The sequence below is a fragment of the Drosophila rhopaloa genome, unplaced genomic scaffold (assembly GCF_018152115.1).
Source record: "Drosophila rhopaloa isolate 14029-0021.01 unplaced genomic scaffold, ASM1815211v1 contig_2, whole genome shotgun sequence".
In the NCBI taxonomy this organism is placed as follows: Eukaryota; Metazoa; Arthropoda; class Insecta; order Diptera; family Drosophilidae; genus Drosophila; species Drosophila rhopaloa.
In genome coordinates, this window is record NW_025335083.1 from 2,092,966 (window position 1) to 2,318,632 (window position 225,667).

At 39.8% G+C, this 225,667-nt stretch overlaps 22 protein-coding genes across 37 annotated transcripts; 8 read left to right on the forward strand and 14 right to left on the reverse strand.

Moving 5' to 3' along the window:
• Window positions 1–20,038: 20,038 nt before the first annotated feature.
• LOC108041830 lies at window positions 20,039–40,149 on the forward strand. Its single transcript, XM_044460258.1, has 5 exons — window positions 20,039–20,194; window positions 20,906–21,360; window positions 33,202–33,271; window positions 38,466–39,012; window positions 39,475–40,149. Exons 2-5 carry the CDS (start codon window positions 21,019–21,021, stop codon window positions 39,617–39,619), a joined length of 1,104 nt encoding a protein of 367 aa, XP_044316193.1. The 5' UTR covers window positions 20,039–20,194; window positions 20,906–21,018; the 3' UTR covers window positions 39,620–40,149.
• On the reverse strand, window positions 40,145–41,894 carry LOC108038681 (UDP-glucuronosyltransferase). Its single transcript, XM_017115510.1, has 2 exons — window positions 41,230–41,894; window positions 40,145–40,997 (listed from the first exon to the last, which is right to left on the reverse strand). The coding sequence occupies exons 1-2, from the start codon at window positions 41,892–41,894 to the stop codon at window positions 40,145–40,147; spliced, it is 1,518 nt and encodes a 505-aa protein (XP_016970999.1).
• A 959-nt stretch (window positions 41,895–42,853) lies between these two features.
• LOC108038676 (dynein-1-beta heavy chain, flagellar inner arm I1 complex) lies at window positions 42,854–48,284 on the reverse strand. The gene is made up of 6 exons (XM_017115505.1): window positions 48,202–48,284; window positions 47,450–48,148; window positions 45,962–46,301; window positions 44,388–45,906; window positions 43,378–44,059; window positions 42,854–43,233 (listed from the first exon to the last, which is right to left on the reverse strand). Exons 1-6 carry the CDS (start codon window positions 48,263–48,265, stop codon window positions 42,854–42,856), a joined length of 3,684 nt encoding a protein of 1,227 aa, XP_016970994.1. The 5' UTR covers window positions 48,266–48,284.
• A 1,130-nt stretch (window positions 48,285–49,414) lies between these two features.
• Window positions 49,415–51,184, forward strand: LOC108038678 (golgin subfamily A member 5). Its single transcript, XM_017115508.1, has 3 exons — window positions 49,415–49,797; window positions 50,189–50,582; window positions 50,641–51,184. The coding sequence occupies exons 1-3, from the start codon at window positions 49,497–49,499 to the stop codon at window positions 51,152–51,154; spliced, it is 1,209 nt and encodes a 402-aa protein (XP_016970997.1). The 5' UTR covers window positions 49,415–49,496; the 3' UTR covers window positions 51,155–51,184.
• LOC108038680 (probable 26S proteasome complex subunit sem1) lies at window positions 51,145–51,623 on the reverse strand. Its single transcript, XM_017115509.2, has 2 exons — window positions 51,411–51,623; window positions 51,145–51,360 (listed from the first exon to the last, which is right to left on the reverse strand). The coding sequence occupies exons 1-2, from the start codon at window positions 51,520–51,522 to the stop codon at window positions 51,233–51,235; spliced, it is 240 nt and encodes a 79-aa protein (XP_016970998.1). The 5' UTR covers window positions 51,523–51,623; the 3' UTR covers window positions 51,145–51,232.
• Window positions 51,624–52,402: 779 nt separating this feature from the next.
• LOC108038675 (menin) lies at window positions 52,403–64,866 on the reverse strand. The gene is made up of 7 exons (XM_044459820.1): window positions 64,084–64,866; window positions 63,829–64,021; window positions 63,695–63,766; window positions 62,928–63,261; window positions 59,325–59,786; window positions 57,631–58,451; window positions 52,403–55,038 (listed from the first exon to the last, which is right to left on the reverse strand). Exons 4-7 carry the CDS (start codon window positions 63,193–63,195, stop codon window positions 54,298–54,300), a joined length of 2,292 nt encoding a protein of 763 aa, XP_044315755.1. The 5' UTR covers window positions 63,196–63,261; window positions 63,695–63,766; window positions 63,829–64,021; window positions 64,084–64,866; the 3' UTR covers window positions 52,403–54,297.
• Window positions 55,181–57,505, forward strand: LOC108038677. 2 transcript variants are annotated; one of them, XM_017115506.1, is made up of 2 exons: window positions 55,181–55,268; window positions 55,493–57,505. In XM_017115506.1, exon 2 carries the CDS (start codon window positions 55,497–55,499, stop codon window positions 57,330–57,332), a length of 1,836 nt encoding a protein of 611 aa, XP_016970995.1. In that variant the 5' UTR covers window positions 55,181–55,268; window positions 55,493–55,496; the 3' UTR covers window positions 57,333–57,505. The 2 variants fall into 2 exon arrangements, with proteins under 2 accessions (XP_016970995.1, XP_016970996.1); XM_017115507.1 differs by having other exon boundaries at window positions 55,213–55,268; window positions 55,324–57,505.
• An 11,678-nt stretch (window positions 64,867–76,544) lies between the features above and the next one.
• On the reverse strand, window positions 76,545–101,544 carry LOC108049183 (trafficking kinesin-binding protein milt). Of its 6 annotated transcripts, none has more exons than XM_017130289.2 (6): window positions 101,267–101,544; window positions 98,421–98,715; window positions 97,119–97,328; window positions 81,364–81,642; window positions 79,428–81,030; window positions 76,545–79,047 (listed from the first exon to the last, which is right to left on the reverse strand). In XM_017130289.2, the coding sequence occupies exons 2-6, from the start codon at window positions 98,587–98,589 to the stop codon at window positions 77,961–77,963; spliced, it is 3,348 nt and encodes a 1,115-aa protein (XP_016985778.1). In that variant the 5' UTR covers window positions 98,590–98,715; window positions 101,267–101,544; the 3' UTR covers window positions 76,545–77,960. The 6 variants fall into 6 exon arrangements, with proteins under 6 accessions (XP_016985778.1, XP_016985779.1, XP_016985777.1 ...); XM_017130290.2 differs by having other exon boundaries at window positions 101,263–101,544; XM_017130288.2 differs by having other exon boundaries at window positions 101,187–101,544.
• Window positions 101,545–102,324: 780 nt separating this feature from the next.
• LOC108049186 (RNA-binding protein 39) lies at window positions 102,325–109,010 on the reverse strand. 3 transcript variants are annotated; one of them, XM_017130297.2, is made up of 6 exons: window positions 108,895–109,010; window positions 108,714–108,830; window positions 105,706–105,857; window positions 104,450–104,860; window positions 103,524–104,064; window positions 102,325–103,126 (listed from the first exon to the last, which is right to left on the reverse strand). In XM_017130297.2, exons 2-6 carry the CDS (start codon window positions 108,765–108,767, stop codon window positions 102,488–102,490), a joined length of 1,797 nt encoding a protein of 598 aa, XP_016985786.1. In that variant the 5' UTR covers window positions 108,768–108,830; window positions 108,895–109,010; the 3' UTR covers window positions 102,325–102,487. The 3 variants fall into 3 exon arrangements, with proteins under 3 accessions (XP_016985786.1, XP_016985787.1, XP_016985785.1); XM_017130298.2 differs by having other exon boundaries at window positions 103,524–104,061; window positions 108,714–109,007; XM_017130296.2 differs by having other exon boundaries at window positions 108,714–109,006.
• Window positions 109,011–109,755: 745 nt separating this feature from the next.
• Window positions 109,756–111,971, forward strand: LOC108049194 (ras-related protein Rab-30). Of its 2 annotated transcripts, none has more exons than XM_017130309.2 (2): window positions 109,756–110,058; window positions 110,190–111,971. In XM_017130309.2, the coding sequence occupies exon 2, from the start codon at window positions 110,240–110,242 to the stop codon at window positions 110,915–110,917; it is 678 nt and encodes a 225-aa protein (XP_016985798.1). In that variant the 5' UTR covers window positions 109,756–110,058; window positions 110,190–110,239; the 3' UTR covers window positions 110,918–111,971. The 2 variants fall into 2 exon arrangements, with proteins under 2 accessions (XP_016985798.1, XP_016985797.1); XM_017130308.2 differs by having other exon boundaries at window positions 109,756–110,040.
• Window positions 111,972–118,914: 6,943 nt separating this feature from the next.
• LOC108049179 (mitochondrial magnesium exporter 1) lies at window positions 118,915–120,339 on the reverse strand. Its single transcript, XM_017130280.2, has 4 exons — window positions 119,968–120,339; window positions 119,476–119,908; window positions 119,237–119,413; window positions 118,915–119,168 (listed from the first exon to the last, which is right to left on the reverse strand). Exons 1-4 carry the CDS (start codon window positions 120,082–120,084, stop codon window positions 118,996–118,998), a joined length of 900 nt encoding a protein of 299 aa, XP_016985769.1. The 5' UTR covers window positions 120,085–120,339; the 3' UTR covers window positions 118,915–118,995.
• A 644-nt stretch (window positions 120,340–120,983) lies between these two features.
• On the forward strand, window positions 120,984–123,682 carry LOC108049193 (RNA polymerase II degradation factor 1). The gene is made up of 3 exons (XM_017130307.2): window positions 120,984–121,632; window positions 121,690–122,132; window positions 122,768–123,682. The coding sequence occupies exons 1-3, from the start codon at window positions 121,579–121,581 to the stop codon at window positions 123,357–123,359; spliced, it is 1,089 nt and encodes a 362-aa protein (XP_016985796.1). The 5' UTR covers window positions 120,984–121,578; the 3' UTR covers window positions 123,360–123,682.
• A 1,071-nt stretch (window positions 123,683–124,753) lies between these two features.
• LOC108049187 (trifunctional purine biosynthetic protein adenosine-3) lies at window positions 124,754–134,994 on the forward strand. Its single transcript, XM_017130299.2, has 7 exons — window positions 124,754–125,137; window positions 129,673–129,920; window positions 129,980–130,629; window positions 130,685–130,910; window positions 131,632–132,053; window positions 132,112–133,161; window positions 133,494–134,994. Exons 1-7 carry the CDS (start codon window positions 124,961–124,963, stop codon window positions 134,777–134,779), a joined length of 4,059 nt encoding a protein of 1,352 aa, XP_016985788.1. The 5' UTR covers window positions 124,754–124,960; the 3' UTR covers window positions 134,780–134,994.
• On the reverse strand, window positions 126,259–127,353 carry LOC108049189 (pupal cuticle protein). The gene is made up of 2 exons (XM_017130300.1): window positions 127,287–127,353; window positions 126,259–127,212 (listed from the first exon to the last, which is right to left on the reverse strand). Exons 1-2 carry the CDS (start codon window positions 127,296–127,298, stop codon window positions 126,673–126,675), a joined length of 552 nt encoding a protein of 183 aa, XP_016985789.1. The 5' UTR covers window positions 127,299–127,353; the 3' UTR covers window positions 126,259–126,672.
• Window positions 134,995–135,150: 156 nt separating the features above from the next.
• LOC108049177 (dnaJ homolog subfamily C member 28) lies at window positions 135,151–136,607 on the reverse strand. Its single transcript, XM_017130279.2, has 2 exons — window positions 136,403–136,607; window positions 135,151–136,335 (listed from the first exon to the last, which is right to left on the reverse strand). Exons 1-2 carry the CDS (start codon window positions 136,487–136,489, stop codon window positions 135,343–135,345), a joined length of 1,080 nt encoding a protein of 359 aa, XP_016985768.1. The 5' UTR covers window positions 136,490–136,607; the 3' UTR covers window positions 135,151–135,342.
• A 3,614-nt stretch (window positions 136,608–140,221) lies between these two features.
• Window positions 140,222–140,577, reverse strand: LOC108049180. Its single transcript, XM_017130281.2, has 2 exons — window positions 140,335–140,577; window positions 140,222–140,263 (listed from the first exon to the last, which is right to left on the reverse strand). The coding sequence occupies exon 1, from the start codon at window positions 140,568–140,570 to the stop codon at window positions 140,367–140,369; it is 204 nt and encodes a 67-aa protein (XP_016985770.1). The 5' UTR covers window positions 140,571–140,577; the 3' UTR covers window positions 140,222–140,263; window positions 140,335–140,366.
• Window positions 140,578–142,324: 1,747 nt separating this feature from the next.
• LOC108049181 lies at window positions 142,325–178,127 on the forward strand. Of its 4 annotated transcripts, none has more exons than XM_017130282.2 (15): window positions 142,658–142,739; window positions 144,074–144,306; window positions 153,324–153,485; window positions 159,662–159,743; window positions 162,340–163,770; window positions 164,300–164,502; window positions 164,566–166,056; window positions 166,680–169,103; window positions 169,993–172,887; window positions 173,506–173,881; window positions 173,949–174,074; window positions 174,186–174,281; window positions 174,812–176,199; window positions 177,314–177,424; window positions 177,490–178,127. In XM_017130282.2, exons 3-15 carry the CDS (start codon window positions 153,371–153,373, stop codon window positions 177,519–177,521), a joined length of 10,770 nt encoding a protein of 3,589 aa, XP_016985771.1. In that variant the 5' UTR covers window positions 142,658–142,739; window positions 144,074–144,306; window positions 153,324–153,370; the 3' UTR covers window positions 177,522–178,127. The 4 variants fall into 4 exon arrangements, with proteins under 4 accessions (XP_016985773.1, XP_016985771.1, XP_016985774.1 ...); XM_017130283.2 differs by lacking the exon at window positions 142,658–142,739 and adding an exon at window positions 142,885–143,005; XM_017130284.2 differs by lacking the exons at window positions 142,658–142,739; window positions 144,074–144,306 and adding an exon at window positions 142,325–142,384.
• Window positions 178,128–178,171: 44 nt separating this feature from the next.
• On the reverse strand, window positions 178,172–178,921 carry LOC108049182. Its single transcript, XM_017130286.2, has one exon. The coding sequence runs from the start codon at window positions 178,837–178,839 to the stop codon at window positions 178,201–178,203; it is 639 nt and encodes a 212-aa protein (XP_016985775.1). The 5' UTR covers window positions 178,840–178,921; the 3' UTR covers window positions 178,172–178,200.
• An 853-nt stretch (window positions 178,922–179,774) lies between these two features.
• LOC108049175 lies at window positions 179,775–180,359 on the forward strand. Its single transcript, XM_017130277.1, has one exon. It carries the CDS (start codon window positions 179,775–179,777, stop codon window positions 180,357–180,359), a length of 585 nt encoding a protein of 194 aa, XP_016985766.1.
• Window positions 180,360–182,492: 2,133 nt separating this feature from the next.
• On the reverse strand, window positions 182,493–184,417 carry LOC108049185. The gene is made up of 2 exons (XM_017130295.2): window positions 184,244–184,417; window positions 182,493–184,185 (listed from the first exon to the last, which is right to left on the reverse strand). Exon 2 carries the CDS (start codon window positions 184,174–184,176, stop codon window positions 182,665–182,667), a length of 1,512 nt encoding a protein of 503 aa, XP_016985784.1. The 5' UTR covers window positions 184,177–184,185; window positions 184,244–184,417; the 3' UTR covers window positions 182,493–182,664.
• A 79-nt stretch (window positions 184,418–184,496) lies between these two features.
• Window positions 184,497–210,654, reverse strand: LOC108049184 (cartilage oligomeric matrix protein). 2 transcript variants are annotated; one of them, XM_017130293.1, is made up of 14 exons: window positions 210,568–210,654; window positions 209,832–210,096; window positions 202,895–203,076; window positions 201,086–201,152; window positions 200,715–201,030; window positions 200,524–200,653; window positions 199,995–200,132; window positions 196,591–196,785; window positions 195,423–195,540; window positions 189,128–189,249; window positions 186,814–187,136; window positions 184,928–186,411; window positions 184,742–184,875; window positions 184,497–184,676 (listed from the first exon to the last, which is right to left on the reverse strand). In XM_017130293.1, exons 3-14 carry the CDS (start codon window positions 202,977–202,979, stop codon window positions 184,606–184,608), a joined length of 3,183 nt encoding a protein of 1,060 aa, XP_016985782.1. In that variant the 5' UTR covers window positions 202,980–203,076; window positions 209,832–210,096; window positions 210,568–210,654; the 3' UTR covers window positions 184,497–184,605. The 2 variants fall into 2 exon arrangements, with proteins under 2 accessions (XP_016985782.1, XP_016985783.1); XM_017130294.2 differs by lacking the exons at window positions 184,497–184,676; window positions 184,742–184,875; window positions 184,928–186,411; window positions 186,814–187,136; window positions 210,568–210,654 and adding an exon at window positions 187,822–188,311.
• Window positions 210,655–213,632: 2,978 nt separating this feature from the next.
• On the reverse strand, window positions 213,633–221,534 carry LOC108049192 (gonadotropin-releasing hormone receptor). 3 transcript variants are annotated; one of them, XM_017130304.2, is made up of 7 exons: window positions 221,419–221,534; window positions 219,475–219,680; window positions 218,487–218,759; window positions 218,237–218,336; window positions 216,832–217,320; window positions 214,681–215,021; window positions 213,633–214,070 (listed from the first exon to the last, which is right to left on the reverse strand). In XM_017130304.2, exons 2-7 carry the CDS (start codon window positions 219,609–219,611, stop codon window positions 214,031–214,033), a joined length of 1,380 nt encoding a protein of 459 aa, XP_016985793.1. In that variant the 5' UTR covers window positions 219,612–219,680; window positions 221,419–221,534; the 3' UTR covers window positions 213,633–214,030. The 3 variants fall into 3 exon arrangements, with proteins under 3 accessions (XP_016985793.1, XP_016985794.1, XP_016985795.1); XM_017130305.2 differs by having other exon boundaries at window positions 214,672–215,021; XM_017130306.1 differs by lacking the exon at window positions 216,832–217,320.
• Window positions 221,535–225,667: the final 4,133 nt, after the last annotated feature.

Below are 225,667 nucleotides of genomic sequence, written 5' to 3' on the forward strand. Positions count from 1 at the left end.
TAAAGCGGATATCACAAAATATAGAAACTAATCCATACATACAGAAAGATAAATGTATAAATCATATGAAAGCGAACCAGCCCTTAACTCTTTCGCTTATTTACAGCATTTGACATTGAAAACTTAAATCAACTAAGGATTTCTTCAATATTGAAAAATACGATTTTAAACAAAATTTATTATTTTTTGCTTCGTGCACTGCCTTTAGTTTGAGTTTATCTACTTAGCTCCGACACAAAGCACTGTATATATATTTTATGTAAATCCTACACTTAAGCGGCACCCTTTAGTAAACAACTTTGCAAGAATTATGTCTAAATATATTTCAGCGAAAGTGAAATAGTTCTCGCGTTTGCATATTAATGACATTTTCCTAGAGGCAATCGATGAGCTCAATTATTAATTTGTAGAGGAATTGGGGGCTTTAATTATTGTGAATTTATTTACCATTTAGCCAGACACCAAATGCCATTTAATGACCTGTGCCTCATTTCTAATTACCCAACCTTATCGCAAGTTTACCATAATTTAAGGGCAATCTATTTGCTCAAGGTAACTTATTTATTAATATTCGCACCCACTTAAGTAAGCATACGCATATAGAAAACGCAATCTCAATGCGACGTTGAATGTGACATGAACACTTCAATAAATCCGTTTAATTGTTTTTAGAAGCTACGGCAAGATACAAAGCAAAATGAATGGAAGATTACATTTCAACATGATTTTATTTACAACTTAAGCATAAATTTTAATGTATAAAAAATCGAAAGTAAGCATTAAGCTGAAAACAAACAAATACTAATAAAACAACATTATTACTATGCAAAAATCCAAATAAATATGAAAGTGAACAAAAATAAGAGCCAAACAATTGAAATTTAATGATTTTAATATCGGAGGTGGTTTTTGGAATGGGTGAAGTCGTGTTAATTAACAGGCTGCCGTTAAAGGAGTGAATAATGATTTTCAATCAGGGAAAGTCAAATGAAAAACTGAAAACTGCAACTAATGAGTTACTGGAAAAAACTTTTTAAAGTAATCAAAATAAAATAAGTATTTTGCTTACCATTTTATTCGCATATGTATAGATAATTTTTAACTCGTCGACAAAAAAATAGGTCTTCAGTTAAAATCAACCATCTAATAATTAACACGACATTAAGAAGTGGTTTTAAATAAGCCGAAATAAAAATATATTTATAATTTCATCTGCAATCAAACTAAATTTTAAATGTTAGCTGCCCAAAAATAATTGGAACCTCTATTTACTTAGACGCTACTCTTTATACACAGCCCGATTACAAGTGGACCCATTTTGGGGGCCAATTTTGTGCTAATGACAATGTCTGAGCTGAAAAGTTTGTACTAATGAAAATGCATAACAAATAGTAGTTCGCCATTTGACCGACTTGCCACCCTTCCGACACCCAATCGCCACCCACCTGCACCGCCGCACTGATGTAATTTTCGCACACACACAGACGCACAGGGGTATGGGTGCCGGTCTCATTATGATCTAAAATTTATAGAATTTATAAGTGGAGTGCACCCAGAAGGGATAACGAGGATAGCAGCGCCACCTGGCGGCGGGTAAGGAAACCACAACGGAGATAAGCTCACTTAGTTTCAACTGTTAGGTTCTGCCGTTTTAGCTATTTCAGCCATTTTTATACCCTTGCAGAGGGTATTATAATTTTGGTCAAAAGTGTGCAACGCAGTGAAGGAGGCATCTCCGACCCTATAAAGTATATATATTCTTGATCAGGATCACCTCCTGAGTTGATATAGCCATGTCCGTCTGTCCGTCTGTCTGTTTCTACGCAAACTAGTCTCTCAGTTTTAAAGCTATCGAATTGAAACTTTGCACACACCCTTCTTTCCTTTGCACGCAGTATATAAGTCGGAACGGCCGGGATCGGCCGACTATATCCTATAGCTGCCATATAACTGATTGATCGGAAATGCCATAACTCTGCTGTTTGTTAAGTTAGGAAGTTGGGACTCTCTATGGGTATTATATTTGGCCAATCAATCCGACGTACCAAATTTCATAAGGATCGGCCGACTATATCCTATAGCTGCCATATAACTGAACGATTGGAAATACCATAACTTTGGTGTTTGTAAAGTTAGAAAGTTAAGATTTTCTACAGGTTTTATATTTGGCCAATCAATCCGACCTACCAAATTTCATAAGGATCGGCCGACTATATCCTATAGCTGCCATATAACTGAACGATTCGAAATGCCATAACTTTGGTGTTTTTAAAGTTAGGAAGTTTGGATTTTTTATGAGTATTAAGAATGCATCATAGGAATAATTTTGGAGAATATTATTATAGAGAATTCTGCAAGGGTATATCAACTTCGGCTCCGCCCGAAGTTAGCTTTCCTTTCTTGTTCAATTTAAATCAGATGAATAAATTAAGTAGCTGGCATAGAAAAGACAAGCAATGTAACTTCTATCGTTTTATAAAAGTAGGATGTATGTCATCAAATGGTAATATTACTGTAAGGGCATTATTAAATAGGCGGAGTACAGCTTAACATAATCAGTTAAAATTGCAATGAATGTGGCTTCAGGTTCCGGATAATTCATCCAACGTTTTGGGCGTCTTAAAGTGCGTTTCTCGAGGAGTGTGAGTCCCTTTCCCGTTTCTCGTATCGCGCATTCATCGATTTCTGCCAGCCAAGTGAAATCACACGGAAATGCAAACAAGGCAGCGGCAACAAGCGGGGGTGGGAAGTGGGCGTGGTGGGGGGACCGCTGCATGTGGGCGTGGCAGGGGAAATTGCAATGGCAAACAGCGGAAAGGAAAGGATCAGGCGAAATGCATGGCCACGAGCTCACAAATTAAAACCGCACACGGAAAGGATGCGACTGTTTAAGTGTGTGTGCGTGACGCAGTTTGCATGTGTGTGGGTAAGGAGAAGCAAAGCGAAAGAGAGGGAGAACGAGAAAGGAGTAGCCATGATATGCCTGCATAATTAATTCCCACTTTATACACAGTCACACACACACACACACACACACACACACAAAATTTGAAGTGGGTAACATTCCTCGTTTTTCCCACCAGGAAATGCCGCAGCTCTCAAATTGGAACTCTCTCCCACCCACACACAGCCACACCCTCTCACACACCCATACATCACATAAGGCCACACAGACAGGTGAAGTTAATATAAAGAGCCGACCTGCGTTTAAATCCTCACTAAATTGCATTTAATTTCCTGCTAAAACTCGATTGCCATGCGATACGAAATAATGATTAAATGACGAGCGGAAAGGAAAACCGCTGCGGGAATATAAATGCAAAATAAATAGAACGCATACATAATTTAAATCAACATATTATTCAAACGTTTAATATATATCTGTGTAAAATATTACCTAGTATCCACTTATTTTCTTTAATAATATCGCAACATAATTTGTAGTTATTTTTTCTAAGATTAATTGAGTTAATTTTTTAAATTAAGGACAAAATTAGGGAAACTGTTCCTAAAACAGATATTTTAAATGTATAAAATATTTCTAAGATGTAGGGCAGCTTACCTCAAACTTAAGGAGAACTTATATTGAAAATTTTAGAAATATTTAAAAACAAGAAATTACAAATGAAATCACTTATTATTATATTATTATTATATTAAAAATATAATTCATATGCCCCCAGCTGATGGCGCATTTCCTTCGCTGCAATGTGTCGGCTTATATTGATCAAAGTCTTAAAAAATATATATCGAATCAGCAGTATAATTGGAAATAACAGTGCTTAGACAATTTTTAAAAAAAATGGCTTTTGCAATAAAGTTTGAAATGGGTATAACTAAGTACATGCCCAAGTAAATGATTTCGTTATGTTTTATAAATAACCAAAGAATAAACACAAACAATTTGGGTACGCTATTGGCTTTGGTAATAACTTTTTAGAGCGGACCAACAGTCAACAGATGCAAACATGAAATAGTCTCTCAGGTTTAAGGCTGTGCAGATTTATTGCAGTTAGTTTATACAACGGACGGGCCGGATTGGAAAATAACCCATAAATGAAATAACCCATAAAGTAACGATCAATAAAAAAAATTAAAATATCGTACAGTACAAATAGCTGATATAAAAACTACCAGAAAATTAATGGAAATTTCGTTGAGAACTTGTCAAATAATTATATTCCCCAGTACATTCTTATAACTGGAAGTGTATTTAAACCTCGGCCTCCCGAAGTTAGATTTCATTCTTGTTCTTTGTCTTTCTGACAGCCAAAAAAGCTCATATTCTGAGAAACGATTGAAGTGGTTATAAATAAAATTTTACGTACATTTTTCTCAGAATATAATAATTATTTTTTTCTCGAAAAATATATTTTGCCTTTCTTGTTTCTTAAAAAAAAAATAATTTTATATGGGTTCTGGGAATACAAAAATTATTCATTGTTTGGCAAAATTTCTTTACCAAAATCTGTTTATTACACGTTCACTCAGTTCGAATATACGCTACAGAGTAAGTCTCTTTTGGTGTGTACCATCGATAAATTGTAATTTTATACTAAAAGCTAGAGAGAACCTTGTGTTGGCCTACTATAAATTCATACTTAATTAAAATAATTGTAAAGTGGTTTGTTAAACACTGAACACAGTTACAAAATTGCATAAATTAAATACTTTTTGCATTAACAACTATTTATATAGGCGGTTTAATGGTTTAAATGTTTCCCCCGTTTCAGTTAATTTCAGCGTCATTCTGAAGCGTTAAGTCACATTAAGTTTTTTATTTGCCAACGGATTTGTGAGCCCATTCACAGTATAAACATATGTGCCATAGTAGGTTTTGGACTAATTTATGAATGTTCAAATTATTTATACTTCTCACGTTTTTATTACATTCTGTTTTTCATTGACCAACGAAAATTGCAAGCATTTACAAAGAATTAAGCATTAACGCAATTTCGCATTTGTGCGTCGATTTTAATTGCATGGAAAAAGCGTCTAACCGTAAATTGCAACTAACCGAAACTAATTTCAATATTTTTTCAGCCAGCAACTTTAATGGCAGTTAATTGTTGTTGTGGCCGCCGTCGAATCTACATATTTTTGGGTAATTGAATCGGACTCATAGAAAAATATTCGTGCGCTGCTTCCGTTTGCATAACGATTGAAATAAATTTATATGTTTATTATGCCTTTTACTTTTAATAGCTTAAAGTTTATTGTAGTTATAAGTTTCTTACGAAACGAAATATCATTTATGCCTTACTTTTCCTGATGTAAATAAACGGACACAAATTATTTAATGTATATTGATATTGATGATATTTATAATATGACCAAGACGCTTAACAGCATTTAAAATAACAAATAAGACTCCAGCTGTACCAAAAATATTGTTTTTACGCTAAAATCGCAAGCACCTAGAGATGTTGAAGATATGCTTAAATGTTCCCCTCTTTGACCTCTTAAGCTGTCTTATCTATGTAGCCCCCTAAAATCTCTCTACTGTCGAATAACGCTTACACCCTCGACCTTGACTGATGGTCCCTAGTGGGTGTATTCGAAGAGTGTGTGGGACTTGAGATCGTGCCGGGTTATTCAACATCGACCTTAGGCCCGTAAATACCATCGACCCCAGTGCCCAAGCACGCTTCACACATCAAAAGGCACATTTAAAGCACACGCACACGGAGGAAGAGTGAGCCTGGCGAAGGCTTCATAAAAGCCCGCGATTATCCTTCCGAAAGCCATTGATACAAAGGGGAAGGGAGAAGGGAAAAGGGCTCGTAAAAAATATTTACACATGCACCAGAGCTCCGGCAGATACAAATGTATCTTGATATGCGGCATTATGATGGGTTACGCATGTGGGGCACGAACGAAAATAAAGAACAAGGTAACCTGACTCAACGGAGGGAAAAGGAAAACCCGAACGAGTCGGAGATAAAAACGCACCAGAACATTGAACGAATTTCATTAAAATGAACACTACAGTACAGACAAGGAAAAATGGGGGTTTAAATAGTAAGTTTTACATATTGCAACCGAAAACCATTAGTCATCTGCTAAAGAGGTACCTACATTTTCCGTATATTTTCTGAATTATTGAGTAAACACATTGCATTGACTTGTGGTGTACTAACATTTTGGCTGCTGTCTGGAATCCGAAAACAAAGCAATCGATGTCCAACTCCCCGAGATGCGGACAACAGCTGCGAACGTTGCGAATCGTGTGCTAATCTTATCTTTATGGTCCCGACGCTCTTCGAGTTGTTCCCTCACTTGCAATGCCCTCGCAGGTATGGGTATGTTTGCGATGCGATTTCCCCAAATAAACACATTTATTTTCATCAGTTATAGTTAGTAAAATATTTTGTGGAAGATTGACTTTTAATTCTAATCGTATCTAGTAATGCTAATCGTATCTAGTAATCAAAAATAGCAAAATATCAAATATTTGCAGAGAGTAGACCCGAAAATTAATTTTGCTTTTAATTAATTAGAATCTCACAACATACAATGATTCAACTTTGCTTGTTCATTTAATGGAAAACTACAAAAATTGAATTTTCTTTATTCAATTTGTGTTTAAAGTAAATAGATAATAACATTGATTGGGCTTGATCCCATTTATAATTTGATTTGCGCCAACCAATTATTTCGACGTTCAGATCTATGGTCGTAAGAAATTAGGAAATATAAAAAAAAAACAAGAAAATATTTTCAATATCTTCTCTGCAAATTCCCCTTTGATTTTGGACAAATTTATCATTTCAAAATGCCAACACCGAAAACACCTTTAATTGTGATTTTAGATCATTTTTTCAAATTTAGGGCGATTTAATTTTAATAGAATTTCTTTCGATTGATTTGTTTTAAATTACTCCTTTTGGCTTATGAAAGGGTATTTCCATACTCTTCGTACCAAGTAAGTTTTTATTTCTTTCCACTCTGGCGGCTGCGTAAATGTTGGCCCAGCCTGCTTATGACATGTGAGAGTGTGTGTGAGCAGGGACGGGGGGAGGGGAGGGGAGGGGCATGTGGTAGGGAGGCAGCATTTGAGCCAAGTTAAGTTATTGGCCAAGTTTGTGCTGCTGTTGCTGCTTTGCTCGTTTTGCTTGTTTGCATATTAGTCACAGAACAGAAACGCAAACAACTTGACGCCTTGTAAGGACTGAGGGGGATGCAAGAAGTGGTAAGAAAGAGACAGAAAGGAGTGAAAGAGAGCGGTGATGAGGAAGAGGACAACACCAAATTGAGTATTAAACGAATGAAATGATGTCGAGCCTGAACATCTGAGGCTATTAGAATTAATCAAAGGGATTTGTTGGCACCGCAGGCGATAAAGAGGCAACTGGAGACAGGGACGGAAGATGGCAAGAGAAAGGGACGGCAATATAATGAAGTTCGTTGCCAGAAGAAGCACAGAAGCCTTTGCAAATTCTGCGGTTAGTTGGTAATAAATTTTTGGCTTATTGATATTTATTATTAGCCCCGGTAATTGTGCTGCTCTTTTGGCTCGTATATCGCCTCAATAATGTTTCACATGGGAATCATTGCACCGCCCTCTTCTTCTTCACTGGGCGTCAAGGGGGCGTGGCAGCAGTTAAGTTTGGGGTCGCACCCTTGGTCTGATCATAATTGATAAGCTGCTTCCGCAGTTTCTCCGCATTCAATGTTTGTTCAGCTCAATTACACTTAGGCGGAGATTAAGTATGTCGACCAAATATGCAGCGATAAATATGATTTCCAAATGGGATTGGAAAGTGATTTGCGAAAGTGGAACACGTTTTAAGCTTATAGGGAAACTCAAATAAATACATTAAGAAAATAAATGTTGCTATATCTTCAATATTGACATATTCAATCCAATCAGATTTACCTTATAAAAGTTATAAGCATTTTTAATTACATATAAAAATCGTATATTAACGTAAATACTATGTAAAGCTACTAATTTGTCAAACAAAAAACGGGATCGGCTATCGGGAAAACGAGAATATATATTAAAACTTAACATATATCCATATAACTCGAGATATATAATTTTTGGACAATTTAAGAACTATAGCCTTAGTTTTATAAAAATCGAATGACTATATTATCAACAAAATCAACGGTGTCCGCGCTGAAAATTGAAAATGTACCAAATAAAAAGAAAGAAAACAACAAAAAAACTAGAACTAGAGATTAGAATCAAACGACCGAAAAACATCAGTTTTTAAATGAATTTACCATTTACTTTTATAGAACAAAAAAAAAGTCTGCTCACGTTTTTGCATACTACTTGGAAAAGTTATAGCCAATCAAACAACCTGTATGATACCATTTTAAATAAGAGACAAAAGACATATTATGTCTATCGAAACCTTTTTACCTATCCTTTGCTCTCTTTCCCTTACCTACACTCCCTAAAAATAGTCATAAAATATTTTAAAAATAAAAAAATACTCAAAGTGTGCAGGACCCATTTGGTTCTTTCAGCACTTTAATAACTTCATTCATCATTCTTCAAGTAAACCAAGCCCACATTTTCCTCGAGTTAATTTCGGTTTTCGCCGACACACAACAGAGGTACACATAAAAATTCAAGTTTTCGATTATTCTTGCCAAATGGTTCAAGATTTTCCACCTTTTGAAGGCACTGTTGACAGAAGCAGAAACGGAAAATGAAGAGAAACAGGGAAAGCGGGAAAATCAGGAGGATGCTGAAAACTCGAAACTCATTGACGATTGCTTCAATTAACAGAAAAAATGTGCTTATGCAAAAACAGAGCAATACAAAAAATAATGTATTACTACTTCAATTCACAGTGATATATTTTTAAATCGAAAGAAAACATTATTTCAATTTGAACTTAAACTTTTGTCAGAAGAAACCTAAAACAACCATTTTACTTTTATTTCATACATTTTGGTAATCTTTTTAAAATACTTGACAGTCGCATTGAACATTTAATTTAACCTTGAGAAGTTTTAGCCATAAACATTATATTTCATTTTCCCTTTTACTATACTTTCCCTTCAGTTCATATGTTAGTGTGTTAGTTTGCATGTATATTAGCGCTTTTCATTACTACCTTTTAAGTTTCTCATGTGTGCGCTAGTGCTCCTTTATGAAAACCATTTCACACTGACTGCGAAAACTTTTAGCAAGAGTCAGTCCAGATCCCCAGCCCCGCGTTTTCCTCCTGCCACCCGCCATTTCACTCCTTTTTTCCTGCATTTTCCTGCATTTTCTCACCTTTTCCCCCATTTCCCTGCGTCGCCGAGCATGGAAAAGACTTCCCACGAACTTTCTAATGCACCGTCGTCTCCGCCTGACATCCGAGAAAAAGGAGGCGGGAAATCGGGGGACCCAAGGATTGTTGCTAATGTAACGCCTCTTAATCATTTAACAACCTTTCGCCCCATTTTCATTTTCAAGAAAAAAACACATCAACGAAGAAGTGGGAGGGGGGAGGTGGGAGGATCTGTGGGTCATTGAACGGTCTTGGCTCAATTTTATAGGCAGATTTCGAACGTTTTACTGCTAGATGGGAAAGGCAATGGACAATTATTAGGATCTACCCACAGCATCGACTCCGAACTCGAAAGACCCAATCGCCCCCGCAAAAGCGTCAAAAGTCGGCTCAATTAACATGGCATCTTGGCCTCTCGTTTCGATACCCTGGCTAAAACTGTATTTATTTTGTAGGCTGGCAATGATTGTTATTAATCGAAGATCAAACATACAACCAAAAACTAAATTCGAATTATTTAGATACAATAAATGAAGTATAAATAAAAAGTATAAAAAGTATAGTCCCTTAAAAAAAACGAAGAGGATAATTCACTTTAAAATCTACTACCAAAAGAATCAATAAACGATTTAATCTAGTTTTAATAACAACCTATCAGATTTGGATCAAAAAAAATTACATTTAATGCCCAATCCTAATTAATTTTTGATTGTGAATTATAGTTTTAAGTAAAAATACCAACGTAAAATGTAGTTTCATATAATTAAAATGAAAAACAAGGCATGTTGTATTGAATATCACTACAATAGTTTAATTAAAAAGGACTAAACTACTAATTGCCGAACGGTATCTCAGACTTTGATCTGTTTCTGTTGCGTCTTCTTGTATGTTGCTTCGAAATTGATTTCCATTTCATTTGAATTCACAGACAGATTCGCAGATGGAGAGTTTTCCACGACGACGTCGTCAATTTGGTAATAAAAATTATTATTTTGCAATTTAATTGCCAGCCGCACAACGCCCCAAAGGCCAAGACTCGCTCCCAACAGACTTCGACATCGATTTGGTCTTGAATGTGAGTACCCATAATCTCGGCCCGGCTTTACCCCTTTGAGTCCAAACCCCCCCTCCCCCCTTACCAGGTGATCTGTGGCTGTCTGATGCAATCTCCTCGCCATTGGCGCTTGTTTTTGGCTCCGCGATCTGTGTGCTCTGCGCTTTTGGCCCCTTGTCATTTATCGCAGTCGAATTGAAAACTTGTAAATAACGCGACGAAAAAATGGAAAATTTAAATGTAAACCCGTGGAAGTTTAATTGAATTTCATCGCATATGTGCGCCCAAAGGTAGTGTGTATGTTGATTTACATCGCAGGTCAAGACCTTTTGACTGGCCTAAAATGTTGGTTTCCAAGTTTCTTTTTTAATTATTTAAATGACTTGCATTCAAAACTGATTTCTTCCGCATAATAACTTGATGCTTATTTTAAAAGACGCTTAAAATTTCTCAGAAATTTGTAACAAAAAATTAATTCCTAATGACATGTTTCGGTGAAAACGATGATTCTTTCACAAAAGTTTGTCTCTTAAAAAGTAATATTCATATACAATGTGTAATTATTATTCGGCATACAATAACTGGCAAATGCGTTCACAAAAGGGTATTTCCCAAAATCAATTGAATCACCAAGAACGCCAGTTGGAATATTGGGAAGCTGTGAGTCATTGCACAAAGCAGTTGACAAACCTGGAAAAACGAAGACCAACGAGATGACTCAAAGCACGAGAGCAGTTAATAAAAGGGCTGCCTTTTAATAGATAAACACCGACCAGTTCCTTTCCATAATCACAGACAGGGGCAGAATACTAGCCAAGAAAAATTTGAATATTCCAAGAATTTTAGAATAAAATTTTATTTTTTTTACTTTCACAGTATAGAACTGAATGGTAATTTTGAACTTGAGGAAAAATGAGCAATACCCTTGTTGAGATTATTTGCTTTGGATTAAAAAATTTCCATCTCAGCTGCGAAAATCCAACAGGAACAGCAGAACCAGTCATGGGGTAAGCCTCCCCACATTTCTTTCAAATGTCAGGGCCTGAACCCCACACCTCCCTACAGGCAACATATCACGCCGAGGCCATTAAGCACCTCCCCCCCCTCAATGCGCCCACCCATCTTTTCACCTTCCCACAAACCCACAACCCAAAGGGGTAATAAAGATTGAGTGAGACAGGAGTCGGGGGGAAAAACCCTCCGAAGAAAAGACAAATCACATAAGCAAATTGGTTTACAATAACCACAAACGGAAAATACAAGCGGGCAGGGGGTAAAAGGGGGGCTGCGGGGGGCTGAAAGGGAGCTGGAGGAGGAGAAAGATGGGCGGAGAGTGCAGGATATAACAACGGAAAAACCGCTTGCAGACACAAATATCGCAAATTTACCAAGCAATTTGCATAAAACTCATATTTTAGTGCTGCTACTTCCAGCTGTTTTTTTTACCTTCTGTGTGCTTGTCCATTTTTTCCAAAAATGTTTCTTACATATTTTTTAAAGGCGCTTCGGGCCACAAAAAACTAAACAATTTGTATGCAAAAAACAAAAACAAAAATAAAATAAAGCTTAGAAAAAATGTATGCAAAAATCCGTTGCTTGTGATTTCATAATCGAGAGAGCGGGCAGCATATGCAGATGAGGTAAGCCAAGTTAACCGTTGAGGTCAACCGGTAACAATCCCAACACCTCACCCCCCTTTTAGCCATTGCAATTAAGGCTCACAGCTCGGACAAATTTTTCTACACCCAATTCTCTTGGTGAGCAATCGAAAAGTAGTTGCAGGTGCAACCAACATGTCGCACTAATTAAGGGTCTGGAGTGGCAAAGGTCACCGACTGTCGTGTGTCTGTTTAATCAATCAAAATGCAGTCCATCTCGGTTTTCACTCGTGGGTTTTCTAAATCAATGTGCGCCCAGCATTATTTTTGAACGTGACGAACGACACGTTGGTCGACAAACAAACTATAGGCCCAAACCGATGGTTTCCCTCGATCCCCCCTCCATTTCCACTGGGAAACTGCCCACGTGCTTGTCGGCATGGTCGGCAAACAAGAAGCGCAGCTACCAACTCTGGAAAATCTGAGGCACAAACAGTGGAAAAGCAGACGAATTGAAAAAGAGCTGGTGGCATGAGATCATTGTTTGACTCACGTGCGCAGCGTTAAGAATTTTACAATTTAAATCAAACAACATATTACTAGAAAGGTATCAAATAAAAAGGCTCAGGTAGCGGAAGAATTACACTTTATAAAATATTTTAAAATTTAAAAATAATTCAATTTAAATATTTATTAATTCAATTTTTAATTTATTATGGCTTTATGGCATCATTTGGGTAACCCAAACATTTGAATACCCATAACCAAACCCTGCATAAAAATCATTTTACTTCAAGGCCAGGTTTCCTTAAAACCATACGCAACGATGCATTGAACTTGAACTGTGTGGATGAGAAAAAGATGAAGTAAAAGAGATTTTTTTCCTCCGATAAGAAAAAAGCGAAATAGTCGGCTAAAACAAAGCATATCTTGGGGCGTCTGACGGCGAAAAAAAAAAGACAATTACCAAAACCCACTTCTCTCAACTTAACCCAAGGCATGTTGGGCAAACAAACAAACAATAACAAACCTATCAGGACAAACAATGGGCAAATACAACTGCTCTTTACTGTGGTAAAGTCGAGAAACAAAACGAGAATTGCATTGGGGAAAAAAGAGATTCTATCGTAATACAATACGATGTAAATTTCATTTTAATTTCGATTTTGCACCGAATTAACTATACCAATGCAAAATATTTTTTTGCATGTCTATTTGAACATCGGAAATCCAAAAATAAAAAAGGGAGGGATTGTATTGACTTTGATGTAATGTAACATATTTGCCAAGAACCCTTAAAACTTGCTGCTTAAAAATGAAGAGCAAATTGATCGCGCCAAGTTGACCCATTTGACCCAATTCTCTCAACCAAGTAGCCAAAAATAAACAGCAATAAACATCAAATTTGAAACAAGCGAGAAAAAGGAAAAAAAAACTGCTGCAGGCACTTGTTGCCTCCCCCAAAAATTATTTTGGATGGGAAAACTGCCAAGGGGAAAAACAGGCGAAAACTGACATCTAGCAAGTGTCGCCAAATTGGCTTTGGCTTGGCGACCCCGAAGAAAAGGAAAAATTCATGCACATGAGAAAATAAAAACATTAGCACAGTTTGGTTTTTTATGTTCCCAGCACATGCCACAAAAGCGAAAGACACCAAAGAGCCCACAAAATGTGGCAGAAAATAACTTGTTTATTTCGCCTGAATAAATAAATTTTGGATTCCCGAAATTATCAAAACCCAACGCTCGGAGCATAAATTAAAATATGAACATGAACCTTTATTTTTAAAGAAAAAGTTTATATTTAAGTTTCTAAAAGTTAACTAATTTTAACGGATTTATCTAAAACTAAAACTGCATATAAAGATTGACCATATAATAATATAACAATATACAATATTATTTTAAAATATTATACAAATAAGATTATATAACAACAATATACAATATTATTTTAAAATATTATACAAATAATATTGATGGTCTAAACTCTTTCGCAAGTCCTTTAAAAACCAGTCCTCACCATTTGGCATTACTCTCTCCTTTCGGCCGGAAAACATAAACCAAATAAACACTTGCGCTGGTTGCCAAAAAGAAAAGCGAGCAATTAAACTCAATGGGAGCCCACGCACAGAAAGCCGTCGAAAATGTCATAAAAAATAGCCACAAGATTGGCCGGCAAATAATGTGGTCGTTAATAATAAACCGCAAAGAGAGGGATCGTCTTGCATCATTGCCAATTGCCAGACACTATAAAAAAATAACTTGGCAACTGGTGGCACGACGTCGGCCACGCCCCCTTTCCGCCATATAATGTGGATATGGTACACAGTACAACACATGTCTCATCGAGTGTCGACTCCGTCATGGCATTTATTTTTAGGTTGCTGCTTGCCGCCGTCTTGTCTCGTTTTTCGATTGGTTTCGCTGCCAAATTATTCGTACATTGCGTTTGATTTACTTGCAAATTCGTTGGCACAGTTTCTAGTCAGTAGGCCAACAGTCAACAGCCAACAGCCAACAGCCAGCTGGCCGAGACGGCTGCGATTTCCCTCTTTATCGCTACCTTTTGGGCCGCACGAAACACCCAGGCAATTTGTCGTGGCCACAATCTATTAAGCCCTGTCGGGGACTATTAATCTCGTGGCTCTCCTAAATCTCTGATGATTTGTTTATTGTTTACACATCGACTTTATCATTGGGTCTCGACGGGAAGAACACAATTGAAAAAATATTTAAGGCTATGATTAACTTAGTTTCTTAAGAACTTCTAAAATAATTGAGTGATTTTGAAAATGTTGTGTGTGTTTTTGATATTGATAGAATAAATTCACTTGCGCTAAATATGCACCACAAATATCTGCTACATCTCCTTTAGCTCTTATAGTTTCCGAGATCGCGACGTTCTGTTCTATTGATCCTGATCAAGAACTAATATTCCATAAAGCTGATACATACTCTTCAACCTTTACCCTATGATTAAATCAATACATCTAAATTATTGATAAATTACTTATTAAGTTCTCTTTGAGAAAAACAGATATGTGACAATACCTTTATAAATAAAAGTTAGCGTCTAAACCATTAACTAATGAAATAATCAGGCAGTAGATAAACCACTTAAAGCACAAAGAAATGTACAAAACCAAGTATTCATTTATTTTTTACAGTGCAGGGAGCAAAGTGCAAATCATGGGGATTAGTTTTCGTAAATATTCACACGTCCCAGGCGAGAGATCTTGGTGGAGCCATGAAAGGCATTCACAGAAACTTGGTCTAGGCAACAACAAGCACCCTGAGTACAAGTACAGACCAGACACATTTCCCACTTTCACTAATTGTCAATTCTGTGTCTCAATCGGAGGAAAACAAAAACCGCACACTGGAAACTGGAGCAACTCAACCTAACAGAGGGGGAAAGGGGAAAGGGGAAAAGGGGAAAAGGGGAAAAGGGGAAAAGTGGCCCGAGTGATAAGTAAGTGATCGCTTTTCTCAACGCCCTCGCGAGATGAAGAGGGGATTATACTATAATGCATTTGTAATCTCTCAGTTTCTAGGGGAGGGGTGGGCCTTAAGATCTTAAATTCCGACTTCAGATTGCTTACAGTTTCGAATAAGACTCACTTACCAAAATACTGTACTATAAAGACAGATTTGCCATGACAATGGGTTTAATTTTTTCTTATCGGAGCTCAGAATGAATCACCGTAATTTCACGATCTGTATTTCACGAATGTGAAATAATGAGATATACAAAAGAAAAAATCGAAATATGACGAAATTTGGTTTTCCATTACGTTACAAGCGTTTTTTTAATATTATTTCCAACGAATTAAACTAAATAGCGTTAAAATAAATAATAGATGGGTAAGGCAATCCCAACACTTTTTTTGTAATGGTATGTAGGTACAAGCGTTCTATCTTAAAATTGTTGATAAAAAAAAGTAAAAAAAATAACATCTCTTATACTGCTGACTAAGCCCAACTTTAAGCAAGTTTATATAAAAAAGGAGCCTACATTATTTCACCACTTTTCGTTATTCAATTAAATACCAATGAATAATTTTTTTTAGGGAATAATTTTTTTTTGGGATCTTGCTATTAGTGATATCATTAGAGCTCTGTATAAATATGTACATATGTATATTTAGAGCAAATGGCGTACAGGCAAGACAAAGACAAATGCAGATAACAACGAGATCGGAAGAATCAAGTCAATGTGAATCCATAGTCTCTACTCAAGCCCCCTATATGACTCACAATAGTCCAAATATTAAAGCTACCGATTCGTATTGCTAGTCAAGACCCCCTTATGACTCACAATAGTACAAACATTTAACCTTCATCGCACCGCATCGTATTCCTAATCGCTTTGAATGGGAACAAGTATGCTTAGGTGTTATGAGATTGTTATGTTTCTATTACAATTTCCAACCCGAATATTGAATTTTTTACGCAGAAAATGCCGATGAACAAATTATAAATATTGGAAGGGGCAAAAAAAGGTGAGGAACTAAAAATTCAGATCAGGCGACACATATGCAAACTAGCGATCGTGGGTGTCGACAAGAAACTCGAAAGTCAAACAAGGCTAGGAGGATTTTAAAAGGGGAGGGGAGATTTGTAAGGAAGTTGGGGAGTGGGTGGAGAGGAGGAGAGGGATAGTGGCTGTCGCATATTTGCGCTTGGTGTGGACTGAAAAGAGAATACACAGCTAAAAAGTATCTGCAGACCTATTATAGATCATTGGCCTGGTGTGAAGTCAGCTGCGCCCACAGGCCACGCCCCTTTTTTGCAAGGCGGGAGCATTGAAGTGTTACACTACAAAGTGTGAAAAAGGAAACCAAGCCGATAACATGGATTTAATATTACCCTACCAATTAAGTTTAATCTACCTGAACAACAATAGTTTTAAAACTGATAAGCATTAAGATTCTTAACCGTCTTTGCGAATCCAATAATTAAACTTAATTTTTTAAGGAAATACCTAATTGTTCTGAAACAATTTAACTATTCAGATTTTATAAATATCTAAAGTTTGTATATGTTTAATAACTACATACAATCAGTTTTATTAAACTCAAATAATTATGGGAGCACATTTCTTGGAATTTACTTTTATAAATTGAAATATTTTCCAAGAATTTTAAGTTCAAACTTTGCAATAGTTGTCTTGCGCAAGTATTTTCTTGGAAAAGGGTAAACAATTTTTGTCAGCCCGACTGATTGACGGTAGCGCTGAAAGCTGCTGTCCATCATCAACACCAGAAACTGCGTATCGAGTGGGGAGAACAGTCTCATTCTCAGCCGAGAATTCCCGACTTAGAACCGAGAAATGAAACGCAAGTGCATGGATGCAAATCTTGCGGGCTTTCTTCGCTCACTTGACAGAGATCATTAATAAGATTTATGCGCTATTAGCAGAACCAGCCACAGGCCATAAATAAGACGAAACCGCCGGGGATTCGAGCACATCTCCAACGAAAAACCTGTTGACAGGCAAACCAACTTCTGCAGCTGATTCGCGTCGTTCACATATAGATTTGCATATGAAAACAAAATAAAAGCCAGTTTAAGGGATCATTTTGATAAGCGCACTTGTAATTAGCACGTAAATTATGCGTACAAAGTTGACACCTGACTTTAAAATCTCTAAAATCTACAATGTTTGACAAAAAAAGCACAAACGTTTCCAAAGGGCTTTATTTATGAAAATAAGTATAATTTATTTAAATATATTTAAATAAAATATTTTAAATGGATACCTAATTTTATTGCACCTCAATCAAAAAAACAATTTTTTCCGAAAAACTTGGTTCAATAGGCGTGGCTTCCATAATTTATTCTTTCAAAATTCATAATTGACATAAGGTACAAGAACATTTTTGTAAGAAATGTTTTTCTATTAATACGTAAGAAATTTTGAGGTCCCAATATTAAGATCAATTCATTCGTCGGTATACATTTGTCTAAAACTTACAGCTTGTAAATTATAAATATAACAATAAGAAAATAATTTAATCAAACAATTGTGTATTCTTTCATATTTCACATGTATGTAAATAAATTTCCTACCGCTTAATTTTGCTGCTATTTAGCTTTGTTCGAATTATGGAAGTTTAACTGTAATGTTAGGATGAAATCGGGTCATTATTACTAAGACATCTTTTTTATCTCCTAGATTACTTATACATATATATTTCCTCAATGGGCTTAATAATTTCGGCAATGAGTCATCCATAGTTTTGTTTCCTTTTATATTTCACATGCATGCTTTGTTCGAATTATGGAAGTTTTACTGCAATTTTAGGGCAAAATCGAGTCATTATTACATACTAAGTCATATACGTAAGAGTTTTATTAATTTCGGCAATGAGTCATCCATGGTTGTTTTTTCTTTTATATTTCACATGCATGTAGTCGTTTAATGGTGCTGCTATTTAGCTTTGTTCGAATTATGGAAGTTTGACCGTAATGTTATCTCTTATATATATTTTCTTAATGAGCTTAATATAAAAAAAATGTTATAAGTATGATTTATTTTATTAGTTTCGACAATGAGTCATCATTTATAAAATAGAAAAAACCAAAATAATAGGTTTAGCTATTATTTTAGAAATGATTTAATGCTGAATGGAACATGAAAAAGCAATCATGCCAATGGAAGCAACGTGTTATAGTCCTGCAATTGTATAACTGAAATTGTTAAGCATGTTAAATATATTCAAAAGGACACCTTTTCTTATGCTTCTGGAAAAAAAATCGAAAATTAGAACACAATTTTTGATATGCGAAATGCTATTATCAAACGAACCAATTCGCATATTAACATGCACCCCATAGCAGATCAATAATATATACATGTAAATACGTTGTCAAATTGTGAGCGGTTTGACGTCAGTTTTATTAACTGAAAACTTTTAAAACCACTTTTTTATAAACATATGCCTTTACATATTGACGTCTTAGTTTCTAAAAATAGATCTACTAAGCTATTGTCGCTTATGATTTATGTTGAAAAACTGTAATGTGCTCAGGTTAATCGGACAATTTATTATACCCTTGCAGACATCAGCATCTCCAGGAGCGTCGATCTAGATTTAAAGCTATCTGCTTGAAACCTTCCCAAAAGTTGTCCTTCTATTGCAGGTAGTACATAAGTCATAATGAGCCGGATCGTGCGACTATATAATATAGCTCCCATAGGAACAATCGGAAAAAAAGAATTCAAAATAATTATAACTTTGTTGTTTTTAATTATTTTTTTTTGTTCTTTGGGATTTCGAATTATTTAAATATTATGGAATTACTTTTTTAATTAAATTAAAATCGGACAACCATATCATATAGCTGCCATAGAAACGATGGCAAAATGCAGCCCAAAATCGACATAGCTTCATTGTTTTTAGTAATATAGGCATAGAAATCGAAATGTAGTAGATTTTTAACAACTGCAAGGGAATATGAAAATTCGGCTTGCCGAAGTTTGCTTCCTTTCTTGTTACCATTTATATTCAATGACTCACGCCTTTAAAGAGATCGCAAGTCAGTTTTTGCTCTTAAAAAAGAAAGCCACCGTTCACACCAATACCACCGTGAAAGGGAGGCATGCAAAGAGAATTCGGAAGCTCTCAAACAAATTAAAATAAAAATTTTTAGTGAACTTATAGAACAAGGTTCTGAATTAGGTTTAATTTATTTTCTTATAATATTTTTGAGTTTTCCAAATCAGAAGAAAGCTATTTTCAAAGCACTGATTTTTGACTTGAACTAAGTTAAATTAAAACTATTTCAATAAATTTCTCCCAATGTTCCCAAGTAGTTATAATTAAAATCAAGGTACTTGTTATTAAAAGTAAATTGAACTCGATTTGGGACCATAACGTATTTTAAAGAAATAATTTGTTCACAATATTTTATTCTATTATTTTTTTTATTTTTCCTGAAAAGTATAATTAAAACTACGTTTACGAATTGTTCTTTAAATAAATGAGAGCATACAACTCAAAATTATAAATTTTTTTCAAGTGTTTTCTCTCTGTAAACCTCGCGATCTGAAGAGAGTAAAAAGAGCGATGAGAGCTTTTCTTGAAGTCGTCGGCTGCTGCGGTACGTCGGCGTCAACGTTGATTTAGTTCGCCGGGAGACTTCGTCGAGATCACTTCGATCGCTTCGTTACGATCCAATCCAGATTCAAGTTAGATCCTTTGAAACCCAAATAGGTCTCAGTTTAATGAATCGGGAACCCAGTTCCGGAAAGTGCCAAAAGTGAAAAAAAATTCGGTGGAAAATTTGTGTTAAAAGGTGATCATTTAGAAATTTTTGTTCGACAAAAATATTAATTGCAAATCGTTCGGACAGCTAAATTAATTTGCATAAGTATTACAGCGCGTACGAAATTGATTAATTCGGCAAAAGCAATTTAATTTCACAATTGGCTGCAAACAGCTTCGCGGAACTTTAAAATTATTTTCTGCAACTGGTGAACATAAATATTACAATTAACAAATTTGTTAATTGAAACAAATTCTTCTTTGAAAATAATTGAAATGCCAATAATAATTATTAAAAAAAATATTATAACAGCTGCTCGAACAGAATTTTATTTATTGTTGGCAAGCAGACTGAAAACTAATTTATAGTAAATAAAAAAACTTTTGAGTAAAAAGTTGTTGCAGGCTTTTCATTCGACAATTTGCCAATTTTGTGCAGCTGTGCGTTGGCGTGTGCCAAAAGTAAAACATTACGCTGCCAAAAATATTTAACAACTTGTTAGAACTAAAATAGTTGGCACATTTAAGATAATTAAATTAAATTACGGGTGCCAAACTCACAGCATAAAAAATAAAATTTTAATATACAAACTAAAGAAAAAGCAAAAAAGGCCCTTTAAACAAATTCAAATAGAAAATAAAAAAACATTCTCTTTAAAAAAAAAAACTGACAAATAGTGAATTTAAGATTGAAAAACCATTCCCAGGAAATCTAATTGGTTTCCATTTTATTTATTTTCAGAAAAGTGACGAATGAAAATTCAGTTAAAATAATCTTATCGCGTTCAGTATTCTAATCACACAAAGTGTAAACTAAAGAAAAATTATTTTATCTGCTGGAAAAACAATTTTAAAATGAATCTCCTAATTGTGTTGGCGATAATCGCCATCTCCTTCAAGGAGACGACAAATGCATATGCCAGTTTTCCGTTTCGCATAAATAATATTGATCTTGACGTGGGGAATTCGACCTTGCCCAGGACCACATCTCATCCGAACTCGTATCGTCCTCTCCTCCGATTCTCCCTCCCCCCGAGCGAATCATACCAGTTGGACAAGGAGCACCACGAGTACAAGGAGGAAGACACAGACTGGGAGGATTTTCACAAGCGCGTGCCACGTGATCACACTCGTAGTTCCAATGCCCCCAGGCTGGGTGACGATAATCACCTGCAATTCACAGATGCCGACGATGGGGTGAGTGTTTCATCTTTAATCTGGGGACCCACACGAAGGCAAACACTTCGCGGAACCCATAAAAATGTAGTCCTGTTGACTCGCTCCATTCCATTTCTTCTTCACGGCTCTTTGGAGCTGATTAAATATTTGTGCGTTGGTTATTTGTATACTGGCACTACAATAAAGATGAAATAGTAGGAAAAATCTAATTGAAGTTTGCTTTACAAAATGGGTACAAAATGATATAAATGATTTAAGATAAAAAGTCATAGAAATTATTGACTAAAATATCACATTTGTTCAGTTTTTGAAAATACATTTATTCATATTGGGTACGCAATTTTGTGTACACTATAATTTTCTAAAATATATATACCACAAGAATATAAACATATTCTAAACCTTTTTATTTTAGATGATTTTCTCAAAAAAATGTATTATAAATGTTTATATCAAATATTCTTGCAAATAGAAAAACGCTGCTCAAGATTAAATTTTAATTTTGGGAAATAACAAAAACTCAAATTTTTATTACTCAATTTACTCAATTTACTTAATACCATAAGAATATAAAAATATTCTAAACCTTTTTTTTATTTTAGATGATTTTCTCTCAAAAATGTATAGTAAATGTTCTTATCAATATTCTTGGGAATAGAATAGCGCTGTTCAAGATTAAATTTTAATTTTGGGAAATAATAAAAACCCATTTTTATTTATTATACCCTTGCAGAGGGTATTATAATTTCAGTCAAAAGTTTGCAACGCAGTGAAGGAGACATTTCCGACCCTATAAAGTATATATATTCTTGATCAGGATCACCTCCTGAGTTGATATAGCCATGTCCGTCTGTCCGTCTGTCCGTCTGTCCGTCCGTCCGTTTCTACGCAAACTAGTCCCTCAGTTTTAAAGCTATCTGCTCGAAACTTTCCCAAAAGTTGTCTTTCTATTGCAGGTAGTATATAAGTCGGAACGAGCCGGATCGGGCGACTATATCATATAGCTGCCATATAACTGAACGATCGGAAAAGCCATAACTTTGGTGTTTTTAAAGATAAGAAGATGGGACTTTCTATGGGTTTTATTTTTGGCCAAACAATCCGACATACCGAATTTCATAAGGATCGGCCGACTATATCTTATAGCTGCCATATAACTGATTGATCGGAAGTGCCATAACTTTGGTGTTTGTAAAGTTAAGAAGTTGGGATTTTCTATGGGTTTTATTTTTGGCCAATCAATCCGACATACCAAATTTCATAAGGATCGGCCGACTATATCTTATAGCTGCCATATAACTGAACGATTGGAAATGCCATAACTTTGATGTTTTTAAAGTTAGGAAGTTGGGATTTTTTATGAGTATTAAGAATGCATCATATAAATAATATTGGAGAATATAATTTACAGAGTATTCTGCAAGGGTATATCAACTTCGGCTCCGCCCGAAGTTAGCTTTCCTTTCTTGTTTAACAACTGAATTCGCTTTAATTATGATAAATGTTATTACCACTTAAAATTCGGTTTCATTTTATTAAATATTCTTATCAATTATTCTTGCGAATAGGACCGAGCTGTCAGAGATTAAATTAATAATTTGTGAAATTTATGTCATATTTGATTATTTCTGAAAGGGAATCTTTAATTTCGGTTTTAATAGTGTTCAAAGAAAATTCATTGTAAAAATGTATAATAAATGTTCTTATCAAATATTCTTGCGAATAGAATAGCGCTGTTCAACATTAAATTTTAATTTTGGGAAATAATAAAAAACCCAATTTTTAATTTAACAACTTAATTTGCTTTAATTATAATAAATATTATTACCACTTAAAATTCAATTCCATTTTATTATTATCAATTATTCTTGCGAATAGGACCGAGCTGTCAGAGATTAAATTAATAATTTCAAAAATTTATGTCATATTTGATTATTTCTGAAAGCGAATCTGTATTTTCGGTTTTAATAGTGTTCAAAGAAAATACATTAAAAGGAATATAAATTTTGGACAATTTACATTTGCATTTATTGTTTTTCGGCATGTGCGAGTCATTAAAATGTACGGGAATCTTTACTTTATATAAAGTAAAAAGTGTAATCTTTTAAAAATAAAAATTGTAATATCCGTGGTTAAATAATACTTTAGGTACAATCTCAAAAAATATGCAATTTTCGTGCTGAAAATAATGTATTTCATTTACTTGGACTAGGCCAGAGTTATTTTGTTTTGATTCCCCAATGTCTCTTCTGTAGCTGCAGTTGCTTGTTGCGCATTAGACTCGAAATGGTAATCAGAATCGGATCGGAATGAGATGGCTCACCTTGAACCCCGGGGCGTAAGTGAATCGGAGACGGGTGACTAACCCTGAGACTAGAAATCGCCACGATCTCCTAGCCACTCACCGATTGCAAGCCGAAGATCGGAAAGCCCACCCAAATGGCTGGGGATCGGAAAGAAGGAGTTACACAACTGCGGCAATTATGAAACGTGTTGTGGCAGGTAGGAGCCGGCAATTTGGTTAACAAGCCAATTTGGCGGTGCGCAAACGGGAGTCGGGCTTAAAGCCCAGATCCAGAAGAGAGATCCCGATCCCTGACCAACGATCGCTTTCAGTTTCACTTTCCGGCCTGTAATTGTGCCGCTCCGTTTAACTTCGGCGAAAAGGGGGATCTGCAGAAGAACCTGTCGCTGCTGTTGTTTTATTATCTCTGCTCGATGAACGACAGCTGGCCTACCATCACAAAAAGGCGAAAAAGTGGACGGGTCGTTAAAGGGATCTCAAAGAGATGACTTTCCGTTACGGTGGTTAATTGGCCTAATTGACTTGACAACTTGTAACTGTTGCCGCCCTTAAGAGGAAATCAATGGTACTCCAATAAGGGGGTTTTTCCGATGAGTAATTTAACTGATTTACATTGATTACTCATAATTGAGAAGGAACCTCGGATCTAAGAATCAATGAGTCAGCCCTAAAATTTATGTTTGACCTATAAAAGCTGTCACTTTAATGAAAAATCTTAAATGACAAGTTGATTGGTCTGCCTGCTGAGATGAAGACTTTTTTGTATTTAAACATAAGAGACTTTTTTCATTAGTAAACTTCTCTCTTAGTACTAAAAATATTCGTGGCTTAGGTCACTGTTTTTAAATAAAAAATGGTTTGGAAATGCCCGAATGTCCGCTCGAGTATAAATTACCACCCATACGTTCATTTGTATGTGCACAATTATACTAATTTAGCGCTGGAATTCCCCGAAACTGGCGACAGTCATTCTCGACCCGATTCAGCGATACAATTGCTTATCAATTCAAACAGCTACTGATTTTTTTCCGTCTCACAGTCTGTTTGCACCTTATCTCTTTCACTGGCAACTGTGTGATTCAATGCCATAGGTGGTGTTTTAATAAACTTTTACGGCATGTTGGGGGGAGGGGGGTACAAAGAGGGGGGAGTGGGAGTGGGTGGCTGATGCACTCAGGCGGCATAAAAAGCTTATGGTTTGTGGCCATGATTTCAGCTCCCTCATTTTCCATCTTTTTGACCGCTCAAAAGAGGAATTTAATATCTGCTCGTTTAATATCTGATGCTGAATTCACTACAGTCTGCTTTCCCCGCCCCCACGCAAATTTTCCACCCAACCATCGCCTTGGGAAAACGCTGCACTGGCTTCTCTTCTGAACTCCTCGCATACCATTCCATTTCACTCTGTTTACCTTTACCTTTGCCAGCTTATTTGCCATCACATTCCGTGCGCATAACTGCACTGAGATTATGAACAGGGAAAGGGTAACATATGTATGTTCATGTATATTATTATTTATTGGGTAATATTTTTTAAAAGAATTGTTCTTAAGAAACACCCACCCTTATTAAAAAAAAAAGTATTGAAATGAAAATAGCCGAGATCTACTCAGATATAGAAGCAAAACAAGCGCGAGGTCAATAAAAAGTAAATTTGCATATGTGCGATTAATATAACTTGATCTGGTCGTTAGCATCGCGTCCCATGTTTGTATAATCGCAATAGTTGAATGACTAGAAAACCCCTTTTATCTTCAAAGAGATTAGAATATAAGGCGGTTAAGTTCGGAAAATAAATAGTTGATGAAGATTCCCTAGAAAAGAAAGGAGAAGCGAGGGCGCACCATTAAAAACCACACGAGGCTTTGGTCGCCATTAGCACTTGAACTCAATGAGATAAGACGTTGAGACTTTAATAACTATTTCATTCGTGACTTTAACTTATGAAACACAGATCAAGAAACGTTATCTTTTTTTAAATACATAAAATACAAAAACCCGAACTATTTAACATTTTTTTGTTGAAGGCAGTTAGTGTGACTCACATGAATGTTAGACTGGATATCCAGTCGAGATTTACATTTGACTTTACTTTGTAAAACACATTGTTAATAATTATTCGCTTTATAAACAATGCACTTCGCAACTAAAGCCATTTCACTTTCGTTCCGTCGGCGAATAAAGGAATAAACACAAAGTTCTCCGCGCTCTATAAATCGTTATTCCCCATTAAATATATGTTGACCCCGTCTATTGCCACACAGAGTTGAATGATGAAATCTGTTGCCACGCACCCAAATGCATTTGGGGATAGTGTAAATGTCGGCGGGATTTCTGATTTATTGGCAATCTTAATGTAGCGAGTTTTCCAAAAGAAAAAATAAAGCTAATGACGGGCAAATCGGCTTATGACATAATAGCAACAGTTTTCGGGCGGTCTACGTAGTACACATATGCCAACGATCTGCTCATGATTTATAGTCAACCGACATCAGTATATAATGCGGAAGCTCTGAATATATATGACAAATCTATAAAGTTTTATATTATGAATTTCTAGGCGGCGAGACACAGGCTAATGAACGTGGAAAATTCAAAGACAAAATTGTCGCGTGTGGAAAGTGTAGAGAAACTTGTCGCCAGACCAATAAATTAAACGCAAAAAGTTCACGCTTTTCGGCTGCTGGCCATAATTAACTGGCCCCGACTGTGCGGACTGGCTGATTGATCGCTGGCGACTTGTTCGCCATTAAACGGGCCATGCGCCAAGAGTCACGCAATTAAGACCCACCAAGAAATATAAATCATGGCCAAGACGAGACTTTAATACACTCAACGCAAACATAAATCATATGCATTTCTTTGTTCTAAATTTAGTGGCCATTTCTCCCTTTCTCTAAAGGTTCCACGGAATCAAGCGAACTAAGGTGGAGATGAAAGGCGTTGTAATTAATCAATTACTTGTTGTGAAAGTATTTTATATTCGTGATATTAAAGGGCTTTAAGTACTAAATTAGTTGTACTAATTATTTTTCTTTTACACAGAGGATATGCTCAGGCTTAGGCGCAGTTTCATAAATCTTTAAATTAAAAACCAATTCTCGTCGTTAATTTTACTCTCGCTGTAAAGTCAATAGTTCCTCTGCGTCAGTCAGGGTATCGCATTTGATAGATTTAAACAAATTGCAGATTGAAAAGTCAATCTAGAGCAAGCCAGACAAGTCGGGAGATCGGTGGATCGGAGGATCGGTGGAGCAGCAACGTTTCAATCTCTTGGGCAATCTAGCGGCAATCTCTCGGTGCGTGTGGGCGTTGCAATTAGAAGAGTCAGACAACCCCGACACTCGCAGCCCCTCCCGAGGCTCGATCGCTCCCCTTTTTCCCAGACATGTTCTTCGATTCGATGTCTCGACTGGCAATCAGTGCCTCGATCGATCCCTCCGTCGATGATGATGATGCATCAGTTCACGTTTCCGGCATTTGCCGCGCTGTGCCATCAGCAACTTGCAACATGTTGCAGCGAGTTTTGATGTGTATGGGCGATTTAATTGGGGGGCGCCTCTGTGACTCGGTGACTCTCTTTCTGGGAATCATCCACACAATAAAATGGTTCTATATAAGGCTATAAAACATAAAATAAATTAGTTAAAATAATATTTTTGAGTAACGGATTAATAGGGCTCTGTATGGGTTTAGGTTCACAGCCCTGAATGGCAGAATGTCGCAGTCTGTGGCAGTCTGTTCTCTGACCAAAAACAGCACCTCTGTCATTGACATTGGACGGATATTTCAGCCACTTATGGCCCCAAAGGCGGCGTCTTTGCTTTCAGATTTCTGCTTTCAGCCTTGATGCTTTCCTTTTTGCTGTTTTCGTTTTCGCAGTCGGCCGAAAGCAAACAAATATAAAATTGTCATAATAAACGGGCCAGCCGTCGCGGCAGATTTCGCGGCTACATTCGCTCGTTAAAAATTAAAAAGCATTTTATACAGCTAGTCCTTTTTTTGATATTTTTGTTTCTTTGAAAAACTTGCCCCGCTCAAAAGTATAAAATTGTATGGCCTTTAAATGCGAGTATTTTCAATTAAGATGCGGAAAGCAAAGACAAACCAAGTAAATATGCAAAGTGTTGCCGATTTTAATTACTTTAGTTAATGGTTTAATTGGGAAGAGGGAGGGCGGTGAGTGACCGCCTAATTGCTACTTTTATGTCCAAAACTGTAAAGTGCAAAATATAATTACGAATAGGAAAGTGAAACACCCTTGAGATATTAAGCATACGCCATAGGGTCCATCCATTGCTCTCCATTCTCTTGGCTGTGCGTGTTCTGGGGCATGTTTATAGTTCTCAAAAAAATAAGAAAATCGGGAGGACTTTTGCCCAAACGCTCCTCGTTGCACTTTTTCATATTTTTTCCCATTTAGCCTGCTTAGCTTTTAGCCAAATTGCAATTGCCACATTTGCATTTCGTGGCATTGCATTCAACACAAATTAAGAAAACAACAGAAAGGCCTTTAAAACAGGCGAACTACTCTCCGAACTGGGAATGCCCTGCAGAAAAAACATTTTATTAAATTATTGTTTTGATTTTAATATCTAATAAATTAATTGTATTTTTTCTTTATATTGAAAGGAATGCAGTATAATCATTTAAGACTAGACCAAAATTAAACCTTTGCTTACACATCATAAAAAAGTTCTCAATAACTAAATTTCTTAAAAATAATAAGTTTCATGTTTATTAATAAATATTAATATTTTGTACATAAATTTAAAATATTCCGACATTTGATTTCACAAGTTGTTTTAATTAAATAAAGTGAAATAAAAAATTGTACCGCCATTAGATACAAAATACAGGATCTAATTAGAGGGTTACACTTTTGAAAAACTAAGCAATGAATAATTGATTAAATATATTATAACATGTAATATACTTTAAAGATCTATCAGAAATACAATTTTGCACTGCAGTCAAATGATTTCTCTTCATTGACTTAGTTGCTTATCACGAATTTCGTCATACCCCTTTGAGTGAAAATTTTAATTTAGCTAAAGCGATTCATTGTGAATCTACTTGCACATTTGTAGCTGTGGATTCCAAAGGGGAATTCGGGGTGATTTGAAGATGGTGAGAGGGGAGAGGGGAGAGGGGCAAGGGGCAATGGAGGCAGTGCACATTTAGTTGGCCCTGTTTGTTATACTCTCTTTGGCATGAACAAATATTGGATTGTACTATACGAAGCTGTGTCTCGCCCCGCACCACCCCGCAACCTCTGGCCACTGCCACCCCCGCCCCTTGTTTATTTGCACAGTTGTCGGCGAATTTGTTGGCCTGACTTTTCGCGCCGTCTGTGCCACTGTTGATGATGCTCCTCCTGTTTCTTTCTTCTATCTTTCGCCCAGTCACGCATTTTACAACGTGGAAAGAGGGCGGGGAAAGCAGGGGGTTTTAATCTTGACCACGGTCCTGAATCTTGCTACCAGAAAATGTAGTTCAGTATCAATCATAAACACCTCATAACGATAGATATTTTTATTAAAAATTTAAAATATATAACTATTTGGTGCAATGCATACTCATATTCGTTACAAAACAAATGTAAGCAGAACACCAAATCTGCAAAAGGACTTGCATCTCCGAAATGAAGTAAAAGTACTAGAACTATAGAAGCTATTGCGACATTACAAGGCTTACATGCCGTTTACTTAAAATATAAGAGTTAGGATAGTGAGTTCCATAATGTCTGTCATACTGGCCAATGGTTTGATTCATTTTATAACACAGTGTAAAAGGTATCAACATTAAAGATTCACAGTCGTTTTTTTATGTGTTCACTGATTATGATAACAAACCGGATGATCGGATGACTATATCCGGTTTGTTATCATAATCAGTGAACACATAAAAAAACGACTGTGAATGTTTAATGTTGATACCTTCGGATCGGATGACTATATTATATTATTATATTATATAGCTGAATAGCATAGTAAAGATCGGGTAAAATTTCGTTCTCGTGTTAGGTTTTGTAAATATAGAATAATGCATTATTAAATATATTTAAAGCTCAATTTGGTATATCTACTACGGTTATTCATGTTTAAGCAACAAAATCACATTGCACGTCACATGTAGTAAAGTCGCTCTAAATTAAAATTATCAAACTGCAATGCCAAGATCCTAAAGTAATCGCGAAAAATAAACTAAAACTAATTGTAGGTATTCTTAAACTAGTTTTAAATTTCTTTAGCTGTTTTCTACATGCAGGGTAATTTAATTTCTTATTTGAGGGTAATGCGAGCAAAGTTTCCCCTTATTTTTGTAAACCTCAAATCTGCATTCAGATGGTAAATATGTTTTCAAAAAGTTTTACTAATTAGTTTATTACTAAAAAAAACTATATTAAATGGTAGTTTGCAATATATATTTAGATTTAGAGTGTAAGGGACGGGGAATCATAACACGAGGTACTGGGTTCGCCATTAGCATTTGGCTCATAACTCTTTTGATTGCGAATAAGCCCACGACAGGCTCTTTATTATTGTTGTCGCTGCTGTTGTTGTTACCCTTTGCTCGTAAAATACCAAACACAAGTCACACCCACGCCAGGAATCCCAATTGGGGCTAAAAAAAAAGGTGTGGAAAAAAACAAGAGTGAAAAATAATAAAGAAACTTCTCCTCCGGCCAAAGCATCCTTCAAACGCTCGAAACAGAACAAGAGGCAAATGCAAATGAGTTTTTTTTTATTATTTTGAGAGAGGGCCTACAAAAAAACCAACTGTTTTCGAATACTGTCAACCTGGCAGACATTTAATGGCTCTTTTTGTGTTCATTCCTGTGCCCCTATCCCAACTTCAGGTTTACAGTGAGAAAATAGAAGACCTATTCTACAAAACATATTGGAATGAAGTGTTAAAAGATTTTTAAGGGGTTTTGGAAACCCCAGAAATTAATAATTTATGGCATTAAAAACAAAATTGACTTGTTTTGGCATTTATTCATATATGGATATAAGTTACGGAACAATTTTCATGGGAGTTTAAGCGAATGTGCTCGTGTTTAGAAGGACGTTTTCCTCCGTGCAACCATAGCTCCGGTTCCCGCTTCTGGGTCTGCCACTGCAGATTGATGGTAATTCGAGGGGGGCGCCGCGGGGAGTCGGGTGTCGGGGAAGTCACCAACTGCCAACCTGGATGAAATGGCCGTGTCATGGCTGAGCATGCGTAATGAAGCTTAAGTAGAAATGGTTATACGAGAATAGAGCCGCGGTATTGCCTCCAATGTTCTACCGAGAGGTGAGAAAGGGGGGTGAAAAGGAAACAGGGCGGAGAGATTTCAGATCGGATTTGGATGACCTCGATTCACCTAGGCAAAACGATATTTGTAATCAAGTCAAACTAAATTAATGAAATGGAATTAGGATGACTCAATAAAACAAAATACTAATTGAATGAAAACAATGTGTTTAAATACAGAAGTTTCTACATTTATTAGGTTTATTACAGTGATAAAGGTAGTATTATATTAATAGATAAAATAATAACTCATTCGACTAAATTATAAAAAAGACTTCCGGCCATAGTTTTAAAATTAATAACTTTAAGTAAGCAAACTGAAAAAATAAAGCCAAAACACAAAGATATCAAAAATAAATCAATAATTTAATTTAAACAAAATTAAAAATTATAAGGGGCTTTTAGAAAATATTAAGTTCTTAAAATTCATCCTTGCATTTAGAGGATTTATTTAACCCCCGTAAAACACAGGTGAATTATTAGCTGCCTTTTCATGCGGGTCATGACTTACCATAACCTTTAGTTTATATTTGCTCACTACCCATCAACGCACCATGGTATAAAAGTCAATAACTTTTGCATCAATTACACAAACAACAAAACAAGAATGTTTGCTTAACCAATGTATTGTAATATTTGTGATCAAGCTCACCTTCATGCACTTTCTTACAATTCTGACCTTAAATAAGCGCAATTGATGCGGGGTCTTAATTGTTTTATTTCCTTATAATAAGATAAATAAACATATATTATTAGTTTCCTCATTCATTTGGGAAATTAGGAAATTACAAAATATATTTTTGTTATCTTGTAGTAAGGAAATCACAGAATTAAAACCGCATTTAAATACTTATCACAATGAAATGGCATTTGAGCTAGCATTTTCCAATATTTACCCATGGTCCAACGCCCTATTTTTCTGCCCCAGCCCGTCTCCCATTTCGCTGGCCATTTCACTCAACGCTTTGGCGACTCCGCTGGGAAAGCGAATGGAGTTGTATCCTGGCTGCTTTATCCTTTCTGCTCCTGCTGGTGTCATTTTTCTTACATGCACACTTCATTTATTACACCCAGCAGGCAGCCACTCCCGCTTTTCCGATTTACCGCCCCTGCTTGTCGCATTATGTATCACTTATATGCATGTCGTTAGTTTTCATGACATTCGGGCGCCTTTTTGGGTTGGGAAAACGTGGGAAAAGCGAGTGCATCCCTTTGTTGGAAATCAATATGTGTGTGTGGCAATGCAAATTGTAAAAGTTTTCCCCACATCCGCTGCTGTTGCTCTTTGAGCTGTAAGTGATAGCTTTTCAGGTGCTCTCAGGTGTGGCACGCAGTTTTCCCTTTGCACCTGCACTTGTTTTTTCGCTTGCTGTGGCTCTTGTGCGAGGCGTGTTTAAAATCTGTTAAATAAATCAAATTGCTGCGTGAGCACAACATGAGAGCATAAATCAAAATGCACAAATTAAATTTAATTTTTATTCGTTCTCTGTATAAAAAATAAAAGGGGGGTAAAACATAAAAAAGGACGAATATCTATGCAAATTCTGATATAACATATCAGGGTAATTTGGAAGTAACTTTGACTTTCGTTATTATGTAAACTTATTTGTCTAGTAATTAAAAGTAATTAATTAAACATAAGAGCATAATGGGTTTGGTAAACTATTGTTGTTCTTTTTTCTTTTATAAACATGTTTTACTTGTTCTTAATGAAAATTCGTACTGCACAATAATTCACAATAATAATTTTCAATAAATTTTAAAGCTTCAAAAATGTTAACAGATAACTTTAATTGACTTCAATATGTAAAAATAAAATGAGACCTTTTCTTGAACTGTTCATAAAATTAAATCCCAATAGAATTGAATACAAGCATTTTCCTTTTATATAATTCTTGATTGCACAATCCAATTTATTAGCTGCTCTCTTTTGTTTGCAGAACTGTGTTTTCGCCTTAATAAAAATGGCAAAACATTGTAAATACTTTATGGTTGAACAAATATATCGAAAAGGGGAGAAGGGCCGGACATTATGCAAAAATAATGAAAGACACAAAAAATTCGGGCTGTGAATGGGAAACAGAGTTACGTGGTCGCCATGTAACTTAAAAAATAAATAGCAGACGAATAACAGCTATAAACTGAGAGCTTGTTCACATATTAAAAAATAATCTGAAATGTTTGCATTGCCTTATTTATTACCATTGCTCTAATATTCTCCATTTTCTCCCCCGTTTTTTTCATGAACTCATCAGAACAGTCAATCGCATCAGATGGGCAGTTATGCGGAGGCTAAGCAACCGGGACCTTCGAGAATGTATAATAGTGAGTACTCTACGCTACCAGTTACCCTTTTCAAAGCTTTTCCTGGGCCGGGGTTCATTGGGGCCATTAAAGATGTCTCCCTTCCCCATCAACGCCGCAAATAGATGTCCGAGGCGCCCGCCCATGATCATCACGTTCTGGCCGTAAAAAATGTGCTAAGCAAATGTGCTAAGCGAACTCTATGCGATTCACCATGCGAAAGGGCGAAACAAGCCAAACAAAACGCCATGAAATGGCCTTTGATGTGAAAAGAGAAGGACTAGGCGAACAGTTGGAGTCAAAATAATAGGAGCTAGAAAATAAATAAAGACGGATCTCGTTTTTAAAATATGCAGAAATTAAGAATTGAGAGACAACTCTTATTTCTTTGCTTGTTATGTGAGACCTAATCTAAAAGAAATTCGTTTAAATTTATCACATTTTATAAGGAGTATTTTTTAAAAGAAATGAAAGAGTAAACAAGTCAATTTATGACTTCTTTTTTAGACATTCAAAAATATTCTTTTTGTCATCTCATCATCTTATAAAGTTCACAAAATTTCCAGCAATATTTTTAATTCCGCAAGTGTAGCTGAAGTCCCAGGCAATCCCAGTTGTTTTTCCTGTTATTTATGACAATGGAAATGAAAATGACTGTTTTATCCTTTGGCACGTGACTTTCCCTGTGAATGATGGGAAACCAGGGCACAAATATCAACACAGGATGTGTGAAAATTTAGGCACGATCTCAACTCACGCACTTTAATTTCTGACCGTAGAAAAATAGGAGAAAACGCTGCATTGAGAAGTTGAATAATGACCAAAACCATAATTTTCTATTGCGCTATTTCTTTGTTTCGTTTTTGGTCTCTGTGATGAAAGTGATGTATCTTGACTTTCATTGCAATTAAAAGAAGAGATTCCTTGTTTAACAAACACACACACCCCCTTCTCACAATTTATGTTGTTAGTTTTCCGTTTTTTTTGAGCAGGTAATTCGAGACTTGCAGAGATTTAGCCAATTACTTTATTACAAACTTAGTGCCACTAGGCTTTACAAAGGCACTGTGACAAATAATTAAACAATGACTGAAAGCTCTTTTTATTTTATATTTGTTTTTTCATTTCAAAATATGAACAAAAATATGAATATTTTTAAAGGTATACAGTTATTTGTGTAGTTATTATCTGTAAGTCTTATTTAAATTTTATTGACAAAAAACAATTTAATTTAGTCTTATAAAACTGATTTAAAAGGATCGTAATCCCAAATAAATAAAGTTTTAATATAATTAATATTTATGCAAATAATTATTTATTCTATTAGTCATATTTTCTACCCGAATCTTATATTTAGTAATTAAAGTTGAACTCGATCCTTACATCTATTGCTGAGCTTTGTGATAATTTATGCCCGTGGTAACCTCAGTGTAACGACAATTACGAATCAACCACATCTAGGCCCAGACCCCGACCCCTGACAATGAAATGTGAGCTCGCTCTGTCTCAATGTCTTGTTAAACCCAACCCCCCCGTTTTCTCCGTCTTTTGCATTTGAGTGGAAAATTGCTGTCGCCTAATGGGCGCGAAAAATGTTTTGGGGAAACCGTTAAGAGCGTGTGGACGAAGTCGGTGCAAAAGCCAACGAAAGTGTGTCACTAAGCCTGGGAAATTGTCAATGGAAATGTCTGTAGATGTCGCTGTAAATGCATAATGATGCAACAATTTATTGGGTATGTCCAGTTGCAGTTGTTTCTTTTAAGGTTGTTTGTTTTAGTTAAGCAGCTGAGATTATTGCTGGTGGCAGTGTTCAGTGTCGATTATTCTTGGTGATTTATTTAGTGATGAATAAAAACTTTTAAATTTCACTGAACGCCGGAAATGGGATGAATCTTGAGTATTTGAACTTTAAGTGGAAAAGCATTTCGAATAGCGACTTAAACTTTTTACATATTTTGAAACTTTTTATTGGCCTTACAACTGAAATTACATATGATCCAATTAATTGTTTTACAATAAAACTCTATTGCAAAATTGTATTATATAATAAAACTTTATGTAACTAGATATTTTTATAACAACACTGATTGACAATAGCGTTTAGCTACAGTTTAAAGTAAGGCAGCCCAAATATATTATAAATAACACATCAACATATTTACTATACCTTAAAGTCATTTGTGTTTTTGAACACAAATACCGAACCGGAATTTAACAAGATTTGTCTCCAGTTATGTTACTGTTCATCAACAAAAATAAATCGGTTCCAGGTTTAGTTTATATACTTTAAAAAATTTCTACAAGTTCTGTTCGCAGTCTTATCCTAAATACGCTTTTATCCAATGTGTTATATTTTCAGAGACAAGAGCAGTTTATATAGTTCTATTGATATTGTTGATATTAATTTAATAAAATGATGTAAAACATTTGTCTCAGTCAAAACGACTTGACTTAATTCTCCACGAAGTCCGGAAGATTGGCCTACATTTCCATGGCCAAGTTCAAAGGCAGCCGAGCAGACCTTCCTTAAACCAGGCATCAACAACTTTGCAATCGCCCCCCTTTCTTCTGCACATCCCTTTCCCCATTTCCCACCCCCTGCCCCTTGAAACACCCTGTGTTTTCAGTACTCGTGGATTGTTGAGCTAGAGCCCCTTGAATTATTCATGTGGCTGTTGTGGCTGAAGCAGCTCCTCAAACTCTGAGGCATTCGAATTCCTCCTCCGCCCTTTGGCACTACAGCCTGCAGCTACCTTAAATACACTGAGCGAAAAACGTTATGCTAAGCGATTCCTTTTCTTCATAATATGGCTATTTAAACTTACTCTCTTTAAATTTTAAATAAGATTATTTTTTTCAAAAGATATGCAACTTAAATAAAACAATTATTTGAATATTCTTCAAAAAGACTAAAATAAATTATTTAAGCATTGGGGATTCTAAAAGTTTCAAATTATTTTTTTTTTGGTTACGAACTAGATTCTTACATATTTTTTTTTAAATTGATTATCTCTCAACTGAAAAGAAGCAAAATTTGTGTTTTCAAAAATTAAATGCCATTAGATTCAAATATATTTTGACTGTTACATATTAAAGGTAATATTGAAAATATTTTAAAATTGATATTTATAAGGTTTTTTTGACAGTGTACAAATGCGCACCCGCCCGTTCCCAGTGTGCTTCTTAAGTTGATGATTCAATCATTGAGCATTTATGAAAATTACACATTGAGCCAACAGTTGACTCTCCCTTGGAGATTTGCCGGAAAGTTGTTCTCCCAGTTGGTGAATGAATGGACACCAAGACTAGGATCTGGGATTAGCTTGGTTAACTGCCCATGGGTGGTCTGCGAGCACACTTCCCCCCCTTCGTCGATCCGCTTGGCTGCTGCCACTTTATGACCGCCACACGGACGAGCAAAAATTAATTCCGCATGCAAAGATCGCTTCTGAGCACTTTTTTATAGTCGCGACAAAAGACGATAAATAAAACTCGCCTGCAACGGTAAACGTAAGCCAGCCAAAAGGCCTTAAAGGGGCAATCTCCAGCCGCCGATCAATAAAAAGTCGGATCGCACAAATGATCTTAAGCCGTTGGCATTGCAAAAAGCCAGTGGGCGATCGAAAACGCTACCGAATCGCACTAAGAACGCACGCGAAAAGCACTGGAAACGCAAGGCGGAATTTCCTGCCAGTTTACTGAACCGACCGATCGAAAAGGCGAATGAACAGCGTTTTAGTGGGCTATTAAGTAATGAACCTGGTGACTCGTTATTCCAATGACACACATAAGCGAAAAAATGTGGCTCCTATAGAAGGTTGCATTTACAAATAAAACGTTAAGAGGGATAATTCAAAACAGCAGGATGCATTTGAATATGCTTCACATAATATTATAAAGAATTCCTATCGGATCAAAGCTTAAAGTTTATTTTATTTGGTGTTAGACACGGATAATAAAAATGTTTTAAGCGGGACAGTTTTCTTTATAGTATTAATTTTAATCAAGAATTCGAAGCCTGTTTAACCTTGGAGCTATACAAACAAGATAAAAAAGCTGGAGGCTAAATACCCTTGCAGCTATTACTAAAATAAAATATCTTAAAAAGGGAACATACAACTATGATTGCTACAAGGGGACTTCTGTGCCCTTGTAGCAATCATAGTTGTATGTTCCCTTTTTAAGATATTTTATTTTAGTAATAGCTGCAAGGGTATTTAGCCTCCAGCTTTTTTATCTTGTTTGTATAGCTCCAAGGTTCCCTTTGCTTCACATAAAATTGAAAATGTATTTAAAAAATCGTATAGACTAGAAAGAAGTCTTTTTAAAAAGCTACCACGAATTGCGTTGCAGATTCAATTTTTAGTTATGTAACACTGTTAATAGTATCCGCAAAAATATTTAATAAATTTATAGACATAACAATTTAATAATTTTTAATAATAGACATTAACAAATAACCAATGACAATTTTGACAAATTTAAATCAGTCGCAAAAAAATATTGGGAATATTTTGTAGAAAACCGGCAAAAGATGAACACAAGAAAATAACTTGTACCCATAGTTTCGTAACTATTGTATTTGGATAAGCTATGTTACCTGTTAACAAATTTTAAAATTCCTTTTAACAACACATAACTCGTCACCGTATTTTAAGTCGCATAGAAACCATGGACGTGAAAATGTTTATTATTAATTTATATATTTTTACAAAAATTCAAGCGGTTTTTGTTCAAAAAATCTTAAATCAAAAGTTTTTCAGTTTAAACTTTTTAGTACATTAATGACTCAAGGCCCCAAAAACAAAAAAAAACGGATAAGCCAAGAAACAGGCTTTGAGGTCTTAATACAAAAATGTTCCAAAAATCTTTTAAATTGAATAAATTTTGAATAAAGTAAGGGACTATTTTAGTTCATTTCGAATCATGTTTTAGAAAAGAATGCAAACGAATTTAAACATAGGTGTATATTCTTGTGAACAAATCAAATTTTTAAAAGTTGTCCTAGTTTCCAAATTTGAAAAATAAATCAATATTTATTTTATTCTGTTGTTGCTGATTTTTAGTTCTGCGGCTTTACATATATATAGTAGACTACTTTCGCACACTTTCGATTTGTTACTAAGTATAAGTATATAAGTATTTACATTTTAATTTAGTCAAAATGTTGTTTAATTTTTGTGAGCGAGTACTGACACTTTGACTACTTCCGCAGAGACTGAGCATGCGCGCCTCCTTCGATTGGCCGGAATTCACCAGAGGTTCATGGCAACCGAGGGCGTCTGCCGGGTGCCAAAGCCGGAGGTGGTCTACTTCTCGAGGAACACCAACACGATCTACTCCCCGCGGGCCACGATTCTCCATCGGTGCAGGGATACGTACGGATGCTGTGCGTCGGGATTCACCTGCCAGGCGAAGTCAAACGAAACGGTGGAGCGGGTGTTCATCATCAAGATCGGCTACAATTCCTGGCCTGAAATCAAGACAATGGAAAATCATACGGAGTGCGAATGCGTGAAGGTGGAAATGCGCCGCAAGCGGAGCCCCATCTGCCAATGCCCCAAGCACTTCATCAACTTCAGCCTGCCGGGAACCTATCCGGAGGCGAGGGCGGAGGAGGAGGACCAGGTGACGGATCCGTGGGAGCGAAAGGAGCGAAAGGAGCGGAAGGAGCAGCGCTGCAGATGCGACTGCCACCTAAGCGACAACACGTGCAAGAGCCTGAAGAACGGAGTGGAGGGATTCTCGGTGATGGAGCGACGGTGAGTTTAAATATCATATCGAAGTACAGGGAAAATTCCTTAACTCGAACTTCCCTTAGTCAATTTTTACTAACTCCAACTAAACTGAGTCACAGTAAAATTTAAATTTTAATTAAAGTTGTGAAGCTAAAAATTACTTAATGTTTCATTAAAAAGGTCGATGTCGTTTTAAACAATTTTCCGAGTTGAGCATGAAATAAGTACCCACATATTTTTATAATTTCTAGGGTATTTAAACTTAACTTTTGCTTATGTAAATATTTTTTCTAAAGTAATTTATGTTCAAAAATAAATATGACAAACTCATTTTCATACTCTGACCCATTGGGGGCTTAACATAACAAATCTTTGTTATTTAAATGCATTCAGAGCGGATTAAAAACTCACCCTTTTTCGTCTATTCACTAGTTCTTAAAAATCCTTCAAGTTCACTAATTTAAAACAACATTTCATTTTTTACAGTCGCATACAAAATGGAGAAATCAGTCCGCCCTTCTGCAATTACGGCCCGTATGATGTGAAAAAGGGTCGTTGTCCGGGATTTCAAAATCCGAACTTAAGTCTGCAACAAAAGTTCCAGTCGAGGCGCCAGCATGGCAAGAGTTAAACCAAAATCCCCAATCAAAACAATCAATCCAGAACTGTGCATAAACTAAAAACTAATTATACAATACTACTATTTAAACATACACATGAGCCATTGAACGAAATGAATCTAGGACTGATCCTTCGGTTGACGGAAAGACTATCCTAATGATAGTCAGGTTTACTAAATGCATTTTATGGGAACTTCCATATGCTTAGTCGTTAGTGATACGAGCTATAATATTTAAAGATTAATTTTCCCAATTATGAACCCCATCTGAAATGTATATTTTGGGCTTCTGAAATACAAAATCCATTTAAAATAATAATTCTACAGCTGTAGTCTTCAAATGTAATTTATAGTAATTAATGCTGAGAGTAAGATGCCAGTGAAATCAGCGAAGTTAAAAATCCATAAAATAGAGTCCCAGTTCCGATCAGAAGAAGTATTGTCAAACAACATTCGAGTGTACTTAAGTTAAAGTCGACTAAGTTCATCTAAGCTACTTATGTAATATATTTGTATACAATTAAACGATACTTCTAGTCACAGCAAGCGATTTATTTTTCTGAGCATGATTATCGTTGAAATTAAGCCCCCATAGATAATCAAATAAACATCGATGGAGTAGTATTCGATGTAATTTAGATGTCTGGCGGGATAGTACAAAATGTTAGTGCTTTTATGACGAATGGCGTATTCAATCCAATAGATGGCCAAATCACTGGAGTTCAAAGGTCGATCGCGATATACTTGCGAAGCTTTGGATATAGCTTCAGCATAAATTGAATTAGTAAGTACTGAATTAATGGCTTTGGATAGTTCGAAATGCGTGAGATTGTGAGTGAGCAATGTCAAGCCCCATTTTTTAGACTGCATCCTCTGCAGGTTCGATCTTTGATCGCCCATCAAAGGTAGTCCCAGCAACGGCACTCCATAATAAAGAGCTTCCGAAAGGCTGCCTTTTCCTCCATGGGTGATAAACAATCGCACCCTTCCACTTGCCAACAATTGGCATTGGGGCCACCACTTGGCGATTTTTAAATGAGGATAATCCAAACTGATGGCACTCAAATTTGGTCCATCGTAGGTCCAGTAAATATCATAGTCGGGATACTGGGAAAAGGATTTGGTGAAAGTTTGCAGCAACTTTTGCGGAGTCTTGCGCCAAGTGAATCGAGTTCCCAAACTGAAGATGATGAGCGATCGATTGCTAGCCGATATTTCCAGTGAGGTCTCATTTAGTTTCTGCTCCAAGACTATACCGCCTATATCCACCATATTGGGCAATACTGGAGCTATAGGTCCTTCGCTGATCATGTGATGATTACTTAAGGCCAGGACAACCGATCGACGCATTGTTTCAAAGCTGGGATAACGGGGTTCGGGAAAGTGCGAACTAAAAAGCAAACATTTAACTTGACACATCATACAAATATAAGTAGAACCCCGTTTATCCGAGGTAATGTGGAGAAGGGGTACCGCGGATAATCGAAAATTCGGATAGCACGTATTTTTATCCAAATTTGTCCGCATTTTCCGAACCCATTCAGTAACCCGGATAACGCGGAGGTCCGGATAATCGAAGGCCGGATAGCCGGTGTTCTACTGTACTTACGAAACATACATACCTATAAATCCTTGCCAGCACTCTCCTTGCCAACATTTCTATGAGCTTCTCCCAAATTCCAAAGAGCCAGGCTGAGACTCCACTCCTCTGATGACCATCATACGGTTGGGGGACATACCAACGCTCCTCGGGATTGCCCATGATGCTGTTGACAAACCCAGTTGGCTGTTGGGTGGTGATTATCGCCACTGGACAGTTAAAATGTGCAGCCACTCCCAGCAGATGATCGTTGAAGTGATAGCCCAAAAGTAAGATATCATAGGGAGTATCAGGCGATCTTCTCAAGAACTGCTTCCATTCCGGCAGATCCAGCAAATCTCCCGAACGTTCCAGGCGCCTAAACATCCGTTCCAGACGCATAATAAAGTTAGACGAGGGCCCCTGGGGATCCTCCTCTATCGGCTGCTTCCATGGAACCAAAATGTGAGTCACATTCCCTCGAAGCTCCTGCTCCTCCAATGGCAATGTGGTGACCAGAGTCAAGTGGTGACCCTTCCGTAGAAGCGCTTGACACACCGCCAAATGAACAATCAACTGGGACCGATGCACATTCACAAATAGACCCAAAATATGATGAGATTCCACTAAGGTTGAGTTATGCGCCAGCAGGGAAAAAGCTAAGTAGACGAGCCACAAAAGTGACAAACTGACCGGCGATCGGTTCATGACTGAGGCCGCGATTCAAATGCACATTAACTGTTAATTAGCTGAGTCCCCCGTCCACACCATGAATCAATCAAAATGATAACAGACAATTTGGTTGCTCAACGAAACCAAGTCAAAAGGCATGACGTCATAGGGCTGACGAAATGGAACTTAAAAATATATTTAATGTTTGTAGTTTAGTTTATTATTTATAGGAATGTTTGCTGCTAGAACATACTTACGATGCTCACTCGTAGAAACGCAGAGTAGTTGAATACAGAAGTATTGCTTGAGAACTGATTTTATTAGGCCAAAACGTCGGGCTTATATACACGTTTTCAGAGTCAAGGGGGTCACCATAGCAAATAAGTGGTATAGGGTTGTTAGTTAAAAATACATTTGCATTGCCTTCGTTCTAAAATATACAAAGGTACAGAGTCATCATAATTGTCTCCCACACAAGGAGTTTATACGCTAGGGTTAGTAAAAATAGACTCTTAGAATATATTTGAGTTGATAGCACATTTGAAATTAAAATTAACAGCAATAAAAAGTAGGTTTAAATTATGTGTATACAAGTTTTGTAAACTTTGATTTTAAACAATACCAAATATTATAGTAACATTTCCTACATCCAATATAGAGCTTTCACAGTGTTAGAGTCATTTAACACCGCGATTTATTAGCCTTAACCGCTTGTTCACAAACTGGGAACTAGCTGATTTGAGCTGATTTGTGGTTTTTACTTTAGAAGATTGGAATTGCATTTTTCGATCTAACGAAAAAGCTTGTATGTAACTTATAGAGGGAGTAGAAAACGGAGTTTATAATTATCTATGCGTTAAATAAATTTTAAGTTGAGTTAAGAAAGAAAAACGAAATAAAACAGTCCAAATTATTACCAGGAAGATTAGACAGAAGCATCAATAAAAAATGATTAGTAATAAATTGAATTAAAACCTCTTAATCGGAGTGATCTCCTATTGCTTGGGTAATTTGGAGTAGAAATCTTCCAGAAATTCTTTAAGTATTAACTTGAACTTTTCACCATGTTTGGCCAACTCCAATTTGGTTTCTCCGCCCTCATTATCTAACATATCATCTGCCTCTGCCAAGACTTGAAGGTAGTGAAGCCAAGCCACCTCCAATCCCATCACCTGCTGGTATGTCTTCTCATTAAGTTGCACCTGATATTTGTGCAGGAGGACAAAGAGTTCCAACATCGGAATGAAAAACGATTGTTTCACTGGTACTTCTTTGACGAGCTTTTCAAAATGCTGTTTGGCAGCCACGGTTTCACGAATTGTACGGGGAACCTTCATCACGTTCCGCTCATTGCGTCGCATGTATCGGTAGGTGGCTAAAAAAGATATAAAAAAGCTGTTAATATATTGTAATTACAAATATTTATATATTGCCTTCAGTTGAGGAATATACTTCTAAAAATATATGAATTTCAAGTGACTAGATAATATCTTTTTTAATTGTTTCACATAAACCTCACCATTCATTAAATTGCTGGCATGATCTAGCAACATACTGATATTGAGAGCCTGCCACTTTTCGATCCAATCTAGGATAGTACTTTTCAGAGCATTTTGGTTTATCAGTAAGAAGTAGACGTTTGTAATGGCATCCTCGAAGATGACGTCATCCGCCAAAGCACTGTAGTGTTCGATGCCGCCTTCAAAAACCCCAGCCGTTCGTGAACTGGAATTCAGGCGCTGTCGGAATCCCTCCTCCGTGTTTTCCCAAAGGGAACGGTGTTGATTCCACTCTGATTCATACTTGGCCATCTCCTCTCGCTGGATGGCGATCTCCGCTTGAATGCTCCTCATTAATTCCGAGCACTCCTGATCTTCCCGGAAAACGCAGGCGAATCCTTGACGCTGCTGCTTCTTCGGGAGCTTCAGTTTGTAACCCAGTCGGGGAAACTGATCCAACATGCTGCGGATACTGTCTACGATTCCATTCACCATATCCCCGATGGCATCCATGTCGGGAGTGAACACAATTCGACCGTCCTTCACATCCGATTCGAGGACTATTATGGGAGCGGATGCCATATCCTCATCACTGTGTAGGGCTTTATACAGCATGTTTAAGGAGCCCCGGGCACTGGTCATCAAAGCGCTGGCCACCATGTCATCCAGATCATTCACGAAAGTTATCCACTCCGTAGACATCTTGTGAGAAAAGGAATAAAATCGGAACAAAGTTACAATATCAAATTTAAAACTATTAAATAGTTTAGTTGTCCTATCTTAAATCACTCGAATATCACTTGTAAAAATACAATTCAATTTTTAAAGAACAGCATTTTTGCGAAATTTCGCTGTATAAATATTCATTAGCAATAAAAAAGGCACTAGGCACAAGTTAGATAAAATAATAAAAAGTAAATATTGAAATGATTTTCTTTTGTCGCTATTTTAGATTTGTGTTTAAATCCAAACAACTTACCTCACTATATATTTAGTTACTTCATTGTGGGCTGTAATGTGAACTACTTACCTCGTCGTCCACCGACTGGAATTGCCGACTAAAAGCGAACAGGAGCTCCACTATGTTGCCGTAGTACTTCCTCAAGACGTCACCGGAGGAGTTTAGTCTGCTGGACAAATGCTGTTGGAACACGGATATATCCACGGCACCAGCGAACGCGAAGTGCAGCAAACAGGTATCGCAGATCTTCTCACAACTTCTCGCCACGCCTCGATTTGCCCGCTTAAATATGTGAACCAACTCCTGGAACTCGCCGAGGAACTCTTTGCCATCTTCGAAAAATTCCTCATTCAGATCAGAGCCGTAGGTAATCTTGAATATCCCAGGAGCCAGTTGGCGATCACAGGCTTGAATCAAGGGTCGAAATAAATGTCGTTCTTTATCACTCAAAGCGGTCAAAATGCAATTATGACTGAGAGCAAGTTGGATTACGCTGTTGTACAAGGATCTTATTACATCGTATCTTTCATATAGTTTTTTCAGGGTGTTGGGGATGGCAAAACCCAACCTTTCGAAGTGCTGAGCCTGCTCACAGAGCTCCAATACGGATGGATCAATATTGCACTCCAGAAGGCCTTTGAATTTCTTACTGCGAACCATCAAGTAGCGGTCCAAACGCTGGCTGAGATCGCCAGAAAACCCACAGCACTTGGCCACCCAATTTTCGTAGGCCTGACGGATTTCCTTTTGGAACTCGTGACGCAGTGAAGCGAATTTGGCCAGCACTGGAGAGGATTCTTTGTCAGGCGGCAACCACTCGGCATTCTTTAGTCGGTCCTTAAGCCAAGCTAAGCGTTCCAAATTGATGCGGTAGTTAAGAGCCATGGATACATGCTTGGATAGCCAGGATTCCTGCCCTCGCTCCTCTAGTAGTTTTCTCGACGTGGCATCCATTTCCTTGGAGAACATCCTCCATAACCGGCTCACCTCCTTCAGGTATGTCTTTCTGAGAGTCCCCCTCTGGCGGTAGGAGTAGAATAGCATGGCCTGCAGGGCTTCCAATGTCTCCTCCACATTTGATACGCGCTGGAAAACATTGAAAATTAACCGCTGGACAGTCTCCTCCAGTTTCGTCATGCTCCTGCGAAAATTGGCCACATCGTTATACCAATCCGACCGATGTACGTTTAGAATATATGCCTGGGAGCTGCCCTGCAATTGCTTTAACGTGTCCAGGAACTGTTGCTCCACATTTTCGGCTATCTTCTCCATCTCCTCGCCACATGTGCCGCCAAAACTGGGCTTGGGTATGCTCCCGTTCTCATCCAGACGACCAAAAACTATCATGGATTCGCAAATATCAATCACATCATTTAATCGCTCGACAAAAGCATCGATATGGTTGAAGATCAGGCCTTCGTTCAGCTCCCAAGGCAACTGTCTCTGTTTCTCGGCCAATTCTTTAGACATTTTACCATAGATCCCCTTGTAAACCAGGCAGCAATCGATGGCATTGTTGCATATTTGAATACCAAAGCGCGGCTTTCCCGAGAGGATGTCTTCAACTTTGGTTTGCCCCGTGCAAAATCTGCTCAAAACAATATAATTAAATGATTTACTATATATGTATTGCCAAAGTTTACTTTATGATCTGATTGCTCAGATTCCGGAACAATCCCGCTATAAGTCGAGTCGTATTGTAATACTCCGAATTCAACCAAATAAAGCGTATAAGGTGAATTATACGTGGTAAAAGCTTGCTCAAGTCAGAAGGACTTGTGGCTACGTCGATTTTAGAGCAGGGCTCGATCAGCAGGTGAAGAAACTTAATGTTGGACAGTGATTTAAGAAGCTCTCCTTTGGCCCTCTCTATAAGACCATCCATTTGTGGCATGTGTACGGAATGCGCTTTGTGCAACAACTGCAACACTTTCTGAACATCCGATTGAGCCAATTGGTCGTTGATCCCTTGAAGAACTTCATCTGAAAAGAGAGAAATAAGCAAGAAGGAAGCATCGATTTAAATTGGTTGCCTGGCAAACAATTTTAAAGTAAATATACCCCCGGCTGATGACGCATTTTATAAATTTTTGACAGCGAAAAGCGAGCGTATTGTTTTTAGATAGTTGTTTATGTCTTTTTAGTGCGGTTTTAGAGTGGGCGTAGCAACACTTTGAAATAAATTGGCACTGCGTAAGAAAGCCTAAAAATCTTAGCTAATTTAGTTTTCGATGTTCAAAGGGACGTACAGCCAGACTGGCTTAAACGACTCAGCTATTGATCCTGATCAAGAATATATTTACTTTATAAGGTCGGAAACGCTTTTTCAACGAAAACAATCTACCCTTTTACTCTACAATAACCGATAAACAAAACTTTTCTTTCTAGAACTAATTTTGTAGTGCCTGGTAAAACCGACTCCAATTCGCACGGCATTCCTCAGTCTTTTTCTATGATTTTATAACTTTTATATAGTATATAGTGGTGTCTATGCTAACGAAAAATAGTTTAAAATAATTTTAAATTCTCATTGGAATATATATTATTAAAAAACAAGAAAGGAAAGCTAACTTCGGGCGCCATATAACTGATTAATCGGAAATGCCGTAACTGTTGGTGTTTGTTAAGTTAGGAAGTTGGGCTTTTCTATGGGTTTTATTGTTGGCTAATCAAACCCACCTATCAAATTTCATAAGGATCGGCCAACTATATTCTATAGCTGCCATATAACTAAACGATTGGAAATGCCATTACTTTGGTGTTTTTAATGTTAGGAAGTTTGGATTTTTTATGAGTATTAAGAATGCATCATATGAATAATTTTGGAAAATATAATTTACAGAGTATTCTGCAAGGGTATATCAACTTCGGCTCCGCCCGAAGTTAGCTTTCTTTTCTTGTTTTTTATTATTTTCATTTAAACTGTGACACTTAGATAATTATGAGCAATGTATTACAAAATCGTATTTATTTCTTGCAATGAGGCTAAAAGAGATTACGGTAACTGTTTATAAGCATATTGTAGACCTTATAAATCAAAGTTTAGAAAAAATATTTTAAAAAGTTTTATTAAACGGTATAACGGTTATTAATAACCGTATATTTAAATGAAGTAAACAGATTTAACTCACAGCGATACTCCCAAAACTCAAACTCGTCCCGCACGGTGACCAGGTCATGAGGAACCGTCAAGGTATCGTCTTCCAGCAAAGTGCGAATCTGTGTGGTCCAGTACAGGGCGATTCCCTCCAAGCTCCTGACCAACTGCCTATCAACGGGTCCAGCCGCGAGTTCCTTGATAACATAGGGCACATAGAGCACCGCCACCCCAGAGATTTGGTGATGCATCCCGGTGAGGAATGCCAGAAATCTGTCCAAACTGGAGCAAAAGCGACTTCGCACCGTAGCATTCCACTCACGAAAGTTTCGAAAGAAGGGGGCGTACAAACGATCCAGTAACTCCATCAAACACCCATCCACGTCGCTCGTCAAGGTTCCAAAGTTCACCTCATCGTGGAAGCCCTCCACGGTAAAGATCTCATTTGGTTCCCGGCGAAAGTAACTCAGATCTGAGACACATGTGGTGGGAATGCCAAGGCAGGCGGACAGTGCATCTCTATCATAGTATATGGTCAGAAGGGGCTCGTGGACCTCCAGGAGCCAACGTCTGATTATGTCCAGGGCTCCCTCGTGCCAGTCCCTGTGATCCAGGCAGCTCAACACACTCATGCGCTGTATGTAACCCACCAACTGGTGCAGTTCCTCGTCGCTGTAAGAGGGTTTTGGGGTCTCGGGGCGCAGCTCTTCCTGACGCGGTTCCACGCTGCGCTCTGGGATTTCGAAAATTGGAGGCTGTGGAACGAAGATACCGACACCAACTCACCCTCGTCATCGGTTAAGTCAGAGTCCGTGAGGTGCTCATCTTCTACAGCGCTGGAGGAGGCCATTTTTCAGAGTTTTCAAAGACCAAATGTGCATAGAAACTTGGTAAATAAAAAGATCCATGGCAACTGGAAGCCGGTTGAACCTACACTACACGATTGGGGTATTTTTTACTCTACGATTTTTTCTATTTTCGACTTGTATGTACATATAAAAACAGTTTTATTTTCGTAAACGAAAAATTAACCAAATAATAAAGTTTTAAATGATAAATGAAGTGTGAGAATATTGCAAAAAAAATTTTAACGTTTTCCCTACTTTTAAAATTGTTGATATATCAGCAATTTGTAAAATATCACACTTTTATTTTGAAAGGTTTTTGTTATAAAAAAAAAATATTAAGAACAAAGGACGTATTGTGCCTAAAAGAAAAACATATCTGAAGGACAGGACTTTTAAGTCGTAAAAATACTGTTTCGAGAAAAACGCGTTTAAAGTTTTAAGAAGCTCTCGCCGTCGCCTGACGCTTCCTCCATAAATCGGATATATCTTCAAAAGTTTTTGAAATTACCACTTGAAATTTTAAAGGAATAGTTATAGTTTCGAATTAAATAAAAAAAACCGAGAATGGGGGGTCCCCTTAAAGGATATTATTAAGTACCTTGGCAAGACGAGTCTGCCGGTGTACAGAGGAAATAAGAAACAATAAAATTTATAATTTACAGTTTTTTTTTTGTAAATTTTAATGATTTTAATCATTTTTATCATTTTTCCATTGTTTAATTTGCAAAACTGCTTTCGCACCCACTTCATGCAGTAAATTCTTGAAAGTGATGTTCCTCGTTTTGTTGTGTGTTTTCCGAGCATCTTTTAATAAAAAAACACTCTGCTCTGACTAGACATATTTCAAAAGGCTAACGAACGTTTTCCCAGAGTTAATTTCAGTTGGTTGGCAACGCGATGTAAATATTGTGGTATTTTTGCAACTCTCTGGGACGGAAAAAATGCCACTCTCTCACTTTTCATAGCTGACAGATGTAGTCAGATTTAATCGATCTGAGTACTATGTATATCGATTTATAGATTTATTTTAGGAGAAATGGCGGCGAACATTTTTATTTCGAGGAGGAAGCCATATAATTTTTGAAACTATTAATGTTGAAGTAACTTTATACTGAAAAAAAATGTTTTGGGCGAATACCTTTATTATCTGGATATTTACTTCTAACCAAGTTTGGTCACACCAAGCCGCACATCTATTTAAAATCGCTACTTAACAAACGATAGTCTTTCTAAATGGCGGTTTCGGCTGAAATCGAGAGGGTGATGGGCCAGGGCAACTGCCTGATGCCCGACATAAACATCTCCCAGGGCGACCTGGCCAATCCCTGCGAGGGCGTTGTGACCAAGATCCTGGTGCACTATCTTAAGTGTTTCGGGTTCCGCCTGGATCCGCCTTACAAAACAGGCAGTGAGCTCGCCCACTCATCGCGAGAGGGGCGCGTCTTCCTCATCCGGCTTTGCCGCCAAGTGGAGCGCATTATACAGATCAGCTTTCCCAACAAGACCTACACATATGTGGACATAATTAAACCAGGTGCGTTTCAAAGTATTCTAAGTTCCTTCCTCTTCGTATCCGACCAAAATGCCAGTCGTTTGGGGCTGAACCCGGGTGCTAAGTCACCTCTAATATTAATTAAATATATTATATCCTATTTCCACATATAAAGATTAAAATAAAAGGGTCAAAGGGATAGAATATTCTACGTATCTACGGATCTCAAAGAGTTCTTTCGGGAATACTATTTGGAATCTTGATTTAGTTAAAAGAGTGCCCATGGAAATCTAAGAATCACCGCATCTGTAAAAAGCATAGGTTACGGAAATATTTGAACTTGTGATCAACCAAATAACAATTGCTACATTTTACCTCATTCTGAACTTCATTCTATTTTCACTTAATTTAATATATATATTATTTGTTGCAGCTGTTAAAAAAACACTCTCCACTCTGAGCTATTTGTTCAACTACTTAGCCTACTACAAAGTGTTCAAGAAGAAAGTGCTGGGACCCGTGGAGGAGACCATCAAGCTGAAGGACTCCCTGACAGCCGAGATCAAAGCCAAAAGCCTGCAGTTGGAGCAACGCAGGCAGAAGGCGGACACTGTGGAAAGCGATAGGAAGGATTGCGAGGTGGCCATCAACCAGCTGAAGAAAGAACTGCAGGATACTCAGGCCAAACTTCATCAATTGAAGAAATCCTGTAGCGAGCATGTCAACGGTCTGGAACTCCTGGAGCAGGAGGAGATAGAGCTGGGCAAGCGCATCTGTCACTGGGAGCAGCTGGTGGTGGAGGACAGTCAAGTGATGGAATTGAGAAAGTAAGTGGAGTCGAACAAGCTGGAATTCTTTTTGCTAATGATATTTTCATTCAACCAGCAAAATCAAGGTCGCCTCCTCCCACGTCGAGAGCTGCAAAGCTGAGCTGGCAAGCAAGGAGCAGGTGACCAATGAACATCGCCGTGTGATTGAAGCCAGCCAGCAGGCAGCCACTGCTCTGGAGAAGGCCACGGCCGCACTTGCTCCCAGCAAACTTGAGGATTACAAGGAGAGCACGAAGCAGCTGGAGGCGATGGGGAAACAGGTGCCCACCTTGGAAGCCAGTTACCAACAGCGTCGCCAGGACTCGGAGCTGAAGAAGAAAGAAATCTCCTCTTGCGACCAGCAGTACGACACCCGGAAGCAGAAACATGATTCCGAGGATCGCAAGCTACAAAAGCAACTTGAACAGCTGCAAGTCGATTTAAGGGACCGCAAGAGTCGCATGGAAGATCTGGAAACCGTCGTAATGGAGCTGAACCAGCGAAATTTGGGCCTGGAGCAGCTGCATGGTATTTTAAGTGAGCACCTCTGTGAAGCTCTCGGCGAAAACTGGCAGATCAATTCCACTTAATATACTGATTTTATTCTATAAACTGCAAAACTGCTCAGCTCGTTTTCATGGTTAGGATTGAACAAAGAGGTCGCCGGTCTACGTCTCCATCTTCTTGCTCTCGAGATGGGCCTTCAACTGCTGACTGAAGTCGTCCTCCACATTGTCGTCGTCCCAGTTATCCTCCCACACGTTCAGCTCCTCCTCGTCGTCGCCCACGCGGAAATCTACATTAAATCCATTAGACATACTCAGTTTACCAAATTTTATATCCTACCTTCGGCGGGAAACTCCTCGAACTCGTCGTCTTCCTCCAGGAGACCCAAATCTTCGCCCTTGTTGTTGGTCTCCTCCTTTTCTTTCTCCTTTTCCTTATCAGGTGCAGACATGTTTTTTATTAATTAAAGAGCGTTTAAATATTATTTCTGACGCTATTTTCTTTTTTTGTTGCCAAAATGATGCCTAGTCACTTTTCATAGTGGTGGGCTAACCATTGGCGATATAATCGCTACTTTCGATATATCGATAAGTTCGCTAAGTTTTAGGGTAACCACGTACCGCAATTGCCAAAAAACATTTAGTGTGAATCGTTGAATTTTTTTCAGCCGTTTAATATAAATGGAACTTTTAGGAATTTTGGCTTTCATTAAGTCGTTGAAAATTAGAGTTGCCTATCTACTTTTATTAGAAAGCTTTGGAAATTCTGCAATTACTAATACCGCTAAAGGCATTATTTACTATTAAATCAGCTTGATAAAGTTTTAAATAATAATTATACCCAAAAAAATATAGTTTGTTTTTAAATCCGAAGAATTAAAAAAAAATAATTTAGTTACGCAGGTTTGAAGTTTAAAAAAAAGGTCGTTTGACTAATGGCTGCAAATTTCTGATCAATTTTCAACGATTCACTTAACTTTGATGTAACAGATCATTTCAATAGATTTTTCCCCACATCATTAAACAGAAACAATATTTAAAATGCATGTTTAAACTTCCCACCCCGCATAGTTACGCAACACGCAGTGCGTAATTAAAAAATTGCAAGCTATCTATGAACCGGAAAAATGGAATTAGGAAAGATACATGAAGTGTCATGCTTATTCGAATTCGTGTGCCATTTAATTTAATTTCAAATTCGAATTTGTACAAGAAAAGGTACTTTAACTTTGTTTTGAAGTATTTATTAGTCAGTTCACAAATTATTGAATTCCCATTTCAAGAAACTTGATTCTTCAACTTTTCTCAGGTCCATAGCAGCCAGAAAAATAGTTCATTTTTTATTTGCCTTTAATGATTTGTTTAACATTTTTACGGTTGGCTATTTGACTTTCAAGCTAAAAGGATTATTGAGCATTGGGATTTATAGCTACATTTAATTTAACTGTTGCTGCTGGTTGGCTATTTTAAACAAGTAGAGCAAAAATGTACGTTACTTCAACATTAATAAATATATATATTATATTCTTATAGGTTTGTATATTGTTTCTGTTGCTGTGTTTTAATTTATTGCATAGCGAACTTTCGGTTTATGTCTATTATCTTGGGTTGGATTTCGTGCTGTCCGAAGTGTAATGAAAATAAAAAATATTTCGCAATTCGAATTCTTGCATTCGTTCACTTAATGTTAAAAATTTTGTATGCCAAAATATATACTCCTTTTTTGTTCTGTTAGTCTCAGTATCTAGTTTACATTTAAATATAACTGTAGTTCAACATTTAACATTAAGTTGTTGCGGTCTGCAAATCTACATAATTAAATAGTTTGTTTTGATTTCATTTGTTTGCTTTTAGTCTGCTAATGTTATATATGAGGAATAAAACACCATACATTGATAAGTAATATTGTTGATCAGTTTTGTGTGTTGTCTCGGGCTCTCCACTTTTCTTCTCCTCTCTCTTCTAAACATTATCATTCATCACAGATGCTCTACGCACAAATCAAATTAAATTCAATGCAATTATTATCATCATTTAACAATTTGTTACAAGCTCCGATTTTGTCCCTAGTTGCTGTAGCTAAATGGAGTGACAAGTTGTAAGGACATTCGTGGGATCGGGATACATTTTGGACTGGACTTTCCCTAAACAAGAGCCTGTCCTGCTGCTGTCAGCCCATTTAAGTAGTTCTCGTTTAAAGTGTGTGGAGAGTGGTTAATTCTATTTAGTTTTATAAGATAATATGAAAGCTTTTCTAGAAAAAGTGTTGTATCACATATAGAGGAAGTGTTAAAAGTTGTATTCTTTTGTTTTCCACTCGGGTTTGTCAACTGTTTAGTTGTTTCAAGTCAACAGTTCGTAACAAAGTTGTAAATTCTTAAATAGTACAGGATATATGTTTAAATAGAATAAAATCAAACAGCTTAGCCTCAATAAAATGCTGTAAAGTAAATACAAATATATGAGCAATTCTGTTTCCATTTTTGATTTCGATCACTTTTATGATCTATGATTTCCTCTCAAAATTCCTTTTCAAGGTTTGCCTAAAAAGTGATTGAAATCAAATATAGAACCGAGTTTTCTGCCTTTGAAAAAGAGCACCAATTAAGTTACGGTTAAATAATAATAATAAAAAAAAGTTCAAACATGCTGGAGGGGAAATACGTAGTTCTAACAATAAATACATCGAGAAAAAGTATAACAGCTAAAAATATGTTACAAATATCTAGCATAGCTTAGCGTTTTGAGTGCCTGTTTGTTTGTTGGGACATGTCTGTGTGTTTCACTGTTTATATTTATTTTTAAAACGCTAGGCGTTCTCTAACGGCTTTTTTTTGTTTCGTCTCGCGCTTACGAACTACATAAATACACATCGAACATCAAAAATATGATAGCATATATATTTATATGCACGGCTACAGGGGTGGCTCGATTTCCTTTGGTTGAAAAAAGACCAAAAGTAATCTGTAATCCAATGAAACTTCATTCTTGGATACATAGGTCTCAACTATGTGGTATTTTTGGTTTAAATTTATGAAATGTAAGGATCCCTACAAAATATTTAAGCTCTGAAGTTAATTTTGACTTCATTGTTCTCAAAAACACTTTTTTCAAATAAAAACTGCCCACAAATTACATATGTTTCTATGACTGACCAAAAAAAAAAATCGAACCACCTCCATTTGCACACATGATTAATAATAATACGTAATACACAACAACGAGAATTACTCGCGACGAGTTCTCTTTGGACGTGAGGCGGCAATTGAATCTCCTCCTGGTGACGATACTGCCATGGATGCTCCACCGGTGCCTCCTGAGCCACTGCCTCCTCCACCACTGACTCCACCTAGAACCCCGTCTCCAGAACTCGACGAAATTGCTGTGATGGTGGCCGAAATGGTTGCCGATTGTTTCTCCACCCCTCGAATCTTTCGGGAGGCCACCGACTGGGCGGTGACTTGGAGAGAAATCGCATGTGTGTTGAGCTTTTCGGCCAGTAAAAGATCCTTCAGACCCTTCATCTTCTGGCTGTACAACGTGATTACTGGCCTTTTCAGCATTATCTCGAAGGGATCGTAATCGTCACTTGCATCCTCCTTCTTAGCTTCTTTGTGCTGTGGTTTTCCCTGCTGGACATGTGTTTGATTCAGGGATTGTGCTTGGTCAGTATGGCTGGCCTCAATAGAAACGGGCAATTGGGCAGAGGTTCCACTGCCGTTGCTTGCCCTTGCTGTGGTGCCTGGAGCCTCCATCTTATCGGAATTATGGTTGTGGTTACTGCTGTTGCTATTGTTGTTATTATTGTGAAACTCTTTCACACCGGATTCCCCGACAGACGGTTGTTGCTTCTGGTCGGCGAAGGGTTGACCTCCGCCTTGAAGCAGGAAGTCCGGATTGAGAATCTTTTCGCCGCAGGCAGCTGTTAAGTCGGCCAAAGTGGTCGGCAGCTCGGAATTTTTTGTTTTCTGGTAAAAAAAAAACCAAAATTAAATCATTTTTAGCCTGTTTAATGAGATATTTATTATAAAAAATGTGAGAATTGTTTGCACGTGTTATTAAAATTTCAAAACAATTTTATATCACAAGATCTTGGTAGGTCGTGACCCATCTATCCCTTGCCTGTAAAATATATTTCAGTATCAAAAGTAGTAACTACATTCATATTTTTACGTTTTTTTAGCATCGAAAATAATAGGTAAGCATTCTTGAAAAAAAATTATTTTATAAATAAAGTAATTCCTTCTTGCCAGCATAACAAAATAGGAACTAAGTCTTATTCGAGATTAAGGAAAGCAGAATACAATCCCTACCAAAGTCTTTTTTTTTGCTACATACTTCTAATATACCAATTGCTATTTTAATATCTGGATTGAACAACATAAAACCCTGATGCTTCTGTGATACCTGATTTCTTTCCAGAACAATGTCATCTTTGCAAAATAAAACCAAAGCCCAACCAACCCAAATGGCGAAAAATGTGATAGTACAGAAAACCGAAATGATATCCATAAGGAGCCTGCTGGTGTTCCTGAACAACACACTCGATTGCGAATTGCGGGGCATGGACGACCTAAAAACCGGGGCAGTATACTGCCAAGTCATGCACAGGCTCTTTCCCACGTCTATTTTAATCCACAAAGTCAAGTTTTATACGCACACCAAAGTCGACTTTGATGCAAACTTCCGGCTGTTGCACAATTGCTTCGAGAAGCTGAAAGTAACGCGGTATCTTCCCGTGGAAGAGTTGATTGTGGGGCACAACCACGTGGACTTTTGCAACTGGATATACAAATTCTATAAAGTCAACGACAACGGGCAGGAATACGATGCCAAAAAGGTGAGGAAAGACTCGCCAATCGGGCTCAGCAAAAGTCTCGAAATCGCCTGTTTTGCAACTGGGAACTTGAATGCCATGCACAAGTGTCAGTCGATGATCTTTAATTACACGAAAAACCCGTACAAGTACGAAAGGAGAAGTAGCCTGGATAGCCGCAGCATTGATCGTCTCAAACTCAAAAAGCCTGAGTCACAAAAGCAATCTATAAAGCCCCCTCCGCAGACAAAGGGAGCTCGAAAAGCCTCGGAATTTCACGCAGAAAGCAAGAACGTTTCTCTGCCCTCGGATAGCGAAGGCGAGCTGACAACGGGCACTCAGCAACCTTACCCGCAAAATCAGTATGCGGAAAAACACAATTCTAAGAGGGCTTTGACTGGGGTATCATTCACAATCGAATCGCCGAACAACTCGAAGAATGGCCCAGATCCCAAGGAGTTTAAGTCTTGGAAAGCTCTGATCGATAAGTGCGACCAAAGCAAAAACGAGCTGCAATCCAAGGCTGCGACCATCAGGGATTTACAGTGCAAGATTCGTCACTTGGACATAGAGCAGGAGCAGCTCGCTGATAAGTTAGGGAATGTGGAGCACATATTATTCAAATACGGTGATAATCCTAAGTATGCTGTTCAGCAACTAAAAGACATTCTCTTAAATAACCCGCAAGTGGTAGCGATACGACCGCGTAGACGCCATGAATGCGGGGATTCCACAGAGAGCAACCACCATTGTGGTTCTACTACTTCCAAGGTTCAGTTAACCCAGAAAATAGATTGTTCAAAACACTTAAAAATGCCAGAAATGGAATACTCGCACTTAATGCCTCCGTGTCAAAGCAAAGAATGCCTATCTAAAGAGTCTAAGGACAGAGATACCAAATCCCGAGATTGGGTAATTCCTAAAGACGAAGGTTCAGACTACAAGTACACGCACCGTTCTAGGAGCTCTATGAAACTCCATTGCCACAGGCATTGTCCATCCATGGACTCGAAGGATTCGCGCAGCCTTAGGCACCATTCCAAGGGGTATAAAAAACATTCGTTGGACTCAATGGACGAAGATGAGGATCACAAGCACAGGCACCATTCCACGAACTGTAGAATTCCAGACTGCAGGTGCCATTTCCGGGATTGTATGGACATTGGCGCAGATCACCAGTATAGGCGCCTTTCAAGGGAATCGGATCCAGAAAGAAAGCATAGGCACCATAGGCGATACTCCGGGGACAGAGATTCAGACCATAGGCATTCAAAACATTCAAAACATACCAAACACAGCAAATCGAAGTGTCTTTGCTTCTCAAAATCCATGAAAGAGTTGGACTTCAAACCCAATTACGACTCGGATTCCACTTTTTCTACGAAGGAAGAATCAAATAATTCCAAGGATCTCGATCAAAATGATACATCGATAGAAAAACAATAAGACCCATTTAAATTAATTCTATAAAGATTTTAAATTGATACTTAGAGTTGAACTTGTTAAGCGGTTCGGAAAACGTAAAAAAAGTGATATCGTTTTTCTATATTTAAAAAACAGTAGCTCCAAATTTCTGTTTCGAATTACCCAATTAAATTTATTAATGTCAAAACTACGTATTTGCTTTCTTAAAAACACGTGACCTAGATCCTGAAACATAAAAAATCACGACAAATGTTGAGATAAAATAAGAAACACTACTTTCTAGTTAAAATTTGTAAGGTTAACGAATGCATTTTCTTACCTCTTCCTTTTTAACCATCGTATTGTTATTTCCCTCCAAAGCATCTGATCCCGTAGCTTCATTAGACTCCCTAGCCTCCCTAGCCTCCTGTTCCGCCTTCGCTTGTTCCGCCCTCGCTTGTTCCGCCTTCGCTTGCTCCGCCTCCAGATCCTCGGGCAATTTAATGACCACCTGGGATCTGATGTCGTAGTCAAACTTGGTAATATTGTTTACCAGCGGTTTGGCCCAACCAATATGCAGAATGGGCGTTAGGCTATCCTCTTCCCATTGGCAGATGCCGTCGTAGAACCGCAGTAGATTTGCAAATACCTCGGAGTCTCGTAAAATACTTCTCGCCGAATGACCCGAACTTTCGGTTTTCATCACATAGGGTATTAGCTCGTTCGCAATGTCCAAAAGCTCTTTATAGATCTCCTCGTCATCCCGGCACTGGTACGTGTACAAACGGATTACATCCGCTGCATTTGCCCACGCGGCAAAAGCGTCCCGGTACTTGAGCAATCGATTGTAGTAGTTTCCCTGGTAGGTATACGGATATACATGGTGATTCCGGTAGTGGACTCTCGCCGACTCTATGGCCTCCCGATACAGCTGTTCGCAACTGATGCTCGGATGTGTCCGATGGATCTCCTCCAGCTCGCCAAGAGTGCCCATGGCCATCGGATAGCGTTTGAGGTGTCCCAAGTCGTAGAGCAACCAAAGCAGCTGCTGCTGCAGCTCTGCCACCTCCACGCAGTCACTGTTCGAGGTCAGCGAGATGTTGAGAGCGGCACAGATGGCCGCCACTTCCATTCCACGCTCGCAAATCACCGCCAGGCCACCTTTAATAAGACGAAATATATTAGACAATGTTTTCTAATGTTAAAGGTATATGGGTGGGATATTTTTTAGCGTATATTCGATACGCAGCGAAGAAGACTTTTCAGACCCAATAATCTATTTATATCAGGATCATATTTTAACAAAAAGAAAGAAATCGTTTTCTTAATCATTCTGAATTATTTTATTTAAAAAAAAAGACAATTTATTTGCAATATTGGACCGGAGCGAACATTCCTTGATATCACCCTTTTATCGCACTCCCATTTTAATAAGGTAAACCACTACCTTATCAGTGGTTCAAAAGGGGGAACATCTTCATAACGTCAAGGAAACAAACTGGATAAATTTTAAGGCTAAATTAAGTACCCTGATATCTGAAACTCCTCCTGAAGGTAAGTGCACAGATATTCACAAGAAAAAAATTATACAAAAAAGATTTGCAAGATCTACTAGTGGATTAAACATTTTAAGTATAGCAAATTTACGGTGGTAAAAAAAAGGACAGCAATGGTGCATAGAAAACTTTAAGCGGAGCGTACAAATTTGGTCCACCTGAATTAAACTAGATTTAAGTCAATAATTTTCATTAAAAGATGCTACTCTGAACCGTCATTTATCTTTTTTGACAAGGAATGACCAGTTCTAATCAAAACAAGAAATGCTCGTGTGAAATTGGGATGAAGGCAAAAGACAAAAACAAAGATATAACTCATAAAGACAATATTTTGAAACTATAAGTACACATTTTTTAGGTATTCGAGTATTTTTTAGGTTGGAGTATTTGAATAGCTTAACAATCCTCAGTGACTCTAATTCTAGCAACATATTTAAAAAGGCAGTGGCCATTTTTACTGCACACAGTTTAAACTTACCCAAGTAGAGCCACGACCCGGATTCAATCCCAGGGCGGATATCCTGTCCCCGCTTATCTTCGCTGCCCTTGCCGTGCCATGTCACCTCGATGGTCTCCACACGCTTCTGGCCAAACACCACCCAGGCATGATCCTCTGAGATGGCCAGTCGTACGTCCTTGTAGCCGAGCAACTGGCATCCCGCCACCACTGCCAGAGCGACTCCGAAGCAGTCCAACTTGTTCCCGGACAGATAGCTGTAGAGGTTCTGCAGGTGAGCCCGGTCCTTGTAGCTACTGCGGATCAGCGAGTTCCAGATCACGTCGGATACCTTCTTGATCACCTCGCGGGTGGCCTGGCGGTGGGGCTTCGGCTTCTCCACCACCGACAGGATCGTCTGAAACTTCTTGTACAGCCCGGCGATCAGCTCATGGGTAACTACCGGAAAGGGAACGCTGTTGCCCATGATAACGTCAGTTCCGCCTGCATAAGGTAAAGGTGGATAATTAGTTTTAATTAAAAATAAAATAATGTTATGTCATTTCAATATTCCCACAAACAGCTTCTCTAAAAATCAAACCATTAAATTGAAGATAAGTTAATATAATTTTAATAAGTATGGAAATTTACGAAATTAAATTTACTTCTAATCCGTGGACTATGCATATAAATCGTATATATTTACGTTATAGAAAATTAGAAAACGAAATTAATTTAAAAACAAAACTAAATTTATTAACCGAACAAAAAAGAAAACTAACATGAAGGTAGTATGGTAATAAAATCTTCAGCTATACACAAAAATTTTTATTTTTAATTTCAATCTAATATTTTAAATAACAACGAAATTAAGTATGTCGATTTTCCTTTTAATTTTCCGATATTTCCTAATGCAGATGTATGGAATTATATATACATCGTTTTTCTAAAATCGTAAAAAAATACTATTTCTCATAGCATATGCGTATTAGAGAGTTGCACGATACAATGCAATGTTAAGTAATAGTAGTTAGCCTACTCCTACTAAGAAAAGAAAGAGAAGGCTCAAGGGTGGTGGTCTACGCTCAAAGGAAATTCCTGTTGGACTCATTGTTAACCCCGAAAAAACTAAACTAAACTGGCCCTTAATGCCCCAATCACGACTGTCTTTTAGCATCCAAGCGAAGTACTTGGGAGTTATTCTTAATAATAAGCTATGCTGGAATAAAAACAAACAAAACCGGAACTATTTCCAAATCATAGCACTGATGCTATAAACACTATCCTGAACTATACGGATGGCTCTAGCTAAATAAGTAAACGGTGGTTGGGATCTACTCGAACCGAAATATATATTTTTTTTAATTATATATATCAGACCATTGCAATGTGTTCCAGGCGGAGGTCATTGCTATTAAGGACACAATGGCTCTCCTGAACACATCACTGTTTTCGGACCGTGAAGCAGCAGTTTCAGTTACATCTCTGAACGAGACGACCGCACACCTGAGTATCAAACCTATTTGGGTGCCTGAACACACCGACGTACTAAGCAACCGCAAGGCTGAGCTAGCCAAGTCGATATCCTTCAATAGAACACGGTGGGTAGCTCCTTGTAAAACAATGAGCAACCACACTCAATGACAGGTTATGGGACTCCATAACCACCTTTAAAACATCGACGCTAACCTGGCCCAACGACTATTCCAAAAGAACTTAAACTTTATTAGAAATTAGAAGGTTAAGACATGTCCAGTACATAGACTTAGCACCTGACTCTGCTAAGGCTAACTAAATTACACCCTACATTCAGACATCTTATGGTATCACAAAATTGTGATAACCATATGAAGGAGAGCTATTTTACGTCATTTTTCTCTTCCATATTCGTTCAATGTTTGTTTTTGGTTCGCCTATCAAAACAACACATTAAGGGGTATTATTATACCCCTGCAGAGGGTATTACAATTTTGGTCAAAAGTGTGCAACGCAGTGAAGGAGACATCTCCGACCATATAAAGTATATATATTCTTGATCAGGTTCGCGTCCTGAGTTGATATAAGCATCTCTGTCTGTCTGTTTCTACGCGAACTAGTCTTTCTGTTTTAAAGATATCGACTTAAAACTTTGCACACACCCTTATTTTCTTTGCACGCAGTATATAGTTCGTTATATCGTTCCTATGACAGCTATATGATTTAATTGTTTTATTTTTATAAAGTATATTAATGAAATCGGTAAAACATCTATACCTCAACTTATGTTGTAAAAAACATAAAAATTATTTATATTATTCAGTTATTATACCCTTGCAGACGGTATTATAATTTTGGTCAAAAGTGTGCAACGCAGTGAAGGAGACATCTCCGACCCTATAAAGTATATATATTCTTGATCAGGATCACCTCCTGAGTTGATATAGCCATGTCCGTCTGTCCGTCTGTCCGTCTGTCCGTCTGTCCGTCTGTCTGTCCGTCTGTCTGTCCGTCTGTCTGTCCGTCTGTCTGTTTCTACGCGAACTAGTCTCTCAGTTTTAAAGATATCGAATTGAAACTTTGCACACACCCTTCTTTCCTTTGCACGCAGTATATAAGTCGGAACGGCCGGGATCGGCCGACTATATCCTATAGCTGCCATATAACTGATTGATCGGAAATGCCATAACTCTGCTGTTTGTTAAGTTAGGAAGTTGGAATTTTATATGGGTTTTATATTTGGCCAATCAATCCGACCTACCAAATTTCATAAAGATCGGCCGACTATATCCTATAGCTGCCATATAACTGATTGATCGGAAATGCCATAACTTTGGTGTTTGTGAAGTTAGGAAGTTGGGATTTTCTATGGGTGTTATATTTGGCCTATCAATCCGAACTACCAAATTTCATAAGGATCGGCCGACTATATCCTATAGCCACCATATAACTGATTGATCGGAAATGCCACAACTTTGGTTTTTGTTAAGTTAGGAAGTTGGGATTTTCTATGGGTTCTATTTTTAACCAATCAATCCAACCTATCAAATTTCATAAGGATCGGCCGACTATATCCTATAGCTGCCATATAACTAAACGATTGGAAATGCCATAACTTTGGTGTTTTTAAAGTTAGGAAGTTGGGATTTTTTATGAGTATTAAGATTGCATCATATGAATAATTTTGGAGAATATAATTTACAGAATATTCTGCAAGGGTATATCAACTTCGGCTCCGCCCGAAGTTAGCTTTTCTTTCTTGTTTTTCTATTTATTTTCGGATAGGTTAAAACATATGGCAGCTACATGTTCTACCTTTTATACTAACTGTAATAGACAGGGAAACGGTTGGACAGACGGATAGATAGACTGACTGCTTTGCAAGCATCGGACTAAAATTAAAAATATAATTTTGAACTCCACTTTAAGAGGATAAAATTAGTGACCAAATTTTGGAAGTTTCTCAAATGCCTAACGACAAGCAATAAGGAATTTTTACTGCCACTAGCTAAAAAATTCGTGACGTTGTGGCAATAACCAAAACAAGGCGCTGAAACTTTTCCAATTGTGTACGACTTCCGTTTTAACAGGTTTCCTTTTGGTAAATGGATAACGGTGAACGCGAGCGGTAAAAGGTAGGTGTGACTCATGAACGCGGGCTATACACACCTGTCGCCGCTTGACTAATGTCCCCTGCTGCGGCAGCGGCAGCAGCTGCTTGCGCGGCCTGAGCAGCGGCCTCTCCAGTCGTCAAAGACAGCTCGATGTAGCCGACCACAATGGAGAGCAGGGTGAGATCGGGCTCGATTCCGGAGGTTAAAGCGCGACGGAACAGATTTACCACATCGGCCGTGGACTTCAGAGGGAACAGGCTGGCATCGATCACGCCATTGAGCGCCATGGGACTCGCACTGGCGCTTCGAGTAATAGTGGACATGGTTCCGGGAGAGGGTATTTAATCGCCAAAATAATTTAAAGGACTTCAAGTCCTTCGAAGGCAATGCTAAAAACATAGGGAATAATATATGAAACATTTTTTCAAGGTAAAAAATTATTTTTGTAATTAACACTAACAGGAACGATAAAAACCTATTTTTGAGCAACATCTTAAGCCTACATGGAGAAATGTTTTAGCCTAAGCAACTTTGTTTACAAAAAAACAAGAGATTTTGGAATTTTAATAAATGAGTTTTTGCCTAAATATAAAACGATGTTTAAAAAATGTTTAGAGGTCTTAAACTTGTTTCTAAATAAAACATTTAAAACCGAAAATATTTTTGATTGTTAATTAATATTGTCATTGAATGATTAATAGCTTCAGCAACCACTTCCAAAAACCAGCCTTGGCTTGGTTTCTTGGATTAATATATAACTTGCTTATAATATGCGAAAAACACATTTATCTGTGCGAAAATTTTGATTTAAAGCGTGCTTACCAGAATCTGATTGCTTTGTCCTTTTAAATGAATTGTATTCGTTTAAATTCCGTGATTAGCCTGTTTTAATGCCTGGGTAAAAGAACGAATTGGTCTTTTAGTCTAATTTCCATTGGGAACCACTTGAAACTTACCCAAGTCCTTTACTGAAATGTCCGATTGTGTCCTTTTTATACTCTTCTTCCTCACTATGCGGAATGCGGAAACATGTGTACCTTACATATGAAGAAATCTTAGAGGGTTGTGATATTAACCAAGTAGCTTCGTTAGTTTTCCACCTGTTTCTAGACCGCAAATGGTGTTTTTACAGAAGTTTCTGCATGTGAGCTTTGAGAAAAGTGGGAAAACATTTAAAAAGGGCCAGAAAGCATTCAAATTGACCAGCTCACCCAAATGGCAGGAAATCCGGGCCTTTTTCCACCTGCTCTGTTCTTAAGCTCCTTAGTATCCTGCTGACGGCCTGGGACTTTCGCCTGGATTTGCCCGATGCAAAATGCTGGGTTTTTGTTGCTGTTGCTGCTGCTGCTGTTGCTGTTTGTACAGCCAGCCACTTTGTGGCTGCAACATTGGCAACAAGTTGACAAACAACTTTTGTCGTTGTCGCACCTTCTTGGCCCTTTTCCGCTTATTTATTTTCTCCTTTTCCTCGCTTTGTACTTTTAAGAGCAGGATTTCTGTTGCTGCTTCACTTGCACTTCTCATTTGCAGCAACAACAATAACAACTGGTTTTCTGCATGTGTGTGAGTGTGTGCGTGTGTGCAGCATGCATGTGCACTGCAGAAATATGTATATATCCTGGCCCTGCGTCCTTCGTCCGCGTCCACGTCATCAATTAATCGGCTCACGGGGGCAGGTGAATTTCTCGCACCTTTCTCTCACTGGCTTTTGTTGTTGCTGCTTTTTGGTTTTTGGTTTCGGGTTTTGTGTTTGTTTTTTTCTCGTCAACCCGCCACCCTCCGGTTTACATATTTTGCACTTGACACGCAGTTACCGTTTCCCGCTCAAATTGCCCGACTATCGCTTCGCACTTGATTTCATTTGATCCGAGCATTATGCGTGCCCATTTTGGCACTAATTGGGCAGGTTTATTGCGCGGCAGTACTGGCAAGAACCAGGAGAAATTCCGACGAAATATTGCGTTGTGTTGTGTTTACCTCTCTGCGCCAGTGTGTGCACACCCTGCACGTGCCCAAACTGGGAGTAGTGCTGCAAAGCGCTACCCTGTGGCAGTATTTAGGTACTTTTGCGGTATTTTTGGGACATTTAAATCTAAAAATCCAACTAATAACCTGTTTAGACTAGCCGCATCACCAGCTCACTACTGCAGGATCTTCAGAAGCGTTAATAGAGTAATAGAGCGTAGTAGTTAAAAACTTATGTTCGTAGGAATGCATCACCAAGAAAGTCGATCTAGCCATGTCTGTATGTCCGTCCAACCGTTTCTACGCAAACTAGACCCTCAGTTTTAAAGCTATCTGCTTGAAACTTTCCCAAAAGTTGTCTTTCTATTGCAGGTAGTATATAAGTCGGAACGAGCCGGTTCGGGTGAATATAGCTCATAAAAGAACAATCGGAAAACAAAATTTAAACAGTATAACTTTGTTTTTAATTTTTTATACCCTAGTATTATAATTTTGGTCAGAAGTTTGTAACGCAGTGAAGGAGACGTTTCCGACCCCATAAAGTATATATATTCTTGATCAGGATCAATATTTGAAAGCCGCCCCGATCGGATGGCTATATCCTATAGCTCACATAGGAACAATCGGATATAACTTGCAAGAACGGAAGATATTTCGCGCAGTGTAAAAGCTATTGTCATAAGTCTTTCCAAATCTTATTTTTTTATGAATACCTTGAGCAGGGTAAAAGCGCGTGCCGATCGGACGTCTATATCCTATAGCTCCCATAGGAACAATAGGGTGAAATCGGTCCAAATTTGATGATTTTCAGAATATTTCATGCCGTGTATAAGCTATTGACATAAATTTTTCCAAGTCTTATTTATTTACGCATACCTTGATCAGGACGTCTATATCTTATAGTTTCTGTAGGAAAAATTGTTAAAGGCTGCGAAATATCCCTTTAAACTTCGGCTTGCCGAAGTTAGTTTCCGTCCTCGTTTTTATACCCTTGCAGAGGGTATTATAATTTTGGTCAAAAGTGTGCAACGCAGTGAAGGAGGCATCTCCGACCCTATAAAGTATATATATTCTTGATCAGGATCACCTCCTGAGTTGATATAGCCATGTCCGTCTGTCCGTCTGTCCGTCTGTTTGTAAAGTTAGGAAGTTGGGATTTTCTATGGGTTTTATAGTTGGCCAATCAATCCGACCTACCAAATTTCATAAGGATCGGCCGACTATATCCTATAGCTGCCATATAACTGATTGATCGGAAATGCCATAACTTTGGTGTTTTTAAAGATAGGAAGTTTGGATTTTTTATGAGTATAAAGAATGCATCATAGGAATAATTTTGGAGAATATAATTATAGAGTATTCTGCAAGGGTATATCAACTTCGGCTCCGCCCGAAGTTAGCTTTCCTTTCTTGTTTCTTGTGATTTTGTAATATTTAAATAATGTGGAATTAAGGTTTTAATTAAATTAAAATCGTACATCTATATCATATAGCTCCCATAGAACAATTAAAAAAAAAAAAAAACTTCCAAAAAAATTTGTATTTATTTTGTTTTTCTATTTATTAAAATATTCCTTTGAGTTATAGTAATTATTTACTAAATCAGAATATCAAATAGCTGCCTTAGAAACGCTGGTAAAATGCAGCGTAAAATCGACATTGCTTCATTGTTTTAGTTATATAGGCATAGAAATCGAAATGTAGTCGTTTTGTAATAACTGCAAGGGTATAAAAACTTCGGCTAGCCGAAGTTTCCTTCCTTTCATGTTCAAAATCAAATACGTACTCTGAAATCAAAAAATGCATATCGAAGTATAAAACAATGAAGTTTTTAAATTTCGTTTTCAATTCGGTTTTCGGTTTTTTTTGGAAGTTTTTTTTTTGAAGTTGTTTAAAAAGGCTTTTTTAAATTAAAAAAAAAAAAAAAAAAAAAAAATAAAGTAGAAAAATTAATAAAAAATTTTTTTTTTTTTTTACATATACTATATTGTCAATTATTTGCACTTGATCTGATTTCAAAAAACTTTTATAACCTCGAAAAAAAAAAACCAAATTTTAAAAAAAAAAAAATTTAAATTTTATTTAAAAGAAAAAAAAAAAAAAAAAAAAAAAAAAAAAAAATAAAAAAAAAAAAAAAATTTTTTTTTTTTTTTAAAAAAAAAATTATTTGATTATTATTAAATTAAACAAAAAAAAAAAAAAAAAAAAAAAAAAAAAAAAAAAAAAAATAAAAAAAAAAAAAAAAAAAATAAAAAAAAAAAAAAAAAAAAAAAAAAAAAAAAAAAAAAATTTTAAAAAAAAAAAAAAAAAAAAAAAGCGATTTTTATTTTAATATATAGCGGAGTCTTTATTGGTAAAGTTCTTTCAAGTTGATCCATTTAAATTTTTTTTTTTTAATATTAAAAAAATTTTTTTTTTTAAATTTTAGTTAGATCCCCAATCTTAAACTGATTTTACAAAATGCATTATTCTTATAACTATGGCTTCTATCGGTGACAGCGCGTGAGCAGCGAAAGTGGACTTTGATTAGATAATTTTGATTGGTCAAAACTGTGGCCTGATGGGTTGGTTTCTAGGCTGCATCTTTTGTTTAATTAATTTGGATTGGCCAAAGCTTTTATGCTGACAAATGGGTTCTCAGGCTGGACCCTTTGTTTAAAGGTCTGAATATTGTTTATGTCTGCCGTCGTCGATAAAGGCGTGTGAAGTGTTTATAATTCGGATGCCGCCGATCGAAGGCGTGGGAAAGATTTATGTCTGAGGGGTTAAATGTTTATGTTGGATTGATTTGAATAACTGTAATAGTAGGCTCTGGACTTATGTTATTGACAATTGTTAAATGTTTATGTTGGATTGATTTGAATAACTGCAATAGTAGGCTCTGGGCTTATGTTATTGACAATTGGAATAATGGGTATCTCTGGATATACAGGTTGTATGTTGGGTTTGGTAGCTAGGGTATTTGCGTATACGTCACTCGCCCCTCCTTTAGAAGATTCAACATCCTTGTTGAATTTAAACAAAATTTCTTTTTTGTTGGCTAGGCGCCTATAGGTAAATATGATGTAAGTTGTGATGCTTAAAAGTATAATTATTAATATCGTAAAAACAACCCACTTATAGATTGATTCTTGTTTTTGTTGATGGGTAATAGAATTTTTAAGTTTTAACAATCGTATTGGTTCATATAAAGTAACATTAGTGCTGGATAATATAATTTTATATTCATTTATATTCTTTGAAGTTGTAAATTTTATATCTCTTATTTCTAAGGAGCATTGACTTAATTGTATTAGATTGTTACCCTGAATTTTTTTGTTGAACATTTCGCAATCTTGCTTAATTTGTGTTTCACTTAAATTATAAGTAATAATGATGTTAGGTTCAATGTATTTTACAGATTCATTTTCTGATACAAAAGTGTGTTGACATTTTGCTAATTGATTAGTAAGGATTTGAGAGATACATTGATCCATGATTATAAATTTTTGGTCTAATATAGTTGTTAATGAATTTGGTGAATTTTCCAAGTAAAATACCTTTTTTTCGTCGTTTATAAAATATTCATAATTGTCATTAATGTCAATTTGTCGTCCGATATTATCTGGGTATTTTATAATTCTATATTTTTGTGTTTCTTTAAATGAAGTGGGTATATGGGCTAGAATAAAAGTGTCTTTAGTTTGACTGCTTAACCAAGCTGAAGTTTTGATTGATAGTAATTTTTCTTCGTTTATGTTCTCTAATTCTTCATGTTTTAATATTTTAGGATTAAATATTCCTACTCTTGTTAATTGTAAACTCATTTGTAAATCCTCAATGTATTCTAGAAATATATTTAGGGAGTATCTAAAAATGTTCAAAGCATCTTCCTCTTCTTCATCTCTTACGAGTCTGTTTATATGTTTGGATTGCTCATTTATTATTTGAATTATGTCATTAAATTCTTTGTTTTCAATTATTTTTTCCTGTAAGTTTTCTAGCTTATCTTCCAACTCCTTTTTATCATCTTCAGTTAATGTTCCAAATAGATATTTGTAAGCTATTCCTACAAAGTTGATTAATCCCCGTTTTTGTCTTTGTGACGAAGTAATTCCCTTGATTTCATGTTTTAATTGTTTCAATGTTAAAGCAATGTCCGGTACGTGTTTAAATTGGTTTTCGTATTTTATAAAATCTTGATATGTTTCAAATATTTTAGTTTGATTTATTTTAATCATATGGTGTTCATAATTTAGAGGTATTTTTATAGTCCCTGTGTTCAGAAGTAAATAACCGTTGTTCGAAGTAATGGGTGTAATGCTAATTTGTTGTGCTGTTATCAATGGTATTTTCGTCCATGTCAGTATCATGATCAATTTCAGTATCAGAGTTAGTACTGTCAGTCTCCCTGGAATGATGAGAAAGATTATGCATTTTAGCTTTTTGAATTTACTTCTGTGTTTTATTACTTTATGACCCCTATTAGTTTCTTGCCAGTGCTTTTCATCTTTTTGTTCTAATGCTCCTGTCTTTTTGAATGGGTTTACTAATTTAGCTTTTCGTTTCATTTCTTTTTCAACTTTAGTATATTCCAAATCTATTTCATGTTCCTCGCGGTTTTTATTAATTTTATCTATCTTGTATTCTTTCCGTTTTTGTATATTTTTGTTCGGTTTTATGCCATAAAGAAATATTTCGGCAGGAGTTTTACCTGTGGCATCATGGGTTATTTCATGATTATAAACGTATGTTGCTTTTTCTATATTCATTAATTTATCTTCTGCGTCTGTAAGTGTATTGATAATTCTAAGCTTTTCATTCATTGTTTTATGGACCCTTTCTATGTCGGCTATACCATTCTTGCTAGTTGTTATTTCAATATTGATATTTTCCTTTTTTAACCAATTTTGTAATGATTTAGATATTAGGCCAGGATCTTGATCCATTTTAATTGTTTTTGGTTTACCTATCATACTAAAAATTTTTAGAAGAGCTTTTTTACTTTCAATCCAATCTGTCGTTTTGGTTTCAATAATAGAAATGAATTTTGAATGAATGTCGATACATGTTAAAAATTTACGTTGGTCAATAAAATAATAGTCTATAACATATTTATCGCGAATATTTTTGGTTTCTGGAGTTTTTTCAAAAGGAAGAGCAACTTTTCTGTGCTCTGCTTTGCATAAATTACAAATTTCACATTTATTAATAATGTTTTGAATAAGTTTTTGTGCGTCTGGGAAATAGTATTTAGTTTTAAAATCGTCATACGTTTTTTTTATACCTTGATGTATTGTCTTTTCATGTATTTCTAATATTTTCTCGTGAAAGTCTGCATATGTGGGCAAGTTGGGAAGTATAACTGAAGTTTTCATTAATTTCGTTCCAGTATTTGGTTTAATTAATTTCATATAGGCTCGTTGAAAAATAGCAAAGTCTTCGTCATTATTAATGTACATAACAAAATTGTGTCCACATATAAATTTTATAATTATGTCTTTTGCCAATATTTCAGTCATGTCACTGTAAATTATTTTATTAATAGTTTTATTAAAGTAGTGAGTAAGTTCGTTAGTGTCTTGATTTCCCTTTTCAAATATAAGTTGGTGATTAAAAACGTTAACTGGTCGTTCGGTAATTTGTATGCAATCACCGTTATCTTCTTGTGCACTATGCACCGTTGCTGCAGTAGTATCTAAATCGTCTTCATTTTGAAATACTTCTTCAATTTTGTTATCTTTAGTTTCTTTCTTTGTAATCCTTGACAAAGCATCTGCTACGTAATTCTCTTTTCCTTTAATGTACTTTATTTCATAGTCAAACTCTCTAAGTTTTATTTTCCAACGTTGTAATTTCATATTAGGTTCTTTTATGTTATGTAACCAAACAAGCGGTTTATGGTCAGAGCATATTTTAAAACTTCTTCCGAAGAGATAGGGGCGGAAATACTTAGTCGCCCATACAATAGCTAATAATTCTTTTTCAATAGCTGCATAATTTAACTCATGTTCATTTAATGTTCTACTGGCAAAACAAATGGGTTTGCCTTCTTGGGATAGAACTGCACCTAATGCATAATTGCTTGCATCTGTAGTTAAATCGAACTTCTTTTCAAAATCTGGATAAATGAGAATTGGATCGTTACTTATTAAAGTTTTTAATTTTTCAAACGCTTCATTGTAATTAGGATCGCTTATATTTATTTTTGATCCTTTCTTTAAGCAAAGAGTCATTGGTTTTGCAATTTTTGCGAAGTCTTTTATAAATTTTCGATAAAATCCACAAAGGCCTAAAAATGATTTTATTTGTTTTGGAGAGTTTGGAATTTTAAAATCTTGAATAGCTTGAATTTTATTTGGATTTGCTTTGATTCCTTCGGTTGAAATTATGTGACCTAAGAATTCCGTTTCTCGTTTCATAAATTCACATTTATCTAATTGTAGTTTGAGATTTGATCTGCGAAGACGTTCGAATACTTTTTTAAGAGATTGAATGTGCTCTTGTAAAGAGGTAGAAAATATAACAATGTCGTCTAAATATACTAGACAATGGGTACCTATTATGTCGTGTAATACATTATTCATACAACGCTGAAATGTAGCGGGTGCGTTTTTAAGACCAAAGGGCATTCTAGTATATTCATAGTGACCTTTCTTAGTGGAAAATGCAGTTTTTTGAATAGAGTCTGGATCCATTTCAATTTGATGGAACCCTTTAGCAAGATCTAATGTTGTAAAATATTGACATTTCCCTAACTTGTCTAAGATTTCGTCCATGTTCGGAATAGGGAATTTGTCATTAATAGTTACTTCGTTCAATCCTCTGTAATCGATAGCCATACGAAATTTGGGTATGCCCGATGCATCCCTTTTCTTGGGTACCATTACAATTGGACTGCAATAAGGAGATTTTGATTTTCTGATAATACCTTGTCTTATCATTTCTTCAATTTGTTTTTCTACTTCTGTATCGTAAATATACGGATAGCTATATGGTCTCCTATATATTGGTTCTTCATGTTTTGTTTTAATAATGTGTTTGATTTCGTTCGTGAAAGTCAAATTTTCACCTTCATGATACTGAATATCAAAATATTTTGACATTAAATAATGAAGTTCAGTTTTTTCTTCATTATTTAAGTGATCGTCTCTTATGTTATTGTCAGATAAATCTGTTTGTAAGGCATAAATATATTCCTCATCGTCTACTATATTTGAAAAAGTTTGTTTAGGTTTTTCCGTTATATTTACCATTGGGAATTCATATTTATTTAATTCAATAGTGTTTTTCATAAAATCAATTTTTGCTGATGTTTCTTTTAGAATTTTTCTTCCAATAAGAATGTCATAATGATTTGAAAAGTGGTTTATATAAAATGTTTGTTTAGATGAAAATAATTTTGGGATACTAAACTGGATATATTTATTCAAAATTACAGATTCACCTATAGTTTCAATTTTAGTAGAATTATTTTTAATTGGGTATTCAAAGAAGTTTTTGTTAATTAAATTTATGCTTGATCCTGTATCGATAAGACAGAGGCATAGTTTATTATCAATTTTGATTTTTATGGCTGTTGTGTTTCGTCCGAGGCTGTTGTCTGAAAATTTTCAAATGTGTCCATTGGTTCAGACTTGCGTTGTTGATCTGATTCTGAAACTCGGGGACGTTTTTGGGGAATATTGGTACTTTGAGTACTCTGGTTACCCTGTCCTTGATTATTTTGAGAATTTTTAGGATAATAATTATTTCCTGAATTATTATAATTATTGTTGTTACCCCAACTTCTATTAGAGTCGAACTTATTCTGTCTCTGCTGATTGTTGTTATATTTGTTTTGATAATTATTATTTTGGAATCTACCCCCTTGGTTATTATCTGAATGATAGTTGGGTTTTGTATTTGAGAATGATTTTGATGTTTTAAAATCTTGAAATTCATAGTCTTCCTGAGAGTTTTGGGACATATACGAACGATTATTTATTGATTTTTCTTCAAACATTCCTACAGATTGGGCAGCTTGTTTTAATTTAAGAGGAGTTGAAATATCAAATTTGCTCAACGTAATAAAAGTTTTTACTGGTAATTTTTCACTAATCACTTCAGCTATTGTATCACTCAATGTCCTCGAAACTAGAACTGTGTTTGACGGATTATTATCTAAGCTAAGTTTACAACAAATTCTACTTGTCTGTTCTTCTAATTCTTCAACAAATTTACGTAAATTATTTTTATATTTAGTCTCACGTAATTCGGCTATCATTCGATGTGGAGGCGTTGCGCTGTTGAACTCGCCGATAAGTAGGCTTCTCAATTCCTTCCAGTCCTGTGGTACATTTCTCATCAAGAGTGATCGGGCTTGTCCAACTAGGAGGTTCCTGATGGCTGCTTGTATAATTTGATTTTGGCCTTCTGATGCTGTAGGATAATGGTAGACTAATTCATCGACTTCTTTTATGAAGAGAGCCAAATAGAGTGGGTCTCCATTAAATTTATTTATCTGCTTCAGTTGCAGAAGGAAATGGTTCATTGATACATCTGAAAGGGTTTGTGCAGCTTTTGATGCTGCGGCTACGGCTGCTGCTGCTGCTGATGTTGATGGCAGATCCATATTTAATGTTTTTTTTTTTTTTTTTTTTTAGTTGTTGTATTTAGGCGAAATAATTTAGATTATTTTCACTGGTTTAGACACTAGAAATCCTCATTCGTGATTTAACTAATGTTGTTTTTTTTTAAAAAAATTTTTTTTTTTTTTTTTTTTAAGTAAGTTCGTTTTGCGGATACAAATAATGTTTTATTTTCGCGAAGTAATTTTTTTAATTCCTTTTTAGGTAGTCACTCGCGAGGATATTACTTGTATCCTACCGGCTGCGCCAATTATATTTTTTGGTTCGGAATATATTAAAAAAGGATTTTTTTTTTTAGCGGAGTCTTTATTGGTAAAGTTCTTTCAAGTTAGATCCCCAATCTTAAATTTATATTTTTCGGTTCGGAATATATTAAAAAAAAGCGATTTTTATTTTAATATATAGCGGAGTCTTTATTGGTAAAGTTCTTTCAAGTTAGATCCCCAATCTTAAACTGATTTTACAAAATGCATTATTCTTATAACTATGGCTTCTATCGGTGACAGCGCGTGAGCAGCGAAAGTGGACTTTGATTAGATAATTTTGATTGGTCAAAACTGTGGCCTGATGGGTTGGTTTCTAGGCTGCATCTTTTGTTTAATTAATTTGGATTGGCCAAAGCTTTTATGCTGACAAATGGGTTCTCAGGCTGGACCCTTTGTTTAAAGGTCTGAATATTGTTTATGTCTGCCGTCGTCGATAAAGGCGTGTGAAGTGTTTATAATTCGGATGCCGCCGATCGAAGGCGTGGGAAAGATTTATGTCTGAGGGGTTAAATGTTTATGTTGGATTGATTTGAATAACTGTAATAGTAGGCTCTGGACTTATGTTATTGACAATTGTTAAATGTTTATGTTGGATTGATTTGAATAACTGCAATAGTAGGCTCTGGGCTTATGTTATTGACAATTGGAATAATGGGTATCTCTGGATATACAGGTTGTATGTTGGGTTTGGTAGCTAGGGTATTTGCGTATACGTCACTCACATGTACATTCGTTCAAATTTCCTACTGAGTGCATTTGAATGCAAATAATATGGGAAATGTCATTCGTGTTCGTGCTCAATAGTCCCTTTGAAATGAACCGAAAGAATTGAGAATTGGTGCTCCAGAATAATTGAATCTATGAATATAATTTCATTTTAGACTCGACTTAAAACAAGTTCAATGAAGTGTGCAAATGGACAAAAGCTGGCAGCTGTAATAGCTTAGAACTGCTTGCGCTAGGAGCACCCTTGCGTCTTTATTTTATTCTTTAATACATACAAATTTTGGATGACTGTTTTTAAAATACATTAAGGTCAGATTAGAATAAAATCATAATGATACCGATAAATAAATCTGTTTTGATCAAAGTGGACAAGACAGAACCAAAAACACCAAAATCATCCATATCACCAAGTTGCTTAACTGCACCTCTTTCTTTCATTACGGACGGGAAAAAGTCGTTACAAATCGCAGCAGTTGCTATAAAATACCTGAATACCAATTGAAATTCAGAACTTTTAAATTATTTACATATCTAATTTTTACTTTCCACTATTGTCATTTTTTGGGGGAGATACATTTGAACCAAGCTAGGCTCTTTTAAAAGGTAGTTTGAGAAAAATTGGTAAGTGTACACTTTAAAAAAAACTAAATTTATGTGAAATATACTACATAAAGGTAATCTAAAACGGGTATAAATCAATTCATTAAAAGTCTATTCAGTAAAATATGTACTCAAAGTATACACTGTACCATAATTTTACAGTAAATTTTTAACTTGGTCGTTTCAGCGAAATGTTTTGCAATATATTTTATGTACATTATATTGATAACATCGAAATAAACAAGTCCAGAAACCTATTGCCATTATGCAGTACAATATTTTTTTTATTGAAATCAGGATTCTCTAGTTGTTTTATTAACAAGTTCCAGGATAAAAACTAAGAAGCTATCGTCGTTTTATTTAATTATTGCTGTTCCGTAGGGCGTATACACTCAGGCGTTGTTTCTACAACAACTCTATTTACTCCCATAAAAAGTACATATGAAAGAAAAATACAATGTCTATGGGGCAAAAAGCTAGGCGAACTATGAGAAGTACGAAGAACTCATGATTTCAAAAACTCACCACATAATCCTTTAAAGGGAAGAATGAGCGATTGAGTCTAGACTGATATAACTGATGCCATTCTAGTACAGGCAATTTTGACTTCGTTGTAACCAATATTTCTGAGCAGAACGACTGTTTTACTAAGTCAGCTATCAAAAAACATACAGTCGCTCAAAGCTTATTATTTCGTACAAGAATAAACAGAAATTTCAAATCGACACGCTCCATAACCAGCAAGGATATTCCAACAATTTAAACGCAGTATTTTAGAAAATGACCTAATTTATTGAAGGAACGAAAAACAATACTCTTAAATTTTAAAGAAAACCAATAATTCTAATAAAAACAAAAAATGGGCTAATTCGTACCCCAAAGCTTATTGTCTACAAGGGACTAAAAATGTAATAACAATTGTAACTTTCAAAAAAAAGATTTTTTCCCCCATTTTTACAAAGTTTAGGTCTTTGAAAATACTTTCCTGAAGTTTTAAATCGGTTTTTTAAAAATTGAATGAGATATACAGCCTCTAAGGGCGGCGCGCATCAGTATATTTATAGTAAGTTGAAACTTTAAATTCGTTTTTCTCAAAATTTTCTCCAAGCCGATTTCGCCCAAATTTTGTGGGCTTCTTTTAGACAAAAAAATCTAGTACTTAATCAAAGGATTTTTTCTTATGAAAAACTATTTTTTTGGTGGAAATTAAAAATTTGAGTTTCAGCAACTGCCATTTTGTGAAAAATTAATTTTTTTTTATTCCTTCGATTAAGTACTAGATTATCTTCTACTTTAACTAAATTCTTAATGCACTTTTTAAGTCATTTTTATTGGAAATCTTCCTCTTCGGAATCGCCAGGTCCAAAATGTCTCACAGATTTTCCATATTAGCCAAGTCTTGATAATTCGAGCGGAGTGCTTGGAGTCGTTATCTTGGTAATACCATAACAAGCGCCAAAATGCATATATAGACTAACCAACCAAATCCAAATAAACCTTTTTTTCTTTTTGTTTGTATTTAACGATGTTCTCTTTATTTTGCAGATATAAATAAATATATTCGTAATTAAAACTAATAACTTTTACAATCTGTTCTGTATTCCAAATTTCTGTTTAATTTACGTTTTTGGGCGCACACTCGATTAGCTTCTGAAGTCAACACATATGTTGAAATGCTAGTAAACATAAATCCTCGAAAACGCGAACAACTCCATTAAACATATGTATGTTTGGTCTTAATCAATATTCTCCTATTCCATGATATTTTCGTTCTTCATTTAAAACTGTTGAAAGTAAAAATAATTGTAGTGATCTTCAATTTACATCAATTTTGAGAATCCTGTTAACAGGCTGTAACTGCGTGGTAGTAGTGTGTTCGCAAGTCTTTCGATAACATGTGTCCGTGAATGCTGCTAGGTTGGCCCTCAGTGCACTGTTAATCAACAGCCATCGAATTACTGGATCCTGTTGCTGTTTCTCAGTAATGAATCTATTAATACGCATATTCTCACACATTTGTTCAGTGCTCTTTCGTTTCTTGTGTGGCGAGTCGAATGTGCTCCGTTTTTAAGCTATGCTGACAGGTTCGCATAGCCAAACGAGCACAGACCCGGGATAGGACTAGAAAAATAATCGTTTCTCGCTATAGTTTATGTATTTTCGTATGGCAGCGCGATAAGCACCGAAATAAGAGTTAAGTCAAAGCAAAAGCATTTTGAGTTATGATCTTTGTGATACAACATTGGGAGGAGCTGCGGAGCACGTCTCTTGTGTGGAAAGCAAAAAAACGCAAACGATATACGCGTGTAAAAAAATATATATATTACTTTACTTATCCACATTCAAGTAACAGATTGATTTTTCTCATCGTTCTTTCTATATACAACTTGCACCTGCTTTGACCCTATACACAAGGAAATTATAAAAATAAATGTATATATGGTTTCGTTTTCGTTTAAGTGGTAATAAACACAGGAAAACTAAATACAAAATTGGCAAAATATAGTTTAAATTAAAAATAGCTGCTTTGGAACTCGTTGTTCAACGAACTGGCCATTGTTTGGTTCTTAAATTGACGCCGTTGATTGAAGCAAAAATAATAATAATATGCGAAGTACTTGATTAATAACTACTAAATTTAAACATTTCTCTAAATGTATTTACAAATCACAGCTACAAACACTAAAACCTTCTTCCAGTGTTGCTTAAGGTGGCGATTACAGGCGTTATGCGGGGCTTAAACAAAAAAATATGAAACTAAACGTTTACACGATTACATAACCATTCGTTATTTAACTCGTTCTCGCGTAGTGCTTAAATAAAAATGTATTTAACTCGCAGAAGGCATCTTTTCTTTCCGTTAAAAGTAAACTATAGTCCAGCAAGCGTAAGAATAAAGTTGTGAATGATTAGCTCTTGGTTTTACAGCCAACCGCCCTTGCGGCCAAAAAGCAAGGAACTAACTGATCCCACAAACGCCTGTGTTATGCTCTGCGGTGCCGCCTCCTCCTCCGCTGCCTTCGCCTCATTTCGCTTGGTGCCCAGCTTGCTGCCGCCGCTGTCGGCTACCTTTCCCAGATCGGGACGCACCCGACCGCCTACTCCGCCGCCGCCAGAAATTGTGCCCAGGTCGGGCCTCTGGGTGGCCATGCCGTTCTTCAGCTGCCTTCGAGATTTCTGGCGCTGCATTTGTTTTAGGCGCGTTTCGCTCGCTGTGCCGTTTGTTGATGTGGTCGCCTGTGCACTCGATCCAGAAGTTGGCTGACTTTGTGCTGCTGCTGTTGTTGCGGGCGTCGTGCTTTTTGATGGCTTGATCTTCATCACCAGACCCTGATCGTCGCTGTCATCGCTATTGTAAGCGCTGGTGCTGCTGCTCGTCGATATGGCTACGCCTCCTCCCGCTGCAGGTGATGATAATGGTGCTGCAGGCGTGGGCGACTTCAATCCTCGATGCAGGACCCCCTTAATTTGGGCTCGATCAAAGTGTATATCGTCCACAATGCTGTTGCTACTGGTGTGCAAACTCTGCAGGCTACCACTGCTAAGCGGCGAACTGCTGCGGTTCGCGATTCCCGAGCCTAGGCCTCGCTGTGCGCTTATTATGTTCTCCAGTCCAATGCTCTCCACCTTCTCGATCAGGTTCAGCGATCGCAGTGCCCGTCGTTCCAAGTGCGACAGCATGATCTTCTGCTGCTGCTGCTTGCTAAGGCTGCTCCGATGCTTCTGTTGCTGCTGCTGATCGCCAACGATCTTACGGCGGATCAGATCCGCACCCGACGAGAGCAATCCAAAGAGAGGCTCGGGCGACTGGGCGCGAGGGGGCGATCCCTCCGGGCTGTTGCATGGCGTCACTGTGGGCGAGAAGTTGGGACCTGCAGGCGTGTTGAGGGCACTGGGCGTCACCGCCTTGATTCCCCTCTCATTCAGCATCCCAGCGAGTCCGAGGTTTACCGAGAATGTGGAGCAGGAGTTTTTGCGCGATAGTCCAGCGCGAGGTGTGGCGGGGCAACTATAAGTGTAAGAAAAGCAAACATTAGCCTATATTACTAAAAAAAATAAAGCCAGCGTTTCTATGGCAGATATATGATATTATTGTTAATACCCCTTGCAAGGCTATAAAAATCAAAGAGATATCCCAAATAACATTTTTGTTAAGATGGTCGTTGAATTATCCGTTTAGAAATATTATAATTTGCAATAACGCAAAATAAAGCTACTGTTTCTGAAAAAACGTCACCACGAGCACAGGGACGTAATGGAAAGTTTTCAATTTCGACTTATTAATCTACAGGAAAAATACATTTTAAATCAATTGATTGCCAGCGTTACTAATCCAAGACACATATGTTTATGGAATTTATCAATTAGATAATCATTTTAAGTCCTTACCTGGGCTGTCTTGATGTCGACGTGGAGGCCATGCGAGAGGACATCTGCGACTGCGAAAGGAACGATAGATCGTTGACGAAGCCATCATCTGGATGCATGACCATGCTGTTGGTGTAGGTGAATGTGCAGCCCGGTGCCTCGAATTGTTTGCCGGGCAGATCATCGCTAACATCCTCCTCGACGTCCGAAAGCGTGTAGATCTGCATGCCCAAGTCGTCCAGCCCACGCCCACCGCGAATAGTCACGCCCGGACGTTCGTCAAGCAGTCCACTGAGCGTGGGCGTAGCCAGGCGCGACCAATGATGCAGAGTCTGCGATCCTTCCATGGGTTTGATAATTTGCAGCTTTTCAGGCAGGCGCCATTGGTGCGTCATCGAGGCGGACATGTGATTCGTGGAGCCCGACATTCCCGAGGAGCCGGTGGACATGATGCTGTCCGGCGTGCGCACGCCCAGCGGGAGGTTTGAGTTGCGGTCGTTTGCTGCTCCGTGAGCCGTGGGCTCATCGTAGTTATAGGTTCCAGCAGGCGCATAAGACAGCATAGCACGACGGGCCAATACCTCAGCAGGTGTCAGCCTCTTGAGGGCCGCCTCCAGCTCCTTGGCGCCGGGCGCTCCTGGCACACCAGAGGGCTGGGCTGGATAGCCGTCATCCGACTGGGAGTTGAGACTCTCGCTGGACAGAGTTTTAACGCCAAGCGATTGACTGCTACCGCCGCGATAGTAAGAGCCCGCTGGATACGCCATGGAAGCCATGCGCGGCCCCGAGGTGCTGCTCATCGACATTGCGCCCAGTTGGGTCATTGACACATTACCGCTGTCCATGTAGTTACCACTCTTGCCAGCACATCGAACCGTGTCGAACACCCTCTTGTACGGCGGCACATTGCCAGCTCCGGCGTAGATGCTTCCGCCCATGGAAGCACTCATGCCGCCGGAGGGCATGTGCATCATCATGCGGCCAATGCGGTCCGCCGATCGCTGGGTGTCGCCGGATATGCCCGAGTCCAGACTGTTCTCAGAGTAGAGCGACGACTCCATCAGCTCGCAATGCAGCGAGTCCGGCTGGTAAAAGCCGCCGCCGACACCAGCTCCACTCGTGCCCAGGCCGCCGAGGAAGGAACTCCTCGCCTGCGGCTGTGACCGCTTGCGCTGCTGCTTGAGCTGGTCCTGGGCCGAGTGAAGCAGGGCCAGCACCTCTTCGTAGCGCTGCTTGAACTCCACCAGCTCTAAAGCCAAAGCATTCTGGTTCTCCTTGGTCACGTGCAGCAGCGACAAGTGCTCGTCGTTGTCCTGCGTTAACTGGTGCAGCCGCATCTCCGCCTCCGCCAAGCGAGCGGTCAGGCTCACGATCTGCTCGTGCTGCAGCCGGTTCTCTTCCCGCTGTCGCTCCAACTCCAGACTGATGTTGTCATATTGCGAATTGGCATCGCTCAACTGGGCACTGATATCGGCCATCAGCTGGCGCTCGTGCTCCTCCACCTCGTCCGTCTGGTGGGCCAGCTGGGTAGCTTCGCACTTCAAGGACTTGTTTTCGTCGAGCAGAGTGTTAACCTTGCGCTGCAAAAGATCCAAGGTTATGGACTTGGACATGGTGGGCGTGTCTGTGGAAATAGCAAATAAACGTATTAAGTATTAAAATTTAAGAATTAAGTTGTAGTAGTTCCATTGGAAAATTAAATACATAAAAGTAAAAGTAATTAGAAGCTTGTAATAACAATTCTATCTGAAAAGTCTGATTTTAACGAAATCATTTTAAGAATCCGCAGCTTCATATGGATAAAAATTTAAAGGATTCCGAAGATTGGTTAGGGCATTTTCTCAACGATCCATCGAGAAAATAGTTTTTATCCAAATGGTTAATTTATACCCCTAATACCAATGTTTTTATCCTCACTTATATTTATTTAATTGTAGTTTAAAGTAAAAAAACCCACCAGTATCCGTGCCATCATCTGCATCGTTGGTCAGCACTGAGATAAGTTCGTTCTTCTTGTGCAGCTCGTGGACCAGTTGGGCGCGGTCGTCATTGGAGGCCTTGAGATCGACCTCCAAGTCAGCGACCCGGGCCTCGAGGGCATTGTTCTGGGTAAGGAGTTCCTTGCCGATTTGCACAGTCAGCTCCAGGTCCTTCTCCTTCTCCTCCAGCAGTCGCGTCACGGCCTCAATATCATCGTACGCCCGAGTCATCTGGCTAACGCGGTTGCCGCATAGAACTATAAAATATATGAAAACGCAAATAATTATATAACTTTACACGCAGCTTAATATATTTAATAAATATGGTAGAAGTATGTAACATCAGAAAATTTCGTAGGGAAAAATTGGTAAATTGTTCGCCAGGCTTTGTTTGACAGTGTTTGGAAGGGAAACTGGCTCCAAATCGATGACTGATATCCGTTTAACAATTTAGTTTCAAGAGCAATAAACTTAATGCTCAATTTCTTATTGTCATGGTAAACTTAACGTTAAAAGTTTAAAACTTAAACCATAAGTTTTCTCAGTTTTAAAACATACTACCTAAACCTACTTTTAGCTTACCATGAAGACAAGAAAAAGAGACTATTATGCTAATATCACATCTAAATGTAGACAGATCATGTAATAAGTTAATCAGACAAGAAGGGAAGCTAACTTCGGCAAACCGAAGTAAATGCAGCTTTAACAAAAACGAATTTATCATAGCTAAGGACGCTTGTATCTCTCTAGTTATAATGAAATTAATTAGATTTTTATCGATTGAAAAAATTAACAAGAAAGGAAAGCTAACTTCGGGCGGAGCCGAAGTTGATATACCCTTGCAGAATACTCTGTAAATTATATTCTCCAAAATTATTCATATAATGCATTCTTAATACTCATAAAAAATCCCAACTTCCTAACTTTACAAACACGAAAGTTATGGCATTTCCGATCAATCAGTTATATGGCAGCTATAGGATATAGTCGGCCGATCCTTATGAAATTTGGTAGGTCGGATTGATTGGCCAAATATAAAACCCATAGAAAATCCCAACTTCCTAACTTTACAAACACGAAAGTTATGGCATTTCCGATCAATCAATTATATGGCAGCTATAGGATATAGTCGGCCGATCCTTATGAAATTTGGTAGGTCGGATTTATTGGCCAAATATAAAACCCATAGAAAATCTCAACTTCCTAACTTTACAAACACGAAAGTTATGGCATTTCCGATTAATCAGTTATATGGCAGCTATAGGATATAGTCGGCCGATCCTTATGAAATTTGGTGAGTCGGATTGATTGGCCAAATATAAGACCCATAGAAAATCGCAACTTCCTAACTTTACAAACACGAAAGTTATGGCATTTCCGATCAATCAGTTATATGGCAGCTATAGGATATAGTCGGCCGATCCCGGCCGTTCCGACTTATATACTGCGTGCAAAGGAAAGAAGGGTGTGTGCAAAGTTTCAATTCGATAGCTTTAAAACTGAGAGACTAGTTTGCGTAGAAACAGACAGACGGACAGACGGACAGACGGACATGGCTATATCAACTCAGGAGGTGATCCTGATCAAGAATATATATACTTTATAGGGTCGGAGACGTCTCCTTCACTGCGTTGCACACTTTTGACCAAAATTATAATACCCTCTGCAAGGGTATAAAAATGAAATTTTAAAATCGTGAAAAATTACTAAATCCCCACTTCGCATTAGAACAGAGAAACAAGACAACGCAACGCCGGACAGAGGGGCGGTTAGATAGACTCTACTGTTAGTTCAAGGATTCAGTAACAAATCGGAAAAGGTGTGAAAAATGCAATGTTATCTAAAGAGTGAGTATTAGCTTATGTCATATTTTACATTGCCTTTTCTGTTATAGTAAACACCCTAGGTTTTTATTAGTTTACTTTTTCGAGTAAGAGCTGTTATAAAAGTGATGAAGAAGAGTCAAAGGCTCCAAGCTAAATTCATCGATTAACACTTAAAGCACCTTCCATCAGTAGTTGCTCGTTCTGCTGCTCTCCCCCCATTAGGCCATTTTCTGCAGTAGCTGCTGCTGCAGTTCCCGTTGCAAGGTTGCTGTTGCTGCTGCCCAAAAAAGAGAGTTCATCCTCATACTCAAGTTCATCGTCCGTGATGAAGAAGTCTTGGTGTAATTGCGACCAATCTTGGCATGCCTCAAAGGCCAAGTCTTCCAAATCGGTTATCGCTGTTCCTTTAGCAGATTCCAATGCATCCCTATGGCCATCTCGCTCTAGTGCACTGGCTAAAAATCGATGATGGACCCCGCTGCCGGCAGCAGACTCCCTCTCTCTCTCTGGCTCCATCCCCTTTTCCACTTTGTTTACGTGCGTCATTTTGCCTTTGTTGTTTTCCTTCTTTTCCTATGCCAAATTCTTTACTTAGTCACTGCATTTTTGCTTTGATTTCAATTAATTTAAAATCGTTTGGTTGAGAAATTTCCACTTCGATTTATATTATGTAATTTAAAATTTCTAGTTTCGCGACACTTTGAGGGGTGGTTTCGTGTTTCTATGATTTCCCCTTTTCTTTCATTCTTTTTTTTTCTCATCGGGGTCATATGACTTTGTATTTTTTTTATTCAATTGCCTTGGTTATAAATGTAAACATTAAAACTAATTGCTAAATTAAAGCGAATTGTCCAGAGTCACAAGAGAAAATTAATAACTGTCATCGCGTTCGCTCTCCCTCACTTTTTCTGCTCTCTATTACTCTTTGCCACCCACTAAACGCGGAGCATGCGCAATATTAATTAGCACTCGTTTTTTTTCAAAGATTTCGCTCTGCCCAAAATATATACATATATATATATATATATATATATATATATAAAACCTCGCTTCACGGTTCAATGTTATCTTTTTTTGTTTTTGTTTTTATTAATAGTCATGAGCGCAACTTGGAAACTGGAAGTGGAACTTCTTGCTCGGACAAACGCACACACACAAATGACAGCTGAGACGTTGGCAGCGACTGAGGCGACCGGCAGCGAAGACAACAACAATAGAAACAGCATCAGCAACAACAGATCTTAAAGTAAAAGGCGTTTTCCCAGGTATTTCCCGTGAAAGGCAAATGGAAATGGCAATATTTACAGCTACATATGGACAGCTGGGAATTTAAAATGGAAAATGCTACAAACAGAAACTTTGAAAACTCACATGTTGCAAAATATTTCTGCGTTTCACTTCACTTCACAATAAATATATAATAGCAGTTCAAAAGTCCAAAGGTGAGAGACATTAACCACACACAACGGGAAACAACAAAAAAAAACTATATAAATGCGAAAACTTCAAATCTAGATGGAAAGAAGACGGAAAAAACTGCGCTCCGAACTCGTGACGGTACACACACACACGCACAAACGTAGTTTCTTCTTCTTACGTCTTTGGGTTTTGTTTTTTTAATATTCTTTTTGCAGCTTGCAAACGTTTCGAATGAATCATATCATATTTACGCACAAGCACTCTATTTGAAAGCCCGACTCCTTGACTTTGGCACTTTTTGCAAATTGTTTATTGTAGCGTTCCAATTTTGCAGAAATTGTGTAATTTACGGATTGCAGATATTCGAGAGAATGACAAAACGCGAGGCGTGGAAGCCAAGAGTGAATGAATTTTGTTTGTTGTATTGGAATCCACCACCATCCACATTGGGGAGAGTAAGAGAGAGCAAAAGAGCGGTACAGTATTGCCAGCACAAAAACAGCAAGAGTGAAATAGGGAGAGTAAGCTAATTGACACCTTGTAATTTTTAGTAATCTCATCAATTCAAAAACAATTTTTATTATTTAATACGAATTTAAGACTATATTTAGAAAACATAATATATTTATATTGAATAATCTTACAAAACAATAAGGGTAGCAAATTTCGGGACGCCAAAGATTATATACTCTTGCATTTGTAAAAAAAATGAAATAGTCTATATTCTAATCGATGCATAAAAATGAAGCTAGATCAATTTTTTATTGGAGTCCATATCATATAATCGTCCGATTTTTATAAAACTAAAACAGCATTTTTGAAATTGCTAAAAATTACTATATTTATCTCAGAGGGTATATGTACATATGTACATACATATGTTAAGAAACAACGAAGCTCAAATGTTATTTCCCTTTTACCCCATCGTTCTTGTGGCAGCTTAAGCCATATATTACAGCCGTAGTTCTAAAATTGCTAAAAAAAAAAAAAAAATAAATAAATAAATAAAGAAAAATCTATGATAGGCAGATCCGACTCGATCTTGTTACAAAAAGATTTTCTGCAATTTTTCATCCAGAAAGCTTACAAACTGAGGGACTGGTTTGCGTAGAAACGGACCGGCGGACAGTCTGAGACACGGCTAGATCGACTCACCCGGTGATACCGATCCAGAATATATGTATAAGTTATATGGATCCGAAATCGTATAACACTATCAAATTAAGAAAAAACCGGAATATATTTGCGCATTTTTTCCTGCCAATCTGGAAAGTTTAGACGATCGGCAAGAGAGTGACACATGAATAAATAGGATTTGGAAAATTGATAGGCTCTTTTTTATTTTAGGCACTGACGTCCGACCCGCGTCGTTTTAAAACTTAATTTGCGTCCACCTATAAAAAATGCCATTGTGAGAGTGTCAAGACCCAAGCTTTTAAGCAGAGCTTGCAAACGGTATAGAAACAGACGGGCATTCGAACATGGCTATATCAACTCGCCTAGTGATGCTAATCAATATTAGGGTACAACTTCAACGTGTCCTTTCTCGTTTTTCTTTCCACTAAAAACCGGAACCATTTCATCTTAATCCTAATCCCATTCATGAATAGGGCGCGAAAAACTACGCGGGTAATTTTCGGCGTATCCTATTCAGACGAGTTTCCAAGAAATACCCTCAATAACATTCAGAAATATCAGGTACGAAATTTTAGCGAAGAATGAAATGAGATAGGATCAGTGGTGGAAAGCCGATTTACGATTCTTCCGGACAGAGCTATAAAATTAAATATGTATCTTGTTAAGATTGTAGGTCGACTAACTAATGACCAGTTTAATAATTTACAACACGTGCCGGTTAAGTCATAAAAATCGTAAGAAAAGAAAACTCATTTAGTGTACGAGGCTAACAGAATTTTATATAAACCTTAAAAAAGAATAACATGGAACTTGTATTTGTTTATAAGAGAGGTTGGCCTATTTACTATTGTATATACCTACGTATATAATCTTATATCTTAAGATTAGCCGAAAGCCAATGCTTATTTACGGAAAATAATACGTGATTTTGGGTAGATCATTATCGATCGGCAATAAATTACACTGCGCAAATAATCGTCATAGAACTGTATTGTAAGTATGAATATTATTTTGTAAAAAAAAAAATTTATTTTGTTTTAAACAAATTTATAAGTTCGTATTTAATGACATTTTCATATTAATGAAACATGATTTTACAACATATTATATTTTTAAAATCTCATATACTTTTTTAAGATCCAGAAAAACGGAACTACCTGCAAGTCATAAATTGATACTTAATGGGGTTTTCGACAGCTTAACGCTAATAGAACTTCAGTGATGATTTCAAGACAAAAATGTCATGTGGTTGACTGCATTAATGACAATGTGTGACTTGAGCTTTTTTCGCAATCAATTGGCAAAGATAGTGTGTCTGGGAAACAAGTGATAAGCGAAAAAAAAAGAAAAGCTCCCCGGCACATTAAGAAAAAAAATTAATTCAAACTTGCGTTGATAAGTGGTGGGCCCTAGCAATTAAGATCCAGGCACAAGATGAGATCATGTGCTTTTTGCCTTCTTTCCTCCCCCTCCCAAACTTAATAGTTTGTCTAATGAACCCGCTAAAAACCTAGACGATTATAGGAGGGTACAAAAAGCCATCATAAGTTGTGCAAATATCAACATGGCAGTCGAGGCTCTAATGGCGAGTCGGCACGATCAATATAGTATATCAAAAACAAATACAAAGTCTGAAATTCACTCATGGAAGTAAAATAAAAAAATATAGGGAAATTAAGAATTTGCTCAAGCCTATATGTGCAAAAAAGTGGATGTCGTGTTTGTTCACACGTCGACCATAACAAAACAACACAAATAAACATGAAAAACAACAATGCAGTTCATCAATTGGAAATATATTAAGCCTCAAAAATAGATTAGATAGGCTCAACTCAAAAAGCTAGCAAAAGTAGAAGGGTTCGAGACCAGGGGCCTGCAGGCAGGCTGCACTTCAGCGATAAGTGAAGAAAGTAAAGAAATGTGAGGCCATATTTCTAAAACAATTTAATAGCAATTTGATAAGGTATTACCTATATCATTGCTTATTAGTTAAAGTTTGGTTCCTAATGCACTTCTTAGATAACTTTATTTTAAAAAAAATTATAAAGTAATGAAATGTCCACTTAAACAAAAGACTTAACGGATATGGATCAGGGCAACATGGGCTCACATTTTGATTAGAATTTGAATCAAATTTTACCCATAATGGTTTATCAAATCTGGACGCTTTTCGAGAGCATTGATAATGACTTACTAAATAAAACACTACACTTTGTTTTATTATCTCGTGAATATAATTAAACTAAATGATTCAATAATTGCTCGAAACTTTGAGCACAGGAAAATACAAAAATAAGAGCTATATGCTATTATTTAAATATAATGCTATCAAAAAGACAGGAGACAAATCGTTATTCGTAGGAAATTTAAGCTTATCCTAACAATTTAAACATTTTCATTATCAAGCACCTGAACTAACCGAATGTCATATGAATGCCCATGTCAAGACCTTGTGCTTACCTTTGTTCGTCAGCAAACTGCGCACCACCTTCAGGCAGTTTTTGCCATCGACATTCTTGGAGGCGTAGTACATTAGTTCCCAGCTGCTGGCCGCCTGCAGCAGCTCCGGGGGCAACTCAAAGAGCGGTGCCTCCAAGGGACCGGTTATCGGGCTGGGAACCGGAGTCCCCGGAACACTGCCCCCCGCCTTTCGCTGCCCCTTCGAGGCGAAGTCATGGAGCAGGGCCAACAGAGGGGCTGAGCCGCCCAGCTGCGGATCCATGGACTTTGGCCCGGACTTCATCTGCTGAACAATGCATCGCATGCGATCCACCGCCTCAAGTTCGAGTTCCAGCCGCGTGGGCGGTGGTTCAATCCCGTTGACAATCGCCGACATCGAGGAGCAGCTTGAGATGCTATCGAATTCGCTGCCAGTTCCATTGATCTGCTGCAGTAAGTCCGCCGAACGCTGGCAATTGGAGTCCAGATGCTGACCCAGCAGCTTGTAGGTGTTCTCAAAGTGCTTGCTTGAGTTCGAGGGTTGGCTGGTGATCAGGGTGGCGTTCAGGGAATCCTCCGAGGCGGTGGACAACAGGGAGCTGCTCGACTTGCTCAAGGCCAGAGAGGTGGTCGAACTGGCCTCTTCATCCACGCCAAAGGTGCTATTAAGCTGGCTGCCATTCTCGAAGATTTGGCCATAGTCGTCCGCTTCTTGCTCGACTATTATGGGCAGGACTTCCAGCTTCTTGATGGGGTATTGTGGCTCTGGATCTTGCTGACTGGGTTTACTTCGACTTGCACTGTTAAGGAGTGGCATTTTGCTTTACGTGCATTATTTCCTTTGCTTTAACGCGAGCTCTTAGCTTTTTTTCACGTTTTAACATATATTGGAACACACGAACACTAAACTTATAACTGATAATTTTTAAGTTTTTTTATTGTCTCCTTTTTGGAAATTAAGTAACTACAAAGATTGTGAGTTTAGTGTGGTGGAGGGGTACTTTTGTAAGGCTTTTCGATACTGCGCATTTGGAGCAGCTTTTGGCAAAGCCCCACAAACGATTCTTTATCTTTACGACCGGAATTGCAATTATCGATGGGCTATTTTCACCCGACTACAGAGCTAGCGGTTACTTTTTGATTATAAGGCAAGTCACCAACCAATCTGCGGAAGGTGTTTGCCTCATTTCCCAAAAAAAACAATGGCAAATTGTGTGCGCATATAAATCCCAACATTTACATACAATGCCAGTCAGAAAATAAATCACAAATATTTCAAAACTGTGACTTCACAGCGCAACGCCTAGGAGAAGAGTGGACAGATTGCGGGCATCGTGAAAATTTAGTGGCTACCACTAGAGAAAAGTTGGGCGCAAACAAGTTATACAAATCAGTGTGCCTTGCGCGGAATGAGATGCGTTCGAATGGAGCAAATCTCCAACATGGCCAAGATCACGTAGGTCGCTGGGAAAACTCGTAAACTCGTAACTCTAGAACGCAGGTAGGAAACGGCGTGGGTTGCTTCAGAATGCTGCCTGCTCGAGTGGGAAATGGTGCACATCCCAAGAAGCTGGTCCATTCACGCTCTCAATAGCCGTTCGATCATAATTTTTATGGCCGGCCGGGCGAAGTGAAAGAAAATTAGCTGAACCCAACTGAGTTAGCTGCCGAGCTAGATACGAGATACTAACGGTTGTGCCAAATGAACGGCAGTCATGAGATGACCAACATGAAGCTGGCTAGTCGAACAAAAAATCTTAGCATCTAAGAGGAGATGATTCAACCGATTCGAGTCACTGTTTCGGACTAAGCGTTTTTCGTTTTTTGTCCCTGCAGTTTAAAGCGGCAATGTGCTTTGCGTAAAAACCTCATTTCATTCGCTGTTTTTAGGTTCATCGACATGCACAAAGCGTATGCACTTATGAGTCACGTTCCCCAACTTTAAGTACTGAACAATCGAAGGGAGCCGACGAATAAATCACGTTATCACATTGACAAACTATGGCATATAACGAGCTAAAAGAACGAACAATCCGGTTTGCTAATTGAAAAAAATATGAAATATAATGGGGGAAAATAAAAGACGATCGGGCATTCATAAGCCGCAGGGTAATTATGTAAAGACAACTGAATAAATTACTGAGGGAAAAGCAAGCAAAACATCCGAAAAAGACCAATCAATTCGTACACGCGAAAATGAAACGAAAACGGCAACAGTAACATTAGACAAACGCTGTTGTTGGCATGTTATTTTGTGCAGTTTTTGCCATGTATTTGGTTCACATCAACTTTCACAAATGCTGTTCGTAATTAATTATTTGCCAAAGTTTGCTGCATTTAAGCATATTGTTATGGTCAGTACAAGATGCGAAATGTCCAACCCTATACTTGGAAAAATCCGTCAGATGTGTTTACACGACCAAAAAGTTTAAGAAACACAACTAATTTTTAGGTAGTTTCTGAAGCCTGAGTTCTCATTGATAAACAATTTACAAACGCTACATTTAATACGAGCAAATATGATTCTTCTTGTTTAATCAAGCGCAATTTTAAATATTGAAAAACACATGTCAAATAGTCAATCAAAACATCATTTATAAAGGGTGCAATTGATTTAAATTACATTAACCAGCGATGCTTTTGAAACTTTTGTGTACTTAGATTTTAGTTTAGTCTAACCAATCTTTAATTATTCTTTTTATAACCACTGATCGATCAAATGCCAACAACGGCAAAGTCAAGGAAGTTCGATGTCCGCTTCAATTGATATGCGAATGAGTAATGGTCAGCGTTATTATTGTATCATATGTTTATTACGGAGGAAAACGTTTTGAGCCACATTTTCTTGCACCAATTTGCGCCGGCAATGTGAATGTCCTACTCAATAGGCCAGTGACACAAAAGAAAAGCGGGAAAGCGGTGGCGGCAGAGAAAAACAGACAGATTGGACGAAAGCCTGCAGGTGGAATGTTTAGCGAAATGACGCAATGAAAGTATGTCACAAAATGTAAACCATCTCAGACAATTGTTTGCTAAAAAGCAGCATGGTCAGTCGGACATAAGCAGCTTTTGGTGTTAGACCAACGAACATGACACCAATTTGTGTGTGCCATTTGGTTCGGCAAAAGCTTAGCACCAATAAAAGTACAATTGCCAGAGCGATTATGACTGTCCATTTAACGTGCTCCATAGCTCAAATGCCATTCGTACACAACGTTTGCGGTTAGTTTTCTGCGGAACACTTGATGAGCCAACGGAACGCGTTCTTCGACTAGATAAACCGTTGATTGATGCGGAACAGCCACTGGGCTGCCAATAGAGTACAGTTGTGGCTGGCTGTACAAGAAGTACTGAAAAATGCATATAACAACGTCTCTTGGTTCATGATTCATATTTATTAATCATTTACTTCTAATAGGTAAAGATTGCGAAACTAAATAGTATGACTAACAAAAAATGTTGTCGAAACAATCGTACAATTTTATTATCATATTAAAATAATTTGCTGCACAGATTAACCCCTTCAAACCATCTATTTTTTTAAACTCAAAACATAAAGGACCTCGAAATTTTATAACTTAAAGATCTATATGCAAAATAAGTTTAAAAAAAAGGAAGTGGGGCGAAACCAACCAATGCCAAAGGAAATAAAGAAGTTAAAAGCTAATTTTGTCAGTTAACAAATTTATAATTTTAAATAAACTGTTATCAGATTCAGTTTGTACTATATAAACTTCTGAGTTGAACATATTTAATACCAAACCGGTGGTACATAATAGTTTTTTATAGAGAAACCAGAAATTGAATTTTTCCATTTCATTTTGGTTCGGACTGCAAAAGTTTCTAAATCAAACAAGATTACACAACAAAATTTATCAATTCCAGATAATTTGTTTGTCCATTTCGACCTTCTATTTGCTTATTTGTGTTATTTGTGAACTTGGAAAAACTTTATTTGCAAAAACTATAATCTGGGAAACTGGCACATTTCAGTCCGATGAGGTTCCGTTTACCCAGGGATAGGGATCACTGTAAACCGGCTGCACTCAAAGAACTGGAAGGCGAACATTCGTGTAGCGGTAAATGGTAAATTACCCACCCGACCAATACGCACATGTGTGCAAACACACACCCATGGAAAACAAACATCGGCAAACAGCTGGTTGGAAGGAGGGAGATGGAATGTTGATCCGAGACAGAGATAGACAGGAAATTCCGATAGAGAGCAATATAGAATTAAAACGTTTCTTATCACCGAAACCGAAAGACGGAATATAGCGGGGCATGGAAAAACGATTATGTAAAGAGACGGAACAACAACTGCAAGTAGAGAAACCCCATTCAAAGACAAGAACAAATTAAGCTGACAGAAAACAAGACCTGCCCATGGCCTCCACCCAATAATACCATTCATTGGACGCGCTCCCTTTAAATGTTTACAACGGCCAGCATTTTCCTCTTCATAATTCACAAAAAACAACGAAAGAAAAAGTTAGCACTCACACACACCACACACTCACAATAGTTGTCCTAAAAATAAATTCAATTCGTATGACAGCACGAACAAGAAGCACTTGGAGAAATTCCAAATGCTTTGGCACACAACGCGAATGAGCAATACAATGCGAGTATTATTAATATTTTGCGTTAATGATTTTTGGCAGTGCCATTGCTTCGGTTTTTGCTTTTATTTGGCACATATTCCTCGAGTATTTTCGGCGAATTATGCCAGACGTGCACACGCACAATTTCACTGCCAACGAACACAGATTTTTAGTTATTTTTGCACTTATTAAACAGAGCCGACCGCTTACATTTTCTTTTTGGCACACGGATTTCGTATTTGTTTCGCGGCGCTAAGACATTTGAAATGCACACACAAGCACGCGGAGCACCATTACTTTTCCCTTTCCCCACCGATTTCAAACGTTCAACAAAATCAAAAAGCAAAATGACAAAAGCACGCGCAGTGTTGCCAGATCGCCGGCCGGGCCCCACTCAGCTGTTTTTGGGGCTGTCATGTTTGAATGGCAGACCACAGCTGGCGCCCGACGTTGAACAACACTGTTTGCATCAACAAGTTTTGTATTGGCATGGGAAATCGATAAGTCGGAGTCTAAGCTGTTGGCGCGCTTTTCAGTAAAATCAAAAATGTATTCTACATACAGTCGCACTCGAAATCACCATTCCTCAAATTACAATATCCATCAGCTTTTAGCATAAAACAATCGAAACATTTGTAAATTCAACAAGAACAGAAAAAGAAATACACAATATTTTATAAAACGACTATCCACCAGGGATCGTGCTCGTTAGAGTTCATTAAGACTTTTATTTTAAAAATATTACTGTGATTTATTTAAACGTCAAAAATAACATAATTTTTACTCTTGTCCACAAAAACTATATTTAAATTGTACAATTTATAAAACCAATGAAATTGTATTGGTAAGCAAAATATATAAAATAAAAGTCTCACTCTTTTTAATTTAAGGAGGAAATGTCGATTTTCCAATACATTTTTATTTCGTTCTAATGGCAGTAATATACATATTTATATTAACCATGAGAGACGATCTATTCATGTTCTTATACGGATCGGAAATGTGTTGCTAATTTTTGACTACAATTCTGCATTGGTATTAAGACCAATCCCTTAAAAAAATATTATATTGTATATATTAATGTACTTTTATAAGTTTTTTTATGTTTCAATTATACAAAAATTCTTTAAAATGTTAAGGCTTTTTATAAAAAAAAATCAGAAAATATTGATCATTACATTTTGTTTAGTGCACAAATTATTTTGAAAAGTTTTGCCGCGAGCGGGTAATTTTTAAAGTTTCAAACAAATGTCACGTTTTGAGCCATATTTCACAAATACTTTTAAATACAGATTTATAAGCTATTAAAAAAAAACATCTTCCATAGCTTGCCAACTCACAAAGAACATAAATAAACATGATATACATCGTTTCAAAAAGAGCTTTTGAAATATTGACTTTAATATTCGCACAAATGTCAGAGACAAACAAAATTTGCATGTGACTAAAAAAAAGAACAATTTGCTTATGAAAAGCAATTTATTTTTAATCTCCTTTGTTGCGTAGATAAAAGAAAATTGCGTTTGGCCACCAAGTGAATGGGGATAAACAATATGAAAAATATTTAAAACGCATAAAAAACGTATGGGAATTTTAGAAAACAAGAGGATAATGACAAGTTCAAACAGACAAGTAAAGTACCATTGAAAATGTTCAAATATCTATTTATAAAGAATATAGTATAGAGAGATTGAATAACGTACACAGAATATGATTCAAAGGCTGACTGACTGCACAAGTTTCCGCTGATAAAATTTTATTAATTGGGCAATTGTATAGCGCGGCACAGTCGAAAAATTATTAGGAAAGTCATATTTGGCTTCACCCATTAAAGGCTTGCAATATGTACATTGTAAATACAATACCTACTTTTGTTTTGTTTTTCCAATATTTAAATTGTATAAAGATAAATAGAACTGTGCAATATTTTTAGGGTTTTGGAATGTAACTTTTGTATTCAGATTCTGAATCTAGCTAAAACGCACTTAGCTATTTCGCATTTACGACTCAATTTTTAAATTCCACTGTTTTTAAAAATTGTATTTTTACTTTTATCTTTTATGTGGTATACCTACAATAACGTTGAAAATATGAAAATTAAATTTGAATAGGCTTAATAGATATTGCTATTATAAATTAAATTTTAATTCAATTTTATTTATTATATTTTTATACCCTTGCAGAGGGTATTATAATTTTGGTCAAAAGTGTGCAACGCAGTGAAGGAGACGTCTCCGACCCTATAAAGTATATATATTCTTGATCAGGATCACCTCCTGAGTTGATATAGCCATGTCCGTCTGTCCGTCTGTCCGTCTGTCTGTCCGTCTGTCCGTCTGTCTGTTTCTACGCAAACTAGTCTCTCAGTTTTAAAGCTATCGAATTGAAACTTTGCACACACCCTTCTTTCCTTTGCACGCAGTATATAAGTCGGAACGGCCGGGATCGGCCGACTATATCCTATAGCTGCCATATAACTGATTGATCGGAAATGCCATAACTTTCGTGTTTGTAAAGTTAGGAAGTTGAGATTTTCTATGGGTTTTATATTTGGCCAATCAATCCGACTCACCAAATTTCATAAGGATCGGCCGACTATATCCTATAGCTGCCATATAACTGATTGATCGGAAATGCCATAACTTTCGTGTTTGTAAAGTTAGGAAGTTGAGATTTTCTATGGGTTTTATATTTGGCCAATCAATCCGACCTACCAAATTTCATAAGGATCGGCCGACTATATCCTATAGCTGCCATATAACTGATTGATCGGAAATGCCATAACTTTCGTGTTTGTAAAGTTAGGAAGTTGGGATTTTCTATGGGTTTTATATTTGGCCAATCAATCCGACCTACCAAATTTCATAAGGATCGGCCGACTATATCCTATAGCTGCCATATAACTGATTGATCGGAAATGCCATAACATTCGTGTTTGTAAAGTTAGGAAGTTGGGATTTTTTATGAGTATTAAGAATGCATTATATGAATAATTTTGGAGAATATAATTTACAGAGTATTCTGCAAGGGTATATCAACTTCGGCTCCTCCCGAAGTTAGCTTTCCTTTCTTGTTATTATTCAAACTACTGGGTTTTAGTTTATATGAGTACATTCAGAATCCAAATTCAAAACTGTTGTTATGTGTTCCGTGCATCACTGGGTAATTTACTATCCTGGGTGTCGCTCATCATTCAACTTACTGAATGACTCAAAGTCTTCTGATAAAATTCGTATTCTTCAAAATTGAATATGGGTAAAACAAACATAGCCTGAATAATTTTGTTTTTCGAAACAACAAAAAATAATAGGAAAATTAAGTTTTTGTATTGATTGTCCCTTTTAAATACTGAATTGGTGATTCAATATATATATCACAAAAGCAATTGATTCACTTTCTACACTTTGCTGGCAGTAGCAAATGGCAAATGTTGTGCAAAAATGTTTTTTTTTGTAGAAATGAATAAATAAAGTAATAATAGAATAAGCTTTTATTCAGCTTACAACCCTGATTTCGTTTAAACTCTCATTTCAAATGTATTTGTAAGTTCGATACATTAAAGGGATTTCTAAAATACAATACTACCTACAAGTTTTCGAAAAAAGATTTAATTTTTTAGACAAATTTTTGGTGGGAAATGGATACTTTATTTTCCGATTACTCTCGCGTACCCTCCTCTAAACAAAGGAATCCTATAAAAAGAATTTCGTTGATGAATTTATTAAATCAATTCAATTTTTTAGCCTTACCGGCTTTAGTTTTCGTTTAGGATTGTTTAAAGTTAGTTGAAGTTTAAGTTAGCTAGACTGTCTTCGAGTTTTTGAGAGGTATTTTCTCTTACAATAGCAACGATTCATTGATCAAAAATTATTACATTTTTAAAAGGTTTTTTAAAAAAACACTCTTAATAAGGAGAAGTTATGTCAAAGAAATATTTTTTTTTTGTTAGCGTCGCAGGGCCAAAAGCTTTAATTTTTAAGAGTTTATAAATTTTAAACCGTCAAACATTTTTAAATGTTTTTATTTATTTGTATTTTATTAGTTTTTTTTAATGAAAAAATCCAATTATACTCCGAACTGTATTTCGAATTTGGTTTGAATTATATATTGTATATATGAAACAAATTGTTGTTATAGATTTAAGTTTCTTGAAATAAGAGACTGCGTAATCTCAGATTTCCTGCTACACAAGGAACAAGGCATTAAAAACTATAGAGCGCTAACTCAAACAGGATTATATTCCAAGATGATCTCAGTTATACTTATTATATTAATTATTCAGTCTTAGACTAAGATATGCACACTTACGAAAATAATTGAGGCACTCTCTCGTCTGCTCCTTAGTCAATCCCAGACCTTCCGGCGGAATAGGGAGCGCTGGGGCCGGAACGAACCAATCCTCATTTGCATAGCCGGAGAAGTTGGTGAGGAAATCGTTGCGCACCTTGTACTTGGGTATCTGCTCCTCTAGCAGGGAAAAAATCTCCACCTCGGGCAGGTTCTCGCTGCTGCATAGCTCTGTGGTATATTAGAAATGAATCATTAGCAGGATAGTGTAAGATTTTATTCAAAATGCAATTACAGTCAAGCGTGACTTATCACACAAATTATATCAAAATATAAGTACCACAAACAAATGGAATACACTATTTTCTGATAACTATCTTATTTATTATATATTGAAACTGTTGCTAAAGTAGGCAAGTTTTTAAAAGTGTATAACGAAAACAAAAAAAATACATTGATTTAAAGTTGTAAACTCTCAGAATATTTTGAGTATTATAAAATATCAAATGTATTGAAACAAACGTGATTTTAAATAAACTTTATAAATATGATCTACCAACGGACTTCACTTTCTTCTAGATAGTCTTGCACACCCTTTGCTTTTACATTATACTATCAGAATCCGATTTAACAAGAAAGGAAAGCTAACTTCGGGCGGAGCCGAAGTTGAAATACCCTTGCAGAATATTCTGCAAATTATATTCTCCAAAATTATTCATATGATGCATTCTTAATACTCATAAAAAATCCCAGCTTCCTAACTTTAAAAACACCAAAGTTATGGCATTTCCAATCGTTCAGTTATATAGCAGCTATAGGATATATTCGGCCGATCCTTATGAAATTTGGTACGTCGGATTGATTGGCCAAATATGAAACCCATAGAAGGTCCCAACTTTCTAACTTAACAAACAGCAGAGTTATGGCATTTCCGATCAATCAGTTATATGGCAGCTATAGGATATAGTCGGCCGATCCCGGCCGTTCCGACTTATATACTGCGTGCAAAGGAAAGAAGGGTGTGTGCAAAGTTTGAATTCGATATCTTTAAAACTGAGAGACTAGTTCGCGTAGAAACAGACAGACGGACAGACAGACGGACAGACAGACAGACGGACAGACGGACAGACGGACATGGCTATATCAACTCAGGAGGTGATCCTGATCAAGAATATATATACTTTATAGGGTCGGAGAAGTCTCCTTCACTGCGTTGCACACTTTTGACCAAAATTATAATACCCTCTGCAAGGGTATAAAAAGTTGTAATCCACAAAAAATGTGCGACTCAGACTTGGGTATGGAACGATTTTAATTACTCACCAGTTAGGCAACTGGCATCGCAGGTCTGTGGTTTCAGGGCAGCCGGCGACTGCGTCTGCTGAAGGAGACGCTTCGACTGGAGGCGCGGCAGGTGCTTGCTGAGCGTCGCCTGGGCGGAGGGACTGAGCGGCTGTGAGCCGCCATTGGCCCCCAGAGTTGCGGATAGCATTAAATGATGATCGTTCCTGGGTTTCCTAGGTTTGTCGTGGATTTGTTAGTCCTTGATTTTGGGAGTGGGGTTGATGCTTCGTTGGATGGGGCTCCTCCTTTGTTCCGCGTCTGGTTAGTTGCTCAACTGAAAGTGGAGAGGGAGAGGCGGGCTTGTGTTAATTTTCGGGCAATCACATGAAACTAATAAGCCAGCTGCCAAGCGACTTTTTCCACTCTATTTTCGCTATTTACCATGAGTATGAGTTCATTGCTAGCAAGCGAAGAGGGGAAGGAACGACCGCGACTGTCGCTTATCTTTCCACTGATAAAGTCGGCGGGTGAATGTGAATGATTATTAATACTATAAATATTAGCAAAACGTCAAAGGATTTTCTACTAACATTTATCAACTACTAAATTGGCAGTCGCAAAGTCCCGCACTCAATCGCACTCCCGAGTGAAATGTTTAGCGATTTTCATGATATACGCGATTCGGTCTTCCTCACACGGTGCAATTTCATTCTGGGTTATAAGTATTGAAGGTATTGTTTAGTTACAATTACAATCAATGACATCACTCTTTTTTCTGGTTGCACTTGATTTAAACGTTTTTTTATAATAGTAAAAAACAACGATTACAAAGAAAGATAATATTTGTAATTTATATTTGTTTTAAGATAGGAAATGTCGAACCAAGAATAATTATTTGATAGCAGTTTAACGACTTCTTGGAAATGGTGAAATAATTTTACAAATATCACAACAAACCTCTAACTGGAGATCATGCAAACCCCTATAAATGCTCTTAAGTTTGCGCTGCTAAATTAATGCGGGGCTGCACTTTCTTGAGATATAAAAAAAAACCTAAGACAGCGAAATGAGATATAGATTTTCTGTAAACTAAAGCTGAGTAGGATGAGTGTACAGGTAAACTGGGCTTAGAAAACCTTAACTTTTTGGAATCAGAAGTGACTGCTGAAAGACTAAAATTCTATCAGGTTTTATAAATTTAGCATTTAATTCATTTATTTATTTATACTAGTTTAAAATATTTAAAAAGACCATCAATGTATATTTTAACTTTTTACCACTAACGATTAGCGTAGAGCGTCGCGCAGGCGTTTACTGACTTTTCTTGGCCCGCCAAAGATTGATTGAGCGGAGTCTGCGAGCTTTGTCGAGTCATAACCATGTTTTCGAGGTCGGCAATCTGGAGTACTCGAAGAGCAGAACCAAGAGCCAACCAAAGAGATGGTAAAAATCGTGTGAGGCAGATAGTCTACGTGCTCAGAGGCGCGTTCCCTGCACTCAGAAATCCAAAAACCGTGGTGATAATAACGAAACGAGCTAACATGAGTGTAATTAGACAATAAACACCACACAGAAAGAAAAAGTGTATGATATAATGCCCAGTTTTATGATATTAAATATAATTTTGGAACATTTATCAGCATTGAATAACAAATTATTCGTTTTGTTTTAAATTGGTAAACAATTAAATATATAAAAATGATATTAACTAATCTGAATAAATTTAAACAGCATCCTTGCAGGGGTGGGTTTTGAACCTCCTGCTTGTGATTTCGCGGGCAGATGCTCTAAACTCTACCATGTAATGTCATCTTCCACGTACATCTGTTGATTTCCTCTTGCTTTCATATTAATAACATACCAAATGATATGAACTGTGTTATTATCGATCTGATTTTCTTTCCGTGCACGAAGCAATAATCGTGAGGAAGGAATTCGAACAGCTGAGTGTGAATTGAAGTTTGCAAATTGCGACGGGCTTTGACTTTTTCACGATGACGCACAAAGAGCAGAGTTTTTAGCATGTGACGCTAAAAGAAGGTGTTCCCCGCAAATTCGCGATATGGTCGCGATAACACTAGAAAATCAATTGCTCTCTTTTTGCCCATTTGACTGCAGCTTGCATTGCATAACACGTAGAAAATCGAATAACTAAGAGGAATTTGCCTGTAGCCACAAATAAAAACAAAACAGAAATCGTGAATGGAAACCGGCGGCTAACGGTAATAGTTCGGCAGCGCTGCTACCACACGCACACACACGCATTCTCATACACACACACAGGAAGACATTTTTCAATTTTGAATTTCTTTTCTTCTAGACGGAAAGCGCGCAATTGTCAGGCTAAAAACACTAGCGTGGATGGCATAATGCTCTAAAATTAATTTCCAAGCGACGACAATTCTCAAACGCTTGCCAAAAAGCAAACCAATTTGCTAAAGTTGCGTTGTTTTGGCACTCAGACGCACACACCAACACTTGCTTGCTCACTTATATAAGACGCGCTTCGCTTGTTGTTGTTTAATGGGGCAGGGTCATTAGACGACACCATTTAATGTTGCATCTTGTTTAGTCTAGTTTTACATTGTTTATTATTAAACCATTGATTTATCACAGGCAGCATGAATCAGCTGGTTTGTGGGGGCGGTGGATGGAGGATGCTGCTTGGGGGAGGTCAAAAATTGTCACACACACAAGCACAAATTTGCGGGGGCGCAGCTGTGCGTTTGCCTGTGTGCGGGAATTATAAAACACACACACATCTCACATTTCATAATACATTTCACAGCTCTCGGAAAAACTAACCTTTGCGTCAAGGCGTCCAATTATTGAATTTTCATTTTCGACTCTACAATAACCCTTCATGTTGTTGTTGTAGTACCTACATTTGTTGCAATTGGCTTGTGTTTGCCATTTTTTCGTTGCGCTGCTTTCACAAACACACGCACGCACACCACGCTGTTGGGAAATTCAAGGGTCACATGGAATTTTCTTTAATTCCGCACTTAACATCGCACTCGTCAGTTATTGAAAATGTTTACTACTATTTAAAGTCTATAAAATATGCGACGTGCACCTTCTGTGTGCGTTTATAGTGGTAAAGAATTTAACTAATTTTATTTAGCCAGATTTCGATTGCTGCCCAACACATGCAAGAACCAGGGCTGTGCCAAAACTATCGGATTGACATTATAACGCTGCAGCCACGCCAATCGTTATCGCTCCTTGAAACTCAATCGCCGCGTTTCACTAGAAGAACAATATCAATATTCATAATAGATTTCTTACGAGTTTCATGGTTTGACCAGATGCTTATTTTATCCATTTCATCATAAAAAAAAGAAATGAGAATACACCACATAATCCATGATACACGCTTCTAAAATTTTGCGACCACTGAAATATCGATAAAAATTTACAGTAGAATAAAAAATGACAAAACAAACAATATTCGTTTCTATTTTAGCATAATGAAATTGCAGTTGTAAACAAAACGTTTTTGACAACCTAAATTCTTCAGCAAAAAAAAAACATTCCAAACATAAACTTTTGGCGGTAATAACGACTGTAATGGTTTTAAAATGGCGGATCGCATAATCCGTCACTGATCAGTGATCATGTTGTTTTGGTGAACGCTCATTACTTCTTCGACTTTGTTTTATTTTTGATTAGGGTTTTTTCTACAAAATATTTGTAAAGTAAAACTAGGCCTGGCTTAACGAATACGTGAATTTTATAATTTTAAAATCAAGTTACGTCCAAGCCAACTATCGATAAGTCGGTCAGTGTCCTTACATTTTTGGCGGTCAAACTAGCAAATTACAAATTAAGCACTAGTACTATTTTATTTTCCATCAGTAATTCGATTTGCAGCATTTCAGGCGGTCTACAGTAAAACGTTATTTCGTCGTCATATTAAGTTTAAGGCGAGAAAAGTTTAAAGTAATTTTTGAATTCATATATTTATAAATGTATTTAATTGTATTTTAATATGTGTGCCCCTAGTTTTCAGCTTGCGTCGAAAATCTTTAAAAAAATTGAAAATGTTTTGACCAAAAATTATTTCTTGTAACGAATAATAACAATCTTTTTGCCACAAATCGCGCTCAATCGTCGGTGTTCTTGCGCGTGGAAGCCACCAAATTGACGGCGTTCATTGAGTCCGGAAACATTGAGTGGTAGTTAATTACAGGCACATAGGCGGCCGTAATAACACGTCCGGCGAACCAGCGTCCGTGCAGTGCGTTCACCGCCAGCACCGCCGTCGTTGTTCCAGGGCACTTGACGTAGACGGTGCCCGTGGGCGAGGCGGTGTCGACGTGGATGTGCAGCACCCCGCCGTGCTTGGCGCACTCCTCCAGCACATCGTCCCTGATCTCTACGTCCCAGGTGGGATTCGTCTCGGTGCGCGGATCAAACATATTAGACAGTATGAAGCACTGTGTGGCTATCGACGGAGCCGCCTCCTGTTGCTGCACCGGCGCCGGTTGAGGAGCTGTGGCCAGCAGAGCATTGGCCGCCGCCTGAGGCACCGCTAGACCAGCTCCTTCCGCCAGCTTGAACATCAGCTGCAGGCGCCCCGTGGCTCCCAGATCGATGCCCGTGCGATCCATCTCGTCTGTGTCCAGCGAGGTGGTGTTCATGTCCAGGCGCTCCGTCACGTTGCCAACCTTCATGAGGCGGCCGGCTAGCTCGAAACCGTTCAGTTGTTCCAAAGCCTTTTTGGCATCGTCAGCATTGTGGTACTGTAAAATCAGATAATGCAGTTTAGTTATCAAGTTATTTAATAACGGGAAATATATAAACTTTTTAACAGACTATACAGAAGGTTCGTAATATTTCAGATCTTTAAAACGTGAATTAAAAATTAGGCATCTGTGCTTCATCTTTAAAAAACATATGAACATCCGAAACATTGAGTTGTTACTCTTAGGGATTATTATATAAATGTTTATATTTAGAATGAATTTCGTACTATAAATCTCTGTTAATTAATAGTACGAAATCCTTTCTTAATTTTAATATTAATATAATAATTTCTAAAGAAAAGCTTTTATTAGTTGGCATCCCACGCCATCGTAAGAACTCCATTTGCAATGCCTTTTAAGTTTTCCAATAGCTTACAAATGACCCGAAACCCACCGTTATAAATCCGTATCCCTTGGATCGACCTGTCTCCGTGTCCATTATCAGTTGAATGGCATCGATTTTACCAAACGGCTCGAATATTCCCCTCAGCATATCCTCGGTGATGTTGAAGTGCAGTGATCCCACGTAGAGGCGCATGGGACCCGTGTGACTCTTCGGCTGGAATGCGGGCGCCGCATTCTGGAGGCGATTCTTCTCCGCCTGTGTGTGCTGCACCATGATGGGTATGCCGAGCAGCCGCTGGCCGGAGAGTCCCAGGGCCAGGGCCACGGACTCTGGGTCCTCGAACTCAATGTAAGCGATGCCCTTAAAGCGCTTTGTCTTGTTGCACGTGATCAGACGCACGTCGCGGACCTTGCCTACGCTGGAGAAGAACTCCTCCAGGTCCCTAGCACGCACGCGCTGCGATAGCTGGATGCAGAAGACGGTGCGGGCGTCCCGCTCCTCGGGACTGAGCTCGGTGGGCGGGGTTCGGTCGCCTGCTCCATTTATCGGCGATCGACGGCGGGGAGAGTGGCTGCCCCGACGACGGCTGCTACATTGGGAAATAATACATAAATTTTATATATATAAATTTTATAATTACTTTAAATAACAGTTTAGCAAAGGAATAAACAATAACAAAAAACTAAATATTTTGTCATCAAGTTTAAACTTCTTTAGTTGATTATTTACCCTAGATGGACTAACTCATTGACATTAATATTTACTTTTACAGTTTTCCTCCTCGAGTTAAAGTAATTTTATAAACTAAATAAGGTGAGAACAATATACTTCATAGATTGTTACTTTTAATTAGGAAAAAAACGTATCAAAAGCATACAAATATGTACTCCATCTAGAGTTCAACTAATTCGAAATAAAACATAATAATATTTCCTCAACTTATTATATTTAAATCCAAAATAATCTCAACTCACTTTCTATCCTTTGAGCGGGAATGGCTGCGCTTGCGTTCACGGATTGGACTCAGCCGTTTGCGCTGCTGATCGCGGGAGCGACTGCGACGACGTTTATCTCGGGAGCGATCCTGCTGCTGCAAGGATTTGCTGCCGCCGCGACCATCTCTCGAGCGTCGCTCCTTCTCACGATCGCCGTACCGCATGCGACGATCATCGCCTCCTCCGCCACGCTCGTCCCGTGACCGACTGCGACGAGTCCTTTCGCGCTCACGGTCCCGCTCCCTATCCCGATCTCCACCTTCTCTGCGGTGCCGATCCCGGTCGCCTGCGTCGCGGTGTCGATCGCGCTCTTTGTCTTTATCCCGGTGACTGCTGCGTTCACTGCCCCGATCACGCCGGGTTTTACCATCTCGTGAGCCGCTTCTACTCCTGCAAAAGTAAAACAAAGGGATGGCATTAGTGTTTAGTTTGTATAATTTTGTTTCATTGACTTGGTTCTAAATTATGCTGATCTTATATTTTCTAAGCATGGTGAAATGTATATTTATTTTGCTATAATATCGACTTCTTGTTAGTGTTATAAATGTTATAGCAAATTTATTGATAGAGAAAATAAAATTCCATAAGCCGAACTTTGTAAGCCCTTGCCGACTGTATGGCAATATAAACATTTAAATAACATAGCAAAAGCCATAAAATAAACGCCTTATTATAACTGGAAATTAATAATACAAAAAATAATACCTTTGATTAAATTTATAAAGAAACCACTATTCAAAAGTTCACTAAGTCTTAGCACAAATTTAAAATTAGTAACTAAATCTTTAGTTAACTATTAAATCTAAGTTTAATCTCTTGAGATTACATTTTTCTTCCTTGCGTTTATTGGCTGTTAAGACTTAAATTTAAATTAATTGAGAAGCTCCTTTGTGCTCCTTAGATTCAACATGATGACATTAAGTCAGTAAAATTTTCATGAATAAGTGTTTTCTATATCAGAATTTAGGCGAATAAATAATAATTTAACCCTTCTTCTTGGAATGAAAAAAAAGTAATTCATAAGCGACAATTTATAGGAAATTCGCAAATCGTAAAAAGTAATGCTTTCTTTAATATAATAGGACTAACATCTTTTCGTTAGATTATATGGTGCGCCTTTGTAATGGTTTAATTTAAATATAACATTTTGCATTGTGGGTGCAAGGGCTCAAAATCTTCCGAGACTAAACTTGCATTCTCTACGTGAAACTTTAATCCTTCATATTTGCACTTACCGGGACCGCTTGCTTTGCTTTTTGTGTGAGCTTCCGCCGCCGCTGCCGTTCCGCGGTCCGTTCTCGGCGTGGTCGTCGTCGTGGCCTCCGCCGCCGAGAGTGCTGTCGCTGCGCCTGCGTCCACCACGTCCACCGCTGCCCGCACTGACATTCTACACAGATGGGTTGTTTTGTTTGTTTTTGTGGATCGGGGGTGGGAGTGGACAGGGAGGATGGGTGGGGTGGGCGCAAGCAATAATGTAGATACAGATAAGTGGATTATTTTTTGTCGATTGGTTTCAGTTTTTTTAGGTGGGTGGGAACACATAACGGGTGTTGATCGTTCGTTACGTTGTTGTCGTTGTTGATGTTGGTTGATTTTCGATTATATCATTTGAGTTTGTTATGATATATTATTTTTTCAGTTTCGTAAATATTTTTTTTGAATAAGAGAAAGCAAATCAAAGTAAATTAGTTAAATTTTTGGCATCTGCAAGTATATAAAGTAGAAATGCTTAAGTCAACAATGATCATTTGGGGATCATTGCCAATTTTTAGCAAGGTAGTAATAAGGATATAGATATAGAGAGATCTTATACGTAGTTTAAATATATTTAATATATATTGTATATGGCACACACACAGATGGTTCACGACGGCGAGAAATGTTGTCTCCACATGGGCAAATTTCTCATGCTCATTCTCAATCAGTTCAGTTTTGGGGTAATGTTTAGCGCTGGCTAGTGGAGTGGACTGGTTGATTGGTTCTCAAAAAGACGTCGTCTATATATATAGGACATAGACATTATATAAGTAAGATTTCAGTGCGATAGTTTAAGAATTGCTTGTTACGTTTTGTTTGTTCAAATAGGTTTGGTTTAGGCTTAGCTTTTTGTGCTCTTGTGTTGGTCATTATTGCTTATTTTTCGATTGTTTAAATCTGTAATTTGTAATTTGAGCGATACTTTCTTTCTTGTCTGACTGTGAGTGAGAGTAGTAGTTGTGCTGCCTGCTGCCCCAGACAAGTTAGGAGGAGTAAATCTGAAATTTAGTGCACGTTCAGTTTCATTGGTTTACATAGAGCAGTAAGATAAAGAATTTCAATTGGTTTGTGTTAAAAAACTCAAACATAAACAAATTATATTGAATACAAAATGCCTAGATATGTTTTGGTTTTTTTTTATTGTTTTTTAATTTTGTAATTGGTTTTTTTCGCAGCTTCTGGCACATTCAAAACTTACCAAATGGTCTCCAGCTTTTTGTGTTTAGAATGACCAAAACAATCTCTAGCAACAATATTGAGCTTATTCGATTTTCTGCAAAGACATTTCACCCTTAAGAATTATTCTAGCATTTTGTTTTGGTTTTTAATTTTTTAATGGTGATTGTGTGTGGGTAGTTTTTGGTTGTTCTTAGTGAGACAGCAGATAGGAAGAAACAAGAGCATTCAACTCAAGATTTCTTGATTCGAGGAGAGAGGGATTTTAATAGGTTCCATACTTTTGTGATTAAATTTGAGATGGATCCAAGTGCATTTGATAAACTGTATACGTAAATCCACTAGTAATACATTATAAGCGGTATAATAACCTAATATATAAATCAGTTTATTTTTATTGGACAATCTATCGGATCGTAACTAAGTTTTTTCTCACTGTGTTACAGAAAATTCGATTTTTTACCTTTTACCCCAAGTTTGTAAATGGCTATTTTGATCATTTTTTTAACTCATTAACAGACGGATTAATTTTATTCGTAGTTTTGTAAAGTTGAATTTTTTATCTTTTCTATACCAAACAATATGTTTACGGAGTTTTTAGCAAAACAATGCGTTTACATAACTTAGATTCAATTTCATTGAAAACAAATTTTGGAAACCTCTGCTGAAAACAATTGTTTTAAAGGAGTTTTTAGCAAAACAATGCGTCTACATAACTAACATTCAATTTCTTAGTTAACAAATTCTTTGGATACCTCTGAATACTACTTGCACTTGGCAGTTGCAAGCAACCTTAAACAAATGAATAACCCAGTTAAAATATGATTAACATTTTTATTAACTAAACTTTCTGTTATATTTTTTAACAATCTTTTTACTGAAAAGAAAAATATTTTCATATTGAAGGACATTTTAGAGGTGCTTTTAAATCCTAGATGGAAACAAACATACATATGTATGTATAAGAAGACATACATATCTACGTTACTATTTTAAGTTCATTTGAATCAATCAAAGTCTAAACAAATAAAAATTTTATTAAAGATTTTTCTAGGCCTAGATGTAGTTGTGTTACCCAGGTAAGATAAGGAAATACAAATATATACTAAAAGTCACTAGGTTAGATTCAAGTCCAAGATGATAACACGAAAAATCTGTTAAATAGCATTATTAAGACTCAAAAGACATACATATTTATGTTTTAAGCTCATACTTTAAATTAGAACCTAGTTTTATAAAACTATTTCTTCTTTTAATTTACATTTTTATGTTTTCAGACACTTGTTACACGTTTTTGATGCCCTTGCAAACCTGCAAAATATTCTGCGCCCCACTTTACACATCCTATCAATCGGCAGGACACGACTGTTTCAAATGCTACGGAGGGAAATAAACAACACAAACCCACACACAGCCAGGTTTTCGTAGGCGAAATAATTCTGTAGGCACGCAGTCAAATATGAAAATAAATATTTTTAAAATGCCCAAATCAGCACTGTGTCCCGTTTTATCTGCCGATTTTTTTATTTAACAACAAAATTAGGTTAAAAATCGATTTAAACCACTTAGTATGCATCATGTGCACATGTGTGTGTGTGTGCCCGAGACGACGACTTACATACAAACACAAAATGCACGTACGCACACAAGCGCGCCTGTGGGTGTCTATGTGGGAAAAGAAGTATACAAACATACATATGAAGTAATTGTTTTTCTTTTTTCACAGCAAAATAATGTATTCGGTTTGCACAAAAACCAGTGGGTCTTAATATAAACGATAATCGCCTGATTTCGGGCATTGGAAACTTACATTTTTCTGGTACGGCGCCTCGAGCATCGCCTCCACATCAAAGTCCTCGGCCATGTTAAAAATTTCCTCGGTTCTGCTGTGCGGGGTGCTCCGTGAGAAAAGTCCCCTGCTCGGCGTCTGGCTCGTTTGAATAAATGAAAATGGGGTGGGGACGCACAGCGGAATTCGCAAGACCACTTACGAACTTCTTTTTCGACTATTGCGTTTATTAAAATACAATTTTTGTGAATTTTCCACTAGATTTTCTTCTCTAGCGTGGCTGCTTGTTTCGGCATCAGGGTTGTCACAAACGTATCGATGGAGAACAATCGATAGTCTCAGTCGCAGTATTGTTATTTTTCAACACTTATTTTTTATTAGGGGCATTCCTCTGATTGATTTTTACGGTATTCCCATAATACGGTATTCACATATACAAAGCCTTTTTAAAGATATATTCCGAAAAAGTTTTTGAGACTGATTGCAAAATCAGCTTATCGGCCGGAAAATAGGAAGATATAATTTAGTTTTACTGTTAATAATATGGACCTTAACGCAAAACTAAATATAATTTTATCATTAGCAAGTGGATTGTTTTCCGCAACTAATGATTTATTCATATAAATTAAATGAATTCTTTTCAGAAGAGCGTTCTTAAAATGGGAGAGAACCAAGACTTAGTCTTCCCTTTGATGGACTTTGGGATGACCACCACAAACTGGTCCCTTAATTACCTTCAGATTTTCTTATAAACATGATTGTTTCTCGCGCTCTTCATAGCTCCAGGTTTTCATCCCACAGGTTAAAAAAAAAGTTTTCAGCCTGGCCGCTTCAAGATACCTTATTTAATTTAATTTTTTTTTTAGTTTACCGATAATTTAAAACAGTAACTAACAACAAAAAATACAATTAAACTGGTTTTAATGTACCTAAAATTTGAAATAATTCCGTTACGCGGTCATCTGTTGGACATTTATCGTAATGAGTTCACGAAAAACATCGAACATCGTAAACAAAATCGATGTTTAAGCAAATTGTAATACATCGGCCTATCGAGGTTTCTTCCAGCACTAATTCAATACCATCACAAGTCGAAAAGCAGCAAAATTCTGTTGGTAAACATACGTAAAAAGGGGTCTGGCAATTAATGCGCCAGCATGCAACCAGTTGATTGCTATTTCCCAGACACAGAGAGCCCGGCCAAGACCCCTCTGAATGGATTTCGGGCTGATTCGCAGCGATAAGCGAGAAACGAGCACCTGCTTTTGCCGTTGAGTCATCAGCTTTTGGCCATATAAGCCAAAAAACAAGGCCATCAGTCGTTAGAACCACCCATCTTACCACAAAGGTATTAATTGAGCCACAGGTGAGAGGCGTAGTCTTCGGCGAGGATGGCGTAAGCCGATCCGACGAACCACCACCGCACCATATTATAATCGTTACGCGTCGCTGACTAGGTGTGTCCAAACTCCGACTAACTTTCGACTACGTTTGCAGAGCACACACCCCAGTAAACCAAAAACCAACCCGTTTCGGCACTAGCCCCAATGGAGGACTACAAGTTCCTGTTCAAAATAGTCCTGGTCGGCAATGCGGGCGTGGGAAAAACCTGCTTGGTGCGCCGCTTCACGCAGGGCCTATTCCCACCTGGCCAAGGAGCCACCATCGGCGTGGACTTCATGATCAAAACGGTGGAGGTGGAGGGCGAGAAAATCAAGTTGCAGATCTGGGACACCGCCGGCCAGGAGCGGTTCCGCTCCATCACGCAGAGCTACTATCGATCAGCCCACGCTTTGATCCTGGTCTACGACATCAGCTGCCAGCCCACCTTCGACTGCCTTCCGGATTGGCTGCGCGAGATTCAAGAGTACGCCAACTCTAAGGTGCTCAAGATTCTGGTGGGAAACAAGACGGACCGGGACGATCGCGAGATACCCACCCAGATTGGCGAGGAGTTCGCCAAACAACACGACATGTACTTCCTGGAAACGTCCGCCAAGGAGGCAGAGAATGTGGAGCGGCTGTTCTACGAGATAGCCGCCGAACTGATTGGTCAGGCAAGAAGCAAAGACGGTAGTGGTTCCGCTGCTGCGGCGGCAGCCCAGCGGCAGTCGGAGGGCAGCTCCATCGGCCTGGGGAGCTTCAGTGCCAAGGCAGCGCAGAGCAATTGCTGCGGCGGACTCGCCAGCGGCGGCGGCGGCTCAAACTCTAGTCAAGCGGGCTGAGCTGCTAACCAAACTGGAAACTGAGCAGCTATTTATATATATAACTTCTAGGACTAATCGTGATATTCCATTGATCTTTTATTACCATCACAAGATTCCCCATTCTATCGACTCCAATGTATTGGTTATCTTAAAGCGGACTAAAACACGAATCGGGACATTCCTTTAATCTTTTGTTATTGTCAAAGTAACACTCCTATTAATTTGTTGTAAGGCGTGTCTCTTATTGATTTTACTGATTAAACAATTATTTAGATAGATTTCACCAAAAGAAACCTTTCGATAGATTTAACAACAATAATGGTCCTTAATTATTTAACTCAATTTTATTATTTTTTTGGATTTCTACATATCACGATTAATATTTACTTCTGATTATAACTCAAGGATTAATCGTGGTATTTAAATGTATTTTGTAATAGTTCAAGCAACAAGCTCTCTCAATTTATACAATTTTGTTTCCTATAGTGTCACAGAAAAAAGATTTGAAGCAAAATGATTGAATAGCACTCACTTTATTTTATGTTTAACCCCCAGACTTTTAGACTCCGGAGTATCACGATTAAGACCTCCTGAAAAACTAGCTGTTAATGACTATGGATGCTAAATATTTGTGTTACAAAAACTACATTGGAAGTGTCGTTTATAAGCGCCTGATTTTCTTGATTAGTATTATAGTTACGTATCGATCCGATTGCGGATCATTTACCAAGTGAGCATCACAGCCAATGCTTCAAAGAATTTATGATATCAACAATGCTATGCACACAATTATGTTTTAATTCGATTGTGTTTTAAGGAGTTTTTCATATTCATATTTTATACATTGCGTTTTTTGTATACAGATTTATACAATGTATGCTTATTTTTTTGCAATTATTTTAAATATTATGATAAATGTGCAATCATCTGTAATACAATTTTTAAAGAGTACTCGTAATAGTGTTTAAGGAGATTTTATGACATTCCAAAAATTAAACATGTAGAAACTATGGGATAGGCCAGAAAGAGAAATGAAAAAAAAAGAAATAAAAATAAAATACTATTGTAATAATTTAGTAATGATTTGATTTCATTTTTTTGTCTAATTTCAAAAATATCCAAATTGAATAAATTTATAAATAGAAACAATGACAATGTATGTATTCTATTTCTTCCATTAAAAAGGTCAACTTTTTGGGGCGCTCCGCCTTCAGGAGATAGTTTGAAAGTGTGTGCTAGAAGAAGATTGGACAATATTAGCTAGAGAAGTGCTTTGAAATTATACTTTTTTAAATACTCGATCAACTGTTGCCTATGCTCAGGCTATGTAATTGTGTTAATTTTACATTTTTTTGCTTGAACGACTTTAAATAATGCGAATCAAGTGTGCATGCAGCGGTGTTTTAAAAGGTCAAGTAGTGGGTCACAAATAATAACAGTTTTCCAATACTTTACTGGAAATCTGCAAAATATTGTCGAGACCAAGTGATATTTAATCCGAAAGAGCATTATCCTAAGCTGAAAAAAGCCGCCTTCACATTAAAAGAAATAATACATTTTTTAGGGTAAAACCATTTATTTTGAAAAGTTTCTGTGCTCTTAAAGGGTACGAATACAATATTGTTAAAAAGTATGTAACAGGTAGAAGAAATTGTTTCCGACTCTAATACTACTTAATAACGGGGATATGGAGAGTCCCGAGTATAATTACCAGGTACTATATTAATAATAAATCAATAGAAAACATTGTATATCAAAACATGATGTGCATGGACCTTTTAAAGAAATATGTAATTTCGTAGACTATGCCATATTATTTCCACTATTATTTTCTATTGCCAATCTGAAAAGGATTAATTTTATGTAATCGATTACGAATGTATTAATTTAGTATTTTGTTTCATAAGTACTTTAATTTAGTCTGTCCGTTTCTATATTGTCCTTTTCTTTGTGATGATCATAGTGCATAAAATATGAAATTACTGTATACATATGTATTGACGACTAATGCGAAAAACAACAAAGCCAGTCGGTTTTCCTATTATATTCCGTTTATATCTGTGAAGGGTATATAATATTATAAAAAGTATTGGTATAAACCTAAAAAACGTTAAGTCGGAGAAAGTCCGTATATGTTTAAAAACAATGAAGATCTGGCGATTTCTTCGTTTTATTGTAAAACGAAAATAAAATCGAAACAGCTTAAATTTTAAATTAAAATATAATATGTGCAGGCAAAATAAGTTTATTGACAAGTGTATTTTTTTTTACTTTCAAGGGTATATTAACTTCGGTCTAACAAAGTAATCTTAACTTTCCTTATAACACAAATGAAACAGAAAACAAGAAAGGAGGCAAACTTTGGCAAGCCGAAGTTTATATACCCTTGCAGTTATAACAACTAGGTTTCGATTTCTATGCCTATGTTAATAAAATCAATGAAGATATGTAGATCACCATCGTTTTTATGACAGCTATATGATATTGTTGTCCGATTTCGAAAATACTAAAAGCGTATTCTGATGTAGTAAATAATTTTTAAATCTCTAAAAAAAATTAAAAACAACAAAGGTATACTTTTTTTAAATTTGTTTTTCCGATTGTTCCTTTGGAAGCTACCTTCCGACTTATATACTACCTGCAATAGAAATACAACTTTTGGGAAAGTTTCAAGCAGATAGCTTTAAAACTGAGGGACTGGTGATGTTGATCAAGAATATATATAATTTATAGGGCAATTGCGTTGCAAACCTTTGACTAAAATTATAATACCCTCTGCAAGGAAATAACAAGTAAATAAAAAAAATGTAATCAAACGTGGTGACTTAAGGTTTTTCGAAACGGCTGAGCAAAATCGAAGTCAGTCCACTTTGGCTCAGAGATCAGACAGCTCTTCCATTTCAGTCCGAAGGGTTCGCAAAGGGTGTTAAGCTGCTCTGCCCACAGGACATTTGTCTCCATTACCTTGATGGTGAGAAATCGAGCCAGGGAACTTTCATTGCGGCACCAATAAAGATTTCCAATGTACTTCAGTTGCAGATCGAAGGCAAGAATATTAAGATTGATCATACTAGTATTTTTAGTTTTCTTCAGATAGAATTCTTGCAGTTTGTCGATCTCCTTAAAGTCTCCACTTCCCCAAACTTGAACCATGTGCAGTTCCATTAAGCTGATCCAGGGTTCACGTTTAATACTGAAGTCCTCCAGGCGACTTTTGGCGTCTGCAATCATTTTAAGAACTTGTTTTTTATTCGACAGCGCAGTAGTAAACACGAAGTTAAAGAAAACTGCCTCGGAAGTGGTTTTGATTTTTTTTCCGGTTATCATCCAGTTTTCAAAGGCGGAAATGCTTCCGCCCCGCCTGAAGACCATCACTTCCGACTTCCCCATGTCCACCAACAAGCCCCATTTGTCGCAGTACTCCTCCAGCTGGTTGATCATATCTTGGAGCGCGTTAGAGCTCCCAGCAAGGATTGCAATTCTGTCGGCATACATCAGGATGCCCACTCGGCGATTATCGACGACGAGTCCTGGTCCGCCCTCCAATTCCTCTGGAAGATCGTATAGGTATAGGGAGAACATTAGTTTTGACAGGACTCCTTTGCCGGTCCGAAAGTAATTGAGCAGTTCGTTTCGGTATTCATCCCTTTTGCACGTGACTCTTAAGAAATTTATTATTTTTGACGGCACTCCCATTTTTTTAAGCTTGAACCACAACCGTTCGTTGAGCATTGGTAAGACAGATGCGAACTGAACAAAGTACGAGTATACCTTTGTTCCCTTTTTAGCCAACTTTATATTGGCAATGGTGCTTAGGCTGTACACAAAGTCTATCTTGGAGTACTTTCCCGAAAAACTAAACTGGCAATCACTTAGTAATCGGTTTTTTCTGCACCACTTAGTCAGCCTTCTTATTACGATGTTGAGTACAATCCTTGTTGTGTCTGATAATAAAAAAAACATGTTTGATATGATGGTTTTGTTCTCATCCGGTTCGTTGAGAAGGTCATTGCAATTAAATGCTATTACGTCGACAACATTGTTGAGTCTTCTTCTCGGAAACTTACGCCCTGAGCGGTGTCTTAGTACAAATATCACTTCCTCGGTTTTTATAGGGGAGTCTAGCGTCGGTTCGGTCCATGGAATGCTTGTATCAAATGGGACGACAGTACTATGGCTTGGCTGACCCGGTGATGAAACCCTGCTCCTGGCTCCACTGCCCCTCAGAAAGTTAAGGTCGACCTCCAGGCAGATGGGCAAGTGGTCGGACCCATGTCGGGTTAGGTCCTCATGTGGCGTGTCCACCTTGAAGTCCACCACCCACGGCATCAGACTGCGGCTCACTGCAGCCAGGTCGATGGTGGCACTGATTGAGGTGAATCTGCCCTTTGGGTCTCCGTGGGTCAAGCCATTCAGAATCTGCAGCTGGTTGGCATCGCAGAAGGAAATAAAAACGCTTCCGTGTGGACACCTTTTTTTGTCACTGGCCCGCCGACCGTTCCTGTTGGCGACACACAGATTTGGCTCTACCTCCTGCTTGAACTCTCCGATCCGGCAGTTCAAATCGCCCATTACAATCACGTTTCCTGGGCAGATTGTGCTGTTGGCAAAGGCCTTTTCCACAAGCTTGAATTCATATTTCCAGTCTTTCGTGCGGATGTACAGCGGCACCACATTCAGTTCCTTTTTGCCCATCCGGAGCTGGAGAACCTTCAGGCCATTTGCTTCGCCCACCCTGTGGGTTATGCCCAGCTCCTTGAGCGAATGTCTGATACCTACTAGGCACCCACCGATTGCTCTGCCAGCATCAAACTCCTTTGTCGCATCCTTCCAGTGCAACACCTCGAAGTCGGGCTGCTGATCCATGAAGTCTTCGATGGCTGGGGCATCGGGAAGTGCGTGGGTCTCCAGTAGAATGAAGATGTCAAAGTTACCGAGATACTTTATAAACTCAATATCCTGGTGTTTCCCCTTCAGACCCCTGATGTTGTACGAAGTAATTTTTAATGACCCGTTCGAGTCATTACTTTTCCTGCTATCGGCCATGGTTAATCGGCTTTAACGTGGTCCACACAATTTTCTAGCGGACTTCCGTTTCCAATTGGAGAAAAATCACTGGATGAGTAATACGGTCAACCAACAGATAAGACTGGAATAAAAACCATGTTCTTGAGAAACTCATTCTTCATATTTTAGGTTCATATTATTATTTAATTGCATTTGTCGAAATCAGCAATACCTTTTTTATCCAGTTTAAAGGCTTTTCAGAATCTGTAACGTATCTAACTTATTATATCGCTTTCTGATTGGAAATTCTAAAACACGACTTCCGTCTCCGATTGGTGCCAAATCACTGAATGAGTAAGTACGATCACCCAACTTAAATACTTGTGAGTAACCATGTTCTCGTGAAAGTCTTACTTCATATTATAGGTTCATATTATTATTTAATTGCATTTGTCGATATCAGCAATACCTTTTTATCCAATTTTAAAGCTTATCGAAATCTGTAACGTATCTTACTTCTTATATCGATTTCTGATTGGAAATAATTTTCACAGAACTTTGTTTGGGAGTGAATTCCCTCTAATGTTCTCTACCAATTCTGGCTTATAACTATCGATATATGCATATATCCATATATACGGTTCCAATTCAAATGGATCGAAGCCCAGCTAAATAAATGTACATGCAAGTGTGAGTATAAACCATTTGGGTATTCAATGTGTCCAAATCGTTTAGATTTTAAGTTTACTTTTTCTTTAGCGTTTTATTACCCAGTGTGGCGGTCAATGTGGAAGAACTGTATAAATATACATATATACCGTTATATATCGCTTCTACAAATCTTCTCGCGAATTACATATGTATTATTTCTGATTTTTTTACGGAGGTTAACTTAACATCTAAGCTAGTTATTCGATATTCGTTTTTTGAACTCGAATGAAAGTTATAAGATTACATGTGTGTAGTGAAAACGTATGTAACAATTCAATGTCAAACAAGAAAGGAAAGCTAACTTCGGGCGGAGCCGAAATTGATATACCTTGCAGAATATTGTGTACATTATATTCTCAAAAATTATTCATATGATGCATTCTTAATACTCATAAAAAATCCCAACTTCCTAACTTTACAAACACCAAAGTTATGGCATTTCCGATCAATCAGTTATATGGCAGCTATAGGATATAGTCGGCCGATCCTTATGAGAAGTTGGGATTTTCTATGAGTTTTATTTTTGGCCAATCAATCCGACCTACCAAATTTCATAAGGATCGGCCGACTATATCTTTTAGCTGCCATATAACTGAACGATTGAAAATGCCATAATTTTGGTGTTTTTAAAGTTAGGAAGTTGGGACGTTTTATGAGTATTAAGAATACATCATATGAATAATTTTGAAGAATATAATTTACACAATATTCTGCAAGGGTATATCAACTTCGGCTCCGCCCGAAGTTAGCTTTCTTGTTTTTTTTAAATTTAGTATTTTGTGTGCAAGCCGTTGTTGTCTTTAATAGCTTGTAAGCGCCTCGGCATTGACTCCACTAGGTTTCGGCACCTCACTTCGGGTATATTCGACCATTCCTTCAGCAATATCTCCTTTAGCTCATTCTTTGGAAAAATCTTATGTTCCTGAACTTTTAGATTAAGATGGGCCCAATAATTTTCAATGGGGTTGACGTCTGGGGTCTGTGGAGGAGTGTGAATCTGCTTGGTATTGTACAAACGCCAATTCTTAACTTTCCAAGGCGTGTGTTTGGGATCATTGTCCTGTTGGAAAATGAACTTGCCGTCTTCGAGGCCCATTTTGGTGGCTCTGGAGTGTAAATTTTCCTTTAATATTTTTAAATATCCTTCAGCATTCATAATTCCATCTATAAAGACCAACTTTCCAACTCCTCGAGCGGAAATGCAGCCCCAAACTAGTACGGAACCACCGCCATGCTTCACCGTTGGTTTAACATTTTTCAGTTTAAGCTCTTCACAGGGCTTTCGCCACACTTTTCCTTCTCCATCTGATCCGAATATATTAAATTTATTTTTTTTAACACTAAATATTACTTGTTCCCAGTACTTAAAATTCCGGTATATTTTTAAATATCCTTCAGCATTCATAATTCCATCTATAAAGACCAACTTTCCAACTCTTCAAAATTCCAGTCTAGGTACGTTTGAGCAAAAGAAAGCCGCTTTGATATATTTATGGCTGAGAGCAAGGGTTTCTTTCTTGGCTCCTGAGCACTCTTCGAACGGTTTTAGTGGATTCGTTTGTTCCCAGGGATGTGGATATGACAGTATTAATTTTCGGAGCGGAAAGGTGCGGATTTTTCCTGTTTTCTTCGAGGATTTTCTTCTCTTCCCTGCAGGTTAATGATTTTGGACGGCCAGAACGGTGTAGATTTTCCAGGGAATTTCTGGATTTCAGTCGAGAAATGAGACTCCTTATGGTTGAAGGACTTCTATCGAACATCTCACAAATATATTTAATCGATCGACCCTCATTATGTAGGTGTAAAACAATTTTTTTTTGTGAAAAGTTTAATTCCATTCCCTTCGGCATTTTGCTAGAGATTTACGCCAAGAATGACACCAAAAGTTTGTGTTTTTCCCCGAATCAGTCTTTAAAATAGAAATGCAACCAAAATGCCAAAAAAAAAGAATTCGCTAACCCTAAACAATACTAAAATATAAAAAAATCGTATGTGCAACGAATACTTTTGAGATGTATAATTTATATTTATATTTTTGTCCATATCTTTTTATGGAAAGCGTTTGTTTTTTTTGTCATATACTTCACAAAATATATATCTTTGGAAACATAAACCATTTTTTACTACTTTAAAATGGTTATTTATTTAAAATTGGCATTTTTCAGTTAACCCTCATTGCAACGAATACTTTTGTGACTCACTGTATACCCCCTTAAATAACCATGTCTAAACAGGTATGATTTCTCAAGTTCCATGCATTTTGTAGTTCAAACGATATCCAATTAAAATAAAACCAATAACTTTAATAACAATGCATTTATTAAATATAAAACTAAACAGCCTCTCTTATATATGCAGATATATAATAATCCTTAAGTTTAGGCTTTCAAGAAATCATTGGTGAGCTCAACGCCGAAGAAAACCGCAGCGGTGGAGGGAAAGGCACGGAGTAAAATCGGGAGAGTTCCGCGGAATAGAGCTGAGGCGCCTTCTGTGGCCATAAGGTCCCTAAAAACGCTTCGAATGCCGTGCTTGTAGGTACCTTCAGGTGCTGCAATTGAAGTAAAATTACGAAATCAAAACTGACACAATGGAGCGTGTGGTGATTGCATGACTCACCTGACTGGAGACGGCTTTTAAGTACATCGAAGGGCACGGCCAAAGTCCAAAACACAATGCCAGCCGTCCCTCCAGACAGAATCGTAGATGTTGTGCTTATTTTCCCTGTCTTGGACTTCTTCCTGGCCAAATCCTGAAGGAACTCATAGGTCACAAAGTAAAAGCCGGTGGGCGAATCTGGGAGTTACAGATTAGCAATTACTATTCGAGCGATTTTAGCTTATTAATTAACTCCTCACCTCTCAAAATGCTGGCGCAGGTCCCCTTAAAGAGACTTCTAATCCCACCCTGTCTATAGAGCTTTACAGCGGTGTCCATGGTTCCATTATATAGAAGGGGTCCACTGGAGACGGTTTGTGTCTGCAGTAGGACCTTTATTCGATCCGTGGGCACTGTGACGAGGGCGGAACAAATTCCAGCCAGCGCTCCGGCCACAAATATTTGTGGGTAGGTGAGCCGTATGTGGTCGTCTGTTTGGAACATCCTCTTGCCCGCTGCATAGACCGCAAAGTCCACGGCATAAAGGGGTGTAACGCCAACCAGGGGAGCTGATATTCCTCTGTAGAACCCACGAAATCCCTCATGGCGGAACATCCGGGCGGCGCAGTCTATAACACCCTTGTAACGGGGCGGTTGTCCAGGCGAATGAGTGGGCATTGTTTGCAGGCGAACCTAGTGAAGGAGCAAAAAGGCTTCGTTATCTCTGGAGTTACATGGATTTTTAAGCTCACCTTTATTGTGTCCAGTGGATATCCAACGATCACATTGCACATGCCACCCACGCCGCCCGCAATGAAGGACTTTACGGGATTGGACTTTTTGGCCGCGGCGCTCTCCACGTCCGTCATGGCGGGATCGTAGTTATTTACGTAAACCAAGGGGGAATTCCGTCAGCCTTTTAAATGGACGCACGTGTTCGAAGATTAAGGTTTCCAAGAGCGCTACCGCTCTTTGCGAGGTTGCTGACCTATGGTAATGCTGTGTGTTTCCGAATAATGCGTGGGTACTACTTCCATGATCAATCGGCGGTGCTCTTATCTACTCCAAATATTTCATTTGATTTCGGTGAAATTGCAGCGTAACAGCTGATAACTTAACATAGAGTTAACATTAAAATATCGATTGTAGAATTTGTCATGTTATGCTTAACAACTAAATCGCGAGCCCACGAAAATAAAATAATTTTAAATTGCGTTTAATTGTATTAATTCAATTACTGTTTAAGATTAATAATAACCTACAACGAAGTATAATGATGCCAAATTTAATTTAATAGTAGATAAAGCGCGCAGAGATACTGAGTTGCCTTTGCTTATTAATGAAAAAGGATAGAAAACTCTGGCTTTCTCCGATTCAACGGCTATAACTGCTGAAATTTGAACAGCTGATCAAAATTAAATGATTTAGTCTTATTCTCGTACTTTTAAAAAATGTACAAATATTTGAAAAAATATTAATAATCTGTTGCTTAAACTGGCAAAATAATTAAATGGGGATGGTTCTAAAATAAATATGAAGAAAGACGTGCTTTATATTTATTACGATGGTTAAATCGGTAATTTTAATTTGTTGAAAGATACTCGGAGTTTTGAATACCTTTCAGGACAAGAGGTTTGTAAATCGACTAAATAACAATTTTTTGCCTGTGCAGCAGCCTACATACAGAGCCAAACTATTGCGTCAACTCATTACTATTATTTTCTAAACACCCTATAGATAACTGTCTTTTTGTAAAACAAAACTGAAGTATTGAAAATTCACAAATAAAACCGAACACTTTTTAAATTTCTCTTTCGATCACACAACTTATCGGAAATACCTCGATACCAAATTCAGATCGACAATCGCAGCGAAACGCGTGCAGCGGCCACACACTTTTTTTTAATACAAAAAAGGAGAGCCATGCCATGTTTGAGTGATAAGTGTAAATAGCTGGCAATTGTGGTTAGCAAAAGTGAATGGCCAAGAACCCTTTGGCGCAGTGCAGGGTGGCCAAAACCGGAAACCATTTGCCCAGCTGCTGTGGAAAACTATTAAACCTCGGACATTTGCTGTGACCTGACGCAGAAGAAGAAGACACGAAGAACAACAACAACAACATCAGCAGCAGGCCAAATTGTTGCGTATTGTTTTTTTGTTTTTTCAGTAGGTCTTGGGAGCGAATTTCGTGAAAATAGTGTGTTTCAAACATACGCATAACTTATGTCTGATAAAAGTGCAAAGGAATCATGTATCAGTAAGAGTGCGAGCTGCAGCAGCAGGCGCAAGAGAAGAAAGTGAGCGAGAAACGCAACCAATAGTATATATTCCATCACCAGGCAGGCAACGTGCTTTGTTGAACGATGTCCCATGGCGAGGATGTGTTAGACAACTGGGAGGAAATCGACGAGGCGGGGGTGAGTGTTTTCGATTATTTGACATCTCTGGCCCATATCTAACGCCCATTTTCCTAGCTCTCCATGACTCTGCAAACAAAGCTGCAGGCGAGTGACCCACCAGTCCACAAGATGAAGCTGCTCCAACGGCCGCAGAGCCTTCTGGAGTCCTCACAAATCAACAGCAGCGGCGGCGGGGTCGGGAATCCCCTGCCCCGGCAGATCACAATTGCCCGAAAACCCCAATCATCGCCAGCAGAGGTTGATCCGCCTGCCCAGCAGCCGGTCATGATGGTGTTGCACAAGTCCTCCAACGAGTACGACTCGGCCAGCTATGCCACGCCCACCAGCAACCAGACCGTCAAGATCCTGCGACGGCCCGCTCAGGCCGAGGAGCGGCGGGACACGAACGGAATGCGACCCAAGCAGCCCATCAAGACGCTGAAGCAGCGCGAACAGGAGTATGCCGAGGCTAGACTGCGCATTCTGGGAGCAGCCAAAAACCCCGAGGATGATAAACCGTAAGTAACTAGCATTTAAAGGCCAGAACGACCATTTTTTCACTGTCTCTAAATCTAATCTATTAACAAATTTACGTTAAATAAGTTGATTGTAAAGTTCTGAATAGATCAGATCAGTTAAAATATGGCAGATTTATTACATTCATAATTTTTTTTCTTAACCTTTTTTACATATCTCGAAAGATATAGCTTATTGCAAAGGTCCATCGCGGTACCATCCAAGAATACAAATGATGATAACCCGTTTATTGTTAGGTTACACTTCGTGTATGTAGATCGGAGTTATATCTTGATCGAGATGCTCCAGCTTACTAAATCCATTTTAAGCTCCGGGTTTCTTTCTTAAGTTTCAGTCACTCAAAAGATAGCTAAGTAAATGTAAAAATGAAGTCATTTACTTTTAATAAACTCCTTTACGTTATTATAAACTTAAACTTAATTATCATATTACCATAAGTCACAATTTTATTAGTTACCTAAGCGTTGAAATAATCCAAGCCTTAAAATAATACCAGCTTTACATCGAAAGACAAAAAACATCTAATAGAATATAAGCCCCAAAAGTAATTGTAGTTGTAGAGGAGGTAGTCATATATTTTGTTATCCATAATATCTAATAGTTTTATTTTTTTCAGGGCTGCTCCCAGCTCACCAGCTGTAAACAGCAGTAGTGCGGCTGCGCCGCCTGCGGCCCCTCCTGCCACTCCCCCTGCTGCCAGCAGCAACAACAACGTCATTAACAACAATGGTAGCCATTCAGCAGTGGGAATGCATCGCTCTAGTTCGGCTCCGAAAATGTCCCAGGTGTCGCCAATGTATAATAACTACAACAGCTACTACCAGGGGCCGCACAATCAGCCAGGTCTGAACTATTACTATCCGCATAACCCGCAACAGCAGCAACAACAGCAGCCGTCGCCCTCGATGCAGCCGCATTTCAACCAAAGGCTGCCCCCGTATGGAGGCGGAGGATCGGGACTCGGAGGAGTTGGGATGCCGGCTCAGGCGCCGCCTCAGTCGTCGCCCAATCCCCAGAGCTGGTCCCCTGTTGTGGGCGGATCGGTATCCGCTGCGCTTCTGCGCCAGCAGTCGCTGCAATCGCCGCAGCAGCAACAGCAGAATCAGCAGCAACTCGGCCAGCATCCGCATCCCTTCAACGACCTCGTCCTGCGTTTGCCCAAGGGTCCTTGTCCGAATGGCTCCATTGGCTTTCAAATGCGCAGGTAACAGACTGCAGCGATGGAGAGCGGCCTGTCTATTTCAACAACTTCTTATTTTCGTCTTGGTACATTGATTCAAATGCATGTTTCTTATATATAAAAGAAAATCAACCGAAAGCAACAACCCACGAGTTATTCTGAGATTCTTTGTCGCCAAACATTCGGTGTGACGCATATTCATTGCTATACCCACTGGCTAGACCCAAGCATCAACAACTATGTAAAACAAATTTTATGACGGACTATGGTAGATATTTTGTAAATTTACAACTCACACCACACAATTTTGTATAATGCATACTAATAAAACGAAACAGTAATTTTAAAAGAGATGCAAGAATTCTAGAGACCTGAATGGTTTTGGTTCCTCACCAAGAAGTTGAAGACCCAAAAAAACATTTTAATTGTGGTTATATTTATTGGAGTAGACTTTGATTTTTGATCCTTTGTTTTTAAACACAAAGTGACTCATTAGGATTATTTTTCTGCCTTTCCTGATTATTTTGAATGGAGTACAATGATCCCTCAAATTATTGACCGTCGAATCTGATCTCGATTATTGCCTGTTTCTGTTCAATTTAATACCTAATTAATCAGCGGATGTTGATTTGAACTGGTTTTCGACCTCATTAAGTCTGTACAAAGCTGTTTTTTCTAGATATCGCATTGCCTAAATTGACGATAATCGTTTGATTAAACTTTGGTTATTAAAGGCCGACTTAGGCATCCCTCAGAGCGTTGAGATATTTTTTAATTTACCGAAACAATAAAATAAAATTACCCCATAACTCCGATGAAGTCTTAAGGGCTTTAAGCTTTTACTCCCGATATATGTTTAACCAGAGCTTTTATCTAACAGCTGATATATTAAGCAACAAGACAAGAGGAAAATTTTGAGATCTTATGTTGTTTTGCCTTAAAAAAATGAGCATGATAAGTGTTCCAATTTGAGTTACAGTTACATTTACCCCCAGCGATCGCTGATTTTGCAGGGGTCCCGAAAGGCTATCGTCGTGTTTTTGTTATTTATTCGCAACTCTGAAAACCAACACGCTCGAAAACAACAAAAACAGTGCGGTACACAGAAAAAAGAATCCCCGAGTATCTGAGTATCTGCTCTGGTAATTTGCTATCTACATATTTTGATATTTCGATTTGGTCACATTCAAAATACAAACATATGTACATCCTATTTCTTTGTAATATACAAATCCAAAATTATGATTATTCATATGTTTAACCATGATTTATACATTTTTTTTGTCTGTGCTCAAAAAATATAAATCTTCCCACTGGAAACGCTCTTATCAGCCCCCAACCTGAACACAAACATAATCCCATACATACATACCTGACATAAATGTATGTTTGTGCCATCATATGAACGTCTACCTAGGCCCCTAGGCCTTCAGTTGAAATCGAAGCGTCCAAGCGAGCGGTGTTGATTCAAATTCAAAAGCTGCTGGAAGAGCTGGAAAAGAGAATCATTGTGCTCTCTCGCGCTCTCACTTATTTTTTGACCGCCAAGCCTAACACGTGGGCGAGCATTAATAAGTTGTATTATTGCTTTAAAAACGTGAGCAAAAACTGCTATTTTCGACCCGAAATATGTCGCATTGTGTTCTGGTAATTGGAAGCGGCGGACGGGAGCACGCGATTTGCTGGAAGTTATCGCAGTCCCCGAAAATAGCTAAAATATACGCATTGCCCGGCAGCCATGGAATTCAGCAAGTAGACAAGTGCCAGAATCTGGAAGCCGCTACCTTGGATCCTAAGGACTTCGAGGTAGGTTTGTTATCCCGACCTTGGTTTGACCTTCGGCCGAGGCTTAAAGTTACAAAAAACCGAGAGCTTGTGGGTTAATTGGGGTTCGGGTGCAGCTTTACCAAGAATCTTGCGGGTTCTTCGTGTGATTAATTCGTCTGGTTCCGTTTTAATGCCATAGTGATTCGCTTTTATGGCTTCTGATCATTGTAAAACATGAACTGCATGCTGGCCGAGAACTTCAATGCTAAGAGGCAGCCGTAAATCCGTAATCGAGACTCTGGGAAGGCTTTTTATTGCAGCCGATCTCTGATAGTAGCTTGTGCTTTAACCCCTCGACGGGCTTACGGGCTGCGTTTGCAATTCTGCTGATTACCAATCAGAGCAGTGGAAGTCTGTTGGGGAAATAGAACCCTAAATGGAATCATATTCACTAAGAAATATATACATATACATATACATATACTTTTATATTTAATTTCCATAAGTGTTAAAGATTTCCAGAGTTCATTGAGTATTTCTTAACTTTAAACAAATGTTAGAAGATAAAATGGAAAATGTCTAAAAATTTTAAGTTGCCATATACACATTATAAAGGACCTTTATTTAAAGTTCTTTACAAGAAATTAACTTGCATTAAAAAAGTGTCAGTGTATAGTATGTATGGTGGGTGGTAAAGGTTGCAAAATATTTAAAACGTTACGGTCTTATTCTAAAATAAATTTAGCAAATGGTGTTTTAGATAGGTTTTACTTTCCAGTGAATCAAACAATTTTGTTATTTTTTTAAAACCAGTTTTGAAGCTAAATTATAGCTAGTAGACGCGGCAACAACAACGTTTTCAGAATGTTTTCTTCAGATTGTAGAACTTATCTTTAATTTAAGTTTATACCAAAGCATTCAGATTTTTCGTTTAAAAATACAAAAGTTTTATTCGTTAAAAATGCAATAAGAATATATCGCACATTTAACATAAAAAATATCTAATAACAATTTTTTTCACGAAAAATGATTGTTCTTTCGACTAAAAAAATGCAACATTTTCTAACATATTTTTTCCTTCCGCTGCTTCAAAATCCTTTAGTTTCTTAGTGAAACAGGTATTTTTTCTTGTTGCCTATAGTGATATTTTTGATTAGCAATAACAACTGTTATTTGTTTTAATTTTAAAGCTAGATATCTTTAATTTAAAAACAATTCTTTAACTAAACTAATTATGTTCCTTTGACTTGTGCACTATATTCGTTCGATTTGTAATAAAAATAACAGTTGACGGATCGGTAATCGGTTGCGCCTTTTATCAAACGAATGTTCGATCGCTATTCTATAAACATAATTAAATAGACAAAAATTCGGATCTGTCAGCTCGTTGACAAGTCAAAACATAAACAATGGATTGTTGTCGTTGTTTTACATTTAAGCTTACGTTTGCTTATCACTTATATTTATTGCTTGTGGCTTAATTAATCGCTTAGATCAAAATTGACAGGTTCGCCTAGGGGATTCCAAAAAGACCAAGCCTGTTCCCTCGCCGAAAGTTTTTCGACCATAGATCATCAATGTTTCAAAGCGCCTCGTCTTTCTCGCAGAGGTCGGAACGTGGTCGTGGGCGGATGGGTGAGGTATATAGTCTTTGGTGTGGTGCTCTGGCGGGTTCTTGGCGCCGAAGCTTCCTGTGTTTTCCGGGTATACACATTGAACGCAGCCGCATCGTGCTCTACGGTCTTGAGCTCGCCGGTGTAGTAATCCTTTATCTGGTAGGGATGCGTTCTAATATACTCCAAAGCTCGCAGTATATAGTCCGGGACCTGGGGAATGTGTGTGCCCACAGGATGGTAGCCAAACTCGTCGGCCACATAGTTAACACTGACGACCTCTCCCTCTGGAGAGGTGTAACTGTTGCCACCCTGGACGGAAACGCCTCCCAATCCCTCCTGCGAGGCGGATATTCCATTGGAGGTCTCGTAGGCGTATCGGTAGTTGCCATCCCGCTCCACCTCCAGGTCGTTTTGCAGTGTCCGCGTGTTTCGATCCGAGTCAGGGACGTAGGAGCCGGCCTGCACCTGCATCACGGTCAACGCAACGATGAAATTCACCTGTGGGTGGACAAGAGACAACGCTTATAATCCGATTTCGGGAGGTCCCAGATTGGCAGGCAGTGTAGGCTTACAAGCAAATACATGGTGTCGCGTTCAAGTTTGGTTCTAAACTGCTTGTCTGCTTCTCGGACGCTTTCGTTTTTATATCCATCCGCTCACCAGCGGATTTTTGGCAATATTTCGGTTCGGAAACCCAGTTCCGAGCCGCCGTCTCCATCTCCGCTCGTCATCATCAACGTCTACATCATCGCTGTTGGTTGCCTTAGTCAGTCATAAATAAAATGATTTTATTTCTTATAAGTATTATTTTATATACATAGGTATCAACGACGTTATTTGTCGTTGTCGCCGTTGCAATTCCTAAAGTGTGGGATGGTAAAATCCAGCAAAACGGAAAGAAGAGTAAAAATTTAATGAAACATTCGTGAATGGTTATGCCCTACTCGAAGGTTGGGGCACTTACAATTTGATGAGTATTGTGGCTGATCTTGAAAGTCCCATATTGATTTGCATGACTTACATCTTCAAGGAACTCTAAATACCTTGGCGATCGTTGAACTGCGCTGTCGTATATTGTTTTTAAACCCCTATGTATAAAGGGAATCGATGGATCTAAATATATATTTTGAAAAATTTAGTAAAAACTGCTTCCCCAGTTAACTGACAATGATGTGAATAGGTAATTAAATCATCATTTTAGAAGTTTTTTAGACCTTCTAGATTTTGTCAGGGAATTGGATAATTACAATACGTTGTTCTGTTAATTTCACTTCAAAGGAAATGGCATTCCAATTAAACGAACATTTATACTATTTTACAACTTTAATGCCAAATTTGGAAAATTTGATTTAAGTATCCGAAAGCTTGATTAAAATTTTAACTTACTTGGTTTTCTACATTCTTTGTATCTTTATTTAGTTATTCTTAGAAATTGCATAGTTCGATCATTAAGCTCAGCATATGTATTGTGATAAATGATCTTTGGAGATTAATCTCAAATTATTTAATGGCATCACTTGGCAGATAGTTTGACGAAATTTCCCATCCAGATGTCTCCCGCCTGATACTTTTTTGGCCGATTCTAAAAACCCGTCCGACTAATTCAGCAAAGCGTATCTAATTCCTTACTTATTCGCAAACAAATGCGGCAACATTCTTTTCCAGCCTCACCGCCCCTTCCAGATCCCATTCTCCAGCACTTCATTTGCATATAATACAGTAAATCATGAGCGCACTCTGTAAAGCATAAAGACGAAAACGTTTCAACCAAATTTGGGAAGAGCCAGTCGGAGAATCCGACTAAAAATCCGACTAAGCTAAAAAATACAATATAAAAAGTTGTTGATCTTTCTCCACATCCCTTTTTTCTTTGTTCATTCCATCTGACATAAGCGCTACTTAACCTTCGTTACGGGAAATTAAAACCTTGGCCGAATTTGACAAATCTGTCTTAATTTGGAAAGCCAAATAGCTCTACTAAAACGTCGTTCTGTGCGAACGTTCTTGAACCCTGGGAAATAAACGAACCGGATGGGGGACGTCAGGAAATCGGGATGAATCTCCCAGGTGCTAAATGGTCTGGAACGCAACCAAGTGCAAGCTCGACACGTTTCACCAGTGCCAGGTAATTCGACTCTGCGTTGGCGCCAATTCGAATTAGAGCTAAGTAACGATATCGACGACACCGAAACCGGACCAGCGATCGAGCTTGGGATTAACTTGGTTTGTTGACATGGCTCACATAGCTGGCGCCTGAGTCAGTTGATCTCCCAACCGCCAAATGTGAAGACAATGCACCCCCAGACCCAGTTTAATGGCAAAACAATTAGGAAGGCATTTAGTATTTTGGCGACAAATTGGCGATGGAACCGGTTACTTAGAGGAGTGTTATCTCCCATTTGGAATGTGGTTACAAAAATCGAAAAAACCCAGCAGAATGAAGATCCCAAGAAGATGCTAACGATCGTGACTCGGTTTAATTGCAAAAAGCAATTTTGATATTAATATTAAAGATTATTTTAGAGACAGAGATAGCAAAGTCATTTTTAAGATTCTGTATGCCAACCTCACAAATCGCATCTTAAAAGATAATTGACTAATGAGCACGATTATCGTAATATGATTTCAAAGTTAATTAAGTAATTCGATTTCAACATTTCGAGCTTAAACAACGGTTATCTGATAATATTTTATCTCAACAGACTTGTTTGAGTTTTTATTGCTTTTTTTCCCGAAACAATTTGTTTATATTGTTGAAATGATTCACTTAACAAATTGTATTTTTAAAAATGATAATACATAAATGTATTATTGGCTTTCAATTTTTAAAAAAACACATTTTTATGGCCTTCATTATTATATTGAAACACCTTTATATATGGACACCATCATCTTATTAATCTGTATTTTAAATTTAAATTAATTCATTTAGAATTTTTTTATGCGTTTTAATTTTAGGCTATTGCCAAATGGAGTAAAGAAAATCAGATCTCCCTAGTTATTGTCGGACCCGAAGATCCGTTGGCTCTGGGCTTGGGCGATGTGCTTCGAAGTAAGGGAATCGCCTGCTTTGGACCTGGCAAGCAGGGTGCCCAAATCGAGGCGGACAAAAAGTGGTCCAAGGACTTTATGCTGCGCCATGGCATTCCAACGGCACGCTATGAGAGTTTCACGGACACGGCAAAAGCCAAGGCATTCATCAGAAGGTATAGTTGAAATCTTAGGACACTTTTAGAGTGAAAATAACGTACATTTTCTCTTGCAGCGCCCCTTACCCAGCGCTGGTGGTGAAGGCCGCTGGTTTAGCGGCAGGAAAGGGCGTGGTGGTGGCCGCCAATGCGGATGAAGCCTGCCAAGCGGTGGACGAGATCCTGGGACAGCTAAAGTACGGACAGGCGGGAGCCACACTGGTGATAGAAGAGCTAATAGAGGGCGAAGAGGTATCCGTGTTGGCCTTCACGGATGGCAAAAGTGTGCGCGCCATGCTTCCCGCCCAGGATCACAAGCGTTTGGGCAACGGTGACACTGGTCCGAACACCGGAGGCATGGGGGCCTACTGCCCGTGTCCCTTGATCAGCCAACCAGCCCTCGAACTGGTCCAAGACGCAGTGCTGGAAAGGGCGGTACAGGGTCTAATCAAGGAGAGGATCACCTACCAGGGCGTCCTCTACGCGGGACTCATGCTGACACGTGACGGTCCTCGTGTTTTAGAGTTCAACTGTAGGTTCGGCGATCCCGAAACCCAGGTTATTTTGCCGCTGCTCGAAACTGATCTCTTTGAAGTAATGCAGGCCTGCTGCAAGGGACAGCTGGAAAAGATTACCCTGCAATGGCGCAATGGAATAAGTGCTGTGGGTGTGATCCTAGCCAGTGCTGGCTATCCAGAAACCTCTACCAAGGGATGCCTTATATCTGGTAATACTTTTGCAACTATCTTAGAATGTCTTAGTATTTCATATAATCCTTTCAGGACTTCCGGCTGCAAATTCTCCCACTCAATTGGTTTTTCATAGCGGCCTTGCTGTGAATCCACAGAAGGAAGCCTTGACCAATGGCGGTCGGGTCCTCATTGCCATAGCTCTGGACGGCAGCTTAAAGGAGGCCGCTGCCAGGGCCACGAAGTTGGCTGGCAGCATTACATTTTCGGGATCTGGAGCTCAGTACAGAACGGACATTGCCCAGAAGGCAGTCAAAATGTAATTATAGGAGAATCATTTATCAAGCACTCATTAAAGACGAAAATTTTAAAGATTATGATAAAATGTATTCTTTTGTATAATTTTGTAAATGCTTTTCGAAGGCTAAGAACAAAAATTTATAACATAATTGGCCCGATCATACCTATAACAACATTAGGTAATATTTAAATGTTATATTATTTAGCAAAACAAGGTTTTGAAAAATCGCATGATTATTAAATTTATTTTTTTTCTGTTTAGTTAAAATTGATATGTGTAATATATTTCCCATTTTAATGTTTTATCTGCTCAAGGTCAACGTCTTAATTGTAAAAAAAAAAATAAGAATACAAGTTTTGAAATTTATTTCGATATATTTCGGCTGCGCTTTCGCAACCGTCTTCAGGGCAACTATAAACATTTCCCTTTGTGTGTCTATGTCAGGTATATACTATGATTCATTTAGCGTGCTGAATTCCCTATATTGTCGGAAACTTGTGATGCATCCATCTGTGCGTCCTTCCGTGCCTACTTTAACTTCTCTCTTAGTTTTAAAGCTTTGAGGATGAACATTTCCCAATTCTTCTTTCTTTTGCTGATCGTATAAAAGACGGAACAGGCCGAACAATTCTAAATTTAAACCATACTCTTCGAATATATTAAACTCATGTTATCATCTTCAGAAACGATACTTCTCTATCTATACTTCAATCTTCTCACATATATCTCCCTTACTTAGAGCTACTGCAAGTTCACCGGGACTGAATTACAAGGACAGCGGCGTGGACATAGACGCTGGGGATGCTCTCGTGCAACGCATCAAGCCGTTGTCCCGTGGCACCCAGCGGCCTGGCGTCCTCGGTGGTTTGGGTGGATTCGGAGGACTGTTCCGCATAAAGGATCTCAGCTACAAAGAGCCGGTAATTGTCGAGGCCACTCAGGGGGTGGGCGCCAAGATCCATCTAGCCCTGGAGCACGAACTGTACGAAAATGTAGGCTACGACTTGTTCGCCCTGGCCGCAAACGATCTCCTGGAACTGGGCGCTGAACCAGTGGCTTTCCTGGACTACATTGCCTGCGGCAAGCTGCACGTTCCACTGGCTGCCCAGCTGGTCAAGGGAATGGCTGATGGTTGTCGCGATGCGCGTTGCGCATTAGTTGGTGAGAACATGACCAATGTCCGCTTAAATCCATCAATCAAAATCCATGTTCCTCCTAGGTGGCGAAACTGCGGAGATGCCATCTCTTTATGGACCCGGCCAACACGACATGGCTGGCTATTGCGTGGGAATCGTGGAGCAGGCTCGGGTTCTGCCCCGTTTTGATCTTTACCAGCCGGGTGACCTTCTTGTCGGTCTGCCATCGTCTGGACTTCATTGCGCTGGCTTCAATGAGATACTTACCCAGTTGGCTGCATTAAAAGTTAATCTCAGAGATTGTTCACCCGTTGACGGAAGCGAGGATGGCCTGACCTTGGCTCATGTCCTGGCCACGCCCACACGCCAGTATGTCCAGCAATTGCTGCCTTATCTTCAAAAAGGCAATGAAATCAAGGCGGTGTCCCATGTCACCCATGGTCTGCTGAACGATGTCCAGCGCCTTCTGCCCGAAGGCTACGAGACGACGCTAGATTTCGGTGCGGTCCCAGTACCTAAAATCTTTGGTTGGCTGTCAGGAAAGCTAAAGCTCAGTGCCCAGACACTTCTGGAGCGTCATAACTGCGGCATTGGCATGGTTCTGATCCTGCCTCAGTCGAGTCAACTGTGGCGGACATCCCTGCCTGGAGCCAAAGTGCTGGGTGTCTTGCAGCGGCGGTCAAAAGCCAGTGGTTCTCCCGTCCAGGTGCGCAACTTTGTGGAGCAATTGCAGAAAGTGGCTTCTCCGTTCGGTGGCACTGGCGAAGGTGAGCTTCCAGTGGAGCTCGAGGAACTGACCTCCAAGCTGAGTTTAACAGCTCCACGCCAAGATTGCTTTGAAAACGCATCTGGACGTCGGCTAACACGCATTCCCACTCACTACAAGGATCCCATTCTCATCCTGGGTACCGATGGCGTCGGCACGAAACTAAAAATAGCACAGCAAACGAATCGCAACGCCAGCGTGGGAATCGATTTGGTGGCCATGTGCGTGAACGACATCATTTGTAATGGAGCTGAACCCCTCAGCTTCTCCAGCTACTATGCATGCGGACACTGGCAGGAGGAGTTGGCCAAGGAGGTGCTTTCTGGGGTTCTGGAGGGCGCCAGGCAGGCCAACAGCAGTTTTATTGGTAAGTGGCGATCGGCACCTTTAGTTGTTTTTAATAATTAAGAACAACATTTTAAAACTGACAAGAGTAAAAAAAATGAATTTAAACAAAATAATAAAATAGGATCTGCTCTACGATAGAATTTATAAAATAAATTTCCATTTTTTAATTTATTTTTTGATATCACAGTTTTTGGTCATCTTAGATCTTCTGTATTCCCCTCAAGCGTATTATTCTTAATCTGGTATTTCCAGTTTTACAAATAATATTGTTTGATATTTATTATTTGTCGCACCAATGTTCTAGGAAAATGTTTTTTTATACGAACTAATCCTTTGTCCAATCCTTTCCAGATTCCCACAGTGCTGCTCTACCGCTGCTGTACGAGCCTCAGGTCTATGACTTGGCTGGCTTTGCCTTGGGCATAGCTGAACGCTCCGGCATCCTGCCGCTTTTGGAGGAAATTCATCAAGGAGATGTGCTCATCGGCTTACCCTCGTCTGGTGTCCACAGCAATGGATTTAGCTTGGTCCACGCCGTCCTGAAGCGTGTGGGATTAGGACTCAACGACAAGGCGCCTTTCAGCGAGAAGACGTTGGGCGAGGAGTTGCTGGTGCCCACTAAAATATATGTCCAGGCATTGTGCTCACTGCTTTCCAAAGGGAATCACGGCATCAAAGCTTTGGCCCACATCACAGGAGGTGGTCTCAGCGAGAATATACCGCGAGTGTTGCGAAAGGACCTGGCCGTGCGCCTTGATGCCAATAAGTTCCAGCTTCCTCCCGTTTTCGCATGGCTAGCGTCAGCCGGAAACATCAGTTCAACCGAGCTGCAGCGCACCTACAACTGTGGATTGGGCATGATCCTGGTGGTGGCCCCTACGGAGGTGGAGAGTGTACTCAAAGAGTTACGTTATCCACAACGTGCTGCTGTTGTCGGGGAGGTGATTGCCCGCAAAGATCCGAAGAAACCGCAGGTCTTTGTTCAAAACTTTGAGACGTCATTGGCCAGGACTCAGAAGATCCTGACGCTGCCACGAAAACGGGTAGCTGTCCTCATATCGGGTACGGGCAGCAACCTGCAGGCACTCATAGATGCATCGCGGGATTCGGCGCAGGGAGTGCATGCGGATATAGTCCTGGTGATCAGTAACAAGAAGGGTGTCCTCGGACTGGAACGTGCCGCCCAAGCAGGCGTACCTTCACTGGTCATCTCCCACAAGGATTTTGCCAGCCGTGAGGTCTACGATGCGGAGCTCACGCGAAATCTAAAGGCGGCTCGCGTGGATTTGATTTGTCTTGCTGGTTTCATGAGAGTCCTGAGTGCTCCGTTTGTTCGGGAGTGGCGGGGACGACTCATCAACATCCATCCCTCGCTGCTACCCAAGTATCCGGGACTGCATGTTCAACGGCAGGCATTGGAGGCGGGCGAAAAGGAGTCCGGCTGCACTGTTCACTTTGTGGACGAGGGCGTAGATACGGGAGCGATCCTGGTTCAGGCCGCAGTTCCCATTTTGCCCGATGATGATGAGGATTCCCTGACGCAACGCATCCATAAGGCTGAGCATTGGGCTTTCCCAAAAGCATTGGCGCTCCTGGCGAGCGGAGCAGTTCGACTTGGTCCTGAGGGAGGTCTGTGAAATCTTAACAATAGGTTTTTGCGCATCACAACTTGAATGGAAATCACAGGGATGTATTTATGTAAAGAACATATGTATACAGGAAAACTTCCCAAACTCGAAGACTATAAAAGTCAAATTAGTTTTAATAACAATCTCTTATTAGTTGTGAAAAAGTTTTGATAGGCTAAGCATGACGTTTTTTACAAATAAATATTATAAAAAAAATATAACAAAAAAATGACGACATTACGTTTGATTAAAAAAATTTTCATTTAACACATTTTGAGTTTTTACTTCATAATAACAAAAACAGTTCATAAAAAAATATCATCCATGTTAATTTAAAGATTTTATCGATTTAATAACATTTAGTTTTATCAAGTATTCCAATATATTATATTTTGAATAGGTGTGCGGTATTTATAAAAACAAAAATTGGTTAGCATCTCTTGCGTGGCTTAAATAAAACTACGTCATAATTTTCCCTTATCAATATAAAGTTTATGAAATAAATTCTTAAATGTTTTACATTTTTCTACCTTTGAAACTAGTATCACATATTTAACGATCAAACATTTGTATTACAATAGTTTACTAATTAGGGAAAACAGACTTGTACTCGTACTCCCCTGATTATCTGTAGGACGCCTGGCTTTGGCCTTTACTTCAGGTCGGATTACGTTGCGCTGCAAATCCGGATCCTTAAATATGGATTCGGCCATCTTGTCAAGGTGCATTCGAAAGAACTGATTCTCCAGGATGGGCACTATCAGGTTGTACTTGTCGATCATTTTGTTCAGTTGATCGACGTCCTCCTGGTGCTGCTTAGTAAATCTCTGCCAGGCGAACAGGTCCTCAGAGCGCTCCAGAGGCCAGTCACCGTAGAAGATGCGCTCCTGTCGCAGTTTTTTCTTTAGCTGGGCGACCGCATCCCTAATGTCCTTGCCAAGGCTGATCCATTCCGGCGTGAATCCGTTGTCCAGCATAATCTTGTTTAGCTTGTGTGTGGTGAAGTCCAGATAGGGATTCTGCGATTGAGTCGAGGACAGCGGCTTGCCGGCACCGTTGAGATTGTTGAAGTCACCCTTGGACATGGCCTCCTGTATGAGATCCTCAACCACCCGGTCTATGCCGTACTTGGTCTTAATAGCGTGTTTGCGGAAGTGATTGCCGCCCTTCGACATCAACGTCTTCTCTCCAGCAGCCGCCTTGTCGATCCGGTGCTCCAGGACGCGTTCCTGTGCCTTCATGGCGCGTACCTGCTGGTACTGCTTCTGGCGCTGATAGGGATTGCCCACGCCGATTCCCTCGTTGGAGAGATATTGCCGGTGCTGTGGCGCCGTATGCTTAATGTCGAACTCCAGGGCCTCCTCCTCGTCCTCCTGGATATTGCGTCTGCCTTTGGCGAACTTCTCCTGCAGGACTCTAAAGGCCTCGTCCACCTGCTGGAAACGCTCGGCACTGGCCTCCTCGGTTCCCGAATCGGGATGCACCCTCTTCACCAGATCCAAGTAGGCGTGGCGCACCGTGTTTTGATCCGAAGATTCGTGCACGCCCAGTATGCGAAAGCATTCCTAGTGAAAATAGATAGGAAATTGCATAACGGGCAGAAACTAAAGACCTTAGAAGTATTTGACTCACCATATAGACCTCCTTTCGTTTGAGGTGCAGGAACCGACTTGATCTGCGGGATATGAATCCACCGAGCAGCTTTCCTGCCAGCCACATTTCTCACTCCTATTTTCGTTTTTCTGAAAAACAGCTGTGACTCTATTCAAATTTGGCAGCTTGGTCTTCAATTCATTTCTACTATTATTAACATTTGTTTATTTTCCGAGGCGATCAGCTGTTGAGAAAGTGCTAGTATCAATATACTGCATACGTGAGGCTTACGTTTTTAGTATTTTTCGTTTATGGTCACACCTAGGGATGTGTAAAATGGCATAGTTAAAATTTAAATTCTATACGTTTTTTTGTGCAGAAGATTTTATTTTTTAACTAAAACGAGAACGGGAGCTAACTTTGGTAAGCCAAGATCGCCTGCTGATTTTTTTTAAATAATTAATTTTTGGCTTCTCACGTTAGCTGTCAGTTTCTCGTCGGACCTGCTAAGAAAATCAATTTTGACTTAATTGTTCGTATGCCAGAATATAGCGTGTAAAAGGAAAGATTTTTAACATGATGATCATTGTATATATAAACAAGAAAGGAAAGCTAACTTCGGGCGGAGCCGAAGTTGAAATACCCTTGCAGAATATTCTGTAAATTATATTCTCCAAAATTATTCATATGATGCATTCTTAACACTCATAAAAATCCCAACTTCCTAACTTTAAAAACACCAAAGTTATGGCATATCCAATCGTTCAGTTATATGGCAGCTATAGGATATAGTCGGCCGATCCTTATAAAATTTGGTAGGTCGGATTGATTGGCCAAAAATAAAACCTTTAGAATCCCAACTTCCTAACTTAACAAACACCAAAGTCATTTCCGATCAATCAGTTATATGGCGGCTATAGGATATAGCCGGCCGATAATAAGAAATTTGGTAGATTGGATTGACTGGCCAAATATAAAAATCATAGAAAATCCCAACTTCCTAACTTTACAAACACCAAAGTTATGGCATTTCCGATCGTTATATAGCAGCTATAGGATATAATTGGCCGATCCTTACGAAATTTGGTAGGTCGGATTGATTGGCCAAATATAAAATCGATAGAAAATCCCAACTTCCTAACTACGGTATAGTCGTCCAATCCCGGCCGTTCCGACTTATATACTGCGTGCAAAGGAAAGAAGGGTGTGTGCAAAGTTTCAATTCGATATCTTTAAAACTGAGAGAATAGTTCGCGTAGAAACAGACAGACGGACATGCTTATATCAACTCAGGAGGTGATCCTGATCAAGAATATATGTATATACTTTCTAGGGTCGGAGAAGTCTCCTTCACTGCGTTGCACACTTTTGACCAAAATTATAATACCCTCTGCAAGGGTATAAAAATACGATTTGGAAAGCCTCAAGAATCGGCATAGAGCCGTGTGGCCATTATGAGATATATATGGCAGTTATAGGATATAGTCAACCGAACTCATGGGATAGGTCCAAGTACTATTAAAAACCTTAACTCGGGCACAAAACCAGCGATTTATTCTAAAATAAGAAGCTATATGATATGGCCGACCGATATGTAGCTTTAAAACTGAGCTCAACTCATCTAGTCATGATGATCAGGAATGTAAATATATTCCTGATCATCATGACTAGATGAGTTGAGTTATAGGGTCGGAAATGCCTTGAAAATTTGACGAAGTTTATAATACGTTTTAGCCCAATATGCCATATTAACAATTGTATAATTTATCTCGATTTAACATAACACTGTGCAACATTATTATTGTTTTAAAGTTTAACTGCCATAAGGATTCTTAAAGTGCGAGACTATTAAAAACCCTTTGCGTTTTTTTGGCTTTTCTCGCGTTCGTATTTTATAGCCATGTAAGGATTCAAAGTACAAATTTGAAATATCTTAATGGTCATTTATTTATAAATTTCTGATTATTTATTTATTATCTGTCCTACAAATTTTAGAGCCAGCGTCTCATTGAAAGACTGCCAGTAATCTATGAGTCGTGGGTTCAATATCAGCTCTTCCAGGAAATATTTGTATTTTTTCAATAAATAAAGTGGAATAAAATCATTATATGAATAATGGAATTGATAAACTATTTTTAAAATTCAATCTCAGCGAAATGATTTTGTTTTTGCATTTGCCTTCGACAACTAAAAAATTTTGTTAATATATTATATAATTAAAAAAAAAAAAAATTAGTTTATAAAATAGTTTAATTCTAATATTAATTTTGGATAAATCTTCCAGCAATTATGATGTCCACCGAATGATGGACAGCAACTAATTTCATTATGCTAACTAAAATAAAAATCGTATAACCTCTTAAGAAAAGGCGTTTTCGCGTGCAGGTAATGATGAATGTGTGCTGTGTTAAATATTTTAATTATAATTTTTTTATTAGTTCAAGTTTAAGCGTGTTGGCTCTCAATATAATCCATAACAGACAATACATTCTGCGAGCAACACAATGCTTTCACACTAACTATGTGCAATAAAAGTCTGGTGATGACCAAATCTGCAATTCAAATTATAATTCATGCTCTACATAAGTAGAATGCAAACTGATTTCGGTTCTAGGTAATCATGTCACAATTAAAAAAGAAGATATTAAAAAAAGAAGAGGGAACTACTTCCATCTACGGTTGCTATATATAGCACACACTTAAAAAGCTTGACGAAATAATAATTTCATTTATCACAACGGACCATTTAGTATAAGTGCAACTGTCTGATTTTAAAATGAATGTTTTAAATTTATCTAAAAGAGAAACCCCCAATTATTAATTGTTATTTATAACAAAAAAATATATTTTATAATTTTTATTAAATACATAGGCATATCATTTTTTGTACAGTTTGTTGAAGGTGTTTAGGAACACATTAATTTATTTTAAAAGTGCGAAACTAATTTATGCTTAAGGGATTATCCGGGTCTTGGAGCACGAAAAAAAAGCCTATTTTCGTGAATTTTTTTTAAAGATCTTACGACAATTTCACAAATTTAATTTATTATACATTAATGTTTATGGTTTGACCAACATTGTATACAAATTTGAACCAAAAATTTTTAAAATTGAGCCGTTGAGGCAGGCTTGATCTTGACCTCATAAAAAATTGTGTCCTTGCGGTAGGCAAAATATCGCCGCCAATTTTTATCTGAAATCAAAAAACCAAAATTTTTCTGATAGTATATGTGTCTTGCTTGTCCTCTACGAGCCATTTTTTTTTTAAATTAAAAATTGAATTTTTTGTAGCGCTTTTCATAAAAAGTGTTATTTTTTACGTAAATTTTGGCCATATTTTGGCTTATAAAATGAGTTGTAATTAAAAATTTAAAAAATCCCTCCGTTAAGGACAAGAGAATTATGTCATAAAGAAGTGTGCAAAAGCAGAAGTTGATCGGTGCAATAGTTTTTGAGAAATCGTGACTACCGACTTCAAAAAAGTGGTTTTGAGAAAAACGCGTTTAAAGTGCCGCATCTGCCCGACGCCAGAGCCCGAATTGCCCGTTGTGACGTTCGACGCGCTGGTCTTTAAATTTCTCCCATTCCTACAGTTTTGCTTCGATCGACTTGAAATTTTCTGACAACATTCCGGAAACTTTATACTATTATATAAAAAAGTTTGAAAAAAATGAATTTTTTGAAGTGTCAAGACCCGGATAACCCCTTAAGTGAATGTCACGGCTATGTCTTCTTTAAGTTGTAAAAACGTTTTACAAATATAAATTAATTTATTGCTTTAAGCTGATCTGGTAATTTTGATTCAACTGATTTGGTGGACTTATTGCTCTGATTTGTTTGGTTACCGGTCTTGGCAGTGCACTGCGTTTTATGTTCTCTTTTCCTAGCATCCCGTTTGGCCTGTTTGATTTGGCCCATTAGCATACATGCGAACAGGATGTGCACAGGTTGATCCAAATTCTTTTAGTTACCATGTCGGAGATCGATCTGTGCCACGGTCGTTCTATTCATCATCCTCCACGATATCGGGTGTATACAGATCAAATACTTCGAGAAATTGGGCAAACTTCTTGCCTATATAGCCGCCCAACAAAATGCCAGGTATGACAGTGACCATAATACCAACATAGCAGTATTTGTTATTACTCTTTGGAATTTTTTTTAGTTCCTTGAAGTCTTTGTGTGTATCTTGTCGGCCAAATGGCATTTTTGATATGTCAATGTAAGTTAGGAAATCGAATACAACATAATTCTGATGGAAATGTCAAGACTTTCTCCGGCCAAATTTGGGCAGGCACGGCCCAGAACCTAAATTCGAATCCAAAATCCTCATCGGAATATTTGAGTGCGCGCCCTAAATGGCACTTCCGTTCTGCTGGCTCAACCTTCTGATTTTATCAATTGTCCAATTGTCTTCAATTGGCTGGCAATGGTCTACGCTTCCGTCTAAGGAAGGGTATTGTCTTTAATTTTAATATTTGACCTGCAGCAGCAAAAAAGAATGACTTAAGTTTGAGATACTGCTATTATTTTTCACTATAGATACAGATAACACAACAACTTTTAAAAGTCATTAGAGTGTTTATATTCTCACATATGTATCACTTAAGACTTTAAACGATTTTCTTTCTATCTTCATATCCCTTTCTCCCCCATTAAATATGTTTCATTACACTCATAAAATCATGATTTGTTGTTTTGGAAAAACAAGTGGGAAATTAACTTGAAGATGAATTGATGGAAGTCTAATCTTGTAATTATATTAGTTTATGTTGTGTTGTTGTGAATTGTATCTCTTCACCTTATTTATTTTTCAACTGAAATCCATAAAATATTTCGAATCACCCTTTTCTATTTAGAAATAAGGGGTAAAATAAAAACGGAAATTAACAATTAAACAAATCAATCTTAATGGTCGAACAAAACTAACTGAGAACTCGATTTATAATGGTCGTTCAGTATTGAATCGATGCAATGGTACAATTTAAATTGTTTATTTAAATCTTATTTTGTTATTATTGGGATGATTACGTTGAAAATCAAAAGGAAAAATAGATTGATTAGAAGATGGTCATTTGTAACCATTAAATGTAGTTGATATCAATGGATACCAAACAACGAAAGAGTTTAGTGGCCAAGAAATAATATTTATATGGTAAACTTTATTTAATTTGGGTTAAAGTGGGATTAAAGTGCATTGCAATCAGCACAATATATTGAATTCCTTATGAAATACCAATTACAACGTATTTTCAAAGTACGAGAATGACATAAAAAGGATTTTTAGAGAATACGTGCAAACATCCTGCTTTTATGATTTGTTATCCATTTTTAGACGAACTCTTAGGGCAGGTTCGTTGCTTCAGTCTTTCGATGGACATTAACCGATTCCGCTTCCGTTTGGCATTTCGCACGTTTTGCACAGTTTATGGCTGCGTGAAAGGTAGAATGGGTTATTTAAGAGCATAATGAGCTAAGAAAGGCCGGCAGATAGCGAAACAGTGGCAGGCAAGGAGTGCCAAAGGATTTCCAGGGGTATGAGTAATATTCCCTCCATTTATTGCTCACTTTATATTGTTGTTGCACCCTTTTAGCAAGTTCGATACTTGAGTCTTTCGTTACACTTTGTGGATTCGGCTTCCGTTACGCGCCAATGTTTGAAAACAGTTAGCACCCAGGACCGGTGGGAGGGAAAAACCCACCGGCAACTTCACATGTCCCAGGCAGTTGACTGAATTTTCCCAAGAAGTAAGATCGGCGCGGCTAATCCTGTCGAGACAATACAGCCCACGTAATTGGCCAGGTAGCATTTCTGCGGCGAATTCGCGAAATCGGCAAAGTTTCTGAGCCGTCTGTTCGGCCGAATCCAACGGCGGCGAACAACGATCGCAAGCCGGCTCACCAGCCGATAAACTCACAGGGAAACCCAAGAAATCGGAAGCTTTCGGGGCTTCAGTACGCCTTCGACTGTGGCGCGTTGTGGACGTTGAGAGGCTGCGGCGAACCAACCTCTAGAGCAGTGTATGTATCGATCCGACTGGGTTTCTGTGAGTGTGAGTGAGCCAGCGAAACGAAAGCCGTTAAGAAGTGCGAGAAGGCAAGAAACAGGCGGGCATAGGAAAATCTGTAAAACGGGCACGTTGAGCTGTTTAATTTTCCTCGCCAGTCTCACATTTCTACCTATCGCCGCTCGCCTCAACCTTCTTTTCTGGCCTGCTCCTCGCCTCTTTCTTACCTTTTTGCTGTCGTGTCTTGTGGTCTTTGGGCGGGCGAGTGTGTTTGTGTGTGTGCGTGGACTGAGACTGAGACTTCAGGTGCAGACCGCGTTGATTTGGCTGAACAAGTTTCAGTCTGAGTTTGGCCTTCGTGTGGCATGGTACAGTAATCGCTCCCCGGACTTTCAGATCTCTTTGTGTCCTAACAATAAGTGTTTGTGCAGTCTATGAATGTATTTGCCTGGAAACTGGATTTTATTCGATTGTTTTGTGTTTGATTTCGTGTTTGTGTTTGTTTGTTGGCTATCGAAAAAAGGATTTCTGTGCATTTTAATGGAGGCGCGTGCCTTGGATCGTGTGTGCCTCTTGAGGAAATGGACCATTAAATACAAGCAACAAAATTAAAGGAATTTTAAATTTAAAAAAGGTCTAGTGGATTAACTGCAACATTGAGGACAAAACTACAACATCTGTGAAAAAACTAATAACGATTAATGAAAGATAACCAGCAATTAATGCAAGAATTTGGTTTTAATAATTTTATGAAATATTATCGTCTCTCGAATGAATTTTTTCTAAGGATAGAAAATCCATTTGAAGTGAAACAGTATTTATTCTTCAGAGCTATGCCGCTATTATGCTTTTATGTTGTTTTTCACCAACAAAGTTAGATGAACTTCTAGTATAATTTGTTCTCCCTAGTTTCTTTGCTTCTTTTTATTGTGAGCGGTTCGGTTTTTACCAGTCCATTAACTTGTCTGTGCCTTTTGCACTTTACTTTGTTAACTGACGTTAGACTACCGCCAAGTCGAGCACCTGTGTGAGTAAGTAGTCCATCCGCGGGGAGTAACATACTGCGGAACTCACTTCACACGCCAGCTGCGCACTTACGCTCCCATTACCCGCGTGGAAATAACCAACATACGGGAAAAAGAAAAGGAAGCAACCACTGGCAACATAAACTGGCCAACAAGTGCTTTGCCCAATGCCCAAAAGAAATGGTGCGGCCAGAAAAAACCGCAAAAAGTTACCGAAAAATAAAAATGGCAACAAAATTGCAGTTTTGTGGTTAAAGTTTGACCAGCAACAGAACCAGCTATTTAGGTATTCACTTACCAAAAGTTTGTGGCTTAAGTCATTTGTTTCGCCTTCTAATGCCAGTGAACAAAAATCTGAAATAGGAATTCTTTCAGGCCTTTCCTCACCAGATTTTCACCTAATTAACATAAATATTTCTTCGAACATTTTGGTGAGCTCAAAACCAAAATGTTCCCATCGCCTTCCGAAGACGTGCTCCAACTTGTGACAAGAATTCTTGGGTTGACTGGTTTCGGAACTCTTCCACGGCATGCATAATTAAACAGGCCCAACCTCATTAGAGAAACTATAGATAGTATGACTAGCCGAACCGAAACTAAATTACATTTATGTGACGCGTTTTCATTTAGAGTTGCTTTTATTTGAACTTTTAATCAACCAAACTATTTCCATGCAGTGCAACACTGGCCTTCTCCATTAAAAAGTGTAAATGAACAAAAAAGGAAGAAGCACCAAAAAGTTGCCATAAAAACTGACACCGCAGTTGTCGCGAAAGGGAAACAAAATCGTAGTGGTCGTCAAGGATAACCAGCTGACATGCCACATAAATTGGAATACTAAGCATTCGCGAAAGATTCGTATCGAACCCATTTCGTGGTTATATTTATAGCTTCAGCTGCATTTAAAGAGGTGAGTTGCATATTGAGCTGGCTGCGAATAAGCCGGAAAATAGTGGGAAAGGGAAAGATGTCGACTGAAAACGTTAAGAAAATAATGAAACTTTAAGAGGGAATACATAGACTTTGATCTATAGATGACGCTATATTCTTCTGCTTTTTGGCTGACATCACTACATGCCATCACTAAAAAAATTACTTTAAGCTATCAATCAATAAGCAATAATGGATAAAAAACAATTTCGAGCCACGCCTCATTTTGGCTTCAGTCATTGCGCAAAAATTCGATTATATGTATGTCTACATTTGCAGCCATAAACAATGCCATGCTTTCGTTTTACCCAACAATTTGCAATTAAACTTCGCTTTAATTGTGTTTAAATAATTGATTGATTCCACTGATTGGGCAAACAATTGCTGTGGCGAGTGTGGTTATGCTATATGCCATATAAAGACTTCAATATAGATTCCCATTTATGCATTAAAAGTAGCACACCCCAACAACAATAAGAACAATTTCTTTTACTTTCTATTAAACAAAACCTAAAAAAGCTTCGATTGTCTGTCGGCCGTGTCTGACTCGCCTTTGTTGTCACATTCATTCAATAAAGGCCAAGTCGAGTTCCCCGCAACCCCCTAACCACCGAGCCCCCCGAAAAGACGAAAAGCGAGAGCTACCCAAACAGTTAACCTCAATTTCAAGACGCACTCTGCGTGCTGTTGTTGTTGTCTAATAACAGAAACCGAAACAACCATAGAAGTGGTAGAAAATTTCACTCAACTCGAAGTGAAAAGCAGAACAAATGACATACAAGACCAGCACAAAAACCTCATCGCATCTCCAAACAACCCACAAAAATGCCTTGTTTGCTCTTTATTTCGTGGTTAATTTTTTTGGCAATTCTATTTGGCAAATATAAATAAACTCGTTTTTTTATGAAAATTTGTGCCATGAATCTCTACAGAGATGAGTTCTACTTAAGTCATTTCCATAACATTGCAAAAAGCATCGAAACTAGTAAAACTTGTTTTAGCGCGTGCTTAGCGGCTAAAGTCGATATGGCTTAGTCATAATTTGTATATTTCTAAACGGAAGTTGTGACCAACTTTGTGGTAAGAGTTTATTAGGGATTGCAAGCTCCAGAAGTGAATGCAAGTTTGTTGCCTAAGTCATTTGACTTGAAAAAATTACACGAAATGGATTAGGTGCTTTAAAATGTTTGTGTTGATATAAGTTGCCATATGAGAAAATTTAAGGAATTTAAAGAACATTTTAGGAGATAAAGTACATGGACAACATTTGTCCCAGTTGTTTTTCCAATTTTATTTTACCAGAGTGGCGTTTTCGTAGGGTAAGCCTACCAAAGTAGCATTGTTCAAGGCTTCTGGTTGACGGAATCGATCTAATCCACAATTTCACAAGAGTAAAAACCTGAAAGAAACGCCAGAAAGTCATCCATTAGTTGGGGTCAGGTATTTAATCTTCGACCTTTTGTAGAAGGTTGATAATTGGCAGCTGATGCCAAAGTATCGGCAGGTAGAAACATGTAAACACACCCTAAAAAACAAAATAACAACGAGTCGTTTCGGAAATCAATTCAACGCAATCTCAGGTAAAAATGTAGAATCGAGCCATTTTAAATTATGTACTGAAAGTGCGAGAAGTTAAATGAAATTAGAGGATACAAACTCGTTCTTTTTATCGGGCCTTGGGGTTCGTTCTCAAGAATGACAAATCTGCTGCAACATGTCAGTTAGCCATGAAAAGAATGGAATGCCAGGGCGTTGTCTGCGTTAATCTTAAGGGATATCCATCAATGAGCTGATCCGAGTTGAAGCAGCCTAAGATCTTCACCGACATGCGAGTGACTTATTATGAAGAGAGATGGCTATTCCCTGCATGTCTGGCGTCCATCAAATCATTAAATAATTATACCAATTCGATTGGGTCAATAATTTTCTAATCAACAACTTTTTTCCGGTAACGAAAGTTTTCGTTTTTGTGGATCTTGATTTTCAATTTTGTTATTTTTAAATTCTCAACTTCCGTCTCGGCGGCAGTGAAAGTGCACGAAGCTCATTCTAAAAGCGAATTAATGGTCATCGCGGCGCTCTCTACTTCTCTGCGGCAAAAAGCAGCTTAATCATGTTGAAAAGCAGTTGACAATTTCATAAGTTTTCCAAGGTGGGCGCTTTCACGGCGCCATCTGCCATTGCTGGTCGATTAGTTACAATTGCCACAAATTTTCTTTATTTTTCCCTCTCCATGTTTGTGTGCGTTTTCTGTTTTCTTCTTATGTTTTTAATTGTGAGAATCGTGTGGAAAAGTGGAGCTTACTCGCCGGGAAAAAGCGAAGGAAAACAAAAACATTTGGCGCTGTCATTGTCGACAATTGTTAAAAATGAAAAAAAAGCGATCGAGCTTAGTGAGGCGAGCTGAACTGTAGAAATGCCCAGCCCAGTCGTATTTATAATCACGCCAAGTTATCAAGCCCCATCTTCTAGTTTGCCATTCTCCCAAGCTGCTCCATTCACTTTCGGCACTATCTGCGTTTTCGAGCTGCCGAATCTTGAAAATAAAATTCACATGACTGCCTCACACCGCATACATACCCAAACACAATGATCCCCCAACTGACTTTTGGGCAGACTGTCTGACTCTTGACTTTGGTGTGCACACTAATGCCAACCTGTTTTGGCCTGGCTGCTTTTGCCTTTTTGGCTGCATTCTTGACGGCTGCTCGTCTCTGAGCCACGCAGCCAACGTCTTTGGTTTCAAAGAGTCGCAGCTAACCAAAACAAAAATTAAGAAACTTATACTGGTGTCTCGAGGGCTTTGGTGTGCGATAGTGATACTCTAGGGCCTTCCCCGTTTTATTAGGCCATGATTGTGGATTGGCTGTGTTTAAAAAAAGATTTTGAAGCTAACAATATTAAAAAAAAAGTCTGGTTCATTGGAGTTGTTTATTATTTTTCACCAAATCCCATTTTGCACTTCCAACATTTCGTAAAAATTAAAAGTATCACTGAACAATAAAAGAATAAAGTTTTAAACACATAACAGCTCCTTTAGTATTTTTAACATTAAAGTAATTGAAATATTTAGTAATAAATAATAATTAATAGCTAATAAGCTTTGTTATTGTTTTTATTATTTTATTGAATGTTTTCAAATTTCTGGTTGTTGCTATAAAAAACTGCTATTGTTGATACAATTTCTTCATTAATTTTTTTATAACGCGGGCTTCTCATCATACTCCGACTGGTGTTGTTTTTTAAAACCTGTTGTTTCTTTCTGCTTTACATGGTGCTGACTTCATTTTGGGAATTCGGTGGGTGTACCTGTGTTTTTGTTGAGGTGCGACTCATTGCACATTTCAGCAATTGGACTTCTCCATTATGTTTCAGTTACAAAATCATCAGCCTGAGGCAATGGAAAAACAAAACTTTTCCCTGTCTATTTACGAATTAAATATTAATTGCACTCCTCGCCCACTTCGGACTCCACAGCGCTTCTTGGCGTTTTCGGCTTGTGAAAGTGTTGGCCGGTGGAAATCACTTGACCATTTTGTGCTCAGCTTTCGACGGCCCTGGCTGTACATGAAAACAAATGAATGTTTTTGCCGCTGAAGTTGCAACGCGTTGCTGTTGGCGGAGGCAAGTTACCCGAACAAGATAACTACAAATATGCGGATAGTGAAAAGTTTCAGTTGCCCGGCTTTGCTTGAGGAAAACAGCTTGCCGCAAATGCTGGTTCGATGAGAAAATAAGACCGGCTTACTAAAACCAGACCAATTTGCTTGCCAATAACATTAGACAGCCAATAGATTCACTGCAGCAGAGCCCTTCATAGCTCATTAAACGATTTTATTTTCTTGACCGATAGAAACGCCATGAAACCCTCATTGGGTTAGCCGCAGCTTTGGCCACAACCGATTCATGTAACCCAAATACCAAAGCACTCAAAAAATAAGCTTACGTGCCACAAGCCCGAAACTAGTTCATTGGGTCCCTCCTCCGATCGGCCAGCTGCCCAGCTGGTTTTTCCCGCTGCTCTCCCCGAGCTCTGCTCCCTGCGGCTGGGGCTACCTGACCATCGGAATTAAACACAAATTTTTATGTTGAGCCAAAAGATCAATAGCTGCAAGGGGGAAAAGAAATCTCGGAGCCCGAAAGAACATAAATTTACATAGAAATCTGGTTTCTTCTCGGTGTCCCTCCTTCTTGCTCATGCTGTTTGTGATTCATGGAGTGAGTTCCATAACGGTCGACGGGATTTGGGAACGCTTAACCCCAATGAGAGTGAGTCTGATTGGGTAGCAAAGAGTCCGCGTTCTGATATCGGACTCCAGAACTACAATCAACATTTTGGCCCATCCAAAGCAGTTACTAAGTAAAATTGAAATATAGATTACATTTTTAGATTAAATTATTCAGTTTAAATTATTCTTAGCTGCTTCGATTATTTTATTAAAGTCTAACTCAATAAAAGTTGGTCAACTTCTTTAATTTCTCATATAAAAATTCAATTAAATTAAAAAGAAACTAGTGCAGTATTTATATATTATCAAGCTGTCTAGTCTAGTTTGATCTACTCAGCTTGACACGCTTATTCGCTGCACACAAGTTTAAGGTTTCTCTAACTGAATTAAATAATTTTATTAATGACCATGTCGTTCATTTCATTTAACCACTTCACTTAAGAGCTTCTACTCTGTCTATAAGCATTTGATCCTAAATTACCGTTGCAGTTTCTCCCCTACGACATCTTTTTCTCTCCTCAGACTCTCAAACAAACAACTGACACCGAAAAACTAACTCAATTTGTAAGAAATGGTAAAAACCAATTGACCTTCAGGCCAAAAGAAATCAAAGTAAAATAATATTTGGTCATTAGTTGGGCAGCTACAAAAACTGGAAACGTGTTTCGCCCTCCTCCCCGTTGGCCAACATCGATTTGTGTGGCCAATATTGGCATAGTCGAAAGAAAACATAAAAACATAAAAACAAAAGGAAAACCAGCAACGAAAAACTCTGAAAATGCTCCCCAGACAAGTGTGGAAGTGAAAGTCCATGGCTTTGCTTTGGTGGAAAACAGTGGGCTCGTGTGAAGATGATGGCGGCCAGTGCGAAATGGAAATGGAAAACTTAAACGCAGTCTCTAAAAGGCAAACAAACCGGCAGCAGCTGCATTTCCAATCACCAGAATCGAAAACCAGCGGCACAAAAAGTTCACCAGAAATTATGTACCCTGTTTGACTTTTACCATTTGCTCAACTAAGTCATCGTTTTAAGTTTTTCGTTTTGATTTTGCCTGTGTTGGCTGGCTAAATGTCGAAGGTGTCATCAATAATGGCTGCATACTGAGCCATCGGCAACCGGTTTGGTCACAGATCGTTCCGTTTGGTTGTTGATATTCACTTTGCATACGTACATACTATATGTATGGGTGCCCAGAAGATATTTGAATTTAGATTGCGACTGACGTAGCCATGAGTCTTTACCACACTTCTGGCGATGCAGCGCCTCCGTTCGATGGCGATTGCGAAATCCACAGCTTCGATGCGGATGGAAAAGGTTTTTCATCGTGGGTTTCCCAACTCTTTTGTTCTCTATGAAGGCTCGGGTCGTAATGCGGCTGATGATGAGTGGTTCTCTTGTCCGGAGGCTGTCAAGTTCGTTGCCTAAGTCTTTCGTTTTTAACGTATATGTACACCGCGTTATTATTTTGAAAGATACAGTATTTTTTTTATTCTACGCCTGAAGCTCTATTGGGATTCACAGTGGGGCTAATCAGTTTACTCAATTAATTTGAATTGGCTATCTCTAGCCTAATCAACCTTTAAACGGTGTCAGTCATGGGAGTTACGAAAATCCACACTAAACGTCTTTCCATGCCGCCCATTTTCATGCTAATTTTTGTGAATCTTTCGAAACGATTGTTTAACTGTTGAGTGAGCTTAAAAAGACATAGCGAAGTCAAAGACGATTCAATGGGCGATAAAACACAGACACTAAATCAAATGGACCTGCGCCCAGACCTTTCACTCTCGTCAGTCTTTTGCTTATTTACATGCTAATAGGTGGTTACTATACTTTTTTTTATTACTTATTAGCCAATTCAATATTTGCATACTTTGTAATCGGTTGCAGCTTGCAGTTTGGCTGAAGAATTGAAAATATTGTTTGCTAACACTTTGTAAGCCTCTTGGCTGCGTTCGTACTACCATCATTAGCGGAGATTATAAAAGCTGCTGGCCAAATATTTTCCAGGGTGTTGACTTCTGACGGTTTTAAGTATCATGTTTTTTTCCCGCGGGCGGTCATTCAAGAAATAAGTCCCGTTTGCTTTCAAGTCATCGATTCTATTCAAAAACCGATTCTAATTAATAAGGAAATCAAAGAGAAAAATTATTTTTTAAGATATTTTCATATAACTCGGGATAAAAAAACTTTTATGTTTTCAAAAATACATTTTTAACGTTATACAAACCGATCAACCTCTTTAAAAAATCATCTTTATTATACTTAAAAACTTGGTGTTGTTTTAATTGTATTTTTTAACTCAAATGAACAATTTATTTTTAATATTGCTAAAGCTGGTTTTCAATTATTTTATGAAATGTGCATTTTCCCACTACTATTATTATTATCTTAGCTACTTGAATATTAAAATTAAATGAGTCTTCATCAAACACCCAATGTGAATAAAGATGCTGTTTAACCTTCAATGGACTCACATATTTCACAGTCAGCTAATGACAATGGTGTCTTTGGTTATGTCAAAGCCTCCCACCTACGCCCACGTCCCCGCCCCTTTTCCCTGGTGTGCGCTTCATTAAACAGCAGAGTAAATAAATGTTGGGTAAACCTCTATCATTTTTGGCGCCTTTCCGTTAAATGCTACTGCTGGCGCAGGCCAGACCTGAGTCAACTCTAGTTTGACTTGGCTCACCCACACACAAATGTTTATGCTGTTGGCCAAGTTGATAAACAGCTACAGGCACACATACAGTTAGCTATCGAACAAGTTGGCTGTTTGACGGCTGCAAGTTGCTTTCTGGGCCAAACCGCATAGTCAGCTAATTGCACAAAAAATGCGGCTTGCGGCTTTTCAGGCAGCAGCCGCAGCTGCAGCCAGAGTTTCAACTCTGAGGTGGGAAATCTCCGGTGGAAGGAAAACAACGCATTGCATAATTCATTGCCCTTTTGCTTATATTAGTATTTTAATTATGATTTCTGAGCGCCGACAGAAATAAACATAAACAAGAGTTGGCATCGCTATTTTTCTTAATTAGCGCTGAGTGGTGCGTGCAGTCTAAGCTTACTTGCAAATTATTTTTGTTGTCTTTTCCCCTTCAATAAAAGCCGCCAGTACCCGTCTGGTTATAAGCTGTTTTTCAATGGCTTTTATTCACAATTTTTATTTGGGCCTTAAGCCTTTCATTCGCATGCAATAAAGTTATCTAATGTTTCGCCGTTGTGTTGGTGTATCTCATTGCAAATGAAACATGTGGCAGGGCGTTTGCCTTCGCGTTTGACTAAATTTTAAGCCGAGATTGAGATTTCTCCCAGAGACAATTTGCGGAAGTTGTTAATAGACTTGGTCTGCGACTGGACTGGCCGAGTTGCGTTGGGGTTTTGTATTACAAATGCATTTAAGAAACACACACCACTTTATTTACACTTGGTCAATCAGCATTTCCTATTTATCTCAATACTTGGCCAAGCAAAAGACTTGGGCAACAAACAAGTTTGGTTATGCAGAGTCCATATTAAATATAATTCATAGATCACAGACATTATTCCAAATAAATTGGCCTTAATCCAGCCTCCACCCCAAAACCAGTTCATTTAGCACTCAAATATAAATAAAACCTTTATCAACATGCAACTGTACATCTTGTGTTAGCTAGTCTATAATTACTTGACAATAACGGCAACCTTGCGCCTCGATCTCGGTTTACAAAGCGGTGGAAGGTGAAGAGGGGCGCGCCCCTCGAACAGACCCCACCCCAAACACCCCGTATACCCCTTACACCCCATACTCCCCACACCGACTTTACTTAGCTTTGGGTATGAATGAAAAGTCACACACACAGACCATATGACTGCAAACAAGTTCAGACGCAATCGTGATAAATGGCAGGCAAATCGGAATAACCTTAAACTTTGTGTTGGTCTATATAATAATTTCTAACCCAGATTTCGACTCTTGACTTGTGCTCACAATTATTTGTGAGTGCAACAATGTATGTATTATATGTACTTTAAAGATTCATTGAAGGGGCAATTAAACTTAATTTATTATGAGGTTGAATACAAATGTTAAATTTGTGACTAATACAGTTTGAAGAGTAAGCTATAAATTATATAGAGAAAAGTCTGGTTAATATTGTTTACTTACTCCCGAATATTCAGGCGACTCATAGACAACATTAAGTATTTCCACATCCAATGATTTATTATGAGGTTGAATACAAATGTTAAAATTGTGACTAATACAGTTTGAAGAGTAAGAGTTTTTAAATTTGAATTATATAGATAAAAGTCTGGTTAACATTCGTGTTGATTCATTAGGTATTTCCCAAACCAATGATTCTAATTAATTTCCACTCCGTGAAAGTCATATCCCAAAAATTCCATTCTCAATAGAAGCAACGCACTAAAGCGAATATTAGCTTTATTTATGGCCCACCAACGACCTCGAGCGGAGTGGTGTAAGCCAAGTATATGCAAATTCTTTAGCAATCTGCGGCTTACGGCGCAGGAAACTTTCTAAAACCGCATTCAGTAAACGCGATTGGCCGCAGGAACACGTGCTCAGATCGCAGTCACAGCTTCAGCGTCTCATAAATTTGCTAATCATTACCTTTTATCGGATGAGAGTGCGAGTGAGGTGTGAACGAGGCCACCAGTTTCTATGATTATTTTATTTTTCGGTGGTCTGGGCGAGGCCGTCCACTAATTTACTGAGTATTATTGGACTCGAATCAATTCTGATATTTACTTTCCCATTTCTGATTGCAGATTGCTAACACAACACTGTGCTTAACTGGGCATTAAATCGGGTCAAAATGAACCAACCGACGGCAGCCAATTCACATTGGCTGGCCGCTTTGCTGTCGTCGTTGCTGCTTTTAAATGTACTACAAATAATCGGAGCCGATGAGGCGTTCTCGTGTCCAAATGGTAAGTTAGCCTATATTCCTTCACCGCCAGCAAGCCGAAATGAAATACAAATTCCGAATTGCATTTGAAACACGTGCGTGGCCAGCGGACGCAGGTGTGGCCCAAAAGCCATACCAAAACTTTTCGCATAAATCAAAAGCGAGTATAATTGTGGCCGAGGCGGTTGGAAACAGATTTACTTTTTTTGCTACCTTGGGTGTGCTTCAAGCCCGCAATTATGCCTTTAAGAATTTTTCGTCTTGACTGTTCTAAGCGCTGTTAATGGCGTAATTGATTGCCGTTGATCGAAGCTTGGTATGGTGAACCATTTCCGGTTGCTAACGTGTTCAAAGAATACGTAAATCAAAGAGTTAAAGATGCACCAGCTAACCAAAATTTTTAAGTCAATCAATTAATATTAATTTAACCTTTCTTTTAAATTAAAAGTGAGTGATTAACGTGGTAAGGCCTATATTATCTTAGAGCCTAAAAATTCACCTTAAAGAATTCAATTTCCCTAATGAAATCAAGATAAAGGTCTAAAGTTATTTTCTGGCATGGGGAATCATAAGATTCCTAAGAGCTATGAATATTAAAAACTATTTTCATGTTCATTCCTTTTAAGGCATACGTGTATCATGATATCTACTTGTGTTTTTGTTTTTAAAACATTAAGCTCTAACATTTATTTGCCAGTGTAGGCTTGTCCATATTTGTGTCATGAATATATCGCATATACTTGTGCTATAAAAATTCCTGGGCTAATGACAAAATCCACAAAAGCCAATAAGCAACCTGCTAAACGAGTTAGCACTGGCGAAAACAACAAGATAAAAAAGCACTCTGACAAGAAGTACAATTCAGTGAGCTAAAGAGTGTGCAGAAAATATGTACATGACGGAAGTTATGACCAAGCTAATCAATCAATCGGGCTGGAGGGATAGGGTGGTGGGGCAAGACCCATAAGCCTTTCACTTGGCATTGCCACCTACAACACCTCACAGAGTGGCCGATAACGGTTACTACATAAGCCAAACTTGTTTCGCTCCTCGGCTATTACCATGTTCTCCGCTTCGTAGAATGCCGTGACAGCATATATAGAATACTCCATATGAAGAATTTCCAACTCCAGACTTGGGCCCCACACAAACGAGATTTCTTAACGGTTTTCCACTGCCGCTGCAGCTGTTGTTGCTGCCTTTTTTCACTTGCCCGACTGAGTGACTGAAAAACTGTGCACAAGGAAAAAGTATAGTATCAATATCAATCTCAATATCTCAATATCAGTATCAACATCTCAATATCTTATTCGTTTTCTTTTAAATGGAATTAAAATTAGCTATACTATATGCAATATATATTAACATTAATTAAATAGATTTGAAGACAATGTTCTGGGCTTAAAACCGGGTAAGAATTAAACACGTTCGGAAAATATATTCTTATTTTAAAAACATTAAATTCCAAGACAGTTTACTGAAAAAATCAGACTGGCATTTAAAGCTTGGTTCTTCAACTCAGGTCGAGTTTTTCCCTCAGTGTACTTCTCCTCAGCTCCTGCCTATGCCGGCTGTGCCACTTGCTGCCACCAAGTCCATCTTTTAACTAGCTCCAGCTTGCTGTGCTGATTAACACTTGTGCACAGCCAAACAAGTTCGTTGCTTAAGTCTTTTATTTTTTAAATATTTTTACCGCACTCAAGTTTTCCATATGCAGGTGTCTGTGTGTCGGTGACTGGTTTTAGGTGCAGTCGGTTGAATTTGGTTGCACACACACGGTCTCGAAAAATAGGCCAAACTCTTGCCAGTTATTGCAGTTTTCCTTCCATTTAGCCGTTGCATATTGATCGATGTTATTACACACCGATACCTACTTGGATATGGGCTAAGAAAATATGTTTTTAACTTTATGACTCAACTAATGGAACTCTGCGGCGCTATTAGTTGAGCTGTCAGAAGAAATGTGTACAGTGTCAAGCAAAGTGTTATGATGTTTTGTGAAATTCCAAACGAAATAAAGTGGCAGGGGCAATTGATGGGAATTTAGGAATTTATTAAAAATAACTTTTCTGAAGGCAACATTGTGAGTTTTTATAATAATACCGATCTATTTAATTTAATATTCGACATTTATTCTTAGATGTTAAAAAGTGGCGCTTTTATATGATGGCAAACTGTTGTATAGCTTTGCTAAAGTCGCGCTTAAATTTAGATTTTATTAGGAAATACACTGTCCGAAATAACATTTTTGAAGTAATAGTTTCATTCCTTATTTGACAAGTTATTAGTCTAAGGCTTAGATAATGCGATTGAATCACTGCTGAATCAATAAGAGACTCCCATTACATTAATTATTTATCTTAAATAATGAAGATATTTCCATCATCCAAACGGCCATTTCCAACGGTCTAGAAATAATCAATTTTCACCATTTCCGTACTAACTGCCAGCCCAAACAGAAGTTGTACCGCCATCGGCCATTGGCGGCCACTTAAGAATCACGCCTAACGGTAAAAGCCTCGAATTGATGATGACCATCCAACTGACCAACCGACTCAGTCGGCAAACTGACAAACGTGGATGGTCGATCGTGAAGACTTAGAACAGAAACCTCCACATTTTTGGACACGCTTGAGTAAACGCTGGCGAGCTGCCAAGAGTTTCAAGCTAATTAAATGAGCATCTCTGTCTGTCGGTCGGTGTGTTCTTCGTGGCTTCTCTTGCCTCCATCCAAGCGTACACTGGCAGAAAAATAAGGCTGATATAAGTTTCTGGGTCGGCAGGCACACACTTGGATTGGAGTTTCAGAAGTGATTTATGAAGGAGCGACAATGCGTGCCACCCTATTTGTAAAGCCTTTTTGTTTTGCCGTTTTATTTATGATATTGAAGCATTTAGTAAATCATAGAGCGTGAAATAAGCGTGCGCTCAAGTCAAATTAAACAAATATTTGTTCATTTGTCGGTGGCTTTTGAGCTTCGTTAGGGGAAGTCAACGCTTTTCCACATCACCGACTTCTGTGTGAACCAAAATGAGTTAAATCCAATCAAAGCTAATTAAAGAATTACGAAATAGAATTTCTAAGAACATCTCAAGCTTTTATTTTGACTGTTTTTTGAGCTTTCTACGCACTCACTGGAATTAAGATCTCGTTCTTTCGTAAAGCCTTTTTTCTTTAGAGATTTAATGGCTAAGATTCCATGTTGCTCAGCTGGCAATGGGGTTAATGAAATGAGCACACTGAAGAAGATTTATTACCAGCCGCAACCAAGGTTTCACTTTTTCTTTTACTTTTCTTATTTTTCGGCAAAAGAACTACACTGATTTCGAAAGAGTTTGTTTGAAACAGGGCATGACATATTTATTTTTCTGAAACTGGGTAATAAGTACGTGTAGGTAAGAAGCCAATAGGTAATCCAATTTAACAATAACAAAATTCAGATAAACGTTAGCGATAAAAAGAAGGGGCAATCCACATAAACTGTCTTTGAAGGTGAAAATTGTATTCCAAGATATTTTCCTATAACTAAAAAACTAATTTGATTACATTACACTTTGGCTTTAAATTACAAGATGAGCAGTGCAATAACCTCTCATTGCTTTGACAAAGTAAGAAATTACAAGAAGCATATATTCCTAGATACAAGTACACCTATATACTAGCATAAATCTATGCATGCATAAATCTCAGTTGCCTATGTATAGCTAGATGATTTTTACGTAAGAAATTCTCACATTATTAATTTGGTATTGTTTCCACAAGATCTTTTTGTGTGCTGCAATCCCTGGTCTGCCCAGCAAATTATATATAGACAATGATCAGGCAATGCACATTGGTAGGTAGCTATACTCAGCCAGCAGAAAGAGAGGGACTGAGGTAATGAGAGAAAGACAGAGCGAATCACTTGGCCAAGTCACGCAGCAAACATTTGCATAGGTAATGGCGCAAAAAACTGGGGGAAAAATAAAACTTCCTGGCAAGAATTTCAAATATCTGGCACACAATTCAATAAAACCAAAGAAATAACGAGTGAGCGAATGCAAAGGCCAAGGGGAGGGGAACGGAGGGGCAGGGACGGGGATGGAGACTCAAACCGGCTAACCTTGTCCAGTTTTCTGTGGCTGTGACTGTGACTGCACCCAAGTCGAAGAGCAAAAGAGTTTCCGAAGCCAATTGGCAGTTACGTGGCTTTAATTGCTCACGGCAAATCGAAGTCTGAAGTTCTCGGCTGTCACGGTGACATGGCCAGAAAGGGGGAATGTATTGCAGGGGGGAAAGAAGTGGGCAAGAATTTATCTGCAGCCATTAAAAACAATTACATGGGGCTTCTGTGCTGATTTAGATTTCCATTGAAGCATGTTAGGTAACCCAGAAAGATCGCCAAAAGAGATCCAGAAATGTCCAAGACTCTCGCCCACTCCATTTCTTCCGTCCCCCCCTTTTTTTTAAGTGGAACACCTTACAGTTAGCTGTGGTTATTTTGGCATTGAAGCATGGCTAATACAGAATTGCGCTGCGGTAAATGGGCAACAAATAAATAAATTCGAACAAATTGTGCGGCATATAGCGGTTCTCTCAACCAGTTAGCCAAACAAAAAAGCCACAGAAACGCTAACTATTGTACAGTTGGTAAATTGGGTGGAGTTGATGGTAAAATGGGTAATGACCACAAGGCTTGTGGCTAGCTGACTGTTCGAAGATTTAACTGTGAAATTCCGATTTTACGGGAAAACAAAACTTCGAGAAGGTACTTACTAATTTGCAAGAAAATTAAGTGGAAAACTATACCAATTTCACATTAACATGTTCGAATGTAGCATTGAAATTACTTTATTTAAATTGACTTAAACGATAGACGAATATAAAAGTGAAGTTTTGTTTAAAAATATACATGTGTCAACACAAGTTGTTCACCCGTTCAAGGAGAACTCATTAAAGTCACACATTAGCTAATCTTAAACTTTCTATCTTGATGAATTAAACAGTTTTCACAGGTAATTTGCATGTTTACACTGGTTTCCAACAAGTATTTAAACTAGAAAAGCCTTGAAAGTGTCACCTTGATTTCTTTAGCAAATGATGGCTCAGAAATGCAATTTTTAATTGACTAAGCCTTATCGACAGGATGCCGTTTTCCATCCAAGCAATACCTGTTTCCATCCAATCGAATTTGAAGATCAATTGGACAAGGAAATCGAGAAAGTACCCTGGTCACCCGAAGTCAGTCTGGAAAATCTGTAACAACTTACCGACCCACAGAAAACAGAAAACACCAAAGACAACATTCGCTACTATTACTACTTTTGTTTGTGACTTTTAAAAGGCAGCGCGTGCTTCTGCACATAAAAAAAAAACAAATTGTTTAAATACTCTTTGCTTTTTGTTTTGGTTTCGCTTATTGCAGACAAGGAGTGTGTGCAAGTGCGATTCGCAGCATATTTTAGACGATTTGATTTTAAATGAAAGCTGTCAATCAAGCTGACTTTGAGGCGGGCCGAGTTGAGTCCAAGTTTTGCGCGCCACTTTCCCCATTTTACCAGGAAAACTGTTAGTATGCGGAGGAAAACGAAAGCGTCACAGCTTATTCGCTGAGTGCTGGCCGCATCTTAGATCTAATCTCGGTTGGCCCAACAGCTTAATTATCTGCTGATTAGCTGTTGAATTCTTGTTCCCATCGCCGGAACACGCAGAAAGTTATCACAAGCTGGACATAAGTTATGCAAAACGAGTTAAGATGCTGATTGGGGTCACCACACAGCTTACATTCTTTCCCAGTTGGTGGTGATATTTAATGATTAAGTGCGTACAGTTTAATTTCCATGAAATAACTGGGGGGTTTTAAGCGGTTTACGTCGCGACGAGTCATAAACATAGAGCTAATATTTCCAATGTAAAATAATTGTTTTTCATTAGTATTTAAATAAAGTTTCCCCTGAAAATATAATTAAAACCAGACAAATAACTATTGTAAAAGCAAAAACTAAATGAAAATGGTTTTAAAAATGCAATCGGATGAGGTATTCTAAAGTCCTTGTTGTATGGAGCTGATTCTTATTAAATAGGTAAACACTATTAATGTATTGCAGCTAACTTATCTAATTTTCTTCAGTACGTTTAAGAACAAACTGTGGAATATAATCCAAAATACTCATATTCAACCTTGTCTAATATGATAATTCTTTTTCTTAATTTTTCAGGCTGGGAACTGCGCGGCTTAAATTGTTACAAATACTTCAATATAAAGCACTCGTGGGATAAAAGCGCCGAGCTGTGTCGAAGGTGAGCGGAATCACAACCATAACCATATGATAATTTCCCTGGCCGAACGAGATGATAAGTATTTTGTGAGGAAGTGAGCGGGGGAAGTGCCGCCAACTTGTTCCGCTCCTTGTCATCGATCGAATCGGAGAAGGTGGCAAAGGCACTCGAGTTCTATGCTTGAACAAATGCGCTACCTGTTGTTCTTGATGGAAAGGTGGATGGCTGGGTGGATGGATTGATGGATTGACTGGTTGGTCAGAACGATGTATATGTACTGGTTCCAGCAACTGCCGTTACGGCAGCGCATTGCATTTCCGTTGCAGACAGCTAACTGTCAATGCCAAAGTGGGCAGCGGCCAGAGCCAAAAACGCCAAAGAAGCGAAACAAGTCGACGGCTTTGCTGACCAAGTTTGCAATCGCTTTTCAGCCCGACTGGGCAGGGCCATGAATACCCCGATCGATGCCCGGGTGATTCATAATTTTCGATTCTTCGCCAACTCTTTTTTTCGCCCTCCTCTTTCGAGGAAAAGAAAGTCGCCGAATGCTTCCGGCCAAGCTGTTCCAGGCATGTTGTTTTTGGGTGTTAGCCTGCACCAGTGACCCAAATACCGGCACAGTGATCACCTGACCAAAGTCCCCGCGATCCGCCCGAAAACTGAGAGTGTTTTGATAATAGAGCTTGGGATCTTAATGAACGTGAGAATCGTGAGCTGACCCACAGGGCATGTGGGGTGAAAGTTTCTCTGGGTTTCATCGATTCGCTTTTTGCCCTGCTACACTGCGTGTGTAGTTTTTGTTCAACGCAAACTGAAAATATTAATAAAATTATTGGCTGCCGCTGAATGTCAATGCCCTACGCAATTTCTCCCCGCCGTCAACGGCGTTAAATGGCACTTAAGTATGCCCGGCACATCGTGACTCTAAGACAACTCGGCGACCAGTGCTCCTAATGCGATTTACATGCCGAAGACCTCGCCCCGGCCAAGTCCAGTGCTCATTTGAATGCCGCTAACGTGGCTGGAGTTCAACAAACGTTAGCCGACAATTGCCATCTATGTTTTTCAAATGGACGATTCGCCAAATATATACAGTGTGGGTAACACAAAGGAGTGTGGGCATTGTTTATATCAACACCGGGCGATTGCGTTGACAGGTGTCGTTACCCAGTCCAACATTCATTCAACTGTGAAATATTTCTGCGTTTTATTTAACTCTTGTTTCGGTGAAATTTCTTTTTGGCGTGCGCAGCATGCGAAATTGGGTAGAATGAAGGAAAGGCTCTGACAAGGCGCTAACACTCAATATTAACGGAATGTTTACCAGAAAAAACAACGGGGGAAAATGAATTGGAGCATACACACGTTGACTTGAGAAATATATAAATAAGAAGGAAGAGATAAAACGGTTGGACTAGGTAGTTTTCTAATAACATTTTTTATATGACTTTCAGTTCGGCTTAATCCGAAGCAACGATTCTGGAAAAATGGGATAAGAATTATTAGCATCCTAGAACTATGTAAAATACATACTTTTTTTTTACATTTTGATTAAGCTACATATTATACTGAAACATTTATGTGACATTGGAGGTGTCTGTGTGTCTGAGTAGATTTCTTATTCGTTTTGCTAGTATAGACATTCCTTTGGTAAGAAACCCGCTAAGTGCAAACCCAAACAGATCGAACAATTTTTGCTTACCATAATACACGCCCAAACCAAATGTGTACACCTAAAATGCCAAGCCAAAAAAAGTGACTTACGAAGCCGCCTCTGAAGTTTTCACTCTGGTGTGGCACGCAGCATTGTTGTTGGCAGGAGTGGGGGTGGCACTCGCAAGGGAGTGTCTCACATACATAATGTGGTATGCTTTTCGATTCATTTTTTGGCATGCCCCGGCTGCAGCCAATTGCCAAAGGCAGCCACGTCCCACGCGGCGAATGCGTAATGTCGCAATGGCTTTTGGGGGAAACTTGTTTTTCTTGCTGGGCGCGCAGAACTCCAAGTTATGAGATCGCAATCAAAGTGAGTTTAGCGATTGGAAATGAAAGTTTTACGTGTAGTGAGCCTGATTTCCCCCGATCCACATGCAGCAGCACATAATTGAGATAGAAACAGAAAATAGAAAGTAAAGCGCAGCTGCATAATTGGAGTTGCATTACGCCGGTCAGCGGAAGCTTGGCCAAGAGCTGCATACTAATCGTCCACATCCTCTCGCCCGACTTCACTTCGGGAAAAGTAATATAATTATCGTCTTTATATTCTTATCAGCGAATTTCAATTGCAGGTGTAATTTATTTAATATATAGATAAGGCATTTTCTAAATTAATTGTTGGGACTTAATTTCAAGCTATTGTGTTGAAATGTCTTTTCTTTTGCAAAAACAAATATACATGTTTTCTCAATTTTATTTATTAGGTTAAGGGATAGATTTTATAGTTGATATTATACTAATCATAGTAATATCAGATTTACAGTGATCTCGATTGTTTTTCAGCTACTGCATTCGGTATATTTACAAAGAATTCGATTGAGAAATTGTTAAATTAGTTTAAAAGTTGCCTTGTAATAAGGGTATAAACAAACTACATTCCTATCTTGTGTTCTCCCTGCAGATATGGCGCCGAACTGGTGGCCATCGACAGCTTTGCGGAGAACAACGAGACCCTGGCCATTGCCCGGGCCAGCGATCCCAACCAGAGGGCCTCGGACAAGTACTGGCTGGGCCTGGCCTCCCTGGACGACCTGCGCACCAACACCCTGGAGTCCGCCTCCGGAGCGCTGATCTCGCAGTACTCCGGCTACTGGTCGCTGCATCAGCCGAACGCCGAGTCCGGGGAGTGTGTGGCGGCAGGATTCGCAGGCAAGTCGCAGAGCTGGGACCTGGGCACCTGCGAGTCCCTGCTCCCGTTCATGTGCCGGGCCCAGGCCTGCCCCCAAGGAGCCCTCCACTGCGCCAACGGCAAGTGCATCAACCAGGCCTTCAAGTGCGACGGCAGCGACGACTGCGGCGACGGCACCGACGAGCTGGACTGTCCGGCCCAGTGCCACTACCACATGCAGTCCGGCGGCGACGTGATCGAGACGCCCAACTACCCGCACAAGTACGGGGCGCTGAGCAAGTGCAAGTGGACGCTGGAGGGACCGCTGGGCAGCAACATCATCCTGCAGTTCCAGGACTTCGAGACGGAGAAGACCTTCGACACCGTGCAGGTGCTGGTGGGCGGCCGCACCGAGGACAAGTCCGTGTCGCTGGCCACGCTCAGTGGCAAGCAGGACCTGACCACGCAGCCCTTCGTGTCCGCCTCCAACTTCATGATCGTCAAGTTCACCACGGACGGCAGTGTGGAGCGCAAGGGCTTCAGGGCCACCTGGAAGACGGAGGCCAAGAACTGCGGTGGCACTCTGAAGGCCACGCTGCAGCGCCAGATCCTGACCAGCCCCAACTACCCGAAGCAGTATCCCGGCGGCCTGGAGTGCCTCTATGTGATTAAGGCCCAGCCGGGTCGCATCATCTCCATCGAAGTGGACGACCTGGATGTCTCCGAGGGACGCGACTATCTGATGATCCGCGACGGGGACTCGCCCATGAGTCGCACCATTGCCAAGCTGACCGGAAAGACGGCCCAGAACAATAGGGTCATCATCTCCACCGGCAACGCCCTGTACCTGTACTTCAAGTCCAGCTTGGGTGAGGCCGGCAAGGGCTTTAGTCTGCGCTACATCCAGGGCTGCAAGGCGACGATCACTGCCAGAAATGGGACGGTCACCTCACCAGCCTTTGGACTGGCCGACTACCCAAAGAACCAGGAGTGCTACTTCACCATCCGCAACAACGCCCGTGCTCCGCTCTCCCTCAAGTTCGACAAGTTCACCGTCCACAAGAGCGACCATGTGCAGGTCTTCGACGGATCCTCCACCTCCGGTCTCCGCCTGCACTCGGGTAACGGCTTCACGGGTCCAGCCGCGCCCAAACTAACCCTGACCGCCTCCTCCGGCGAGATGCTCATCAAGTTCACCTCGGATGCGCTGCATAATGCTGCTGGGTATGTGCCACAACCAATTGAATTACCAACTACACTAGAACCCCGGTTATCCGGCCTTCGATTATCCGGCCCTCCGCGTTATCCGGGTTACTGAATGGGTCAATTACAGATTTTCGTAAACCTTATCAAGGACCTGCCCTTTATATTCAGCCATGTTTTGTCTACCAAATATTAGACTATGTCAATACATTTCCAATTTTGTAGTCGTAGAGGTAGACTAAACTTGATTTCACCTTTTAAAATACGTAGAAAATAATTGAATTTTTTTTAATCCTCTATGTCTTCCGTGCTATCCGAATTTTCGATTATCCGCGGCACCCCTTCTCTCCATTACCTCATATAAACGGGGTTCTACTGTATTTACATTTAATATTCAAAAATATCAAATCAATATGGGATGTCAAGGAATTCTGCCACGGTTTTCGGGGCGGTTCGTTTGAAATCCAACCGATTTCTTTGGCACCCCATATTGATTCGATCAATATGATCGATTAGGGAAAATACAATAAATTTCAAAATTTGTATTCAGATGGTCGGCCACGTTCTCGGCCGACTGCCCGGAGCTGCAGCCCGGAATTGGAGCCTTGGCCTCCAGTCGCGACACCGCTTTCGGTACGCTGGTCAGCTTTACATGTCCCATTGGACAGGAGTTTGCCACCGGCAAGACGCGCCTGGTTACTGAATGTCTGCGCGGTGGCAACTGGAGTGTCTCCTACATACCCAAGTGTCAGGGTAAGTTTGAATCTTCAATCCGAGTCCAAGTGTCTTGCTAATACGGGTTTTAACCCCCCACAGAGGTCTACTGCGGTCCTGTGCCACAAATCGACAACGGTTTCTCCATCGGCTCCTCGAACGTGACCTACCGCGGCATCGCCATGTACCAGTGTTATGCCGGCTTCGCCTTCGCCTCGAGCGCTCCCATCGAGAAGATCTCGTGTCTGCCGGACGGTCGCTGGGAAAGGCAGCCCCACTGCCTGGCCTCCCAGTGCGCCGCCCTCCAGGAAGTGACCCACGCCAATGTGACGCTGCTCAACGGAGGCGGTCGCAGCTACGGCACCATCGTCCAGTACGAGTGCGAGCCGGGTTACGAGCGCAACGGCCATCCGGTGCTGACCTGCATGTCCAATGGCACCTGGAGCGGCGACGTGCCCAAGTGCACGCGCAAGCGCTGCTTCGAGTTCCCGGAGATCGCCAACGGCTTCGTGGTCGACTCGAGCCGAACCTACTTATTCGGCGACGAAGCCAGAGTGCAGTGCTTCAAGGGCTACAAGCTGATCGGCAGCAACATTATGCGCTGCAGCGAGGCCCAGAGGTTCGAGCAGCCCCCGACCTGCGAGGACATCAACGAGTGCAGCTCCTCGCAGTGCGACCTGACCACCACCGAGTGCCAGAACACGAACGGCTCGTTCCACTGCCAGTGCCGGTCCGGATTTACGGCCACCACCGAGTGCAGGCCCGTGGGCGACCTGGGCCTGGGCAACGGCGGCATCCCCGACGACAGCATCAGCACCTCGGCCAGTGAGCCGGGCTACAGTAAGACGCAACTACGACTGAACACGAACGGCTGGTGCGGCGGCTCCTCGGAGCCGGGGGCCAACTGGGTGCTGGTGGACCTCAAGGCACCCACCATCCTTCGCGGCTTCCGCACCATGTCCGTGCAGCGACCGGACGGCAATGTGGCCTTCAGCTCGGCGGTGCGTCTGCAGTACACCAACGATCTGACGGATGTGTTCAAGGACTACGCCAATCCCGACGGCACTGCCGTGGAGTTCCGCATCCTGGAGCCCACGCTCTCCATCCTGAACCTGCCCCTGCCCATCGAGGCCCGATACATTCGCTTCCGCATCCAGGACTACGTGGGAGCCCCCTGTCTGCGCATGGAGCTGATGGGCTGCACGCGCCTGGACTGCGTGGACATCAACGAGTGCAGCAGGAACAACGGCGGCTGCGACCAGAAGTGCATCAACTCCCCGGGAGGATTCGCCTGTGGCTGCAACACCGGCTACCAGCTGTACAGCTCCAACGGCACCGCCGGCTTCCACATCGAGCGCTCCGAGTCGGGCGAACGCGATGGGGACACCTACCAGCGCAACAAGACCTGCGTGCCCCTCATGTGCCCCGAGCTGGAGGCTCCCGAGAACGGACAACTGCTGAGCGACCGCAACGACTACCACTTCGGCGATGTGGTGCGTTTCCAGTGCCACTTCGGCTACATCATGAGCGGCAGCTCGGCGGCACTGTGTCTGTCCAGTGGTCAGTGGAACGCCAGCGTACCGGAGTGCAATTGTAAGTAGTCGTCTCCATATCGATTTTTGATAAATACCCTCTTGGGGGCCACTCTTCTTTTGGAAAGACATATTTGAAAGCCAAACCATAATTGCACTAGGCTTTGCTGCTTAGCAAATGACGTGGTATAACATTTGGAATCTGAACACGTAGATTTTAGGAGAACTATGTTCTCATTCTGTTTAATTGTTGGTTATATACCAGAAAATGTTAATGAGCAGATAGATTTATTGTTAAGGAAAATAGGCGACGCTTTTAAATGTAATTTAGGGGTTTTCATTTTAATAAATCTACTCAAATCAGAAGATACTTCTCTTCTTCTGAAAAAAAACTTTATTTACCAGTCGGAGTTACCTCTTAGTTACGCACTCAATTACTATCCTAATTTCATTTTATAAATTTTTAAATTCAATATACAAGGCGTTATTAAATAAGCTGGTCCTTCATGGCTTGTAGCTTTTTTTTTTATAAAAGTAAAAAACTGTATATTTATTGCAAAACGAAACAGGTATACTGCTACCTATGTGGCAGCTTGTAGGCAGGTTGTAAGTATAGGGGAAACTTGTAGCTTGAATAGTTGAAATACCCAATTCCTATTTATAATTCTGAATTTTCTTTACCAGATGCCAAGTGCGTTTCTCTGCCAGATGACAAGTTGGAGGGTCTGACTGTGGCCCGTCCCGATCCCGAGTCCGTCCTTGTGCCTTTCCGCGACAATGTGACCATCACGTGCGGATCGGCGGGTCGCCAACTGAGGGCCACCGCCTCCTCCGGCTTCCGGCAGTGCGTGTACGACCCGAAGCCGGGTCTGCCCGACTACTGGCTGTCGGGGATGCAGCCCTCCTGTCCCAGGGTGGACTGCTACGCACCCATGCCCACGCCCGGAGCGGAGTACGGCCAGTTCGTGGACACGCGCTACCAGAGCAGCTTCTTCTTCGGCTGCCAGAACACGTTCAAGTTGGCCGGCCAGACGGGTCGCCACGACAATGTGGTCCGTTGTGGAGCCGAGGGCATCTGGGACTTCGGCGATCTCCGCTGCGAGGGACCAGTGTGCGAGGATCCGGGACGACCGGCCGACGGCCGCCAGATTGCCCGCAGCTACGAGCAGAGCTCGGAGGTGTACTTCGGCTGCAACCGACCCGGCTATATCCTGATCAACCCAAGGCCCATCACCTGCATACGCGAGCCGGAGTGCAAGGTCATCAAGCCCCTGGGCCTGGGCTCTGGCCGGATCCCGGACACGGCCATCAACGCCACCTCGGAGCGGCCCAACTATGAGGCGAAGAACATCCGACTGAACTCGGCCACCGGGTGGTGCGGCAAGCAGGAGGCCTTCACCTACGTGAGCGTGGACCTCGGTCAGATCTACCGGGTCAAGGCCATCCTGGTCAAGGGAGTGGTGACCAACGACATCGTGGGCAGGCCCACGGAGATTCGGTTCTTCTACAAGCAGGCCGAGAGCGAGAACTACGTGGTGTACTTCCCCAACTTCAACCTGACCATGCGCGACCCGGGCAACTACGGCGAGCTGGCCATGATCACGCTGCCCAAGTTCGTGCAGGCGCGCTTCGTGATCCTGGGCATCGTCAGCTACATGGACAACGCCTGTCTGAAGTTCGAGCTGATGGGCTGCGAGGAGCCGAAGCAGGAGCCCCTGCTGGGCTACGACTACGGCTACTCCCCCTGCGTGGACAACGAGCCGCCGATCTTCCAGAACTGCCCCCAACAGCCCATCGTGGTGCGCCGCGATGAGAACGGCGGTGTGCTGCCGGTGAACTTCACCGAGCCCACTGCCGTGGACAACTCCGGGTCGATCGCCCGTCTGGAGATCAAGCCGCAGAACTTCCGCACGCCCAGCTTCATTTTCAAGGACACCGTGGTGAAGTACGTGGCCTTCGACTACGACGGCAATGTGGCCATTTGCGAGATCAACATCACGGTGCCGGACGTCACACCGCCCCTGCTGCAGTGCCCCCAGAGCTACGTGATCGAGCTGGTGGATCGCCAGGAGAGCTACACGGTCAACTTCAATGACACGCGGAAGAGGATCAAGACCTCCGACGACACGGGGGAGGTGAAGCTGCAGTTCAGCCCGGAAAGTGCCACGATCAGGATCGGAAACTTTGAGAATGTGACCGTCACGGCCACGGACAAGTACAACAACCGTGCGGCCTGCCACTTCCAGGTGTCCGTGAAGGCGTCACCCTGCGTGGACTGGGAGCTCCAGCCGCCGGCCAACGGGGCCATCAACTGCCTGCCCGGCGATCGCGGGATCGAGTGCATCGCCACGTGCAAGCCAGGATTCCGCTTCACCGACGGCGAGCCCCTGAAGACCTTCTCCTGCGAGACGTCGCGTCTGTGGCGCCCCACCTCCGTGGTGCCCGACTGCGTCTCCGAGAACACGGAGCAGGCCGCCTACCACGTGACCGCCTCCATCACCTACCGTGCCAACGGAGCCGTGGCCCAATCCTGCCTGGGACAGTACCAGGACGTGCTCTCCCAGCACTACACTGGGCTGAACCAGCTGCTCTCGCAGCGCTGCTCCGCGGTGAATGTGAACATGAACGTGACCTTTGTGAAGTCGGTGCCCATGTTGCTGGAGGAGAATGTGGTCAAGATGGACTTCATCCTGTCCATCCTGCCGGCGGTGCGCCAGCCGCAGCTCTACGACCTGTGCGGCTCCACGCTGAACCTGATCTTCGACCTGAGTGTTCCCTACGCCAGTGCCGTGATCGACGACCTGCTGAACATTGCCAACATCGGCAACCAGTGTCCTCCCCTGCGGGCCCTCAAATCACAGATCTCGCGGGGCTTCAACTGCAACGTGGGCGAGGTGCTGAACATGGACACCAGTGATGTGCCGCGCTGCCTGCACTGTCCCGCGGGAACCTACGTCTCCGAGGGCCAGAACAGCTGCACCTACTGCCCGAGGGGCTACTACCAGAACCGCGACCGCCAGGGCACCTGTCTGCGCTGCCCCGCCGGAACCTACACCAAGGAGGAGGGAACCAAGTCCCAGGCGGACTGCATTCCCGTGTGCGGCTACGGTATGTATCGTTTTTAAAAACCAAAGTCTAAACTCAAAAACTGCAGAAAGGTATAGCTAGAAACTAATATTTATAAAATCTATATCAAGAGCGTGAAGTGATAATAGTAATTTACTTACTAATGTACTTTAATGTTTAGATCCAATAGGCTTATCTAGTTTTCTTAGAACAATATTTGCCTCCATACTTCTTACAATCCAAAGATAGGTACCCAAGTAACTCAAAAAGAAGGTAGCAAAAAAAAATTAAATTAAAAAACTAGACGATGAAACCCTCTAAAATAAACAAAAGCTTTACTAACTTTTTTGAGGTACCAATCTTTTCAAAACGTGGTTTTGAGAACAAATTAAGTTTTGAAATAAAGTCTCGAAAGACACAATTGCACTATTCTGAAAATACAAAAGTAAAACGATGGACGGTAATCCCATCTTATAATATCATTTTATCCTCCCATTCATGGCAAATGGTATTTCAAATTCTATTTATTTAATATTTAATTTTACAAAGCCTAAACAGAAAATACATTGCTTCGATTTACGATACATAGTTGAATATGTAGATTCAAATAGATTAAAGAGTTTTGACCAAATATTTCAAAACATTAGGAAAATGGTTGGAAAACATTATTTCTAATAACAGTTGTTATTAATATATTAATAAGAGTTCGTTGGTAGAAGCAATTTAAATACTCTCCACTTTAACATTTCTTCCCAATGGGCTACATCGTCATTTATTGTAGTTACTAGAAATATTAAAGGTTATTTGACAGGAAGGACAGCCTCATAAAATTTATTCCCGAAGACTCTGTTTGTCGCGATTTCCCTGAATTTCACTCCTAAAATAAGTGAAATAATGATAGTCCTTTAATAATGATTAATCCCATTTCCAGGAACCTACTCGCCCACTGGACTGGTGCCCTGTCTGGAGTGCCCGCGCAACTCCTTCACCGCCGAACCACCGACGGGCGGGTTCAAGGACTGCCAGGCCTGCGCGGCGCAGACCTTCACCTACCAGCCCGCGGCCTCGAACAAGGACCTGTGTCGCGCCAAGTGCGCCCCCGGAACGTACTCCGCCACTGGACTGGCGCCCTGCTCGCCCTGCCCTCTGCATCACTACCAGGGAGCCGCCGGCGCACAGAGCTGCAACGAGTGTCCCGGCAACCTGAGGACCGACGCGGCCGCCTCCAAGGGACGCGAGCAGTGCAAGCCGGTGGTGTGCGGCGAGGGGGCCTGCCAGCACGGAGGACTGTGCGTCCCGATGGGCCACGACATCCAGTGCTTCTGCCCGGCCGGGTTCTCGGGTCGCCGCTGCGAGCAGGACATCGACGAGTGCGCCTCGCAGCCCTGCTACAACGGGGGCCAGTGCAAGGACCTGCCCCAGGGCTACCGCTGCGAGTGCCCCGCCGGCTACTCGGGCATCAACTGCCAGGAGGAGGCCAGCGACTGCGGCAACGACACCTGTCCCGCCCGAGCCATGTGCAAGAACGAGCCGGGCTTCAAGAACGTGACCTGTCTGTGCCGCAGCGGCTACACCGGCGACCAGTGCGACGTGACCATCGACCCCTGCACCGCGAACGGCAATCCCTGTGGCAACGGGGCCAGCTGTCACGCCCTGGAGCAGGGCCGCTACAAGTGCGAGTGTGTGCCCGGGTGGGAGGGCATCCACTGCGAGCTGAACATCGACGACTGCGCGGAGAGCCCCTGCCTGCTGGGCGCCAACTGCACCGACCTGGTCAACGACTTCCAGTGCGCCTGTCCGCCGGGCTTCACCGGCAAGCGGTGCGAGCAGAAGATCGACCTCTGCCTGTCCGAGCCCTGCAAGCACGGCACCTGCGTGGACCGCCTGTTCGACCACGAGTGCGTCTGCCACCCGGGCTGGACGGGATCGGCCTGCGACAGCAACATTGACGACTGCGCGCAGCGGCCCTGCGCCAACGAGGGCACCTGCGTGGACCTGGTCGACGGCTTCAGCTGCAACTGCGAGCCCGGCTACACCGGCAAGAACTGCCAGCACACCATCGACGACTGCGCCTCCAATCCCTGCCAGCACGGAGCCACCTGCGTGGACCAGCTGGACGGGTTCACCTGCAAGTGCCGCCCCGGCTACGTGGGCCTCTCCTGCGAGGCGGAGATCGACGAGTGCCTGAGCGACCCCTGCAACCCGGTGGGCACGGAGCGCTGCCTGGACCTGGACAACCGGTTCGAGTGCGTCTGCCGCGACGGCTTCAAGGGACCGCTCTGCGCCACCGACATCGACGACTGCGAGGCGCAGCCCTGCCTGAACAACGGCCTCTGCCGGGACCGCGTCGGCGGCTTCGAGTGCGGCTGCCAGCCGGGCTGGAGCGGCATGCGCTGCGAGCAGCAGGTGACCACCTGCGGGGCCCAGGCGCCGTGCCAGAACGACGCCAGCTGCATCGACCTGTTCCAGGACTACTTCTGCGTGTGCCCCAGCGGCACCGATGGCAAGAACTGCGAGACCGCCCCGGAGCGCTGCATCGGAGATCCGTGCATGCACGGCGGCAAGTGCCAGGACTTCGGCTCCGGCCTGAACTGCAGCTGCCCAGCGGACTACTCGGGCATCGGCTGCCAGTACGAGTATGATGCCTGCGAGGAGCAGGTCTGCCAGAACGGAGCCACCTGCGTGGACAACGGGGCCGGCTACAGCTGCCAGTGCCCGCCCGGGTACACCGGACACAACTGCGAGCAGGACATCGTGGACTGCAAGGACAACTCCTGCCCGCCGGGCGCCACCTGCGTGGACCTGACCAACGGCTTCTACTGCCAGTGCCCGTTCAACATGACCGGCGACGACTGCCGCAAGGCCATCCAGGTGGACTACGACCTCTACTTCAGCGACCCCTCGCGCTCCACCGCCGCCCAGGTGGTGCCCTTCCCCACGGGCGAGGCCAACAGCCTGACGGTGGCCATGTGGGTGCAGTTCGCCCAGAAGGACGACCCCGGCATCTTCTTCACCCTGTACGGCGTGGAGTCGGCCCGCATGACCCAGCGCCGGCGCATCCTGCTCCAGGCGCACTCCAGTGGCGTCCAGGTCTCCCTCTTCGAGGACCAGTCCGACGCCTTCCTCAGCTTCGGCGAGTACACCTCCGTGAACGACGGCCAGTGGCACCACGTGGCCGTGGTGTGGGACGGCATCGCCGGACAACTGCAGCTGATCACGGAGGGCCTGATTGCCAGCAAGATGGAGTACGGAGCGGGTGGCTCGCTGCCCTCGCATCTCTGGGCAGTGCTGGGTCGCCCGCAGCCCTACGGACTGAGCCACGAACTGGCCTACTCGGACGCCGGGTTCCAGGGCACCGTCACCAAGGCGCAGGTCTGGGCCCGCGCCCTCGACATCACCTCGGAGATCCAGAAGCAGGTGCGCGACTGCCGCTCCGAGCCGGTCCTTTACCCCGGCCTCATCCTCAACTGGGCCGGCTACGAGGTCACCTCCGGCGGAGTGGAGCGCAACGTGCCGTCGCTCTGCGGCCAGCGCAAGTGCCCCGTGGGCTACACGGGCGCCAATTGCCAGCAGCTGGTGGTCGACAAGGAGCCGCCTGTGGTGGAGCACTGCCCCGGCGACCTGTGGGTGATTGCCAAGAACGGATCGGCGGTGGTCACCTGGGACGAGCCGCACTTCAGCGACAACATCGGCGTGACCAAGATCTACGAGCGCAACGGACACCGCTCTGGAACCACCTTGCTGTGGGGCACCTACGACATCACCTACATCGCCTCCGACGCATCCGGCAACACGGCCTCCTGCAGCTTCAAGGTTTCCCTGCTGAGTGAGTATTGGGGAATTTCAATTAAGTGGTAGAATATGAAAATAACACAAGTATTATTATTATTTTTTTTTATTAAAGTAAAAAAGTGTATATTTATTGCAAAATCTAACAGGTATACTGCTATGTGGCAGCTTGAGCAGGTTTTAAATATATATACCTATATTATAGGTATAACAAATTATACGAGATGTATATTTAATTTCTTAATTTACATTTCTTAAAGCTTTTAAATATTAAATATATCTTGATGGGAGGTCATGTGGGTGGTATCTTTTAAATCTTCTAAAAATATCACAAGTATTAGGATATCAAATGCACATAACATTGTAATATCAAAGTCATATTGATTTAGAATTGATTTTATAATTCCAAACTGATATTAATGTAGATTTGATGTCAAACAAATTACAAAAGGATATTTATTTATGTATTTATTAACAAACTGTAAGCTTAAAGATATTAACTAAAGTTAGTATGGCTTTCGGCCGACTTCGTTGTGTTTAAATATTGTTTTTCTTTTTTTTAAGATTTATATCAGCTTTATTAGGCTTCATGACTCAAAAGGATATTATGTTGTTATATTATGGTATTAACTTGTATTCATTAACCACTTTGCAGCTGACTTCTGTCCGGCATTGGCTGATCCCGTTGGAGGATCGCAGGTGTGCAAGGATTGGGGCGCAGGCGGGCAGTTCAAGGTCTGCGAGATCGCCTGCAATGCGGGCCTCCGCTTCTCGGAGGAGGTGCCTGAGTTCTACACCTGCGGAGCCGAGGGCTTCTGGCGACCCACTCGGGAACCCTCGATGCCCCTGGTCTACCCCTCCTGCTCCCCCTCGAAGCCCGCCCAGCGGGTGTTCCGCATCAAGATGCTCTTCCCCTCGGACGTGCTGTGCAACAAGGCTGGTCAGGCGGTGCTCCGCCAGAAGGTGACCAACTCGGTGAATGGTCTGAACAGGGACTGGAACTTCTGCTCGTATGCCATCGAAGGAACCAGGTTAGTTTTGGCTGGACCTCTCCTGCTGTTCCCACAATTTTGACCCACAATTTGGTTCGCCTTTCAGGGAATGCAAGGACATCCAGATCGACGTGAAGTGCGACCACTACCGAGCTGCCCAGAACAACCGAGTGCGTCGGCAGGCCAAGGACGGCGGAGTCTACGTGATGGAGGCCGAACTGCCAGTGGTCAAGTAAGTAGTTGCACGCCCAAGAACCCACATCCGCATGTCCTGATCGCGACCATCCGTGTACACTGTGTATATGTTATATGTGTTTTGTGTGTTCGTTAACCCAATTTGCAGCGAGGAGGATGACGATCTGACTTTGACGGGTCGCCAGGGACGCCAACAAACTGGCGGCGATACATACACCCTGGAGATAGCCTTCCCGGCTGTAAAGTATGTCTAGCACTCCTTTGTTGGTTCACTTTACGCATTACCAAATCCGGCCAACTGCACCCGTTCTTCCCAGCATCAAATCTGCACCCAGTACTACCAACTACCAACTACCAGCAACCGTCTCAGTCTAATCCAACATCCATCCAGTCAAACAAAGCAATTTAACCCAATTGAACCCTCATCTAACCTCATGTTACTGGTCTATGCGTGCTAACCCAAATTTAATGCTTACTTCTCAACGTCCGAAAAAGTGTTGGGTGTCACAAAAGCTATGTATGATATTATGTATTCTTTGGGATCACTGTTTCTTAAAGAACTTGAGCTTGAAATAATCTGATTATATTTGTATTTAATCGCAACATAGTGCTCATGAATTGAATGTGTTATAGAGAAGAGGGAATCGTTGCGGTCTTTATGTGACACCCACCCAAAAACACCACATCTGGACAATAACATATGTTCCCTAATCATACGACTAAGACATGTTCATGTAGCCCCAACTGACCCATCTCGCTTTCGTCCCTCTGCAGCGATCCTGTGGTGCACACGTCGACGGGTGAACGGTCCAGTGTGAAGCAACTGCTGGAGAAGCTGATCCTCGAGGACGACCAGTTCGCGGTGCAGGAGATCCTGCCCAACACGGTCCCAGATCCGGCCTCCCTAGAACTGGGCTCGGAGTACGCCTGTCCCGTGGGCCAGGTGGTCATGATACCCGACTGCGTGCCCTGTGCCATCGGCACCTTCTACGACAGTGCCAACAAGACGTGCCTGGCCTGCGCCCGCGGCACCTACCAGTCGGAGGCCGGCCAGCTGCAGTGCAGCAAGTGCCCGGTCATCGCCGGTCGCCCGGGAGTCACCGCAGGACCAGGAGCCCGCTCGGCGGCGGACTGCAAGGAGCGGTGCCCGGCCGGCAAGTACTTCGACGCGGAGACGGGCCTGTGCCGCTCCTGCGGCCACGGGTTCTACCAGCCCAACGAGGGCTCCTTCGGCTGCGACCTGTGCGGCCTGGGACAGACGACGCGCTCCACGGAGGCCACCTCGCGCAAGGAGTGCCGCGACGAGTGCAGCTCCGGACAGCAACTGGGGGCCGACGGACGCTGCGAGCCGTGCCCACGGGGCACCTACCGCCTGCAGGGCGTGCAGCCGTCCTGCGCCGCCTGTCCGCTGGGCAGGACCACGCCCAAGGTGGGCGCCAGCTCGGTGGAAGAGTGCACCCTGCCCGTCTGCTCGGCGGGAACGTATCTGAATGCCACGCTGAACATGTGCATCGAGTGCCGCAAGGGCTTCTACCAGTCGGAGTCGCAGCAGACCGCCTGTCTGCAGTGTCCGCCGAACCACAGCACCAAGATCACCGGGGCCACCTCCAAGAGCGAGTGCACCAATCCGTGCGAGCACATTGCCGAGGGCAAACCGCACTGCGACCTGAACGCCTACTGCATCATGGTGCCGGAGACGTCGGACTTCAAGTGCGAGTGCAAGCCGGGCTTCAATGGCACCGGCATGGCCTGCACGGATGTGTGCGATGGATTCTGCGAGAACTCGGGTGCCTGTGTCAAGGACCTGAAGGGCACGCCCTCCTGCCGCTGCGTCGGCTCCTTCACAGGACCCCACTGCGCGGAGCGGTCTGAGTTCGCGTACATCGCCGGCGGAATTGCCGGAGCGGTGATCTTCATCATCATCATCGTCCTGCTCATCTGGATGATCTGCGTGCGCTCGACGAAGCGTAGGGACCCCAAGAAGATGCTCACGCCGGCGATCGACCAGACCGGGTCCCAGGTCAACTTCTACTACGGCGCCCACACCCCCTACGCGGAGTCCATCGCGCCCTCGCACCACAGCACCTATGCGCACTACTACGACGACGAGGAGGACGGCTGGGAGATGCCCAACTTCTACAACGAGACGTACATGAAGGATGGTGAGTAGTGCGTACATATAGGGGTATATAGTTAAATTCGATAACTCCACATCCGCAACTCCTGAAGAAAATTGGTTATGCTAAGTCCATTACGAACTGGGTATTCAAATACCACTGCCATAGTTTTTACAGATCATAGCACCTTTTCCTCCAGACCCGATTATTGAACAAGCGAATCGAAATCGTTAATGTAAATAAAATTTTATAGGCACAATTTGGGATTGGGTAAGCAAATGTGTATGCTTCTTAATTTATTTTTCTGACTAACTTCTAGTTTGACAAGTTTGGTAACCTAAAAATATATCATATATCTCGCTACAATATTTAATTAAAGTCTAACATAGGAGTTAAACATAAAAGAAGGTATTATATTTTAGTTAGACAATTTTAGAAATTTCTATCTTTTAAGATTTTTGACAGAATACGGTGGTTTGGCAAAACCTAAACAAATCCGGGGCTTGAGTCACTGAGAGTTTACTGGGAAGTCGTTGCTAATTTTGAATCATTACCAGGTAACTGTGACAGACACGGTCGTCTTCTGTAATTACACATCTTGATTAACTTTTGACCGGCTATGACCACACCTGATTTGCTCAAGAATGGAGCATCCGTTACCCGCTTTTTTTGGGATCTTTAGAAATAATTCGTCAATACACGAAAACAAGGTCCATCCTTGTGTGGCGTGTTCAACAAACTATAAAAAAAAGTGACTTTTAAATATATTTGCCAGTCAGTACAATATATAATTAAAGTCTAACATAGGAGTTAAACATTAAAGATGGTATTGTATTTTAGTTAGACAATTTTAGAAACTTAGATTTTCGGCAGAATACTGTGGTTTTGCAAAACATAATAAATCCCGGGGTTGAGTCACTGATACTTTTCTGTGAAGTCGTTGCTAATATTAAATTTTTACCAGGTAACTTTTAAATATATGTACCAGTAGGTAAAATATTAATTAAAGTCTAAAATAGGAGTTAAACATAAAAGATGGTATTGTATTTTAGTTAGACAATTTTAGAAACTTCTACCTTTTAAGATTTTCGGCCGAATCCGGTGGTTTACTCACTGATACTTTTCTGTGAAGTCGTTGCTAATATTAAATCTTTACCAGGTCTGCACGGCGGCAAGATGAGTACATTGGCCAGGTCCAACGCCTCGCTTTATGGAACTAAAGAAGACTTATACGACCGACTGAAACGCCACGCCTACACGGGCAAGAAGGGTAAGTCCTTGTGTTGATCCCCTGCTCATCTCCCCGTACTAATATCTCCATCGTTTCGCTTGCAGAAAAGAGTGATAGTGATAGCGAAGTGCAGTAAACCAACCAGTCGCGAACTAGAAGAGATAAATTACAGATAACAAAGCTGCTTTAATGTAAAATGTGGTCATAAATAACGAACGGGATGTAGCAAGCTCACTATCGCTGTCAGAACAGTGACCACACTGCCCCACAAATACTCACTGGAGAGCCTTGCATTGAATCGACGTAATAGCCGCGACATCGTTTTCGATCCATCTTCAGTCCCAGTCCCGGATATTACGTGGCTTAATGCAAGGCTTAGAGAGCTGCTTGAATCGCGATACGAGACGATAGAGCTTAAATTAGTAACTCCCATATGTGCTCTTTAGGTATGCAAACTACATGAAATTAAGTCGAACTTATGCGTAATATAATGAATAAAATATTGTTTTAATCTTAAGTATTATTTACCTATACAAGAAACTCGATAATACCATGCTCGACACGGTACCAAATTGCAAGACACACATATAGACTTACGAGTATATATAAACATAGATTTTTCCAACCATATAGATTGTCCAAGCTTGTTGAACAAATTCGCGAGTGCTGTAAAAGCAAATCAAATATAGTCGTTATTTTGTAATTTAATAAAAGCAATTTAATTATTATGTATGACAATTAATTTTATAAATTTTCTTGTATAAAATAAAAGAAACAAACGAATCTAATTGAAGACGAGGTATTGGATTTCTTGTTTATTGGCCATTCGGATACTTGCCGAGGTTGAACTGGCTGACAAAGGTCTTTCCCCGCCGCTGCTTGTTGACCAGTTCCTTGTGCCTTTCGAGAGCAGGGATGCAGTGGCGCAGCTTCTTCTTGGTGGCAGTCGTACTGTTCCCCAGGAACCACAGGGCGCCGTCCGCCTGCAGCGTAACCTTGGTCTGCACCCGGAAGAAGTAGTTGTGCAGCATGTGGAAGTGGTGTGTGGCCTGGCCCACGTATGCCAGGATCAGCAAGGACAGCGGCAGTGTCACGCTGCCCACCCAGAACGCTTCGTACTTCTCGTAGCTGGACTCCGCCACGAGGTCCGTTCCGAGCAGCACTATCTTGATCAGCAGAAAGCACATTTGCTCCATTGTCCTCCACACGACGTCAATGGCAATCTCCAGGAGAAGGAACGCCACTGCCAACTCGTAGATCCGCTTCACAACCGCCGGCAAAATGTCGAATCGCCGTGGAATGAAGCAGTTGTCCCAAATGAGATCCATCGCAGCCACGACCACAATCAGGGAGGGCAGCTGTGGCCCCGGAATCATCGGACCTTTTGAGGACAACGCGAAGTAGTGAATCAGATGGGACAAGCCAGCAATTAGGACACACGTCAAGTGTGTCATACTTTGGGCTAACGCACTTCTAACTTAAAATTTTCTTTGAAATAAATTGACTTTGTTGTACGGTAACAAAGTGGAAATGAATCCTAGAAATTCGTAAGAATTTGAAGTATTTTCAAGGCTTACTTGGATTTATTTGCTTCTAAAGAAATAAAGAAAAAAAAAAAAGGAAAAGCTAAGTTCGGGCGGAACCGAAGTTGATATACCCTTGCATTCTTAATAAATCCCAACTTCCTAACTTTAAAAACACCAAAGTTATGGCATTTCCAATCGTTCAGTTATATGGCAGCTATAGGATATAGTCGGCCGATTCTCATGAAATTCGGTAGGTCAGATTGATTGGCCAAAACTAAAACTCATAGAAAATCTTAACTTCCTAACTTAACAAACACCAAAGTTATGGCATTTCCGAGCAATCAGTTATCCTTATAAAATTTGGTTGGTTAAGTTCAGTTATCGTTCCGACATATATACTGCGGGCAAAGGAAAGAAGGGTGTGTGCAAAGTTTCAATTCGAGAGACTGAGTTTGCGTAGAAACAGACAGACGGACAGACGGACGGACGGACAGACGGACAGACGGACAGACGGACAGACGGACATGCTTATATCAACTCAGGAGGTGATCCTGATCAAGAATATATATACTTTATAGGGTCGGAGTTGTCTCCTTCACCGCGTTGCACACTTTTGACCAAAATTATAATACCCTCTGCAAGGGTATAAAAATGTGTTCGATTTGTATTAAAAAACAGGCCATGACCTTAATGTCATACCTTTCTTATGCTTCCCATAGTATTTGTATTACTTTCTCAGTTTTATTTTTACACTCAATCTGTTTACACGTATTTTCGAAATAACTTGAGCTAGAAAATTTTTTTAGATTGTCAACTTTTGATAAATTAGTAAATTTTGAAATCCCCACGAAACGACTTTTAATATGGAAGAAAAACCTGGTCCTTCAGGATCTGGAGCAAAACGGAAGGCACCCACCTCCAAAACCGTCCGCGGGCAGAAGAGGGTCAACAACGATGAAGTGTCCACTTGCGACGAATTTCCCAGGCCTCGCGGACCAATCAAAAAGCGTGTTGGACAGAAAATTCCAAAATTTCAGCCGGGGCAGGTGCCATCTTCTGAAGAAGTCCTTAAAATGCCGAGACGTGTCGCCAAGCGTGTGGTTAAAAACAAATCAAAGTTAGAGAAGACCAAAAGCCCGAGTCATGGCAGAAAAAAACCTTCGCCTAAGGTCGACGCCGCCAAAAGGCGTGCTGCCAATAGAAATCCTCCTCCGATGGCCACTGGCGTCATCGAGACCAGTGAGAAACAATCCGAGATGCAAGTACCTGAAGTGACCAATGACAAGCCTTGGTGGAAATTTTTTTTTTGCAAGAATCAGGACGACGAGCGTGTTTTCAAGGAAGTCCACGAAGATGAGATAAGCCAGCTGACCGAAAGTCGGGAGGTAGAAAACAATTCTCCTCAAACCGATAAAAGCGCCCCGAAGTCCAAGCCGGACAATCAGTAAAGAATCACAAGACATATGTTCTTAGTATTTTTACAATATAGTAACATGCTTCTTTGAATATTTATTTTTTTATTGGGTATATTTGAATTTCTAGGTGTAGGAAGCTTCTTCTTTGTAATACTCTTGCAAAGGATATTATAATTTCAATAATAAGCTCTTGCCATGTCCGTCTGTCCCTCTGTATGTGCGCCTTTGTCCTATTTTAAGTGCCTCGGTTTTAAATTACATGGTAACCACATTATGATTTTTTGATTATTTTGAAAATTAAACTTTTTAGCAGTATATGGCAATCGGTTGGCCAGGTATAACATTCGAACCTTTGAACCTTGTTTTCTAAGAGTAGGAGTAGGAGTGGCTGTTGTGTTTCAACATGTTTGGGCTAATTAATGTCAGAAGCCATTGCTAAGGATAACTTGGCGGACGGTCGCCCATTTTGTTTTCCACCTATACACGGAAAGGCAATTGAAATCTAAGGCCGGAAGTTTATTGTAGCAATATTGGGGCGAACTTGGCAGCGGATGCTGCCCCACCATCCACAACCTAGGGTGTCTTTTAAGAAACGCTGACCAGAACTAGTTCTCGCCGGTCTCGGTACGGATCTTTTTGTCCGTAAATAAATCCCAACGACCATAAATGAACTGCAAACTTTTTTCCGATATGCTGACGTTCTAATTTTTGTACTGCAGTCCGAGTTTCCAACTCCTGTTGTTCCAGGTTATCTGCCCCCAGCACTTCTCTGGCACCCTCTTGTTTTTATAACCTTGCAGAGGGTATTATAATTTTGGTCAAAAGTGTGCAACGCAGTGAGAGAGACATTTCCGACCCTATAAAGTATATATATTCTTGATCAGCATCACCATAAAAATCAGTCAAATCTTCTCGATAAAGCGTCCCCATGGTACCAAAACATAAGCCTAACAACGAAAAACATCAACGACTACACCAAAAATTCACAAACTAGCAACTTACCAAGAAAAGAGCTAACCAAGATCATCAGACTTCGCCAAGGACACACAAGACTGACCCATGAATACCGATTCTCCCAACCAATAAACAGCCAATGCGGATTCTGCACCACCGACGTCATATCGATCTCAACATCGTCAACGAATGCACCGCTTTTCAAACACATAGACCTAGTAACCCAAATATAAAACTAACTGACCTATTAATAAACCCTTCATTTGAAAATATCCAACAAATCCTTAACTTTCTGAATTAAACCAACCTACTTCATCTAATTTAAATTGTCAACCTCTCTCCCCAGCATGTAAAGAATAGACAATAAATAAACTGTAAAGATAAACTGATATTCCTGACGAAAGTCATTGCAACTATGGCCGATTCTTTTCCTGTTCCCTAAGTTTAAACTTTCCAAGTGTGCAATAAAAAAATAAAATAGGCTGAAAAGGGTATATATGTCAAATTCAAAAGAAGTATGAGTATTAATACGGCATCATTTGAATAATTTTGGATAATATATCTTACAGAATATTCTGCAAGGGTATATCAACTTCGGCTCCTCCCGAAGTTAGCTTTCTTTTCTTGTTTTATACTCGTAGGGTATATTGTATTCTTTGGAAAGTACATCCAAAAAAGTACGTCCTTCTTATTTCTCTTAAGCTGATTCCAACTTTAAATGCAAGAGAAGTAAAACTAAAATCGTTATATGATACAGTCGTCCGATTTTTATGAATCTAAAAGAGTATTGCTGAAATTGAAAGCATTATATCTCGGAAGTGTGCACTTTACAGCGTTTCAAACTGAAACTATTATATCCTCTGCAAGGGCTTAAAAAATGCTTGTTATATGCTCAGTAAAATCTTTCTTTTGTTAAAAAAATGAATAGTCATTCTCCTTAGACTAATTAGTGGAAAAGGGACGTATTATTCTCGCTGAAAGCGAAAGACATAAAAAGTAACGGTTTTCTGAATAAACCCATGAAAAGTCGGAGCTTAAATTATCGCTTTGCCCCGACTGTCGATTAATGCCTATCGATAACGGTTTCCATGTCCAACACTGATTATTCTGCCCACCACCGCCACCTAGCGCTCATTTCCAAAAGAAGGTTAAGTAATTGGCGCTTTAATTCAAATACACATATAAAACTTACAAAATGGAAACCGTGTAAGCTTACTTTTGATGTGCAATATTTATTTAAAAAATAGATTTAATTTGAGGCAACTCAGTGCCATTGCGTTGGTCGATTTTGAAGAGCTTTGCACCATAGGTACATATATACCGGAGTCAAATCTGTTGTTTCTGCTTGAATATATAATCGAATTTCCATTCTTAAAACGGTTACCTACTCCTTGCGCGAAAGGTAGATCAAACTAAAAGCTAAGCTACAGAAGAGTACGGGATAGCTGAGCTGCAGGAGTTTGCTGCTGAATAGGCGCCGCAAGAAACTCGGCTGCTTGCCAGTCTGCCTAAAGGCCGAGTCCTTTTCCTCCTCGGTCTCGTTTTCCGTTTCCGTTCCCACCTCCGTCTCCTTTTCCTCCGCAGATTCACTTTCGGCCAGGACCGACTCGGGCTCGGTGATGGCTTCCTCGGCTCCGGCCTGCAGCAGCTGACGCAGGAGCTCCACATTGTGCTCGGCATCAAACAGTTCTTCCAAGGGCACCATACGGCGATCGCTCTCAATCGATCCTTCCTGGTGGCTACTGGCCAGCGAGGGACGGATGGCCAATCCCTCCTCCGAAGTGGTGGAAAGGTTATCATCCCCAGAGCGTTGAAACTTCTGGCCCAACACTTCAGGGCTTCTCTCGAAGTTTTCCCGCAGAAATCTCTCTTCCTCGGCTTCGCAGCCCCCACTTATCGCCATTTCGAGTTCCTCTAACAGCGACTCGGGCACAGATGTCTGGAGCTCCTTGTCCACAGATTCCTCAAAGGTTTCTTCAAGCACAATCTCTGGGTATTCTTGGGTTGTCGTTGGCTCATTGGCCAACCGGTCAAAAGCTTCAGAAGTCTCCTCGGGTTTCTCCTTCTCCGCAGTTTCCTCATTCTCAGCAGTTTCCTCCTTCTCAGCGGTTTCCTCCTTTGCAGATTTATTCTGCTCCCCAAATTCCACTCCCTCCTCAGATTCCTCTTGCTGCATCTGTAAATGATCCACTGTCATTTTGTTATCGATCTGTCCTTGTTTAGGATCGGTGAGCGATGGTTTCGGCCCAGTTTCGTTTCCGGAAAGCTGTTCCGTATCCAGGTCAAAACCCTCGGGACCCTTCCTGACCTCCAGATCATCTTTTGCACCAAACGACTCGGATTCGTCAAGCGAAAGTTCATCAGCAGCCTGAAGCTCCTCGTCATCTAGGGCCACTTCAGCCTCCATTTCGGCGACGACCCGTTGAAGTTCCTTGAGGCTCTCCGCCTCGGCCCGTTGGAGTTCCATTTCGCTGCTGATGCCCGGAATCCGTTCGAGAATCGTGTGCAGAATGGGACTGGGTCTGGCCGACAGCGGTGTCTCCAGCTCGGTGATCGAGGAGTCCATGTGGATGCCCGAATCGTCAGCCACTTGCTGACTTTCGGAGGAGCTGGGATCCTTGGACTGGCGAAGTACTGAGCTGTACAGGCGACTGCTGGCCTGATGACTGCCGCCGCTGGGACCTGGGACAATGGGGCCTGGAATCTTGGTCATCTTCGTCACCGAACTGCGCATTGGCCGCAGCTCGCCCTCCGACGAGGTCGGCTCTGCATCCATATCGATATTAGATTTGAAATTTAACGGCCGACTTTCTTCCGAATTTTTCAAATTTTTGATGTTCTCATTCTTCTTCAACTCCTCCTGGGACGGAGTCTCTTGCACATCGCAGCTGGCCATCGTTGCTATCTGAATTAAACTCGATTTGGAACAACACTCCCGGAGGTGGGGATCTGCTCTTACTTACCCTTAACAAATTTTAGCAGGACTGTCTGAATTTTACTCGGTTATCTGGTTTGACTGCTGTGTGTGTGGTGTTTTCGTTAAGTATTTTCCTTACTTCACCGATCCAAATTTTCCCTAGCGTAACTGTGTTCACCAAACTGAGATAGGCAAACTAAATAAATTTGAAAGCTGTCGTCTTTTGAGTTCCTTATGTCATGGCCTGCTTAGTTTCAGACTTTCTTCATGTTGAAAAATGCGTCTATCGTGGCCAACTCGGTTGGCAACTCATTTATTAACTAAGTGGTAGCACTAATATTTAATTTGGTTAAAATTGATGGCAAAGAAGGGCTCTTTCGTTTTTTTTTGGGGGGATGGCGATTCTCGTCAGTCCTGCAGATCCACCTTCGTTTTGAGATAGTCGGACAGATCGCTGTAGATCGGTGTCTTCACTCGGTCTGTTTCGGGAGACATGGAAGCAAGGTGGGTTAGGCCTAAGACATCTCTGCCTGGTTTTACTTACTATTGCACTTGTACTGCAGATTGGACCATATAATCATCCTCTGCGAGAAGCAAAACACGCCCAGCCGTCCGCCCTTGAGCGTGGAGTCGAATACATTGCCCGAGTCGATGATCAGGCGGTTGCCCTCGTACATTCTGTGGGAAGGAGATTAGAGACGTGGGCACTCAGACAGGAGCCATCACTCACTGCAGGCGTATGAGGCCAATGGCCGGCCGATGCACCAGGGCCCAGCGGTAGGAGGTCCTCTCCTTCCAGGCAATGTTCATGGGGTCCTTCCACAGCAGCCTGGCCTCTCCGTCGGTGTTCCCCTCGTGCCACAGGCTGTTCCGCATCGTTGGCCCCGGACCGTCGGTGCTGTTGACCAGCTTGATCTGGATGCCCGGTGCCGCGGAGGCGGTGAAGGGCCGTGGCTCCCAGTACGTCTGCGAGCCCTTCTTCCACTGCACCACGTAGTACTTGTAGCTGCTCTGGTAGCTGAACACAAGCCCGGCGAAGTCGTCGTCTGTGTCGTCGTTGATGTAGAAGGTGCCATCGAAGTCCACGCCCCCAAAGGCGTCCTTGCCCACCGCCAGACCCGGATCCGAGTTGAGGGTCTGGACTATCTCGGTGCCATTGGCATGCACCACCCAGTTGGGGTCCGCCTGGGAAAGGCCCTTGGGATCCAGGGGGATCGTCTGCAGGGTGCGGAAGTCGGTGTGATGAATCATCGAGTTGTTCGGACAATTGTCGATGCCATTGGGCACACCGTCAACGTCCTCGTCATCCTCGCAAAAGTCACCCTTCCCATTGCGATTGACGTCCTCCTGCTTTGGGTTGCTGGCCAGCGGACAGTTGTCCTTGTAGTTCGGTATGCCGTCGCCATCCATGTCGTCGTCACACTCATCGCCCGTTCCATCCGCGTCGGTGTCCAGCTGGTCCGAGTTGCTGACCATCGGGCAGTTGTCGAGCGAATTCGGGACTCCGTCGTCATCCCCATCGATGTCCCGGTGGCAGGCATCGCCCACGAAGTCCATGTCGCGATCCTTCTGGTCGGGGTTCGGGAGATTCGGGCAGTTGTCGCAGGCGTCGCCCACACCATCGTTGTCCACATCCGACTGACTGGGATTCGGCAGCTGCGGGCAGTTGTCCAGCTCATTCGGTATGGAGTCGTTGTCGATGTCCCCGTCGCACTCGTCCCCGAGTCCATCTCCGTCCGTGTCCAGCTGCCTGGGATTGTACTTGTGGACACAGTTGTCGCACACATCGCCCACCTTGTCGTCGTCCGAGTCTAGCTGCTCCGTGTTGTAGGTCAGCCAGCAGTTGTCCTGGCTGTTCTGGACATTATCGCCATCCGCGTCGTCGTCGCATCCATCGCCATGGCCATCCAGATCGGTGTCCTCCTGGCCCGAGTTGGGCAGCTTGGGGCAGTTGTCCCGCTGGCAGTGCAGCTCCGGGCATCTGAGCGACTTGTCCGGCCACCCATCCATGTCGGAATCCCTTCCGCAGACCAGTCCGTTGCCCGCCCATCCGACGTTGCAGTGGCACAAGTGGCGCAGGTTGTCCATCCCCAGGCACACGGCATTGCGGTCGCAAACGGTTCCATCCGGACACACCGACACCGAGGATATGTCCAGGCAGCTGTAGGTGCTATTGGTCACATATCCCTCGTGGCACTGGCACCTGTAGGAACCCTGGGGAAAATTGAAGACTTAGTTGACTCGGAAATGTAATTTTTTACTTATAACAATTACTTTTAAAACAGAGAGATATTAACTAATTAAAAAGTTCACTCTCCAAGTCATTAAAATTGTTTCAATAGATTTCCGTTCGAGGTTCCTATCTATGCAATTACCTATAAATATTTACTCATGATGTATTATATTCGCACAAAATGTTTAACACACTGAAACTTAACGAACTTAATTTTATTTTAAATTTTATATTCGTTTTTTTTTTACTTGCACTTGTAATTCTCATATTCTTTTAAATGTAATTACTTATGCCAAGATTTCGCAGATTTGCAGGATTTTCATATGCAATCTATGAAAACAATATTGTTCCCTACAGAGATAGACCTTAAATATTTGACTCACAATCTCGTTTATGCAGGTGGAGTGATCCGGGCACCTGAAGAAGCCAGTCCGGCACTCATCGACGTCGAGGCAAGTCTGCTTGCGATAGTCTACGGGATAATAGTCCCCGAAATAACCATGTGCGTGGACTCCATCGAAACCTACTGGACAGGGACCGCATTGGAAGCCCGGATTCAGATTTGTGCAGATCGAAAGATCGTCGCATGGATCGTACAGATGGCACTCGTCCACGTCCCGGCAACTGGTGCCGTTGACCTCGTGACCCTTCGGACATGAGATGCAATGGAAATGGGGTGCATAACCGACCTGCATGCATTCTGCGCCTTATTTGGTAAAGAAATGGTAGCAGAAAATAGATGAATGAGATGTAATGCATTTTTTATCGTATCGAAGGGACTAATATCAGAAGTCTCTTCCTGAAACTAGCTAGAAATGAAAAATATTGATGTTCGGGAAAAGGGGATTTCTTAAAAGGCTGGCCCATGTGGTTATCTTTTAACACACATTTTATAATAAAATAACGTAAAAATAAAATATTTACGTTTTAAAAATATTTATTGTTTCATGCTAACTATATTATTTTTCTTTTTATTTTTTTTTTGAACCAAAAAAAATTGCTTTCTGGAAATGTCTAAAAACATGATCATTTTGTAATTTATTGTTAGTAAATAACTTTCTGAAAGGTCGTTACAAATCCGTTTATTTAGGTAAAGAAAAAAGAGACCCCTGTCTGAAAATCAGAAAAATTGCTCTAAATGTAAGTACGTTCATATTTAATTTAAGATAGTTTTGTTTTAATTCTGGCTTTGAATTGGCTTTAAAAAAATCGGGTATACTATATTTTGAAGTGTTCTTCCTTGTATGGTCTTAATTCGTTCGTTTCCACGATCACTTACCCTCACTATTTATCTTCGTAGGCTTGACCAGAAAATGATAGTGTATAAACATGATGCGATTTTAGGGCAAGTGGGTTGTGATATACATGTATGATTTTGAAAGGCAAAGAAAAGTATGTGGCCAATAGTGGAGTTTATTTATTAAATACGAAAAATTACAGCATACATTTTTTATTTATATTATTCATATTTTATTACAATAATTGGGAGATTTCGGGCGGGGGGAAACAAATTTTGTTACACGTTTATAGACTCCACTTTCTGGGCATTTAATCTAATCTACAATACATTTCCAAAAATAGTATGTGCTATTTTTTCGTAGGTGGTGCGTTCGGCTTTTTAAATGGACTGCTAATACTATGAATTCCGATGTATGCCAATCGTAGAGCTTACAACTTATGACTATTTTATAAAGACAGTAATTCAATATGTGCACTTTCTACGTTCTGTATATGTAATTTAGGTGTGTTTCATAGCTTGGCCGAAACGTTGCGATTGTCTCTCCGTTGCGGATTAGTTCGTTACGACCGAGTATTTGCGGGCCGTGTACTGGCTCTGCCGCTGATAGTGTTGCACATTATGCGAGGGCACTAGAACGTTGCCTAATACAAATGAGAATTGTTTATTAGTAAGTAGGTAGGTAATTGGTGATGTGTCCCATTTGACTTGGCTAATTAGGTGCACCTTCTTTGTACTGTTGCCGCAGATCAATTAGACCACTTGACTTATAAGGCCCCAACATTCCAGCACGCCTGAAAGTCGTTGCTGATGACTTTGCCTCTGGATCCCAGTAAAACCGAGCTCTGATTAGCCGCCTTGTTTCACACATTCGCGGGAAACCCGAAATTATCCCAGGTACTATATAATTTCAGAGGGTTTTTTATTCAATCAAAAGGGTCGGCGAGTCCTCAGAGCCCGAATTAAGCCGAAGAGGGCATTCATAAATCAAATAATCGTGTGAATTGAGTGCGCTACACTCAAATAGACAGGCATACCAATTTTAATTGTGTGAAATAAGGCTTGAAATTAGTTGTTTAAATATTTTTAATTCTACAAAAGTGAAGTATTGAATGCAATTTCCAAAGTGTGTATCACCTGATAAAGTAATAAGTCAAACTAAGTACATTTAAAATGAAATGTACATTTTTTAATACAACTTAAATGTTTAATGTTTAGCAGCTTAAGTATTTCCTTCTTCCTCTTTTGGTTGGAACTTCCATTTTTCTACTTTGATCCCATGTTTACCAATCAACCCACTCACACGACAAACGCAAATTAGCCATAAAATCAACAAAATCCCCAAAAAGACAAAACTCCACTTAGAAGGGCAAACAGAGGGGTGGAGGGAGTAGCTGGCCCAAAACAAACCCATGGGAGACCGAGACCGCGACCATTCCAATTGAGTGGCTTCGACTTACCTGAGGGGCATGGAGTGTCCAGGCAAGGATTACGTAGCGAACATGTGCGTCCATCACCTTCGTAGCCCGCTGGACAGGAGTCACACTGGGCTCCATTCACGGTATCGTGACACTGAACGCCTCTGCAAAGGAAGACACAGATTGTTGTTAATGCGATCGAGCAGGGGGATGGGGGATGGGAATGGGTGATGTGTGTGTGCTAGCCGTTCTGGCATACTGTTTATTATTATTAATACCGACAGCCAGGAACAAACAGCAACAAAAGACTGTTAATGTTGGACACAGTCGCGCATACAAAGGCATATTTATTAATGATGCTTAGTGGAAACGGCTACACAAAAGCCAGTGAGCTGGGAAAAGAGAAAAGGTTGCCCCGCAGAGGGGATGGGTATGGGAATGGGTAAGGGGATGGGGTTGGGAATGAGGGTCACAAAAGCACCGACAAAGCGCAGTTCGACAAGAGACAAGACATGTGGCAGGGGCTCCTCCGCCTCCTCAGGTGGATTTTCGGACGATTTCCCCGCAGGACAACGGATCCCGAAAAGAAAACAAATTACAATTACAAGAAAATCTTATTAAAAGCCAGCGAAACACAAATAAATAAAGGAATGGGCAACGAGTGTGTGTAGGCTGCGATGCAGATGGCCCATGGCCCATGGCCAAAACACAAAACATCCAACTGCATTGCATGCATGTAAATTTCTCTGACCGTTCCTTATTTATGCTCCAGAGTGTGGGATAGCTTATGGCTCTGCAAAATATTTACATATCATGACATGGTCATTAGTTCGCTTCGGTTCGGTTTGGTTCGGGGTTACAGTTACACGCTGTTCCGTCTTCATCTGCAGCTGGGACCCCATCATCGTTTTCATCTGCAACTCCGGCTCGACTTGCATCCCACTTTGTCAGGACATAACTCTTGGCAGTCCAATTTCCTAGGGGAATCACCCATCAGCCAGAACTACCGTGCCCAACTGACCCAGAAGCCATAGTTTCAAATATTTTATGGCTAAGCACACAGTGCGTTTTCGCCTGCCGGAAGTCTTAGTTGGAGTTGCCCATGGACTTAGACCCTGGCTTCTCAGCCCAGCTTCCATTTGGCCCGGGGAGCAAGCCATAATAATGATGAGCTAAAGTAAAAAGCCTAGCAGTGACTGACTCAGACCTAATACCCTTAAAATGGTTATAAAAGAGGGTATATCCAAATAGCCAAAGTTAAGTTTACATATAAAAGTTCAACACTATTTGCTAATGCAAAAGGAGCTCTATCGATAAAGCCAGCTTCAACTCAATCTTGATAAAAACTCAAATGTGTTATTTCAGTTTGTATAAAATTATACATTACAAAAACGTGTAAATTAGATTTCTTCAATTAAAGTCTTAAACTTCCATTTAATATGTGGTATAAGTCTTCCAGAACATGTGTTAAATATGAAATTTTAAACATAAAATTGTCATTTCATATTCTCCATACAAATTATAGTTTCAAACGATCATCTTGTATTCATTATTCTCGATTTAAACAGAGTAATATAACAACATGTTGTTTGCTGGAAAAGATTCGAATCGCAAAAAGTGATTCTTTTAACGCTGTCAGTAGATGAGATCCATCAGCTTGGGGCCCATGCCATCGAGTTGGGCATATCCATGGTGGGCAACCACACACTTGTCCCTAATCTCATCCGGAAAGTGCTTGCGTGGAAGCATTTCGGGGTTTGCCTCAGACTGGCCAGGCGCAATTAGCCAAAAGTGTTAAGTACTTAAGTGGCAAGAGGTCCAAGTCAAGGCACTGACCATCCAAGTTGGATGCTGCGTGGGGGTTTTCGCTTTCCGGCTGCGTTCCCAGATCTTTGGACCACCCTCCCTTTTCTAACCTCCACTTCGCGCTTTTCTGCTTTGTTTCAGTTCATCCGACCATATTGTCTGGGTCCGCGGCTCTGCGGCATCGTTTGAGTGCTGGGAAAATATCCAGTCGAGCGCAACGAGGAACGCATTAGCATTTCAGCCGCCTCCGTCCCCCGACTTGGTTAGCTTGGTTAGCATGGGCCCACTTGCCTCGTCTCGACTGCCGTTCTTTCTGGACGTTCTTTTTATTAACCACGCATTCATAATTCATAATTCCAATTTGCTGGCTTGGGCCCCGATCTCCGCCGAGTTCGGGTTGGAGTCCAGTTCAAACACCAGCCCAAGGAGCCACAGGAAGAATAGAGGGCAGGTCCCAGTGAAGGAGCAGGGCCTGAGTAATGTGTGAACATGGTTTTGAAGCATGCTAAGGCTTTTAGCCACTTTCAATGGGTGGAGAAGCACAAATGTTTCGGGCAACAGTGGTGCAAGTTAGGGTATTCAATATTACTACAGTCATGGATTGGATGGAGCCCACCAATCACATGTTTTAGGTATTCCTTGGCTCGAACCGAGCCCTATTCTTAGAGTTTACTCTACCGCTCAGCCATTAACCTCACTCAAATGACTTCTAATGGTAGCGCGAGCCATGCAAATGCTCTAACAACAAAAGAGCCAACAAACACTTGGCTTGGCTGCCACTCGCAGTGGAGCTCCCTTTCCGCGGGGAAGAATTGCATCCAGGCAGTGCCACCAACCATCCTCAATCTGCACTACCACGTACTCCCGTTCCCCAATCCCCAATCCCCGAATGTGGCGCACGCTTTGGACAAACTGCAGCTAACTGCCATAAAGCGGCGTTTATTTTGCCACAGGCCACTTATCTGTGAGGTTGACTGGGGCTCCGACTCCGACTTCGACTTCGACTTCGACTCCGGCTCCAACTCCAACTCCAACTTCCCAGCTCTTGGCTCGGGCCTGATCTCGCCTTGTTTTTGTTTTCATTGCTGCGCCTGCGCATGGCCAAGACGACCGGCGTCATAAACTGTTTATGCGGCGATATGATATTGCAAACTCCTTACGTGGGATGTACATAAAATCCCTATTAAGGTATTAAGTTAATAGTCTGTACTGAAGTATAGTGGAAACCGAACATTAAAGTTATTTGCAAACTTAAGGCTTGTTCAGATAAATCTAGGATAAAACTAAAACCGACTTAATTTTATTGAGGGTAATCAGTTATTAATCTGAACTTATGAATTCCAGGAGACTTGAAGTTCAAATTGTTTAAAATGAGATGTTTTTTTAAACATCACACATTGGATATAATAATAAGTATGTTGCAAATAATTAAATGCATTAATACAATTAAGTGGATATATATAAATAAGTTTTGTTCAAAATTTACCATCACTAATTTGCAAGTATTTATTTATTTATAAAAATGCTATTCTATTTTTAAATCATTTTAAAGATGTTGTGTGTCTAAAGTTATATCTTTGTAAATAAGAAAATTGATTTACAGCATTCCCACATATGCGTTAAACATCAAGATATACCGAACCAGCACTTTTATATCATGATTTCATGAACCGAAATAATTCTCTATCACGAAGTTCGTGGGGCATAAACGAAGCCCGACTTGAAATCGCTGCCAGTCGACTATTAATTTGAATTCAAGCAGTCAAACGCTGTAGAGTCAACAGCCACGGCAACAACAGCAACAACAGTAACAACAAATACAAAAACGACTTCCCAACGACGACGACGACTTGGAATCAATGGATCCACTTTTTCGATGCGTAGGCGAACTTGATTCACACTGAGATATGCGTTCCACCGAACTTTGATGTTTCGAAGCTGTGAACCAGCTAGCCGCTGCTTCCACTCGTGGCTTTTCCTGCTTTTACCTGTGGCCGTAAACGTTTTGTTGGCGAAAGAGAGGAAAACCATGGAGAGGAAAACTGAGATTCTGTGGGAAAGTTTTCTCAATCAAATGGAATTCTGTCGCGGGAATTGTTCAACATGCCCGTACACATGTTGCAGCTGCCATTGGCCTAGGAATCACACTCCGAATCGGTATCTCCTATCTCCAGATGGTAATATAATCTCCCAGCGTTCGTGGACTTCGGCTTGATTGCATTGCTGATTATTTCGTCAAATGCATAATTTAAATAATGAACAACAGAAGTGTGCGCCGTGAAAACTTTCTGGGCGAAGAGGCCCGACTGTCATCGGCCTGGGGCAAAGTTATGATTGGCCTTTTAGGTGGTCAGCACCACCTGAGCTTGCCCCTTGGGAAATGGAAAGTGCTGGACGAAAACGAAATGTGCATGAGAAGAGGGGCTCAAGACTAAAAGAGCTGCAATGCGAGGAAGTTATCAAGTTAGCCTCTGCAAACGAAAGTATTTCAGATCAAGAAGAAATTCACATTTCTGAGTGCATTTTTGTTTCACAACTTACTGAGAAAGGTAACATCTTCAATCATTGTAGAGCACTCCTACGACTAAAAACCAGCCCGACACAAAAGAGACCATCGACAGGGATGTTGGGATCAACATTGTACCCCCATAAAATACACACGACAAGCCACAACAAAGGATCAACAGGTGTGCATGTCATTAGCACAAGTTTTACGGCCTTTTAATAGAATCGATCGTCTTCCAAAGACTCCGAAAGAATGGGAGTCTCAATAGAAGTGACAATAAACAAAGCGATGACCAAGTTGAGATGACATTTGGTGGGTTCTAAATTAAAATGATCGGTAATGGGCAGCGGGAATGGATTTTCGGATTTGGGCCTACCACACACATTGACCACATTTCATCGATAATGAAAGATGACAGTAACGAGTCGGCGTCGTGACAACATTTAAGGCAATTTTATGCAAATTAAAATACGGTCAGCCAGAGGCGCACCTTGCCCGCAACCAAAGAGAGGTAAACAAAAAGCCGAACCGATCCCTAGACACCTACAACACGCAGTTCTTGGTGTTTCCAAAAGCCCGGTCGTGGGGCCTTTTTTCAATAATTTACTCAAATTTATGGCCGAGTACTCCTATACGCGTGGCCAGGAGTGGATAGGCGCTCACTTTGGGTGCCTGGTCAGGGAAAGAATACCAGAAATCACTTTGAGTGTCTTGACACAATGAAGTCGGACAGTCCCCATACTGAACTGGGTGCGGGACCTTTATTCCAGCTCACATTTAACTAATTTATGCGGCTGCTTCAAGTGCCATTTGTGGTCCAGACCCCACAACGATGGGTTCTGTACTGCCAAAGGTTTTGTTGCATTTTGTCCAACAATACCTACAAAATATTCCTCTTCAGTTCCAGCTCCGTTACATCGCATAACTTGTTATAGTTTTGTTTAACATATTTATGACTGGTTGGGCAATGCAGGCGGGGGATCTTCCCGAAATAATGTTTTTATTAGGGCCCCCAGCACGGCTGAGGGTCTTTTGCATATTTAGTTCAGAGTGACACAAATTTGGCAGCCAGAACAATATTTACCACTTTATTGATTTTCGATTGTGACGAACTCTTCCGGTTTCAGGTCGACAGCTTGATATGGGCTGTGGGTGGATTAAGATGTCTTTTTAGAGAAAGGTTCCCTTGCGAGCTCCAGATATGATAGTTGCATCAAGTCAGGAGGTGACTGAGTTGTTAATCCCAATCTAGATGACCAAATTTCTATTTCACTGCCTGACCTCATTAACAATCTTAAACAGATCAAAGAGATCATTCGATAGATAAATCCCCATTTTTAAGATAATTTAAATATTTATCTCAGTCCAAATTAATTATGCAGACTCGATAATGCGTAAGAAATGGAAAATCTCGCAGTGTAGGAACGGATTAGGAAGTCTTCTCGTTCGAATCGACATATCTACGATCTACAGAGCCTATCAGATGGGAAGAGGTGAGAAAACAGGTTCCACAATCCCTCACATGACTCACAGCCATTAAGCCCGATCCACTTACTCTGTTCTGGGTAACCAGCTTATGTCCGTGGTCTTCTTGCCCACTTTTATTCGTAGAATTCACAGAGTAAATAAAGGCCTAAATGTGTCTCCTCAATGGCCATCACGTGCTTATCAATCACAGATACAGATATGCATATGCTTATGCCTAAGGAAGGCATATCCCAGGCGACTGGGGAGCTTGTCAGGGAGTCGCTGGCTAGATCATCAAACCATAAACAACATCAAATTGCCATTAAGGCCAAATGCAAATAATTGCACAGTCAGGGCAGGGAGCAGCCTTTCGGATGGCGGCGCTTTTAAAGCCCTCGGAGTCGCAGCATGACAAATACAATTAACACGGATGCGATGGCCACGCCCTTGACGCCATTAAAAACTCTGCAAGCCGCGTTAATTTTGCTCGCACAGGCGCACGAAAAGCACACGCACAGGAATACACATGGGGCACTTGGGGATGCAGGACGGACTTACGGATAGCACATGTGGTGGGCGCAGGTGACGCCCGGCTTACAGGTCTTGCCATCGCCAATGAAGCCAAGGGGACAATGGCCACATCTGGGACCGGCCGCCGAGTCCAGGCACTCCACTCCTGCAAAACATACAGAAGGTTCAAGGTTTAACATTTTAAATTGGCAGCAGAGCTTAAACAAACTTAAAGCCCCATGAAATTGGGTAATATTAAAAAAAGTAAAAACCAAGCACTGATCAAAAATAATTTGTACAACTTTTAAAAAATACATTTTACATTCCAGAGCCAAAAGTATTTCTGAAATCTATTTTGAAAGTTTAAATAATCAAAACTAATTTACCAAACAAAAAAGTTATTTAAATACTGTCTTTAAAGCTTCGCCAACTTTTTGGCATCCACAGAAAGATTACAATTTGTAAGGGATCAAGAAAATCAATACACTTGGCCCTCGCTTAATAAGAACTCTTTTAGGACGAACTCGTTCTTACACGGTTACAAATTTTCTCCCATTCCCTTTTTAACACGCTAAAAATCTCGTTCTTACACGATTGCAAAATAAAATAAAGCTTTAAAAGACACCAAACAATCGAAAATTACTGATTTTTTTTGATAAGGGACCACCAAAAAAGAAAAACATGTTGAAACAAACTGACTTAAACTATAAATGCTACCAAATGCATTTAAAATTTGATATGAATAGAAACAAATCTCCTTACTCTTTAACATTTTTAAGTTTCTATAAAGTTTAACCTATTAATTAATTATATGAAGCAACTTTATTAATTGAATACCAACTTTTAATTTTGAACAAATGTATGAAACTTTAATTAAAACAGACCAAATTTGAAAATAACAATTTTGTTTGCTGCCAATTTTGAATTATTAGAACGTAACCCCTTATTTTGTACTGAATCCATGTTTTGCTTAATACGATTTTGCTTAACACGAGGATTTCTAGCAACGTAACTCCCGTGATAAGCGAGGGCCAAGTGTATTTATTTTTGCAGAATTCTTGAGACATATACAATATTCTAAAATTAAATAAATCTATGAATGTATTACGAAATTTAAATTGACTTATATGAGTGTTTTGTTAGGTTAATTGTAGGCAAATGATGACTCCGATATTAACTTAAACCTATTTTCCCCCAACATTTTAGGTTAACTCACCAGGATAACAAGGATTTGCGGAACGGCAGTCGGGCTCGACGCGCAGTTGGTTATCGCCGCTGAGGGGATTCTTGCAGCCGGCACAGTTCTCCAAGAGCATCCGCAGGTAGGCAATCTCCTGGCGCTGGTGGGCGACGTCTTCGCGGAGCAGCTTCACCAATGCCAGTAAATCGCTCAGCGAGCGTGCGAGGGCGTCTGTTTGGGACGAAGGGCAGAGATAAGTCGGGTTCGGAGGGGACTTTAAGTAAAGCAACAATAATTCACGAACACCATCCACACCCTGTAAACTAAAAACCCGGTAAATGTGTGTGGGAAGCGTTCAAGCCTCTGACAAGATTAAGGTCTAACCGATGCAAAAATCGCACTCACTGCGACGCACGGAGTGGGAACCCCCTGACTGCAACCTAATCCGCTTTGTCGCTCCAATGGACTCCTTCCATCCGGACATTGAACAGCTGCTAATGCGTTCGGCGACTTAGTAGAGCCTAATGCAATGGGACAACAAAGCCGAGCACCCAATCCCGATTTCGCGCCTTTCCCTCTCCTCACTAGGGATGAGTCAGTGTGCTGATTAATTGGAGTAAAGGTACAACTCCAGGTACTGGGTTTATGCATAATTTGTGAGTGGGTTTCTTTTGCTATGTAACTCGCATTCACGTCGGTTAATTTTGGATATATATACTTTATAGGGTCGGAAATGTCTCCTTTACTGAGTTGCAAACTTTAGACTGAACTCTGCAAGGATATAAAAACTACCTTGACAAAGGCTCACAGATTTCAAGTAGGCAACAGATATACAAAGCAAGTTATATTAGTCTCTTTCAACAAACTTTGAAAAAGGTCCTTCACAACTTGTGCTGCAAATTTACAATTTCTACTCATTTGCAACACACCCTAATAGGTTTTAGATATCTTTGATTATGGTATAAGCAACTACTGTACTATTATGAAAAGCCTTCAAGCCTTACTGCTAAATCACACCGAGCTGTTGCTATTAACAACTCTATAGTTAAAATAACTGCTGAGTCTTCCGTGGATTGTCTTGGCTGGACTGGAATTTCAAGATATCTTTCTCATCATAATCCAGCTAAAGCCTGCAAATTGCAATATATCGCTTATAGATCTGTCATCTCTAGGCCTCTTAAGTTGTACAACACCATGTAAGACACATGGCAACAACTAAACTAGTCCAGCATAGTGGTCGGTACTACAGGCACATCTGTCCGACTTTGTCGGTTTACCTGGCTGAGTGCCTGAGTGAGTTTTGTCAACATTGAAAACGCCGCCGCCTTAACGCCCAAACGCATCCGTTCCAACTCGGATCGCGGGCCTCCCATTCCGCTCCTCCATCTGGGGTCCTCGCCCCAGCAATCTCGATCTCGTTTTGGTTACATTGGGCAACCTTCGCTTCTATCTGTTTGTCGTCGGCGGGCCACGTAATTCATTCATTACGATTTGCCTTTGTCGCAGTCGTTGCCTTTGCGTTTGCGATTTATATGCCGCCCCGTACTCATGTTAAATACACTCAGAGAACAAAGCGTTTTTATTTCGAACTGGTGAAACCAGACCATATTTACCCTCTAACACTGCTATAAACTAAGAGAAGAAATGAGGAAAATAAATGTACCATTTAAAATTACTCTAATAATAAACGAAAAAATGCCGGAGGTTCGAATCTGTTATTTTTAAAAACCAAACGATCTTACGAATTTTTTATATTAATAGTTAATGGAAAAAGAAACAAAAGCTTTAAAATAAAACTGTCTGCGGAAGCAGACTTCAATTTGCATACGAAAACTTTTATAAAAACAGTTGGTTCAGAACAAAATTAGATTTATAAATTTTATGCTGGCATTTCAATACTTAATTACGCCTTATCAAAATCATCACAATACTTAACTCAAATTTAGTGTGATGTAAAAATTTGTTAGGTTTTTTTTTTAATTGTAACTTGAACGTGTGTTCGTTTGTCATTTTATCTGGATTTTTTTGTTAAGCAGTTTGCATTAAAAAAGTTAATAAACTTTTACAATAAAGACTTGCTATACGACATTTAATGGTAAATACAAATGATGATCACTCTAGCTTATACTCAGTTTATGCCTAGATTTAATAATGGGTTTCTTATCAGTAGTCAACACAATTAATCTTTTACTTTTACTACACTTTTACTACTGAAAAGATACGTAGCAAAAGAACGAGCATCTAATTTTTTTAAGCGTACAACCGAGTCCGCTTGTCTTTGTGTAGATTGTGTGGGTACAGATCGAGCTGGCTACCAATTTGGTGTCTTTGCTCTGAGCCAGATAAATAATAATTATGCCGGCTCGACACTCGACACTGTACGAAACGAGTGCAGCTTTTGCATGGGCTTTGTCATATCTCGACGTTCATTAGTGTTCTCGCTCTGTGGGCGCCTCGTAACCCCTCATCCCCCCCCGATATCACCTATTCCCTGTGATCACTTAGCGGCTACTTTTTGGCCAAGACGGTGACTTCGATGAGGGCACTTATAGCCATATTACACAGCCATAGATATGCGTATGGGACGTTATTAATTGCTTGCCAGATTTATAAGGTATTAGCGAGTTAAGCAAAGGAATTTTGCCTAATGAAGAGCATAATGCTCAAGGACAAACATATTGGTAATGGAGAAGGGTATTACAGGGGCATTAACATTTTGAGCTGATTTAGACTCGTACATATATAAATAACTTAAAACATCTAGACCTCACCTATCTGCTTGTTGATTTTGCAACCCACCTACTTTTCCTTATGGAGTACCCTCTACATTATCAATCAACTTCAGTTCTTTAATTTGAAAAGATTCGTTTGCTTCTTATTCAAAACAATTAATTCTATAACACACCAATTTAATTCTTTATTGAATATAGTATACCTACGAACCGTATTTTCTAGATTTGACTAAATATTTAAATAACTCCTTGCCACGTGTTCAGATATGAAATGGATGTGTTTAAAACTATTCCAAACATTGCATTAAGAATGCCTTTACTGCTCGTCAGGGCCGCGTTCATTTGCCATTGAAACTTCAAGCCCCCACTTGATGCAACAATCCCCCGAATCAGTCCAACAGCCCACACACGTACCCCATTTCAGGTTGCCCCACTACATTTGCTTAATTGAATTATGTTCCTCTAGTGACATAAACGCCAACCGTCAAGAGCCAAATAATTTCATCAAAGCCAGCATCTAATCTAGCAGCAGCCCAACCCTCATAGCCGTAGGAAAGCCCCGGTTTGGAAGGGACCACGCCTTGGGGCGAAGATTCGTTGACTGCCTTGGGACTACCGACTGACAGTTGATAACTGACTGCAGACTGCAAACTGCAAATTGCAGAGGTGATGGAGATGGGTGGCTAAGACGATAGATGGGCAACCTACCTTCGCAATCGCCATGCAGAACGGGAATGTCTCCGCGCTCCACGTCCGTTGGTACCTCCTGGTGTCTGTGGTCCACGACTCCTTCCCGGGCGATCGTTGGCTCATACCAGCCGCGCACGTCACGCTTCTTGTTCTTCTCTGTGATGATGAACACAAAGAGAAAATTGTAGAATGGATTAGTTTAATTAGATCATAATGGATACTTTATTAAACAAATTATGTCAATCTAACCACAAAACATCACAAATCCAAAGTTAAACAAAGTTTAAGGTTCTATCGACATCATAACGCATCAGCATAAATAAACCTTAACTTAGGTAACATGGACTATTATAAAACTATATTAGTTGATGAGCTAGTAAGTTTCATAAGTATATATAAATTGATGGCAGAGTAAACATTTCAGGTTATTAATATGATCAGAAGTATTAGAGAAAAACTCTATGCTCCAGCCATATCGAATAATATTGTTTCCTCTGCACCCAGAATTGAGTGGGTTCCTTGGCGAAGATTGGCTGGGACTACTCACCACGCTCGGTGATCTTGTTGCGCAGCATGCGGCGGTTGCCCCGACGGTGCATGCCCTTCTGGCAGTTGGCCCGCTGCAGGGAGTGCTCCATGTCCCCGTCGAAGTGGAGGGGATACTTGCGCTCGCGGAACTGTCAACGAAATGCTTCACTCACTTTCGGTCCCACTTGGTTCTGAGGTCGGTCCACTCACCAGCTTGATCACCGGATCGTCCATCTGGGTGTACAGCTTGGCCAGGTTCATGTCGATGTCGTGATGCGTGCTCGCCTTGCAGTCCACATAGAGCGTAATGCGATTCTTGGCGAACTGCAGTGCCAGGGATCGGATGGTGCTCGTCTCGTTGATGTTGGGTATGTCGAAGTTCCGGGACTCGGTGGCTCCATTGGCACTGATGTCCAGGGTCACCCGCTGCTGTTTGCGGTCCAGGAAGAATGACATCTTGTGCTTTAGCATGGGAAAGTCGATCATAAAGAGGGCTTCAATGGATATGTGCAGCTTTCGACGAGGTCTGTTTGGTAGGAGGAATCAGTTATCAGTCACCAGGTTCGCGATTAATTACTCACCGTATGTGACGCGTTGATATGACAACGTCTCCCTTTCGTATAAACTGTTCCAGTTCGGCAGAAGCAACTGTGAATTGGATAATCAATTTGTTATCGATGTGATTTAATGTGATGTTACATAAATATAAATATGGAGTAAGACTTCAAATATTTAATAAAGAATATTTAGCAGATTCTACATGTATAAACGGGAATTAAATTCTTTATATGGGAAATTTCCCAGGAACATTTTTAAAGTACTTTCCAACAACTTTGAAGCAGTTTGTGTCTTATCTCGTTTAGCTTTCAGTGATCAGTTTCGAAACTGATACGAACAACTTCCGTTCTGCTGTAGCCACACATATTGATTGCCAAATAAACAACCGAATATAAATAAAGATAAAGCCTTAAGGTACCCGAATCATCTTTGGGTCTTGTTGGCTAATCACTTCATGTAAACCGAGTCTTAGCCACTTGCTCTATTTGCCCACAAACATTGGCAATCGGTTTTTTTCGCCTGCCACAGATTACAACACCTCGACCACGGAACATGGAACTATTTATTTTGGTCACCCCGGGAGATTGCCACTAATACCGCGGGCCCTGTTAACCCAAATAAATACACGACACATAATCGGGTCCGAGCCGTATTTGCACAATCCGTGGGGCAAAAGAATCCATCAAGACGACTCTAAATAGAATTTCACGCATTTGTGCGGTTATTTGTCATGCTGGCAGCGACCGTCTTGTGACAGGCTCATGCCAGATGACCTTCACGACGTGGACATGGACATGGACATGGACATGGACCTGGGATATATGCATAAAAGTCGCGATTTCCAGTCGCAAGATGGCCCGACTGGCGGCCGGCCTGAAATATCTCCATCTACGGACCAGGGAGGTCACCAACTCAACAACCGGTGACCCCACTGTCAGTTGGCGACGTTTGCATTGGGATTTGAGTTCGACATTTACATAAATCGCCAAGTTGGTAACCGAAAGTATGTCTTTCGGGCGTTTCTCGACAAACATTGACGATGGTGCAGTTGCAAGCAGTCGCTTGTTTGACCACAAAAACTTTGCAACGTTGGACATACACTGCACATAAATCAAATCCCATGCTGTAATTTTCTAACTTTAGATAGTTGTTGGATTTAATTAGGCCTTAAAACCTGTGCGATCTTAACATTTCATTTGAAAGGAAAATATGTTAATACCAGCCCTAATATTAAAGTTTTGAAGCTAACTTATCATGATATTGTAAACAGATTGAAAATCCAAACGCGACGGTTTACATGTAAAATCATTTTTTTATGAACATTTGATTCTTTTTAAATTTTTGATTGGACATAATTGATTATTATCCTTGCAGCTGTTATAAAAATTAAATATTTTATATTGCAATTTGTGTCGATGTTCCAATAATTTGTTTGGTCGTTCCTATTGCAGCTATATGATACAGTCGTCCGATTTTTATAAAACTAAAACCGTTATTCTGAAATTGTTGAAACAACATTGTTCCATTGGGTGCTACAGGTTATAGTATACCGATTCGTCACATTGCGAATTATTACCTCCAGCGGAAAGAAGACTGTGCAAAGTTTCACCCAAATAACTTTAAAACTGAGGGACTAGTTTGTGTAAAAGTTCCGAACATATCTAGTTTAGCTTAGTCCAAAGTAAGGCCCACCATTTAAACTATTATCTTTTATCGATCCCTAATAAGTAAAACCATGAATTTGAATTTCAGGTCTGACATAAGCACATTTTTGAGCAGTGCAAAAGAGTTAGGGGAATGCAGATTGGGGGAAGGTGGGTCGCTGCACTTACCTGGATCGAGTGAGAGTGATGCAACCTCCAAAAATGTCAGCGCCAAGGCGGTCAGCCCGATTAGCAGCACGCGCGTCCAATTCATCGTTGTCGTTGTTGCTGTTGTCTTCCGTAGTTTCGGGGTACGGAATGGAGGGGAATGGAGGGGCTGCCGGCTCCCCACTCTAAAATCTGTCCGTCCGCTGAAATATAAATAAAAGAAAGAAACGATAAAACGAAGAAAATAAGATCTTGGTGCTCAGCCGGTGGTTGTTTATTTACGTTTAAAAATAAAACGCCTGGTAAAAATCACTGCGTAGCAATAGCTGCGTATAAAATAAAATCGCATAAAATAATAATTAAAAGTCAAAGTAAATTTGAAACGAGAAACCAGAAAAGAATTAACCGGGACAAAGGCAGGGCGATCGATAAATATTTAGGATTTCTTAAATTTTATAACAAGCATGTCCAGGTCCCCCTTTTAATTTTTTCCTTCTACTTTGCCGGAAGTACTTGGTCGGGTATCACCTAGATATATCTGTTTAAATATATTTGTATAGGTGTTCCCTCTACATCTTTCATCTCGTTGGCCATCTGTGGGCGTCATCATCATAAAGCATTTCGGAGCTTAAGTTTTATATTTCTTGTTGTAATTTTTTGTGTGCCCATTGTGGATTCTTTGAGCTTTCGGAGATTTATGTTGGATATTTGCAATCATTCTTTCTTGCATGCCTCTTTTAACTTAAATAAATGTTTATTTAATGTGTGTGTTCAGATTTGATTTCTCCTGGGTGTGTTTTCAGGTGCTTCCCCAGCGGAAATTTCGAGGAAGAGTTGATAGAAGCTCTTCGTTAGGTGATGAATTTTGGATATTTTGAACTGATTCTTGGTAGGGCTACTAGAAATTTACGTAACTCGATTGTAATTTTGAAAACTTTCTGAAGAAATTATCTACACAATGACAACTCCCTTTTCTAACATCTGCTTTCTTTAAAAAACGCCATTAAATAAACTTCTTGAGTCACAAAAAATGTTAACCTCCTTGGGTCATCATAAATTCAGCCTTTAACGATCCATTAAATAGGTAAAAATAATTACTCTCTGATTAGACCAGCAGTAGTCGTAAAATGAATTAGAAAATGGGTTGAGGATTCCACACTTATCACCCGAAAACACACAGTTGCAATTAAACATTTGGCTCATCACTTGAGCAGCCACAAACGTCAGGAAGCGTAATAAACGGCATAACACACAAGTCCAATTGATAGAGAGGTCCGTGCAAGTTCGAAGTGGATCCTCCAACTCCCAGCCATTACACAACTCTCATGCTTAAATAAACACGAGAAATGTGGCCGAGATGTTGTTGGCTTTGGCGCTGAGGTGTCCCAGGAATGTGGTAACGGTCGACGATGCTCCACAGAGCCACATTGAGATTCAGACTCCGAAGTCGGGCCAAAAGCAAATGGCGTTCTGGCCATACAAGACGCGACGACAACTTCTCCGATACTGGTCCAAAATGTTGACTGACAGTTATGGATTTATAGTGGCAGTTGTTATTGCTGTTCTTGACTTCTCGTTCTCTTGGCTACAATGTCACTGAGTCACAAGTGGACGGGCTGTGGGATCGGTTCCATTTATGGGTGTAATCGCAATTACCAAAGCATGGGGCTCTCAAGTAATAAAATTAGAAGAGGCAGTGGCAGATCCCAGTGACCATATACTTTAGCTAGGATCATTCGAAAGTATTTTAGGGCTTTTATCTTCCCTTCGACAGATGCGGTTTTCGAGTGCTTTAGTATTGAAATTGAGTTTCTTATAAGTTAAATTTTCTATAATACTTTTATTCGAATAATACCTTTTAGCCGAATAAACATAGCAATAACCAATAATTATCAGGTGTTTGGGTGTTAAAATAATTACAAAGAGCAACCTTGAGTAAAAAAATAAATCAACCATCAAAGTTTATAATAACAGAGACTTATCAAGGGTGTTTATAAAACGATTGACATAAACTTTGAAATAAATCATTCTTCAGATGGCAAAGTGATTAATATTCGTTAGATTAAATGAAATATTCAACAAATGTTTCTCAGATTATATTAAATCCCATATCAAAAAGAGATTTCACCCAATGTTGCCCATAAGTTCCCAGTACTTAAGTCGTCCAATCTTTTTATCTATTTCAAATTCTGTGAAAGGTTATCAAGAACTTAACCCAAGCGTAATGCCGGAGATCTGTGCCAAGTGATCATTGAAACGTTTATATATATCCAGTTAAGTAGACCGCCAACTGCCGATCCAACACAGGCACCGCCAGAACATTTCCCACCAAATGTCAACGGAGTAATCCGCCTCGAACATAAAGAAAACCCAAAACCAGAAGTGGAAACACCTTCCAACATACACCTAAACACATAATCCTCAGGCCAGAAATTTATTAAATACTTTTTAATGCCATCGGTTCGGTATAGATCATGCATAGGCCGAGAATATATCTCTGTCCAGCGCCCACGCAGTCATCAACTTGAGGCCCCAAAAACATAATCTCGCCATGGAGACGCCAAGAGTCAACAGCAAAACGACAGCAGCATCATCGGCATCATGAAGACGACGCCACATCTACTTAATAAAGCGGACAAATCAGAAACAAAGTCTGCCTCCGTAAGCCGACGAGTACAGTGATTGACATTTAATTAAGCAAAGCCAAATACACACGGAAGCCGCAAAGCGATCAACCCGCAACCAAAACCGCAACTGAAAAGGGTTGCATTGGATGTGGCTTGGGACGGGATCTTCACCCACTAGCCGGATTGGACCCCTCACTGATCCGAGCCGATTGAACAAGTTTAGCGTCACCGGCAGACGACAGTGACAAAGGCGTTTCTGGCCTATCATCAAAGGAAATTTGATGCTTATCGAAAAAGTCATTTTCATCAGATTAAATGGCAGTACGGAGAGAACGGCGATAGGGAAACGAGAACCCTAGATAGCCGGTTGCCAGCGAGGGTTGTTCTAGGGGTATTTACCATAAGAGGGGGAATGGAATATCCACTGGAGTGCAATTAATCTTAATTCCACTTCGATGAAATAATATTTGAATTGCTTCCAAGTCCCATACCTTCACATCCAATCATAGATCCCAAGATAATATTATTTTAACTTATAATAACAATAAATGTAAATAGCATTGGGAAAGGTAATTTCTGATCTTACGCATGGGATAGGTAAAATATTGCGAAAATGAATTATTTTGGTTGCCAGGTAAAAATAACAAAGAACTGTTGGATCGAAAAAGAAATATTTTCTGTGTTATTAGCAATCGTTTAATAATTATTTTGTTTTTAACTGTTCTTTCAGCTAATATTAATTTATCAACAGACGATTTTAATAAAAAGAAATAGAAATATCATATATTTATAAAATATAGTATTAAGAAACTATGAAAATGAAGCTCATTATTCTTTAAGAGCGGGTTGGAAAGTAAGGAAAGTAAGGTTTGCGTACTACTAATACGGTATTCTTACAGAAAAAATGTAATATTAATTTATCAACAGATGATTTTAATAGATAGTCATAATATCACGAAATTGGTTTTATAAGAAACTATTAAAATGAAGCTCGTTCCAAGACGGGGTTTGCGTACTCCTAAAACGGTATTCTTACAGAAGACATTTGGATGCGTTGAAATACCAATTTAAATGGTTTATTAAAAATATAAGCAGGGCCAAACCACTCAATTGTCTTTGGCAGTTTGATGATCTAATGATACACTCTTGTGCCGGCCCTCGTGTGGCATTAGAAATTCAAATATTTTGACTCTTTCGCCGATCGCGCCAGCATGCAACCGTAGTGTCCGCGTCCCCCAGGGCGCTTAAAACGGCGCAAAAATAACGAAAAACGAACAGAAAATCGCTGGCGAAGCTACTGCGCATGCGCGGCTGTTCGCCGCAGTCGCGTGTGGGCAGGACAAGTTTCGCTGCCGCCGCAGGCGTCGTGTCACTGAAATCAAATCAGCCGCGCTTAAATGCTCGGCCAAAAACTTCGGCTCGAGTTGGGGCTCCGGATGACTGGCAAACCTGCTGTCAGTCGCTGGCTTGACATGGAAAAAATCTATGCCGGCGCCTACGCATCTCGGGCGACGAGAAAGAGTGAAAAATCGAGAGAAAGAGCGGCTAAGCCACTTAGGGAAATTCTTCAGCGGCTTTTCATTTGCAGGCAACTTTCTTCAGCCTTTGTTTAATTTTTTTCCAGGCACCTTATAATTGGAATCAACAAACTATCGAAATGCGGTGAACTGAATTGATTTTGTGCAGCCTGATAAATTGGTTTCATCATAATAGACTTTGTATAACTTCCGGCGCAAGCCAACCATTTTTTCCATCGTTGTTTTGAAAGTGTCAAGATTAAGATTGGAGTCAAAGTCGAGTTCAATAGTCTCGAGCGGCACTTGACGTCCTCATTTTATTGATTTCTGTATCTGTACCGATTTGAATTTCGACTCGGTCTTTACATCGCCTTTTTTCCATTCAATTTTTGACTATTTATTTTCCACAAAAATGCAGTAGTTGACAGCTTGTGTTCAGGTTTTATGTGGAGTCCTATTTCAAAATATTGAAAGGTCTGTCAATTACACACCAGGTGATGGAGATTTCTGGTATGGTAATTGCCACCTGCCAGGAAAATTTTGTTTGAAATTGTAGATGTAAAAAACTCATTAAAAAAATTTTAATTTGTAAAACGTTAGTTAGGGATATTAATCGTGTGACTATAATCTTTAATCTAATGCAAATTAAAAAATTTGATATTCAAACGATAAGCTAAACATACATGATGAACAAATGTTGAAAATTATAGCCAGAACATAGAATCCGACCCAAAACGTATTTTATTTTCATAAACTTCAATAAACATCATGATAAGAATTTGGCCGCTTTATAATTAAATGATTTTTTAAGGTGTTGGTGAGACCACGCCTTGCGTTTCCATATCTCTTCAAAATTTATAATTATAATCAAATATTTATAAAATGTCTTCGTTCTTATTACTAATGATATTCTTGAAACCCGGTTAAAAGTGTACAATTTGGATAATTATTTTGTTAGCAACCTAGTCAAATCGTGTGCGAATGTGCTTAATCTATCATTAGCCCAAACCAAAAACACATTAACTTATGTTGATGATCCATTAAAACGAAGTCTGCGCCTCCATTTGACTTGAATCAGTTTTAATGCCGCTAGTCAAAACAACCAACACAAAAAGCCCTAGCTTCCATTGTGACTGAGCTGTATTTGAATTGCAAATATATGATCGAGTCAATACAAAGCATTATAATTTGTTAACCTGATTCGCCGCATAAGGTCGGATATTGGTGTCTAAATGACTTTCCACTGACGATGCGCTAATTTGCTGGTGCAACAATTTTCCACTTAATTTGCATTTGTTTATGAACTCATAACTCGCTGCCAAGCGGAAATTCCAATACCAACAATGGCAATATTATTTATGTTTTAATAATGTCAACTCGAGCTCTATATATGGTCAGAAAGATATTGCCAAGTCTGACAAGTCAACTGTGAGGGGTTGGGGCTATCAATGATTGGACAAAGCGAACACAATTTTAGATTTATTTGTCACATCTCATTGCATAACTAAACAAATCGATATGAATTGAATTGAAGGGAAAGTAAAAAGTTACAAAGTACAATAAAAATGAAAAGACTGATTTAAAGTATCACTCGAATTTTGTTTACTTCCTGTTTAAAACCAAAACCCCGTTGAGTCATGACGCCACTGCCTTTAAATAATATATTCAAATAATAAAATAACCGCAAGTCTAAAATGTTTTTCGAAAAGGCAGTTATAAATTGTTATGGAGATCTTTGCTGTGGGCGTCTTTTAATTGACTCGCTTTGAATAGGGTCGCAGAGCACAGTAGAAACTGCAAAGTGATTGTGAAATCAAGCCAAATAAAATTAAATAAATACAATAAATCGGAGAATGTTTTCAGCTTTATTTGGTCAAAGTCATTAACAATCTGTGGCTGCTGTTTTAGACAACCGTTCTTATTAGGTGGACAACAATAGTCTTTGCAGCGACCTCATATGATCACATAATTATAGTTCCCCCAAAGCACAAACCTCAATTCAAGCGGGTCTAAATATGTGTGGAAAGTCCGATAATTAATAAATGACTCGGCTGCAGTATTTATGGCGCCAATGCAGATGAGATCTCGAGATCTCCCACAGATTAATGTCGCTCGGCCTATGTGGATGCCACAGGCCGATTTTGCGGCGAGATTGCGGTTGGCTTGGGCGTGGCTAATTAATATGTATCGATAGTATTTGAATTACAACAACAATTAGCATGATTAATCATCAGATAAAAATGGCGGTTTAAGGAATCGTAATCTTATGGGGCGCTAATAAAAAATATTCATAAATTGGCCTTTCAACAAGGCGGCGATGATTGTGCATACCCACGGATGAAAAAAGTTCAGTCTAAGATCTGATAATTAATTACATATATTTTTTTGTTTACCTATTTTAACGAAAATTAAGAGCAAGAGTCTAAGCTCACACTGAATATTATATATATTATTATCATTATTAAGTATGCTATAGCATACCTATAGGTAACATAAATAACAAGTAAGATTAAATCTCTACCAAGTAGAAAGGACGCAAAAATAAAACAATCTTTAAAAATTATATCGTGTGTCTTACCCGAAATCGTCTTAATAAATTTAAAGCTATTTCCAACATTTTTTTGCGAAAAAGTTCTTGTTTGATTTTGGTTAATTCACCAATCGCTTTTTTATTTTTCGAATTGAATAAGAAACTATATTAGTTCCACTCCTCAACCAATGACCAGGCTAACCCAGATTCTGGCCACACAAAGCCTATTTATAGCACACTCCTGGAAGCCTCCAGACCGAAGGTTTGCCCACCTTCACACTCACCTCTTGGTCAAGGACGCTGCTCGTGCTCCAGAAGTGCCGCCACTGCCGAAGCGGAACTGAGTGAATAGCTTGGTGGGACTGACAGCTCCTTGTCGAGGGGTTGCTTGCGCCACTTGCGGCTGTCAACGCGCAATTTAGAATGGAAACGACCTGAGTTATTTTCACGAGTATTTCCACACTTTTCCGTCGCTTCCTGGACGCCCGCACAGACACTTTTATTATTATATGCTGACTCAAAGATCAAACAAATCGCAGGCTCTTCATACTAAAAGAATCGATAACGAAACGGATGCATTAGATAATTTAAACCCTTTTCAAAATCCCCCAGGTAAGAAGGTGGAATGGGGACGCAGGCAAAGATTGCGTGGAGCTGATTTTATGGGATCGAGGAGGCGAACACGCGACGCGATGCCGATCCGCCAGCAACGACAACTGCTCCGCAACTGACTCGCCCCGTTCGTGCCAATAAAAATTAAAACACTTTTATGCTATTAACAGCGAGAAGGCGAACGCGACGCGATCTTGGACACCTTGAAAATGGAAGTGGAGGATGCTGCTTGGGGATCGGTATTTGATATTTTATAGTAGGGGATTTAAAAAGAACACTTTAGATCCGTCATTGATCCCGGGATTCGCACGATTAAAATGAAATGAGATTTGGCTAGAGATTCTCCACCTGGTGATCACTAATCTCCGATCACCGATTACTGATCGAAGGATCACCACAAACACGTACCGTCTTGTCCAACGTGCCAACGCGAACTGGAACTAAAAATTTCAAAATGCGAAGGGAGTCATCGAGTCTCGACGCCGGCAGAGGCAGAGGCAGAGGCAGAGCAGTCAGCGTCGCTGTTGACTGAGGCAGCGACAACTTGTTGTTGCCTTTCTGCAGTTTGTTTTGTTCTCAGCTGTTAACTTGTTGCGCCGCAGTTGTTGCTGTTGCCTGCTGCGGCTTGCTGTTGCCGGGAAAAAAGCGACGCCGCAGCAGCAGCGTTTTGTCTTCGTTTGTGTTGTGTTTCTTTTGATTTGACGCGTGAGTAAGCCGAGACGCCCACGTGCGAAATTTGCGTAAACATCGACAGTGTGGCCAAAGCGCCGTCCAATAATTGAGGAAGTGAGTGAAAAGTGGTAATGGGTTTTGAGATATGAAAACCTCCTTAGATTCGGCAATCAACTGAACAAAGCAAAATCAAATTAGATAAAAAATTGCATTAATATGGCATTATTTTTATTAATTATTAGCTTTCTGAAAAAAAATACAGTGAAACCCCATCTATCGAATTCCTCAATCTGCCAATATAACAATTTCAGTAGTATCTAAGTTTTTTTTTCCTTAATTAAGAAAAAATCTGAAAACCGACTTTTCAGCTTAAGTACTACAGATTGATCAATTTTCGAGATTTTGTACCAAATATTAAGGAAAAGTTCGTGCTATTAAGCGAAACGATTATCATTGTTATTTATTTAAAAATAATTTCGACTTATGGATGTAATAATAATAATGTATTAATTAATTGAATAACAAAAAAGTTTGTTGTGAAATTTAATTGGAATAGATTTAATTGATAAGAACTTCCCGAATAATAATAATAATACATTATTTATCTACATAATAGAATCTTTATGGGCTTTACCATTATATTATATTATATTAGCTTTTTCCAACTTTCCGCATATATATTATATTAAAGCAACATTATGATTTATTTCCTTAAGCATGCTTAGATCTAAGTTTTTAGAAGATACATGTAATTGTTAACGTATACGTAATATAATACAAATGTTGCAACAAAAACTTAAAGTGCCTCTCTGTATGCACAAGGAGAAGATACCTAAACGTTTCCTTTTAAAGTTTGCTAAGCATATTTAAGTCAGTCATAAAACATCATACAAAACATAATTATTAAATGCTTTCACGACTTATATATTCGTCAATGGGAGTTTCCCACTAGGGCTGTATTAATTCCTTACGATTTAACCATTAAACAGAAATTCAATTCCGAAACATGCTTACATTGTTGAACATTTTAAGGCCATTAAATCGAATTCATTTGAACCCTTTTTCGATAATGCGTCCAGCCTTGTTTTTCGACCTCATCCACTTCACCATCGTGATCCTCAGATCTGAAGGGAGACGTTGACGCAGCCAGTTCCTCGCCCTTTTGAAATGAAGATCGTAAATAAACGGCACGCTCTGCAGGCATTTAAAACAACCGAACTACTCGTAAAAACTAGCCCCAAAACGATATGCATATGGCACCTATTAATGGCTACTTATGCAGTACAAGTGCCCCTCTTTCGGAGGTCCCCCTTCCCCTGTTTTCCACAAGAGAGTGATGCGTAACACGACAGTGTCTAAGGGGGAGTTGTGTGACCTGTTCGTCATTATGTCGCCGGCATGTCAGCACACAGTTGGCTGGAGTGGAGCATTATGCAGATGTGCATATGTGTGTATATGATATATCATGCAGTGCGGACACACCCCGAGATGCTATCCCACATCAACGCTGCATATTTTGCCGCTTTTCGGACAGCGGCGACCACTTGCTGAAATTTCATTATGTGCGTGATTTATAAATAAGCCTCGCCGCCTCCGCCCTCCTCGTCCAAGTCTTCTCAAGATGTTCCCATCCCAGCATCTTCAGTGGTTACGAGGTAAGACGGCCCACGCACTTTTCGACGCCACAACAGCAACATCATCTCCTCCGCCGAACTCCCCGCCCCTCCCTCCCCTCCTCTGCTGCAGTTCATTTCGTATTAATCATAAAATTGTATTATTAACATGTTTATTTTTCGGTCTTCAAGATTCGATTACACGCATTCTTCCTGCTCTTTATGTGCATCGGCGAGTGTTTTCTCGAGGAACGTGACTTTGTTGTGCAGTGTAGCGAAAGTGAGCTACTTTCTAACACTGTGACTGGGCGGTGGTATCTTGGGCATTCAATTGCATTAAAAAATATTGTCATTTTATGCCTTCGCCGGTTAATTGGGTTACCAGACCAGATGCCTGGCACTGTGTGGGTGTCGGTGGGATATGGCTTGATTGAAGTTAACTGGCCAATATCCAGGAAAGTTGGTCAAGCTTCCTTGAAAACGGTAAAATGGAGTAGGGTTAATAAACGGAAAAAAAAATAATTTATTATATATTAAAGTTTGTATGTATAAGGTAAATAGTCAATGAGAAGGGTAACGTTTAAAGAGCGAACAATTACGTTATTTGTAATTGTTTTTTTATTTACACAGTATGGTATAAAATTGAAAGTATATAAAAAATTATAATAATTTAATCCATTCAGCTAATCTCGGGAGCTGTCTCTAAAATATTCATACCACAATAGTACCAAGGAAATATAAAAAGAATAACCAATTTTGCTGATAATGATTAATTTATTAACACGTTTACAATTGGTCAGAGTGATAACTGCCCAAGTAATGTGTAAAATAATAACAAGTCCTCATGACTTGCTTTTCATTTAATAATCCTTTCGGTAACAAAAAAATAAATGATTGCAAGTCCACATAACTTGATTTTCGTTTCGACCACAATATAATTAAAAGTAGTTAACAATTAACAATCTTATCCCAGAAATAAAACTGGTTTACCCGCATATCCAAACAAAATTATTCAATAAATATTAAAGAGTTCGTCGCTGACAGACACGAGCGTATAATTAACGTGCAGGGCTCGAGCCATAAACCTTGTGATTAGCGCCGTCTTAACAAAAGTTCCAATACAAATAAACGGAAACTTTGGGCCCTTTGCCAACCCAAAATCAATGTTCAAGTGCCTGTCTTTATATTTTCAATAATGTTTTACATATTTTTATTTCGGTTTCTTCTGTTATGAATAAATTATATTAAATTAAGCAATAATCCGACTAATTAGAGTATGTCTAATAGTAAACTTAATATGTAAGCGTATTTCCTATACGATAACTTTGTTTACCAAACATTTGATGGTACAAAACAAAACGATTTAAAATCGGAATTTTTATCTGTCCTGCTTTTGAGGTATGTTTTCTTGAAAACATTTTAATTTGTCGCTAGCTAAATGCAAATGCTAAAAGAATTTATGATGAAAATTCCAAAATAAGCTGGTTAGCAAATTAAGTGCCCTTTGTTCCGTACCGACTTCTCCAGTTGAACAGTAGCAGATCTCTTAATTGATCCAGTTGCTCTCGTAGCCCTTTTGTTATTGTTTATTTAACCACTCTGGTCATTTCGATGGAGTCGCCACAGCTGAAAGTATACATTTATTTAGACTTCGCTCTTATTGATGCTCGGATGAGTTGACATAAAATGAAGTGCGGATAGGGAAATGCTTTTAGAGTGGATCTTTTGCGGGTGAGCATTTCGGTGCATGGAAATGATGTAAGCCTGCATTAAACCTAAAAAGGTTAATGCTTGAGCTAGGTCGCAGTTTTCAAAGGTTTTATTTGGGTTTCATTCCAGCTGTTGCGTCATTATCAGGGTGAGAAAAACCCACTGTGAATTCAGAGTTACATGCTTTGCAATAAATAATCACTGATTAATCTTGTGTCAAATTTATAATATTTTGCTTGTCCAAATCCTTATTAAATGTTTCGGAAATTGCTTAGCAAATAAACATATGCAACTTCCGTGGAGCGTAAAAATTATGAAAAATAATTATTAATAATTTTAAAATTGTATACTTGTTTTCTAGTTGGGAGACTTCAACCACGACATAAAACCAAACATTTTACGGCGAAACTCAAAAGCGAAAAGTAAATTTGAGGAGCTGTTGTAAATCATTTACATAAAGGATGAGGGTGAGCATGGGTATTTCGAAGTGGCAAGAAGATAGAAAGGGTGTAGAGACCGAAATTACTTCTGGCGGAACCTGGACTGATCCTGGCACCTGATGGTGACCACACTAAGGCTGGAGTCGTCGTTGGCCTCGTCGTCACTGGCCGGCGGAGCTGTGGGTTCCACCAAAAGAGGCGGCGGGGGAGAGGTGACCGCAGTTCCCACGGCTGCAGCAGAGCCGTTGGAGTTCGCAGTGGTGCCCTTCAGGCCCACCACATTGGCCAACTTCGTGGTGGCCGCCACTGCCGCTGCCATCACTTGGCCTCGTCCGTTCATCAGCGAATTGTTGGTCAGCTGCTTCTGCATCAGCTGGTTGGATGAGTCCAGGCGATTGGACAGCGAGGTGTGCCTGTTGTTCACCGACTGCAAAAGAGAGAGGATTAGAAAAAGCCATTCCAAATGGCAGGTCACAAAGGGTCCTTTTTAAAAATTCAATTTCTGAAATTCTCCGTGTTACCTCCGGTGTCCCACAAGGGAGCCATCTGGGTCCGTTACTTTTTACATTATTCATTAACGATCATCCCTCAATTATAAGTCATTCTCGCGTACTTATGTACGCAGATGATTTTAAGTTGTGTCTGCAGTATAAGGACATTTCCTGCCATTTGAACTTGCAATCCGATCTAGATAATTTTCAAAACTGGTGCCGAGATAATTTACAAAATTTAAACGGTTCCAAGTGCAAGCTGATGACTTTTTATCGGGCCAATCCGATATACGCGACTTACACGTTAAGTGGCAGCTCTTTGGATAGAATAACTCTTGTAAACGATCTTGGCGTTCTCTTGGACCCTAAACTAAAATTTTCTAATCACATTTCGTCCATGGTTAATAAAGCCAGAGGAGTGCTTGGATTTATTAAAAGATGGTCAAAAGAATTCGATGATCCTTATTTGACTAAAACTTTATTTATTTCGCTAGTCCGTCCGATTCTGGAGTATGGGTCTCCCGTCTGGAGTCCACAATACGGAATACATATTGGTCGTATTGAATCTGTACAAAAAAACTTCCTTCTTTTTGCCTTACAGCGCCTAAACTGGGATGCAAATCTTATCTTACCTTCTTATTCTAGTAGACTTCTTTTGATTAATTTACCATCCCTAGCCAACCGTAGAACGATGCTTGGTACTATCTTTATTTATAACCTTATACATGGTAATATTGACTGCCCCGACTTGTTAAGTCGGCTAAACTTTTCTGTGCCAAGTAGATTAACTAGAAATTATTTTCCCCTAATTTCAAATCATTGTAGATCTAACTATGCCTTGCATGAGCCTTTCAGAGTATTATGTTCTGACTATAATAGACTTTTTCCTGTAATATCAAATCTTGACTCTCTGCCGCTCCTAAAACGATTGATACTTGCTTCATTGGCACAAGATTGATCTAACTATTACTTTTTTCCCCGGACCTTTACCTTTATTTTCCTATCTCGCATCTATTTTATCGCGAATCGTGCCGTACGATACACGTCTGCGCCCCTCGGTCGGTTGGGCGGGTAAATGGGCCGTGGGACTCCGCGCGAAAAAAAAAAAAAAAAGATTCCCTTTGTAAGGTCTACACCCTAAAACCTTATTGATCTTCTTTGAAATAGTATCTCAGTAACTCTAGCTATCCAAAGCAAAACAATAAGTCAATAAAATAAACTATTTCAAATTCAAAGACTGAAATAACGTAACTAATTTTTTTTATATTACTTAAGTAATTTCTTTAAAACAATAAGTCAATAAAATAAAGTATTTATTTTTTAAATACTCGTATAGTGCAACTAAATTTCAATATTATTATTGTTTGTATTATTTAAGCCATTTCCTTAATTTAATCTTTTCATGAATTAAAAATTATTCTGCAATAGTAAAAAAAACAAACAAAATTTTTTTTTTTCATTTTTACTTTTTTAATGTCCAGTCGGACGGACGGCAGACGGACATGGCTAGATCGACTCTGCTGGTGATGCTGATCAAGAATATTTAACTTTATAGGGTCGAAAATGTCTCCTTCACTGCGTTGCAAACATTTGACTAAAATTATAACACCCTCTGCAGAGTATAAAAATGCTAAGAACTATTCTGTCTTCTCCAGAAAAATATAATCTTTTTGAATGAGAATTCCTTTGGCAACTTTCTTCATTATGTGAAAAATGGAAAATTGCCTTATCTGTTGTAATACCCACCGGATTATTGTTGTTCATACGACCGCGAATGTTGTAGAGCCCGTAGACCAAAGGATTCATACAGGAGTTCGTCGAGGCGAAGAGGAACAGCGCCTTGCGCACCAGCGGATTGACCTTGTCCGCGGAGTGCTTGTCCAGCCAGTACCACATGGAAATGGTGTAGTACGGGGTCCAGCAAATGATGAACACGATCACAATCGTGATGGTCATTTTGAGGGTGCGCTTCTTGGCCCTGCTGAGGACGTCGTCGTTGGAGCGGCGGAATCGCTCGGCGATCACGTCCTTTAGGACTCGCTGGCTCTTCCGATAAATCTCAATGTATATGGCTCCGTAGCAGTAGATGAACATGATCAGCGGAAAGGCGTACATGCCGCACATTGTGGCCACTTGATAGAGCTTTTCGTCAAAGTCGCTCCTGAACGAGTGGAAAATGACGCATTGAAAGTAGTTGGTCACCACGGGATGCTGCTCCAGGTGGAAGAGAAAGGCCTGCCGGATACGTTCGTTAAATATGTTATTTTTCAGCTACACTTGGTAAACTCACTTTGAAATTAGAAAAATAGACATTGCCGTTTTAAAATTTTTTGGTTTTTGGTGAAGTGAATTTAGACTTTTTAAATAAATTTGTACAAAAACTTGTAACGCAGTGAAAAAGTCATTTCGATCTCATTACGTATATATATTCCTTATGAGAATGAATAGTGGAACCAATCCACCCTTTTGCCGTCTAACCGTTTCCGCTCGTTTTTACCCCAACTAGTCCCTCAGTTGTAAAGTCATTTATATGACCTTTGGCAAAAGTCTTCTATTTATAGCAGAAATCGAATTATAGATAAAGTGCGGATCTAAATCATGTTGCTACCATAGGAACAATTGGAAAAATAATATTCAAAAATAAATAATTTGTTGTATACTCAGATCACTGATCTGAAGAACATCAGTTCTTCTTTTACAGTTTTAGAAATGCGGTTTTTATTATAGAAAAATCGGACGACTATATAATATGATATCGCTATCATGATAAGCTGATAAATATATATATATATTTACACTTTCATAAATAGTAAGTAAAAATTGTTGCTTGGAAATTAATATAAATATATAAATTCCATTTGGTAGATACATTTTTGTTTAAGACTGATCTTAAAAATTCTGTTTGCTTAAAACTGATCTTAAAAATTCTGATTTCAAAATCCGTATAATTATTTATTATATTTACTTTTATTTATTTGTATTTTTGGATACCCAAAATACCATGTTGTAATTTTTCAAAACCAAAATTGTAACATTCCTGCAAAAACAACACGTAACATATTTCGGAGTGTTTTTGGCGAGATAAAAAGTGCATTTCATGTGCATTTTTCTAATTTCACTGCGTTTTCACCAGGTTTACCTGGGGACTCACCTGGGGAATGCTGCACACGACAGAGCCCAGCCAGGCACAGGCCAGCATGATGCGTCCGCGGTTGTAGGATCGCTTCAGCGGCTTCAGTATGGCAAAGTATCTGATGGAGACAAGAGGAATTAGGTGGCGAGGAAGCCGGGAAGGCTGGCAGGCTGGCAGGCAGCCGTCATCCACCGATTGACACTTTGAGCCGCCTTATCTGGCTATCAATTTGGTCCATTAGCGACAGTCAAAGGGGCTGCGGACTCACCTGTCGAGCGAAATGCAAACCATCACGTAGCTGGACAAGTACAGGCCGAAGACGCGGAAGAAGCTCATCAGGCGGCACATCAGATCCGTCGAGAGCCACTGCACCGTCCAGGCCCACACAATCTCCATCGGCATCAGGAGCAACGTCACCATTAGATCGGCGATGGCCAGATGCATTAGCATGATATCAATCCGCAAGGGACCGCGTAATCGCCGCTTGGTCAGCAGATATAGCACGGTGCTATTGCCGATTGTTGAGATCACAAACAGTATGCTGAACGGAATGAAAAGCCACATGAAACTCGAGGAAAGGGAAGGGTGAGGGGTTGAGAAGCGATCAAATTGGTGAGTGGGAAATTAAAGAAGTTTTCCCGAAGGTGGGTGTCGGCGTGGGTGCCGTTGCTCAGTAACTGGGTCAACGAATTGCAGTTAGGAAAGGTAAACATGTTGGACGAATGAGGTAAATTAATTGTACGCTATTACGTTCAAGAATATCAGTTGAGCTCGTACAATTTATGACCCTTAAGTGCACTGACCACTGAAGGATTAGTATTCAATTTTAAAGTAAAGTATGCATTATAGTAGTAGATTTGGATTCTATGCTAAATACTGTCTAAGTCTTGTGGGATTCGCTCTCAATCTGTTAATCGAATCTCCGGCATTCTGAAAAAGTGAACCCTACAATGAACCTTAAAGTTCAAATTCCAAGTGGGAATGATTGAATCTCAGACAGATAGCCAGACAGCGGATGAGAAACCAGAGATGATGAGGCCAGTATGATTTGTACTTATTAATAACTGATGTGCACAGATAAAAGCAGCGACACCCACACCTGCACATCGATTGATTTGTTTAGACTTGGAAAAGTGTTACAGATAGTAGAAGCCAAAGTTGAAAAGTCCGAATGATAATCAAATGAAAACGTGGGAGGTGATCTCCGCGAGTTGATTATGAAGGGAATGGGGTGTGTTGGTCGATATTCCACTCACCTATAGACTGTGATAGACAATCGATGGCCATCATTGAACATCATATCTTTGGACAGGTGCATTGTGCCGTTTGAATTGTTCACGTTGGACCAATCACTAAGACTGCGATGATCATTCTCTTCGAGCTCTGTTCCCATTTTAGATTAGGACAATCAATTAAATACTCCCTGTGTAGGACTAGTTTGAAATTTGGCTTTTATTCAAAACTAGAAGAACATACAAATTATTTAGGAGGGATTCCCACTCAGATACACACTCTTAATCATTTTTATGGAAAAATATTAGTTTTGCGAACAATTCTAGATGGCGGATTATGGAAAAATGAATTTGTTTGGTGTCCTTTTATTTTTTTTAGCTATTAAAGCTAAATATTGGATTAATTTTTTAATATTGGTGGTGTTCATATTTTGGTTGGTGTTCATATTTTGTGTTTTCATATTCTTGTCTTTCGATCACAGTCCACGTTTTGCGTTTGAAAATTATTGAAGGATAAAAACGTAAAATGTTGTTTTTTTTAACATTTTACATTTAATGTTTAATTGACTGCGCCGAAAACTATGCTAACAAATTTGTTGAGGTCTTATTATCATTTTTTCAAGATAAACATGTCCATGCTTATCATTCACAAAAATCTTTTTTAAATATAAACAATTTTAAAATTCAAAACGAGAACATTTAATAAATATATAGAGTTTTTCACACGTAACTCTACAAATTTTTTTCACAAAATTCGATATGGTGTGCGAAGCTGCGATCGTCACTAGTTTTTTGCCGCGCTGTTCCTTTTAATTTTAAAATTTACATATGCTTCTGTCACATTATTCTGTTAGCTTGTACTTCCGTACATTAAGAGTTCTTTTTACCTATCTAATTTAATAATTAAAATTTTAAATTTCAATGCGTTCACTTTGGTTAGGGGGCCTGTCAATTTATTTGTGAAATATGTATGTGTATTTTGGACTTTTTGTTTGGTTGAGATAATCCAATACGAACAACACAAACAGAAATCCCTATATTATCTCGACAGACACTCACTCAATTAATCGAATCAATTACACTCAATTTGATAAAGAACACTTTTTATAAGGCTTTGTGTTTGTAGGTTCAAGAACATTTTTATTATGGTATTTGTTTGTTGCACCGCTTTTATGGGTCCTAATGCTTGTGATGACCTTGAACTATTTACGCTCGCACCGTGTTGGAATATTTCAATTTCCAACTGATAATTAAAATTCAACTTATGCTGAGTTCTCCCGCTCTGTGTGCTTTCTAGAATTGATACAACTATAAGTACAACGGAGAGCATCTTACTCTCTCGCTGGATTATTAATCTGTTAATCAACTGCGCTCAATCGAAACAGAGTTCACTCAATTGAACGGTAAAAGTAATAACATCTCCAGCGAATTGTTCTCACATTAATCCTTCAGTCAAATTTACTTACGGGCTGTTTGTTTAGACGCGCCGCGTTTAATGCCTTTTGAACACGGCGTTTTATTGTTAAATCTAATTTTTTACCAATTAAAAGGGAAATCAAAGCGAGCGAAATCTGGTTCCAAAATATTTGTAGGTACCTTGAAAACACTACAATATATGTAGGTACTTGTAGCTTTATAAACGGTTAAACGTTTAACCTAACAGATTCCCTTGTTCACCTAAGCGGGTGCTGGAACACCTCAAAGATTACAGATTCCTCTAGCAATCGATAGGCGCCTAGGTATACTTATTGTAGGCGTAATCATTGATTACGTGCCGTTTAATTTCATTTCTTCTGTATACAACTATAATTCTTCTCTCTGTTTTCCTTCCTTTTGTGATTTCCGTTTTGTTTTTCGTTTTCTAAACATGCGGGCACGCCGTGAACTGGCCTATACTATATGGATATGGGGGATTTCAACCTAAGAAGTTCGAGTACCGCTCGGACTTTTTTATTTTTTCGCACACACCTCCCAGCGCAGATGAATACGGCGTTCTCACTGCCGCCCGCCCACGCTCACACGCGCGTAATTATCGCTTTTGATGACACGGGTCTAACGGTACTGCAGGCTCACATTCACACCGATCGGCGAGCAGGAACTGACTGAATCGTCTGCCTGGGATGCTGATGCCGCGAAATCGAAATCTCGACAACAACTGATAACCCAGCTGGAAGAAGAGCGAATCAAGTGGGGACTTTCAGAGTCCCGACCACAAAATACCCGGCTTTCAACTTGCAAGAATCATTGCATACTTATTGACGACCAACTATGGAGAAAGCTGTGGTAGTCAACTAACATTTCACTTGTAAGTAAGTTAAGATTTGGGGAGAACACGAAACGCCTGCAGAGAAGACGTCTACAGGGCTTGGCATTTATAGGTCAAACCATAGAAACAGTCCTGACCTTCGCTGACAGACTTAAATGAATAGCTCAACGTCTAATCTCATGTCACTAGCTCTTGTTGGTCCAGAGATCTCGGCTTTCATACAGACGGTCAGATTAGGAAATGCTGTGAGGGTAGCGTCTTTCGCGCTGTTACAAACTTTGGCACGATTACAGCATAGCCCTTAACTTTTCGATTAGGGGGTACAAAACGTTAGGCGCGGTGATAACAGCGGGCGACCCCAACAGCCAGTGGTTCGGTGTGTTCGCAGGTCCCGCCCGCATAAATTTAACGTTTATCAATGCGTGTACACGACTCAAAGTTCAAACGGTGGTCCGTCTGATCGCCAAATGTTGCGATCCCTTATCAGCCGTGTGAGCCGCGACTCACCCAGAGCAAGTGATTAAGTTAGAATTACTTATAGAGACGCCTTATCGGTGCCTTCGCTGGGATTCAGTGCGCTGCGCAGTAAATATCCTTTTTCCGGATTGCGACACCTCGGATCCCGTCGAGCTTCCACTGGCATCTGCCGCAAGTCCTCCGCCAAAGCTAACAATTTAACCAAGCGCCGGCCGTGCGATTCGCAATTCGACAAAACGGTTCATTAAATTTAATGAGGGCACAAGAGCGGACAAAGGATTTCAAGTTCACGTTCAGGCGCGCACTTTTGTATGCTACGAATGTGGCGTGTGCGCGGTCTTATCAAGATGCACCTGGCCCACCTGATACTGATAGGACACTCTAATGAGCGGTCATGTGACATGCGCTTTAGCTGCGGAAAAGTGCAGCTTCAAGTGCGACGAGTAATTTTCATTTATATATTTGCAAAGTTTCTTGAAGCTTATGCCGTAAATTATGCACCGTAACGTTTTTAATATTGATATTTAAAGTTGTCGTGAAACAGACTGTTTTTAGTAAACTAGTGCTAACTAGTCGGCTTAAGGATGCAGCAACGTCGCTTTCATTATTCCAAAATATATATTATCTAATTAATTAACAAAGGTTTAAGGCTTTGTCCTTTCGAAAACCCGATGTTTTTTGTTTTTAATGGATATGTAATGTTTCAAGGGTACTTCGATAGGTTGTGTAGAAAAGGACGGACATGGGTAGATCGACTCCCCTGGTGATGCTGATCAAGAATATATATACTTTAAAGGGTCGGAAATGTCTCCTTCACTGCGTTGCAAACTTTTAACTGAAATTATAATACCCTCTGCAAGGTTATAAAAAGGGCTGTTAGGGAGAAGTTTTTAATAATTTTGTTCATGTCTAAACTTTAGCCGCAACTTGATTTATGTGTTCTCTGAAAGTTATTCTCCTGTCAGTTATTATTGGGCTTTATTGATCCTAAAAATTGCAGTTTAGCAGCACTCCAGGGCATGAGTGACGAAGAATAATGTTCCTTTGACGTACCTCAAGCTCAGAGGACAACGAATACTCCTGGATCCCAACGTGGCTGCATAAAAGATTCTTCCTCTGGAAAGTATTTCGATGTCGTCCGAGGTAAGCATTGCGGAACCCCAGCACAAATCAGGAAGAGCAGTTCTTCTGAGAAAGAATCATTTGAGGAATTAATTATTTCTTGCCTTTGAAAAGGAGGCGTTCGTTTTAGACTCGTTCAAAGCTCTGATGAACGTTCAATTACGCCGCACCAGAAAGTCCTTTAAGCCGTCCAGAATAAAGTCTAAAGTCGAACTGAAAAAGAGGCAAAGCCTGATACACGTTGGTAAGAGGGAGGTTTACGATTATCTATTTCGTCCGGAAGATCTTAGTGATTGTAGCCGATTTCAGTGCCGTATTCAACTATCAGCGCCGATTTACCTAATGACCTATTGTTAATAAGATCATTTACCGGGCGCAAATGGATTTAGACGATTCATTTTCAAGCCTCTTGGTGTACCACTGCACTATGGGGTTTTTGGCCTGTTTTTGTGGCATTAATTAATAACTCGGTCAGTTTTGGAGATATCGACATGAAATTTTACCAATCGTCATTGTTTGTCCCTAGGCACATATAGTGTGAAAATCGTTTGGATCAGGAAACAATATCCTATAGATCCCATAGGAACGATCGGTTAAAACTAAAAAAAAATTAATGAAATTTAAGGAACTGAAATTTGTTGCTCCATGCCTATAAAAGTGGATGATAAAAAGTGCAACAAAAGCAAAAAGAAAAAATTCCATCAAACTCAAAACTCATCGGCAGCCACGGATACATATCGACTAACAATTCGCCAGTTTGTAGGAAAAATGATTCGAATTTGTCCAAATTGACGGGCAACTGACAGGACAAACATATCAAAATGATCCTCATATTATAAATAATTTGTTCATCAAACATTGTATAGCCTTTTCTTGCTCACGCCGGCCCTTCTCGCTATTCCAAACAGCAACCAAGTCGGCGTTGGAGAATGTGAGGTTATCTAAGAAAAATTCAAATTGCACCAATAGTGCGGAAAAGTGCACAATAAGACTAACAGATTTTTGCTCAGAATTGACAAGGCTACAACATACACTTGGACGCAATGAAAACTAATGCAAACTTCTATTTCAAAACTCTTCCCAAAGTTGAAATTTGTTCCTCAAAATTCAGCTTAAGGTGCATTTATAAAATGACAAAATATTAGTATAAACACACATAATTTAAACAATTAATACATTTAACATATAGTACAAGCCTGTGAGATCAGTTTCCATTTGTTTTTTTCTTTTCAAATGGTGTTTTACACGAATAAATTAATTTCAAAGAACGCTTTGAAAAAATTGCAAACTTAGCGCTGGTGCTTTTGGATGCAACAGCTGACTTTACAGCTGTTATGCTAACATATGCTGTTAAGTATTAACATTTTGAGTATGAGGCATAACAGTTTGATGTTCTGTTAATGCACTCCAATTTTTTTTTTTTTAATTAGAGCACTTTTAAAAAATGACTAAATGCCACATAAAGTGGTCAAAAACCCCATAGTGCACTGGGCTTCCTGAAGGGAAGCCCTGCATTCTGAATGGAGAGAAACAGTGGTGAAAGGTGTAAAGTTCCTTAAGGTGCGGCCAAACACTTTAACCCGATCATAGGGTGACGTAGCCCAACTCCATCTGTTTTGCTTGAAGCAGCCTGTCCTTTATATCGCCTGGCTAACCTCCAAAGAGGGTGACATGTGGAAGCGTGGGTAGCCCACTTAATTTCGTCTTAGAATTTCTAGACTTTTTTAGCTCGGTTTGACACTAGCAATAATTCCGGTCACAACGGACATACATAGGACGCCTTTTTGCCTTTTTTATTCATTTCTTTAGTTAAAGGAAGCTTTATTCCTGAGGTAAAAGGAGTAGATGGGACGTGGGTTAACAGCAGACTTATAAGATGGGACAGTTGCACTTTGCAGTTTGGTGAGGAATCTTCGAATTAATTATTCACATTAAGGTTGATAAAGTTTTCAAAATACCCCCATAACAGCTCGGAAGCGCCCTCAGGAGCTAAAAGGGCGATAATCCTTTCTAGCGAAACATTGGTAATTTTGTGAAACAAGACCTCCCTCTTATATCCTAGAACAATTTGCCCCAGCACTACAATTTCAACCATCAACAAACTCAATAAGTTCCTTGAGACGTTTAGTGAACATGAAAAAGCTTACAGTGAAAAAGACCTACAGTTAATAGATTTAGGTACCGACCCCCTACTTGAAGTTGGTACTAAGCGATTTTGGATTTTCGGAAAATTAAATACAAATCAATTTGTATCAATTTATTTAAGTTCTTAAGAGGAAAGGAATCAAAATAAATTTAAGCATTTTTTAGACTAGACTAAGTCCAAAATGGACTTAATTTTTTTGTTAATTT

What these genes read in the sequence shown, in the direction of transcription:
- LOC108041830 (XM_044460258.1), top strand. Translation starts at nt 21,019, where the DNA reads ATGAATCTCCTAATTGTGTTGGCGATAATCGCCATCTCCTTCAAGGAG. An exon ending in ACCTTCGAGAATGTATAATA is followed by an intron (nt 33,272 to 38,465) that starts GTGAGTACTCTA and finishes CTACTTCCGCAG; the next exon opens with AGACTGAGCATGCGCGCCTC. An exon ending in TTCTCGGTGATGGAGCGACG is followed by an intron (nt 39,013 to 39,474) that starts GTGAGTTTAAAT and finishes CATTTTTTACAG; the next exon opens with TCGCATACAAAATGGAGAAA.
- LOC108038681 (XM_017115510.1), bottom strand. Translation starts at nt 41,894, where the DNA reads ATGAACCGATCGCCGGTCAGTTTGTCACTTTTGTGGCTCGTCTACTTA. An exon ending in GTGCTGGCAAGGATTTATAG is followed by an intron (nt 40,998 to 41,229) that starts GTATGTATGTTT and finishes TTTGCTTTTTAG; the next exon opens with TTCGCACTTTCCCGAACCCC.
- LOC108038676 (XM_017115505.1), bottom strand. Translation starts at nt 48,265, where the DNA reads ATGGCCTCCTCCAGCGCTGTAGAAGATGAGCACCTCACGGACTCTGAC. An exon ending in TGACTTAACCGATGACGAGG is followed by an intron (nt 48,149 to 48,201) that starts GTGAGTTGGTGT and finishes TCGAAATCCCAG; the next exon opens with AGCGCAGCGTGGAACCGCGT. An exon ending in TGAGTTTTGGGAGTATCGCT is followed by an intron (nt 46,302 to 47,449) that starts GTGAGTTAAATC and finishes CTCTCTTTTCAG; the next exon opens with ATGAAGTTCTTCAAGGGATC.
- LOC108038678 (XM_017115508.1), top strand. Translation starts at nt 49,497, where the DNA reads ATGGCGGTTTCGGCTGAAATCGAGAGGGTGATGGGCCAGGGCAACTGC. An exon ending in TGTGGACATAATTAAACCAG is followed by an intron (nt 49,798 to 50,188) that starts GTGCGTTTCAAA and finishes TATTTGTTGCAG; the next exon opens with CTGTTAAAAAAACACTCTCC. An exon ending in CAAGTGATGGAATTGAGAAA is followed by an intron (nt 50,583 to 50,640) that starts GTAAGTGGAGTC and finishes TCATTCAACCAG; the next exon opens with CAAAATCAAGGTCGCCTCCT.
- LOC108038680 (XM_017115509.2), bottom strand. Translation starts at nt 51,522, where the DNA reads ATGTCTGCACCTGATAAGGAAAAGGAGAAAGAAAAGGAGGAGACCAAC. An exon ending in CGAGGAGTTTCCCGCCGAAG is followed by an intron (nt 51,361 to 51,410) that starts GTAGGATATAAA and finishes GATTTAATGTAG; the next exon opens with ATTTCCGCGTGGGCGACGAC.
- LOC108038677 (XM_017115506.1), top strand. Translation starts at nt 55,497, where the DNA reads ATGTCATCTTTGCAAAATAAAACCAAAGCCCAACCAACCCAAATGGCG.
- LOC108038675 (XM_044459820.1), bottom strand. Translation starts at nt 63,195, where the DNA reads ATGTCCACTATTACTCGAAGCGCCAGTGCGAGTCCCATGGCGCTCAAT. An exon ending in CGGGTCGTGGCTCTACTTGG is followed by an intron (nt 58,452 to 59,324) that starts GTAAGTTTAAAC and finishes GTCTTATTAAAG; the next exon opens with GTGGCCTGGCGGTGATTTGC. An exon ending in CGATGGTTAAAAAGGAAGAG is followed by an intron (nt 55,039 to 57,630) that starts GTAAGAAAATGC and finishes TTTTTTTACCAG; the next exon opens with AAAACAAAAAATTCCGAGCT.
- LOC108049183 (XM_017130287.2), bottom strand. Translation starts at nt 89,023, where the DNA reads ATGCCACTCCTTAACAGTGCAAGTCGAAGTAAACCCAGTCAGCAAGAT. An exon ending in CAGTTTGCTGACGAACAAAG is followed by an intron (nt 81,643 to 88,227) that starts GTAAGCACAAGG and finishes TATATTTTATAG; the next exon opens with TTCTATGCGGCAACCGCGTT. An exon ending in TCGACATCAAGACAGCCCAG is followed by an intron (nt 79,048 to 79,427) that starts GTAAGGACTTAA and finishes TTACACTTATAG; the next exon opens with TTGCCCCGCCACACCTCGCG.
- LOC108049186 (XM_017130297.2), bottom strand. Translation starts at nt 108,767, where the DNA reads ATGGCCGAGGACTTTGATGTGGAGGCGATGCTCGAGGCGCCGTACCAG. An exon ending in AGGCGCCGTACCAGAAAAAT is followed by an intron (nt 105,858 to 108,713) that starts GTAAGTTTCCAA and finishes CCATCTGTGTAG; the next exon opens with AATGTCAGTGCGGGCAGCGG. An exon ending in TCCCGCTCAAAGGATAGAAA is followed by an intron (nt 104,065 to 104,449) that starts GTGAGTTGAGAT and finishes TTCCCAATGTAG; the next exon opens with CAGCCGTCGTCGGGGCAGCC.
- LOC108049194 (XM_017130309.2), top strand. Translation starts at nt 110,240, where the DNA reads ATGGAGGACTACAAGTTCCTGTTCAAAATAGTCCTGGTCGGCAATGCG.
- LOC108049179 (XM_017130280.2), bottom strand. Translation starts at nt 120,084, where the DNA reads ATGACGGACGTGGAGAGCGCCGCGGCCAAAAAGTCCAATCCCGTAAAG. An exon ending in ATCCACTGGACACAATAAAG is followed by an intron (nt 119,909 to 119,967) that starts GTGAGCTTAAAA and finishes CTCCTTCACTAG; the next exon opens with GTTCGCCTGCAAACAATGCC. An exon ending in CTGCGCCAGCATTTTGAGAG is followed by an intron (nt 119,414 to 119,475) that starts GTGAGGAGTTAA and finishes TGTAACTCCCAG; the next exon opens with ATTCGCCCACCGGCTTTTAC.
- LOC108049193 (XM_017130307.2), top strand. Translation starts at nt 121,579, where the DNA reads ATGTCCCATGGCGAGGATGTGTTAGACAACTGGGAGGAAATCGACGAG. An exon ending in AGGAAATCGACGAGGCGGGG is followed by an intron (nt 121,633 to 121,689) that starts GTGAGTGTTTTC and finishes CCATTTTCCTAG; the next exon opens with CTCTCCATGACTCTGCAAAC. An exon ending in AACCCCGAGGATGATAAACC is followed by an intron (nt 122,133 to 122,767) that starts GTAAGTAACTAG and finishes TATTTTTTTCAG; the next exon opens with GGCTGCTCCCAGCTCACCAG.
- LOC108049187 (XM_017130299.2), top strand. Translation starts at nt 124,961, where the DNA reads ATGTCGCATTGTGTTCTGGTAATTGGAAGCGGCGGACGGGAGCACGCG. An exon ending in TGGATCCTAAGGACTTCGAG is followed by an intron (nt 125,138 to 129,672) that starts GTAGGTTTGTTA and finishes TTTTAATTTTAG; the next exon opens with GCTATTGCCAAATGGAGTAA. An exon ending in TGCGCGTTGCGCATTAGTTG is followed by an intron (nt 132,054 to 132,111) that starts GTGAGAACATGA and finishes TGTTCCTCCTAG; the next exon opens with GTGGCGAAACTGCGGAGATG.
- LOC108049177 (XM_017130279.2), bottom strand. Translation starts at nt 136,489, where the DNA reads ATGTGGCTGGCAGGAAAGCTGCTCGGTGGATTCATATCCCGCAGATCA. An exon ending in AACGAAAGGAGGTCTATATG is followed by an intron (nt 136,336 to 136,402) that starts GTGAGTCAAATA and finishes TATTTTCACTAG; the next exon opens with GAATGCTTTCGCATACTGGG.
- LOC108049180 (XM_017130281.2), bottom strand. Translation starts at nt 140,570, where the DNA reads ATGCCATTTGGCCGACAAGATACACACAAAGACTTCAAGGAACTAAAA.
- LOC108049181 (XM_017130284.2), top strand. Translation starts at nt 153,371, where the DNA reads ATGAACCAACCGACGGCAGCCAATTCACATTGGCTGGCCGCTTTGCTG. An exon ending in GGCGTTCTCGTGTCCAAATG is followed by an intron (nt 153,486 to 159,661) that starts GTAAGTTAGCCT and finishes TTAATTTTTCAG; the next exon opens with GCTGGGAACTGCGCGGCTTA. An exon ending in TATGCCATCGAAGGAACCAG is followed by an intron (nt 173,882 to 173,948) that starts GTTAGTTTTGGC and finishes TTCGCCTTTCAG; the next exon opens with GGAATGCAAGGACATCCAGA.
- LOC108049182 (XM_017130286.2), bottom strand. Translation starts at nt 178,839, where the DNA reads ATGACACACTTGACGTGTGTCCTAATTGCTGGCTTGTCCCATCTGATT.
- LOC108049175 (XM_017130277.1), top strand. Translation starts at nt 179,775, where the DNA reads ATGGAAGAAAAACCTGGTCCTTCAGGATCTGGAGCAAAACGGAAGGCA.
- LOC108049185 (XM_017130295.2), bottom strand. Translation starts at nt 184,176, where the DNA reads ATGGCCAGCTGCGATGTGCAAGAGACTCCGTCCCAGGAGGAGTTGAAG.
- LOC108049184 (XM_017130293.1), bottom strand. Translation starts at nt 202,979, where the DNA reads ATGAATTGGACGCGCGTGCTGCTAATCGGGCTGACCGCCTTGGCGCTG. An exon ending in ACGATCCGGTGATCAAGCTG is followed by an intron (nt 200,654 to 200,714) that starts GTGAGTGGACCG and finishes TTTCGTTGACAG; the next exon opens with TTCCGCGAGCGCAAGTATCC. An exon ending in TCTGCATGGCGATTGCGAAG is followed by an intron (nt 196,786 to 199,994) that starts GTAGGTTGCCCA and finishes CGTCCCAAACAG; the next exon opens with ACGCCCTCGCACGCTCGCTG.
- LOC108049192 (XM_017130304.2), bottom strand. Translation starts at nt 219,611, where the DNA reads ATGGGAACAGAGCTCGAAGAGAATGATCATCGCAGTCTTAGTGATTGG. An exon ending in GTTTGCATTTCGCTCGACAG is followed by an intron (nt 218,337 to 218,486) that starts GTGAGTCCGCAG and finishes TGTCTCCATCAG; the next exon opens with ATACTTTGCCATACTGAAGC. An exon ending in GTATGAACAACAATAATCCG is followed by an intron (nt 215,022 to 216,831) that starts GTGGGTATTACA and finishes TCTCTTTTGCAG; the next exon opens with TCGGTGAACAACAGGCACAC.